Here is a 288358-nt window from a genome sequence, read left to right on the forward strand (position 1 = left end):
CACCCATGGCTGATCCATGTTGATATATGGCAAAAACCACCACAACATTGTAAAGTAATTAGTTTCCAATTAAAATAACTAAATTAATTTTTAAAATTCAAAATAAAGAATGATAATTGGAACTCACAGTACCATATGTTTGAAATTATCATAGTGTTAAACATTATTATAATGTTTTACTAATTAAAGACTTTTGATACTGATAAAAGAATACATAGACACAGTAGAAATACATAAAAAAGACTAGAAACATACCTTTAGCTTTATAAAAATATAATATATGTAAATCTGGCATTTTGAAAATGCCATTAGAACAACTGTTGGTTAAATGTTCCCTAACTCAAATAATACATCTAAATAAATTCCAGAGTTATTAAAAGAAACAATGAAACAAAAAAAGAGGTAAAAGAAAACACAGAAGAATATTTATTTAGTCATCAGAAAGTAAAGGAGAAACTTATAAAAGAAAATATTGATAGATTTAATTTCATGGTAAATTTAGATTTTCTAACATTAAAACATATCCTGAAGAAAATTAAATGGCAAATGACAAACTCACGGGGAAGGTTTTTCAAATCATATACTATAGACAAGAGGTTTATATGAAATAAAAATCGATTGATCCATTTTACATGGAATTAATATTTATGTTAATCTTTATGACACAAATGCTTCATAGATGAACTTTTTTGGAAGCACAGATATAATGTCAAGAAATCAAGATGGAAACTGAATTGCATGTCCCAAGCCAACCTTTAGCAACATTGATGTAGGGAATTTTTGACAGCACCCTTGTCTTATCTATTGGTGTTTCTTCTCCTCACAGAAAGGACTCACTGTGTGCAATTTTGTAAGTTACTCACTGCACAAGGGAGCCTGGTGAAAAGCATGAGGGAGGGCTGAAATCCAGTTCCTTTTCCTCTTGTCCTATGTGCCCTGGTTTCAAGCTACATCATCTCCCCAAAGGAAGTTTTCTCTTGCATAACTGGGACTGTTAGGAGTATGAGGGGTCAAGGAGAGTGTGAGAATGACTTTTTCTAATTCACAAAATTTTGCTGCATGGAGCAGCAGTCTCCCTATTGATAAACTATTAGAGAAAATTTTCAGAGATTTTATAGACTTGTTACACTATCTCACAGTTCAGGGTACTGCACTCTTCTGGAAGATAACTAGCTAATCTGAGAAATTACTTCCTACTTCCAGTACTAAATAAAGTGACAAGGAGAATGGTCCTCAGGCCTAAATATGAACATTGGTTAGACACGAGCCTAGACATAAACATTGGTTAGAAGTATTTGAAATACAATGATATGAGGTGACTGTAAAAGAAGATGTAATTACTTAAAATGAGTTCAAGGCTCCTAAATCGGAAAAATCACATACCAAGAAATTGTGAGAAAGGTTAAACCAATGAGTATTAAACAGCCCTGGAGGATCGCAGAGAAGCTTGAAAGCTAAAGATAGTTTACCAGAGTAAGCATTATCAGAAAGAGGAAGAGGGTGCTTTTGATAAAACACAAATGAACCTTTTGAACTCAGGTGAGATTCAAACAATGGCTTGTTTAAGGAATGATCCTTGAAAACTTATAAAAAGTATATACTTAAAGCCAACACACATTCACTAAAAACAACTGATGATAAATCAACTTTGTTTTTGCTTGTGTTATTAACAAGGTATCTATGCAAGAGAATAAAGTGTGAGACTTCAGTAAGCTTTCTCATTCTAATCTTTTATAGATAGAGGCTATAGTGGAATATGGCTCACAAATGACTCAGGGCCAACTATTAAAAGTGATGAGTAACTAAATAAAAGGCTGACATAAACATAAATAAAAAGCCTCATCCTTTTCCCATTCACTGATTTATCAATGGTCTAAGTGAAGAGTGGGAAGATATGCTGGTATAATTTGCAATTTGGGATATGGCAAAAGGAAGCAAATGACTCAGTGTTTTTAGAACAGCCCTGATTTCAGATATCATCTTCCAAGACACCACTAAAATGGTCAAAATGTCCAAGAAATTCCAAAATTTTGGTAACCAGAATATATCCACCAGACTTCCATTTTACAACTGAACATAGCACAAAATCCCTTTGTAGACTGTTTGTGCCAGTTCAGAATTAGGAAAATACCATTATTAGTAAGGAAAATGATCATGTCACCAGTTATGTGTCATGCTGTTCTTAGTCGCTCAGTCGTGTCTGACTCTTTGCAACCCCATGGACTGTAGCCTGCCAAGCTCCTCTGTCCATGGGGATTCTCCAGGTAAGAATACTGGAGTGAGTTGCCATGCCTTCCTCCAAGGGATCTTCCCAACCCAGGGAGTGAACTGAGGTCTCCCACATTGCAGGTGGGTCTTTACCATCTGAGCCACCAGGGAAGCACAAAGAAGCCCGTCACCAGTTATATGGAAGGACAAATCAGAGGAGCAATAGTGCCAGAAGGAAAGCTGACTTTCCTAGTAGTGATCATGCAATGTTAGGTGGAATGGAAAGCTACTTGTATTGAATTTTCTCCATTGCTTTGGTTTCTCAAGTTTCCCACCCTTTCTAGCTTGCAAAATCAGAGCTTACTTCATAATCGTGGAAATTTTACTTACATTTAAGGGCTTTATTTTAGTCATTGAGGCAGATATTGAGAAATAGATCAAGGAAGAGTTCAGGGATTTGGTGCTGGTTAGAGTTGAAAAGGGTGATCCAAGTCATTCTCTGAAACTATGGAGAAATATGGAATTAACATGGGCTTAAAGGGTCAGACAGGCCCTGTTTCACATCCCAACTTTGCCATTTAATTAGCTATGCCACCTTGAGAAAGTTATTTAACCTCTCTAAGCCTTGATTTCATAATCTGAAAAAGACTAATTAGTGTAAAATGATAATGCTCATCTCACAGGGCTGCTAAATATTGATAATGCATACAAATATGTAATATGATACCTAGCACATATTAATAAATCAGCAACAGAACTCATTTATTTTCCCTATGAATTACCTTCTCCATCATAGTTTTATTTACTCATTGAAAGGTCTCATTATTCATCTAGTTACTAAAAGTAAAAGACTTGATTATTATCCTTAATTCCTCCATCTCTCTCATCAATACCTTTCTCACTGATAAATACACACACACACATGCACACACACTAAATTACTTAGCTCTTAAGCTATTTATGCAATTTCTACCTCTTGAATATTTCTCAGATCTATTCAAGTCTCTTCATTCCAGTTGATATTACGAATCCAGTTGATTTATTCCTTATTTCCAGTCACCATAACTTTCATCCATATATTGCCACTGCCTCTTAACTAGTATCTTTATTTCTAGCTTTCTCCCATTCTAATCTATTTTCATTTCAAACATGAATAGCACAGGAAACTCTACTCAGTGATCTGTGGTGATGTAAATGGGAAGGAGATCTAAAAAAGAGTGTATATATGTATAACTGATTCACTTTTTTGTACAGCAGAAACTAATACATCATAAATCAACTATACTCCAATAAAAATTAATTAAAAAGTGACTTTTCCAATATACAAAGTTTATACCACTCACCCACTTAAAACCTGTCAATGGCCTCCCATTTCTTTATGACAAAGATCAGTCTGTTTAAACCAGCTCTCAAGGACCTGGCATCACAAACTCCTATTGTTGTTTCAGAAGTGTCAACTTTCATGTCCCTTCTTTTAAAAAGGTTTCCCTAATGCAGATGTTAGCTTAATCATCACATCGTCAGGAATCTTTTCCTAAATTCCCAAACTAAGTTGTCTCTTCCCCTTGTTATATGCTATGTGCTTCCAGTTCAGTTCAGTTCAGTTCAGCTGCTCAGTCATGTCTGACTCTTTGCGACCCCATGAATCGCAGCATGCCAGGCCTCCCTGTCCATCACCAACACCTGGAGTTCACCCAGACTCACGTCCATCGAGTCCGTGATGCCATCCAGCCATCTCATCCTGGGTCGTCCCCTTCTCCTCCTGCCCCCAATATCTCCCAGCATCAGAGTCTTTTCCAATGAGTCAACTCTTCGCATGAGGTGTCCAAAGTACTGGAGCTTCAGCTTTAGCATCATTCCTTCCAAAGAAATCCCAGGGTTGAGCTCCCTCAGAATGGATTCTTTTCTGTACTTTGTGCATAAATACCTATACATCACTTGCTATGGGCTAGGAACTATTTCAAGCATTTTAGATTATTATTCAATGCAGTCTTCATAACAATCCAAAGAAGTGGGTGCTATTTTTGTTTCCATTTTTCCAGATGAAGTACAAAGTACAAAAAAAGTTATTTACATAAAGTCATACATCTGGTAAGTAGTAGAACTGCGGATTTGTAACCAGATAGTCTGGTCTTAAAATCCATGCTTTTAAAGCACTGCATTATGTTGACACTCACTTTTAATAAGTTACTTAATAACTTGTAATTATTCAATTATTTTAGACACTAAGTCCATGTCTGTGTGATTTACTACTGAAACTCCAAATGTAGATGCCAGAAATATGATCAACATTTAACAATTGATCATTACATAAGTTGGTCAGTATTTGTTGAATGAATATTAGAGAATAATAGTGCCTATTATAATCATTATCAAATCTGGCCTAAAATATCATCTGCTTTGTGAAGATTCTCTTATCTCACACCTCACTCTGGACACATTTAGTTGTTTCTACCTTTTTGCTTTCAAATTTATTATGAATAACTAGTCTTATCTAAGAGCATGAGGAGTCTTTGAAGGCAACAGATATTTAATTAATTTTTGGATCTCTAATATCCACATCAAGAATGCCTGGTATACAGTAGGTGCTTGATTAATGTTAAGAAATAGGAAAAACAGAAAAAAAGGTCACTTAAGTACATGATAGATAAATCTATTATTATATAACCAACAGAGAATCCAAAAATAAGCTTAAATCTAGTGAGATAAAATTTAATTGTAATAACTATATAGTTCTGTTGAGGAGTCCAATAACTAATTGCATGAGATGGCAGGAAAATGATGCTTTCCAGCAATACACACTAAAAGACTTGGTTTTGGTGAATAATGGTAAACTGCTTGTTAATCAACAATGTGCTATTGTCAGCAAATGTAATGTGATGTTAGGCCATTTCAAAGGAAACAGTGTCCAGAAAGAGAGCTGACACCTATATCTTATGTGTTAATCTGCCCATGAAAGAAAAGAAAGTGAAAGTGAAGTCGCTTAGTCATGTCTGACTCTTTGCAACCCCATGGACTGTAGCCTACCAGGCTTCTTTGTCCATGGGATTTTCCAGGCTGTACCAACATTATATGCTTAGTTCTGGGCCCCAACCTCTAAGAAGGAAGTCGCATGACTGGGAGTGTGGCTATGGCTACAGTTCTTCATAGCCACAGTTCTTCATAAACATAAACTCATTTTTGGAGACGAATAACCGTTTCTTCATTTAACTTTTACAAGTTAAGATTGTCATATCCTTTCTTTTTCTGTATAATAGCAATAATAATAGCACTCCTCCATATAGGTGCTATGAGGACTAAATGAGATCATATTTGTGGAACACTTTTGCCCATGCCTGGTTGTCTGACTCTAAAATTATTAAACACTACCTTGTATAACACAGATACATCATATTATTTGATTGTCACACCACCTTCAATTGTCACAGCACATCTGTGAAATGCATCTTTTTTATGGTCACTTTTGTTGCTATTGTTCAGTCGCTCAGTCATGTCCGACTCTTTGTGACCCTCACAGACTGCAGCATGCCAGGCTTCCCTGTCCTTCATCATCTCCCAGAGCTTGCTCAAACTCATGTCCATTGAATCAGTGATGCCATTCAACCATCTTGTCCTCTGTCGTCTCTTTCTCCTCCTGCCTTCAATTTTTCCCAGCATCAAGGTCTTTTCCAATGAGTTGGCTCTTTGCAGCAGGTGGCCAAAGTATTGGAGCTTCAGCTTCAGCATCAGTCCTTCCAATGAATGTTCAGGACTGATTTCCTTAGAACTGACTGGTTTGATCTCCTTGCAGTCCAAGGGACTCTCAAGAGTCTTTTCCAACACCATAGCTCAAAAGCGTCAGTTCTTCGGCACTCAGCCTTCTTTATGGTCCAACTCTCACATCCACACATGACTATTGGAAAAACCATAACTTTGACTATACAGATCTTTTTTGGCAAAGTAATGTCTCTGCTTTTTAATATGATGCCTAGGTTCATCATAGCTTTTCTTCCAAGGAGCAAGTGGCTTTCAATTTCGTGGCTGCAGTCACCATCATCTGCAGTGGTTTTGGAACCCAAGAAAATAAAGTCTGTCACTCCCAGTAAAAATTGGTCATTTTATTGATGATAAAACTGAGGATCAAAAAACACAAGGACACTCTAGTAAGTGACATTAAGTGATAGCTCTGAAATTCAAACCCAATTCCAGAGTCCATGGCCTTTCCACTAAACCACACTGTCACCCTGGCAGATATGTAAATTGTCATTTAGAAATCCATTATGAAGGAGATAGAGAACATGTGCACCTATCCTTCATTCTCCAACTGAAAAAAAAATTACAGCTCTATAAAGAATCACTGCCTTTCATGAGTGAACAACATATCTATTGAGCAACTAGGAAGTCTCTTGCTTTTTGAGCATATGGGAAGATTACTTTTTGGTCTCTAGCCACAGGTATTCACAGAGTATTTTTTCAACAGTTAAACTGCTCTAGGCCTTTGTTCCAGGAATCATACACACACACACACACACACACACACACACACTTACACACACACATAAGCCCCTTCACCTTCCCCTCATTGGAACTCCTGTTTCTCAACAGGTCACTACTTAAGTTTTGGAAATGTAAATCAATCTTGAGGAATCCTCGGGCCAAAGGAGTTTTTTCACTGAATAAGTGTTATTCAAGTCACTGCTAGTCTACACCCTTTAATATAACAGCATTGATTTTAAGTCCATAAAAGAGAGACTTCATTTATCCATCCTTTTATTTATTCAACAAATATTAATAATAATAGCTAATACAGATAGCACCTACTAAGTTCCTTTTCACCATTCTATGGACTTTGCACCTATTAACTCATTTATTTCATATAACAACCCTATGAGACAGGTACTATTATTATCTTTGTTTAAAGATAAAAACCTTAGGCATAAGAGAGGTTATATAAATCATGTAAGGTCACACAGTTAAAAAAATGGTAGCTAGGATTAAAACGCAGGCTGTCTGGCTTTAGCACATGTCTCTCTAAACTTCCCTAAATACATGCTGAGCACTAGAATAGTTTAAGTGTTCAATTGACTCCAAAATAAATATTGAACACCCAATATGTGCTTTACACAGTGCTAATCACTACATTGAGGATAAAAGAAACATTAGACACTGTCTTCATCTTCAAAGATTCTACAGACTATCAAAGGAGAAAAAATGAACACATGTAAAACAACATATAAAGACATGGTCATTAGAGTACTGGAATTCAGGATAACACTGACTGTGAATAGTCTCTCCTAATATCTCTATAAACCCTTGAATTGTACCAGAAATTCAATATTTTATCATCCAAATTGTACCACCCAAACCACATGTCAACCCTTTCTCCCACATCTGAAGTGGCATACAGCTTTGGTGACACATACATGCTCAAATACATCAATAACCTTATTTTGACTAATTTTGAGATAAATTCACAAATCATTTCCTGGACTGACCCTGGTGAGCCTCTCATAAGGAAATATAAAGCATAGTATTGCTATTTGGCCCGAATGAGCACCAGGAAATACCAAGGGTTTTTTGAAATCGATGTTTTTCTTCTACTTTCACTTGGCATTCTGTGTAATTCATATATACAAGAGCGTACAATAACAGAAGGATCGTGACACACAAGGCAAGACTAGGTATGGGTGTGTAAACTTTATCATAAATTACACCCTTTATCAGGAAATTGTGTCAGAAGATAATTTAATTAAAATGCAGAATTGTTTCCAAAACTATACATTTAAAATATTTTCCCTTTTAAATGTTTAAAACTAAAAGACTTTAATGGTATTTATAACTACTGAGCATTTTTCTAAGTAGTCTATGTTTTTACAGTTTATTATCAACCATTTCAGGGTTTGGTGATCTACAGGCACTGCTTGTTTTATACATAATGGTTCATTGGAATACAGCCACACTCATTTCTTTACATATTGTCTCTGACTGCTTTTGTGCTGCACTAGTAGTGTTGAGTAGTTGAAACAGAGACTGAACAGCCCAAAATATTCAAAGCCTAAAATATTCATTATTGAGCCCTATACAGAAAAAGTTTGCCAGCTACAGAACTATTTCATTGAAAGTGTTATTATAAATCTAATAGTAACAGAGTTCAAGGCAGAAAAAGCATTGAAAATTTATCAGGATATATATACACACACACATGTATATATTGACAGCTCATTTTTATTAAATAAATTTATTTGGAGGTTAAATCCTATAATATTGAACTGGGCAAACATTACAAAATGTGTCCATAGATGTTCAATTTTATTTTTTTTTAATATTATTGTACACTTAGGAAAAAAGTCTCAAATATTTTGAACACAGTTATTTAAATCAGTCTGAGTCCTACTCTGATTCTGGAAAGTGCTCGCACATACACATTTACAGAATTACTCATGTACAGGTGAATTTTATGATCTACTTTCTTCATTTAACATTACTGCACAAATTCAAAGGATGTCAGTGCTTAGAGGTATTCATAGATTCTTGAGTTCAACCCAACCCCACTCCCACTCCAGTGTCACAATGAAGACAATGAGGCTCAGAGAGAGGAAGGGACTTGCCCAAGATCTAACAGTAACAGACTGAAGTCAACTCCATGTTTCCACTGCAATTACCTTAACTATGTTATATATATATATATATATATATATATATGTTCCTTATATTGATAGATCATTTGAATTTAGACTTTAATGAAATTTCATGCTTAACCATTCTCTTACTTTTGTAACACACTTGGTTTCCAGATGAGAAAAATAAAAGACCCAGAAAGGCAAAGTATCTTATCCAAGATCTCACAATAAATTAGAGGTAAAATTGGGACTAATTGCATATCTACTATCTGCAGAAAATGACAAAAGGTGACATTTGGTCCAAGCCTGCTGAGAAGAAACTAGTGGCACTCTGGGACCCATCATGTTCACAAATGAATGTCTATTTTTCATGTGATATTAAGAAACTATAGATTGTACTACTCAACCTGGCTTCTTGCCTCCTTGTGGGCAGAGTACATGAGGAACAGGTAGTTCCCAGGCAGTTTCTCTTGACAGACATGAGTGAAACAAACAGAAGACCTGATGACTATAGGAATCATGAGATGGTACAGGATTACTATTGCTCCATGTTTTCTCTAAAGCCAGGGCTTCTTTCATAGCTAGTTGGTAAAGAATCTGCCTGCAATGCAGGAGATCCTGGTTCGATTCCTGGGTCGGGAAGGTCCCCTGGTTAAGGGAAAGGCTACCCACTCCAGGATTTTGGCCTGGAGACTGTGTAGTCCATGAGATTACAGAGAGTTGGACATGACCAAGTGACTTTCACTTTCACTTTCCCTAAAGCCAGGGATCCAGACAGTAAGAGAGAAAAAACTAGGTAGTTGAAGAGTTTTTGACATATTGGCTTTGGCTTTGGGACTTGGAACAAGTCTGGTCTTTCACTTTGTGCTCTGTTAGATCTGAATTGCCCAGTATTTCTCCCCACCCCACCCCCTCTCTCCCTCTCTCTTTCATTCTCTCTCTCTCACATACAGACACACACACTATCTGCGCTTTCCAGAAGAGCCTACTCTTTCCACAGTTACCCCTTGCCCCATCTTCTCCTGGATAACTCTGATCATTTTTCAATGTCAGCTTTAGTCTTCTTGTTCATGAAACCTTCCAAGATTCCTGCAGCTAAAAATAAGCTCTACTTCATGTGAAGCCTCATAGCTCTTTCTTCTATAATTCTTTATCCTTCAGCCCTATATTTCTAAGATTGTATCTTGTACATGTGCATGTGTGCTCAGTCACTTCATTCATGTCCAACTCTTTGCAGCTCTATGGATTGTAGCCCACCAAACCCCTCTGTCCATGGGGTTCTCCAAGCAAGAATACTGGAGTGGGTTGCCGTGCCCTTCTCCAAGGAATCTTCCTGATCTGGGGATCTAACCTGCGCCTCCTGTATCTCCTGCATCGCAGGCAGATTCTTTAGCACTGAGCCACTGGGGAAGCCCCTGTATCGTGTACAACTAGGTCTAAATGTTTATTGAAAAACATTAATGATAGTATTTCATCTTTACAAATACTGACGTCATAGGTAGTACAAGGGTCATCATTCCCATCTGATAGATAACAAATTTGAGGTTTTGAGAGGCAAAAAGCCACATAGCTACTATGGGGCAGAGACTAGGCACAAGCCTAGTTTTTTACTTTTCTTTATTGCTCTATCTGGAGATGAACAGAAATAAGGTTTTTCTCTTCAGCAAACCTTTGTCAAGATTATCCCAGAACTCTGAACACGCACTAAATCTCTTAAAATTTTGGAAATATGGCTTGGAACCCAAAGCTTGGGTATGGACTCAGGGATTTTTCAAGCCAGGTTGTGTTTTCTTGTGATTCTTTTTTACAGATAATATCAGGGTTGCATGGCCTGAAATGACTCTCAAGGTTATCTAGGACAAGTTTGTAGACAGAAAAACTGTAAATTAAGACTGACAAAAACTGAAAGTTGTGAGAGTGTTAACTGACTCTCCTCCCCCTTCCTGCTACATGTAATAAAGCCTATATAACTACACTCCCAGGAGAAAATACCTTCAAACTTCCACATGAATTAATAGTTCCACTCCAAGAGATGGGAATACCAGACAAGTTTACCTGCCTCCTGAGAAATCTGTATGCAGGTCAGGAAGCAACAGTGAGAACTATACATGGAACAACAGACTGGTTCCGTATAGGGAAAGGAATATATCAAGGCTGTATATTGTCACCTGACTTATTTAACTTATATGCAGAGTTCATCATGTGAAATGCCAGGCTGTATGAAGCACAAACTGGAATCAAGATTGCCAGGAGAAATATTAATAACCTCAGATACACAGATGACACCACCCTTATGTCAGAAAGTGAAGAAGAACTAAAGAGCGTCTTGATGAAAATGAAAGAGGAGAGTGAAAAAGTTGGTTTAAACAGCATTCAGAAAACTAAGATCATGGTATCCAGTCCCATTACTTCATAGCAAATAGATGGGGAAACAATGGAAACAGTGAGAGATTTTATGTTTGGGGGTTCCAAAATCACTGCAGGTGGTGACTGAAGCCATGAAATTAAAAGATACTTGCTCCTTGGGAAAAAACCTATGACCAACCTAAACAGCACATTAAAAAGCAGAGACATCACTTTGCCAATGAAGGTCCGTCTAGTCAAAGCTATGGTTTTTCTAGTAGGCATATATGGATATGAGAGTTGGACTATAAAAATAGCTGAGTGCCAAAGAATTGATGCTTTTGAACTGTGATGTTGGAGAAGACTCTTGAGAGTCCCTTGGACTTCAAGGGGATCAAACTAGTTAATCCTAAAGGAAATTAGTCCTGGATATTCATTCAAAGGACTTATACTGAAGCTGAAACTCTGATACTTTGGCCAGCGAAGAACTGACTGATTGGAAAAGACCGTGATTCTGGGAAAGATTGAAAGCAGGAGGAGAAGAGGACAACAGAAGATGAGATGGTTGGATGGCATCACCGACTCCATGGATATGAGTTTGAGCAAGCTCTGGGAGTTGGTGATGGACAGGGAAGCCTGGCGTGCTGCAGTCCATGGTGTTGCAAAGAATTGGACACGACTGAGTGATTGAACTGAACTGAACTGAAGCCTCTCATGCTGCTGCTTTGTTGCCCTAGGAAATAAGCCAAGCAGCACTAGTTTAACTAACAAGTTTAGAATGAACATTTTCTGATGAAGAACTATCAAACATTGAGGGGTCTTGTGGTCAGGAACTAAAAGCTATGCAACTGATTTCCCAGGTACCTCTTTCTTCTGAGGCCTGTTTAGAATCAGAGCTGCATACTTGACAAAAACTAATTTTTGCAGCTGTTAGAAGCGAGGACAGCTGTGAAAAGAGTGAGCTGGATTGGGTTCTGCCTCGCGTACCACATTAAAACTCTGCCAACACCAGTTTCTAGAACCTTTCCCACAAATGAAAGTACAAAGAGGAAAGAGTCATGTGTGCTTTTCACAGGCCTGGCAGAGACTAGAAGCTTGGCACTTAGGTACTTCTTGTCTCAACATGTACCCTGAATACATTCAAAATGGAATGGCTAGAGGTTAAATGTGAGGCACTGGGTAGTTTGTTTTTTTAAAAAAACATCCATTTTTTTGGCCATCACTTCCCTAAATTGTATCTAAATTCAAATCACCAACACCTGTTCTCTTGGCAGCATGCAATTTGGGAGAGATTTGCAGTGTCCTTAGACATGTCTTTAAAGTTTCATAATACCAGTTCCTGTATTTACCATGCTCTATGGACTCAGAATTGTCAGTGTATGTTTTCAGAAATGCAGAATGTAAATGGGTCAGAGAGGATGTGAAGCTGCCAGGAGTGGCAGAAGCCCAGTATTATATAAAAATGTGTGATCCTTTCCTAAAACTATTACAATTTCATGATTGGGACTACAGATCATTAAGCCAATCCTAGGTCCTTCTAAATATAGGGTTCTTTGTGACTGCACAGGTCATACACTCATGAAGCCATCCTTCAGTTCAGTTCAGTTCAGTTCAGTTGCTCAGTCATGTCCGACTCTTTGTGACCCCATGAATCGCAGCACACAAGGCCTCCCTGTCCATCACCATCTCCCGGAGTTCACTCAGACTCACGTCCATCGAGTCCGTGATGCCATCCAGCCATCTCATCCTGGGTCGTCCCCTTCTCCTCCTGCCCCCAATCCCTCCCAGCATCAGAGTCTTTTCCAATGAGTCAACTCTTCGCATGAGGTGGCCAAAGTACTGGAGCTTCAGCTTTAGCATCATTTCTTCCAAAGAAATCTCAAGGCTGATCTCCTTCAGAATGGACTGGTTGAATCTCCTTGCAATCCAAGGGACTCTCAAGAGTCTTCTCCAACACCACAGTTCAAAAGCATCAATTCTTCGGCACTCAGCTTTCTTCACAGTCCAACTCTCACATCCACACATGACCACAGGAAAAACCATAGCCTTGACTAGACGGACCTTACTTGGCAAAGTAATGTCTCTGTTTTTTGAATATACTATCTGGACTGGTCATAACTTTTCTTCCAAGAGTAAGTGTCTTTTAATTTCATGGCTGCAGTCACCATCTGCATTGATTTTGGAGCCCAAAACAATAAAGTCTGTTTCTACTGTTTCCCCATCTATTTCCCATGAAGTGATGGGACCAGATGACCTAAATCAAATCCCTTATGATTATACAGTGGAAGTGAGAAATAGATTTAAGGGCCTAGATCTGATAGATAGAATGCCTGATGAACTACGGACTGAGGTTCGTGACATTGTTCAGGAGACAGGGATCAAGACCATCCCCATGGAAAAGAAATGCAAAACAGCAAAATGGCTGTCTGGGGAGGCCTTACAAATAGCTGTGAAAAGAAGAGAGGTGAAAAGCAAAGGAGAAAAGGAAAGATATAAGCATCTGAATGCAGAGTTCCAAAGAATAGCAAGAAGAGATAAGAATGCCTTCTTCAGCATTCAGTGCAAAGAAATAGAGGAAAAGAACAGAATGGGAAAGACTAGAGATCTCTTCAAGAAAATTAGAGATACCAAGGGAATATTTCATGCAAAGATGGGCTCGATAAAGGACAGAAATGGTCTGGACCTAACAGAAGCAGAAGATATTAGGAAGAGGTGGCAAGAATACATGGAAGAACTGTACAAAAAAGATCTTCACGACCAAGATAATCATGATGATGTGATCACTAATCTAGAGCCAGACATCTTGGAATGTGAAGTCAAGTGGGCCTTAGAAAGCATCACTACCAACAAAGCTAGTGGAGGTGATGGAATTCCCGTTGAGCTGTTTCACATCCTGAAAGATGATGCTGTGAAAGTGCTGCACTCAATATGCCAGCACATTTGGAAAACTCAGCAGTGGCCACTGGAAAAGGTCAGTTTTCATTCCAATCCCAAAGAAAGGCAATGCAAAAGAATGCTCAAACTACAGCACAATTGCATTCATCTCACATGCTAGTAAAGTAATGCTCAAAATTCTCCAAGCCAGGCCTCAGCAATACATGAACTGTGAAATTCCAGATGTTCAAGCTGGTTTTAGAAAAGGCAGAGGAACCAGAGATCAAATTGCCAACATCTGCTGGGTCATGGAAAAAGCAAGAGAGTTCCAGAAAAACATCTATTTCTGTTTTATTGACTATCCCAAAGCCTTTGACTGTGTGGATCACAATCAACTGTGGAAAATTCTGAAAGAGATGGGAATATCAGACCACCTAACCTGCCTCTTGAGAAATCTGAATGCAGGTCAGGAAGCAACAGTTAGAACTGGACATGGAACAACAGACGGGTTCCAAATAGGAAAAGGAGTATGTCAAGGCTGTATATTATCACCCTGCTTATTTAACTTATATGCAGAGTACATCATGAGAAACGCTGGGTTGGAAGAAACACAAGCTGGAATCAAGATTGCCAGGAGAAATATCAATAACCTCAGATATGCAGATGACACCACCCTTATGGCAGAAAGTGAAGAGGAGCTAAAAAGCCTCTTGATGAAAGTGAAGCCATTCTTACTTCCTTTTTATACAGAAACCAAAACGTGTGATTCTCACATTTTAAATATCCCTTGACAGAAAACCTGATAGACATAATGGTTAATAAACTATCATCTCCTATGTGATGATTATATTTTGCAATGTTGCAAGAAGAGAAAATACAAGTCTCCTAATGATGCTAAAGAACCATTCAGAGACTTTGCTAGTTGAGACGGTGACTTCCTAGAGACAGAGGAATTGATTAAATGACCTTTTATCAATCTTTTACAATGATACTATTTCTGTGACCCTCGTTGACTACTGTGATACTGACAAAGTCCAGAATCTCTTTTGAACATAATTAATAGCTCATATTGACTTCTTGCCACTTCACATTTATTCACTGGATCAGTGCATGACTGCTCCTCTCATCCCACACAGTTGGGTCAAAGCCTTCACTAGTTAATATTTATAAAAATACTTTGAAGATGAATCCTTGGTGAAGAGAAGAAACACTAGAGTTGGATAGAACAGAGAGTTTTGGGGTGTGGACCTCCTCACAGAACTACCTCTACCACACAATGCAATCTTTGACAGATTTTTTGTAGCTGAGTGGCTGTACTTTCCTTTGGGTGAAATAGCAAAAGCCAAGTAAAGAGACTATAACAACTGGTGAGACTTTCCCCAGCTCCGATACTGAATGCCTGGGTTGCTTTAGAAGAGAAATGTTGGCTGTCTTGTCTCTCTGGCCCATAGTACCTACCCCCTCCCTTCCCCATGCACACACCATACTCTGAAGATGGTTCTTAGTAGGGAAATACTTCATATTATTAAGTGAAGTATACTCAGCAATACTTTGTCTGTGGGCTGGCATTTAGTCTTTGTCTACACACAGAAACTGGTTTGACTGAAACCTGAAAAAAACAAACAGACACAGATCAAAAATAATAATCACAGTAGTTTTATACATACCTTTGGTTTTGATGGCTAAATAATTGATTTAACTGATTTTGTTAGCATTTTCTATCTTATTATTCTGATGATGTGAAGGCACTTGCTAGAAGTGGTGCTTGTGGGGGAATTAAGAAGTTGATTCTGAGCTTATTTCCCCCCAGGGGACACTATCTTCTCCCCTGAAAGGAAGTAAAAGGGGATCTACACTTTTAACTCCATGTAAGGTATGACTGTGGATTACTCAGAATGCCCCTCTTTGCATTAGTACCCTAACAGCGGAGAGCTGCAGCGGTATAAGCTAGACTGGGCTCTGCTTGGGGCTCTAGCTTCAGCCCAAGCCTTGGACTGGGAATATGTCCACTCAACTCTGGCTTGTCTCACCTCCCTGACCTGCCTCCTGTGTGAACTGTAGGCCAGGTTAAACCAGGCCACCTCAGTACTTGTGTCATGGGGCAAAGGCGAGGAATCTTTGTTTCTTCAGCTTCTGGATTTTTAGCAATGTCTGGCTGCCTGCATACTGTTGAAACTCAGCTGCTAGCTGTACCTTAACCAAAACCAGTTGATGCTCTTAAAATAATCTGATTTCAGAAGCTCCTCAGGCATGGCTTAAGGTCTTGTTTTGCCTTTGGCCCTTGGCTCTGGGGCACTGGAGACCTGAATTGATTTCAAAGTCATGAGAGCCTAAATAGGCTACTAAAGGCTTTTAACTGGCTAACTCACAGCCTAGTTCAACATGCACTTATGGAGCCAATTGCTCTGTGCCAAGGTCAGTACCAAGAACTAAAGGTACAAAATGGACTGGACCTAGTCCTTGCCCTTCAGGAGTTCACAGCCTATTTACAAAGCCAGAGGAGTAAACAGATTATTTCAATGTATTGTGATTAATGATAGTCAAGAGATGAGAACTTGATGTCTTGAAAGCACTGAGGAGAAGCACTCAAACCAGCCTAGAGGCATCAGGGAAGATTTCCTGAAGGAAAGTTCAACATGTAGGTTTCAGAGGAGTTAGTGAGAAAAAAAGATGAGAAATAAATATTAAAGAATGGACAGCAATAGCAATGGCAAAGGAGTGTCTAATAGCACTCTATGCTCAGGGAACCATGGAGAGTCAAGAAAATTAAAAGTACAAGATTTAGAGTGGTAAGAAATGAGAGTAGAGTGGGAGATGGATGGGGAAGTAGTCATGGAGTATTGAATATCACATTAAGGAGTTTAGCTTATATCCTAAAGGCAAAGGGAGTTAGGAGTTCTAAGCTGAGAAGATTTGTCAAAGATCACTTGGAGTACACTGAATATATGAATGAATAAACACATCTATGTCACAACTTTACCTGAAAATGTGCAGTTTTCCCAGGAGCCCACAGAATAAAGCCAGAATTCATTTGCTTTCATTCAGTTTCTATTCTCAACTCACCCTGTTCTCTAGCCACATGAAAGTCAGTCTCTTTACTCATTTAAAGCTAATGCTATTCCTTATTACTGATTGGTACCTTTATGCTTCCCTTCTTGGGTGAATTCATAATAATTCTTTGAGAATAAGGTCAATTAATATTTTCTCTAAGAAGTATTCCTTGACTACTACTCTATTTTTCCTCTGTCTTCCTGTAGGACCCTACTCATACTTTATAGCTTTTAACACAAAGTGTTGTAACATCGCTGTTCCCCTGAGTATTCCCCACTTGGCATGAGCTTTCTGAAAACAAAGAAGATGCCTTAATTATTTCTACATTCTCGACTTTACATAATTATCACTCAATAAGTGTTGATTGAAAGAATGTAAAAATCAACCAGTTAAAATAGAAGGTTAGAAACAGACCTTTCTAATCACTATGGCACTGAAAGGATTTAATTGTGGGGTGTAGCAGAAAAAGCACCAATCACCAAGGTGTAAGGTGTGAGATAGGACTTGAGATTTCACTCCATGTCCTGATGTCTACTAATTGTAGTCGTCTTTTTCTATCTCTGTACCTTGGTACTCCCAAGCTATGTATGTACCCCCCAACTGAATCCCTAAAAGTTTATCAATCTCTCTCCCAATCCAGATCCAATTCTCTAGGATTATATTACTCATATGATCCTCATTTCTATATCTTAGAGATCTAGAGAGGATATGGCAAGAGGATATATAAAACACCTGGGTTGAGAAGAAAAATGTGAAGTACTGTGATAAATGAACACTAGGAAAAATATCTAAGAGATACTTTAGAAAGCCTCACTCAGAATGGAAACAGCTTCCTCTCCCTTCTTTTCTGTCACATCTAAAGAATGATGCACAGTGGCATTTAGAGTTGTGTTGAGTTGACTTTGCTTAGCTGCAGTAGCCCATGAAAGCCCATACAAAATAGTGTACAAAGTGAGTCTTGTAAATTAAATTCCAATAGGGTACATACTTTTTCATTTGCAGTTTTTTTTATATCAAGAGATCTGCTGATATACTCCAGTCTAAAAAAGCTAGATGTTTTCCTGGATTTGGTTGTGAAATCAAAGCCACAGTAACACAAGCCAGGCAAGAAAAAAAGGAATTAAACATATTAACAGGACCTTTCCTAGCTGCCTGGAAGTAAAGGGGAAAAGCTTAATAACATTTGCAAAAGGATGGCTAATAGAATGTGTTGTTATTTAATTTGCATATTTTTTATTTAATGTGAAAATGGAGTCCTGATTCTTTTCTGATTCCTTTATCACTACTTCCAAACTGTAACTCTAGCCCATTTATCCTCCCAAGTTTAGACAATATTGGTTTGGCTGAGCCCAGAGAAGTGAGTGTCAGGGTTCCAGGACAGAGTGTGAAAATAAATAATAATGACAATTTAAAATGATAATATTTGCATAGTGTTTTACTATGAAAAATCCCTTTTTTGCACAAATTATCTTAATTGATTCTTATAGTAACTATGCTCAAGTGAACCTCAGGGCTTTTGCACCTGCTTTTCTTTTTGTTTGAATAGTTCTTCCCACTTATTAATATCTTTGCCTAGTTGTACTAATGCTTCAGGTCTCAACTCAATGATTACTTTAAGGTAACTTTTCTTGACTTCATTGTTTATGTTAATCCTCTCTGTTACACACTCATGACAACTGGTATCTTTCTTTGTTTCTCTATCATAATTGCAATTTTACATGAGTGGGCATGAGTATTTAATTATGATAGCTGTATAATATAAAGTTGTTGAGAGGTGGCTGCCTAGCCAGAGACTATATTTATCAGCTCTCCTAACATCCTGGAGAAAGGACAGGTTCGTATGACCAATTCTTACTAATGCAATATGAACAGACATATGTCATTTCTGGGCCACAGAAGTTAAAAAGCAGGTATGCCTTCTTTATCTTCTCTGTACTGTTCCTGCCTAGATTCTTCTGAGGCCCTAGGGCAGTGGTTTTGAAAGTTGACTGCAATGTTAGAATCACCTAGAAACTTAAAAATTTCTGATAGCCAAATCAATTAAATCTCTGTATGTGGACAGCCAGGCATCAGTGCTTTTTAAGCTCCTTAGGATATTCTAGTGGGTAGTCAAAGCTGAGAACCACTGCCTAGACATGGCTTCTGAATCACTGAAACACTTTGGAGAAACGCTGTCTGTTGAGTAAGAATATCTGTATTTCTCTCTTATGTGAACAAAAAGTAAGCTTATGTTGGTGGTGGTGAAAGTCACAGAAATTTGGGTAGTTTGTTATATCAGCTATTTTACTGTAGCTAATATATTCCTCATTGTATCTCTAGTGCCTAGTACAGAGCCAAATATAAATTAGTGCATAAGTTAAGTCGCTCAATCGTGTCCGACTCTTTGTGACCCCATGGACTGTAACCCACCAGGTTCCTCCGTCCATGGGATTCTCTAGGCAAGAATACTGGAGTGGGTTGCCATTTCCTTCTCCAGGGGATCTTCCCGACCCAGGGATCAAACCCAGGTCTCCAGTATTAGAGGCAGACACTTTAACCTCTGAGTCACCAGGGAAGCCCCTAAATTAGTGCATAATTACTATTTATTGAAAACAGGGTATTATCTTTCTCACCTTTACACTCAAGCTCAAAGTGGTTGAATAAGTTACCCAAGTTTGCACAGCTAGAAAGCAGAAACCTGATTTTGAGCCCAGGCAGGTCTCCCTGACTACAAAATGGATATTCTTCCCACTCTATTATGATATTCCATTTTGCAGATGAGGAAACCATAAGTTTTCAGAAACACAGACACTAACTTTACTATCCCTTATAAGCAGCAATTAGTGATGGCCTCAGGGTGGTGGGGCTACTAGTACTTAATTAGTGGTAAAAAAACAAAAAGACACTGATGGGAGTTGGCAGAAGTTGGTAGGTGTTAAGACCCTTATCTGGATCTTAGGTTGCCTGTTTCAAGATCAAGCCTGAAACTTCAAGACCCTTTTTCATGAGATGAAAAAAATTAGAATATAGTATTTTGTGGTAGAAAAACAAAGACCTTGGACCTAGGCCAAATTAAGATCTGCTTAAATGATCTCATTGACTTCAATTTCCCTGTATCTTCCAAAGTTGTCTAACGTGGCTTTCTAAAGACCATGTGCATCCTATCACCTCCACAGCTCAAAAATAAGTAATAACTTCCTTTCCCTCCCCATATCAATTCCACATCATTCTGCCCAAACCGCTACAAGACTCTCCATAAACTGTCCCTGTCACATCCAGCCAACTTTTTCTGTCAGCCCTCCTCTACACAGACTTTTCTTAAGCAAAGTGCCCTTTTCACACTTTGTACCCCATCCATACCAACTTCAGCATTCCTTCAAACTTTTCTTTATGCTGAGGCTTGCTATCTACACCACTTTGCTGATGTTCCATAACTCCAAGAAGTCATTTTATACTACTCTGGACCATATAGTATTTTTCTAGTTGCTACGTTTTGTGTGTTAGTTCCATCTCCCTGAACGAGTTTATCAACAACTTCGTTAGCCGAATACCATACCAAGTCTTCTTCATTTATGGAATTGTGGTCATTGATAATTTTCTTTACAAAGGTAGTTAGCAAGGCACTCTTTAGTACATGATCCCATTTGACAGTTACACTCATCCTATGATATATATATATTGATTCCCTATTTTGCAAAATAATTACTGCAAGTCCTCTACCTGCCAGGCACTATGCAAGGAAATTATTTCTAGCCTCTGTTTATAGATGAAGAAGCTGAAAACTTTGATTGAGACAGATACATTCACACAGTTGAAAGACAACTGATTTAGGCCTCCTCAGGTTTATCACTGTACATGCAAGGCTTTCTCTATTACATGTTAGATCTCCTCTAGAGTAAGCATTCAGTATTTCTTACTTGAAATGAACTAAATTTTATTTTTATACATTTTAGGGATCTCAGTTCAGTTCAGTCGCTCAGTAATGTCCGACTCTTTGTGACCCCATGGACTGCATCACGCCAAGCCTCCCTGTCCATCACCAACTCCTGGAGTTTACTCAAACTCATGTCCATTGAGTCAGTGATGCCATCCATCCATATCATCCTCTGTTGTCCCCTTCTCCTCCCACCTTCAATCTTTCCCAGCATCAGGGTCTTTTCAAATGAGTCAGCTCTTGGCATCAGGTGGCCAAAGTATTGGAGTCTCAGCTTCTGCATCAGTCCTTGGAATGAATATTCAAGACTGATTTCCTTTAGGATTGACTAGTTGGATCACCTTGCTGTCCAAGGGACTCTCAAGAGTCTTTTCCAACACCACAGTTCAAGAGCATCAATTCTTCAGCACTCAGCTTTCTTTATAGTCCAACTCTCACATCCCTACATGACTACTAGAAAAACCATAGCTTTGACTTGTTGGTAAAGTAACATCTATGCTTTTTAATATGCTGTCTAGGTTGGTCATAACTTTTTGTTGGGGGGAAAATTAATGGTATATTATTAGGAGCATTAGCAATATTGGACACCAATTGCTTGCTGGGTAGGAAGGATGTATACATAAAAATTAATAACATTGTTTATGCTCTGTTAAGTTCCAACTGAACGGCAGTTTCCCAGGCCTTCTGTAAAGAAGAAGAGCACTGTAGGAGCTTTAGAATGAATGTTCAAATCCTTGCCCTGTCACTTACTAACCATGAGAACTTATACTGAGGCTTGGAGAGAAAGAATAATCCCTACTTTGTAGAATTTTCATGAGGATTGAATAAAGTATGTATCTATAATGCCTGGAATGCTTCTCGCATGTCAATTCTTGTTTGCTTTGCTGGCATTATAGAGTGTACTTTTGAGGGTCAGAGAAGATATAGACCCAAGTGAAGAGAAATTCATTGAGAAAATTGCAATCGAGTTCCTCTTAATTGTCAGGCTCAGTGCTGGGAGCTGGAGAAAGAACAGTGAACAAAGCAAACAATACTTTTATTTTTACAGAGTGTACAAGCAAGGGCTTCATTAAATATAAGCTATGTGCCTATAATATTTAATTCCACTGAGCCTCAGTTTGCTCAATGGAATGGTAGTCATTCCCCAATATACTATATCAGGAAGTTGTGAGAACCAGATTAGATGATGTACATGGAAGCATTCTTGTGAACTGTAAATTATTGATTATTAGTATTTGTGTTCCTATTTGATAGCAAGAGGGGCTAAAAAAAATAATAATAAGTTGGTAGGTATAGATACCAGAGAATACGTTATCACAAAATCCTGACCAGACTAGCAAGAGTTGCTACTTATGCATACCAGAGTGCATATTGTCATAGAATCCTGATCAAGAGCCTGACCAGACTGGAGTGACTATGAGAAAGTCATCAACATCAAAGGCCAGCTGTTGGAGGTACTCAGGCACTTTGTACAGGCAGGGAGGTCTGACTGTCTGTAATAGTGAAAGAGAAAGCCTTTGTCCTGGCATCTAGCCACTGTTTCTTATACTCATGTTCCCACTTTCCCTGTCAGAAAGTCTATATCCCCATTGTCTTCCCAATTTTTCCCCTTTTCCCCACTCTAAGTGAATCTGCTGTAGGTACAATATCTGGTCAATGAATTCATATCGATGTGTCAATGACTGAAAGGTCTTCATGGATGATCACTTCCAAGGAAAGGGACATTGAGTTGGGGGCTAAGTCTTAAGATAAAGAAATAGAATACTAATTGGTAGAATTCTCAGGAATATCAATAAAGCTGGAGTTCCTCTGAAATCAGGTGTATAGGAGACTTAACAATAATAGAACCAGAAAATATAGGCACTAAAAGATTTCTCAAGTATGTTCACTAGAACACTACTCATTCATCTCTTCTTCTAGAAGAGAATGGGGAAGTGATGCCTAATATCCCTGGAAATCTTCAAAGCATACGTCTTTCAGGAATCATTGTTAGCATTGGGGAAGGACACAGATCTGTCAGCACATAAAGAGAGAACCATCTTTAAATATCACTAGTAAGGAGAAGGCAATGGCAACCCACTCCAGTACTCTTGCCTGGAAAATCCCATGGAAGGAGGAGCCTGGTAAGCTGCAGTCCATGGGGTTGCTAAGAGTCGGACATGACTGAGCATCTTCAACTTCACTTTTCATTTTTTTTGCATTGGAGAAGGCAATGGCAACCCATTCCAGTATTCTTGCCTGGAGAATCCCAGGGACGGGGAAGCCTGGTGGGCTGCCATCTATGGGGTCGCACAGAGTCGGACATAACTGAAGTGACTTAGCAGCAGCAGTAAGGTCCTCAGGCTGCATTAGTTGGCAAAAATGTATATTCATTACTTCTGTAGAAAAATATATTCATTTGATTGTTTTCCTGGAAACCCTCTTTGAAGGAAACTGTCACTTTTTCCAGAAGGAATGTCCCAGGCACATGTTATTGAGAGCTACCATGCTCCTACAATGTGTCTTCTCCCTGGTAACATTTAACTGACCAAAGGATGGACATGCAACACAAGTTTTTACAACCAATCTTTATCTTGTTTTTTGTAGATTCCGAGCCAGTTTGGCTCTTAACTCTAATTGTAGAGATGTTATCAGTATCCATTTTCTCCAGGGTGGACTTAGAATGAAGAAAGTGATTTATAGAGAGGAGGAGGAAGAGGAAACATGGCAAAAGAAGCAAAGACAGTAAAAAGAAAAGAGACCTGATAGTACTGAGTCTCTTGTTCTAATTGTTTGAGGCCCAGAAGAGTCCTGGTTCTGTAAGACATCCCTATACACTTAGTTATTAATATAAATAGTTCTGTATGTTAAGTTATTCAAATTCTCTTTTTTTCCTTATTTACCTTAACTAGGTTTCTATTATTTGCAAACATACTCCTAAACTAGTAAAGCCTCATACTTATCAAAAGCAAAGGTAACTCATTAGTGAGCTTTTATATTTATACAATTCTACCACTGTATAGGCCTTTCTTGCTTTTATTTGCCTTTTTATAACTTAATCACATTTTTTAATAGTTTTTATTCTTCAGTTTTTTGATGCAGTGTATCATAGTGATTGATTTTCAGATACTGAAAAATACTTGCTTCTCTGGGATAAATTCCACTTAATCATGGTTGTATGATAATATTAATGTATTATTAGATTCAGATTGCTGGCATATTATTGAGGATTTCTGCATCTATGTTTATTAGTGATATTGGGCTATAATTTTCTTTTTTGTGGTATCTCTGTCTGGTTTTGGTATCAAGGTGGTGGTGGCCTCATAGAATGAGTTGGGGAGTTTTCGTTCCTCTGCGATTTTTTCGAATAGTTTCAGAAGGATAGGTGCTAATTCTTCTCTAAATGTTTGATAGAATTCACTTTTGAATCCATCTGGTCCTAGGCTTTTGTTTGTTGGGAATTTTCAAATCACAGTTTCAATTTCAGTCCTTATGATCAGACTGCTCATATTTTATATTTCTTCCTGATTCATTCTTGGGAAATTTTACCTTTCTAAGAATTTATCCCTTTCTTCCAGGTTGTCCATTTTATTGGTATACAGTTGCTTATAGTAGTCTTTTATGATCCTTTGTATTTCAGTGGTGTCAGTTTTAACTTCTTTTTCATTTTCAATTTTATTGATCTGACTTCTCTACTTCTCTCTCTCTCTCTTTTTTTTTTTTTTTGGTGAGTCTAGCTAAAGGTTTATCAATTTTGTTTATCTTCTCAAAGAACCAGCTTTTAGTGTCCTTGATCTTTGCTATTATTTTCTTTGTTTCTATGTCATTTATTTCTGCTCTGGTGTTTATAATTTTTTTCCTTCCACTAACTTTAGGTTTTGCTTGTTCTTCTTTCTTTAGTTGCTTTAGGTGTAACGTTAGGTTGTTTATTTGAGATTTTCTTGTTTCTTGAGATAAGACTATATTGCTGCAAACTTCCCTCTTAGTACCGCTTTTGCTGTATCCCAGAAGTTTTGGATCATTGTGCTTTCATTTTCATTTGTCTCTAGGTATTTTTTAATTTCCTCTTTGATTTTTTCCAGTGATCCACTGATTGTTTTGTAGCATATTGTTTAACCTCCACATGTTTGTATTTCTTAGTTTTCTTCTTGTAATTTATTTCTAATCAAGTACTGTTGTGATCAAACTAAGCCAAAGCCTTTGATTGTGTGGATCACAACAAACTGTGGAAAATTCTTAAAGAGATCAGAATACCAGACCAACTTAACTGCTTCCTGAGAAATCTGTATGCAGTTTAAGAAGCAACAGTTAGAAGAACTGGACATGGAACAACAGACTGATTCCAACTTGGGAAAGGAATATGTCAAGGCTGTATGTCACCCTGCTTATTTAACTTATATGCAGAGTACATCATGCAAAATGCCAGGCTGGATGAAGCACATGCTAGAATCAAGATTGCCGGGAGAAATATCAATAACTTCACCTATGCAGATGACACCACACTTATGGCAGAAAGCAAAGAACTAAAGAGCTTCTTAATGAAAGTGAAAGAGGAGAATAAAAAAGTTGGTTTAAAACTCAATACTCAGAAAACTAAGATCATAGCATCTGGTCCCATCACTTCATGGCAAATAGATGGGGAAACAATGGAAACAGTGAGAAACTTTATTTTGAGGGGCTCCAAAATCACTGCAGATGGTGACTGCAGCCATGAAATTAAGACACTTGCTCCTTGGAAGAAAAACTATAACCAACCTAGACAGGACATTAAAAAGCAGAGACCTTACTTTGACAACAAAGGTCCATCTAGACAAAGCTATGGTCTTTCCAGTAGTCATGTATGGATGTGAGAGCTGGACTATAAAAAAGCTGAGAGCCAAAGAACTGATGATTCTGAACTGTGGTGTTGGAGAAGACTCTTGAGAGTCCCTTGGACTGCAAGGCAATCCAACCAGTCAATTACTCAGCGGTTAAAAAGAATTCATTTGAATCAGTTCTGATGAGATGGATGAAACTGGAGCCGATTATACAGAGTGAAGTAAGCCAGAAAGAAAAACACCAATACAGTATACTAACACATATATATGGAATTTAGGAAGATGGCAATGACGACCCTGTATGCAAGACAGGGAAAGAGACACAGATGTGTATAACGGACTTTTGGACTCAGAGGGAGAGGGAGAGGGTGGGATGATTTGGGAGAATGACATTCTAACATGTATACTATCATGTGAATTGAATCGCCAGTCTATGTCTGACGCAGGATGCAGCATGCTTGGGGCTGGTGCATGGGGATGACCCAGAAAGATGTTATGGGGAGGGAGGTGGGAGGGGGGTTCATGTTTGGGAATGCATGTAAGAATTAAAGATTTTAAAATGTAAAAAATAAAAAACTAAAAATAAAAAAAAATAAAAATAAAAATAAAAATTAAAAAAAAGTCAAAAAAAAATAAATAAAAGAAATCAATCCTGAATATTCATTGGAAGGAATGATGCTGAAGCTGAAACTCCAATACTTTGGCTACCTGATTTGAAGAGCTGACTCACTGGAAAAGACTCTGATGCTGGGAAAGATTGAAGGCCGGAGGAGAAGGGACGACAGAGGATGAGATGGTTGGATGGCATCACTGACTCAGTGGACATGGGTTTGGGTGAACTCCGGGAGTTGGTGATGGACAGGGAGGCCTGGTGTGCTGCAGTCCATGAGGTTGCAAAGAGTCGGACATGACTAAGCAACTGAACTGAACTGAGCTGTGATCAGAAAAAAAGCTTGATATACTTTCAATTTTCTTAAATTTACCAAGGTGTTATTTGTGGCCCAGTATGTGGTCAATCCAGGAGAATGTTCCATGTGCAATTTAGAAGAGTATGTAGTCTGCTGCGTTTGGATGGAATGCTGTATAAATATCTAATGTGTCATTTAAGGCCTGTGTTTCCTTATGGATTTTCTGTCTGGATGATGTATCCATCGATGAAAATAGGGTATTAAAGTTCCCCAGTATTTGTGTGTTACTGTCAATTTATCTTTTTATAGTTGTTAGTATTTGCCTTATGTTCTTATGTTGGGTGCATATATATTTATCTTCTTTTATTGATTCCTTGATTATGTATTTTCCTTCTTTGTCTCTTATAATAGTCTTTATTTTAAAATCTATTTCTTCTGGTATGAGTATTGCTATGCCAGCATTTTTAAGTCTCCATTTACATGGAATACCGTTTTCCATCCCCCACATATGGTTTTAATGACAAAACTTGTAGACCAGGTGCTATTTGAACAGTTAAGAAACCTATAGAAACTGAGGCACATAGCAAGGCTAAGGTTTATCAAGGGTCAATGTCAGAGCTAGAACAGATATAAAAGTGTTATGATTTTGGATTATTCATTAATTTCATTATCTTAGCCCAAATTTAAGGGGCTAGGGTTTGCACTGGTGAAAAATGCCATAGAGGTGGCAGAGTAAAGGCCAAAGATTTCCTCTAAACACCTGAGTGACAATCTATGAGCCTAAAGCTGTTAAAGCATGTGAGTATAGTCATTCTGAGTCCACAGTGGTTGGCATGTTCATTTTATGTACCATGGCACACAGTAGTTAAGAGATCATAATTTGTTGAATCAGAAGATCTTTGAATCTTGTCTATATAGCTTTCAAACTGTGTGGTTCTAAGCAAGAAACAAACCCTCTGAGCTCCAGTTCTATCATTTGTGAAATGAGATGAAAAATACCTTCTTAGCTAAACTCACAGAGTTGTTATTGTTAAGCATAGGAAAAAACTCTAAAAGTTCTAAAAGTTAAACATGTCCTAATTGTTCTGACTTTTTAACAAAATAAAAGTTCATTCAACTAATGCTGAAAATAATATGTTTGGTTATTTTCTATCGAATATTTCTTGAGGGTATGCCCAACACATAGTGAGTACTGAGAAAAAAGTCAGTTATTTATTAAGACTTTCTGGGATTTTATCAATGGGAAAAGGACCATACAGATGATATACAAATATCATTTAGTAGTCAGGATAACATAAGCAATGGTGCCAGGTTTCTAAGCCTGACTCTATCGCTTGCTAGCTGTTTGATCTCAGATAAGTTGCTGTATTTCTCCAAGCTTTATTTTTCTTTTCTAATCTGTAAAATAAGAGTAATAATAGTAGTTTTCTCATAGGATTGTTGTGAAGATTAAATGATTTAATTCACATAAAGCTGTTAGAAGAATGGCTGAATGCAGAGTAAGTGCTCTTAGTACTAAATGAATTAGTTCATGGAAGCTCTTTTAGAAGGATGGCTAGCACATAATAAGTATAATAAATATTAGTGGTATTGTAGTCGATTCCATAGACTTCTCTCTGGTGAAGAGAGCCACAACCCAGTTGTTACTAGATGAGGCCCTTTTGTTTCAATTTGAACACACAATCCAAATGCTCTTGCAATACTATATTCTTTTAGGCCTATATTCCTGTCCTGGTTTACTATCTGTGATAGGGGATGCTTTTAACAGGTTTGCAGACAAGTTTTCCAGGCACTGCCATAGCACATGCAATTGCATTTTGGCCAGCATTGGAAAGCAGGTGACTAAGGAATGATAATGTTGGATAGGAGACAAAGGACATATTGCTGATAAGCTAGTATTTGATCTTTGGTTTTGAATTTTCTTTAGTCCCAGGTTTAGGTTGATTCACAAAGGAAGACAACCAGAATTGGTATAGTTTGCAATTCTATGAGAATGTAATCTGTTTTGGTCTGTTGGAAAATAGTTTGCTTTTCTTTATGGCTTTGATCATAATAACTCATGATTCCAGTATACACAAACCTGAATCATCTATCTAAATAAAGTAATAAAATTTCAACTGACAAATATCAGAACACTATTTGTGATTCATTCAACAAAGTATAAGAATTTCTACTAATAACTCTTTACTTTCCAAGGTAAAAGAGAATGATATCCTTTCCTTTCATTTTTTTATTGATTTGCATTTAAACTCAGCCAAAAAATAAAGAAACTGTTGATGTTCACTGATTGATTCATGATGGCCTAAGGAGTTAAATTCCCTGGTCAAAGGTAGAACTTAATTGGTTAGGACATTTTCTGAGGGACTTGTGAGATAATTCACACTTATCTGAAAGGGAAGCATGTTGCAGAAGGCAGTAGCAAAGGATTGTAGAACTCTATCTATAACACAACCTCAGCTCTACCCCCTTGGGTCTTCACTCTCACTCATGCCCCAGAGAAGCTGCCAGGAAAGTGGACTCCAGAGAATTTGTCCCAGTTTCAAGACAGAGCTAGTCCAACTCTAACCAAAGTTTTCAGTTAGCTACAAATAATGTATGTCTCTGGGAAAAGGGGATCACTTGTTTATCACTGAAAATTCTGGTGTGGAAGAAAGAACTCTGACAAAGGAGAATGCTGTTCCCACATTTCTCTGCATCTGGATAGCTGAATGACCTTTGACCAGGTCACTTCAGGTTCAAAGGGTAGACTCCTTTTTTAATTAACAAAGTTAATTGTGCATGCTCTGCTTAACTCCAAAAGTTTCTATGAAAACTGGGGTATTATATGCATATATTTTTGTGAATCATATTTTCCTATGTAAAACTCACTGCTGTCAAGGCCTGAAGCTGCAGAGATATCATGAAGATAGGATGAAGACACCCCTCTTTTGTTAACTACAGAAATAACATGAATATATGATAGCTGTTGTTCAGTGGTCCATCTTTTCTAGCTTTAATCTCTATATGGAAGCTCTGCTACTATGAAAGATAGCAATGATCTCAAGCACATTTTTTGATCTTACTCTGATTTCCCCAAAACATTCCATTCTTAAAGGCCTATATGTGATATATGTTCTCTGATTGATTGTCATTTTTCCCTTCTGGCAGCTATTGATTCCCGCCTCCTTACAAGGTAAAGCAAAAATAAATTTGAGCAAAGATTCCCTGTATATTGCTGTCTACAAATGTGTCTTCCACAATAAAAGTTGTCAAGGACATTTCTAGAGTAGAATAAGATCAGGCCTTTTTGCTGGAGAAGGGTGAGATGTGAGTAGGAAGAAAGAAAGATCTAGCTGAAATGATTTCCAACTGTTGACCTCTGCCTCACATATTTTGAAACCTTTTAAATATGGAGTTTAAACTTTGAATCCCAAATGTTGTCCCTGGCACTTGAACTTGGGGTCAAACATCCTTAGGCATTTTGAAAAGTAAACAGAAGTATACAGATGATACCAGTAATTAACTGTTGCCTAATGCATGAGAGGCAATATGACATTCTGTTTTGTGTCTTAGAGAGTAGGCTTCAAGTTCTAGGTCTCCCTAAATATAGTCATCTTTAAAATGGGAATAATAACAGCAGTGTTTCTCTTGAAGAGCTCTTGTAAGCACATAATGGACAGATTATTATAATAATCCTTATTGCATATTCTCTTTGAGGTTTTTTTTGTTGTTATTGTTTTCACAGCAAACTGTGAAGAATAAAATTATTATTTTCTCCATTCTAGAAAAAATAAAAGTAGGCCCAAACTGGAAGATTACCAGAGGTCACATAGCACATAAATAGGAGTAGAAAGTATTTTTATTCTTCATCAAATGTTGCTATGAAACCTATTATGAAATGTCTTGCTCTACCATAGATTCAGTACTGTTCCAGCTCATCTAATGTTTGGCTTGCATACTACGGATAGATAGGGCACCTCTTCAGAGTATCAGAGAGGCCACTGAGGCATAGTGGTAAAAGATCAGTTGCTTTGTGATAGAACATCTAAATTCATAGCTGTACTGACCCTACCTGTTATCAGCTGACGTTGGAAAAATTACTTAATATTTCTGAGCCTCAGTTTCCTCCTCTAGGAAATAGAATTAACTCCTAGTCACCTGGTTTATTACACAAAAGTGATTAACAATGTCTTGTAAAGCCAGTGGATTTCTACAGAATTATCATTATTAGCAGTTAAATAGCAGATGTGTGGAAAAACCTCTCTCTTTCTATGCTACTTTTGTAATCTGCATACATTTAAAATTTTATACCTATATTTTGGCTAAAGAGAACATTTAGAGCTCTTAGTCATAGTGCCTGGTAGAGTGTCTGGCACACAGTAAGAGTTCCACACATTTGTTGAAAAATTAATGAATGGGAATGTACAAGGCATGGGATACTGCCTGATGGAGGAGGAAGTTTTTATATCAGATATATGATATGTCAGGCTGTGATAAGTGTTTTAAAAGTGAAATAATAGAGTTATATAAATTAGTTATGATTAATAAATCAAAAAATGCTTCCCATAAAGCTCAAGATTTGAGCTGTGCTTTGAAGTTAAGTTGGATTTAGTCATAAGAGAAGCAAAGGAATAACATTTTTGTAAAAGCCAACAGCATGATCCAACATAGGCTGTCCTGAGAGTATAGGATATTTTCAGAGAGAGCCCAGGATGTCTGATATGGTTGAAGAGGTGGGGGATTGGCAGGAGAATGAGATTGTGAGAAGGTGCAGCAGAGAGAGATTAGGACCTAACTGTGATAAATTTTAAAGGCTAGGCTATGAAACTTGAACTTGAACCTGCAGGTCAGAGTTTGCAGATTGGCAGTCCACAAACTAAATTTTGTCCACAGACATGGTTTTTTTTTTTTTTTTTCTTTTGGCTGAAAACAGTTGGCCTGGATGGCGTTTTTAAACCAATTGAATTAGTTGCCAACTTTTTAAAAAATGAAGGAGATTTTACATTAAAGTCTGGAATGCTATTCTTAAAAATAATGGAACATCTGGAATACTGAGGTTTCATTCCTGCTTGGCAACAACCAGTTGGAGTTGAGTGAAGGCTGCCTCCTTGAGTTGGGACATATTTTTTCTAGTTGGCCACACTCTCCACCACCACAACCTTTTCTCTCTCTAATACCAGGTTCTCTTCACTCACTTTTGTTTAAAGAGGCTTTCAGGTCTGAAACCCCTCATATAGGCAATTAAAGTTTATAGAGAAGAGAAGCAATGCTATCAGAGTTATTTTTTAATAAAGAACCCTCTGATTCTGATTCTATTGAAGATAGCCTCGAAGAAGGTGGTCAGGGGAGAAGTTAGGGCTGGAGCTGTGGGGAAAGGTAAGATGGAGGCGTCACCATTTAGGGAGGAAGAAGAAAATATGAGTTGAGAAAGTAGTCTCTTATAACTGTCTAAATGGAGAAAATAGTAAACATCTACAAATCAGCAGAAGGAAAAACTCTGAGCATTTATTCATAAGCCCCACTCTTTCCAGCCTAACTCAAATATAGATATTTAAATGATTTTTCATTCTTGCTTTAGACTGTGAATAAGCTCCTCAAAGACACAGTCCACAGTATTTCATTTATCAGGGAATCCCAAGTGCCTAGCACAGGGCTTGCCAAGCAGTAAATGTTTAATACCCCTTCAATGCATGAATTAGAGAGATTCTCTGCTTGTAGGTGGAGAAAAGGCTTACTGCATACCTAAGTATGCTGAAACCACAAGGGTTTCTGCAAACCCCCAAAGCCAAGCTATCTTTGGAAATAGGATTCTATTTCAGCGGAAATAGATACCATCCATTTATTCAACAGATATTTATTAAGTAATGACTATGCGCCATGCCAGATTGAGTCCTAAGGATTGGATGATGAACAGAATCAACAAGGTCCCTGCTATCAGGAAACAAACTTATAGTCTAGTGAGGAAAATAGATATTAAACAACTGAATGCACAATTAATATAATTGTATTTGCCTGAAGAACTATGGACAGAGGTTTGTAATATTGTACAGGAAGTGGTGAACAAAAAGAATCCCAGAGAAAAAGAAAAGCAAGAAGGCAGAGTGGTTATCTGAGGAGGCTTTATGAATACCAGAATAACGAAGAGAAGCAAAAAGTGAGGGAGAGAGAGAAAAGTACATCTAATTAAATGCAGAGTTTTAAAGAATAGCTAGAAGAGACAAGGCCTTTTTGAATGAGCAGTGCTTAATAATAGGGAAAAAAAGGGCAAAAACTAGATATCTCTTTAGGAAAATTGGAAACATCAAGGGAGAATTCCTCCCAAAGATGGGCAAAATAAAGGATAAAAACGGTAGAGACCTAGTAGATGCTGAAGAGATCAAGAAGAGATAGAAAGAATACTCAGAAGAACTACATAAAAAAGATCTTAATGAATGGGATTATTATGATGGTGTGGTTAGTCACCCAGAACCAGACATTCTGGAGGGTGAAGTCAAGTGGGCCTTGAGAAGCACTGCTGTTAATAAAGCTAATGGATGTGATAAAATTGCAGCGAAACTATTTAAATCTCTAAAGGAGGATGCCATTAAAATTTTACATTTATTATTTCAACAAATCTGGAAGACTCAGCAGTGATCACAGGACAAGAAAATGTCAATCCTCATCCCAGTTCCCAAAAAGGTAGTACCAAAGAATGTGCCAATCATAGGACAATTGAACTCACCTCCAATGCCTAGTAAGGTCACGCTTAAAATCTTACATGCTAGATTTCAGCATTATGCAAACCAAGAACTTCCAGATGCCCAAGCTAGGATTAAAAAAGAACTAAAGATCAAATTGCCAACATTCACTGGATTATAGTGAAAGCAAGGGAATTTCAGAAAAACATCTATCTCTATTTCATTGACTACACTAAAGCCTTGACTATATAGATCATGACAAACTGTGGAAGGCTCTTGCTGCTAAGTCCCTTCAGTTGTGTCTGACTCTGTGAGACCCCATAGACGGCAGCCCACCAGGCTCCCCCATCCCTGGGATTCCCCCGGCAAGAATACTGGAGTGGGTTGCCATTTCCTTCTCCAATGTATGAAAGTAAAAAGTGAAAGTGAAGTCACTCATCACTCAGTCTTGTCCGACTCTAGAGACCCCATGGACTGCAGCTTACCAGGCTCCTACATCCATGGGATTTTCCAAGCAAGAGTAATGGAATGGGGTGCCATTGCCTTCTCCAGTAGAAAGCTCTTAGAGAGATGGAAAACTAGACCATCTTACCTTTCTCCTGAGAAACCTGTAGGCAGGTTCAAGAAGCAATAGTTAGAACCTGTATGGAACAAATGATTGGTTCAAAATGGAGAAAGGAGTGTAGCTGTTTGCTGTCACCCTGTTTGTTTAACCTATACACTGAGCACATCATGAGAAATTGCTGGGTTGGGTGGGTTACAAGCCAGAATCAAGATAGGTGGGAGAAACATCAACAGCCTCAGGTAAGTGGATGATACCACTCTAATGGCAGTGAAGAGGAACTAAAGAGTTTCTTGACAAGGGTGAAGGAGGAGAATGAAAGAGCCGGCTTAAGAGTAAATATTTAATAAAACTAAGATCACAACATCCAGCCCCATTATTGCATGGCAAATAGAAGGGGAAAAGGAGGAAGTAGTGACATGGCAAATAGAAGGGGAAAAGGAGGAAGTAGTGACAGATTTCCTCTTCTTTGCATTCCAAAGTCATTGTGGCTGGTGACTGCAGCCATGAAATGAGAAGGTGATTGCTTCTTGGCAGGAAAGTGATGACAAACCTAGACAGTGTGTTGAAAAGCAGAGAGATTACTCTGCCAACAAAGGTCTGTATAGTCAAGGCTATGGTCTTCCCAGTGGTCACGTGCAATTGTGAGAGCTGGACCATAAAGAAGGAAGAATGCCAAAGAATTGATGCTTTCGAACTGCAGTGCTGGAGAAGACTCCTGAAAGTCCCTTGGATGGCAAGGAGATCAAACCAGTCAATATTAAAGGAGATCGACCCTGAAAATTCACTGGAAGGACTGATGCTAAAGCTGAAGCTCCAGTATTTTGGTCATCTAATGCATACAGATAACTCATTGGAAAAGTCTCTTATGCTGGGAAAGATCGAGGGCAGAAGGAGAAGAGGGTGTCAGAGGATGAGATAGCTGGACAGCATCACCGATGCAATGAACATAAACATGGGCAAACTCCGGGAGATGGTGAGGGACAGGGAGGCCTGGCCTCCTGCAGTCCACAGGATCACAAAAAGTCGAACATGACTGGGTAACTAAACAATTTGTGAGAAAACTTCTAACAGATAAATACTGGGTACTGTTAAAACATGTAAAAAGGCAAATGAATGGAGAATTTGAGGTAGCCCAAGAGGTCTAGGATGTCTTTCTGGAAATGCTCTATGCATAGGCATTAGCTAAATGAGTAAGGAGAAAGATAAGCCAGCATTTCAGGTACAGGGAACAGCATATGAAAAGGCATGAAGAAACTACTGGGCCTTTGAGGAACTCTGAGTAAAGGCCAGTGTGAGCAAGGCTCAGAAAACAGGAGAAAAAGTGGTATGAGATAAAATCAGAGAGGTTACAAGACACCAGATCGTATAGCATCTGGTTAAAGATTTGGACATTTATACTAAGAGGAATGGAAAGCCAGAGACAGAATTTAAGTGAGTGAATGATTAGACCCAACTTAAAAACAACTCTCTACAGAGACATATATTGACAATTGATTATTAAAAATGTTTAAGGGCAATTAAAAGGAGAAAAAGTCTTTTCAACAAATGGGGCTGAAACAACAAGACATTGATATAAAAATAACTGGATATCCATATACAAAAATCAACTGATCATATTGAGTATAAAACTGAAAACTATACAACTTCTAGGAAAAAAAAAAACACAGGCTTTTAAAAACATAGCTTGTGATGCTGGGTTAGAAAAAAATATCTTAAATTTGACACCAAAACCATAATCCATAAATAAATTGATACATTGAATGAGACGATGAAGACAAACTATAAATTGAGAGAAAATATTATTTCTCTTTGGAAATATCAGTCATATTTCTGATAATGAACTTGTATCTAGAATATACAAATAACTCTAAAAACTTCATAAAATACAAGTAGCCAAATATAGAAAAAAAAATTGAGCTGTCTTTACCCAATAAAAAATACAAATGGCAAATAAGCACATCAAAAACTCTCTACATTATTATTCATTGGAGAAATGCAAATTAAATGAGATTTGCTTACATATCAAATTAGAAGGCTAAATTTAAAAAACTGACCATACCGAGTGTTGGTGTGGATGTGGAGGAAATGCTGGTGAGAACATAAAATAGCACAAACACTTCGGAAAACAGCCTAGCAGTTTTTTTTTTTTTTTTAAATAAGGTAAATATATCCCTACTCTATTGAACATAGTGATTCCACTACTAAATATAGAGACAAGGGGAAAAAAAGTATACGTCCATACAAAGATGTATGTATGTATGTTCATAAAATCTTTATTTGTTATATCCAAAAATTGTAAAGAACATCAGTTTCATCAACAAGCTAATGGGTAAACAAGTTGTGGTACATCCAACACAATGGGATAATACTTAACAATAAAGAAGAACAAATTACTGTTACACATAAAAGCTTGGATGGATATCAAGGGTATTACATGCATGCATTCTCAGTCACTCAGTCGTGTCCACTCTGTGTGACCCCACACACTGTAGCCAGCCAGGCTCCTCTGTCTGTGGGGATTCTCCAGGCAAGAATGCTGGAGTGGGTTGCCACATCCTCCTCTAATCAAGGGTATTATGCTGAGTGAAAGATGCCAAACAAAAAAGATGATAATTTCATTGATGTGAAATTTTGGAAAATGAAAACTAATCAAAATGCTAATAATTGCTTGCCAAAATAATAGTGTGTGGAGGGGTGGAGTGAGGAAGTAAAAGGGGCACAAAAAATTTTAGAGGTGATAAATATTTTCACTATCATGATTAGATGGTGATTTCATGAGTGCATATATGACAAAAGTTATCAATTTATATAACTTTAAATACGTGCACCATTTTGTATGTCAATAATATCTTTAATATGGTTGTTTTAGAAAACCCCTCTGTAATAGAAGGCCCAGAAATAGACCCATATAAATGTAGTCAACTGATCAGTGACAAAGGAGCAAAGGCAATAAAATGGAGTGAAAATAGTCTTTTCAATAAACAGTGCTAGAACAATGGTGATCTACATGTGAAAAATGAATCTAGACAGTCTTCACAAAAATTTACTCAAAATGGATCACACCTAAATGTAAAATGAAAATTATAAAATCACTAGACAATAACATAAGAGAAAACCTAGATAACTGTGTGTGTGGTGATGGCCTTTTTACATACAACACCAAAGGCACAATCCATGAAAGAAAGAATTGATAAATTGGGCTTCATTAAAAATTAAAAGTTCTGCTCTTGAAAGGGAGAAGGCAATGGCAACCCACTCCAGTACTCTTGCTTGGGAAATCCCATGGACGTAAGAGCCTGGTAGGCTGCAGTCCATGGGGTCGCTAAGAGTCAGTCTCGACTGAGCAACTTCACTTTCACGCATTGGGGAAGGAAATGGCAACACACTCCAGTGTTCTTGCCTGGAGAATCTCAGGGACGGGGGAGCCTGGTGGGCTGCCGTCTGTGGGGTTGCACAGAATCAGACACGACTGAAGCGACTTAGCAGCAGCAGCAGCAGCTCTTGAAAGACAATGTCAAGAAAATGAGAGGACAAGCCAAACACTGGGAGAAAAGATTTGTAAAATATACATCAATAAAGGACTGTTATCCAAAATATGTGCTTCCCAGGTGGCACAGTAGTAAAAGAATCCGCCTGCCAATGCAAGAAACACAAGAGATGCAGATTTTATTCCAGGATCAGAAGATCCCCTGAAGTGGGAAATGGCAATCTGCTCCAGTATTCTTGCCTGGAAAACTCCATGGACTGGTGGGTTACAGTCCATAGAGTCACAAAGATTCGGACTTGACTGAGTACAACAACATACAAAATATAAAAACAACTATAAAACTCAACAAAGAAAACAAACAACTGGATTAAAAATGGACCAAAGATCTTGCTGCTGCTGCTGCTGCTGCTGCTAAGTCACTTCAGTCGTGTCCAACTCTGTGCGACCCCATAGACAGCAGCCCACCAGGCTTCTCCGTCCCTGGGATTCTCCAGGCAAGAACACTGGAGTGGGTTGCCATTTCCTTCTCCAATGTATGAAAGTGAAAAGTGAAAGTGAAGTCATTCAGTTGTGTCCGACTCTAGGGACCCCATGGACTGCAGCCTACCAGGCTCCTACATCCATGGGATTTTCCAGGCATAAGTACTGGAGGGGGGTGCCATTGCCTTCTCTGAAAGATCTTGACAGATAGGCAAATAACTGTAGGAAAAAAATAGCACAGGGAACTCTACTTAATGCACTGTGGTGACCTGAATGAGAAGGAAGTCCAAAAGGGAGGGTTAAGGTTAGGGTGTATGTATGGTTGATTCATTTTGCTGTACAGAGGAAACTAACACAACAAAAAGCAACTACACTTCAATAAAACTTAACTTAAAAAAGATGTTCCACATCATATGACATGAGGGAAATGCAAATTTAAACAGAAATGAGATACCACTACCAGAATGGCCAACAATGGAACACTGACAACACTGGATGCTAGATGAGGAGCGATAGGAATTCTCATCCTTTGTTGGTGGGAATGCAGAATGGTACAGCCACCTTAGAAGACAGTTTGATGATTTCTTATAAAACCAAATATACTCTTACTATATTATCCAGCAATTACGCTCTCTGGTATTTATCCAAAAAAAAAAAACCTGAAAATGTATATCCACACAAAAACCTGCACCCAATGTTTACAGTAGCTTTATTCATAATTTCCAAAACTTGGAAGTAACTAAGATGTCCTTCAGTAAATGAATGGATAAATAAACAGTGGTACATCCAGACAATGGAATATTATTCAGTATTAAAAAGGAACAAGCTATCAAGTAGCACTGCCTTTAAAAATAAAACATAATGAGGTGATCTTTCAGATTTATACAATGCTTTCCTGTTTAAATTTGTAAATACATATAATCTTTAATTATCAGCCTTTCAAAGGTATGTATTATTAGCTGGAATTTTATAAGAAAATTTTGGAGATAATTTTGGTGCTGTGAAAGCAACATGAATTTTGGAATTTCTTCAGACCTAGGTTTGAATGTCTGTTAGGATGCCATTTATTCAATGGGCAACTCTGAGGAATTATTTCTCAGTTTATTTTTTTTTTTCAGGCTTCTTTATTTATAACTACCCTCCTCACTTCTGTCCACTGAGTTTTTCACTATCACTAGTAGCCCCTTCCATACTCACCCTCTATGGAATGTAGATAAGAAGAAAACTCAAGTGAGTCACAGCACTCTAAATTGTCAGTGTTTGAAAGACTGTCAGATCCAGCATCTACCTTCTCCCCATCCCATTTCACAGAGCAAGAAATTAAGCTTACTGAGAGGAAGAGATTCATTGTCAATCTTAAGACAAATTTCTGGCTTTGAGACCTACGTTATTTCCATTCCACTTTCCTGCCCAGATAGCTCAGTTGGTAAAGAATCCACCTGCAATGCAAGAGACCCTGGTTCAATTCCTGGGTTGGGAATATCCGCTGGAGAAGGGATAGACTACCCACTCCGGTATTCCTGGGCTTCCCTTGTGGCTCAGCTGGTAAAGAATTCGCCTGCAATGCGGCAGACCTGGGTTCGATCTTTGGGTTTGAAAGATCCACTGGAGAAGGGAAAGGCTACCTATTCCAGTATTCTGGCCTAGAGAATTCCATGGACTATAGTCCATGGGGTCACAAAGAGTCAGATACCACTGAGCGACTTTCACTTTCACACTTCACTTCCCTGCCAGTCCAATTTACTTTATTAACTTTGAGCAACCTTCGTTAAAAGCTTTAATGGAACTAAAGGTTGTGTTTATTATTTAAATAAGGTTTTCAAAGTATCTGTGCATTTCAGTTACATACTCCCATTTTCCATTACAATAAAGAATTGAGAATTTCCCTGTTACAACTGGACATCTTTAAGAATAAGACTGTGCCTTAACCATAAGAGTATCTTGTGAGACTCTTTAACAACAAAGGGGGTATATCTGGGATGTTCAGTCATTGAAGTCCCAGAAGACAATTTTTCACTTCTTCAGATAAAAAGCTCCTCAGGCTTCATTTATAGAAGTTTCATTTATAGCCCTTTTCCAAGTTCCCTTGATACTGATGAGTCAAGCTCAAATAGCAGTGAGATGAAAGACTAGTTTAGGTCCTACTAAAGTGAAACATAGAACAAATTATGTCCTTGCTTTACTGTCTTCATCTGGGAAATAGAGCAGATCATGCCCACTCATCCCTGTCTTTAATATTACTTCCTTTGGTCACTGTAAGTAAATTCTCATGATGCTTGGCTGTGAACAAGACTCTGTAGAAACCTGCAAAAAGCAGAATAGGCTCATGTGAAAAACTCCACTAGTTCTCTGGGACAGACAGACCTGCCCAGATCCAGAAGTCTAAGGATTTTAAAAGCTAGGAAGGCCCAGAGACCCTGCTGACACCAAGGGACACCTCCTTCTCTATAGATCGACCCTTTCATTTTCTCTACTCTTTGATTCCCACTTGCCTCTCCACCTTTACCCAGAGAAGATGAGACCTCTTCCATAAAAGAACAATTGTGATAGCCCACATCAACTTCCACTTCTGGCTGTCTATAAAAAGGAAGAAAAGCAGTCTTATACAGGTTCCATTCCTTGAATAATGCAGTTTGCAAGCTTAAAGTATGAAAAGGCAACTTGGAAAAGCAAGTGCCTGTATATAAGTAAATGTCTGCAAAACCCTGGACAAAATTGAGGTCTCTGTGTACATGACAAGTATTTCTAGTGTTCGGGTGTTTGCCTGCTCTTCTGAGTGATTTTCCTTTGCATATCTGGATGAGTGAGAAGTGTGTGCTTAGAAGTAACTCTAGACAGGAAAAAAGGACGAGAAGAGGGTAGAGATTACCTTTGGTTCCCAGGCAGAGGGTTCCTAGAGCAACTGATACCACCCCACAAGGCCCAATCTACCCCTATGGAGAAATCTGAAAGGTTTCAACAAGTACAGGCTGACTTGGCCATCATAGCTAGTTCCTCAGTTTATAGGAGACCTCCTATTTGCACTTCTTGGTGGGCCTGCCCTGAACATAGTCGCTCACTGAAGGAGATCCTCCTCGTATTTCCTCTATACTTCTATCTCCCTTTCCCACTCCCTCCGCCCCCACACGTGCACAGGGTCTGTTTTGAGATTGGACTTCAGAACCAAATCTGGTAAATGCTGGCCTCTGAGAGCTCAGTGGCCCTGTCTTCAAAATAAAGCTCCAAATTAAAGCTTAAAGAGTCAGCCCAGTCGCTTAAAATCTGGTCCAGAAAAGCAAGAGATAATCGGGGAGCTGGGGTCCTCCTAGGCTAGACCAATCCTTTTCTGCCCTCACCCACGCTGCGCCAGCACTTGTTTCTCCAAAGCCACCCGGCTTTCCTGCGCGTTCAGGGGAGGGGAGAAAAGGAAAGGGGAGGGGAGGAAGAAAGGAGGTGGGAAGGCAAGGAGGCAGGCCCGGCGGGGGCGGGACCCGACTAGCAAACTGTTGCATTTGCTCTCCACCTCCCAGCACCCTCTCCGAGATCCCAGGGAGCCAGTGTGCTGCGAGCGCCGGAGGGTCCGGAGCAAGCCTGGAGGCAGAGCCAGCGACCGAGGGAAAGCGAACGAGCTAGCTGCTTCCGTGCGGGACAGGAGCCTAAGGGACGCACCGCGTCAACCCCAGCGGGCTCTGGCGACAGCCAACGCCTCTTGCACCGCGGCGGCTTCTAAGTCGCCGCCCCGGAGCTGCCCTTTCTTCTTCGGTGAAGTTTTTAAAAGCTGCTAGAGACTCGGAAGAAACAAGGAAAGTGCCGGGTAGGACTGACGGCTGCCTTTGTCCTCCTCCCCTCCCCCTGCCCCCCCCCCCACCAGGGTCTCCTCTACGGCTGCTGCCTCTGTCTGTTCCTCTCAGCCCCCTCAACCTCCCCCGCCCCCCGCTTCCAGTCAGTCCCGCGCGGCCAGCCCGAGTTTGCAGAGAGGTAACTCCCTTTGGCTGCGAGCGGGCAAGCTAGCTGCACGTTGCAAAGACGGCTCTGGGGTGCCAGGAGACCTGGGAGCTGCTTCAGCGCTGCAGCCAGAATCTGGCTGGTTAGGCGGCGCGCAAGTCAGACCCCCTGGTTCCTCTTACTCCCTTTCCACCTCCCCTGCACGCTGCTCCTCCTTCCCACCAGTTTGTGTGGCCAGAGATCAAACGATGAAAAGGCAGTCAGGACTTCAGTAGCCAACGCCCCCACAAAAATAAAAAAGAAAGAAAAGGGACAAAACATAACAAAGCCCCAACCAAAACCAAACAAACGAAACCCAACAACAAAGCCCAAAATAAACCAAAGAGAAATTAACCAGGCTCCTATTTGCACCTGCTTCAGTGGATAACAAATTCAGAAGGCGGAGGGTCCCCCCTACCTTCAAGAAGCATCTTTTGCCTCTACCCTACAAGTATTCAGGAACAGATTGTGAGCCTACCAGGAAAGATCGTGTTCAGCGCGTGTTTCCTCTGCACTATACTTTGAGGCTGTCAGAACGCTTTGGAGAGCTTATTCCTGCAAGTTTCCTTACCAGGAGCTTCCCGCAGGTGGGCAACTAGCTGCAGCAATTACGCACTGCAGCCTGTTGAACACTTCTCAGCAAGAAAAGGGGAGCAGGATAAAGGAATTAGGTGAAAGATTGAGCCAAGCTTCAGGATGGAAGTGCAGTTAGGGCTGGGGAGGGTCTACCCCCGGCCACCGTCCAAGACCTATCGAGGAGCTTTCCAGAACCTGTTTCAGAGTGTATGCGAAGTGATCCAGAACCCGCTCCCCCGGCACCCTGAGGCCTCGAGCGCAGCACCTCCCGGCGCCCGTTTGCAGCAGCAGCAGGAGACCAGTCCACGGCGGCAGCAGCAACAGCAGCAGCAGAGAGAGGATGGCTCTCCCCAAGTCCAGAGCAGAGGCCCCACAGGCTACCTGGCCCTGGAAGAGGAACAGCAGCCTTCACAACATCACTCAGCCCCCGAGGGTCACCCGGAGAGTGGCTGCGTCCCAGAGCCCAGAGCTGCCTCGGCTGGCGGCAAGGGGCTGCAGCAGCCGCCGCCAGCACCTCTGGATGAGGATGACTCAGCTGCCCCATCCACGTTGTCCCTGCTGGGCCCCACTTTCCCCGGCTTAAGCAGCTGCTCCACCGATCTTAAAGACATCCTGAGCGAGGCTGGCACCATGCAACTTCTTCAACAGCAGCAACAGCAGCAGCAGGAGGCGGTATCCGAAGGCAGCAGCGGGAGAGCGAGGGAGGCCACTGGGGCTCCCATCTCTTCCAAGGACAGTTACCTAGGAGGCAGTTCGACCATCTCGGACAGCGCCAAGGAGTTGTGTAAGGCAGTGTCGGTGTCCATGGGCTTGGGTGTGGAGGCATTGGAGCATCTGAGCCCTGGGGAGCAGCTTCGGGGGGATTGCATGTACGCCCCGCTCCTGGGAGGTCCACCAGCCGCGGTGCGTCCCACTCCTTGTGCCCCCTTGGCTGAATGCAAAGGTTCTCTGCTGGATGATGGCCCGAGCAAGGGCACTGAAGAGACTGCTGAGTATTCCCCTTTCAAGGCAGGTTACACCAAAGGTCTGGACACTGACAGCCTGGGCTGCTCTGGCAGCGGCGAAGCAGGGGGCTCTGGAACACTTGAGCTGCCATCCACCCTGTCTCTCTACAAGTCTGGAGCACTGGACGAGGTAGCAGCTTATCAGACTCGCGACTACTACAACTTTCCGCTAGCCCTGGCCGGGCCGCCGCCCCCTCCACCACCTCCCCATCCGCATGCCCGCATTAAGCTGGAGAACCCGCTGGACTACGGCAGCGCCTGGGCGGCCGCTGCAGCGCAGTGCCGCTATGGGGACCTGGCGAGCCTGCATGGCGGGGGTGCAGCAGGACCGGGCTCAGGCTCACCCTCAGCCGCCGCCTCCTCTTCCTGGCACACTCTCTTCACGGCCGAAGAAGGCCAGCTGTATGGGCCAGCTGTATGTGGCGGAGGCGGGGGCGGCAGTGCAGGCGAGGCAGGGGCTGCAGCCCCATACGGCTACACTCGGCCACCTCAGGGGCTGGCGAGCCAAGAAGGTGACTTCTCCCCACCCGATGTGTGGTATCCCGGCGGCGTGGTGAGCAGAGTGCCCTATCCAAGTCCCAGCTGTGTCAAAAGCGAAATGGGCCCCTGGATGGAGAACTATTCTGGACCTTATGGGGACATGCGGTAAGTCTCTCCTCCTAAAAATGTTTTTAAGCCTAGAGTCAGCCCTCTCCTCCCCTCGCAAACATTCTGTTCCTGGGCGAGCTTAACAGAGTTTCACAGAAAGGGCCTCTTTAAATCTGGAGCCTTCCCTGGACTCTTGGCCTACCAAAGATTGACCTTTGCTCTCTGAACCCCAACTGTGTGCCCCAGCCCACACCGCTGTGAGTCCTGGATGCTGGTGCAAGCCTTTCTAGATTCCTTGACTTGACAACTCTCTACTAAGCCTCCTAAAATCTCACCTGACACTTGTTACTCCATGTCCTGCCGGCTCCAAATTTAAATCCAGTTCCAAGGGCCATTTTATGAAATAAACCCTTTTAAGCCCTCCACTAATTTTCCTCTCCCCTCCCCCAATCAGAGACCCTAGACAAGAAATGTGGGCACTTTCTCCTCTTAAGGTCTGTTAGGATTTGCCCCTCCAGCTTGTCTTGGCAGGTTAGAGGCAAAATGACTGGCCCAAGCTTTTCTCAACCCGCTTCCTCCAAAGAGATGAAAGGAAGAATGGGATTATGGGAACAAGGTGGTCTCTGGGTTGGGAGGCCCGCTGTGTGGGAAGAAGAGGTGAAGTCCCTTTGCTGGCAATAAGGAGGACTTGCCCCAGGGTTGGAGGTCAGGAGACAGACTCCAACCAGGCACAATTAGAGCAGGCAAAGGTAGGGGAAAACCAAATGACAAATTTCCTCATAAACGATGGGTAAGATTTACCCTCACAGTTTGACTATGTTGGAACTAGATGGAAGAGTTGGATTTCTCTTGTAAAGTGTTTATTTTCTGTATGGATTACAAAAAATCCACAATTCATACTTTGAGTTTGCATCAGATCTATAAGGAAGAGAATGTTCTTTTAATGAACAATTTAACCAGACTTGAGTCTGACTTACAAAAGTGTTGAGGGAAAAGTTTAAAAGGATTTCCTGCTATTGCTCAGAAATCTGCTTTTGTGAAGGGAAATATTCTTCACTGTATTCCTTCATTTTAAGGATATACTTGCATTTTAAAACATAATAACAAATTGGGTAAGAACTGTTAAGGATCTGTGAGCCTTACTCTTGCCCAAGAGTTTTAATTAGGCTATGAAAAAAGTGGCAGTCAGTTTCATCTTGCCTGTTAAAGTTTCTTCCTTACTACAACTGAGCTTTTTGGAGACCAAGAAGCTTTTTAAATTTTATAAAAAATTAAAGATTTTTTCCTGAGCAAACTAAGATATTAGTTTATCTCTGTGAGGGAGGGAATATTAACTGGGGAACTAACTCCTCAGAATTTCTGGGTGTTGATGTCTTATGGTCTTGAGTCTTGTTCTGAGTTTCTGTAGCTATTTTCTTTACCTGTGACATTTTCAGTTTATTAGCCTTTAGCATGTTTGTTTGGAGACTTAAACCAACAGCTTGCTTCCTTTCACTGATGCTTCTGTTCTTGGAAGATTGATAGCACAATGTTAGAAAAGAAAGAGGAGAATAGGGTTTCATAAAATATTATTTCCTGGGCTAGTGAAGAAACAGCTTCTAACCAGGCTTTGCATTTTTTAGGTTTTTAAGGTTTGGCTTACAAGATTTTCAAAGGGTTCATTTATATTCTCAGTCTTTAAAAAATTTTTTTGCAAAGTGGGCATACTGTGGGACAAAAGGTCTTCATTTTATAAGAACAGATTCACTTGCTAGAGTATTTACCTACCCCCCCCCCCAAATGCCCCAAGGCTGTTGCTTGTCGGCAGAGCTTTCTTTTTAATGTGAACGGTTTGTTTGTTTTATTTTGTTTTTGGCGGGGCGGGGGAGGGGGTGGAATGTATAAGGTGCTTCATGACTTGCCTAGTCACTGGAACCGTCCCTTTTCTGTATGCCTCCCACAACATCCAAGTAAGTAACTCAATTAACAGGGAGAATATGAATGATTCCATGTTAAGGAACGTGTGTGTTTTCAAAGGCATAACCTGAAATTTTCAGAAAGTGGCTATAGAGAGTTTTTAAAAAGTTCTTCCCATCAGGTGTGCAGTAAGCTAGGTGATTTTATCTCAGATCTTCATGGAAAAACTTCTCTATTTTTAAAACCTGCATAAATTAATGACCTCAAATCGTGAGAAATCAGTAGTAACCTAAGAAAGCACAAGATTATTTATTCTCTCCTGGTTTGTGATTGCTGCATTGGTTATAGGAGTCTAGTGAGAGGTAAAACTGGTGTTTCTGTCTTGTGAGTTGACAAAGATTTTTCATTTGTAAGATATAGAAAATCCTCAAATTGGGTTTTTGAAAATTTATCAATTTTATCATAATTCAACCAGCCCCAATCTAAAAGTTGATATTTTTTTACTTTCTCTTTCTCTCTAACATTTTATAGGGCACAATTTGGTGAAGGGAAGGAATTTTTCTTAAGTCAAAGCTGGAGCTTCCACTCTCTTTGTATTACATACATTATATGCCATCTTTCAGTTAAAAATCTCAACATTCTAGAGACTTTCAATAATATGTTGGATTCCTCCCTTTTCCAATTGTGTGTGAACTTCTGGAATAATTCTGTGTATCTATCTGTATATCTACAATGTTTCTGTCAAGAGGAGAACGGTCTTAGATGGTCCCTTTTTAATATATATATATATATATATATATATATATATATATATATATATATAATTTTAGCATGTGGTTTGAGCTTCGGAAGGAATAATAAAAAGTGATAGGGTTGGTATGAAACCCTGATAATATTTTATGAAGTTTTCTTCTTTCAGAGATCAAACAAGACTACAACTTTGTTAATTGACCACTGTCTCACTTGACAGAAGTAAGGCCCTTTATATCCCAGCAAATAGCATAATAATATGACAAATATTTATTCTTGGAGATGAAACCAAGGGAAGCCTATGTAGGAATTAAAGTTGGGGTTTAAATAAATTATCCAGATGCAAAAAGAACGTTTTAATTTTTCTGTTGATAATTTGTTCTGGTCTTCATAATAGGTAGAATTTTAGTAATGCTTTAAAACTGGCAAATCCTGCCTTTCTCCATTAGTTATTTCAAAAGAGGTCATTTTATTAATTCCCCTTTCTATCTACTTTCATCCCTGCAGTTATCAAGCAGCTTTTTTTTTTTTTTTTTGCAAGGAGCAGTTTGTCTGTTTGGTAAATCTGAGTTTTGCTTTGGGAATGATGCTATCTGTCTATAGACCTTCAGAAGGGTCAATATGTTGGGAAGAAGCATCCTTTCTTCATAGTCAGCAAATAACTGGTGAGATCTCTCTGGGTACCAGTAATCAGAACTCAAGCACCAGATAGTCACACAGGGTGGTACCCCATTTAGAAATATGTTCAAGATGTAGTGATAGAATTCTCTTAGTTGTCTACAGAGTATCTCAGCTCTGCCGAAGGTTAACATCAGTGAGAGATATTTTTGAAAAAGCTGTCCAGTTGCAGGGTCACTTAAGGGTGCTTTCTTGCCAGTGTTAATTTTATGTCGTGAGACTTCCATTCTTTTTGAGCTGTAAACTTGGATATTAATATATTTAATTTGCTGGCACATATGATTTTCTTTTAAAATGTTTCCCCCACCCTTACCCCAGTGGTAATCTTCTTATCTGGTATACATATGTGCGTTTAAACCAAACAAGTCTTTAGTCTCCTGACTCTTACTTGTACTGTGTCTGCTCTTGGTGGGATTATGTGAGTTGGAGTTAGGGACATGGGCAATTTTACTATTATTGATATTTATGGTGATATCAAGACCACCAGTTTCATTCGGAACTCTGCTAAGCAGGGAGCAGAACACTGGCTCAGTGTGGTAAGGAAGGAGCTTATTTTATAACCAGACCTGAAATCATGATTCTGAAAAAATAGAGAGCAAATAAAAATCAAGTTTTGTGAGGTTGGTTGGAGAGGGAAAAGGAAACCTCTCCCCACCCACTACCTCCACCATTTTCTCTTTGTCTGCAGCTTCCTTAAGTGCTGCCTGTCCCTGATTTTCTTTCATTCTACTCCTTTCATGCTTTTGACATTGAAATATAGACTCTTCTTTCTACTTTTCAGGATATTTTTCTTATTATACCTGTGGCATGCTCCTAAAGAATATTTTTTAATCTAGAGAGTAGCAGATCAGATCAACCCCAGCACCTTTCTTTTAAGACTAGATGACTTGAGGAGATTGCAAAATGAATTACCTTGAGGTTAGAGCCTAATTCAACAGTTGCTGAGGGAGCTGAACTAGATGCTTGAGGACTTGGTGATTTAATGAAGAAATTTGCTGGCTGCTCTTTGTCTTTTGTTCCCTGTCTCTGTCTACTGGCTATTTTGGCAACCTTTTCTCAAAACTTGAGAAAAACTGGACCTTCCCACCACTGAGACAGGTCTGTGTGGGTCAAATTTCTGCAGGGCTTTCACACGCCAACACCTAATCTGTATGTGATGGTGCTTGCTAAAGGTGTCCGGCAGGGATAATGTGGTGAAGCTATATGTAAATTAATCATTTAAAACAAAGAAAGGTATTAATAAAGTAATCTGCCACAGAATTTGCCTGCCAGCATTACATCAAGTTCTGAAATGTTGAACTCAAGAGTAAGTTACTGTCATCCGAGACATAAAGTTGACCTTTTCCCCCCTCATTGCTTGTAAAACTCCATACAGTTATCAGTACTTATTGGATTTTGTGATATTGAAGAGAATTATGAAATCTCACATTTATATAGCACTTTTTTCAGAGAAAAGGCCCAGCATCTTCCAGTTTATAAACTAGCACTCATGTAAGTTTGAGTAAGCCAGAAAGGTGCTTAGTGAACATCCCTTTATTAGTTGAGGGAGTAGAATTTGTTGCATTTTCTATAACATTTGTTTATCATGTAGATAAACCTCTTTAGAGTGACACTTCCCAACTTTTTTTCTTAAAGTTTCCCACTTGACAGATGATATTTTTACTCAGTAAAGTCTACATTTGGTGGCTGCTGCATAGAGATTTATGTCCAATTTCTGTGTTTTATGCATAATTTCTTGCACACTCATGAGTGTTGCCATCCCTTCTCTCTCACACCGATTCCCGCTGCCATCTGACAGGGCAGAGCAGTGGTGAGAGTGGCTAATCTGGACAAGCATATGCTGGTTACTTGAGAATGCTGCCAATTTAGATCATGCAGTACTTGAGTTTTATTTTTTTAATCAACATCTTTATTGAGACATAATTCACAATAAATAGTGTAATTCACCCAAGTATATAGTTCAGTGTTTTGTTTTTTTTTTAATATTCGGAGTTGGGCAACCATCACCACAATCAATTTTAGAACATTTCAGTCATTTACCAGTCAAACCCCACCCTAACCATGAGCAACTATCAACCAATTGTCTACTTTCACTCTCTATGGGTTTGGTTACATTTCTTATAAATGGAACCATGTAGTACTTAGTATTTTGTGACTAGTTTCATGTAGAATAAATATTTCAATGTTAACCTATGTTGAAGCACATCTCAATACTTTCCATTTTATGCATGTACCATACTATCTATGATGGACATTAGAGTTGTTTCCACATTTTGACTATTATGAATAATACTGCTATGAACATTTATGTACAAGTTTCTTTTTGTGAACAAGTTTTTAATTCTTTTGGCTATATACCTAGGAGTAAAGTTTCTGGCTAATATGATAACTCTTTGTTTAACCTTTTGAGACTCTCCCAAACTGTCTTCAAAAGTGGCTATACCATTTTACAATCTCATCAGCAATGTATGAGGGTCCAATTTCTCCACATCTTGCCAATTATTTTTATTTTTCAAACTTTAAACTTTTTACTTTGTATTGAGGTATAGCCAATTAACAAATATGTGGTGGTTTCAGGTGAATACTGAAGGAGAATAGAGAATAGGGAAGTGAATAGATACATGTGTATATATGTATTATCCCCCATATATTCTCTGGATATATGCCCAGAAGTGGGATTGCAGGGTCATATGGTAGCTCTATTTTTAGTTTTTTAAAGAGCTTCCATGCTGTTCTCCATAGTGGCTGTACCAACTAACATTCCCACTAACAGTGTGGGAGAGTTCCCTTCTCTCCACACCCTCTCCAGCATTTGTTTGTGGATTTTTTGATGATAGCTTTTCTGGTTGGTGTGAGGTGATATCTCATTGTAGTTTTGATTTACATTTCTCTAATAACTAATGATTTTGAACATCTTTTCATGTACCTGGTCATCTGTATGTTTTCTTTGAAGAAGTGTCTATTCAGGTCTTCTGCTCATTTTTTGAGTGGGTTGTTGGTTTTGATGCTGTTAAGCATCCTGAGCTGTTTGTAATTTTGGAGACTAATCCCTTATCGGTCACATCATTTGCATTTATTTTCTTCCAATCTGTGGGTTATCTTTGCATTTTATTTATTGTTTCCTTTGCTGTGCAAAAGTTTCTAAGTTTAAGTAGGTACCAATTTTTTAATTTTTGTCTTTATTTTCATTATTCTGGTAGATGGATCATAAAAGATGTTGTTGTGCTTTATAAATGTCAGTGTTCTACCTATGTTTTCCTCTAGAAGTTTTACAGTGTCCAGTCTCACGTTTAAATCTTTAATCCATTTTGAGCTTTTTTTGGTGTGTATATGGAGTTAAAGAATTATCTAATTTCATTTTTTACATTTGGCTGTCCAGTTTTCCCAGCACCATTTGCTGAAGAGACTGTGTTTCCAATATGATGTAGTCTTGCCTCTTTTGTCGTAGATTAATTGACCATAGGTGTATGGGCTTATTTCTGGGAGTTACTGTCTTTTTAATCCCTGTGTGAAGTGGATGTCAAGAAGTATCTCCGAGTGGCTTTGATTTGCATTTCATAATGACTAATAATATTCTAATAATATTAGGCATCTTTTTATGTGCATATTGACTGTATATACTCTTGTCTTTGGTCACTTTTAATTAGATTATTTGTCTTACTCTTATTGAGTTGTAAGGGTTTAAAAAATATATTCTAGATACAAATCCTATAACAGATTATGATCTGTGAATATTTTATCATATATGTTCATTGTCCTTTCACTTTCTTGATGGTATTCATTAAAGAACACACAAACTTCTGAAGCCCAACCTATTTTTTTGTATGTAGCTTATGATTTTTGTATCATGCCTAAGAAGGCTTTACTTAATCCAAGGTCACAAAGATTTACACTGAGGTTTCCTTCTAAAGAGTTTTATAGTTTTGACTGTTAAATTTAGGTTTTTGTTCACTTCTGACTTAATTTTTAATGTAAATATCTAGCCACTACAGCACCATTTGTTGAATCTTTCCTTATGTAACTATCTTGGCACCCTTTGTGTAAAATCAGTTGACTGTAAATGTGAAAGGTTATTTCTGGACTGTGGGCTATATTACATTGATCCTATACCAATACCACAGTGTCTTAATTACTGTAAGTTTTTAATAAGTTTTGAAATTAGTGTGAGTCTTCTAATTTTATTATTCTTTTTCAAGATTGTTTTTGAATACTGTGAATTTTTAAAAATTTCTCTATGAGTTTTAGGATCAGCTTGTCAATTTCTACAGAAGTCATTTGGGATTCTAATAGAAGAGGCCAATAGAAGAGGTAGATAAATTTGGGAAATGTTGCATCTCCACATGAAGTCTTCTGATCCATGGCCACAGAATGTCTTTCCATTTATTTATGTCATCTTCACTTTTTTCAACAGTGTTTTGCAGTTTTAAGAGTATAAATATTGCACTTCTTTTGTTTAATTAATTCCTCAATATTTTAATTTTTGATGCTATTATGAATACAATTTTCTTAGTACCTTTTAAATTGTTCATTGCCAATGTATAGAAATATAATTGATTTTTTGAAAATTGATTTTATATATTGCAAGCTCCCTGAAACTACCTGAGTTTTGAATACCTCTAGGATTTAAGAGGCAAAAGGTTTCTGTTGCTGTGCTGAAAATTAAAGCATACTTTGTTTCATCTGGTATGAAGGATGCATAAGGACACTGTTCTCAACTTTCCTCAACTGTGAATTAGAATCTAAAATTTTCAGGTCATTAAAGAACAGTAGGAAAGGAACATATTAATAAGGTTTATGCAGTTAGTAGTTCTCTTTTTTGTATTTGGATTTGGGAACTACTAGCATTTGGATTTGGAGAAGGCAATGGCACCCCACTCCAGTACTCTTGCCTGGAAAATCCCATGGATGGAGGGGCCTGGTGGGCTGCAATCCATGGGGTCGCAAAGAGTCGGACACAACTGAGTGACTTCACTTTCACTTTTCACTTTCATGCATTGGAGAAGGAAATGGCAACCCACTCCAGTGTTCTTGCCTGGAGAATCCCAGGGACGGGGAAGCCTGGTGGGCTGCCATCTATGGGGTGGCACAGAGTCGGACACGACTGAAGCGACTTAGCAGCAGCAGCAGCATTTGGATTTGGGAACTACAAGCAAGGGGGTGAGGAATAATAATTTCTATGCAGAAAACTAACATGAAGAGGTAACAGATGCAAACTAAACCAAAGAAATCACTAGCTAACTATATTTGGCTTATGTTTGAGTTTGTATATTTATATATTTATATGTTGTCCCTTAGATGAAGTAAATGCCACCACTCCTTCTAGTGTGTATTTGTAGATGAAGAAGTGATTCATTTACTCTCATATAATTTGGACTTTTTTTTCAGGAATGCACTCCATAACCATAAATAAGAGATAAAATTTACCTATAAAGGGATTGAACTTTGGTCTCATTAACACTCTGGGCTAAGGGTCATAACTAATCAGCTATAGCTATTGTGTCCTGAAAATGGTAAGTAAACTGCAGGCCACTTAAGAAGAGGTCCTATTGTGACCTAGTTGTCTTTAGAGATGACCTTAATAAACTGATTTTAAAAAGTATTCATCAATCAACTACTTTTCATTAAACACCTGCTATATGCCCATCTGTGTACTAGTTGGAGATCATGGTAAAGGGAACATAATTCAGTGAGAATCTCAAGATTGCTGCCCTCAAGGAGTTTATAGCTATTAAAACCAAAACAAAGAATAGCAACCCATGATACCAGTATGATGAGATGTTGGATTATGTGTTGTGTATTTTTTGAATGTAAATATTCAAAAAAGAAATGGATCGCCATAGGTGGAAGTGGTTAACAGTATTATCTATCATTGCTTCTTATCCTATATGAATTAGGTTGGGATATGGTTAAACTCAAGCAATAATTATAGATCTTGATGGATATTTCAGATACCAGAAGGTAGTATTTCTGGAAAGACAATGGTGAGTGAACTGGAGTAAGGGGTTGGAATCTATTTCTGTTTTTTCAATAGTGCCACACCAGTCAAAGTTATTTACTAGTTTCTTTCTCATTTTGGGCTATTTTGTTGCACTTGCTGAGAACATGTTTTAATGTCTCTAACTGCAATATATTAGGAATTAATTAAAATTGAGGGTGATGAAAAGGTCTAACTTTGGCATGAGAGGCAATAAAGATGCCCAGTGTGGTGATCAGATCAAGAATTATTATTCGGTTCTCAAGTTTCACATTGATCATGGTGGCTTGCTTTGAGGTTCTGTAGAAATGGAGTTTCAGGGTACTGGTTAAGGGAGGGAAGCAAGAAGCACAAATCAAACAATTCTGGGAGTAAGGGGAATATGAAAATTTTTTTTAATAAGGCTTTTGCTAAATCAGATGATGTAGTTTTAAAATGACACGCTTCTTAATTATGGGTTTTGTTTTCTGCAAGTTGAGTAGTTTCTTGCTTGTGGAAGTGTAGTCCCACTATCTGGACGCTTGGGGGACTGCAAGTGTCCTGTGACAGATTTTCCCTGGAAACAGTTGGACTCCTTTGGTGGATTCAGCATATCACAGGAAAACTTGAGCCAGAACCTCCTGGTACCAGATAATAAATAAGCTACAGTGGTACTTATTATTTAATTTGGGATGTTCTTTTCCAAAGTACAAAACATTTTAGTAGCACTATTTAACTCCTGTCACCTTTCTCTGAATGTGGAACAGGAAGTAGTGACAATGGACATATTCCAATAACATTTCACAGTCTACAGAATGGTTTCATATTCCATTATTGCATTTCATTCTCATTTCTATCCTATACAAGGAGTCAGATTTACTTTATTTTAATACTCTTCATGCTATTATAATTCTATCATTCCCATTGCAAATATTATGTTCAGAGAAGTTAAGTAACATGTCTAAAGTCAAACAGCTGCAAGGTAGCAGAGCCAGGATTTTGGCCCCACTCTTTGTTCCTCAAATCAAGTGTTCCTTTTTTTTCTACCACACAAATTGCTCACCTCATAGATAGGAAATAGGAGAGTCAGAGAGGCAAAATAACTTTAACTAGTATCACTAGAAATTCGTGAAGCTCATAAGGCTCCTGGGTCTTTTATCCACTTGCTGGACTGATGGGTTGGGTTGTATGGGCATTCAAGTCGCTGACAGTCTTGCCATCCTACTTTATAGACCGCATTATTTGACAAATACTACACTAGGCACCATTGACACAACAATGAACAAGGCAGATGAAAATTCCTCCCATCATGGAGTTTACAAATTAGTGAGAGGAGACATGTAGAATATATCTGATGGTGATAAATGTCATGAAGAATAATTTAGCAGAGTGTGGGGAACATATAATGATAGTGGAAAGAACTATTTTACATTTCTTAGTTAGAAAAGGCCTTACTGAGAAGGTGATATTTAAGCAGTGACCTGAAGGGAATTAGGAAGTGAGCCATAGGGATATTTGAAATTAGAACATTTCAGGCATAGGGAACCACAAGTAGAAAAGGTCAGAGGCAGGAGCATACTTTGTATGATGGAGAGTAGCATAGAGGCCTGGATGGAAGTTTAAGTACTAGAAAGTGATGAGATGAGATCAGAGTTAATGAGAGATTTCTCAGGTCTTGTTTAGGACTTCAGTTTTTACTCTGACATGGGGAGTCATTGGAAGGTTTTGAGTAGAGGCATAACATGAACTGACTAATACTTTAACAGATCCCCTTCTTCAAAATATCTATCATTCTTTGATATTTTATACATTTGTTTGTTTACTTATTGTTCCTGTGGAGAAAATACCGAAAAAATGAAGGGGAAGCAAGGAGACGAGGCTGCTGCAATGATCCAGGTGAGAGATTATGGTGGCTTAGACCAGAGATTATTGGTAGAGGAGTTGAGACACTGGATTCTTGATTGGTCTTCATGGTAGAGCCTACAGTATTTACTAACAGATTAGATACTCATTGTGAGAAAAAGAGAAAAGTCAATGCTGATTGTCAAGCTTTTAATCTGAGCACTTTGAAAAATGTGACTACCATTTACTGAGATGATGCAGATTGTAGGTAAAGCTGCTGTATGTGTGTGTTGGTGGGGTAGGAATCAAGAAGTTGATTTTTGATGTACAAAGTTTGAGTTATTTGGTGAACATCCTATTGTCTTCTTTTCAGTTTTCATGCAGTGCCCTTATCTTTCTGCTTCTCAAGAAAATTAAAAGAGATCTTAGAAATCATCTTTTTGGTGATGGACAGGGAAGCCTGGCATGCTGCTGTCCATGGGGTTGCAAAGAGTCGGACACAACTGAACGACTGAACTGAACTGAACTAGAGATCACCTCGACCTTTGTTGCCCCATCCCTTCTCCCTTTTACTTTATACAGGGCTAGAGAGGAGTGGAGTCTTGTCTAGGGTGAAACAACAAGCTGTCAGGATAACTAGATCGTAGACTCAGTTTTCCTGGATTCTAGCTTGGTCCTTTAATAAGTGTTATTCTGAGACCTCATTTTGGGGATACAGTGAGTTTCTTCTCCTTGCCCAAATGTTACACCAGGTAATTAAACTAAATAATGAATAAAACCTAGAACATCACACAAGTTGGCTGCTGCCTCCAATCAAACCAAAATATTGCTATTATGTTTTTATTGAACCACACATGAAAATAATTTATCTATGGTAAACACAGTAAGCAGATTTTAAAGGTCTTTGAACTTTGATCTGAGATGAAACTTACAGAGATCTGGAACATAAATGGCCTGAGATTGTAGGATATTAGAATTTATTAAACATGGGAGGCCATCTTGTCCAGTTTGGTCATTTTATGAATGAGGTTCCTGAGGCATAGAGATGGGAATTAATTGACCAAAGTCACACAGAAAGCTCATTTCTTTGCTCAGAATCTATTCTTAGGGTTGGCTGTCTGTTGCTTCTTTGGAAAATTCTATGTTGGAAAAGTGCTTACACACTCAGAACAAAGAATTATAATAGCAATAATAATGATAGTGCTTACTATGTGCCAAATTTTGGAGGCTTACATGGGTTAACTAATTCTCACAAAAACCTTGGCAAATAAGCTCAGAGAGGTTAAGTGACTTGCCCAAAGGTCATGCAGCTAGGAGTTAGCAGAAGTCTGGCTTGTAACTGTGAGGTTCTAACTACTGTTTAGTACTAACAGCTTCTCAAATTAGCTAGTCATTCACCTCAACTATCACAAGAGACTGGTGACTTGTCATTATGCACTGACCCTATTATAGTCTGCTGATCCTCATGGAATAGCTAAGTCCTGGAGATTAAAGTGGAGGTGGAGGGACATAAAGAGGGTGATGGAAAGGGGCTAATCATTTATAATAAGGATTGGAAAGCAAAACAATAGAAATTATTGAAAAAGCTCAAGGTGGTTAAAAATCTCAGAACCTACTAGAAACCTGGACAATTCAATGCCTGCTGAAATAGGAGAGAATCTGACGTAAGAAAAATAAAATAGTTGATTTTTTGAAGTCAGGAGCTCTTTTATGTGTTTTACATGTGTTGATTCATATAATTCTCAAAATAACTTTCTGAAGTGAGTATGATTATCATTATCATATTACTGGTGAATGAATAGGAACAGAACAATTAAGTAACATGCCCAAGGGTATAGAACACGTAAGTAAAGGAGCCTATATTAGAAGATAGGTAGCTCAGCTCCAAATTTATATAATTTTTTACTACACTTAGGGAAATGAGTGCTAGTCATATTATAAAACTTTTTAATGCAGAAACATTGTGCCTGAGCTTTAAACATTTGAGCAACTCGTCCTTAGAATACATTAGCTTCTTTTAAGGACTTTTAGGGGGAAAGGAACTTATCCAATGGTACATGGTAAGTAATTAGGGGAACCAGAGCTTAAAGTTGAGACTCCTGACTGCCAAACCTCTTTGCATTTTATCACTCTGTTTCCATTTTCGGGCTGACTTGTCTCCCTCTATTCTACCTTCTGTATTGCCCTGCTTCTCACCTTTCTTTAAAAATTAACTTTCTGCATCAGCAAGATTGGACAGAGAATAGGGAGAATGATCAGAATTCATGTCCTACCAGACACTGGACAAAAGGAACAAAAGCATCAGGAAAAAATGTCAGCACATGGAATCTGCCCTAAGTAAGAAAGGGAACTTCCCAGTATGAAAAAAAAATGCTGCCTCTGTTCTTTTAGCCCAAATGGCTTGTGCAGGATCCCATAGGAAATCATGAATGTAGTTGTCAGGTGACTTTTTTGTTACCGTGGAGATGAAAGGATACTGTGAATGTCTGCTTCTCTCCAGATTTTTTTTAAAGGAAAATACAACTTTCCCACTCGTATAAATGACAACCAGTTAGGTATTTCTCTTGAAAATTAGCATTACATAAGAGAAAGCATCTTTCCAAAAGTGTCTTATTGGTCCCCTTCTCTGAAGCATTGACCAACTTCTAATTAGGTGATGAGATCGCATAAACTGAGAGTTGGGAGTAAGATGGAAATTCTTGATATTTAACGTTTGGGTACAGATAAGATTCCAAAACATATTTTGAGTCTGTTTACCTATCCCTCTTTCCCTTTCATTTTTGTTTAAAAATACAAAGGTTAGCAAGTGGGTAGTCTGTTGGAGTTTCCAGTTGTTCACTTGAAAGATTTGTTTAATTAGCCCTTTTTTAGACCAAGTTAGACTGAGATATTTAAGTCATCAACTACTTAACTACTTAACCACAAACCTTAACCATACTCATATTTTCATGCTGTTTGCTTTGGACACCTGCTAAGCCTTGCTGAGGTGCTAGATTGAGTTGAAATATTTTTTTTTTTTTTTACTTTTATTTTTTTATTTTTATTTTTTTTTTTTTAGTTTTTTATTTTTTACATTTTAAAATCTTTAATTCTTACATGCATTCCCAAACATGAACCCCCCTCCCACCTCCCTCCCCATAACATCTTTCTGGGTCATCCCCATGCACCAGCCCCAAGCATGCTGCATCCTGCGTCAGACATAGACTGGCGATTCAATTCACATGATAGTATACATGTTAGAATGTCATTCTCCCAAATCATCCCACCCTCTCCCTCTCCCTCTGAGTCCAAAAGTCCGTTATACACATCTGTGTCTCTTTCCCTGTCTTGCATACAGGGTCGTCATTGCCATCTTCCTAAATTCCATTGAAATATTATATCATCAAAGATGACCCCACAGTGTCTGGGAAAAACTACACTGGATGCTTTGGGGATTAAGGTGGTGAAATGATGTGTTGTTGTTTCCCAAAGCTTTCTCTGTCATTCCCCCTCCCTGAGTCTTTATCACCTTTTGCCTTGACTAGTGCAACAACCTCATGCATGCTCTCCTTAGTCCTCTGTGCTGCTCTCTGATTCATATTGTATTCATCCTACCAGGTTAACCTTCTCAAAGTTCAGTTATAACATTGTTAGTATCTTCCTTTAAACATCCATTAGTCTATAAGCTCCTTGAGGGTTAGAACTCTGTTTATCTCTGTATTCTCAACACTTAGCACAGAGGAAATCTTGCTGAGAAGTTATGCAATGCATGTTTGAAATTGCAGCTCCTCTCCATTTGCATATAGGTTAAAATACAGATGCTTTAAGTCTGGTGTTCAAAGCTTTTCATGATCTGGATTGCTTTTCTAGCCTCAATTCTTATAATTCCCCTGCAAAAATCTTTTAACTCCAGCCAAATAGATCTGTCACCTTAAACCATCCTCACTCTTTTTTTTTTTTTTTGAATTTTTTTGTTTTTCCTTTTATTCCTTTGGCCTTGAAGGCTATCCCAACTCTAATACTATCCATTCTTCTAGCCTTAGCTCAGAAACAGTGTCATATGAGATGAAATTTCTCATCCCATAATCCATTGAGAATGTTATCTATATGACATAATATGGTTAAAAGAACATAGGCTTCAGTTTTCTTCACCTGTAAACTAAGACTCAAAATGTGTAAATTATAAGACTTTTGTGAGGAGAGAATCAGATGACATGGGGGAGGTCAAGTGTAAGTCAATAACTAGTACTTACTATCTTGTAGATTCAGCCCTTTATCCCTTCTCCATTGATATGGTACTCAGTTCTTAAATTATAATTATTTTTGTGTTTCTCATATATCTTTTCAAATTGTGCCCTCTTTTAGGGCAAAAGTTGTTTCATGGATATATTTGTGTAAGTTATACAAAACACATAGCTTAGAGCTTGTTACATAGTAGGTATCCATAAATATTTATTTATTGAGTTTCAGTCAGTCAACCTAAATGCCAAAAACAAATATGGTTCATAAGTTCGATTAATAGAAATATAGAATCCAGAATAAAGGAAGTGAATTATGGTCAGACCATATTTACAATGTAGTGTTCAACCCCATTATTCATGGGACATCTCCTCTTGTAAAGCATGGAGAAGCTGAGATGCTGAGTTGGATGTGGGAAAGGAGGCAGGGAGCAATGGATATAAATATTGTCTCAGTATATATAAAGAACTGTCATGGAATAAAAGGAGTTCAATATTTTCTGTAGTATCCCAAACGGCAAAACCAATGAAGATAGACTACAGTTCAGTCAAAGGAAGACATAGTAGATTCACCCTATATCAGAAGTTTTCAACAAATACCAAATGAGTTTTGGAGTGTGTGTGTGTGTGGGGGGGGGCGGTTTATCAAGTTAGTTGCTAATATTTCACATAAAGATTCAGGTTTCCAGCTTTCTAAATGAAGATCTGGTATTATTGGAACCACATTCCTGCATGGCAATGACCAGCTGCAGGTGAGGAGTGAGGTACTCCTCTAGATGGAGCATGCATCCATATACTTTTCAGTTTGCCCAGACACTAGCTTTATTCATTTAGGTTACTTGTATTAAGTAACTCCTAAGCATTTGAATTTGCTATCTCTGTGAGATCAAGGACATGGGCAAATTTTTACATCCATCCTTACCCCAAGGGCTTTTCCTCCTCATTTAAGAGGAACTAAAGAAAAGTACAAGGGACGCTGCAATCAAATCTGACCTGGCTCTCAGTTCTGCCACAGCCATTTTTCACATGTATGACCCTGAGTGAGTAACTTAACCTCTGAACCTCAACTCCTTCATTTGTATTATGCTCTCCTCACAGTATAGGGGCCTCACTGGTAACTCATCTGGTAAAGAATCCTTCTGCAATGCAGGAGACCCCAGTTTGGAAGATCCCCTGGAGAAGGGAACAGCTATGCACTCCAGTATTCTGGCCTGGAGAATTCCATCGACTGTACAGTCCACGGGGTTGCAAAGAGTTGGACACAACTGAGTGACTTTCACGCCTCACAATACACCATTAAGACTAAATAAAACAGCTTAGATAAAGGGCATGTCATTTAGTAGGTGCTGAAATATTAGCTCACTTTTCCTTATTCATCACATTCTTTACGTCCATTGGGAGTATCACTCTTAAGTAGTAAATTCACTCTTATTGAAGGTGTATAAGAAGAAGCTGAAGTCGGTGGAAAGCATGTAGACAGGGAAGAGGTTGGGACTCACATTAGATGACTTCCACAGTTGCTTTCTAGCAATTTTAAATTTAAATATAAAATCCCTATCAGTAACTCCGAAATGTCCATCTGGATTATTGTAGACATACCTCACAGAGGTAGGGATTTTTAATAAACAACAGAGAGGATTAGGACTCTTGAGGAAAAAGTTGGGGTCAGGGTTAAAGTATAATATATTGAGGTTCAGACATAGGTTTTGGCATCTGACAGATTTTAGTTTAAATCTCAAGCCTGACAGTTACCAACTTTGTGTTCTGGGCCACTTAATTTTATTTTCAGTTTCCTCATTCATATAGTGAAGATATTAATACTTCTCTCTTTGGATTCTTGTGAAGATAAGTGAGATAATGCATATAAAAAATCGTGATCAGTGCCTGGCCCAGAATGAAAACTTGATAAATGGTTCTCCTCCTCCTTGTCATTATTATTATTATTTCATTAGACCAGGAAAACTTGGGAAAACGTGTAGCTAGACTCTGACTAAATTATATGAACCTTTCCTCAGGCCACTGCTGCCCCTTCTTCCCCTCCACAAAGCTCTGTTTCCAAAATGCTTTGGCTGGAATGTAAGTGTGAGGTCATTGCAGATAACGGGAGCATGATTTGCTTTAGTAATGAGTTATTCAGTTACTTCCCTCAGCCCAGCTGAAATCTTTTACTAGTTGACACTTGTTTCAAAGTGCAAGACTGAGCTGGTCTGAGAAGACAGGGAAAGTGAGAAGAACCCCCCTCTCAGCTAGAGGTCATGGTCTTCTACAGGGAACAGGACGACCCAGTGCAAAGGGTCTGGGCTCTTGGTGAGTTTGGAGCCCTTACATTAAACCATTTGCCCACATAGGTCCCCATCCCCCACATAATCACTGGGCAGGAATTTCCTTGACTCTTTCCATGGCCTGGAACCATCCCCCTTCTCATCCTTGTGCTCTACACAGCTGGCAAACAGCAGACAGCAGAACAAAAACAAGCCTCTTACCATACAGAGCGAGCTCATAGCAATGCTGACTTTGCTTGGGAACCCAGTGTTAACAAAGGACCTTCCTGACTGCCTCTCCAACACCCCAAACAGATTAAAACATTTTTTTTTACTGTGTCTCAGAGCAACTCCTTGCCTGGGTATATTTAAAGATATGCTGAGTCACTGAAGAGCAGGCTGGCATATCACAGGAGGCAAGGACTATACCCCAGTTTATGGGGGAGTAAGTTGAGAGGTGAAATCTGGCTTCCTCCAATGGGGATGGGCAAGATCACCCACTTCTAGCCCCCATGACTCTAGAGAGCATCTATTAAGACTTCTTAGTCTATCACTTTGGGTTTCCTTCTCAGTTTATAAAAGCATAAGGACGAGAAGGAGGGAACATAGGTACCAGTGCGTCAGCTACCTAAAAATCATAAAGCTTCTTTCTGCTATAGGTAGCTGAAAGCAATGTATATCTGAAAACACCATTTTTATCTCATGACTTACATAGCCTCCCCCTCTCCTTCTATCATGCCTTCTCTCTCCCATCAGAATCTTCCTTATAACCCTTCGCTTTGCTGGTCATAGGAGCCAGAGTGGATACAAAAGGGCTGCTTCTTGGATGAGCTTAAAAGGTTAGCATTAAGATTTTTTTAATCAGTGGTAGCAATAGCTTGTTCAGGCAGCCATATCCAGAACATATAAGAAATCAGGTAAGCCAAAGTTTGTTTGAAGCTGACAGCAAACCTAGGCCTCTGCCTTCCTCCCTACCACCTTCTATTACTGGGGTATAATGTATTTATGCCCAGTTGCTCAGTCATGTCCAACTCTTTGTGACCCCATGGACTTTAGCCTTCAAAGCTCCTCTGTCCATGGGATTTCCCAGGCAAGACTACTGGAGTGGGTTGTCATTTCCTTCTCTGGCTGATCTTCCTGACCTAGGGATCGAACTTACATCTTTTGTGGTTTCTGCGTTAGCAGGCAGATTCGTTACCACTGGGCCATCTGGGAAGCCCCTAATTTATACAGTTCAGTACAGTTTAGTCACTCAGTCGTATCTGACTCTTTGCAACCCCATGAATCACAGCACGCCAGGCCTCCCTGTCCATCACCAACTCCCAAAGTTCACTCAAACTCATGTCCATAGAGTTGGTGATGCCATCCAGCCATCTCATCCTCTGTCGTCCCCTTCTCCCCCTGCCCCCAATCCCTCCCAGCATCAGGGTCTTTTCAAATGAGTCAACTCTTCACATGAGGTGGCCAAAGTATTGGAGTTTCAGCTTCTACATCAGTCCTTCCAGTGAACACCCAGGACTGATTTCCTTTAGGATGGATGGACTTGTTGGATCTCCTTGCAGTCCAAGGGACTCTCAAGAGTCTTCTCCAACACCACAGTTCAAAAGCATCAGTTCTTTGGCGCTCAGCTTTCTTTACAGTCCAACTCTCACATCCATACATGACCACTGGAAAAACCATAGCCTTGACTAGATGGACCTTTGTTGGCAAAGTAATATCTCTATTTTGCAATATACTATCTAGGATGGTCATAACTTTCCTTCCAAGGAGTAAGCATCTTTTAATTTCATGGCTGCAATCACCACCTGCAGTGATTTTGGAGCCCCTCAAAATAAAGTCTGACACTGTTTCCACTGTTTCCCCATCTATTTGCCATGAAGAAATGGGACCAGATGCCATGATCTTCGTTTTCTGAATGTTGAGCTCTAAGCCAACTTTATTATTATTATTATTTTATTTAAATTTATTTATTTTAATTGGCGTCTAAGTGCAGGATACAGGATGCTTGGGGCTGGTGCACTAAGCCAACTTTTTCACTCTCCTCTTTCACTTTCATCAAGAGGCTTTTTAGTTTCTCTTCACTTTCTGCCATAAGGGTGGTGTCATCTGTATATCTGAGGTTATTGATATTTCTTTTGGCAATCTTGATTCCAGCTTGTGCTTCTTCCAGCTCAGCGTTTCTCATGATGTACTCTGCATATAAGTTAAATGAGCAGGGTGACAATATACAGCCTTGACGTACTCCTTTTCCTGTTTGGAACCAGTCTGTTGTTTCATGTCCAGTTCTAACAGTTGCTTCCTGACCTGCATACAGGCTTCTCAAGAAGCAGATCAGGTGGTCTGATATTCCCATCTCTTTCAGAATTTTCCACAGTTTATTTATATATGTTAATTTCAGGTTTACAACATAATGGTTCTATACTTGTATATCCTTTCCCTTTTGGATTCAGTTTTAGATGGTTTTCAGAGGATAACGTAGCTGGCTTTGTTATATCCAATTGATATGAGAAATGGTAGAGGACTGAAAAATAGGAATGCAGCCATTGGATATGTTTGCGATTAAATGAGTCCAATTCCTAAGTAGTATAAAGTGCTTGAAATTTCACGAAGTACTTTCAAGCACATTGTCTTCTTTGGTTCTCAAAACCAAATTGGAGGTAGTCACAACATGGATTAACATCCCCATTTCACAGATGAGAAAACTGAGGCTGGAGGCACTTGAGGGACATTCCACAGTAATTTAGACAGTAAACAGAAGAACCCAGATTCGGACCATGATAGAAGAGTCTGGTGGGCTACAGAACATGGGGTTGCAAAGAGTCAGATACAAGTGAAACAACTGAACACACACATTTCTGGTTGTAATTTTTTTCAAATTCACTGTAGAGATTTGCTATTGAATAAGTGAATGAATGAGTACATATTTGATTTGAAGCATTATTTTCAATTAAAAATTTTCCCTATTATTTGGAGATCAGCATTTTAATTCTCAGTAATCTCAGTGTGGTCAAATGAAAAATATTTCATTCATTAAATTGCTAATTTATTAGTTTACTCACTAATATATTTCCTGAATGCCAACTTTGTAACAGACCCTGTGCTGGATTCTGAGGATAAAAAGAGAAATGAGCCAACATCTCAGATTTCAAAGATCTCAGACACTGGGGACTGACATCTCAATAGTAAACATAAGAGCAGATACTTACAAAATGCTATTACCAAAATTTCAAGTCATATCCCTCTTGCATAGTGAGTATGGCCCTCCTAAAAATGGGCATGTCTTTCATTTTGAGTATTGAATATGAAGCTTTATGACTAACTACTTTTTAATCTAATACTATTTTCCTAAGAACAGAAGTGACAGTTTCAGTCTGCGTGTGTGTGTGTGTTGGGGGGGGGGGGGTTGTGGGTTGGTGTGTGATGATAGATTGAAACTTAGGGATTGCTACCTAAGGGCTATGAAGGTGCTTAAGTTGTTATAGTGAGTTCCAATCTTGTATGTATGTATTATATAGAGGATTGGGGTGACAAGGATTGTTGTATGAGAGTTGATCTTAGTTTTTTTTTTTAAGTAACTGGTCAGCAGAACTAGAGCATCACTATTCCACTTGTTTTGACAACATGATACTTAAGCCTGTTTTCTAGCATGAATAAACTAATTATGATCAAATATTATATTTTTGAGCATCTTCCTCTCAGTGCTAAGTGTATGTTAGATGTTGTCAAAGTATTTTCTTATTTAATATTTAAATTAAATCTTTAAAGAACTGTCTGATCCTAGACAGTTCTTATTAATTCCACTTTATAGATGAGGTTAATGACTTGTTCAAGGTCACACAGTGAGTACCTTGGTGGATTTGGGATTTGAATTTCAATTTTCAGCCTTTTGTTCTCTGGCCTCACTGCTGTTTTCGCTATTCTACAGACTTCAGTTTTATTTTTTTAGAGACCATTAAATCTACTCTCCATTAGCCAAAGCTTCTTGCCTCCCTTCAACATTATTCTTCTCTAGAATATTCTTAAGAAATCCTCAGAAAATGGTTTACAGCCTTCATGGATACTGTGACCCAGAGCTTAATCCAGGCTCTTAAGTGCCTTGGTTAACTGTAAAATGGAAAATCAAAGTCATAGCTAATTCAGGAAAAATTAGTCTGGGATGTGAATTTCCTGGGCAGCTTGTCATCTCTATTTTACTTCCTTAGCTTCATAAACTTACCCACAGTGTTCTCTTGAGAACTAACTGCAATGAAAATGATGGAGAAAGGCTTCCTTCCCTTCTTTTCCAACAGCCCTTCAGCCAAGTGCCACATCCTCTCCTGCTTCCCTATTTTCTGTGCAGACCTGATGGTGGGAGTTAGACATGAGTTCCTTTCAGCCCTGAGTTGATGCCAGAGTTTTCTTTTCCTCTTGCTGGACCAAAGTGGAAGAAGACGTTGAATGATTTTCAGGAGGACTATGAATGAAGAAAAAGGCAGAGGTACATGAAAGAACAGTGAATGTATGTTTCAAATACCACGATTTGTATCCAGACTTTGTTGGTTACTATCTGTGTAACCTTGGACAGGTTAACAGTTGTGAGTCAGAATTTTCTCATCTATAAATTAGAACATACATTCTAAGTTTATAGATGAAAGGGTAAGTCTAAAATTGTTTCATATACTCAGAAATGGCTTATATATTCGAAGTGTTGCCTTTTATGATCACAAAATAATGCTATTCTTCAGTCATGAAACCTTGTCCTGTTTTTTTGTAAAACCCTGAACACATGTGGCTTAAGGGGTGAGTCTGCCCCTGTACTAGCCACATTATAATTGGAGTAACTATGGGCTAAAGGCAGTGGAGTACTTTAGCACTGAGAAAATATAAAAAGAGAGTTACACATTCAGGGGTCAGCAAATGGCAGGTAAAGAAGATCAAGTCCGTCTCTCACTCTCCAAAGCCCCTCTTTATTTATTCAGTCTTAACATTTGAAGCTTGTTTCAAGCAGGCATATCTATCTGGGCTTTTCTTTTTTCTTATTTAGTATATAACAGGCATTTGTGGACTTGGTGAAAAACATTACTCTCCTTTCCATTTCTAAGGATTAACTGTGCTTCTCCTCTAAATATCAGTTAAAAACAGTGAGTTCAAGGGGGTGAGCTTATCTCAAAGAATCAGAGATTATCAGAATTTAGAGGGGACTCTCAAAAGTCAGTATCTTTTTTTATGGATTGGGAAGGAAAAAGGATTAGACCTAGTTCACAAAACTTATTGTAATTCATTCAGGTTAGAAATCAAGGGCTGCTACTCCCACATCAGTACTAGATGCACTTTAAGGTCCTTTTCAGCTCAGATGTTCTGTAATCTCCAGATGTTCAAGCTGGATTTAGAAAAAGCAGAGGAACCAGAGATCAAATTGCCAACATCCGTTGGATCATTGAAAAAGCAAGAGAGTTCCAGAAAAACATCTGCTACTGCTAAGTCATTTCAGTCGTGTCCAACTGGGTGTGACTCCATAGACGGCAGCCCACCAGACTCCCCCGTCCCTGCGATTCCCTCGGCAAGAATACTGGAGTGGGTTGCCCTTTCCTTCTCCAATGCATGAAAGTGAAAAGTGAAAGTGAATTCGCTCAGTCATGTCTGACTCTTAGCGACTCCATGGACTGCAGCCTACCAGGCTCCTCCGTCCATAGGATTTTCCAGGCAAGAGTACTGGAGTGGGGTGCCATTGCCTTCTCCAGAAAAACATCTACTTCTGCTTTATTGATTATGCCAAAGCCTTTGATTGTGTGGACCACAACAAACTCTGGAAAATTCTTAGAGATGGGAAAACCAGACCACCTGACCTGCCTCTTGAGAAATCTGTATGCAGCTCAGGAAGCAATAGTTAGAACTAGACATGGAACAACAGACTGGTTCCAAAAAGGAAAAGGAGTATGTCAAGGCTGTATATTGTCACCCTGCTTATTTAACTTATATGCAGAGTATGTTATGAGAAACGTTGGGCTGGATGAAGAACAAGCTGGAATCAAGATTGCTGGGAGAAATATCAATAACCTCAAATGTGCAGATGACACCACCCTTATGGCAGAAAACAAAAAAGAACTAAAAAGCCTCTTGATGAAAGTGAAAGAGGAGAGTGAAAAAATTGGCTTAAAGCTCAACATTCAGAAAACTAAGGTCATGGCATCTGGTCCCATCACTTCATGGCAAACAGATAGGGAAACACTAGAAACAGTGGCTGAATTTATTTTTCTGGGCTCCAAAATCACTGCAGATGGTGATTGCAGCCATGAAATTAAAAGACACTTGCTCCTTGGAGGAAAAGTTATGACCAACTTAGACAGCACATTAAAAAGCAGAGATATTACTTTGTAAACAAAGGTCCATCTAGTCAAAGCTATGGTTTTTCCAGTAGTCATGTATGGATGTGAGAGTTAGACTATAAAGAAAGCTGAGTGCTGAAGAATTGATGCTTTTGAACTGTGGAGTTGGAGAAGACTCTTGAGAGTCTTGAGAGTCCCTTGGACTGCAAGGAGATCCAACCAGTCCATCCTAGAGGAAATAGGTGCTGAATATTTATTGGAAGGACTGATGCTGAAGCTGAAACTCCAATACTTTGGCCAACTGATCCGAAGAACTGGCTCATTTAAAAAAACCCTGATGCTGGGAAAGATTGAAAGCAGTAAGAGAAGGGGATGACAGAGGATGAGGTGGTTGGATGGCATCACTGAGTCAATGGACATGAGTTTGAACAAGCTCTGGGAGTTGATGATGGACAGGGAGGCCTGGCATGCTGTAGTCCATGGGGTTGCAGAGTCAGACACGACTGAGTGACTGAACTGAATTGAATATCCATGATTTTGACCCTTGCTGTAATACATTGGGTATGGTGGGATCTGAGATTCCAGCTCTAGCTAAAGTGGAAATATGTCCCTCTCCTCCCCTTTGCTTTTTACAGGGACCTGGAAGTTGGAAGAACTGTGGTTATCATATGTAATAGTTTCATATCACTATCCTCATTAAAATCACATTTGTGAATTTTGAATTAGCAAAGAAATGATTAGCATGGGGAGGGCATGTTTGTTTATCTGCTCCCTTCTATCTCTCACTTTCTGCATAACAATAAGGTTTTTCAGCTCTAATTTTCCAAGCTACTCTCTTTTCCTCTGGGTTAAGAGCAGAGAGGGATTCCCCAAGGTTATCTGTTTCATCTTATTGCCTATGCAAAAGCCTGCCTACAAGGTGCTTGAGGCCTCCTTTTAACAGGACCTTGTACAACTACACCATGGAAATGAATGCAGAATGGTCCTGATATTTCTTTTCACTTCCTGGTATGATACTCTGGCCTCATATGTGCAAGGTTTTTGGCTGAAAACTTGAAACACAATGGTGAGTGTTGTAAGTTTTGGACCATGACCTGTAAGATGCAGCCACATCATTACCCATTAAGTGCACAGATCAGCTTGCTTGTTAAGCTATCTTAGCATTCAGTGGTTTGAGGAAGATCTTCACCACCAAGATAATCATGATGGTGTGATCACTCATGTAGAGCCAGACATCCTGGAATGTGAAGTCCAGTGGGCCTTAAGAAGCATCACTACGAACAAAGCTAATGGAGGTGATGGAATTCCAGTGGAGCTATTTCAAATCCTGGAAGATGATGCTGTGAAAGTGCTGCACTCAATATGCCAACAAACTTGGAAAACTCAGCAGTGGCCACAGGACTGGAAAAGGTCAGTTTTCATTCCAATCCCAAAGAAAGACAATGCCAAAGAAGGCTCAAACTACCGCACAATTGCACTCATCTCACATGCTAGTAAAGTAATGTTCAAAATTCTCCAAGCCAGGCTTCAGCAATACGGGAACCAAGAACTTCCAGATGTTCAAGCTGGTTTTAGGAAAGCAGAAGAACCAGAGATCAAATTGCCAACATCCGCTGGATCATCGAAAAAGCAAGAGAGTTCTAGAAAAACATCTATTTCTGCTTTATTTGCTATGCCAAAGCCTTTGACTGTGTGGATCACAATAAACTGTGGAAAATTCTGAAAGAGATGGGAATACCAGACCACCTGACCTGCCTCTTGAGAAACCTATATGCAGGTCAGGAAGCAATAGTTAGAACTGGACATGGAACAACAGACTGGTTCCAAATAGGAAAAGGAGTATGTCAAGGCAGTATATTGTCACTCTGTTTATTTAACTTATATGCAGAGTACATCATGAGAAAGGCTGGGCTGGAAGAAGCACAAGCTGGAATCAAGATTGCCGGGAGAAATAGCAATAACCTTATATATGCAGATGGCACCACCCTTATGGCAGAAGGTGCAGAGGAACTAAAAAGCCTCTTGATGAAAGTGAAAGGGGAGAGTGAAAAAGTTGGCTTAAAGCTCAACATTCAGAAAACTAAGGTCATGGCATCTGGTCCCATCACTTCATGGGAAATAGATGGGGAAACAGTGGAAACAGTGTCAGACTTTATTTTTCTGGGCTCCAAAATCACTGCAGGTGGTGATTGCAGCCATGAAATTAAATGAAGCTTACTCCTGGGAAGGAAAGTTATGACCAATCTAGATAGCATATTGAAAAGTAGAGACATTACTTTGCCAACAAAGGTCCGTTAGTCAAGGCCATGGTTTTTCCAGTGGTTATGTATGGATGTGAGAGTTGGACTGTGAAGAAAGCTGAGTGCCGAAGAATCGATGCTTTTGAACTGTGGTGTTGGAGAAGACTCTTGAGAGTCCCTTGGACTACAAGGAGATCCAACCAGTCCATCCTAAAGGAGATCAGTCCTGGGTATTCTTTGGAAGGACTGATGCTGAAGCTGAAACTCCAATTCTTTGGCCACCTGATGCAAAGAGTTGACTCATTGGAAAAGACCGTGATGCTGGGAGGGATTGGGGGCCAGAGGACAAGGGGACGACAGAGGATGAGATGGCTGGATGGCATCACCAACTCAATGGACATGTGTTTGGGTGAACTCCGGGAGTTGGTGATGGACAGGGAGGCCTGGCGTCCTGTAATTCATGGAGTCACAAATAGTCGGACACTACTGAGTGACTGAACTGACTGACCTTGTAGGTTGGGGATTGTGGTGGAGAGTGAGAAATTCATTATTATTATCATGAAAAAAGCACTTAATCTCCTAAACCAAGGCTACTTTTCTCATGCATTTTGGCCTTGCCTGCAGGTCCCTTAGGGGCAGTAAGCAGCATACTTGTCTTCCAGTTTTCAGCCTTTGTGCACAGAATAGGTATGAGTTTCTGCCCATGTACTCTGACTTGATGATTGTATATAATTTTGTCTCTTTATGTGAATTCCTTTCTGAAGAGTTGTGGCACAGAATCCTAGAAGCAGCATCTAACTGTGCTTTGCTGGTGGGACCCTGTCTCTTCTTTTGTACTTGTGTCTACAAGTTAATCATGCATCTTACTGAATCAATGTGCCCCTGTCTCTTTATCCATTCTTCTGTTCTTGTGTCTCTGTGCTTTCTGTATTTTTTCCTTCTGGGTTTGGACATGTATCTATCTTTGTGGGCATCTCTGACTCCAAGCCCGTGGGTCACTGCTTCTATGTATAGAGCTCTTTGTTTCTGTCAGTGTATGAATATCTATCTCTGACTATGTTGCCAGAAGGGGGCCCTCTTCCAGGGCCGGAAAGTGGGCTCCTGTCTAACACTCAGAAATGAATTGTCCGAGGAGACACATGTGCTGACAGAGCAAGATATTTTATTGGGATAGGGCACCCGGGCAGAGAGCAGTAGGATAAGGGAAACCAGGAGAACTGCTCTGCCATGTGGCTCTTGGGTTTTATGGTGATGGGATTAGTCTCTGGTTATCTTTAGCCAATCATTCTGACAGAGTCCTTCCTGTTGCTGCACACTTTGTTCAGCCAAGATGGATGCCAGTGAGGATTCTGGGAGGTGGTCGGACATGTGGTCTCTTTTTGACTTTTGCTGAACTCTTCAGGTTGGTGGTGGCTTAATATTTCCATGTTCCTTACCAGGAACTCCTGTCATAAAACAACTCATGCAAATGGTTACTATGGTGCCTGGCCAGGGTGGGCAGTTTCAGTCAATGTGCTTCCCCTAATAACTGGGATTTCGAGTGCCTATGCAAGCTTGTTATTGAGATGACCATTTCTGTTTGTCTATTGGCCCTTTTCAAAAGGCTAACAGAGTTCTGCAAAATTCAGACTTAAAATAGAAGAAAGTAGGGAAAACCAATAGATGGAGAAACAGTTCAAACAGTGTCAGACTTTATTTTTGGGGGCTCCAAAATCACTGCAGATGGTGACTGCAGCCATGAAATTAAAAAATGCTTACTCCTTGGAAGAAAAGTTATGACCAACCTAGATAGCATATTCAAAAGCAGAGACATTATTTTGCCGACTAAAGTCCATCTAGTCAAGGCTATGGTTTTTCCTGTGGTCATGTATGGATGTGAGAGTTGGACTGTGAAGAAGGCTGAGTGCAGAAGAATTGATGCTTTTGAACTGTGGTGTTGGAGAAGACTCTTGAGAGTCCCTTGGACTGCAAGGAGATCCAACCAGTCCATTCTGAAGGAGATCAGCCCTGGGATTTCTTTGGAAGGAATGATGCTGAAGCTGAAACTCCAGTACTTTGGCCACCTCATGCAGAGTTGACTCATTGGAAAAGACTTTGATGCTGGAAGGGATTGGGGGCAGAAAGAGAAGGGGACGACTGAGGATGAGATGACTGGATGGCATCACTGACTCAATGAACGCAAGTCTGAGTGAACTCCAGGAGTTGGTGATGGACAGGGAGGCCTGGCGTGCTGCGATTCGTGGGGTCTCAAAGAGTCGGACACAACTGAGCGACTGAACTGAACTGAACTGAACTGATTCAGCTATGAATTAAGTCAAATCCCTTATGATTATATAGTGGAAGTGACAGACAGATTCAAGGGATTAGATCTGATAGAGTGCCTGAAGAACTATGGATGGAGGTTCATAACACTGTACAGGAGGTGGTGATCAAAACCATCCTTGAGAAGAAATGGAAAAGGAAGAATGGTTGTCTGAGGAGGCCTTACAAATAGCTGAGAAAAGAAGAGAAGTGAAAGGCAAAGGAGAAAAGGAAAGACATACCCATTTGAATGCAGAGTTCCAAAGAATAACAAGGAGAGATGAGAAAGCCTTCCTAAGTCATCAGTGGAAAGAAATAGAGGAAAACAATAGAATGGGAAAAACTAGAGATCTCTTCAAGAAAATTAGAGATGCCAAGTGAACATTTCATGGAAAGATGGGCACAGTAAAAGACTGAAATGGTACGGACCTAACAGAAACAAAAGATAATAAGAAGAGGTGGCAATAATATACAGAAGAACTATACAAAAAGGATCTTAATGACCCAGATAACCATGATGGTGTGATCACTTCCCTAGAGCCAGACATTGTGGAGTACATAGTCAAGTGGGCCTTAGGAAGCATCACTAGGAACAAGGCTAGTGGAGGTGATAGAATCCGAACTGAGGTATTTGAAACCTTAAAAGATGATGCTGTGAAAGTGCTGCATTAAATATGCCAGCAAATTTGGAAAGCTCATCAGTGGCCACAGGAATGGAAATGGTCAGTTTTCATTCCAATCCCAAAGGAAGGGAATGCCAAAAGATGCTCAAACTACCACATAATTTCACTCATTTCACATGCTAGCAAAGTAATGCTCAAAATTCTCCAAGCTAGACTTCAACAGTATGTAAAACAAGAACCTCCAGATGTTCAAGCTGAATTTAGAAAAGACAGAGGAACCAGAGATCATATTGCCAACATCCACTGGATCTTAGAAAAAGTAAGAGAATTCCAGAAAAAGAATCTGCCTCATTGACTACGCTAAAGCCTTTCACTGTGTGTATCACAACAAACTGGAAAACTCTTCAAGAGATGGGAATACCAGACCACCTTACCTGCCTCCTGAGAAACTTGTATGCAGGTCAAGAAGCAACAGTTAGAATCAGACATGGAACAACAGACTGGTTCCAAATTGGGCAAGGAGTACGTCAAGGCTGTATATTGTCACCTTCCGTATTTAACTTATAGGCTGAGTACATCATGTGAAATGCTGGACTTGATGAAGCACAAGCTGGACTCAAGATTGCTGGGAGAAATATCAATAACCTCAGATATGCAGATGACACAACCGTTATGGCAGAAAGTGAAGAGGAACTAAAGAGCCTCTTGATAAATGTGAAAGAGGAGAGTGAAAAAGCTGGCTTAAAACTCAACATTCAAAAAACTAAGATCATGGCTTTGACTCCCATCATTTCATGGCAAATAGATGAGGAAACAATGGAAAAAATGACAGACTATTTTCTTGGGCTCCAAAACTGCTGCAGATGGTGACTGCAGCCATGAAATTAAAAGATGCTTGCTCCTTGGAAGAAAAGCTATGTCAAACCTAGACAGCATATTAAAAAGCAGAGCCATTACTTTACTAACAAAGGTCCCTCTGGTCAAAGTTATGGTTTTCCCAGTAGTCACGTATGGATGTGATAGTTGGACCATAAAGAAAGCTGAACACCAAAGAATTGATGATTTTGAACTGTGGTGTTGGAGAAGACTCTTGAGAGTTCCTTGAACATCAAGGAAATTAAACCAGTCAATCCTAGAGGAAATCAGTCCTGAATATTCATTGGAAGGACTGATGCTGAAGTTGAAGCTCCAGTACTTTGGCACCTGATGCAAAGAGCTAACTCACTTGAAAAGACCCTGATGCTGGCAAAGATTGAAGGCAAGAGCAAAAGGGGACAACAGAGGATGAGATGGTTGGATGGCATCACCAACTTGCTGGACACGAGTTTAAGCAAGCTCTGGGAGTGGGTGATAGACAAGGAAGCCTGGCATGCTGCAGTCCATGGGGTTACAAAGTCCATGGTTGTACAAGACTGAGCGAATAAGCTGAACTGATTAGTCCTTCCCTGTGTATTTGCTTCTCTGTATGTCTTTTTTCTTTGCCTCTAATGTTCCTGTCTTTGCGTGTCTTTTTATGTATATATTTTGGTGCATCTGCCTACTTAGTTCATGCTTCTCTGGCCTTGTATACCTGTGTTTTGCTTTTCTTGGTCCTTGTATGTTTCTGTATGCATCATTTGGAATTGGCCTCATCTTTTTGTGCATGTGCCTTCATTTAGTTTCTTTGGAAGAACTGTCTTTGTCATCTGTTGTCTATGGTTGTCTCTGTCTGTGTCCCTGGGTGTATATCTGACTGTATGTTTAATGGTCCATGTATCTTTCTGTTTTTCTGTGACCAGACATTTCCATGTATCTCTCCGTGTTGGTGTCTGTTTCATGTATTTTAGCTATATGCCTGTTCATATGTACCCATTGATTTCACAAGATGCCCATCTGCTTTCTGAGGAATCTCCTGGACTATTTTGTGAGATATCACAGATGTGCTGAATTTACTTACTGCTTATTTTTGGGCTTGACAGCCACCATGGTACATAGGTGTGCATTGTTCATGTATGATGTAATTGTTCATGTGTGATGTCAAATTGGTTCTCAAGGCAAGAATACTGAAGTGGTTTGCCATTCCCTTCTCCAGTGGACTGCATTCTGTCAGATCTCTCCACCATGACCCGTCCATCTTGGGTGGCTCCACACGGCATGGCTTAGTTTTTAACCCAGGTCGGTAGGTGCCCAATATGCTACTGGAGATCAGTGGAGAAATAACACCAGATGAGACGGTTGGATGGCATCACCTACTCAGTAGACATGGGTTTGGGTAGAATCCGGGAGTTGGTAATGGACAGGGAGGCCTGGCATGCTGTGGTTCATGGGGTCGCAAAGAGTCGGACATGACTGAGCTATTGAACTGAACTGAACTGATGTCAAAGATTCATTTAAGAATTGTGCACGTTGTTTCTTTATTGACAGGACACCTTGTCTGGAGAATTATTGGTAAATGAGTGGTATTTAAATTGCAAACCTTTTCAAGCTAATTTCACTGTGTCAGTGAAGTAAATTTGAAACGAGTGGCTATATAAGATATTATGTCCTTTCAGAAAAACTCAGCATACTGATGCTAGAGAAGGGTTGTATTTGTACTGTGAAGTCTTATTTGTGATGTTCATTATTGGGTTAGAAGGTGTTACTTTCCTGGTTTTGTTTGGGTTTTTTGTCTTGAGAAGTTACTACAGATAGCTCTAAGGTGGACATGGAGCACAAAGAGAATAGACACAGTGGAGAATGAAAAGTGACAGATGGATGGACATGTTCTTCATCTGTATGAGTGAGATGGGGGCTCAAGATGGAATTCACAGGAAATGGAATGATGAGGACCATAGAGAGAAGCTTAGCAGAATCCCATCTTTCCTTGTCCTGGGCTCCTGTGTCTTTCCAACAAAGGCAGTGAGGGAGAAAGCATGAGGACGAGGCCAGTTCTCCTTTTTTTCTGGTAGAAGGTGATCTCGTGTATTTAAATTTTAAATTTTTTGTGTCTCTTTCTTTGCTTGATGTACTCTTTTTGGTGTTTGTTCTTCTACTGCAAAAAGGAAACTTCCAAACCCTGTTCACCTGTTTATTATACTTGTTTGTATGCAAGATATTAAAGAGAGATTATTAAATGTCACCACCACTGTCATACAAACTTATCCACTGATAGGGGTAGGGACACTTTATGACAGTTCTGCGTGCATGTGTGCTAAGTTGCTTCACTCATGCCAAACTCTTGGTGTATGTATGTATGGACTGTAGCCTACCAGGCTCCTCTGTCCATGGGATTCTCCACGCAAGAATACTGGAGTGGGTTGCCTTTTCCTCCTCCAGGGGATCTTCTCAGGGATTGAGCCCACGTCTCATATGTCTCCTGCATTAGCAGGTGGGTTCTTTACCACTAGCAGCACCTGATAATACCCACTTTCCCCAGATTACCTATGATCCTTTCTAGGGGCAGCCACGATTTTTCTATTACCCTTTGTTCATTTGTTTAGTGTATACGTGTGCTATGCTTAGTTGCTCAGTTGTGTTTGGCTTTTTGCAACCCCGTGGACTATAGCCCACCAAGCTCCTCTGTCCATGGGGTTCTCCAGGCAAGAATACTGGAGTGAGTTGCCATGTCCTCCTCCAGGGGATCTTCCCCACCTAGGTATCAAACCCAGGTCTCCTGCCTTGCAGGTGAATTCTTTACTGTCTTAGCCACCAGGAAAACCCATCAAGACTGGAGTGGGTAGCCTATCCCTTCTCCAAGGGATTTCTTCTTGACCCAGAAATTGAACCAGGGTCTCCTGCATTGAAGGCAGATTCTTTACCAGCTGAGCTATTAGTGTATATGCAGAATTCTAAAGGGTATAGTTTGCTCTCAATTATGGTAAGCCTTGCCAAGGAAGCAGTCAGTAGCAGAGGACTAGGCTCAGTGGTAACAGCTGAGTTACCTAGGAGTATTTTAATCTAATCCTCCTGTAAGATTATAGAAATTTTTACTGAATGTAAAATAATGCAAATAACAAAACCAAGGGGTAAAATCTATCATATTTTATAGTCCAGATGTGAATTTTTCTTTTGTTACATTGATTTGAATACAGAGAAGTCTGTCATCCTGGCTAGAATGTGCAGTCTACATATAAACCTCCATTCTTGCCAAACTTGATAACATCAAATCTTGATTTCCTCACTTGCATAATGGCCATAATAAAGACTAACTCAGTAACTACCAAATGATTGCACATGCCAAAATTATTTAGAGAAAAATAAGAAAAAATTAGGAAAATGGATAGATATTTTATAAAACAAAATTTATTAAAATAATATTCTGATATGGTCTTTCACAGCAAACCCTGGTCATTTTGTTTTGTTTTGTTTAGAAAAATACTGAATGGGTTTTCTAAGGAGAGAGAGTATTCTGTTGAGGGAGAATCATGACTTTTCTAAGATAATACATTCTAGATGAAAACAATATTTTATACATATGACATAAAGTGTCCAGTTTTGTTAATCAACAAATATTTAAATGATAGCTGTTAAGACGTCAGGTGTGTAGGGACTTGTATTATTATTTTCAATCTTTTGTAAAAGAAAAAGTCCAAATCAGAATATCAAGCGAAATGCCATTTGCAAAAATATTATTATAAATATACAGTATACTAACACATATATATGGGATTTAGAAAGATGATAACGATAACCCTGTATGCGAGATAGCAAAAGAGCCACAGATGTATAGAACAGACTTTTGGACTCTGTGGGAGAGGGAGAGGGTGAGATGATCTGGGAGAATGGCATTGAAACATGTATAATATCATATAAGAAATGAATTGCCAGTCTAGGTTCAATGCAGGATACAGGATGCTTGGGGCTGGTGCACTGGGATGACCCAGAGAGATGGTATGGGGAGGGAGGTGGGAGGGGGGTTCAGGATTGGGAACTCATGTACACCCGTGGCAGATTCATGTTGATGTATGGCAAAACCAATACAGTATTGTAAAGTAAAATAAAGTAAAAGAAAAATATATATATACTGTTCATATCCTTTAAAAGAATGGAGGTCTTAGGTGTTGGTCCAATTACTGACAGAATATTAAATTTAAAAAACTTAGTATGTAAAAGGAAAAGGGAAGCTTTTTGGAACTTATTTTGATTTACCTTGAAACAATCCAAAAAATTTTTTTTCTATTTTCTTTTTTCAGTTTCAGTTCAGTCACTCAGTCATGTCAGACTCTTTGCAACCCCATGAACCACAGCACGTCAGGCCTCCCTGTCCATCACCAACTCCCGGAGTTCACCCAAACACATGTCCATTGAGTCGGTAATGCCATCCAACCATCTCATCCTCTGTCGTCCCCTTCTCCTGCCCTCAATATTTCCCAGTACCAGGGTCTTTTCAAATGAGTCATCTCTTCACATCAGGTGGCCAAAGTACTGGAGTTTCAGCTTCAACATCAGTCCTTCCAATGAATATTCTGGACTGATTTCCTTTAGGATGGACTGGTTGGATCTCCTTGCAGTCCAAGGGACTCTCAAGAGTCTTCTCCAACACCACAGTTCAAAAGCATCAATTCTTCTGTGCTCAGCTTTCCTTATAGTCCAACTCTCACATCCATACATGACCACTGGAAAAACCAGAGCCTTGACTAGACGGACCTTTGTTGACAAAGTAATGTCTCTGCTTTTTAATATGCTGTCTAGGTTGGTCATAATTTTCCTTCCAAGGAGTAAGCATATTTTAATTTCATGGCTGCAATCACCATCTGCAGTGATTTTGGAGCCCAGAAAAATAAAGTCAGCCACTGTTTCCAGTGTTTCCCTAGCTGTTTGCCATGAAGTGATGGGACCAGTTGTCATGATCTTAGTTTTCTGAATGTTGAGCTTAAGCCAACTTTTTCACTCTCCTCTTTCACCTTCATCAAGAGGCTCTTTAGTTCTTCTTCACTTTCTGCCATAAGGGTGGTGTCATTTGCATATCTGAAGTTATTGATATGTCTCCTGGCAATCTTGGTTCCAGCTTGTGCTTCCTCCAGCCCAGCGTTTCTCATGTTGTACTCTGCATATAAGTTAAATAAGCAGGGTGACAATATACAGCCTTGACATACTCCTTTTTCCTATTTGGAACCAGTCTGTTGTTCCATGTCCAGTTCTAACTGTTGCGTCCTGACCTGCATACCGTTTTCTCAAGAGGCAGGTCAGGTGGTCTGGTATTCCCATCTCTTTCAAAATTGTCCACAGTTTATTGTGATCTATTTTGTTAGTGTGATGGAAGCTGGATTTCAAGTTGAAAGTAGATCGTTAGACTGCAAGGTAAGCCTTGAGCCTTGAAGAACAAAAGTAATCAAACCAGTGTATCAAATCACTTTTCAAGAAGGAAACTCTGCCATGTGTTTGGCTAGTTCACTATGTCATGGGTATTCAAAAAAAAGTTTATATCCTCAAATCAGCATTCTGAAATTTGTTCCATTTGAGTATACAAATGCTTTCCAGGACCAACTTACTTTATTTATTGCAAAGTGATATATGTGTAAAGTGCTTTGACATTCTAATCCTCACAATCACCCAGTGAGGTGGGTAGTAATCTTAGTGTCCATTTTATAGAAGAAGAAATTAAGACTCAAATATATAAACTATGCTAGGGATCTACTGCTAGAATGTTTTGTAGTAAGGATTAGAACCTAGCTCATAGTCAGTCATTTTCCTATAAATATTAGTTTTATAATTATGTGGAAGTCTGTTCACCAACCATGGCCTCTGCTTTCTGAGGTTAACCATTCTACAAAACAGAGACTGGAAGGTCATTTAGATGAAGTGTCTGGACTTTCAGAGGGCTGTGAACAATGACCAAGTAAAAGAAAAGCAAACAGAGACAACTGAAATACTGACACCTTCAGAAAGTACTTGTGTAACTTTCAACCTTAGATAATTTGGCTTTGCATAAGAAAGGTGGAGTAAGATGGAGGAACCAGTTCTTTTCTGGATCAGCATCTTTTTATCTTGCTCTTCTGAAGTCTGGGCCAACAGTCTTATTTGTTCTGAATAGCCCTGTAATGTTTCTCCATTTGAGGACAGCAGAGTTAGTACAAATGGATTGGTTTTCTGGGTAGCACATAGAGGACTGTACTGACTGGCTTTTAAAAGTTCTTCCTAACTCTGAATCTGTGATGTTTTCTCAGGATCAACAGATCAGGTCTGTGAGAACATCTCCATTGCTTTTGTTTTTAACTGTAAGGCTGCAAGCTGACCCACTGGGGATATAGACTGACGTTCTCACCCCACCACCCTTTGACAGATGTTGTTAACACCCTCTCATTGTATATAAGGAGACATTGAGGCTCAAAGTAGTAAAGGGAATTTCCCAGGGTCATGCAGCTAGTTATTGCCAGAGTAAGTATCTATTTCAAATTTGTAGAATAGGTAGTTTTATCTCTGGTGTTTTAGCTTATTGTGAAAGTCTTAGAAAAGATCATTAGAAGTAGCACTTAAAGTATAATTGCTCCAATTAGTGACTAAAGATCCAGTTAAAAGTAAGTTATTGTCATCTAGGAGCACTTTGAGGAGAAGAACTTTTCCATAGTATTTGTCAGTAATGCTTTCTTATTTCATGCTTCTCTTGGGATTGTTGGTCTAGGGCAGTGTTTCCTGAACATCATTCATTCTCAGTGAACTTGACCTTCACAGGTTTGACCCTGCATACCATTTCTACTCCTCTGTACTTAATATATTTTTTCTTGACTTGCCTTTTGCACTTAATAAATTTATTTAAAAAAAAAAAACTTTCACATCAGTATTGTACATGAGAAACCAATATTTCCTCCCCTACTTAAAAAACAGATTGTAGAAAATTTCAAAACTACATACACAAAATTAGAACAACCTAATGTACCTTTACACACCTATCCTTAGGTTCAATGGTTATCAACATTTTGCAGTTCTTGTATCATCTATTCCGTACTCACTTTTTTTTTTCTTGCTGCAGTGTTTTAAAACCAATCTCAGACTTATTTCACCTGTAAATACTTCAGTGTGTATATTTAACAGGTAAGGACTTTCTCTTTTTAACATAACCATAAAATTATCACCACACCTAAAATAATAATAATCTCCAAATATTATCTAATAGTCTGTGAGAATCTGTGCTCTTAACATGCTGATTAAAATAAATGTATAACTGCTAAAAAAGTTTATTGAGGTGCCACTTTAATTCCTCCCATGATCTTACCACCAGTATACATTTCACAGTTGAGGAAACATTGCTCTGAGTATTACAACTATTGAAATGGATAAAATTCATTTCCATTCTCTATTTTCCTCATCTGTAAAACATGATGGACATGTAGGAAAGATGAGTCAGTGATCTCTAAGGCTCTTGCCAGCACATTAGGACATATGTCCTTCTCAGTGGTGATTTACTTTACTTCAGCTCTAGGAGGCCTATTGGACACCACCCGTAGAAGGTAGTTTTAAAAACAAAACACAAAAAGCACTAGTGACTAAGTGTGTTCCTTCCTGACATGTCTTCTTGATGGTAATGAGTTCTACCTTTTCCTCAGAGTTGAATTTGGCTTTCATTCCATTCTATACCCACCTTCTCAAACAACAGAAGCAGCACCCATTTATATACTTTCCCATAAGATATTCCTGAAAACACCTTTTGTCAGAATGGAAATATATTCAAGTGCCTCAATGACCCACTTGACTAGTTAAGATGTGTGTGTGCTCAGTGCTCTCAGTTTTTGCTTAGGCCCGCTCCCTAATCTGCTGAGGACTTCTGTGTCACTGAGCCAGGAAATATCTGTCATAATAGCTCACTTATTGCCTCTCAACTTTCCTTCACTGACTTTGTAGCAGAGGTTCTCATCTTCAGAACCTTGGCAATAGTGTTGAGTTATAAAAGCTTGAATCAAATGTAGTATTTCTAGACATCTCCCTATTAGTTCTCAAGCTTTAGAAGATACACTCTCTTACAGAAGCTCTACAGTTAATCCAAGTAAAGGAAACAATGTCAATAAAGCAGTCTTTATTCTTACAGGTGTGGGAATTGCTGGGATGGAAACAATTAGCCTAAGGCCTTGTGATTACCAGCAAAACTCAGAGCCGAGTATTTTACTCCTCAATATGAGGCAAAGGCTACAAGCTTAAGCTTCTGATTTTTCAGTAGTGCCAAAAAATATTAAGCGAAATAAGGTAACTAGAAAGATAAATCCAAATAATAGAGCCTATTTTCTTTCTTTCTTTGGGGATGATGTCTGACTCGTGACATTCAGAAAGATAAAGGAAAGACTTTTTGTAATCAAAAAAGTACAGACAGCATGGATTTCTACTAATTGCACTGACAGGGTCCTTATGGGATCTGGGTCTACTTTCAAGTGCATTGGATGTAGGTAGAGAAGGAAGATCTGCTGAGATTATAACAATTGGGCAAAGAATTAACACATTTTTGAAAATCAAAAAAATAACTTATTGGACAGTGCAGAAGGCATGGTGAGGGTAGTGAGAAGTATTTGTGTTATTTTTTAAAAGGAGATGGAGCAAGAAAAGGAAAAACTGGGTCATCCATCCATTAAAAAGAAACCTTGAAAGAGATCCAAATATCCTTGGCTTCTTAAACATGATAAGTGTTTGTTTGTTTTTTTCCCCACTGACAATTGTAAAGGTCAGAGAGTAAAGTTCTCTTTTCTATTGCAAAATGTTGAGAGGATGTAGAAATAATTGTAGGTAGCTTAGCTCTGGCTGCGGGCAAAACTTTTACACTATGACTTCAGAATCTGTTTGAATTTATGCAATATGTGCCTATGCCAAAAACTGTGAATTATCAAAATGGGATAGCATTGCAAATGGTAATGCTTTTGTTTAAAAGAAGAAATGAAATACCTGTGGTTAGATACCTAAAATAAGGCAGTAAAGACTTTTAAAAACTTCGGTGCTAAACTGAGATACTGAGAAGGGCTTAATATGGAAGAGCCATCATCTCTTCCCTCCTTGTAAGTCAGTTGAGAAGACACTCCCATTAGTATCTCAGAAATGTATCAATAACTTCAAATGTTATCTCCTTTACCCCTTAGCCTTGGGTATCTATTTGGAATGGGCTATTATACTAACCATTCTGTTTATGTGGTTTGTTTCTGCTTACACAGAAAACTATGTGCATTGTTTTGGTAAATACAAGCTCTTTTTTTTTTTTTTTCAACTAAAGCTTTAATTGTTTAAGTTTCACATGAATTGGCAAGGAAAAGAACATCTTGTCGAAGCAGAACGAAAAAACAAAAGAGTCAAAGAATCATATTTGAAATGTCCAAGAAACTTGTGGGGTTTTATGTATATTACACAGGAAAAAATTTTCTGTTGTCTGGTTGCCAAACCATTGAGATCAGGAGACTTTGAATGTATACCAAAAAATGTTTGCTCTATCTGAAAGAGAAATAATTGCACTTCTACATCAGTAATACGGCTGCTGACCATAGTCTTCATGGAGAATTGGAATATGGGTATTTTGGAATCTCTGGTTTTTAGTTCAGCCCTCCACTAAATTTTCTTTTTCCTTTGGGACTGTTGATGTAAAAAGTGATGACAGCCATGTCCCTGTTTGGTTCCATTGTGTAGTTTACAAATAGAATTCACTGTAAACTGAACCCAGCCCTAACTTCCTTGGCATTATACTCATCTTCTGCTGTGCCTGTTGAGGAGCTGCCCTATTAAGCATGTGCTGTGCTTAGTCACTCAGTCATGTCCAGCTCTTTGCGACCTCATGGACTGTAACCCACCAGGCTCCTCTGTCCATGGGGATTCTCCAGGCAAGAATACTGGAGTGGGTTGCCATGCCCTTCTCCAGGGAATTTTCCCAACCCAGGGATCATACCCAGGTCTCCCGCCTTGCAGGTGGATTCTTTACTGTCTGAGCCACCAGGGAAGCCCCCATGTTAAGTATCAGTTCAGTTCAGTTCAGATCAGTCGCTCAGTCGTGTCCGACTCTTTGCGACTCCATGAATCACAGCACGCCAGGCCTCCCTGTCCATCACCAACTCCCAGAGTTCACTCAAACTCATGTCCATCGAGTCAGTGATGCCATCCAGCCATCTCATCCTCTGTCGTCCCCTTCTCCTCCTGCCCCCAGTCCCTCCTAGCAGCAAAGTCTCTTGCAATGAGTCATCTCTTTGCATGAGGTGGCCAAAGTACTGGAGTTTCAGCTTTAGCATCATTCCTTCCGAAGAAATCCCAGGGCTGATCTCCTTCAGAATGGACTAGTTGGATCTCCTTGCAGTCCAAGGGACTCTCAAGAGTCTTCTCCAACACCACAGTTCAAAAGCATCAATTCTTCGGCACTCAGCTTTCTTCACAGTCCAACTGTCACATCCATATGGCACAATAAGGCCAGGGAATTGTGTTCATAAGTCAAATAATCAGCTGGTACCTTGGGAGATATGCTTTAAACACCTATTTCCCCTTCTTAATGAAATTTTTCTTTGAAAATAAAAACATATAAAAGTGGAAAAACAGGCTGGTCAGAACCCTCCTCCCAATACTTAGCCAAGTTGAGGTACCCTGGTCTCAGTCTCAGAGGTCATGTTTTCAGCAAAGTGGCCACCAATAGTGGATGATTTTATTTTATAAAGTTTGGTTTTTGGAGCTGGTGTGCTGAGAGGCAATAAAGAAGGTTATTCTCAGGCAAATGGGCTAAAAGGGATTGATTGTTGGTGGAAATTGCAGTCCTTCTGTAGGTCTCTCTTCATTGTAACATCTGGCTGTTCAACCTTTATTTTCTTTTCTACTTTTTCCTCTCTCTATATAAAAAATGGTGATATATTTTCATACAAGGCATATTGCTTTTTTATAGCTTTGTTAATATAAAATTTATATACCATAAAGTTCACCCATTTAAAGTGTGCAGTTTTTTGATATATTCACAGAGTTGTGCAACTGTTATCAAAGCTAATTTTACAATATTTTCATCACCCCCCCCCCCAAATTCTATACCTATTCGTGGTTACTTTTCCCATTTCTCCTATCTTCTCCAGCCCTGGGTGATCTCTATTGATTTGTCTTTTCAGGATATTTCATATAAATTGAATCATGCAATATGTGCTGTTTGCATCTGGCTTCTTTAGGTTGGCATAATGTTTTCAAGGTTTAGCCACAGTGTATTCATAGAATGTATCATTTTTATGACTGACTACTATTTCATTGCATGAATGCACTACATTTGTTTATCTTTTCATCAGTTGATGGACATTTGGGTTATTCCCACTTGTTTGCTATTATAAATAGTGCTGTTATGAACGTTTGTGTGTATCTGTGTGAGCATATGTTTTCATTTCTCCGGGATATATACCTAAGAATGGAATTGCTGTGTCATATGGTAATTCTGTGTTTAACCTTTTGATGAACTGCCAGGCTTTTCCTAAGCAATTGTACCATTTTACATTCTCACCAGCAATGTATGAGAATTTCAGTTTCTCCACATCCTAGGCAACACTTGTTATCGTCCATTTTAGTTTTTTGTTGTTATTAATTGCTATCCTAGTGGGTGTGAAGTAGGATCTCATTGTGCTTTTGATTTGCATTTCTCTTTTTTTAATATAAATTTATTTATTTTAATTGGAGGCTAATTACTTTAAAATATTGTATTGGTTTTTATTTCTCTTGACAGTAATGTTGAACATCTTTTCATGTCCTTACTGGCTGTTTATATATCTTCTTTGAGGAAATGTCTATTCAGATCTTTTACTCATTTTTAATTGGGTTACTTTTCTTTTTATTATTGAGTTGTAAGATTTTAAAATATATTTTGGATAACTTTTGTCTTTTTAAGGATGGTAACTTACAGTTATATGATATTTTTTAGCTGTTATTTGTGTGGTCCTACTGGTGTTACATATTTTAGCTGCATTAGCCACTTTGCTGAATATGAATGCCAGCAGAATCTAAGTGACCTTGGCTTCCCTGCTGAGAATGCAGCCCAGGAACAGAAATTTATCAGAAATGTATCAGAAATGTGCCATTTAAGCCCCCACTCCACCCCCACCCTAATCTGGGACAAGGAGAATCTAAATTTAAAAGTCCATGTCTTTGGTTGTTTTATTATTTGCTTTAGCTTGGTTGAATCTGAGATTTTTCTTTTTATTTTGCCTTGTGCAGACTTGAACAGGGAAGGAAGGGCATAAGAAATTGTGATAGAAAAGTGTGTAGGTTTTACAGGTCAGTTGGCTGAAGAAATCTCTCATTTTAAGCACTGAGGTACTGATTAGACCTACACAAATTCATTTTTGCTTTGTGTGTGGTTTCTATGTACAATAAAGGGAAAGTGAAAGTGGCTCAGTCATGTCCAACTGTTTGCGACCCCAACCCAGGGATCCAGGTTTCCCATGTTGCAGGCAGATTCTTTGCCAGCTGAGCCACAAGGGAAGCCCTCTATGTACCATAGACATGAAGAATACTCCCACTTTCTTTTAGCAATTTATATTGGTGATTTAAAAATAAAATAACCTTTCTGGCTTACTTCACTCTGTATAATCAGCTCCAGTTTCGTCCACCTCATTAGAACTGATTCAGATGTATTCTTTTTAATTACTGAGTAATACTCCATTGTGTATAGGTACCACAGCTTTCTTATCCATTCATCTGCTGATGGACATCTAGGTTGCTTCCATGTCCTGGCAATTATAAACAGTGCTGTGATGAACATTGATACAGTATACTAACACATATATATGGAATTTAGAAAGATGGTAATGATAACCCAGTATGTGAGACAGCAAAAGAGACACAGATGTATAGAACAGACTTTTGGACTCTGTGGGAGAGGGAGAGGATGGGATGATTTGGGAGAATGGCATTGAAACATGTATAATATCATGTAAGAAACAAATCGCCAGTCTAGCTACGTTCAATGCAGGGTACAGGATGCTTGGGGCTGGTGCACTGGAATGACCCAGAGAGATGGTATGGGGAAGGAGGTGGGAGGGGGGTTCAGGATTGGGAACTCATGTACACCCGTGGTGGATTCATGTTGATGTATGGCACCAATACAGTATTGTAAAGTAAAATAAAGTAAAACAACAACAACAACAAAATAATAATAAAATAACCTAAAGTGGAAAGTCATGGAATTCCACATAAGAAAAAATTTGGGAATTACACAGACCCGAATTTCAAATACTGTTTTTTCTATTTCTTAGCTGTGTCCTTACACAAGCTACTTAGCTTCTCTGAGTCTCTATTTCTTTATTGGTGAGGTATATGAAAACCTACCTTCTCAAATTGCTGTGAGGAGGACTAAATAAGATGATGTATGTAAAGTGTCTACCACATATGAAGGGCTTCTCTGGTGGCTCAGATGGTAAAGAGTTTGCTTGCCGTTAAGGGGACCTGGGTTCAAGCCCTGGGTCGGAAAGATCTCCTGGAGAAGGAAATGGCAACCCACTCCAGTATGTGTATATACCAGTATGTGCATGTGCCACATATGTGCTCAGTAAGCTAGTCATTATTTTTTGTACTTGAGGATAAGGACAAGTGGGTTTATTAATGGGCAACTGTATATTGGTGGTGGTTTAGTTGTGTCCGACTCTTGTGATTCCATGGACTATAGCCTGCCAGGCTCCTCTGTCCATGGAATTCTACAGACACATTTGAGTCAGTTCTAATGGGGTGGACGAAACTGGAGCCTATTATACAGAGTGAAATAAGTCAGAAAGAGGAACACCAATATAGTATATTAACGAAAATATATGGAATTTAGAGAGATAGTAACAATGACCCTATGTAGGGTCGTCTCTAAAGAGACACAGATGTAAAGAACAGACTTTTGGACTCTGGAGGAGAAGGCGAGGGTGTGACGATATGAGAGAATAACATTGAAACATGTATATTACCATATGTAAAATAGATGACCAGTGCAAGTTTGATGCATGAAGCAGGTCACTCAAAGCTGGTGCTCTGGGACAACCCAGAGGGATGCAGTGGGGAGGGAGGTAGGAGGGGGTTTCAGGATGGGGGGACACCTGTATTCATGTCGATGTATGGCAAAACTGCCACAATATTGTAAAGTCATTAGTCTCCAATTAAAATAAATTAATTAATTTAAAAAAAGAATACTGGAGTAGGTTCCTATTTACTTCTCCAGGGGGGATCTTCCCGACCAAGGGATTGAACCTGGGTCTCGGGTCTCCTGTATTGCAGGCAGATTCTTTACCAACTGAGATTCAAGGGAAGCCCCAACTGTACATTGGTGCTACAATTTAATCTGGAATGGTAGCAGAGAGTCCATAAAACACAATAGGCTGGGAAAATGAAAGGACTTTTAGCATTTATTCTCTCCTTTATCTAGGCATATGTGCTCTGTAGCTTTGTTGTTCAGTCACTCAGTTGTTTCCCACTCTGCAACCCATGGACTGCAGCATACCAGGCTTCCCTGTCCTTTACCATCTCCAGGAGTTTGCTCTAATTCATGTCCATTGAGTCAGTGATGCCATCCAATCATCTCATCCTCTGTCATCCCCGTCTCCTCCTGCCTTCAAGCTTTCCTAGCATCAGAGTCTTTTCCAGTGAGTCGGCTCTTCGCATCAGGTGGCCAAAGTATTGGGGTTTCAGCTTCAGCATCAGTCCTTCCAATGAATATTTAAGGTTGATTTCCTTTAGGATTGACTGGTTTGATGTTCTTGATGTCCAAGGGACTCTCAAGAGTCTTCTCCAGCACCACAGTTCAAAGACATCAGTTCTTCGGTACTCAGCCTTTTTTATTGTCCAGTACATGACTACTGGAAAAACCATAGCTTTCACTATATGGACCTTTATAGGCAAAGTAATATCTCTGCTTTTTAGTATTCAGTGACTGGGAAAATGAAAGGACTTTTTGCATATATTTTTTCCTTCATCTAGGCATAAGTGCTATGTAGCTATTGACAGTTTATTCTCCTGGTAACTTCACTTTTTTAGGAGACAATTAGCCAGCAGAACTTTCTCCTAGTGATAATCTCTTACATTTGTAGATTGTTTTGTGTTTTTAGAAGTTTAATGTTCCTTGTTTCATTGTCCTCTCATAAACAGCCTCTGAAGCAGATGTGTGGTCCGTATCAATTCCATTTTTCAGATGAAATGACTGAGGCTGAGAGACACTTAGAGATGTGTTTAAATTCACCCAGCAGCTCAGTGACAGAATCCGAACCAGAATCCAATTCTTATTTCCCAACATACCCCTTTTTTGACTCATTATGTTATACATAGTAGGAATGCATTATTTTGCCAGCTTGTTATCTTCAAGATCTTTTCAGTGGCTTACCTTGGGCAAAAATTTTCACGGCTCTGCATCTATTAATGTACCTATAGAATTGTCATTGAATATCTTAATACCCCAGGTGGTCCTGGTGAACAGTTTTGCCTTCAAAAGGACACTGAAAACTGGAAAGAACTGCAGAAGAGTAGGTGCACAGACCTCATTTTTAGAGCTGATAGATTTCCTACGTAAGCTATTTGTAAGGCTACTTTGTATTTCCTAAAAGCACACTTCAGAAGAGTGTTGTGAGATCAAAATGGACATTTTGAATGAAGAAAAGGCTTTAAGCATGTGTAAAAATGTAGATGATTGTCTTGCACTATTTTCTTTAATGTCCAGCAAACAGTCCTTGGAATGTCATTTCAACAAATCTTGTACAATGTAGAAGATACTGTTACAGATTTCTAACACAAAGCTCATAAATCTTCAATTCTCTATTGTCCTGGGCGCATAAAGGAAAATTTATGAGCTTCAGGTTTCTATGTAGCTATTAAACAAAGCATATTTAATCCAGTTAGAGCTCACACTGTCTCTCACTTGCATGCTTGTGCTGTTCTCTCTCTTGCTCTCACTCTTCTCCTTTTTGGTTAAAAACAATAAATAAGTTTGTTTTCCTTCAGATGTCATCAATGCAAACATTGTAATTTTTCATTTATTAGCTCAACCCCTTTAAAAAACGTGGCAGATTGGAAAAGTTGAATTAGTTCCTTCTGTGAGTGTTGCTGTAGGTCTCTATGTAGGTTTGCTTCTCTTTCTTAAAGGTGGCACATGACCCTGACAGCAAAGGTGGGGTGGTCATTTTTTTGTCATTTTTGATCTTACCTCAGCCACAACTCAACAGTTCTCACACATAGTTTTCATAGCCTTTCACTCCTTAACTCCACAAGAGTTCTTAATTCATCTTAAGCAGACAGATGTCTTTTTCCTAAAGATCCTGAAGGAACAAAAAGCCATCTCCAGGGGGAAAACTAGTACCTCAGAGTCCTGACAGAAATCTGTTCCCAAATGCTAACTGAAACTCTTTCTTTTCCATTTTCCTTTTATAGTGCTTACTGGGGCTTTTGGAGAAGAATATATAGTGTATATTTCCACTGTTCACCCAGACCTCTTTGCCACTCAAGAAATCCTATCTCCACATTCATAGATCCAGGGGAAAGTTCATGGAAAAGGGAGAAGTTGAGCTATACCTTAAAGTTTGGAGATAGACGTCAAAACAATAGGTATAAGAGAAGCTCAGGGTCTTTATAGACCATGGCTATGGCTTATATAGATGAAAGTGAATCACATAGGCTCTGGAGATTTTGCATAAAGATTCTGGAGATGACATTGCAGAAAAGTAGGCTGGAATCTTGTTTCTGAAGGAACTCCTGTGAACTCTTATTGAGAGAGTACTTGACTTAGGTTCAGACAGATCTGCATTTGACTACAGGCTTTGTCACTTACAAGAACTTAGTTAAGGATTGTTTCAACATAACAGATTGTTTATGGGACAAACACTTAATAAATGCTCAAATCCAAGAAAATTAACTGCCCTGCTTTCCTGTTGTTAGATGGTCCCCCTTCATTGAATAACTTTGGAATTGTTGATAACCTTTTCCTAGGAGTCAAGAGGTAGCTTAGGGAAAATGGAAGAAACAAAGAGGCATATTCTTATATTCTCTCATATTGTCTTTCAACTCTCCCAGGCTTATTTGTTGGCAAGTTTGGTTTTGTAATTCTTTTTGTGTTGAATAGGTTTCTTTTTCTATGCCTTATGAGTTGTTCTGTGAGCAGCAGTATTTCTAGATCTCAGATGACTTTGTTGTTCGTTGTTCAGTTGCTAAGTCATGGCCGACTCTTTGTGACCTCATGGACTGCAACATGCCAGTCTTGCCTGCCCTTAATTATCTCCTGGAGTTTGCTCAAACTCATGTTTATTGAGTCGATGATGCCATCCAGCCATCTAATCCTCTGTTGCCCCCTTCTCCTTCTGCCTTCAACCTTTCCCAGCAACAGAGTCTTTTCCAATGACTCGACTCTTCGTATCAGGTAGCCGAAGTATCGGAGCTTCAGCATCAGTCCTTCCAGTGAATATTCAGGACTGATTTCCTTTAGGATTGCCTAGTTTTCTTGCTGTCCAAGGGACTCTTAAGAGTCTTCTCCAGCACCACTATTTGAAAGCATCACTTCTTTGACACTCAGCTTTCTTTACAGGAGGCAGTGACTAAAACCATACCAAAGAAAAATAAATGTGGTTGTCTGAGTAGACCTTACAAATAGCTGAGAAAATAAGAGAAGCAAAAGGAAAGTGAAAGATATACCCAACTGAATGCAGATGAATTTGGAGGGCATTAACTCATAGTTGTACATTCATGATGGCTCAGACAGTAAAGCACCTGTCTACAATGTGGGAGGCCCGGGTTCAATCCCTGGGTCAGGAAGATCCCCTGGAGAAGGGGATGGCAATCCACTCCAGTACTATTGCCTGGAGAATCCCATGGACAGAGGAGCCTGGTAGGCTACAGTCCATGGGGTTGCAAAGAGTCAGACATGACTGAGTGACTTCACAACTCATAGTAGTCACACTAAGGTCTCTTCAGCAGTGAGAAATTCTCTCTCCTGTGAAAAAGTGCAAGAATTGATAGCAAAATATCCATCTGTATTATGCGTCTCAAAATTCCTTATCATTTAGAATCAGCACTATTAGGAATAACAATAAGCAGTATGGATTGAATTTCTGAGGGGTGGAATAGATCATGATGTGATATAACTAGTTATTTGGCTTCTTTTATAAACATTATAAATTACCTTAACTCTAGCAATCACTTGGCAATCCATGATGAACATTAGTATGATTCAAATGACTGGCCTGGTCAGTTCATTGTCCATGTAAAGGCATATCCCTGGAGTGAAATATCTGAGTCTGAGGTTTCCTCACGCTGAGGTAACAATGCATTGTTTAATGAAGCCAGGGTCATTCGAGACTTTGAGTCCTTCCTGAGATACTTCACTCCTCTTTCTCCATGACCACAGTCTATACCTACCACCAATAATCAGCTTTAGAAATCACATACAGTAATGGTCCCAAGTATTTAGATATAGGGAAAAGATGTGAATGAGTCACAGTAGCCTATGGGCAGTGATTAGCCCACAGTACAGCCTGTTGTACAGCTCTGTTGTACTTAAAACATAGGAATCAACACCTATATTGTATTGATGATAACAGACACTCTATAATTCTGCATCCTAGCTTGTCTTCTGTGAAGAATTGACACTGTTAGTGAAGGGTATCTTTGGTATCTATATACATTCCTACCAGATCTCCAAGACATTCCCTTTGTTCCCTTCTTGCAAGTCCTCCTTGCACTCAGCTGACTATCCACTATTCCTATTATGGCTCATAGTGGCTTCTCTCCAGAGAAGGGAATGGCATCCCACTCCAGTAGTCTTGCCTGGAAAGTCCCATGGATGGAGGAGCCTGGTAGGCTGCAGTCCATGGAGTTGCAAAGAGTCGGACCCAACTGAGTGACTTCACTTTCACTTTTCACTTTCATGCACTGGAGAAGGAAATGGCAACCCACTCCAGTGTTCTTGCCTGGAGAATCCGAGGGACGCGGGAGCCTGGTGGGCTGCCATCTATGGGGTCGCACAGAGTTGGTCACGACTAAAGCGACTTAGCAGCAGCAGCAGCAGCAGTGGCTTCTCTCAAAGGCACTTGCATTTTAATAGGGGATTCTTAAAGGATAGAGGAAACTCAGAATCCCAAATGGAATTTTAGGAATTGGCAAGTGTATAAGGGTAGATATTTTGAGAGAGAAGAATCTTCCATGTACCACTCAAATCATGGCTGGAGATGATAGCCTTTTCTACCTCCATATAAGAGCATTTTATTTCCTTCCAACTGATCCTCCTTTCCCATAAGCATCTAAACATACACACACTGTCTGCTTCAGTCACATGAAACTTCTTTTTCCTTTCACTTCTCTGTGGGTTTGCATTTCTTTTCCTTCTGCCTAGCAAGTTCATTCCCCCTTTTCACCTGGCAAAATCCTAGCTCAGTGTCACTTTACTTACCTATGTCATATTTTTAAAACATTTTCATTTATTTATTTTATTTGGCTGCTCCATATTTTAGTTGTAGCATACGAAATCTTTCATCTTCATTGCATTGTGCAGGATCTTTTAGTTGTGGCGTGTGGGATCTAGTTCCCTGGCCAGGGATCGGATCTGGGCCCCCTGCATTGGGATCTTGGAGTCTTAACGACTAGACCTCCAGGAAAGTCCCTAAAACACCTTTCATACTTCTCTTATCACATCTCTGCTGTTGAGTCTATTCACTCATCAGTTATACCTCTACAAGAAAAGAAATTGACCTCTCTACCTCTGGGCCTCATATGCTTGACATATACAATGCACTCTGTGAATGATTGAACGTTAAGTGAATTAGTTAATGAATGACCTTCACTCTTTCAGGTGCCCAGCTTTTCCCCCTGAAAAGAGGAGCCAAACAAAAATTAATTTTGAAGGATGAAGTTAGATTGTTAATACCTGCATACACAAACCATCTATTATTAAGGCATTATGGAGTTACATAGTTCTTGTATTCTGCTCAAATATAGTAAAGCCTGCTCTAGACCCAACTGTTATAGAGTTAATCCTCACTGTATTGCTTCTCTTTAAGGCCAAGGTTAAAAATGACACTACCCTATTTTATGCCTTGTTAAAAGGGTAGAAATTCACCACTTTCAATTCCAGCTCATTTGTTGATTTCTTGGACTTGCCAAATGAAAATATTAACACCCCTGCACTCCTCTGTAGCTCTGTCATTTACAAGATCCTTCCATATCCATTATCCTGCTTAATACTTAGAATGACTCTATTAAAAGGCATTCTCATTTTTTCAGGTGAGGAAACTGAGGTTAAACTAGGTGAGGTTACTTCTCAAAGATAATGCAGCTGGGAAGTGGAGGAGGCAGGAGTTTAACCAGGTGTTTCTACCTCTTTTTTTTCTACCATTGCTCTTTTTATTAGACCACTGTGGATCAGCAAGTAGACAGTAAAATCAGGTGAGGAATGGAGTGCCATGTGTGATGTTTGCCTAAATGTGTACATCCTTGCTGGAAGGTGGTAATGATTTATGCTTAGTAAGTATTCAGTAATGTTCATTTCATTTTTTGGCTACCCATATGCTTCCCAGCAGGAAGGCAAGCTAGGGCAAGTGTAGACAAACAGCCATAAAGTTTGAATCCTTTCCTTCAAAGTGGGCTGCCTACTTGAAAAACATAGTTCTTGGTGATGGAATGTGACTCTAGTATATATTTTATTTCATTACTGCATCTATATGAATGGCATTTTCCAAAAAAGTCTCTGAAAATATTATTGAGCCCCCAAATATTTTCTGATGTAGAGACTAATGAGCATCATCACCACATTTGGCAGTATAGGGAATTCTACTAAAATACTTCTGGGAAGGTGGCATGGTACAATGGAAAAAACTTTGGACTCTGAAAATAATTAGATTTAGTTCATAGTCACTCACAGTGTGACCCTATGTAAATTATTCAGCTTCTCTGAACTTCACTTTTCTCATCCTTTGAGTGGAATTATAAAACGCCATCTTGCTTGACTGTTGTGAGAATGAAAATAAGATGCAGCACCCAGCACAATGAAGCCACTTGGTAAACTATTTCTTTCCTACTCCACACCGCAGCCCTGTTCTCCCAGCCATTAGTTACCCACCAGTATACATTTAGAGGTTGGCCTACTGCTTTATGCTGAAATGCACAGCTCTTTCATGGACTGATTATCTAATTTTCTTTCTTCCAGAGCTCCCTAGGCACCCCCCCCCCCTTGCTACTAGGGGCTCCCAAAGTGGGTAGGTACAGGATGTTCTGAAGAGTATCAGAGGCTGTTACTCAATCTCCTGGCTAGAACTCCTAATTGCTCTTTGCACGCTCCATATGAAGGCACACTCCAGGTCTTGGAGCCCATGTATGCGTCATGCATTGCACTGCCTCTTGTACCCAAATCCATCTCAAGGGTGAAAAGACCAGGCTCAGACTTGTCCAGGGAGTAGATTTCTCAAGCTGCCATTGTCCCCACATCATTTGATTAAAGGGAGCACTTTAAACTCACTGAGCTTTATTTATACAGACTAGAATCAGAGTGATTGGTAGTGCCTTCTGTTCTCAAAGTATCCCAAAGGGCTTTGCAAGGCAATATGACAAGCACCAAAGCCACACAGTCCAGTGCAGCGGCCGCCACCCAACACAATTAGTCATGCCCAGCCTGGGATCATCAAGCCTGTTTTTATTGGATGAGCAGAGAGGGAGGGAATGTTAGCTGGCAGTTTCCCTATGTATCCTTTGTGAGAGTGCCCTTGGCTCTTCAAATTTCACCTGAATAACCAGCTCAGGCAAATTTGTTTCTATCAAAAAGTAGAATGTGATGATGCCAAGCTGATGCCATAGTAATGCCTCAGCTTGACCAAATAGGGTAGACATTGCCTCACAATTGGTTTTTGTCCTTTACTTCCTTTTCTCTCATCTGTTCTTTTTCCATCTTTCTTTCTTATTCTTTCCCCTTCCCCGTCTCCAACATGTTCTCAGGAAAAGATCAGACAAGTGGTAGATGGTGTGTCATTTTAGGGTGATCCCTATTCTGTCCATCTTTTTTCTTTCCTCATTATCACACCATCGCTTTTCCAGCAAGGAAGCTTTGGAAGTGAAACTGCAATAGCTCCCTGGGCTTCTTTCCCTTTAGTAGCACTCAACACACTTGTAACTACTTGTTCAAATTTTCTTATTACACTAAGGTTCATGAAGGCAAGAGCTATGTCCTCTTGTTCACCTCTCTATCTTCAGTACTTCATAGGCACATAAAATAAACCCTCAAACAATGTTTGTTAACTATAGTTAAAAAGTTTTCAAGTGCTCCATTGTTTACATCTTATCTTCTAACTCTCCCCACGATTTGTAGGTTACTTTGTTCATTTCCATATCCCACAGAATACACTTTCACTCATGGCCTTGCAAAGAGTATGTATATTAAAATGAAATAAACTCCCCTCATCTAGACCTTCTAACTGGTTTGTGTTTGAGACTGACTTGAATTGGCTTTTGTTCTGAATACCAGTCAGGTCCTCTTCCTGTTGTAGTCACCTCTGTCTTCCTTGGGAGTCCAGGAGGGAAAAATTAGTCATTGATAACTTTTTGAGAGCAGACTAAAGTTAAATGAAAAAGTGAAAGCATTAGTCATTCAGTACTGTCCAGCTTTTCGTGACCCCATGGACTATAGCCCCTCAGACTTCTCTGTCCATGGAGTGCTCCAGGCAAGAATACTGGAGTCGGCTGCCATTCCCTTCTCCAGGGGATCTTCCTGACCCAAGGATAGAACTGGATCTCCTGCACTGGCAGGCTGATTTTTTACAGTCTGAGCTGCCAGGGAAGCCCTTGAAAACTTGAATCAGTTCAGTTCAGTTCAGTCGCTCAGTCGTGTCCAACTCTTTGCGACCCCATGAATCGCAGCATGCCAGGCCTCCCTGTCCATCACCAACTCCCAGAGTTCACTCAACTCACGTCCATCGAGTCAGTGATGCCATCCAGTCATCTCATCCTCTGTCATCCCCTTCTCCTCCTGCCCCCAGTCCCTCCCAGCATCAGAGTCTTTTCCAGTGAGTCAACTCTTCGCATGAGGTGGCTAAAGTACTGGAGTTTCAGCTTTAGCATCATTCCTTCCAAAGAAATCCCAGGGGTGATCTCCTTCAGAATGGACTGGTTGGATCTCCTTGCAGTCCATGGGACTCTCAAGAGTCTTCTCCAACACCACAGTTCAAAAGCATCAATCCTTCGGTGCTCAGCTTTCTTCACAGTCCAACTCTCACATCCATACATGACCACAGGAAAAACCATAGCCTTGACTAGACGGACCTTTGTTGGCAAAGTAATGTCTCTGCTTTTCAATATGCTATCTAGGTTGGTCATAACTTTTCTTCCAAGGAATAAGTGTGGCTTACTCCTTCTTGGCTGCAGTCACCATCTACAGTGATTTTGGAGTCCCAAGAAATAAAGTCTGACACTGTTTCCACTGTTTCCTCATCTATTTCCTATGAAGTGATGTAAACTTGAATAGGTTGAGCCTTTCCCATCTGCTTAGCAGTGATCACTGCTGGTGCCTTGCTAAAATGAAAATTATAGGACTGCCCTCAAGGCAGACAGGCCTAAAATTAAACATGCAAGCTGTGTTTTTGCTGTGCAGGCAGGTGGGATTCAAGCAGCCAGTTTCTCTTCTTTTTCCTCCCTTGCTTACATAGCCGAGAGGTGGAGCCAAGCTTCTGGGGAAGGAGCTTGATTGTGGAGCATGCCCAATGATTCCTGGCCCTGGCTGGGTGACTATTTGCTATTCCCAGGTGGTGCTAGTGGTAAAGAATGCACCTAGCAGTGTATTAGGCATAAGAGATGTGGTTCTATCCCCAGGTTGGGAAGATCCCCTGGAGAAGGAAATGGCAACCCACTCCAGTATTCTTGCCTGGAGAATCCCATTGACAGAGGAACCTGACAGGCTGCAGTCCATAGGGTTGCAAAGAGTCATACACGCCTGAAGCGACTTAACACACACAGAGAGAAACTTAGAACACATTGGGATTGACAGCCTCGTTTAAAGTTTCATATTTTTAAGAGAAACTTGAGGCTTGAAGGAACATTTCTCCCCTGCTTAAGTTGATTTTTGAGTGTTTTAAAGCTACAGTTTTCACACTATGAAACACTTGTTCCTTTCTTGTTTTGGTTCCTTCCTGTTCCCAGGTGTTTGATGATCTGCAGTTGTCTCATAATTGCTCCCCCTGGTCAGGTGTTTGGTTTAGGTTGTAAAGCAATATGGAAATTCAAGAACTAAGTTGTAGTTGGGGAGGTAAAGTCTTCTTTCCTTTCAAGGTTAAGCAGAAAGAAGAACTAAGAACTCAGAGTGAAAAGCCTTGAATTGTCACAGATATCACTGGCAAAGAATAATTCTTTGCTGTAACAAGAATTGCTCAGATCTTCTCATCTGAAGATTTTGGTTCAAGGCCTTGCCACACCATTTAATGATCTCAGGCATGTGATTTAACCTTTGAGTTTTCTTAATCTGTGAAATGGGAATTATGACAATAATTATTACCTCATAGGAGTTGATGGTAAATAAATAATTCAGTAGGGAGAGAATTGAATCAGATAATGAATGAGGAAATACTTTGTAAATGACAAACTGGTATTATGATCTAAAAAGCTATTCTTATTTTCCCTTCATACTCTTCTCCTAACTTTCAATTTTCTTGCCTCTTGTACAGCATGGATGATTTAGGTGTGATTGTGGACAGAGGAACGGACTAGGTGACTTCTTAGGCTCTTTCCTAGTTTAAGAGTTTGTAAACTATACTTTTGTCTACCCTTCCAGACTAACCCAAGTTGAAAAATCATCTTTTAAGACAGAGTAGAAATATGGAACTTATAAATCTTGATAATGTCTCAAAGTGTAATTGGAGATAGTGCTCCTTCGTTAAGTTCTGTTGTCTGACCATTGTGCAAATAAATAGTAAAATGCAAATAACAGGAAACTGGCTGAGTTCTGAGTCCTATTTCTGCTTGGAGTAATGATAAGCCTGTAATAGTGTGACATTTGATTTGCTTTTTTGCCAACTTCACACTTATCCCAGAGTTGTCCTTTTGCATTTTATGTTGGAGTTTCTTCCAGGTATCATATTAAACTTTAAGCCAGCCATGTGTATCTGTATGGGCCATGGCCTGAAAGAAACCATCTTGAAAGGGAAAAGTCAAAGCTGTGGGCAAGAAGCAAGCATGACATTAAAAGTATTTACTCTAAATGCAGCAAATTTGGTTCCCTTCTGTGGCAGATGAAAGTTGAATCCTTAAGGTGGGCTTGTTGGGATAGGTTGTACCTCTTACTGAGCACCATGAACCCTCCACATCCCCAGAAATGCTTAACAGGGCTCTCTGAGAAGGAATGCTCCTAAAGATACATGCATATTACATGAAGGTAGACAAAATAATATCTTAGAATTGATTACATAGAGTCCCCAGAGGGGCTTGCTTCAAAATGAGCCATGAGATGAAAACTGCAACCTAAAAGAGCATCTTTGCAGTAGTGCCAACTCCCCAACTTCCTTTGAGTTGCCATCACCCCTCCTTTGTTTCTACTGTTGACACCACTTGTAAAATAATGTCTTCCTCTAAATAAGCAGAAGGTATAATCCTTTAAATGACTAAAGAAGAGCTCTCTAGAAGAACCCACATTGGGAGTATTTTCTTCATATAAGGGGTGATTCTCTTTATAGAGGTAGATTAGAGGATTTGGGAAGAGGCATATTCAATATAGAGCTTCCCTGGTGGCTCAGATGGTAAAGAATCAACCTGCAATGCAGGATACCTGGGTTCGATCCCTGAGTTGGAAAGATGCCCTGGAGGAGGGCATGGCAAAAAGTTTACTAATAAAGATAAGTTGGGTTTTTGTTGACTATAGATTCCCTCATAGCTCAGTTGGTAAAGAATCTGCCTGCAATGTAGGAGACCCAGTTTCAATTCCTAGGTTGGGAAGATCCCCTGGAGAAGGAAATGGCAACCCACTCCAGTATTCTTGTCTGGAGAATCCCATGGACAGAGAAGCCTGATAGACTACAGTCCATGGGATTATAGGAGTTGGACATGACTTAGTAACTAAACCACCAACCACATGCTGCTGCTGCTGCTGCTGCTAAGTCGCTTCAGTCATGTCCGACTCTGTGTGACCCCATAGACAGCAGCCCACCAGGCTTCCCCATCCCTGGGATTTTCCAAGCAAGAACACTGGAGTGGGTTGCCATTTCCTTCTCCAATGCATGAAAGTGAAAAGTGAAAGTGAAGTTGCTCAGTCGTGTCCAACTTAGTGACCCTATGGACTGCAGCCTATCAGGCTCCTCTATCCATGGGGTTTTCCAGGCAAGAGTACTGGAGTGAGGTGCCATTGCCTTCTCCAAACCACCACATAGGTTTATTAATAAAGATATATTGGGTGTTTGTTGTGAAGATTACACAAATAATTAATTAGGAAACGATTATCCTCATTTTCATTTCCTTAAAAGATTTTGAGTAAGATTCCTTTTAAACAGGAAGCTCCCTGAATACATTTCAAGAATGGCTGGGAGTATATACATTTACCTTCCTAGGAATTGTATTAAAAATACATGTTTCTGCAATGTATAGAGGAAATGTGCTTCCATTTGTATACGTTTGGCATTCTTGAGAGACTGTAAAATTAACTTATTGCATATAACATCATTTTTCTTGGTGATTTCTTGTCTTATCAATATTCCTAAGGAAAACTTTCTTTAGTGTACTAGATGTGATGGATAAGACTAAAGATAAATTTATTTAAATTAGGTCATTATCAACTATTTATAAAGATTCTGTGATTTTCTTATCACTGGAAAGTTTTGAGCATATCCTAAGGGAAATAGTTACACACTGTACTAACTGTGTTTCATTGAATCCTAACTAGTAACTGATTTTGATGCCTCTGGTTTTGATAGCTTAGCTGTGTGCATAAGTGAAAACTAAGAAAGCCCAAGGAAATGCCACTCTAGCATTTCTATTTAAAAAAATAAAATAAAAAGTACCAGGAAAAATGAATATAACCTAGCTACCCAAAAGTCTATAACTCTTTTACTTTGATAATTATACTTCGGGTGATTCCCAGATGATTTAGGAATCAAAGTTCTAATGTTTCATACTGTTAAGATTATTCTTTTTTGTTTACTTTTCACTTTAGTTCTTTAAATGTACAGCACCTTCATTTTCCTTACTCAGCCTTTTTCGCATTTGATTTCTTTCAAATCTTTCACTTTTTCATTGAAGGTTAAATCATCTTTTTGGAAATGCACCTTTATCTTTAGTTTCTTTTGATCATTTTCCTTACCCAAACTTCTGAACTTCTTAGACTGGTGGCTTTGGGTCTCCTACAGTTGTTTCCAGTAATAAGTATTCTTTAAGTGATTTCTTAGTTGTTCGATTTTTTTTTTTTAATTTAAACTGTTTTGTTAGGCGATGTGATGAATGTTATGTAACAAATGTAACAAACAATGTTGTTTGTTATGAATGTTACACTGTTTCATTAAACAATGGCAAATACACATGTAGTTTTCTTAAGTTATGTTTTTTCCTCAAAAAGTCAACTAATGTCTTTATAACATTGAACATATTTTTGCAACTAGTTGATCAGTTCAGTTCAGTTGCTCAGTTGTGTCCGACTCTTTGCAACCCCATGAACTGCACCACGCCATGCTTCCCTGTCCATCACCAATTCCCAGAGCCTGCTCAAACTCATGTCCATCAAGTCAGTGATGCCATCCAACCATCTCATCCTCTGTTGTTCCCTTCTCCTCCTACCTTCAGTCTTCCCCAGCATCAGGGTCTTTTCCAATGAGTCCAATGAGTCATCCTCTGTTGTTCCCTTCTCCTCCTGCCTTTAGTCTTCCCCAGCATCAGGTTCTTTTCCAATGAGTCAGGTGGCCAAAGTATTGGAGTTTCAACTTCAGCATCTGTCCTTCCAATGAATATTCAGGACTGGTCTCCTTTAGGATGGACTGGCTGGATCTCCTTGCAGTCCAAGGGACTCTCAAGTCTTCTCCAACACCACAATCAATTCTTCAGCACTCAGCTTTATTTTTAGTCCAACTGTCACAGCCATACATGACTACTGGAAAAACCATAGCTTTGACTAGATGGACTTTTGTCAGCACAATAATGTCTCTGCTTTAATGCTGTCTAAGTTTGTTATAGCATTTCTTCCAAGGAACACTAGTAGAGAGATGATTCTAAATTTAGAAGACACATAGTATATTTAAGGAAGTAGTTAATTTTTTTCATATTAATTTTCAGAAAGGTAACTGATTCTATTTGCTTAAGTCCAGGCATCAAAAGCCTTTAATCAAAGAGAACTGAGGAAAGATTCATTTCTTTTAGATCTTGTGACTCTTTGGGAAGAGAACAATTTCCACAATAATGGACAAATTATAGATAATTGGAGCTGTTTTTTGCCATAATTTATGTAGTAAACAGCAGCTACCCCCAAAAGGATGGTCTTTGTAATATTTTTGTTTAATGGAAATAGATAAAACATTTTATTTTGAACAACAGACATAAATGTTTCAACCAGGGGAGCAAACAGGAATATGTTAATAATGTTAATTTCAGCATTAACAAACCAAACAAAAACCTTACAATTGAGGTTGTTTTCTAAATTATAATAGCAACAAAAATCACTACATAAATTTCATCCAAATTGGTGTGGAAAACTTAAAATATTGGCTTATGGGACCAATTTAGTCATCATCTTCTTCTTCCTATATACTGATAACTAGGAATTGAAATACTTCCCTATTTTTCTAAATTCCTAAATAATTTCACAATGTAGCATGTGGTAGATTCCAAAGGAAGACAGTTACTATTTCAAATCTGCACACGTTGCAGTTTTGATTTAAACTAGAATATCTGTTAAATTATAATGTGCCTCATCAGAGCTTAAATCTGCCTTTCTTAAAACATTCTGAGCAAACAGATTACTTGAATGGTCTTAGCTTGAACACTGCACAAAGTACTGTAGAAAGATTGTTGATGGGTATTGTGTCAAACTAACTCTGGTAATTAAAGATTTAAAAAACCCTCATACTGATTATTAAAAAATTCAGCATGAGTTTGAGGATAAAGAATCATGGCCTGCCACAGCCTGGTTTTTTTTTTTTTTTAAGAAACTTTTTTAAAAAGCTATGGACCATATTATTTATAGATGCTATGGAATAGTACTAGTTATAATCCTAGTTTCATAATTCTGTCTTTATACTTCAGTCTAACTCAGATGAAGTTTATTTTAAATCTAAATGATCTTTTTTTACCTTTGTTTATTATTTTATTGTAAGCTTTCCATGGAATTTAAAAATTCATGAGAAGGGCTTTTGATTTCACTAGGTCATGAAATTTCTGATTTGGTGATGGATTTAAGAGAGGAGACTGTTCCATCTATTCACTTAAATTCAAACAGTGAAAGACCTCATCTGTATAACCTAATTACTGTATATAAAATATTTTTCTTATGCTTTACTAATCTTATGGATTTGAGAAACCTCCACTGTTTTTCCTGTTTGCTCTGGGTACTCTTCTTTTTTTTTTTTTTTTTTTTTTAGTGTCTCTAATTTGTCTTCAAAACGTAAAGATAGGGAATAAAATGCTATTAACTTGCTATCAGCATAATTTAAATAAATCAGAAAGACAAATGTATTTGTCATTTATATGTGGAATATAAAGCTGAACTCGTGGAAACAGAAACTAGAATGGTGATTTCCAGGGACTGAAGGGTGAGAAGAATTGGGAGATATTGGTCAGAGAGTATAAACTTCTTCCAGTGATAAGATGAATAAGTTCTAGAAATCTAATGTACAGCATGGTGACTATAGTTAATAAAACTGTATTATTTACCTGAAAGTTGCTAAGACAGTAGATCTTAAGTGTTCTCACTAAAAAATAAAATGGTGAGGTGATAAAGGTGTTAACCCTATTGTAGTTGTCAATTCACAACATATACATGTATCAAATCATCTCATTGTACACCTTTAACATACACAATGTTATATGTCAATTATGTCTCAATAAGTTGGAGAAAAATATTACTAGTTTTATCATGTAGCTTAGTGATTCTCATTGAGGCCAATTTTGCCCTCCTGTTCCCAGGATATTTGGCAATGTCTGGAGACATTTTTAGTACAACTGGGATGGGAACAGTGCTCTTGGCATATCCAGAGATCCTGCTAAACATCCTATAGTGCACAACTTAGGCCCCCACAAAAAAGAACTACCTGGCCTCAAATGTCAATTGTGTAGAGACTGAGAAATCTGGGTATAATTGAATCCAGGAAACTTGGAGTGTAGTCTCAATTCTGCTACTAACCACCAAGTCATTTAACACTTCTCTGGGCCTCAGCCTCCTCATTGCAAAATGATAAATTGAGTTACATGATCTTTAATGAATTTTTCAGCATCAAAAGCTTAAAAACCTATGAAACCTCATGATTGTCTCTTTGTTATCAGAAAGAAGGGTTCCTTGGCGACTCCAAGTTTTTCTTTGTTTGGGTAGCCTTCCAGATGATGTATTTACTTTGTTTTACAAGTAATTTTTATTTTTTGTCAAACTAATATGTAGAGAGATATCTATATATCTAGATATCTTTAAAGCCTTTTAAAATCTGTTTTACACAAATCAGTTTAAATATAAATCTTATTTTATTATTTTGAATATCTGATTTTTAAGGTGGTTTAAAAATCTTCTGTATCATACTTATGCCATTAAGCAAACAGCACACTTTAAGCGTATTGTTTACTTTGAAAATTCTGCGTGTGTTCGGGCTATGTGTATTCAGTTCTCCCACACAACCGTGTAAGAAGCTAGTCAAAGGGATAATTGGATTATCATGGTACATGATAATCTTCACATACTCATTTTAGACACATATAGATTAGTGAACACCACACATTATATGTCATTTCTCCAGAGAAACTGGTTGTATCATTCCTGCAGAAATCTCACTTAAAAAAAACACATGTGCGGATGTTTTCTCAGGCAGTTCAAGCAGTAAAGTGGTCCTTACTTTGTACTGAAAAGTAATGGTTCCTTTAAGAGCAGCTGTTCTGGTTCTTCCTGTCTATCTTGGTACTGTATGCCAATCATTGTTCTATGCACTAAACCAATAGCTAGATTTTATATTGTGCCTTACAGCCACATCACACCCATTTTACAGGGGAAGAAACAGAAGTATGTGAATTGCCCCAAATTACATAGCTGAGAAGTAGTTTGCTCAGTGTGGAAAGTTCTTCAAAATGTCATTTTATCGATTTGATATTTGTACACCAGAAAGTAATATAATAGTGTGTGTTAATTATAACTCAGTTTTTTTTAAAAAAAAAAAAAACATTTCATCAAAATATTGGAAAAATCTTCTGGCATCTCGTGAGCAGGGATCAGCAAACTTTCTCCTGTGTCCCAGATAATAGATATTTTAGGCTTTGTGGGTCTGTCACAGCACTCAAATTTGCTATTGTATCACAAAAGCAGCTATAGATAGTACATAAATGAATGAGTATGGCTATGTTCCAGTACAACTTTAGAAAAAAATATAGCAACCTGAAATTTGGCATGTAGGCCATAGGTTGTCCATCCCTGCTTCTGAACATTCCTTAAGGTTTTATGACCCTGCTTGGTATATACATTTGCCCTCCATTTTGCACTTTGGGAGCATAGCTAAGTTAAAACTTGCATTAGATACTTTAGTAAGAGCACACTTAAAACTCTGGGCTCTTCAGATTACCAGAAATTAACCCCCTGAATTATTCTACCACAGCCTAGGCACTGATCTGATTTGCTCTATTCTAGCCCCACCTTTGGCCCTTTCACAAAAGCTGACACACAGACTTTTCAGAAAGCTATTTGATGTGGAATGCAAAACAGTTGGCTTATAGTAGCCTATGACTATCTATTCACTGCCCTGGTAACTTTTTCCCAGGTGAGTAGGTGCCCTGCCCTTCCTTCACAGAGCTTTTTGCTAGTCATGGCATAGAAATTGTGGATATCCTTTGCTTTGGGAATAGATATGTTCCGGCAAGCCTGGCTAGAAAAGGGAAAAAAGAATTTTCCAACTATCACTTTGTAATTGGACATGGATTCATTTGGATGAAAATCATCTTAGCAGACCAAATACACTTTTGGTGAAAGACAGCCTGTTGCAGGAAGAGAACACTTGGGCAAGATTTTGAAGTCTTAGCTGCCATTACTACCAACTTAACCACAGTGTTTATGGCTTTGGGCAAGTCACTTCTCCTCTGTGAGCCTTGGGTTTTTCATCTTTGAGATGGAGCTAATGGTTACAATTATTCCTCAGGGTTCTTCTGAAAACTAAAGGAGATAATGGATATGAGAGTGGCCCAGCACTCCCACACGTAAAAATGATGGAATAATTGAGATGAGTGGACCATTAGTCCGAAAAAGTGCTGAAAATCTACTGCTTTCACTTTTATTGCTTTTTTGCAACACTTTGTAGTAATTAGTTTCTACTAAATTAGAAAAGTAATCCTTGGCTCTTTGATGAGTTTACCTATAGTAAGGGTACCAGTTTACCCTTAAAACATTAGTTCAAATTTTTTTTTTTTGTAATGCAGAGTTACTTGGGTCTGACTGGAACCACAGTCCTCATAGCCGCCTTTCTTAGTCATTCTGTCCTTCATCTCATCTTTTTTATACTTTCTTTTCTACCCAAGACAAAGTTTAAGGCAAATAATATCCTGCTGTGATCTTAAGACAAGCATGATGATAACTTACCCACAAGAAATTTCCTGAGTGCCTAATTGTGTGAAGAACAGAGTAGAATCCTTGGTCTCAGAGAACTCAGTCTAGATCTATGCTGTCCATTATGTAGTCACTAGCAACACACAACTATGGATCACATGAAGTGTCACTAGTTCTAATAGAAATGTAAGGGACGGTGTAAGAGGTGAAGAGAATTATCCAGTGGAAGATATTCAAATAGATGAGGATTAGGTGTTTATTAAAAAAGAGGGCTATAAATCATTAAGGAAAGTAGTATGTGTGACATTACTTGCTCCTATATTCTTTGCTTTTCACCTATTTGTGGCATTGATGAATGTATCTCATCTCTGTGTTATATAGGTAAAGTTGCTATGTAGATACCATATTTTTTTAACTTTCACTTCTCACACTGAATACCTACATATCCATAAGAGTACAGGACAATGGGGGACAATATGGTTCTTTTGCTACATGGAAAATACAGGAGGTTCAGTGGATAGATTCATGTCACAGTGAGCTCACCACTGAAATTAGACCCTGAGAATGGGTTTGATTTAAGTGGCTAATTAGGAAGCTGGATTTATTTCACTTAATTCAGGAAGCTCATTTGGGCAATTTCTATGTCACCCATAATGTGATTGAATGAAAGAGCCTATGTTTGTCTTCCAGTTACTACAGTGTAAGAGCCTTGAGGAGGGAGACAGATTTTTGTTCATCTCTGTCTCTCTCCTCCTGTGCATAGCACCAAACAGGTGCTCAATAAATACTTATTTACACTATGAATAATAGGAGTCCATGAAGTTTACTATTTGACAAAGGGACATAATTGTAAAGGCAATTTTTACTACTTAGAGCTACATGTCAATTTTCATTTTAGAGATTCACTATATTGATTATTTCAAAATAAGTTTGAAACTAAATGACAAGTCTGAAAGATGAAGTGATTTTACTTATTTTATTTTTCTCAAACATGATATTTGCATGTCATTGTGCAGAGAAATTGTTTAATTATGGTATACTTGTAATATGGAATATTATATAGCCATTAAATCAGGAAGATATGCATATACTGACACACTGCATTGTTGAGTATATTACCATATGTAAAATAGTGTGTGAAGCAGGGCACCCAAAGTTGATGCTCTGGGGCAACTCAGAGGGATGGGGTGAGGAGGGAGGTGGGAGGGTGGTTCAGGATGGTGGGACCCATGGCTGATTCATGTTGATGTATGGCAAAAATCACCACAATAGTGTGAAGTAATTAACCTCCAATTAGAATAAATAAATACATATTTTTAAAAAGAATATTTCAAATCAATTTGTTAAGTATCATCTGAGTTTGTAAAAAAATAAAATCACTACATTTGAATGTACATATGTACATATGTTTATATGTATATAAGCAAAGCTTTGGTAGAATATATCTCATGTTTTTCTTAAAGTGGATCCTCCTGAGGAGTGGGATGGAAGAGAGCTGGGTCTCAGTGTTTATATTATACACCCTGTATTGTTTGAGTTTTAGAACAATGATTATGAATTACTCATGTAATTTAAAAAATTGTTTTAAAATTCTGGTACTAAAATTAGAGCAGGTCAATGCAAGTTTTAAACAAGGCAAAAGTAATTAGGAGAGAACAAATAGATCTCCGACTGAATTAGGCATTTGGGGTACATGTTTGTCTATTAGTTCAGTGATGATCACTTACAAAAGAAGATTCTTCAACAAATGCTACCTAGTTCTTTAAGATAATTTTTCTAATGACATTGTTTTTGGGTAAAATGATGTATTATGTATTTTTAGTTATTTAAGTTTGAAGTAGGCGTGCTGCGATTCATGGGGTCGCAAAGAGTCAGACACGACTGAGCGAGTGAACTGAACTGAACTGAACTGAAAGTAAATCAAATGGTTATTTCAGGCAGGTAATCATCAAAATACATGGAATAATAAGAGGTTATACAGGAGTTCACAGTCTGTACCTTTTTCTTGTTAATTATTCATCACTTAAGGAATAAAAGCACATTTTGGGCACCCTGTAAGTTTTTTGATACTAAAAGCTATGTATCTTGTAAAAATTTATTTATATCTTAGAATTAATAATTTAGGATATAGAATTTAAATCATAGTATTTCAGAGTTGAAAGAAATCTTGAACACCATCTACTCAGTCCAACCTATATGACACTTGAAATCTCCTTGCAGTAGGAAATAACAAATACAGAGTAGGCATTCAACAATGTAGTTATTTAATTATTCAAAGAAGAGATTTTTTTGAGTCTTACTGTATAGTAGATGCTTTTAAATTATTTATAATAAAAATTTAGATTATTGCTTTGCTCTTTATAGACCTGCAGAACATTGTTTTTAAAAAGTTTCTTTTTCAGATTCAAATGTTTACACTATGGACTCCTTCATTGGATTCATTTTTTAGCTCTTTATCAGCAAGTGTAGTTTCTTGAAAGGTACACCTTTAACCCACAAGAATAGTGTAGAGAGGTCAATGAGAAGTAGAACCATATACAGATTCAAATGAATGGGAGCTTGTAGGTGACTCAGTCCAACTCCTTCATTTTATCTATGGGTGAGCCCACAGACTGGCAGAGACTTGCTCAAAGTCACACAGTATGTCAGAAGAGGACTTAATTTGGTCTGTTGCCTTCTGCTTTAGTGAGCTTCTTGTGCTGATATTCACACAAGTTTCAAGTCCCCTTTTGCATTATGCCTTGACCATAGTAATTTGTCCTGAAAAATATGGCAATAAGTTATGTATGGGTAGATTGCATGAATATGTATCATTCCCATGATTATGTTATATGGCATGACTGACTTTAAGAAGGGTCTAATCATACAAACTTTTTAAAAGCAGAGACTTTTATTTACCAAATAATAGAAGAGAAAGAGATTTGAATCTTAAAAGTGATTTTATGCTATTCTCTCAAATCATTCCATCCTCGCCTTCTCCCACAGAGTCCAAAAGACTGTTCTATACATCTGTGGCTCTTTTGCTGTTGAAACATGTATATTATCATATGTGAAACAGACCACCAATCCAGGTTCGTTGCATGAGACAGGGTGCTCAGGGCTGGCGTACTGGGATGACCCAGAGGGATGGTATGGGGAGGGAGGTGGGAGGAGGGCTCAAGATGGTGAACACATTTATACCCATAGCTGATTCATGTCAATGTATGGCAAAACCACTACAATATTATAAAGTAAGTAGCCTCCAATTAAAATAAATAAATTTTAAAAAGTGATTTTATGGGCCAATACTGGCTTGAAGATAGAAAGAGCCACATGGAGAGTAAAGTGGCTTTTAGGAATGATCTCCAGCTGACAGCCAGCAAGAAAATGGGGACCTTCAATCTAGAACTACAGAGAAATAAATTCTGTCAACAACCAATGAAATTGCAAGTAGATTCTTACCCCAGAATCTCATATAAGAGACCAGTCTGGTTCACCTTGATTTTGGCCTTGTCAGACCTTGAGCAGAGAACCCAACTGCTCCCACCAGGACTTCTGACATACAGAACTTTGAGATAATAAATGTCTGTTATTTTAGTCTTCTAAGTTTGTGATAGTTTGTTATGCAGCAATATAAAAATTGAAACATGTACCATGTGGTCTAAGGTAAGCCATTTATCAAATTTATGTGCCTCAGTTTCCTTTTGCCTGTCATATTGGAAGTAATCTATACTGCTTTGAAATTGTAATTGTGAAGTGTGACTCCCACAGTAATGAGACATATTATTTATTTTAGTGTTATTACTAAGAACAATTTTATTCTCCCAGGCCTGTAAAAATGCTTTTTCACACATGAAAAAAAAAAGTAAAGGAATATAATTGAACCCTACATAGAATTTCCCACAATGTGATCTTAGGATAACCAGATCATATACCTGCAGTTCTACTGTAGCAGAGAAAATATGGAACCTGTAAAACTGTTCATTCATATCATATACTTATTGAGAACTCAGGCTGTACCTTTCACTGTAGTAAACTCTGTAGATGATATAAAAGGGAAAAGAATAAGACATGGTCTTGGCTTTCAAGTAACACATAAGGTAGTAGAAGAGAGAAGATATGGAGTCATGCTAGCTATACTCCAAGTTAGGCATTGCTCGATGCTTTGAGATGAACAAACAAAGTTTGTTGAGAGTTCAGAGAAGGTTGCTTATGAACTAACTGGGTCTTGAAGAACAGTGAGGATTTGAATAGCAAGGGACAGAGAAGGAAAAGAATTCTAGCTTGAGGGGAGAACATAAGCAAAGATAGGGAATAACAAGTAGTTCAGTATAACTGAAGGGTAAGAAGCATAAGTATAACAGGAAATGAGTTTAGAAGAATATATTGGGGCCAGATCATAGAAGATTGTGATTTCTGTGTTAAGGAATCTAGACATTATCATATGTTTTTTGAACAAAAGAGTGAGCTGATCAGATTTATAATTTAGAAAGAAAATTCTGTCAGCCATGGGGATAGGGGTTGCTGGTGAAATTTAAAAGGCAACTAGGCTGACTAGAGAAAGGCAATTTAGGAAAGAAAGAAAGGAAAGATGATAAAATCATGACTTAGGAGAGGGGTTAGAGGAGAGAGGAGTCACTGAGGAAAAATGGACACAGCAAGGAGGCAATGATCAAGAGGTTTGTAAAGTGCTGAGATAGGTAGAAGGCACACAGCTAGGAAATATCAGTCAGGATGATGGTGGAGAACAGAAAGAGTCAAAGAAAAGAACACTTTTATATGCAATGTGACAGGAGCAGCACTTGCATCCAATATCCAGCTGCTCTTTGTTTGTTTGTTTTTTTAATTGGAGGATAATTACTTTACAATAAAATTTGTACAATAATTTGTGATTTTTTTTTGGCCATACATCAATATGATGTATAGATATACATGTGTCCCCCCATTCTGAATTCCCCTCCTACTTCCCTCCACACCCTATCCCTCTAGGTTGTCACAGACCACCAACTTTGGTTGCCCTGCTTCATGCATTGAACTCACACTGGTCATCTATTTTACATATGGTATTGCACATGTTTCAATGCTGTTCTCCAAAATCATTCCACCCTCGCCTTCTCCAACTGAGTTCAAAAGTCTGTTCTTTATGTCTGTGTCTGCTTTACTGCCCTGCATGTAGGATTGTCTGTACCATCTTTCTAAATTCCATGCTGCTGCTAAGTTGCTTCAGTTGTGTCCGACTCTGTGCCACCCCATAGATGGCAGCCCACCAGGCTCCCCCATCCCTGGGATTCTCCAGGCAAGAACACTGGAGTGGGTTGCCATTTCCTTCTCCAATGCATGAAAGTGAAAAGTGAAAGTGAAGTCGCTCAATCATGTCCAACTCTTTGCTACTCCATGGACTGCAGCCTACCAGGCTCCTCCGTCCATGGAATTTTCCAGGCAAGAGGACTGGAGTGGGGTGCCATTGCCTTCTCCGCTAAATTCCAAATATATGGGTTAATATACAGTATTTGTCTTTCTGTTTCTGACTTACTTCACTCTGTATAATAGGCTCTAGGCTTCATCCATCTCATTAGAACCGACTCAAATGCATTCCTTTTTATAACTGAGTAATATTCCATTGTGTACATGTACCACAACTTCCTTATCCATTCATCTGTCAATGGACATCTAGGTTGCTTCCATGTCCTAGCTATTGCAAATAGTGCTCCAATGATCATTGGGGTACATGTGTATTTTTCAATTCTTGTTTCCTCAGTGTTGATTGAAGGCTAGGAGTTGGGGTGTAGTATAAGTGTGTTTCAGGCCAGTCAGTTCAGTCACTCAGTAGTGTCTGACTCTTTGTGACCCCATGGACTGCAGCACGCCAGGCCTCCCTGTCCATCACCAACTCCCAAGGTTTACTCAAACTCATGTCCATTGAGTTGGTGATGCCATCCAGCCATCTCATCCTCTGTAGTCACCTTCTCCTCCCACCCTCAATCTTTTTCAGCATCAGGGTCTTTTAGAGTTTCAGCTTCAACATCAGTCCTTCCAATGAATATTCAGGACTGATTTCCTTTAGGATGGACTGGTTGGATCTCCTTGCAGTCCAAGGGACTCTCAAGAGTCCTCTCCAACACTACGGTTCAAAGTCATCAATTCTTCTGTGCTCAGCTTTCTTTGTAGTCCAACTCTCACATCCATACATGACCACTGGAAAAACCATAGCTTTGACTAGATGTCTGGACCTTTGTTGACAAAATGATGTCTCTGCTTTTTAATATGCTGTCTAGGTTGGTCATAACTTTCCTTCCAAGGAGTAAGCATCTTTTAATTTCATGGATGCAATCACCATCTGCAGTGATTTTGGAGCCCCCCAAAAAATAAAGTCAGCCACTGTTTCTCCATTTATTTGCCATGAAGTGGTGAGACCAGATGCCATGGTCTTAGTTTTCTGAATGTTGAACTTTAAGCCAACTTTTTCACTCTCCTCTTTCACTTTCATCAAGAGGCTCTGTAGTTCTTCTTCACTTTCTGCCATAAGGGTGGTGTCATCTGAGGTTATTGATATTTCTCCTGGCAATCTTGATTCCAGCTTGTGCTTCATCCACCCCAGCGTTTCTCATGATGTACACTGCGTATAAGTTAAATAAGCATGGTGACAATATACAACCTTGATGTACTCCTTTTCCTGTTTGGAACCAGTCTGTTTTTCCATGTCCAGTTCTAACTGTTGCTTCCTGACCTTCATACAGGTTTCTCAAGAGGCAGGTCAGGTGGTCTGGTATTCTCATCTCTTTCAGAATTTTCCACAATTGATTGCGATCCACACAATCAAAGGCTTTGGCATAGTCAATAAAGCAGAAATAGATGTTTTTTTCTGGAACTCTCTTGCTTTTTCAATGATCCAGCAGATGTTGGCAATTTTATCTCTGGTTCCTATGCCTTTTTTATGTGTGTGTATATACACTGCTTCTGGGAGTGAAAGTGGGCTGCAGATGAGGCAAGGCCACTGCAGTGAAATCTAAGCCATCAGCACTCACCTGCTCTATAGAGAGGCCTTAGAAATTTGGATCAGTTCCCTGGGCTTCACCCATTATAAACAGTCATATAGGATGACTCTGTTTCAAAATGCCTGAAGGTTATTTTTCGAATCCACATTTATTTGTTCTGAGTCTATTCTAAAAGATTTTCTAATTCTCTGCTTGACACATGGCATGTATAGCCTGATCCATTGGAAAATAGGTAGCACTTATAGGATAAAGCCTTGGGAGACTTCCCAAATAAAATAGTCTATTGAAGGATTTGTAACATATGATCCCAGGACTGCCTATATGGTCTCCTGTGTGGCAAATGCAGATTCTTGGGCCCACCTTCAGTCTTAATGAGGCTCAGGAATCAACATTTGTATCATACACATATCTGTTTTCAGTAAACATAAAAATTCTTTATTTATTCTTATTTGTTGTTTGAAATCTCCAAATAAATTAGTCATTGTGCCAGAATAATCAAAGCAATTATGATACTGAATATATTTTTCTGAATGACACCTTCTCCCAGAGATTCTGATATATATATAGTGATATATATATATATATATGTACACATACTGATATATATATATATATATATATATATATATATATATATATCCCTGCATCTATCCTGTTTGATAATTAAAGTCTAGACTATTTACCTAAACAATGAGAATAGGATCCCTTACTGCTGTAAAAAATTCTTTCTTTATTCTCAACAAATTATGTGTGACTAACAATAGATCAAATTAACCTTAATGTTAGCATATTCAACCACTGCCTGAAGAAATTTGGTCCTGACCTTAAAAGAAACTAAAGAAAAAAAAAAGAAAGAAAAATTATCCTTTACATTTCTCTTTTTTTTTCTGTAAAATTTTTATACTTGTTCAGTTGCTGAGTCATGTCCAACTCTTTGTGATCCCATGGACTGCAGCATGCCAGGCTTCCCTGTCCTTCACTATCTCCCAGGGTTTGCTCAAACTCACGTCTACTGAATTTGTGATGTTATCCAACCATCTCATCTTCTGTCAAGGCTTTCTTTTCCTGCCCTCAATCTTTCCTGGCATCATGGTCTTTTCCAATGAGTTAGCTCTCCGCATCAGGTAGCCAAAGTATTCAAAGAGATCAATTTTTATACTACTAGTAGAACAATTGTCACTGCGAGTCACCATTGTCTGCTTTCAGAGAAAGAGGCCTGACCTGGTGATGGCAACCATGCCATGTTTTCTGAACATTCATTGCAAGGTTGATTGTCATGGCCTCTTTAGAATGGTCTCCTTCACTTTAGTTCCTCAGGGACCAGGGTGGATAAAGGAATTTTAAGGGTTGGAACTGGTTACGTAAAATCCTGAAATAATTAGGATAGGAGCTGTTTCTTTCGGATTGAGTTAGGTAAGAATCTCAATGCACTGGGAAGCACTTCAGCCTCAGGCATTCCCAAAGGATTCTTCTAGTGACCTGTATTATAGGGGACACTGTTAGAATTCCCTGTTAATTTTAAGGGAAGATGTATGCCGAGTGTTGGGATGACTCACCCTTTTTGCTTGGATGGTTTCACTTTCACTGTGGACAGATAGACTCTGCATAGGGCCAACTTGTTGTACACGTGTGTTCATCACCTTGGAGCCTTCTTTATGAGAAAGCATTTGTGGAGTGATTTGGCACTTTGTTTTACAACCACTCCTCAGGCTGCAAAATGGTAACCTGGCCTCTTTATTTGTCTAAGAAAATCAGTTTTTCTCCTCCTTGTCTTCATTGGCTACCAAGCAGCAAAAGAATAACTCAAGGAAGCCTTATGATTTTCTTCCATCTGTCTGTCTTGAGACCATTCAGGAATTGTGCAGGAACACCAAATCTAAAGTTTATCAGTTTGTATTTGCCCCAACTGGACATGTGATTTTCTGTTTTTGTTTTGTTTTGTTTTGTTTTTTATTTTTTTATTTTTTTTTCAGATAGCATAACTGACAGATAATTGGTACTTCTTCACTGAGGTGAATTAATCCAATGAGCTTGCTTGCCATGTAACAGGCACCTGTGCTAGGCATTCTCTTAAGGGAGATGAGACAAATTTCTGTCCTCTTGGTATTTTCAGTCTGACAGGGTACACAAACATAAACAAATAGCTACTTTTTAAAAATGTCATAGTGTATGTGGATATAACATACTGAAAATGTGAGGGAAACATACTGAGGGAAAGAGTGATAATGGTATGTTTCCAGAGGGGGTCAAGTTGAGGGAAGAAGGGTACTCTAGACAGAGAAACTAGCAGAGAATCATGCTAGTACATTGAGTTTGAGGGAATGGCAAATAGCCCAGTGTTTCATAAGCAGAATGCTGGTAGTTATTAGGTTATAAGGGGCTTTGGATGTCATCATGAAGGCTTTGAATTTATCATGTGGATACAGTCTCAGAAGACTTAAAATAATTTTTTAATTAATGCAAAAAATAATTTTGAGCAATTCTTATGTACAAGACACTGTATGAAGTGAGTATTACCTTCTAAGACATTAGTTTTCTCCACTGAGGTTGGGTTGTTTTTAGTTTGCATGTCCTTAGAAAGATTTTAAGTAGAAATGTGACCCTGAGATTTTGCACTTTAGAAAGATGACAGTGGTGAAACCAGAGGTAGTGAGGCCATTCAGGAAGCTACTGCCTACACTAGTCTGTATATGGGCAGAAAAGGATGGGCAGTATGGTTTTTTTTTTAATAGTTCTAGAGATTTCAAATACATAAAATTTGAATAAAATAGTTCAGGCATATAGTTAACATATATGAATACAAAAAAACTACATGTTGTTTTTGAAAAAACTTGAAACTTGGAATTGGAATATTAGAGTTGAAGCCCTGACACTATTGCACTACTTGTGAATCCATAGGAATCTTGCTCTTCTTTTTTTTTATTCAATATACATTTATTTAATTGGAGGTTAATTACTTTACAATATTGTATTGGTTTTGCCATAACCTTAACTATAAAATGAGAGTTTGAAATTTGCTAATTACTTCCTAGAGTTATGGGGAACAATTGAGATAATACATGTGAAAGAGTGTACTTTACAAATACTGGTTATTGAGGTAACTGTTACTAAATATACTGGATATTGTGCCTATCTCACAGAACTGTTAGGAGCATCAAAAGGAATAATGGATTTGAAAGCATTTGGTTAACTTTAAATGTGATTCAAATGTTAAGAATCAATGAAAATAATAAAGCAATACATTCTACATCCAGATGTTCTATCTCCACTGTGACTCATGTACTCATTCAGAACTGTGCAGATGAATCTCCACTTAATATTCACAGGCTGGATCTCACATGTAATAGAATGGGATCAAAAGATTCTATGCATTAGCTTACCTCCTGTCAAAGTTTGGCTATGGGATTAACAGAGCACCTATTCTACATGGAGAAGGAAATGGCAACCCACTCCAGTATTCTTGCCTGGAGAATTCCATGGACAGAGGAGCCTGGTAGGCTACAGTCCATGGGGTCACAAAGAGTTGGACATGACTGAATGACTTCACTTCACTTCACTATTCTACATGAGCTGTCACAGACATTGTGCTCACATTCAGTTACCTTACCTATGTACATGCTAAATTTGGGTACAGGCCCGCATGTCCAACAGAAATTCCAAGTTTCCTTATATTCAAATTGACCAGATACAAATCATCAAGTTTTGTACCTAGCAAGGCCACAGGTTTTTCAACAGATAGCAATCACCATTGAAACCAGGCATAATCTGGAAATCCATTTTCATATTGCTTATGATCAGTGGAAATACCTTACCAGGCAGACCTCACCATGGTGTGCTGTTTCCAGTGGAATTAACAGTCATTTGGAAATTCTGCCTTTATCTATGAGATTATAGACAGAGGGGAAAAACCAGAGCAGCTGCCATTGTTACTTTTAAAATTCTTAGATAAAGACACTTTCAAACTCTCCTATTCCACTGTTCATTTCACCAAGTCAACAGAAGCCCTGCAGTAATTCTCTCTCCATTCTCTTTTATTTTAATTTCATTGGAACTTAAGTTACTCTGGCTTTTGGTTCTCCTTGTTGTTCAGTCGCTAAGTCATGTTCAACTTTTTGTGACCCCATTGACTGCAGCACACCAGGCTTCCCTGTCGTTTATTATCTCCTTGAGTTTTCTCAAACTCACATCCACTGAGTTGATGATGCCATCCAATCATCTCATCCTCTCTGCACCCTTCTCCTCCTGCCCTCAATCCTTCCCAGCAACAGGGTCTTTTCTAGTGGGCCGGCTCTTTGCATCAAGTGGCCAAAGTATTGGAGCATCAGCTTCAGCATCAGTGCTTCTAATGAACATTCAAGATTGATTTCCTTTAGGATTGACTGGTTTGATGTCCTTGCTGTCCAAGGGATTCTCAAGAGCCTTCTCTAGTACCACAATTCAAGACTCAATTCTTCGGTACTCAGCCCTCCTTATGGTCCAACTCTCACATCAGTACATGACTACTGGAAAAACCATAGCTTTGTCTGTATGGACATTTGTTGGCAAAATGATGTCTCTGCTTTTCAATATACTGTCTAGGTTTGTCATAGTTTTTCTTCCAAGGAGCAAGCGCCTTTTAATTTCATAGCTGCAGTCAGCATCTGCAATGATTTTGGAGCCCAAGAAAAGAAAGTCTGTCACTGTTTCCAATGTTTCCCCATCTATTTGCCTTGAACTGATGGGACAGGGTACCATGATCTCTCTTTTATGAATGTTGAGTTTTAAGCCAACTTTTTCATTCTATAGTTTAACCTTCATCAGGAGACCTTTTATTTCCCCTTCACTCTCTGCCATTAGAGTGGTATCATCTGCATACCTGAGATTGTTGATATTTCTCCTGGCAGTCTTGAAACCAGCTTGTGATTCATCCAGCCCAGCATTCCGCATGACGTACTCTGCATAGAAGTTAAATAAGCAGGGTGACAATAGGTAGCCTTGATGTGCTCCTTTCCCAATTTGGAACCAGTCCATTGTTTCATGTCTGGTTCTAACTGTTGTTTCTTGACCTGCATACAGGTTTCTCAGGAGACAGATAAGTAAGGTAATCTGGTATTCCCATCTCCAGAATAATTTTCCAGTTTGTTGTGATCCACACAGTCAAAGGCTTTAGGATAATGAAGCAGTAGATGTTTTTCTGGAATTCCTTTGCTTTTTCTATGATCCAGTGGATGTTGGTCATTGAGCTCTGATTCCTCTGCTTTTTCTAAATTCAGCTGGTACACCTGGAAGTCCTTGGTTCACATACCATTGAAGTTTAGCTTGAAGGATTTTGAGCATTACCTTACTAGCATGTGAAATGAGGTCAATTTTATGGCAGTTTGAACATTCTCTGGTGTTTCCCTTTGAATTTTCCATATTTGCTGACATACTGAATGCAGTGTTTAATAGCATCATCTTTATGATTTTAAATAGCTCAGCTGGAATTCCATCGCGCCCACTACCTTTGCTTGTAGTAATGTTTCCTAAGGCCCATTTGACTTCACACTCCCATTTGACTATCATTGATCATGTCATATTTTTAAACTGTTACTTTTGAGGACAAGACATTGTGAAGAGTATGATTGTCTGTCTCTTTACTCTTGACAAAGAAAATTAGATCATTTAAAGAGATACTCTATTGGCTGAATTGATGAGTCAGTATTAGTGAACCTAATGCATATTCAAGAATTTTGTATCAAAAGAGTTGAAATTCCAAGCTGTAGTGTAATTTTAAAAAAAGTTTAAGATGGAAAAATAACAAAAGAAAATTAAAAATGTGTAAAAGTTGTCACTAGTTACCTAATCACCCAGTTAAAATTATCTTTCATGTTTATACAAACATTTAACCTTTATAATTTTGTGTATTTATCCATGTAACCTGTGTTTCTATATCTGCTTTATATAAAACATGTTTTTGTCATGGTTTAATTCTTTTATATTTTGTCTTTTAAAATTTCAGTTCCACAATCTCATTAGCCACAAATAAGAGCTCAATAGTGTCTTAGATACGGTTTTGGACTGTGCAGATATATAACATGTCAATCAACAGAGAAAGTTCTATAGGGGAACATGTGTTGCCAATGTCTAGTCACTAAGTTGTGTCCAGCTCTTTTGTGACCCCATGAACTGTAGCCTCCCAGGATCCTCTCTCCATGGGGCTTCCCAGGCAAAAATACTGGAGTGGATTACCATTCCCTTCTCTAGAGGATCTTCCCGATCCAGGGATCAAATCTGTGTCTCCTGCATTGGCAGGTGGATTCTTTACCACTGAGTGACCAGGGAAGACCATAATGAAGTATGAAAAGTGAAGTCACTCAGCTGTGTCTGACCCTTTGCCACCCCATGGACTGTAGCCTTCTAGGCTTTTCCATCCATGGGATTTTCCAGGCAAGAATACTGAAGTGGTTTGCCATTTATTACTCCAGGGGATCTTCCCAACCCAGGGATTGAACCCAGGTCTCTCGTACTGCAGGCAGACTCTTTACCAGCTGAGCCACCAGGGAAGTACAGCAATAGAGTAAATTTGCCATAATATGCTAAACCATTTTTCTATTATTGAGTATCTACCCTCCAGAGACGCTTGAAGGGCTCAAACAAACCTTGTGCGCACCAGGACCCAGAGACCCCAAAGAGAATGAGCCAGAACTGTGTCTGAGTGTCTCTGGCAGAGATATGGGTCAGTAGTGCACTCATGCAGGGGCAGGGGCTCTGGGTGCAGTAGACTTGGGTATGGCATAAGCCATTAACCCTACCATAGAATCACCAGAACTTATGCAGGACTGATGAAACAGACTCTTGGAGGGCACAAACAAAAGCTTGTATGCACCAGGACCCAAGAGAAAGGAGCAGTGACACCACAAGAGACTGACCCAAACTTGCCCATGAGTGTACAGGAGTCTCTGGTGGAGGCGTAGGTAAGCGGAGGCCTGTTGCAGGTTGGGGGCCCTGAGTGCAGCAGTGCCTGCATGGGACCTTCTGAAGGAGGTTGACATTATTTTCATTACCTCCACCATAGTTTGGCCTCAGGTCAAACAACAGGGAGGGAACACAGCCCAGCCCATCAACAGAAAATTGGATTAAAGATTTACTGAGCATGGCCCTGCCCATCAGAACAAGACCTAGTTTTCCTCTAAGTCAGTCTCTCCCATCAGGAAGCTTCCATAATCCTCTTAATTTTCTCCATCAGAGGGCAGAAAGAATGAAAACCACAATCACAGAAAACTAACCAATCTGATCACATGGAACACAGCCTTGTTTAACTCAGTGAAACTATGAGCCATGCTGTGTAGGGCCACCCAAGACAGACGGGTCATGGTGGAGAGTTCTGACAAAACGTAGTCCACTGGAGAAGGCAATGGCAGACCACTTCAGTATTTTTTTCTTGAGAACAACCCCATGAACAGTATGAAAAGGCAAAAAGATAGGACAATGAAAGATGAAATCTCCAGGTTAGTAGGTGCCTAATATGATACTGGAGATGAGTGGAGAATTAACTCCAGAAAGAATGAAGAGATGGAGAGAAATCAAAAATAACACCAAGTTGTGGATGTGACTGGTGATGGAAGTGAAGTCCGAGACTGTAAAGAGCAATATTGCATAGGAACCTGGAATGTTAGGTCCATAAATCAAGGCAAATTAGAAGTGGTCAAACAGGAGATTGCAAGCGTGAACATTAACATTTTAAGAATCAGTGAACTAAAATGGACTGGGATAGGTAAATTTAACTCAGATGACCATTTTGCTACCATGGGCAGGAATCCCTTAGAAGAAATGAAGTAGCCATCAGAGTCAACAAAAGAGTCTGAAATGCAGTACTTGGATGCAGTCTCAAAAAAGACAGATTGATCTCTATTTGTTTCTAAGGCAAACCATTCAAATCACAGTATTCCAAGTCTACGCCCAGACCAATAATGCTGAAGAAGCTGAAGTTGAACGGTTCTATGAAGACCTACAAGACCTTCTAGAACTAACACCCGCAAAAGATATCCTTTTCATTATAGGGGACTGGAATGCAAAAGTACGAAGTCAAGAGCTACCTGGAGTAACAGGCAAATTTGGCCCTGGAGTACAAAATGAAGCAGGACAAAGGCTAACAGAGTTTTCCCAAGAGAATGCATTGGTCATAGCAAATACCTTCTACCAACAACACAAGAGAAGACTCTACACATAGACCCCACCAGAAGGTCAATACCGAAATCAGATTGATTATATTCTTTGCAGGCAAAGATGGAGAATTTCTATACAGTCAGCAAAAACACGACTGGGAGCTGACTGTCGCTCAGATCATGAACTCCTTCTTGCCAAATTCAAACTCTAATTGAAGAAAGTACGGAAAACCAGTAGATCATTTAGTTCAGTTGCTCAGTCGTGTCCAACTCTTTGCAACCCCATGAATCGCAGCATGCCAGGCCTCCCTGTCCATCACCAACTCCCAGAGTTCACCCAGACTCACGTCCATTGAGTCAGTGATGCCATCCAGCCATCTCATCCTCGGTTGTCACCTTCTCCTCCTGCCCCCAAGCCATCCCAGCATCACAATCTTTTCCAATGAGTCAACTCTTTGCATGAGGTGGCCAAAGTACTGGAGTTTCAGCTTTAGCATCATTCCTTCCAAAGAAATCCCAGGGCTGATCTCCTTTAGGATGGACTGGTTGGATCTCCTTGCAGTCCAAGAGACTCTCAAGAGTCTTCTCCAACACCACAGTTCTAAAGCATCAGTTCTTTGGAGCTCAGCCTTCTTCACAGTCCAACTCTCACATCCATACATGACTACTGGGAAAACCATAGCCTTGACTAGATGGACCTTAGTCGGCAAAGTAACGTCTCTGCTTTTGAACATGCTGTCTAGGTTGGTCATAACTTTTCTTCCAAGGAGTAAGCATCTTTTAATTTCATGGCTACAGTCACCATCTGCAGTGATTTTGGAGCCACAAGAAATAAAGTATGACACTGCTTCCACTGTTTCCCCATCTATTTCGCATGAAGTGATGGGACCAGATCCCATGATCTTCGTTTTCTGAATGTTGAGCTTTAAGCCAACTTTTTCACTCTCCTCTTCCACTTTCATCAAGAGGCTTTTGAGTTCCTCTTCACTTTCTGCCATAAGGGTGGTGTCATCTGCATATCTGAGGTTATTGATATTTCTCCAGGCAATCTTGATTCCAGCTTGTGTTTCTTCCAGTCCAGCATTTCTCATGATGTACTCTACATATAAGTTAAATAAGCAGGGTGACAATATACAGCCTTGACGTACTCCTTTTCCTATTTGAAACCAGTCTGTTGTTCCATGTCCAGTTCTAACTGTTGCTTCCTGACCTGCATACAGATTTCTCAAGAGGCAGGTCAGGTGGTCTGGTATTCCCATCTCTTTCAGAATTTTCCACAGTTTATTGTGATCCACACAGTCAAAGACTTTGGCATAGTCAACAAAGCAGAAGTAGATGTTTTTCTGGAACTCTCTTGCTTTTTCCATGATCCAGTGGATGTTGGCAATTTGATCTCTGATCCCTCTGCCTTTTCTAAAACCAGCTTGAACATCAGGAAGTTCACGGTTCACGTATTCCTGGAGAATTTTGAGCATTAGTTTACTAGCATGTGAGATGAGTGCAATTGTGCAGTAGTTTGAGCATTCTTTGGTATTGCCTTTCTTTGGGATTAGAATGAAAACTGACCTTTTCCAGTCCTGTGGTCACTGCTGAGTTTTCCAAATTTGCTGGCATATTGAATGCAGCACTTTCACAGCCTCGTCATTCAGGGATTATACAGTGGAAGTGGTAAAGGGATTCAAGGGATTAGATAAAGTGCCTGAAGAACTATGGACAGAGGTTCCTAACATTGTACAGGAGGCAGGGTTCAAGACAGTCCCCAAGAAAAAGAAATGCAAAAAGGCAAAATGATTGTCTGAGGAAGCCTTACAAATAGCTGAGAAAAGAAGAGAAGCACAAGGCAAAGGAGAAAAGGAAAGATATACCCACTTGAATGCAGAAGAGCAGGAGGGATAAGAAAGCCTTCTTCAGTGATCAACACAAAGAATTAGAGGAAAGCAATAGAATGGAAAGACTATAGATGTCTTCAAGAAAATTAGAGATACCAAGGGAATATTTCTTGCAAAGATGGGCACAATAAAGGACAGAAATGGTGTGGACCTAACAGAGGAACCCAAGATATTAATAACAGGTGGCAGGAATACGCAGAAGAATTGTACAAAAAAAAGACCTTCATGACCCAGATAACCACAATGGTGTCCTCATTCACCGAGCCAGACATCCTGGAATGGAAACTCAAGTGGGACTTAAGAAGCATCACAATGAATAAAGCTAGTGGAGGTGATGGAATTCCAGTTGAGCTATTTCAAATCTTAAAAGATGATGCTGTGAAAGTGCTGCACTCAATATGTCAACAAATTTGGAAAACTCAGCAGTGGTCACAGGACTTGAAAAGATCAGTTTTCATTTCAATCCCAAAGAAAGCAATGCCAAAGCATTACCAAACTACTGCAAAATTGCACTCATCTCACACGCTGTCAAAGTCATTCTCAAAATTCTCCAAGCCAGGCTTCAGCAGTACGTGAAATGTGAATTTCCAGATGTTCAAGCTGGATTACGAAAAGGTAAAGGAACCAGAGATCAAATTGACAACATCTGTTGCATCATCAAAAAAGCAAGAGAATACCAGAAAAAAATCTACTTCTGCTTTATTGACTATGCCAAAGCCTTTGACTGTGAGGATCACAAGAAACTCTGGAAATTCTTCAAGAGATGGGAATACCAAACCACCTGACCTGCCTCTTGAGAAATCTGTATGCAGGTCAAGAAGCAATAGTTAGAACTGGACATGGAACAACAGGCTGGTTCTCAATCGGGAAAGACTACATCAAGGCTGTATATTGTCACCCTGATTATTTAACTTTTATGCAGAGTATATCATGGGGAATGCTATGCTGATGAAGCACAAGCTGGACTGAAGATTGCTAGGAGAAATATCAATAACCTCAGATATGCAGATGACACAACCTTTATGGCAGAAAGTGTAGAGGAACTAAAGAGCCTCTTGATGAAAATGAAAGAGGAGAGTGAAAAAGCTGGCTTCAAACTCAGCATCCAAAAAACTAAGATCATGGCATCTGGTCCCATCACTTCATGGCAAAAAGATGATGAAACAATGGAAACAGTGATAGACTTTATTTTCTTGGCCTCCAAAATCAATGCAGATGGTGAGTGAAGCCTTGAAATTGAAATGCACTTGCTCCTTGGAAGGAAAGCTATGATAAACTTACACAGTGTATTAAAAAGCAGATTGATAACTTTGCCGATAAAGATCCATCTAGTCAAAGCTATGGTTTTTAGTAGTTACGAATAGGTGTGAGAGTTGGACTATAAAGAAAGCTGAGCACCGAAAAATTGAAACTTTTCAACTGTTGTGTTGGAGAAGACTCTTGAGAGTTTCTTGGACTGCAAGGGTATCAAACCAGGCAATCCTAAAGGGAATCAGTCCTGCAGATTCATTGGAAGGATTGATGCTAAAGCTGAAACTCCAATATTTGGCCACATAATGTGAAGAACTGACTCATTGGAAAAGACCCTATTGCTGGGAAAGAGGAGAAGATGAAAGAGGATCAGGTGGTTGGATGGCATCATCGACTTGATGGACAAGAGTTTGTGCAAGCTCCAGGAGCTAGTGATGGACAGGGAAGCCTGGTGTGCTGCAGTCCATGTGGTTGCATGGAGTCGGACAAGACTGAGCAACTGAACTGAACAAGAATTTGAATAAATATTTCTCCAGAGAAGATATACTAATGAAAAATGCTCTATATTACTAGACACTAAGAAATGAAAATCAAGATCATAGGGAAATATCACTTGAAATCCACTAGGATGGCAGTAATAGTCATAATCATAATTATAGTCATATGGAAAATAAGAAGTTGTTGTTCAGTTGCAAAGTCGTGTCTGACTGTACTACCTAATGAACTGCAGCATGCTAGGCTTCCCTGTCCTTCACCATTTCCCTCAGTTTGCTCAAAATCGTGCCCATTGAGTCAATAATGCCACCTAACCATCTCATCCTCTGTTACCTCCTTCTCCTCTTACCTTCAGTCTTTCCCAGCATCAGGAGCTTTTTCCAATGAGTCAGCTTGTCGCATCAGGTTGCCAAAGTATTAGAGCTTCAGCTTCAGCATCAGTCCTTCCAACGAATATTCAGTGTTGATTTCCTTTAGGATTGATTGGTTTGATCTCATTGTTGTCCAAAGGACTGTCAAGAGTTTTTGCCAGCACCACAGTTCAAAACCATCACTTCTTTGGCACTCAGCTTTCTATAAGGCCCAGCTCTCACATCCATACATGACTCCTGGTAAAACCATATCTTTGACTATACAGATCTTTGTCAGCAAAGTGATGTCTCTGCTTTTTAGTACACTGACTGATTTTGTCATAGCTTTTTTTCCCAAGGAGCAAGCATCTTTTAATTTCATGGCTACAGTCCCAATCCTTAGTGATTTTGGAGCCCAAGATAATGAAATCTGACACTATTTTCACTTTTTCCCCATCTGTTTGCCATGAAGTGATGGGACAGCATGCCATGATCTTTGTTTTTTGAATGTTGAGTTTTAAGCCAGCTTTTTCACTCTCTTCTTTCACCTTCCTCAAAAGGCTCTTTAGTTCCTCTTCACTTTCTACCACTAAAGTGGTATCATCTGCATATCTTACATAGTTGTTATTTCTCCCAGCAATCTTGATTCCAGCTTGAGCTTCATCCAGCCTGACATTTCACGTGATGTACTCTGCATAGAAGTTAAATAAGCTGTGTGACAATACACAGCCTTGATGTACTCCTTTCCCAATTTGAACCAGTCTGTAGTTCCATGTCCAGTTATAACTGTTGCTTCTTGTCTTACATACAGCTTTCTCAGGAGGCAGTTAAGGTGGTCTGGTATTCTCATCTCTTTAAGAATATTCCACAGTTTGCTGTGATCCACACAGTCAAAGGCTTTAGTTTAGTCAGTGAAGCAGAATTTGATGTTTTTCTGGAATTCTCTTGTTTTTCCTATGATCCAGAAATTGTTGGCAGTTTGACCTCTGTCTGGTTCCTGTGTCTTTTCTAAATTCAGCTTGTACATCTGTAAGTTCTTGGTTCACACATTGATGAAACCTGGCTTGAAGGATTTTGAGCATAATCTTGCTGGCATGTGAAATGAGTACAGTTGTATGGTAATTTGGACATTCTTTAGCATTGCCTTTCTTTGGTATTGTAATGAAACCGACCATTTCCAGTCCTGTGGCCACTGCTGAATTTTCCAATTTTACTGGCATTATCGAGTACAGCACTATGCTATTAATAGCGTCATTTTTTAAGGTTTGAAATGGCTCAGCTGGAATTCCCATCACCTCCACTAGCTTTGTTCGTAGTAATGCTTCCTAAGGCCCACTTGACTTTACACTCCAGGATGTCTGGCTGTAGGTGATTGACTACACCATTATGGTTATCTTGGACATAAGAGCTTTTTTGTACAGATCTATGCATTCTTGCCACTTCTTCTTAATCTCTTCTGTTTCTGTTAGGTTTTTACCATTTTTGTCCTTTATTGTGCCCATCTTTGAATGAAATGTTCCCTTGGTATCTCCAGTTTTCTTGAAGCGATCACTAGTCTTTCCAGTTCTATTGTTTCCCTCTGTTTCTTTGCACTGTTCATTTAAAAAGGTTTTCTTATCTCTCCTTGCTATTCTCTGGAACTGGAGTCACAAAGAGTTGGACACAACTGAGCGACTAAGTACAGCACACACTGCATTCAGTTGGGTACATCTTTCCCTTTCTCCTTTCCCTTCGCATCTGTAAAGTATTGCAGCTTTTTTTGGAATACTTTCTGGAAATTTCTCAAAAAATTAATAAACATGACAATTCACTCTTAGGTATATATGTACAAGTATATAGGAATTTCATTCTTAGGTATATATCAAGATAACTAAAAGCATATGTCCACTCAAAAACTTGTACATGTTCATAGCAGGTTTATTAATCTTAGTTAAATAGTAGAGACGACTCAAATGATCAACTAATGAATAGATAGATAAAATGTGATATATCTGTTTAATATAATATCACTCATCCATAGAAAAGAATGAAGTACTGTTATTTGTTACAACTTGATGAACCTTGACAACAGTAAGTTAAGGAAACAAGTTGTGAATAGCTACATATTATATGGTTTCACTTATATGAAATATCTGGAATGTGCCAATCCATCAAGCCATAAAGATTCAAAGGGTCTTTGATGAGGGGATGATGGAAAGTGACTGCTAATGGGTATAGGTTTTGTTTTGGGGTGATGAAAGCATTCTGGAATTAGATGGTGATATTTGTACAACTCTGTAAATGTGTTAGAAACATTGAACTCTATACTTTAAATGTGTGAACTTCATGGCATGTATATCTCAGTAAAACTGTTAAAATGATTGTGTTCCTACCCCTCCCCACACCATGTTTTTATTGCATCATTCTGTATTGTTCTCACTTATGAATTTTTTCAAGTGACATTTTACTATTTGCCAGTGATAGCCTCAAAAGACAAGGTCTGCAGCCTGATCCTTTCTGTTTCCCTGACTCATAGAATTCAGTTGCAACCTTTTGAATGGATATGAAGACTTTGATAAAGACTGAGTTATAGCAAGTATAAAATATGGCAATTTTGGTATATATGGAATGGATAAACAGCAAGGTCCTGTGGGCATAGCACAGGTAACTATATTTGATATATTGTGATAAACTGTAATGGAAAACAAAATGAAAAAGAATATATATATATATGTATAACTGAGTCACTCTGCTATATAGCAGTAATTAACATAACATTGTAATTCAACTAAACTTCAATAAAACATAAAATTTAAAAGAATATGGAAGTTTTGTTATCTATATGTAAATCTATACGATATCAGTTCCATGGTAGAGGGGCTCATTGCAGGAAATGTGCTTTCTCCGTTATCATAAGTGAAATTCAGCATATCTTATATTAAAACTGTCAATTTTTATTACATTTTATAAAAGTATGCTTTTTTCCCTTCTAAACCCCAAGCAATATCTTTCATATTTTTTTTTTCAATTCTAGCAAACCACCCTAGCTTATCAAGGAATAAAAATGGAGTTTCAAGATATAATTGCATTTACTTCTAACAATGATATGCAAGTGGAATTAGTGTAAGTCTTTCAAAATTTCTGAACATCAGTGACTACTTGATGCCAAGCTTTATTTTGGACTTGTGTGATACAATGAAGGAATAGTCAAATAAATCTAGCTGCTACTTTTTGCTGTGTTTCTTCCAAGTTGCAGGACCTTAGGCAAGTTACTATGTCTCAGTGTGCTTCAGTTTCCTCTTCTATCATCTCTACCATGCAGTGTTGTAGAGAGTATGCTTATGATGATTGATATGAAAGTACTGAAAACATTTACTGCACATAGATGATGGTGACAACGATGGCAGTGGAGGCTCATTTTGTTAATGCATATTACATGCCTGACATTGTGCAGAACACCTAACATGGATTAGTTTACTTAATCCACACAACAATCAGGTGGGTAGACATTGATATCGCAGTTCATACATGGGAAACTGTCCTTACCCAATGTGTATGACTATAGGTATCACAGTGCTGGAGTGTGGTGAATCCTAAGTAAAATATTGGCTTCCTTTTTTCCATAAGCATTTATTTTTGCTGTTTTTTTAAATTAATTAATTAATTTTAATTGGAGGCTAATTACTTTACAATATTATGTTGGTTTTTGCCATACATTGACCTGAATCAGCCATGGGTACATGTGTCTACCATTCCAAAACCCCATCCCACCTCCCTCCTCATCCCATCCCTCTGGGTTGTCCCAGTGCACTGGCTTTGAGTGCCTTGTTTCATGCATCGAACTTGGACTGGTGATCTATTTCATATATGGTAATATACATGTTTCAATGCTGTTCTCTCAAATCATCCCACCCTTGCCTTTCCCCACAGAGTCCAAAAGGCTGTTCTTTATATCTTTGTCTCTTTTGTTATCTCACATATAGGGTCGTCATTAACATCTTTCTAAATTCCACATTTATGTGTTAAGATACAGCATTAGTGTTTTTCTTTCTGACTTACTTCACTCTGTATAATAGGCTTGTTTCATCCACCTCATTAGAACTGATTCAAATGTGTTCTTTATAATAGCTAAGTAATGTTCCATTGTGTATATGTATCACAATCTTCTTGTCCATTCATCTGTTGATGGACACCTAGGTTGCTTCCATGTCCTAGCTATTGTAAACAGTGCTGCAATGAACATTGGGGAACATGTGTCTCTTTCCATTCTGGTTTCCTCAGTGTGTAGGCCCAGAAGTGGGATTTCTGGGTCGTATGGTAGTTCTATTTCCAGTTTTTTTAAGGAATCTCCACACTATTCTCCATAGTGGCTGTACTAGTTTGCATTCCCACCAACAGTGTAAGAGGGTTCCCTTTTCTCCATACCCTCTCCAGCATTTATTGTTTGCAGACTTTTTGATAGCAGCCATTCTTACTGGCGTGAGATGGTAGCTCATTGTGGTTTTGATTTGCATTTCTCTGATAATGAGTGATGTTGAGCATTTTTTCATGTGTTTGTTAGCCATCTGTAAGTCTGTTTTGGAAAAATGTCTGTTTAGTTCTTTGGCGAATTTTTTGATTGGGTCACTTATTTTTCTGGAATTGAGCTGCAGGAGCTGCTTGTATTTTTTAGATTAATTCTTTGTCAGATGCTTTGCTTGCTTATTATTTTCTCCCACCCTGAAGGCTGTCTTTTCACCTTGCTTGTAGTTTCCTTCATTGCGCAAAAGCTGTTAGGTTTAATTAGGTCCCATTTGTTTATTTTTGCTTTTATTTCCATTTCTCTTGGAGGTGGGTCATAGAGGATCTTGCTGTGATTTATGTTAGAGAGTGTTTTGCATATGTTTTCCTCTAAAAAATTTATAGTTTCTGGTGTTAGATTTAGATTTTTAATGTATTTTGAGTTTATTTTTGTGTATGGTGTTAGAAAGTGTTCTAGTTTCATTCTTTTACAAGTGGTTGACCAGTTTTCCCAGCACCACTTGTTAAAGAGATTGTCTTTTCTCCATTGTATATTCTTGCCTCCTTTGTCAAAGATAAGGTGTCCAGAGGTGCATAGATTTGTATCTGGGCTTTCTACTTTGTTCCATTGTTCTATATTTTTGTCTTTGTGCCAGTACCATACTGTCTCAATGACTGTAGCTTTATAGTAGAGACTGAAGTCAGGCAGGATGATTCCTCCAGTTCCATTCTTCTTTCTCAAGATTTCTTTGGCTATTCAATGTGTTTTGTATTTCTATACAAATTGTGAAATTATTTGTTCTAGTTCTGTGAAAAATACCATTGGTAGCCTAATAGGGATTGCATTGAATCTATAGATTGCTTTGGGTAGTATACTCATTTTCACTATATTGATTCTTCCAATCCATGAACATGGTATATTTCTCCATCTATTTGTGTCCTCTTTGATTTCTTTCATCAGTCTTTTATAGTTTTTTATATATAGGTCTTTTGTTTCTTTAGGTAGATTTATTCCTAAGTATTTTATTCTTTTCATTGCAATGGTGAAAGGAATTGTTTCCTTAATTTCTCTTTCTATTTTTTCGTTGTTAGTGTATAGGAATGCAAGGGATTTATGTGTAGCAATTTTATATCCTGAAACTTTACTATATTCATTGATTACCTCCAGTAATTTTCTGATGGTAGAGTCTTTAGGGTTTTCTATGTAGAGGATCATGTCATCTGCAAACAGTGATTGTTTTACTTCTTCTTTTCCAATCTGGATTCCTTTTATTTATTTATTTATTTAATTCTCTAATAACTGTGGCTAAAACTTCCAGAACAATGTCTAATAGTAGTGGTGAGAGTGGGTACCCTTGTCTTGTTCCTGACTGTAGGGGAAATGGTTTCAATTTTTTGCCATTGAAGATGTTTACTGTCTGTCATATAAGGCTTTTAATATGTTCAGGTATGTTCCTCTATGCCTGCTTTCTGGAGAGTTTTTATCATAAAAAGGTGTTGAATTTTGTCAAAGGCTTTCTCTGCATCTATTGAGATAATGATATGGTTTTTAGACTTCAATTTGTTAATGTGGTGTATCACATTGATTGATTTGCTAATATTGAAGAATCCTTGCATCCCTGCAATAAAGACCACTTGGTCATGAGGTATGATCTTTTTAATATGTTGTTGGGTTATGTTTGCTAGAATTTTGTTGAGAATTTTTTCATCTATGTTCATCAGTGATATTGGCCTGTAGTTTTCTTTTTTTGTACCATCTTTGTCTGGTTTTGGTATTAGGGTGAAGGTAGCCTTATAGAAGGAAATGGCAACCCACTCCAGTATTCTTGCCTGGAGAATCCCAGGGACAGAGGAGCCTGGTGGGCTGCCATCTATGGGGTTGCACAGAGTCAGGCATGACTGATGGGACTTAGCAGCAGCAGCAGCAGCAGCCTCATAGAATGAGTTTGGAAGTTTACTTTCCTATGCAATTTTCTGATAGAGTTTGAGTAAGATAGGTGTTAGCTCTTCTCTAAATTTTTGGTATAATTCACCTGTGAAGCCATCTGGTCCTGGGCTTTTGTTTGTTGGAAGATTATTTATTATAATTTCGATTTCTGTGCTTTTCCCACTCTCCGTCTAAGTCAGTTGCAGATGCTGAGAGACCACTCTGTTTTTATGTGTGTATAGCACAATCATCTAGGCAAATTGTGACTAGGACATTTAATGAAAGTCCCAGGCAACCTGGTATTACTAGCCCTATCAAAGCTCCCTAGGTGACTCTAGTCCTCATTGGCTAGAATATTGTCCTTTTCAGCATTCAAAATGTTCAGAAAGCAGGAACCATCACATTTCAGATATACTATTTCTTCATCATGTAGGAAGTACAGAAAATAAATTTTATCTCTCCAGGGCTAAGAGAAGAAAAAAATCATATCACAGCCCTGTCCTAATGACTTCTTAGAGGATGCAGTTAATTTTCAACTGACCTGATTATGTTTCTTGTAGCATGATGTTCCTTTCTCTTTCCTCTCAGATGCCAATTCCTATGTATCTCCTTGCCATGGCTGTTTGTTGCTGGGAGAAAACAACTGAATCTTGCTTTTAGGTGAAAGTCGAGGGTAGTTTAGCTTCTTTTCCAGGAATATATAAACCTAGGTTTCTAAAAGCTGTGTTAATGTGTTTTTTTACTTGTTTGTGCACTCATTCATCCATCTGTAGATACAGTAAATATTTGATAAACAATATAAGAGCCAAGTCATGGGAACAGAAGAGTGAGCAAAGCAGAGTTTCTTCTACTCTCAAGGAACTGATAAAGTGAACCATCATATACCCTGGTCCTCATTTGAAGGCTAAGTGTTTGGTGTTCTCAGTGTTATGATCAAATAACAACTAGCCCAAGTTTCATCCTCCTTCAGAGATAGAGCATCATTAAACCAAGTACTCAAGAGTTAGTCATTTGGAGACAGAATCACGGAAGATTAGAAAACTAGTGCCAGGATTGAGGCAGCAGAAAGGAATGAGCATGGAACATACAGTCAGAAGTTATTGTGCCTAGGCCCAGCTCTCCTGTTCACTGGCTAAGACATTTAGCTTTTCTGCCTCTTTTTGCTCATCTGGAGAATGAAGTTAATGGAAATCTCTCCATATCAGGAGTATTGGGAAATTAAATAAAATACTTCTTAGTCACTCTGTATCCACATACTGTGCTGTACTTATCAATATCTGAAATTATTTTGTGATTCTTTATATACTTGTTCATGTACCTCCCCTAAAATGGAAACCTTCAAAAGGCAGTCAGTGATTTTGTCTGACTTGTTCGTCACTATATCCCTAGTCAGATTGTGCCTGGTAGGTACTGGTTTATGATAGATACTGAATAAATTTTTATTGACAAAATTGATGATAATGAATGTGAAGATATTTTTGCATTTATTAAATGCTATACATATAAAAATTTAATCCAACCACTATGTTTTATATATCTCCAAAGACAGTTGGGTATATAAGAGAGAGTGTTGGATTAAGAATTAAAACCAGAGTTCAATATACAATCCTGCTACTTTCTAGCTATTCCACTTCAGACAAGTTACTTAACTTCCCTAAAGTTCCCTTAACGCTTTCATTTTCCTCACTGAATGGCTATGCAGATATCACGAGATAATGCCTGTGCTTTGCCTACTTAAAATGCTCTGCAAAGATAGGTTTATAAGATGAGAAAACTGAGACTCAGGAAAAAGGTAACTGGTCCAAGGTCATGCAACAAGTTACTGTCAGAATTTATAGTGGAATCTCAGGCTCCCAACTCCTATTCTATTATACTGAGAAAGATTCGAGAGCAGAAACAGTGGAGGAAAGTAGATAGTGGTCAGGGATAAGGGAAAGCAGGGTCTGTCTGACTGACTCTGTCTCTTCATGATAATGGAAAAGTGGAACTTAGAAGGTAATGTGTGAGAGACCATATGATTATTCTGCAGAACAGAAAGAGCTTGTTCATCAAATTGAACTCATTATCTATGTTTATCTAACAATGATAGTTCCATCAACTCTTTACCACTTCACTTTTACCTAGTTCAAAAAGATGTCAAAACTGACACATTTTCTTTCTCAGGTTTTACCCTAGATTACATTTTGTTTAGCTTGTGTTTGCCTGTAATATAGGAAAAGAATAAGCCAAGGTAAGAGTATGTAGAGATACCAATGGAACATTTCATGCAAAGATAGGCATAATACAGGATATAAATGGTATGGACCTAAGAGAAGTAGAAGATATTAAGAAGAGGTGTCAAGAATACACAGAAGAACTATACAAAAAAGATCTTCATGACCCAGATAATCAAGATGGTGTGATCACTGACCTAGAGCCAGACATCCTGGAATGAGAAGGCAAGTGGGCCTTAGGAAGCATCACTACAAACAAAGCTAGTGGAGGTGATGTCATTCAAGTTGAGCTATTTCAAATCCTAAAAGAAGATGCTGTGAAACGGCTGCACTCAATATTCCAGCAACTTTGGAAAATGCAGCAGTGGTCACAGGACTGGAAAAGGCCTGTTTTCATTTCAATCCTGAAGAAAGCAATGCCAAAAAATGCTAAAACTACCATACAATTGCACTCATCTCACACAATAGCAATGTAATGCTCAAAATTCTCCAAGCCAGGCTTCAATAGTACGTGAACCATGAACTACCAGATGTTCAAGCTGGTTATAGAAAAGGCAGAGGAACCAGAGATCATAGCCAGGACATGGAAGCAACCTAGATGTCCATCAGCAGATGAATGGATAAGAAAGCTGTGGTACATATACACAATGGAGTATTACTCAGCCATTAAAAAGAATACATTTGAATCAGTTCTAATGAGGTGGATGAAACTGGAGCTGATTATACAGAGTGAAGTAAGCCAGAAAGAAAAACACCAATACATTATACTAACACATAGATATGGAATTTAGAAAGATGGTAATGATATCCCTGTATGTGAGACAGCAAAAGAGACAGAGATGTATAGAACAGCCTTTTGGACTCTGTGGGAGAGGGAGAGGGTGGGATGATTTGGGAGAATGGCATTGAAACGTATAATATCATATAAGAAGCGAATCGCCAGTCTAGGTTTGATGCAGGATACAGGATGCTTGGGGCTGGTGCACTGGAATGACCCAGAGAGATGATATGGGGAGGGAGGTGGGAGGGGGGTTCAGGATTGGGAACTCATGTACACCCGTGGCAGATTCATGTTGATGTATGGCAAAACCAATACAGTATTGTAAAGTAAAATAAAGTAAAATTTTAAAAAAAGTGTCAACATCTGTAGGATCATTGAAAAAGCCAGAGGGTTCCAGAAAAACATCTACTTCTGCTTCATTGACTATGCCAAAGCCTTTGATTGTGTGGATCACAACAAACTGGAAAATTCTTCAAGAGATGGGAATACTAGACCATCTGACCTGCCTCCTGAGAAATCTCTCTGCAGGTCAAGAAGCAGCAGCTGGAACTGGACATGGAACAACAGACTGGTTCCAAATTGGAAAAGGAGTACATCAAGGCTGTATGTTGTCACTCTGCTTATTTAACTTATATGTAGAGTACATCATGCAAAATGCTGTACTGGATGAAGCACAAGCTGGAATCAGGATTTCCAGGAGAAATTTCAGCAACCTCAGATATGCAGATGACACCACCCTTATGGCAGAAAACAAAGAAAAACTAAAGAGCCTCTTGATGAAACTGAAAGAGGAGAGTGAAAAAGTTGGCTTAAAGCTCAACATTCAGAAAACGAAGATCATGGCATCCAGTCCCATCACTTCATGGGAAATAGATGGGAAAACAGTGGAAACAGCAAGAAACTTTAATTTTTTGGGCTCCAAAATCACTGCAGATGGTGACTGCAGCCATGAAATTAAAAGATGCCTACTCTTTGGAAGGAAAGTTATGACCAATCTAGACAGCATATTAAAAAGCAGAGACATTACTTTGCCAAAAAAAGGTCCATCTAGTCAAAGCTATGTTTTTTTCCAGTAGTCATGTATGGATGTGAGAGTTGGACTATGAAGAAAGCTGAGCGTTGAAGAATTGATGTTTTTGAAATGTGGTGTTTGTGAAGACTCTTGAGAGTCTCTTGGACAGTAAGGAGATCCAACTCGTCCATCCTAAAGGAAGTCAGTCCTGAATATTCATTGGAAGGACTGATGGTGAAGGTGAAACTCCAGTACTTTGGCCACCTGATATAAAGAACCGATTCATTTACAAAACCCTGATACTGGGGAATATTGAAGGTGGGAGGAGACAGAGACGACAGAAGAAGTGATGGTTGGATGGCATCAGTGGCTCAGTGGACATGACAGGGAAGCCTGGTGTGCTGGAGTCCATGGGGTCACAAAGAGTTGGACATGACTGAGCAACTGAACTGAACTTAACTGACTAAAGAGCATGTAACATTTGCTATTTTTGTTGAGGACAAAGGAAAAAGTAATCTGAGGGATTTTGATTAGATATGAAGAATAGTTTCTGGCTAGGATGTGAGCTGTACTGTGATCAAATTGACACTGTAAAATCCTTGGTATATTTTAAAGAGCTTTTAGTGCATCTGACATAGGCCATGTGCTCAGATTATAGCCTGCTATGCTCCTTCGTCCATGGGATATTCCCACCAAGAATAGTGGAGTGGGTTGCTATTTCCTTCTCCACTGATACAAGTTCAGTTTAGTTCAGTTCAGTCGCTCAGTCATGTCTGACTCTTTGCGACCCCATGAATCACAGCACGCCAGGCCTCCCTGTCCATCACCCACTCCCGGAGTTCACTCAGACTCACATCCATCGAGTCTGTGATGCCATTCAGCCATCTCATCCTCGGTCGTCCCCTTCTCCTCCTGCCCCCAATCCCTCCCAGCATCAGAGTCTTTTCCAATGAGTCAACTCTTCGCATGAGGTGCCCAAAGTACTGGAGTTTCAGCTTTAGCATCACTCCTTCCAAAGAAATCCCAGGGGTGATCTCCTTCAGAATGGACTGGTTGGATCTCCTTGCAGCCCAAGGGACTCTCAAGAGTCTTCTCCAACACCACAGTTCAAAAGCATCAATTCTTCAGTGCTCAGCCTCCTTCATAGTCCAACTCTCAGATCCATACATGACCACTGGACAAACCATAGCCTTGACTAGACAGACCTTAGTCAGCAAAGTAATGTCTCTGCTTTTGAATATGCTATCTAGATTGGTCATAACTTTTCTTCCAAGGAGTAAGCATCTTTTAATTTCATGGCTGAAGTCACCATCTGCAGTGATTTTGGAGCCCAAAAAAATAAAGTCTGACACTGTTTCCCCATCTATTTCCCATGAAGTGATGGGACCGGGTGCCATGATCGTTTTCTGAATGTTGAACTTTGAGCCAACTTTTTCACTCTCCTCTTTCACTTTCATCAAGAGGCTTTTGAGTTCCTCTTCACTTTCTGCCATAAGAGTGGTGTCATCTGCATACCTGAGGTTGTTGATATTTCTCCAGGCAATCTTGATTCCAGCTTGTGTTTCTTCCAGTCCAGCATTTCTCATGATGTACTCTGCATATAAGTTAAATAAGCAGGGTGACAACATACAGCCTTGATGTACTCTTTTTCCTATTTGGAACCAGTCTGTTGTTCCATGTCCAGTTCTAACTGTTGCTTCCTGACCTGCATACAGATTTCTTAAGAGGCAGGTCAGGTGGTCTGGTATTCCCATCTCTCTCAGAATTTTCCACAGTTTATTGTTATCCACACAATATAGGTTAACAGTGTCTTAATTAGAACTCAAAAGTTGTTCAGGGTCCATCTTGGCCTTCAAATTAACATGCTACTTGAAAGGCAACATTGGTGGTTTTCAAATTTTGGTCTTTGGCCAAAAAGTAAGTGGAACAGAAAAGAAAGAGAGAAGAGAGTTAATTAGGAAATTCTCAGGCAGCATCTGGGCTGGACACTGGAAATTCATCAATGAAGAGTGGGAAAGACATACATAAATGTATTATTTGTAGTATAAAACATTACAAATATTCTGAAAGCCGTAATAAGTTGGGGACATGATCATATTCCATGTAAGGGATGCAGGATCATGAAGGGCTTCATAGGGTAGGTGATGGCCTCTTGAGCTGAGACCTGAGATGTGCCAAGGGAGAGAGATGGTTGGGGGCAAGATAAGTTCATTCCAGATAGAGGGAATGGTAATGTAAGCAAAGACACTGGGATGTCAAACAGCAGGTTAGACTGGAGAACCGAAATAAGGTAGTACTTTTGGGAGGTCATTTGGATAGTGTTGTGGAAGTGGTGAAAGAAAGAGATAGAAATAAGCCTTGCATACCAATCTAGTGCTTTGAATGTGTATGCTGTAGGATAAGCATTTTTCAGTGCCTACCCAAGAAGATTGCTTAAGTATGTTATAAAATTATAAACCCTTAGGTCTTACCTGTAGCTGCAGATTCAGAAGACTCTGGGCTAAGTAAGGGTGGGACAAAATCTCTGTAAAGTTGTCCCTCACTGTCCACAGAGGAATGGCTCTAGAGCTTCTGTGCATATGAAAATTCATAGATGCTCAAGTCCATTATATAAAATGGCATAGTATTTGGATATAATCTATGCACATCCTGAAGTATACTTTAAATCACGTCTAGATTACTTATAATACCTAATGGAATGTACTGTGTTACTGTGTGTATGTATGCTTAGTTGTGTCTGATCTTTGTGACCCTGCGGACTGTAGCCCACCAAGTTCCTCTGCCCATGGAATTTTCTAAGCAAGAATATTGGAGAGAGTTACTGTTTTCTACTCCAGAGGATCTTCTTGACCCAGGGATTGAACCAGCATCTTTTGTGTCTCCTGCATTTGCAGGTAGATTCTTTACCACTGTGCCACCTGGGAAACAATATGATGTAAATGTTATATAAATTGTTGTACATATAGTGTAAGTTCTATATAAGTGATTTCCAGTATGCAGCAAATTCAAGTTTTGCTTTTTGGAACTTTCTGGAATTTTTTAAAGAATATTTTTGAGCTGCAGTTGGTTGAACCTGTGGGTGCAGAATTTGAAGATATGGAAGGTCAATTGTATTGCTAAGTAGCTACTCAAGGAATTATGATACATCAGTGAATAAGGCCACTACTGTAAACCATGGGGAGTTCTGAGAACTCTTAAGAAGGAGTTACATAAACAAATATTTTAGACAGAATTCCTCTGTGACCCAGTGTGTTTTGTGGATTGGAGAGCATCAGACAGTATGCAGAAAGACTTGAGTAAGAGCTGCAGTTATTTTGAAGGTTGATTTGTGTGTGTGTGTGTGTGTGTGTGTGTGTGTGTGTGTGTATTTGTGTGGCAGGGTATGACTTAGGTAGTAAAATTAGCAGATACTAGTCACTGATGACTGGATATGGATAGTTCATGGGATACAATGGTAAGTGTATTATATTAAATACAAGATGGCTTGTAGTTTTCTGGGTGGAATCATTGGAGACTACCATCCCCTGTGAGAAACTAAGGTCTAATAATTGATCTTGTAGTTAGAGAGACCTGAGTTCAAACCTTACAACCATCATTTACTGCCTATGGGTCTTGAGCAGCATGTGTTAGCTGTTATTATTATGCCATATGTTGGGATAGTATACTGGATTGAGATGAGGTAGGGGATTTTTATTCCCTGCCAATGACACCCTCTCCTCACAATCAAAATCAGTATTTTAGGTTGGGGAGCAAAGCACTTTCCCAAGTGTCAAGTTAATACCTAGCCTTGTCTTGCCTTGGGGCAGGCCTTGTACTTTGTGTGTTTAAGAGAACAGGGTAAGACCTGTTGCTGGTGAGTGTCTCAATGGAGCTGTTTCCTTGGAGCTTGTAGGTTCTTTTGGCCGACATGAAATGCCTAACCTTGGATTTCCCAGTTGTGAACTGAGCTTGAAATCTCATCAGCATTTTATTCCTCCCCATGTTGTGCCTGCTCTCATCGTGCTATCTTCCTTCTTTGGGTTTCTGAAGCCCTCAGACACTGCTGAACATTTTCACATTTCTTAAGCTACATTGTATTTTCGCTGCCTCAGACCAAGTCACAAAAGTACTTTAAAGATAAAGTTTTTTTTTTTTTCAGTGCTTTCATAAGTTTTTCACAAAGGATAGCAGTGATTGCTTCTTCTCTGCCTTAACCAGTAGTATCTGACAGTGTAGGAGGCAGTATGGTGTATTTCAGAGCTCACTGAACTAGGAGTTAGATATCCTGGACTCTAGTCCTGAGGAGAAGTTGTGATGGCATGAGAAAATTGGCGATAAATGACCTTTTAAGTGTTCCAGGCCCTTTTCCATGTTATCTGACATTTGTCAGAAAACTCCTTTGAGGCTGGTATATTGTTTTCCCCATTTTGTAGATAATGAAACTGATGGTAGGGCATTAGGTTCATTTTGTGCCCAACATCACATAGCTAGTGATCAGTAGTGTATGTGTGTGTGTGTGTTTGGTCAGTCATACAGTCATGTCTGACTCTTTGTGACACTATGTGTAGTCCACCAGGCTCTTCTGTCCATGGAATTTTTCAGGCAAGAATGTTGGAGTGGGTTGCCATTTCATACTCTAGAGGCTCTTCCTGACCCAGGGATCAAACCCACATCTCTTGCATCTTCTGCATTAACAGATGGATTCTTTACCACTGTATCACCTGATAAGCCCCAGTGATCAGTAATAGATTCAAATCCAAGTTTCTGGGCCCCCAAAGCCTTTTTTTTTTTTTCATGTGACACTGCAATTTACTATAAAACACCATTTACTCTGAGCTTTAAAAAAATTTTGTAAAATGGATGCTGTGACCTTTGTTTTGTATAATGATAAATCTTGTAAAACAAGACTTAGAATATGGGACAGCAGTATTTGTATCTTTGGGTCTTTAATGTATTCTAAGTGCCTCTCATAGTGTCTGCCACATTGTAGCATGCATGTGTGTGTGTGCTAAGTTGTTTCAGTTATATCTGACTCTTTGCAATCCTATGTACTGTAGCCTGACAGGTTCCTCTGTTCATGGGATTCTCCAGGCAAGAATACAGAAGTGGGTTGCCATTTCCTTTTCCAGCCACAGAGTAGAGCACTCAATAAATATTTGCTGATTCTTTCTAATAAGAACAAGGTAGTTTCATAATGGATGAAATACATTTTGGGAGCTGCTATACTGTTTAATGCTATTACTATTTTTTTGAAGGGTTCTGGAATATAGCTGAGTGACTGATGTTGGTCATTATATAGATTTTTCATAGGTTGACTATTCTAGACACTAGGTCCTATGAAAACTTAGTGTGCAGAATATAACTAGAAATATTGTTCTACATCAGAATTCTGGCATAGGAATCATAATATTTGGGTTCTAGTCTCAAGCCCAGCTCTGAAAATTTTTTTCTCCAGGTCAGTTCTCTGTACTTTCTCAGCCCCCAAATTTTCTCCCTGAACAATAAGGAAGTTAAACTACAGGAAGGAGTTTCAGCCTTGATTGGAAATTAAATTACTTTGAGGAGCTTTGAAAAATTTGGATTCCCAGACTCCACCCTAGTTAAATTAAATCAAAATTGGGATTGTGGGGAGATGCATTGGCATCTCCGTTCCCTGGGAAACTCCTCTAGCAATTTTACTGTGTACCCAGGCACCCCACTCCAGTACTCTTGCCTGGAAAATCCCATGGACAGAGGAGCCTGGTGGGCTGCAGTCCATGGGGTAGCGAAGAATCAGACACGACTGAGCGACTTCACTTTCACTTTTCACTTTCATACATTGGGGAAGGAAATGGCAACCCACTCCAGTGTTCTTGCCTGGAGAATCCCAGGGGCGGGGGAGCCTGGTGGGCTGCCATCTATGGGGTCGCACAGAGTCAGACACGACTGACACGACTTAGCAGCAGCAGCAGCAAGGATGAGAAACACTGGACTAGATGATCTCTCAGAGCCATCCAGCCTTGACAGTCACTGAGAAGCAGCGCCATATAGATAGCATGGTGAACAAAGTGTGGGTTTTGAAGTTAGTCAGATATGCATTTAAGTCCTGACTTTTCTACTTTATTAGCTATGTGATCGTGAAGAAATTGTTCAATGCCTCTGGCTCTTCTTTTTAAAATATATTCTACATATTCTGCAGTAGTGGTTGTGGTGATTATGCACTTTCAACAGTGCTTAACACACAGTATACCTTCAGTAAATAATACTTTTAGTATCAGATTTCAAATGGAGGCTATGAGGAAAATATTGGTCTAGTAATATTTGACAGGTAAATTAAAATCAAGTTGTTTTCTCATTTTCTGCTTTCTTGGCAATGGATTCTGGAAACAAAGAATGTGGAAACAGCTCTCAGCCCTCAGATTTGATGACACTGCAGAAAGGAATCTGGCTAGTTCTTATGTGACCAATTGGCTCTGATGGCTCAGAAGCCATTGGGAAGATTTTGGCTCACAAAATACTGCAGATGTAACTTGGGAATTATAAGGACATGACTGTAGTAAGGAGTCACTGTTCAGCCCCATTTCTGAGAGTGATTTATGGGGAAAAGGACAGCCTTGACATTTTGGTGGGGAACACTGATTTTAAAAAAATGTGTTGTTGTCTTAGCATGCTCATCAGTGCTAAAAACTGCAGGAAAATGGAAATCACAAGTAGGCCTATAACTGCCTGGTGCATAGCGATATATTTTTCTATTTGTCATTGTGCATTGTGCAAAGCAGTCTCTGAATGTCAGGTTTGAGACTTGAGTATGCATTAGAGCGATGGGCATCTGATCTATTCTAGAGTAACTGATGAATATGTAAAACATCTAGTCTGGTTAGTAATTGGATATAGTAAATGGTAGCCTTTACTCCCTGAACCCTTCAGGCAACACACACATTTTCTGACTCTAGAGTAATCACCATCTTGGCCCCTTTTATAGCATTTCTCTTGCTATATCTTGCATTGATCATTCAGATACTTGTCATGGATCAAAATGAGCCCATGAAAGCTCTTAGAGGACACGGGCTGTGTCTTTCTCATCTTCATGTAACCACCATTTAGCAGAACTCTCCATAATATATGAATGTTATGAATTTTTGAATGGGTGAAAGAAAGCATTAGCAACTTCTTCCCCCCTTTCTGATGTATGTTGAGGATTAGTGTGTGTGTGTGTATTGGAGGAGGAGTGATTCTTGTATCACATGAAATATAAACTGACTTGGAAAACAAGGCTTCAAGAATGTTAAAGTGAATACTGCCATAAATCTACTCTTTCTTAAAATCAACATACACACTAGAAAAAATTGTGAATATTAACTTTTCCAGAATTCTGGAAAGGAAAAAAAGGCTTGCAACTAATTCGAGGAACATTTATTCAAGTAAATCTGCTGTATGTTCTCTGATCATAATAGAAGTAACTAGGTATCACTACCAGAAGAAAAGCTGTGAAACACAATCCTAGATAAACAATGGGTCAAACAACAAAAAAATCACATCAGAAATAAGAAAATAATTGAGGTAAATAAAACAAAATTGTAACATTACTAAATTTATGGGATACACATATGCTAAAGCAGTATTTAAAGAGAAATTTATAGCTATGAATGCCTATTTCTAAGGTCTGAATATTTTTATCCCCACATAAATCCATACGTTGAAATCCTAATGCCCTATATGATGGTATCAGAAGTTGGGACCTTTAGGAAATACTAAGTATATGAGCATGGCACCCGCATTGAGTGGAATTATTGCTCTTATAGAAGGCCCCAGAAAGCTTGGTTGTCCTTCTGCCATTTTGTAAAGGAAATCAATCCTGAATATTTATTGAAGGACTGATGCTGAAGCTGAAGCTCCAATAATTTGGCCACCTGATGAGACAAGCTGACTCATTGGAAAAGACCCTGATGCTGGGAAAAATAGAAGGCAGGAGGAGAAGGGGACGACAGAGGACAAGATGGTTGGATGGCATCAACAATTCAATCAACATGAGTTTGAACAAGCTTTGGAAGTTGGTGAAGGACAGGGAGGTCTGGCATGCTGTGGGGTTGCAAAGAGTTGGACATGACTGAGCAATGAACTGAACTGATTACCAATCCTTCACAAACTCTTCCAAAAACTACAAGTGAAAACACTTCCTCCAAAATTCTGTGATTCTCAAAAACTAAAGATATCTCACACACAAATATACACACACACATACACACAAACTAGAGATCATTTTTGAACATAGATTTTTAAAAAGTTCCTCAACAAATAATAGCAAACTAGCATAAAACAAAGAGCAGTATAGTGACCAAGTAGGGTTTATATCAAGAATGTAAAACTGAGATTTATCTCAGGAAGGTAAGATTAGAAAATCAACTAATAAGTATAATGCACTATATTTAAGAGAACAAAGGCACCATGATCATCTTAATAGATGCTGAAAATAATTGGAAAAATCTCTAATACTTTCTCATGATTAAATTAGTAACAAGGAAAAGTAAAAAACTTGCTCTAACTGAAAATGGATATCTATGAAAAACCAGCAGCTATCATAATTACAGGGATTCCCTGGTGGCTCAGTGGTAAAGAATCCTCCTTCCATGCAGGAGCCACAAGAGATGTGGGTTTGATCGCTGGATCAAAAAGATCCCCTAGAGTAGGGCATGGCAACCCACTCCACTATTTTTTTTTTTTTTTGAGAATCCCCTGGACAGAGGAGCCTACCAGGCTACAGTCCACAGGGTCTCAAAGAGCAGACATGACTGAAGCGACTTAGCACGCATGCATGCATCATATTTAAGAGTGAAAGAATGAAAGATTTCCCTATAAGAGCAAATCGAGGCAAAGATGTTCGCTGTCACCATTTCTATTCACCAGTGTATTAGAGAATATAGCCAGGGAAAATAGACAAGGAAAAGAAAGTAAAAATCATCCAGATTGTAGAAGAAGTAAGAAAAACATTTTTATTAAGATGACAAATTTCTAGAAAGATTCAACCTGCCAAGAATGAATCAAGAGAAAATAAACAGTTTGCACAGATTAATGACTAGAAGTGAAAGTGAGTTTGTAATAAAAACAAAAATCTTCCAGCAAACAAAATCAGGACTGGAGGACTTCATAGGTGAATTGCTACAAGCATAAAAGGAAAAATTAATACTATATTCAAAATATTACCAAAAATTGAAAAGAATGAAAGACACTCAAATTCATTCCAGGAGGCCACCTTTACAATGATACCAAAAAAAAACAGACAAAGACACTATAAAAAAGAAAGTTCAGTTCAGTTCAATAGCTCAGTCATGTCTGACTCTTGGAAACCCCATGGACTGCAGTGGGCCAGGTTTAGGATGGACTGGTTTTATTTCCTTGCAGTCCAAGGGACTCTCAAGAGTCTACTCCAACATCACAATTCAAAAGCTTCAATTCTTCAAGTTCAGCTTTCTTTATGGTCCAACTCTAACATCCATACACGACTCCTAGAAAAACCATACCTTTGACTAGATGGACGTTTATCTTCAAAGTAATGTCTCTGCTTTTTAATATGCTGCCTAAGTTGGTCATAGTTTTTCTTTCAAGGAACAAAGTCTTTTAATTTTATAGCTGCAATAACCATCTGCAGTGGTTTTGGAGCCCAAGAAAATAAAGCCTCTCACTGTTTCCATTATTTTCCCATCTGTTTGCCATGAAGTGATGGGACCAGATGCCATGATCTTCATTTCTTGAATGTTGAGTTTTCAGTCAACTTTTTCACTCTCCTCTTTCACTTTCATCTAGAAGCTCCTCAGTTCCTCTTTGCCTTCTGGCATAAAGGTTGTGTCATCTGCATGTCTGAGGCTATTGATATTTCTCCTGGCAATCTTGATTCCAGCTTGTGCTTCATCCAGCCTAGCATTTCACGTGATGTACTCTGCATAGAAGTTAAATAAGCAGGGTAACAATATACAGCCTTGATGTACCCCATTCCCAATTTGGAACCAGTCCATTGCTCCATGTCTGGTTCTAACAGTGCTTCTTAATATGCATATAGATTTCTCAAGAGGCAGGTATTCCCATCTCTTGAAGAATTTACAGCCTTGATGTACCCCATTCCCAATTTGGAACCAGTCCATTGCTCCATGTCTGGTTCTAACAGTGCTTCTTAACATGCATATAGATTTCTCAAGAGTCTGGTATTCTCATCTCTTGAAGAATTTTCCATAGTTTGTTGTCATCCATACAGTCAAAGGTTTTGGTATAGACAATAAAGAAGTAGATGTTTTTTCTGGAACTCTCTTGCTTTCTCAGTGATCCAACAGATGTTGGCAATTTGATCTCTGGTTCCTCTGCCTTTTCTAAATCCAGCTTGAATATCTGGAATTTCATGGTTCATGTACTGATGAAGCCTGGCTTGGAGAACTTTGAGCATTACTTTACTAGTGTGTGAGATAAGCTCAGTAGTTTGGTAGTTTTAACATTCTTTGGTTTTGCTCTTCTTTGGAGCTGGAATGAAAACTGACCTTTTCCAGTCCTGTGGCCACTGGTGAATTTTCCAAGTTTGCTGGCATATTGAGTGCAGCACCTTAACAGCATCATCTTTTAGGACTTGAAGTAGCTCAACTGGAATTCCATCATCTCCACTAGCTTTTTTCATATCGATACTTCCTAAGGCCCACTTGACTTCGGACTCCAGGATGTCTGGCTCTATATGAGTGATCACACCATCGTGGTTATACGGGTCATGAATATCTTTTTTGTATATTTCTTCCATGTATTCTTGGCACATTTTCTTAATATTGTCTGCTTCTGTGAAGTCCATATGCTTCTGTCTTTTATTGTGCCCATTGTTGCATGAAATGTTCCCTTGATATTTCTAATTTTATTGAAGACAACTCTAGTCTTTCCCATTCTCTTGTTTTCCTCCATTTATTTGTATTGATCACTTAGGAAGACTTTCTTATCTCTCCTTGTTATTCTTTGAAACTCTGCACTCAGGTGGGTATATCTTTCCTTTTCTCCTGACTTTCGCTTCACTTCTTTTCTCAACTATTTGTAAGGCCTCCTCAGGCAACCATTTTGCCTTTTTGCATTTCTTTTTCTTGGGGATAGTCTTGATCACTGCATCCTGTACAATGTCACAAACCTCCGTCCATAGTTCTTCAGGCATTCTGCCTATCAGATCTAATCCCTTGAATCTATTCGTCACTTTCACTGTATAATAATAAGGGATTTTATTTTGGTCATCCGTGAATGGTCTAGTGGTTTTCCCTACTTTCTTCAATCTACCTCTGAATTTGGCATTAAGGAGTTCATGATCTGAGCCACAGTCAGCTCCCAGTCTTGTTTTTGCTGACTGTATAGAGCTTTTCCATCTTCTGCTGCAAAGAGTATAATCAATCTGATTTCAGTATTGACCATCTGGTGTTGTCCATGTATAGAGTTGTCTCCTGTTAACGTTTGTCGTGCTTCATTTTGTACTCCAAGGCCAAATTTGCCTGTTACTCCATGTATCTCTTGACTTCTTACTTTTGCATTCCAGTCCCCTATGATGAAAAGCACATTTTTTTTTTTTGGTGTTAATTCTAGAAGTTCTTGTATGCTTTCATAGAACTGTTCACCTTCAGCTTCTTCAGCATTACTGATCAAGGCATATACTTGGATTATTGTGATATTGAATGGTTTGCCTAGGAAATGAAGAGATCATTCTGTCGTTTTTGAGATTGCATCCAAGTACTACATTTTGGACTCTTTTGTTGACTATGATGGCTACTCCATTTCTTCTAAGGGATTCTTGCCCACAGTAGTAGATATGATGTTCATCTGAATTAAATTCACTTATTCCTGTTCGTTTTAGTTCCCTGCTTCCTAAGATGTCGATTATCACTTTTGCCATCTCTTGTTTCATCACTTCCAGTTTACCTTCATTCGTGGACATAACATTCCAGGTTCCTATGCAATGTTGTTCTTTACAGCAACAGACTTTACTTCCATCTCACATTTACACCTGGGCATTGTTTCAGCTTTGGCTTAATCTCTTCATTATTTCTGAAATTGTTTCTCTACTCTTCTCCAGTAGCATATTGGGCACCTACCAACCTGGGGAGATCAGCTTTCAGTTATTGGTCAATTCTTTGATGAATATAGATGCAAAAATTCTCAATAAAACATTAGCAAACTGAATCCAACAATATACAAAAACCATCATGCACCATGATCAAGTTGCATTTATTCCAAGAATGCAAAGATAGTTCATCATTCACAAATCATTCATTAACTTAGGGAAACAAAACGATGAATAAAAAAGTAAAATTGTCACCATTTGCAGACGACATCAGAGAAGGCAATGGCACCCCACTCCAGTACTCTTGCCTGGAAAATCCCATGGATGGAGGAGCCTGGTAGGCTACAGTCCATGGGGTCTCTAAGAGTTGGACATGACTGAGCAACTTCACTTTCACTTTTCACTTTCATGCATTGGAGAAGGAAATGGCAACCATTCCAGTGTTCTTGCCTGGAGAATCCCAGGGATGGAGGAGCCTGGTGGGCTGCCGTCTATGAGGTCGCACAGAGTTGGACACGACTGAAATGACTTAGCAGCAGCAGCAGCAGCTTTCTTTATGGTCCAACTCTCACATCCATACATGACTACTGGGAAAACCATAGCTTTGACTAGATGGCCCTTTGTTCGAAAAGTAATGTCTCTGCTTTTTAATACGCTGTCTAGGTTGGTTATAGCTTTTATTCCAAGGAGCAAGTGTCTTTTAATTTCATGGCTACGTTCACCATCTGCAGTGGTTTTGGAGCCTAAGAAAATAGTCTGTCATTGTTTCCCCATCAATTTTCCATGAAGTGATGGGACCAGATGCCCTGATCTTCGTTTTTTGAATGTTGAATTTTAAGCCAGCTTTTTCACTCTCTTATTTCACATTCCTCAAGAGGATCTTTATTTCTTCACCTTCTGCCATAAAGGTGGTATCATCTGCATAACTGAAGTATTGATAGTTCTCCTGGCAAACTTGCTTTCAGCTTGTGCTTCATCCAGCCCAACGTTTATCATGATGTACTCTGCCTTTAGGTTAAATAAGCAGGGTGATAATATACACCCTTGACATACTCCTTTCTCAGTATGGAACCTTTCTGTTGTTCCATGTCTTGTTCTAACTTGTTTCTTGACCTACATATAGATTTCTCAGTTAGGCACATAATGTGATCTGATATTCTCATCTCTTGAAGAATTTTCCACAGTTTGTTGTGATCCACACAGTCAAAGGCTTTGCTGTAGTCAACAAAGCAAAAGTAGATATATTTCTGGAACTCTCTTGCTTTTTTCTGTGATCTAACAGATGTTGGCAATTTGATCTCTGATTCCTCTGTCTTTTCTAAATCCAGCTTGAACATCTGGAAGTTCATGGTTCATGTGCTGTTGAAGCCTGCCTTGGAGACTTTTGAGCATTGCTTTGCTAGCGTGTGAGATGAGTGCAACTGTGTGGTAGTTTGAACATTCTTTGGCATTGTCTTTCTTTGGGATTGGAATGAAAATTGATCTTTTCCAGTCCTGTGGCCACTGCTGAATTTTCCAAATTTTCTGGCATATTGAATGCAGCACTTTAACAGTATCATCTTTTAGAATTTGAAATAGCTCAGCTGAGAATTCCATCACCTCCACTAGCTTTGTTCACAGTGATGCTTCCTAAGGCCCACTTGACTTCAGACTCCAGGATGTCTGGCTGTAGGTGAGTGTTCACACCATCTTGGTTATCTGGGTCATGAAGATCTTTTTTGTATAGTTTTTCTGTATATTTCTGCCACCTCTTCTTAATATCTTCTGCTTCTCTTAGGTACATATCATGTCTGTCCTTTATTGTACCCATCTTTGCATGAAATATTTCCTTGGTATCTCTAATTTTCTTGAAAACATCTCTAGTCTTTCCATTCTCTTCTTTTCCTCTATTTCTTTGCATTGATCACTGAAGAAGGCTTTCTTATCTCTCCTTGCTATTCTTGAAACTCTGCATTCAAGTGGGTATATCTTTCCTTTTATCCTTTGCCTGTAGCTTCTCTTCTTTTCTCAGCTATTTGTAAGGTCTCCTCTAACAACCATTATGCCTTTATGCATTCTTTTTCTTGGGGGTGGTCTTGATAAATCTCCTCTGCAATGTGCTGACTCTCCATCCATAGTTATTCCTGTACTCTGTCTATCAGATCTGATCCCTTGAATCTATTTGTCACTTCCACTGTATAACAGTAAGGGATTTGATTTAGGTCATACCTGAATGGTCTAGTGGTTTTCCCTACTTTCTTCAGTTTAAGTCTGAATTTGGCAATAAGGAGTTCATGATCTGAGCCACATTCAACTCCTGGTCTTGTTTTTGCTGACTGTATGGAGCTTCTCCATCTTTGGCTGTAAATAATATAATCAATCTGCTTCTGGTATTGGCCATATGATGACTTCCATGTGTAGAGTCATCTCTTGTGTTTTTGGAAGAGGGTGTTTTCTATAACCAATGTCTTCTCTTGGCAAAACCCTGTTGGTCTTTACCATGCTTCATTTTGTACTCCAAGGCCAGATTTGCCTGTTGCTCCAGGTAACTCTTGACTTCCTACTTTTGCATTCCATTCATTATGGTGAAAAGGGCATATTTTTTCAGTGTTAATTCTAGAAGTTCTTATTGGTCTTTATAAAACCATTCAACTTCAGCTTATTCAGCATTATTGGTTTGGGCATAGACTTGTATTACTCTGATATTGAATGGTTTGCTTTGGAAACCAACAGAGATCATTCTGTCATTTTTGAGATTGCACCCAAGTATTGCATTTTGAACTCTTTTGTTGACTATGAGGGTTACTGCATGTCTTCTAAGGGATTCTTGCCCACAGTAGTACATATAATGTTCATCCAAATTAAATTCACCCATTCAAGTCCATTTTAGTTCACTGATTCTTAAAATATCAATGCTCACTTTTTCCATCTCCTGTTTGACCACTTCCAATTTACCTTGATTCATGGACATAACATTCCAGATTCCTATGCGATATTGTTCTTTACAGCATCGGACATTGCTTCCATCACCTGGATCTTTTACCATTCATTTGTTTGGGACTTTTTGTGTTTTCTGGACCTTAGTGTCCTCTTCCTTTCCCCAATTAGGGAAGTTTTCAGCTTTTTTTTCTTCAAATAAGCTATATGCCCATTTATCTTTGTCTTCTCTTTTTGGAATCCCTATAATGTGATTAGTTGTATGCTTTATGTTTTCCCATAGATCTTTTAAACTTTTCTCATTTAGATATTTAAATTTAAATTATTTTTTTTTTATCTTCAGCCTGGATGATTTCCACTAGTTTATATTCCAGTTTGGCGATTCATTCCTTTGTACCACCTAATCTATGGTTGACTCCTTCTAATCTATGTTTTATTTTAGTTGTATTCTTCAGCTCTGTTTGATTTTTCTCTATATTTTCTATATCTTTTTAAAAATTCTGTTTAACCATTCTTTTCCCAAGTTCATCGAGCACCTTTATTATCATTAACTTGAACTCTTTTTTGGATATATTGTTTATCTCCATTTCATTTAGTTCATTATCTGAGGTTTTGTCTTGTTCCTTCATTTGGAATATATTCTGTCTCCTCATTTTACCTAATTTTCTGTTTTTATTCTGCTTTTTAGGCAGATCAGTTATTGTGTTTCACAGTCTTGGTGAAGTGATCTAATATAGAGAATGTTCTATGAGATCCAGAAGCACTTCCCCTCTGTTCATCAGAGAAATATGTTTTGATGGTGCCCCCTTATATATGTGTGTGCCCTTCTGTTGTGACAAGGCTGACTACTGTGGGAATGCTGGTAGGTGTGGTTGATTTCTAACTTGGTTGGCTGCCAGGCCTTCCTTTGTGCAGTGGCTCCCAGCATGATGGTGGGTGGGGCTATATCCTGACTCAGCTGGCAGTGTGTCCAAAGGCTTCCTGGGGCTAGTGCCAAACCCTGATAGGCAGAGCTTGGCCCTCGTATGGCTGGCTTCACATCCTGTGAGGTTCCAAGCCTGGTACCAGCTTGTGGATGGGGAGGGCTGAGGCTTGGTGCAGCTTGTTCTGTGGCCCCAGGAGTCTTGGTGCTGGTGCTGACTGACTGGTGTGTGGAGTTGGGTTCTGTTGTGAGAGTATTTAGCATTGTTAAGATGGTAATATTTTCCATGGATTCAAGGCATGTTTCTCAAAATCCCACTGTCTTCTCAGCAATGATGTAAGCTGCTTTACCTCCAGAATATCATGGAATCTTCATAGCGGTCTTGTGAGTTCCATATTTCTTCATACATTTTGCACATGAAGAAATTTAAGCAAAATTATTTGTTCAGTGACTTATTATAAAATGACAAAGATGACCATGAAAACCATATGTTCTACCTGTTTACTTTCCCATTTCAACAAAAGGCATCACTAAAGAGAATTTGAGAGATATAACATAAACTCATGTAATACATTTAAAAGAAACCATGACTGTTTTCTTGAACAGATATTCATCAAATTTCAGATCTCAGGCTGTCAGGGGAAAAGAGGCTTACTACTGAAATATCCATTATACCCTCAAAAAAGTAGGTTCAAGCCATCTGTGAAGAGAAAATAACTTTGAACTCTTTGATTTTTATCTTAGAAATTCATGTAAAGTTTTCATTATATTCCACAATGTCATTAATAAAAACATTTTAATTATTCCACATGAGGAAAATATGATGCTCTGTAAAGATATTTGGTGGTTTCCTAAATCCTTTCTTGTTTGAAAAGTACAGAGGTATGTAAAAAAATGATACAGTTTCACATATATAGCCTTTTGCTCTTCTCTCTCCATCTGTATTTGCTATTCCTTAAAAACACTGTATTGGATTTCCCTGGTGGCTCAGATGGAAAATAATCTGCCTGCAATGCAGGAGACCCAGGTTCAATCCCTGGGTTGGGAAGATCCCCTAGAAATTGGAATGGCAACCCACTCCAGTATTCTTGCCTAGAGGATTTCATGGACAGAGGATCCTGGCAGGCTACAGTCCATGGGGTCTCAAAGAGTCAATCATGACTGAGCTAGACTAACACTTTCACTAAAAACACTGTATAGCCAAGAACAATTGTCCTTTTTATTTTAAGACTAAAAGAGATTTCATTTTTTATGGCACAACACAAGATAATGGCACACTAGACTTACAATACAGCCACCATGTGACAGGCATAGAGGGAAAGGGTTAACATTTGTTATTCAATATAAGTCTCACAAAAGCCCTAAGGGCAGAAAATATCCTCACTTTTTAGATAAGGCAAGTTGATCTCAGAGAGCCTAATTACTAAGCCCAAAGTTCAGTGGTAGAGGCAAGGTTTTAACCCAGGTCTGGCTTGCTCAAAAGCCCTACTGATTTTACATTCTCTCCCAAACAGGGAAGACTGGTCTGTGACTTTTACATTTCATCCTGGTTCCATAGTCATTGAGGATCTTTGCTTACATTAGTCAGACTCCTTAAGGTATCTAAAGTATCCTCAAGTCTGAGAGACAAAGAGAAAGAAAGAGATAGAGAAAGGCAGGGAGACAGAGATCCAGAAAGATAGAGAAGGAGTGAAAAAGAGAGGAAGGGAGAGAGACACAGGGAGGGAGGGAGAGAGAGAGACTGAGATTATAACTAGGTGCAAAGGGTTTCTGAGCCCAAGTTTCTCATGGTTGAGCTGGCGTTTGTAAGCCTATAGCTTTCTAGTAATCCACTTTCATTTAATTAATCGTGAAACCATTGGAGAAAAGCAAATCATGTTCTTGTTTGGAAAATTTCCATTTTATGTGGCAGGACTTTTGTTTCAGACTTCATAAAACTAAATGTCGCACATTGGGATAATAAATGAGCACATAACCCAGGGGTGGTGGGAAAAAACACAATATTGTGTGAAAATTCTGCCCTTACTTATTCTCAAAGGAAACCTCTGCTGTGCTTCTAGTTAGAGTTATTTAGGGATGTGTTAGAAATTTCAGAGGTTGTTCTTTTAGTCTTTTGTTTTTTAAATTGTGTTATAGCTACACAAAGGAATACATGTAACATTCAAGTTACTTATATAGTATGATAATAAAACAACATTCATGAACCCCAATTAAGTAATGAGAACATTAACATTTTTATTGTCCCCAACCTAACCCTTGGACCTAGAATGGTGCCTAATATGTAACGGGTGCTTAATACATGTTTTTTACTGAATGCATAAATCAGTTTGTACCTCCCTTCATTATATCATTACCTCCTCAGGGATAACCACTATGCTATATTTGGGGTTTATTACTCCCTGGAATTTTTATGTTTTTCACGTATATATTCCCAAATTACATATTGCTTGCTTCTACTTCTTTTTAAACTTTATCCAATTGAGTCATATTGTATGTAGGCTATTATGAGTTATGTTTTCTTCCTGCAACATTAGTTTGTGAAAATTCACCTCTTTGTAGACTTACTCTGTTTCTTGTCATTGCTGAATTGTATTTCATTGAATGAATATGATATAATTTATTCACTCTTTCTCCTGTATCATGTCTGCTTCTATAAACAAAGCTGCAATGTCCATTTCTGCACATACTTCCTGGTACAAACATGCATGAGTTTCTCTAGAATACAAACATGGGAGAAAAACTGCAATTGGAATTTTCATTTCCAGTGCCAGAAGAATGGCAGTATTCCCTTTGTCAGTGCCAGTGGGAATCCTACTGGCATGGTAAGGTCATATCTCAGGCTTCTAGCCAAAGTGGGTTATAATTATGAAAAATTCAAATTGTAAAATTAACTTATTTCTCCTACTCTTCCACATCCTTTACAGGTTTTTTTTTTTCATTTTAAATTTATTTAATTTTAATTGAAGGGGAATTGTTTTACAATATTGTGTTGGTTTCTACCACACTTCAACCTGAATCAGCCATCAGTTCAGTTCAGTCACGTAGTTGTGTCCAACTCTTCACGACCACATGGACTGCAGCACTCTAGGCCTCCCTGTCCATCACCAGCTTCCAGAGTTTCCTCAGATTCATGTCCATCGAGTTGGTGATGCCATCCAACCATCTTATCCTCTGTCATCCCATTCTCCTCCTGCCTTCAATCTTTCCCAGCATTGGGGCCTTTTCCAATGAATCAGTTCTTCACATCAGGTGGCCAAAGTATTGGAGTTTCAGCTTTAGCATAAGTCCTTCCAATGAATATTCAGGACTGATTTCCTTTAAGATTGACTGGTTTGATCTCCTTGCAGTCCAAGAGACTCTCAAGAGTCTTCTCCAACACCACAATTCAAAAACATCAATTCTTCAGCACTCAGCTTTCTTTATAGTCCAACTCTCACTTCCATACATGACTACTGGAAAAACAATAGCATTAACTAGATAGACCTTTGTTGGCAAACTGCTTTTTAATATGCTGTCTAGGTTGGTCTCATAGCTTTTCTTCCAAGGAGCAAGCATCTTTTAATTTCATGGTTGCAGTCACAATCTGTAGTGATTTTGGAGGCCAAGAAAAGAGTCTGTCACTGTTTCCACTGTTTCCCCATCTACTTGCCATGAAGTGATTGGACTAGATGCCATGATCTTTGTTTTTTGAATGTTGTATTTTAAGCCAGCTTTTTCACTCTCCTCTTTCAATTTCACCAAGAGGCTCTTTAGTTCTTCTTTGCTTTCTGCCATAAGCATAATACACATAAAGATCTGTGTATTTGAGGTTATTGACATTTCTCTTGGCAATCTCAATTTCAACTTGTGCTTCATCCAGCCCAGTATTTCTCATGATGTACTCTGTATATGTTAAATAAGCAGTGTGACAATATACAGCCTTGACGTACTCTTTTCCCAGTGTGGAACCAGTCTATTGTCCCATGTCCAGTTCTAACTGTTGCTTCTTGACCTGCATAGAGATTTCTCAAGAGGCAGGTAAAGTGGTCTGATATTCCCATCTTTTAAAGAATTTTTCAGAGTTTGTTGTGATCCACACAGTCAAAGGCTTTGACTTAGTCAATAAAGCAGAAGTAGATGTTTTTTCTGGAATTCTGTTGCTTTTTCTATGACCCAACAAATGTTGACAATTTGATCTCTGGTTTCTCTGCCTTTTCTAAATCCACCTTGAACATCTGGAAGTTCACAATTCACGTACTGCTGAAGCTTGGCTTGGAGAATTTTGAGCATTACTTTACTAGTGTGTAAAGAAAGAAAGAAAAGAAGTGAAAGAAAGAAGAAAGTGAAGTCACTCAGTCGTGTCCGACTCTTTGTGACCCCATGAACTGCAGCCCACCAGGCTGCTCCATCCATGGGATTTTCCAGGCAAGAGTACTGGAGTGGGTTGCCATTTATTTCTCCAGGGGATCTTCCCAACCCAGGGATCGAACCCGGATCTCCCGCATTGTAGGCAGATGCTTTTACCGTCTGAGCTATGAGATCAATTGTGCAAGTAGGTTGAACATTCTTTGGCATTGTTTTTCTTCGGGATTGGAATGAAAACTGACCTTTTCCAGTCCCATGGCCACTGCTGAGTTTTCCAAATTTGCTGGCATATTGAGTGTAGTACTTTCACAACATCATCTTTTAGGATTTGAAATAGCTCAACTGGAATTCCATCATCTCCTCTAGCTTTGTTTGTAGTGATGCTTCTTAAGGCCCACTTGACTTTGCACTCCAGAATGTCTGGCTCTAGGTGAGTGATGACACCATCATGGTTATCTGGGTCATGAAGATCTTTTTTGTATAGTTTTAGATATACATATGTCCCCTTTTTCTTCAACCTTCCTCCCACCTCCTACCATTATCCCACCCCTCTAGATTGTCACAGAGCTCTGGGTTGAGTTCCCTGAGTCATACAGTAAATTCCCATTGGCTATCTATTTCACATATGGTAGTGTATATGTTTCCACGTTACTCTCTCCATACAACCCACCCTCTCCTTCTTCCCCACTCCCCTTTTCCGTAAGTCTGTTCTCTGTGTCTGCATCTCTATTGCTGCTGTGCAAACAGGTTCATCAGTACCAACTTTCTAGATTCCATATATATGTGTTAATATACGATATTTGTTTTTCTCTTTCTGTCTTACTTTACTCCATATAATAGGTTCTAGATTCTTCCACCACAGTAGAATTGACTCAAATGTATTCCTTTTTATGGATGAGCAATATTCAATTGTATATATGTACCACAGCTTCTTTATCCATAGTTATTTTTATCTGAGGTGTGTTTCATTATATTCATATCTTATAAATCAAGTGTTAGTTACTCAGTCATGTTTGTGACTCCATAGACTATAGCCCTATAGGCATCTCTGTCCATGGAATTCTCCAAGCAAAAGTACTGGAATGGGTAACCATTTCCTTCTCCAGAGGATCTTCCGAACCCAGGAGTCGAACTTGGGTGTCCCGCATTTTTGACAGGTTCTTTACTGTTTTTATTTATTGGGAAGCCCCAATAAATAAAATGATTTTTTTCCATCTTGGAGTATTGGCTATAAATTTGATTGATTAGATTCTTTTAAATAACTTGTATTTTAAATTTTAATATGGATGAAATTTTCTATTTTTAAAGTCTCTAAAAGGACCACTTATTTACTCTATGCAGGCTCCCAGTTTGTTTATCTAATATTTACTTTTCAGTCATATAATAATAGCTACTGTCATTATTTTATATATACATAACTATATATATATGCATGTATATACATATATATTTTGTTTATCTAATATTTACTTTTCATTCATATAATAATAACTACTGTCATTTTACATATGTAAATATCAGTTCAGTTCAGTCACTCAATGTAAATACATATATGTATTTGTATATACATACATGCATATATTTATACTTTTAAACTTGGACAAATTCTGGGAGATGGTGAGGGACAGGGAAGTCTGGCATGCTACAGTCCATGGAGTCACAAAGAGTTCGACACAAATTGGCGACTAAACAACAACAACATACCTTTCAAAAAGCATTTCTATCTTTGAGGTACTTTCTCATCTGTAGCAGTATACACTTTGCTTTATTATATAATCTGCTATGTTATTATACAGTTCTTTGTTTCCTGTCTTTCTTCTGTAGTAGATAGTAAGTTGCTTAGAAGCAATGTTCATATCTTGATCATTAGTATATTCCCAACACCTAGACCTGTACCTGGTCCATCGGATTTGAGTTGAACCTATCTACCTAATTTAGACCTTCAATTTCATAATATGGTTAGTCATTGGTTACAAATCTATGCTTTGCAGTTGGACTTACCTAGGATGGTAACCTGGCATTTCCACTTACTAGAACAGTGATCTTGAACAAGTTTACTGAGTTTTCCTGAGCAGCAGCTTCCACTCTTATAATATAGGGATGATATAGAACTACCTCACACAGTTGTTGGGAATATTAAATGTGATGATATATATGAAATGGCCTGGCACATAAAGTGCCTTAATATTACATGTCCTTCTGATTTTACTTGAACTGTTTTTATTAGTTATAGAAGTCATGAAATGTAAGAAGATGAATAATAAATCAATTTTTTAATGACAATTTTTACCCAATGAAATGACATTTTTAGCCAAAGGAATGATGTTCTTGGCTTTTGGCTCATTCATATATGGGAACTGAGCTCTTTTCCTGTGGAACTCATGGCCTTCCTAGTCTTATTTTGGTGGATAGACTCCTGCTGGCTTGGGATGAATTATAGGGGAAAAGATAGGCCACCATAATCAGCTGGTGGGTTTGCATATCAGCAGAAGTTTCTGAGTGTTTTCTGTTGTATTTTGGCTGTGAATAAAGGCTAATATTTGTCTCTTAGAGATAAAGTGCTTGTCAAGTGTAGCCTGAGTGAAAGCCTTCTTTGCACTTGCCCTGCCAAGGTTTCTCACTTAGGGTTGAGAGGAGCATAACATTTCATGCTTTTTTGGGGATTCTGATGGTTCTGCTGAGTATGATAATCAAAGAATCATGGGTAGAAAGTGAAGGTGATTACTGAGAAGACAATAGGGTAATGGACGCTGTGTTAGATTTTAAGTCAGAGATTCCTGTACTTGATTTCAAAAAGTTTTGTGCTTCTCCACTCTCAGTCTGAATTTCTTCATTTGATATAATAATAATAATAAATGTTTCACAGTGGTGTTTTGAGGAGTTGAAATCATGCAACACAGCAAACAGGCTATCATTAGAGCTATTTTCCTTCCTTCTTGCCTTAGTAAAAAAGAAGTACTCATAAAAATGGTGACTGACTCTAGGTCCATCCACATTACTATAGATGAACCAATTTTGTTCCTTTTATGGCTGAGTAATATTCCACTGTGTATATGTATCGCAGGTTCTTTATCTACTCATCTGTTGATGGACATTTAGGTTGCTTCTATGTCATGGCTATTGTAAATAGTGCTGCAGTAAACATTAGGGATACATGTGTGTTTTTGAATTATGGTTTTCTCAGGGTATATCCCCAATAGAGTAGGATTGCTGGGTCATATGGCAGTTATAGATTCTTAGTTTTTTAAGGAACCTCCATACTCTTCTCCTCAGTGGTGTATCAATTTACATTCCCACCAACAGTGCAAGAAGATTTTTGTTTTCTCCACATTTTCCTCAGCCCTTATTGTTATACAGAGTGGAATAAGTCAGAAAGAGAAAAACAAATATATATTAATGAATATTTATGGAGTCTACAAAGATGGTACAGATGAATCTGTTTGCAGGGTAGGAATACAGATGTAAACATAGAAAATGGACATGTGGATACAGTGGGATAAGGGAGGGTTGGATGGATTGGGAGAGTAGATTGACATGTATACACTACTATATGTAAAATAGATAGCCAGTGGGAAGCTGCTGTATAGCACAGGGAGCTCAGCATGGTGCTTTGTGAGGACTTAGAGAAAGTGGGATGGGGGTAGGGAGGTTTGAGAGGGAAGAGATATATGTATTCATATAGCTGATTTACTTTGTTGTACAACATAAACTAACACCATATTATAAATCAATTATACTCCAATAAATAAGTAAAAGCAAAAAAAAGTAAGTAAAATAGTGGTTGCATTCTTGTGGATAAGAGAATAGGCAGTTGTCACCTACCTGTAGCAGACTGACCCAGGAAACCACATATGTTTTGTTTAATGATTAGACATAAGACATAGGAGAGAAAAAAGTTGACCTTTGAGTAGTATGAACCATGTTCCCTTTATTTTTGAATTTATTACTGTGGGAGACTAAGATCTACCTTTCCATTAAGGTTTTAGGATTGGGTTTTTGGCTCTCTCTTTCAGGCCACCTGGAAGGACACAGACATAGATCCTCTTGGAGATAGACAGTTAACTAGATGACCTTTGAAACTCTTAGACCAAGGAACATGAGTATTCTAATGGCTAAGTGTTTAGAGGGTTGCCTGAAAGATTTCCAGCATCACTGTGCATGAATGTATCCAACATTAACTGCTACTTTATGTTATAGAATGGAAATGGGGAAATGTCCATGTTATCTAGATAGACTCCTCAGGAAAGAAAGGGAATGGAAAAAAAAAAAGACTAGCATGAAAATACTAATTGTAATTCCTCACTTCTGTATTCATTACAAGAGCTTTTTATCCTTTTGGCTTATTTATACTTCTGCTCACACAAGTAGTTCAGTAGGCTGGGTAATATTATTCCTACTTACAGATGAGAGTAAGGCTCAGAGAACTAGAACAAAGCACATCAAACTGCTTTGATGCTTAGTCTGTTATCACCATAGGTCTCCTTTTGGATAAGTAAGGTTTTAGGACTGAGTTAATACCATTTAATTACTCTGAAATTGTTTCATGACCACCACCTTAAGTTAGAGACGTTTACCTCAGGTTTCTGCCTTCATCCGTCCCTCATGCAGACATAGCCCAAGGGATTGGCTGATTTCAGAAAACTTCTCAAATCCTTTCATAGGATCCAGAAGGGCCCTGTCCACATGATAGGAAACCCTACAAAAATAATCCCTAGGAAAAGTCCAAGGAAAATTCAGCTTCACACTGACTCTGTTAAGCAATAAATAATAATTTACACATGCAGTTTAATCTTGAAGATTCAGACTTATACCTTCTTGTTTCTGCCAACTACTGACATGTGTTGCATTATTTCTCTTGGGTCTTTTCAGTTTGGAGACCACCAGGGACCATGTTCTGCCCATCGACTATTACTTTCCACCCCAGAAGACCTGCCTAATTTGTGGGGATGAAGCTTCTGGCTGTCACTATGGAGCTCTCACTTGTGGAAGCTGCAAAGTCTTTTTTAAAAGAGCCGCTGAAGGTAAAGGATCTTGGACACTCACTGTTCTCTCCCTTTCTCTTCTAAAAAGAGACACCAGTCTATCAGGACTCAGGATTTTATGATCTCTGGGACAAAGTCACTGGCAGTGTTGGTTCAAAGAACCTAAGAGCCTTAAAAAGTCAATTTTCATACTTGCTGGACCCCTGTCTTTGGCAGCCTTGTTAGTACAGGCAATGAAGTTGGTCCCAGCTGGTGCTTGGAGCTTGGTGGGTCCTAGGAACAAAAGAAAAAATTAATGATTTGAAAAGATTTAATTTCCTCCTTGCTTGTGTTCCATTCTCCTGCCTAGTGAGGGAAAAAATGTCCTTATTAGAGAGGTTAGAAGTGGAGAAATCCAGACCAAGTCCCCAGCCTGTACTCTGTGGTGAATACAAGACTATTCCTTAGTGAAGGCTTCCTGGCCTCGGCCCCAGAAAGGAAGTGTTCTCACTGTTCAGCAGACCATCAGTCTATGCACCTGCTCCCTCCTGCTGCTGCCTCCTTGGGGCCTTTTTGCATTAATAGCTCCTAGGTAGATAAGTATCCAAAGTGATAAGAAAGTTTTATTCTCTCCCTCAGACCCTGTTCAATAGCTCATAACCCTAAGCTAAGTTGTATCTTATATTTGGCTAAGTGGCCTCAAAAACTGGCTCCTCAGTATTATTTAGCTTAAAATAATTAATACCTGCTTAGCCCCAAGAGGTGTTCAGGTTACATCTTACAGCAGGAAGACCTCCTACACTTCCAAACCTCCTATATATGCTATTGCCTCCTTCCTTTCCAATCTCCCTAGGCTTAAGCCTCCTACCCATCCACTTCACTCCCCATCCTGTACTAAGTATTCCTTCTTGAAAGCACACTGATGAATAGCTTCTAGACAGAGATGCTCTGCTCTGGGCGCAGACTCAGTTGCTAAACACCAGTATCTACTCCTGCCTCCACTTCTCACAAAGGAAGTACTTCCTGCCAAGACATTTTTCTTCCTTCTCACTGGCCTGGAAATTTTAAGTCAGAACTGAAAGAGACATCCTTTCCTTATATAAAGCTATAATCTCTGAGGACAGTCTTAAAAGTGGCAGGTATATTGGCCACACCTTTCAGCAGGAATGTGGTGACACCCATCAGAGGACAGCAGAAGCACCACAGAGTTCTTGGCAACTAGAGAAAAATTAGAAAGTGTGTGCTCTTTAACTGGTCTCCCTATTGATAGTCAATTGGAATGATGATTATCTTTCACCATTTTGGCCAGGTGAAAGAAATACCTATAAAATGGAAACCTATTTTGTTGTCTTCTAGTTCCCCAGGCAATAAGAAGACAGATACCATTTAGCATTAAAGAAAGCACGCTGCATGTTCCACCCATAACCCTGAGTGACACATTGCTACTGCTTAAACTGAGCAATATGAGGTCCAGTGCCCCAGTGCCCAGGCATAGGCAGTTTGGAAAGAGACAGAGATCAGTGTCTTCGTTCCTTAAGATTACTCACAAAAGGATGGTTGTCAGAAAAGGAAATGAGGAGTAGCGCCAAAGATTTCAGATCACCCCAATATCTCCAGTGAGAACCTGCCTCTTTCCCATACCTTGGCTTCAGTTAGGCCCTATCTATAGAGCAGAAAAGGAACCATAGCACCCATCAAAAGCAATGTGTCAGTAAGCCCAGACAGCACAGTAATAGCAACTATATCCGATGGGAAAAGAGTTCAGGAAAGTAAGCGAAAAGCAAATTCAATAGTTAGATAGATTAGATTGTATTTGATGCTGCCTCTGGGTTTTAAAAATCTGGGTCACGATATTGTTGTTTTTGGAAAACTGTAGAAATGATCAACTATATTGTGAAAGGGAAGATTTTGCTGTCATAACATATTCCACATGGGAGCTTTCTACAGAAATGAGGGCTGAAGGAGGGAGGCAGGCAGAAGGGCAGCTGGCAGGGCTGCTTGGGAAGAGCTCTACTATTATGTGGATCTTGGACTATTTGAGACCAAGGAAGCTGGGAGAGGGGTAATCACTCAAATTGCCAAGCATTTGGAAATCCAGCAAGGTCTCAAAATTCTTCAGACCCTAGAATCACTTGTTAGAGAAAGTTGGTAATATTTTCTTTGAAAAAATGAGCCTCTGTGAGCTCATGGAGCCAAATGCTCTAAACTCCTTGAAATATTAAAATCTTCAGTGGATTCTTTACAAAACTATCTAGCCCATTGGTTCCTTTGGAATGCAAACCCCAGCTTCCATTTCTGAGCCCTTTGAGGGACAGGAGAAAGTGATTTAAAAAACATGAAACAAAGCAAAAAGAAAAAAAGTATTGGTGTTTTCTTTTACCTTTAAAGTTTGGTGGCTGCAGTTTACTGCCATTATTATCTCTATTTGAAGGCAGGGGGCTGTCTTATTACCTGCAGAGCATTTATTGATTTTTTTTTTCATTTTTACAATGCATCTTTATTGCCCAATTGGCCTTTCTAAAGGTGATTCTGAATCTGCCTTGTTGAAACTTGGAATTCCACCTGTCTTGGAGGGAGTGGGAGAACAAATCTTTTCTTCCTAATTTGTTTGTTGTTGTCAGTTAACTCAGATGGAGTATTCAGAGTGTTGATTACCACTTTATTCAGGGTTTCAGAAATCTTTGGACTGGGCACAGGTACAAGACTTAAAAGCCTGGCACGTCAGAAAAAAATCCATTTCTAGCTTTGGTAGTTCATAAACCATGAGGCTTTAATGCTGTCATTGGTGCAAGACTCAGCAAAGAGTCGATTGTAATCTAGCCAGGTTTTCCTGTTGAGGAAGAAGAGAAGAGAGCCTCACATTTTCTCATTGTCAGTATTGCTGGGAGTTTAGGGTGAAGGTGAAGCTAGTCAAGGAAGAATCTGCTTATTTGGGGATTAAAAATGATGATAAAAAACAACTGTAGGCCATGGGGGTTAAAATCATTAAAACCTGCTTGATGGAAGCTTATTAAAAGAATGTGTGTGTGTGTGTGCATGTGTGTGTCTAGGTATGTGCTGTTGAGAGGATGGTCTCTGGGTTTGAAACAAGCATGTAGAGAATTAGCTAGTGGTGGTGGGTGGGATGAGTGGGAAGGTGAAAGGGAAGGCATGTTGGATGTTATCAAAAAGACCAGGAAGTCAAAGGAAGGTGATATCCTTGAGCAGAGTAGAGGCTCAGAGGGGGTTTAGTTTTGTGACATTGGCTAAGAAAATTTCCCTGTTGGGACCTCAGTTTTCCCTGTCTGTAAAATAAGGGAGTTAAACTAAGATACTTTTAAAATGCCCTTTCAGCTTAGACTTTTTATGACAATTCTACAAATAACAAACACCATCACTGTTATTTCAGCAAACATGTGCGTTTATACCTGTATGCACATTTGGTTTTGCCTTCCTAAAAGATGGTGAATCCTAGCTCCCATCTCTTACAAAAACCAATCTTCAGATGAGGATAGAGCCAGCTCAGAGAGTGCACTGTGGATGGGCTGAGTTAAAAGTCAGGACTCAGATTCCCTCTTCTCCCGGCACTATGACCATGGCTGGATAACTTCCTTTCTTTTCCATTTTCTCATCTGGAAAATCAGGATATGAATCCTCATCTCTACCTCATCATGTTTCAAAGAGGGTTAATTAATTCATCATGTGCATTATGTGCTCAAGAATTTACTATTTTTCAGACATTTTCTAGTAAAACATTGGAGATTGTACATCCATTTGTTTTGTACGCATGGAGCACTGTTTGGTACACATCATAAAATTGAAACTGTAGTTTACATTCTGAACTCAAAGAATTACACCATCCTCACTGATGTTTACAATATGTCCCAATTTAGTATCCTTGGCAAATTTTATATAAGTATGGCTTTGATTCTCTCTCTCTCTCCCCAGGTTTCTGTGAGGGAAGAAATGTAAGTGAACCCTTATTGAACTCTTTCTGTCCTTTAAATCTACTCTTTCCCACCTCAACTCATGTGGAATCGAATGTTACTTCTTGTTTGGAGTCTTGCAGAGAGTTTTTGGTGCATATCAGTGTCCTCTTCACTCCCTGACTTTAGGAGTAACATTTCCCAGGGGCAAGTTAGCTATGTTGGGAGGATCTAATTGCAACTTTGTGTGTGCATGCTAAGTCGCTTCAGTCCTGTCTGACTCTTTGCGACCCTATGGGCTGTAGCCTGCCAGGCTCCTCGGTCCACAGAATTCTCTGGGAAAGAATACTGGAGTGGGTTGCCATTCCCTCCTCCAGGGGATCTTCCCTACCCAGAGATGGAGCCCAAGTCTCTTATGTCTCCTGTATTGGCAGGCGTTTTTGTTTTTGTTTGTTTTGTTTTTGTTGTTTGTTTGTTTGTTTTTTACCACTATCTCCACCTATAAAGTCCTACTTGTAACTTCAAAAGGGCCTCCATCGGGTGTCTTTGGCCAAGAAGTTGACTGATCCTTATTGCATGAGTCTTAGAGATTTTTTTTTTTCACAAAGCTCATAGTATCTTTTATCTGTCTCTGATTTTTTTTTACTATCATAGCCAGACTTTAATTAGGGATCAGCAAACATTTTTCTGTAAAGGGCCAGATAGTAACAGACTTTGTGGCCTATATAGTCTCTGATGCTATTATTCAACTCTGCCTTTGCAGCATGAAAACAGTCCTAGACAAAACCAATGGGTGTGGCTGTGCTCCAGTAAAACTTTATGGGCACTGAAATTTATATTTCATTCAGTTTTCACATGCCTTTAAATACTATTTTTCTTAATTTTTTTCAGCTATTTTAAATCTAAAATTCATTCTCAGTTCTTGGAGAATGAATTTTCCAAAAAGAAAAAGCACATTAAATTTGGCTTGTGAATTTTTGCTGTTTGTCGACTCTTGCTTTAGATGGTTACTGGTCTGCTTACAAATCTGCGTTGTAAATTTGGCTCTTTCTGATCTCTGTTGTCTTAGTAACTCTCTAGATTATCTAATTTTAAACATTCTTTTGATATGGCCAGTGAAAGTATGTATACCTTGCTTCCCTAGAATGCTTAGGTCCTGAGCATTTTTTCACTAAATGGGGGGGGGGGGGGAAACATTCTTGGAATGCTAGAAGAAGATACTTTTTTCTGATGATCTGGTATATCACTCAACCTTGCAATACCCAGAGAAGAAACTGAAAATATTCCACATAATTTTTAGGCTTTTGTACTGTAACCATGTGGATAATTATAAAATATGTATGAGTGAATTTGCTGGATGCCACATAGTAGTAGTAGTTAAGTCGCTAAGTTGTGTCCGACTCTTGCGACCCCGTAAACTGTAGCCTGCCAGGCTCTTCTGTCCATGGGATTCTCCAGGCAAGAATACTAGAGTTGGTTGCCATTTCCTTCTCCAGAGGATCCAGGAGTCGAACCCGGGTCTCCTGCATTGCAGGTAGATTCTTTACCGACTGAACTATGAGGGAAGCACTTGGATGCCACATATAACCCAGATAGTATAGGAGAAGGTATATTTGAGGACTGTCTGGTATAAAGTGTTATGGAAAAGTTCTCTGTCTCAGAGAAAGTAGGGCCCAGGTGGCCAGCTGAGTTATGAATTTGCCATATATTTCCCTATGATTATTTGTCTTTACACATTTGTTGGCTTAATTCTCGTCTTCCTCATAATAGGACTAGACCACAGGCCTGCAGAATAAATAATTTAGCTCTATAACTCATTCTAGTTGATGCCCACCCAAGTCTCTTATTAGAGCCCAATTTGGGGGCCATGTCAAGAATTTGCCATTGCTGATATATAAGGCCCTGTGGCTGATAATTTATAGCAAATGCATTTAATGAAACAATGATTAACAAGGAGTTTCTATGTCACCTGCAAGGCCGCATGAGTCCATTGTCTCCCTTTACCTTGCCTTACTATTCCCAAATATGTTCTATTTTTGAAGCCCATCCATATATTGCAGCCAGAAGCTTTTGTTTTTGTTTTTGTTTTTTAATCCCCAGAGAATCTCTTTGTAATTATGAAACTCTGGGTGGTAGATTTTAGCAGTTGGCTGCTATTGCACAGGTAAATGTCAGACCCACTTTTTCTTCAGAGGTAGGAGTTACTTCTTATTTCTGTAGTCTCTAGTCTAGTCCCATGGCAACCAAAACACTGTCCCTCATAACAACTGAATTCTGGGAGAATTCATTATTTCAAAAAGCAATCTCTTCAGTTATAATAGCCATGTGTGCATACTTCTGGAAGCTATTATTCAAGTGTTCACACTCCTCTTCAGAGCTAGCAACTGCTCTCAGAATTCCAAGGAGGCAGGTAAGTTTTGTACCTTTCAGAAGAGAGCACAGAAAAGGGAACTTCCCTCTATCCAGAAAAGGAAACTGAGAGTTGGAGTTAATGATTCTTTATAAAGGGAGCAAGGATTAGAATTCTCAGTCCATTTATTTCCAGTCCATGTTGTGGCTCCTGATGCATCCCATTGGAATTACCACAGCTTCTGGCTACACTGGTGCCTATATTTTACTGAATACTTCATAAGAACTGGCCTGGTAGTAATCTATCTTGTGTTCAGTCAGTATATATTTGCTGGATAATTACTACACATGGGATATTAGGCTCACATACTCAAGATACAGATCCTTCCTGAAGGAACCTATTGATCATAACCCTGGACACCTTTAAATTTCTTCAGTCATATTTCATTTCCATCTGAACTTCCCAACCACCTGGAACAGGGGGAGAGGTCATCCTCCTGATTTTCCATGTAAGCAAACTGATTTTTTTTTTCAGTTAATCAACAGTTAGTTAGTGAAGTGATGGTAGTTTAGTTGCTAAGTCCTGTCCAACTCTTTGAGACCCCATGGCCTGTAGCCTGCCAAGCTTCGTCCATGGGATTCTCCAGGCAAGAATACTGGAGTGGGTTGCCATTTCCCTCTCCAGAAGTAAGTGGAGCATCTGGATTTAAAGCCAGGTTTTCTGGGTCCAAAGGTAGCAGTCACTCTCTTATGGCACAGCTACCTCTCAAATATATAAACATACTAACCTAAAGCAGAAGGAAAGTGCAAACAAGAAAGACAACAGTGAAGAGAAACAACAGAATCAGAAATTAAAGAAGAAAAACTTTAAGTACTATGGGGAGAAACCAGTGAGTAACACTAACATCACAGGGAATGTTCTTCCTTAAAACAAACAAACTTATAATAGCTAGTGGTTCATGAGAAACTCTTCATTAGTTAGGGCCAGTGACAGGCACTCCAGTGTTCTTGCCTGGAGAATCCCAGGGATGGGGGAGCCTGGTGGGCTGCCATCTATGGAGTTGCACAGAGTTGGACATGACTGAAGCAACTTAGCAGCAGAAGCAGCAGCAGGGGCATGTGAGTGATAGTCTTTCCACTAGCTGCTAATGTTCAGAGGAAAAGTTCTGATTCTGATGAAACCAGGCTCAGTATCTCCTTAATTCACTCTCATCACAGAACCACAGAACAGGGAGCATGATTTAACACCCAGGCTCATGAGAATTTTAATTCTCATTGCCAAGCTGAAGAACTCAGACAGTATGTATTGATACAAATATTAGAATCATGTTCCTAGACTCTTTGCTTTGAGCCTACTTGGAGAAGTATACCACAGAATGTTTTCTATGGGGCCAGGAGAAAGAAAACTCCATTCCCCTCCTCTTTGATGTCATAAACCAGAAAATATTGTCTTTCAGGACAGGGCTTAAAATTCACAGAGACAAAATCGTGTTCTCTTTTGTCAAGGTTTTTATTGTCCTTCCTCTCTTGGGATACCTGATAGTGTGGATGGACCATGATTTCACTGTGGTACCTGGATGTGGGCCCTGGAGACTGTGGACCTCTTACAGGTTCATAAGTTAAATAATCACATTTCTATAGTTCCATGTTCACAAGTTCCTTCACTTTCTCAGCATTGATTCAGCCAAGAGATATTTAATGAAAAGACTTAAAAGATTCAGTGCTTTGAACCACAGGATCTTTAAATGCTAACCTGCTAAAAATTAAAAGAAAAGAACTTAAAAATCTAAAAATTTGACCAAGCTATTTTTTAAAGAGGAAACTGAAGCCCAGAGAGAGAGGAAGTGACTTTCCTAGGTTCATAGAACATATAAATGGCAGAAATGAAGGTTTTCCAGTAGTTTCTTATTTCTTGTCTGAGGAGTTCTCCAGCCTCACAGCTTCAGAGATTGTTGCCTTGGCACCTCCAAGAATTATGTGAGGCAACAATAAATCTTTATCTTGACTGCAGGGATAGCTAAAATGACTATTTGATGGCTGGCACTTTCCCCAGATAACATCCGTTTATTCAACACAGTCAGTGTTTATTTGTTGTGTGCACTAGACCTGCACAAGGCACTGGAAATAAGAGATAATAACAAAAACTAGTTATTGCATACTCAGTAAGTATTAGTTGTTTTGTAGACATTTTCTCATTCAGTCCTCACAATAACCCTATGAAGTGGGTATTATCAGTTGTCCCATTTACAAATGAAGGAATTGAGGCACAGAGGAGTTAAAGTGACTTGCTCAAAGTCGTATGACTTTTTAGTGACTATAGAGTGAACATGGCACAGAGTTTCCCACATAATGGGCTTCCCAGGTGGCTCAGTAGTGAAGAATCCTCCTGCCAATGCAGGAGATGTGGGTTTGTTCCCTGATTCAGGAGTATTCCTTTAGAAGGAAATGGCAACCCACTCCAGTATTCTTGCCTGGGAAATCACATGGGCAGAGGAGCCTTGTGGGCTATAGTCCATGGGGTCACAAAGAGTCAGACACAACAACTTAGTGACTAAACATCAACAACAACAATAGTCTGCCAGGTACAAAAGATAGGAAGTGAACTCTAGGAATATTGAACAGACTGCCCAAAGACAGGGCTGCATGAAAGCAGGATACTTGTTTAAGGAACATTCTGGAGTCCAGAGATGGTTGAGGAACCTCATCAGATGCAACAGATCCCTTGATCAGCCATCAATTGGCCTTTTATGCCTGTTCCCCACCCCAACCTTGTGCCAATGCTGAGCTGTACATCGCTATCCTACTCTACTTTCTGGGCCTTTTGGAAGCATGCTTCTATCTAGATAGTAGAATGAAATGCAGTGAAAGAGGAGCAGATTCTATCTACCATTCCTTCTTTTCACTTCAAAATTCCATTTAAATAATGAAAGTGTTGAGCTAAATGATCTTGAATATTTTAGCAATAAATCTATAACAGCCTAAATCTTTTTAACAATAAATCTCTAAAATTTTATGGATACTTCAGATATTTCCATTGGCCAGCCATTCACTTATAAGCATCAACCTTGTAAAATAGACCCAAGTTCAATCCTGGCTCCAAATTAGATAGATATTAGGCCTTGAGCAACTCGTGTAACTTTGTGCCTCTGTGAGGATAGTAATAGGTCACAGGGTTATTGTAAGAGCTAAATAATATGTAGCATAGCTCATATTAGCACAGCCCGATAAGTTTTTATTCCATCTACTGAAATGGAGCTATGGTCATTAGTACACATACACTTATGATGTCCCTTGGGTAGCATAGAGGAGAGGTGGCAGATAGTATTTATGGCAGTTCCCTGGTAAAGAAGGCCTTCGGTTGGTGTAAGGTTCTCAAACAACCACTTATCTTCAGTGTTACTTAATTGGTGATCTAAAGGTCCAATTGCATTTGTATAAGAACATAGCAAAAGTTAATCTCTTCCTCTTTCCTCTTTGTCTCCCAGGGGCACTATGAATAACATTTCCCAGAAAGCCCAGCATGCATGTGTCCATTCCCTCTCTTGACTTTTGGGCTTTGAACATGAAGGTGTCAGAGCTCTCTGTGTATTTTTGTCTGCAACAAGATTTGTCTGACCTCCCTGGTAAATTCAGATCCACAGCCACAGGCCAGGAGAAAAGCTAACAAAGTTCATAAATTATCCTCCACATTCTTCAGCCATTGGTTTCCCTCATCTAGCCAGAGGTGTGTCTTAAAAGTATGTTGGGGCCAGATTCAATAGAAACCTGAGCCAGCACCTGTGTAAATACAATTTTAAAGCTTCTTTTCCTGAAGCCAGATGGGTATTTTTTAAAACCAAGCTGGGTTGTATTTTATCTAGAGTACTGTCTCCTACATTCTTAGTGCTTTGGACCCTTTCGAGAAATGTAGTCTGGTTGTACTATTATTGCTTTGTTATTTGTGAGGGAGGGGCATTTCTTTCAAAAATCAGATAATGCTTTAGTGTGGCCTGTGACTTTACTGTATATAAAATGAAACTCTGCTCATGATTCATCATTCATTCTGCTTCCCATAGATTGACATCCATACCCACTCTTCAGTGTCAGTCCTATTAAAAGTCAGCCAGCCCACATGTAACATACTGCTGCTGCTAAGTCGCTTCAGTCATGTCCAACTCTGTGCAACCGTATAGATGGCAGCCCACCAGGCTCCCCCATCCCTGGGATTCTCCAGGCAAGAACACTGGAGTGGGTTGCCATTTCTTTCTCCAATGCATGAAAGCAAAAAGTGAAAGTGAAGTCACTCATTTGTGTCCGACTCTTGTGACCCCATGGACTGCAGCCTACCAGGCTCCTCCGTCCATGGGATTGTCCAGGCAAGAGTACTGGAATGGGGTGCCATCGCCTTCTCCAATGTAACATACTACTTATCACTAACTCCTAACTGAATCATCTTTAGATCTTGTCCAAAACCCTATATATAGAGAAGGGAGGTTAACATCTTGCCTAGGACCTGGAGGGGGCTCATCAGTAAGTGGGTATCCAATCCTTGACGTCCCTTAGTTCTGCTCAGCTTCAAAACAGAGACAGGAACCTTCATTTATGTTGCTTATGATTAAAGGCTTCCTGCTTCCCAATGTCCTGCAGGGCCTCTTCTGCCACCCCACCTCTACAGCCTCCATGGCTCTCTAGAAACTTCTGTAATCATGTCACTCAGAAGATTTTCTTGTCTCTTTTGCAATTTCAAGAGGACTAATCAGCAACATTTGGTAGCTAAATAATCTGCCTGCAGTGCGAGAAATGTGGGTTCAATCCCTGGGTCAGAAAAATCCCCTAGAGAAGGAAATGGCAACCCACTCCAGTATTCTTGCCTAGGAAATCCCATGGACAGAGGAGCCTCATGGGCTACAGTCAATGGGATCACAGAGAGTCAGGCATGACTTAGCTACTAAACAATAGTTAGCAAGTTTAGGTTAGATTGTGCTTCCATGAGAGCAGAGATAGATGCAGGAAACAATAGAAAGGACTATCGAGATGTGGAATAATTTCTCACCTAACTAGTTAAACCCTGCAAAAATAAAGTGTTTTTTACTCAGAAGCCTTATTGATATAGGAGTAAAAGACTTGATTTGAGTCCAGTGTTTGTTAACTCTGTGATCTTGGGAAAATGACATGTCATCCCTGAGCTTTAGTTTTCTTGCTTGTAAAATTGGGATAATGATGACCACTAGAAAAATTCTAAGGATTACATGAGATAAAGTAACTAGAAGTTTGCTTACATAGTGCCAGACTTCCTAAAAAGGTGAATCAAATAATGTTGACAATGCCTCTTAATGTGTGAATGAGAAATCAGCTCCATGTCAAATTTCAGCATGTGTTCCAGTGGTCCTATTATTTCACTCTAGAAATGCAGGTATAAGTTAAATAATTCACCTGTTGCTATTTACATGGATAGTTTGATAGTAATTATTTTTAGACATATGACATATTTCAGACATAAATCAGACTGTAATAGTTTTGCAGCTTTGTAGACATATTCATTCCCAAGTACCAAAGACCTAAAAGGAGTTCGCTAGAGCTGTGAAGGATAGAACAGAGATAGGCAACACAGGGCTCCCTCGTACCTGTCTCTTTGTTAGAGGGGACTTCAGACTATAGGCATTTGTGACTCCAGTTTCAGGGAAGAAGAGCTGGAGGTAGACTAGAAGAGGAGGAAGAAGAGGAAGAGTAGCTTTTACTCATTCATTTTGATAAAAGCATGCATATATTGTATGAGTCCCTGTATGAGTCCAGAGATGAGTATGAGATGGCCCTGTCCTCAGAGAGCTTCTGGTCTAATGGACATACCCTCCAAGGTCAGCTAAAGTTTTATACTACAAAGGGTATTTGAGTGCAGCAGAAGCAGTATGATGGGACAGGAGAGAGAAAAATCTACAGGCATAGCTCCCCATACCTAAGCACAGCTCTGACCAAGATTGGCACAGTTTGAGGGGCCTATTCCCATCAGCAGGTCTGGAAGCCTTATCAACAACAAAAGGTAATGATGGTAATAATTATAGCAGCTAATATTTACTGAACATTTTCTTTGTGTTAGATGCTATACTAAATGCTTGCTTAATCTTCACAACAATGTTATGAAGTAATAGATATTCTTACAACCCTTATTTTACAAATGGGGAAACTAAGACTCAAAGACTAATAGAATAGGGAGGGAACTAACTCATCTCAATTCAACAAACATTCAGCATCTACTGTATGCTAGGCCTGTGCTAAGTGCTAAGGAGAGATGAGTAAAATATATTCTCAGTCCAATGGGAGCAAACCAATAAGTACACAGTTAGGTTAATATGTTTCAGGCCTTCTGCTTGATGCTGGAAACTCACTGATGAATGACACACAGTTTTACCTGCAAAGATCTCAAAGTTTACTGGGGGATATCAGTGTGGAAACAAATATTATGTTCTGCTGAGAGAAGTGTCATAAGGGTAAGTGCAAAATGGAAAAGAGATTGTACAACAAATGATTGGTTCAAATCAGAGCCCCAAGGAAGCATGCTCACACTTTACCCTTCTTTACCTTTACTCAGACTTCTCCCCCCTCTGCTTCAAGTGCCTTTTCTTAAGTCCCACCTTCCTTCAAGGCTTCACTCAAGTGCCCACTCCTCCATGAAGCTTCCACCCCATCAAAAGGCATCCTATTCTTTCCTGTACCCCCTCTCTTTTGCTCATGTCAACTTGACCCAATCTTTACTTGGTAATCCTTCTTCCTTGTTAATCTATCCATTATGCTTCTATGGGGTCATAGGGAAATGCCAGAAATTTAGACACATATCCAATAAGAGGAAGGTCAGTCTCTAAGAGCAAGCTCTTTTATGATTCTGTGAGCATTTGACATCCGTGTTGCTAGAATCACCTGTGAATGACCTGATCCCTCTTTGGAGCAGAATGTGATTGGTGTATTGCTTCGAGGAGACTGTCATTGTTCTGGAAAATATTCTGAAGTTTGCTATCACCAGTGAATATGCACAGAGAATAGAGCCTGCAGATAAGCTGTCCTCTGATTAGCTTCAGACATGTTCCAAGCAGCTAGGGTGTAGCAGATTTAGCCTTAGGAAATTCACTTGACCTTTCTAAGCCTCAGTTAATTCATCTATAAAATGGAGGTAATATAGTGGTTGAAAAAGCCAAAGGAAATGATGCTTGTGAAAACAGTGTGTAAACTGAAAATTATTCTTTGAGTATTAGTTTCTGGGAGATCTCCTTATCATCATTCAGGACAATCATGCCTATGTTATATAAATACTTGCCTCTGACATCTCTGAAAACCTTTGCAAAGAGTTGTCTGTAGGAGAAACATTTTAATTTGCAAATTGCTCCTTTATTTGCATGTACATAAAGTACATCTGCAGTCACACCAGAATGATTACCTCTTTGAAATACCTCTCAAGAATCCTCAAAATAAATTTTATCCCCCCACCCCCCCGGCAAATAGTCTATCACAAAGATAACCTCCAAATTCACTGACAGTATGTCCAACCACTTTTACAAGATATATGGTTAGGTAGATAATTTTATTTATACAGGTAATTATTTTCTTCCAGCAAGTGAGTAGTAGCTAGAAGATGGCCAAGAGAGGCCATGAGGAGTGCCTTTTTTTTACAGCTCATTTTTGGGTCTTACTTGCAAGGTTACTAAAGGTCTGTGCAGATAAGTTGCAGTGTTTATGGCAAAAGCAAAACTCACTCTAAAAGCAAGTCCTTGTTTCATTGCTTAGTGTTTTTAATCCCCAGCAGACATGACTTTGATCTGGCACTTGGCAGCATGGCAGGTTCCTAAGCTGCTGTATACAAATTGCAGGGGAACAGTGATATTATCTGAATGAATTCATTTGTTGTAAATTATAAATATATGGGCTTTTTCTATTTCATCACCCTCAAAATTTATCTGTTTTTCCCAATGGAGCCATCTCTTGGCCTTTAATATGCTCCCTTTGAGCTCATGGGCATTGCTGCATGGCTAACATATGAACCTTGAGAAATTGCTTCCAAGGTCCTTTTCTTTATTTTATCTTGATACTGAAGCTACCAGAGTCAGTAGTGACTGTGGTGGGCTGACAGTGAAGTGGCAGCAAACCAAGCTTTGTCCTCTGGCTTCCCTTGACCCCTTCTATCCATCATCCAAGAGGCTCCACGCCAGCATTCCACAGAGCAGCCTCACCAAAGTCACTAGGACTGAAGGGAAACCAGGATTTCAGTCATTATAGAAGGAAGGAATGGAACTTAGCATTTATTAAAACTACAGTTCTCTCTTTGTTGATTCTTTCCACTCCAGAAAGATAACTACTCTTTTTAGGAGACTTTCAAAACCTCATAAGCTTCTACGACTTGGGCTGCTTCCTTAAGAAGCACATTTCAGAAAGATGTCATGGCCAACAAAATCAATCATTCATTCACTCATGCATTCAATTAGTATAAACTGATTTTTTTTTTTGCCAGACACCAGGAATGACAAAAAAGAGTACTTTTAATCCTTGTATCCTTCACAATTTAATAAAGATAGCCATTCTTTCATTTTATAATGATCTGCTACATTTCATGCACTGCTGCATGTCTTTACATGGTAATGACACAAGAGAATGATAGAAAAGCTGAGTGTGGATCTAACCACTCTCAAGACCCCATTATGAAATACTGGATTTGCAATTTTAAAGAACTATTTTGAAATGTTACCCCATGGCACTACAGGTTATAGAATCTTGCTGTCACAAAAGGCAAGAACATAGGTGATAATGACATGAATTAGATGAAAAGTTGGGAAGAGTTCATTTTGTTTTAGAAAAGAGTGGTGGCACTAGTGTTAAAGAACTGACCAGCTAATGCAGGAGACATGAGATCCCTGAATTAGAAAGATCCCCTGAAGGAGAGCATGGCAACCCACTCCAGTATTCTTGCCTGGAGAATCCGATGGACAGAGGAATCTGGCAGGCTATAGTCCATAGAGTTGCAAAGAGTTTGACAAAACTGAATCGACTTAGCACACATCTGCACGCACACACACATGCACACACACACACGCACACACACACACACACACTTTATGCATGCATCATGTCAGAATAAACCACTACTAGAAAAAAGAAAGCTAGCATGTGACTGTAGGCAAGTCGCTGAATATCTCTGGACTTCTGCTTCTGTATCTACAAGGCTGTTAATGGTATTTGCTTTTTCTACTTCATGAGTATGTTGTGAGTAATGTATAGAAAGGGATTTGCTCATGTTACCACATCTTACATTGTATGAGATTGATTTCAGGACCTTATAAAGGTAGACCTACCTTCATTAATGACTTCCAGTGTCTTTAAAGACCTCTGCAGACTTTATATTAGGTCATTTGAGGTACAATTTACAAGACACTCTTGATCTTCTTTTCTGACTCCTATTATTGGCACCAAAAAGCATGGTAGGATTTTTTTTTTTTTAAGAGCCTTCCCTTGTGGCTCAGATGGTAAAGAATCTGCCTGCAATGCAGTAGACCCGGATTTGATCCTTGGGTCAGGAAGATCCCTTGGAGAAGGGAATGGCAACTCACTCTAGAATTCTTGCTTGGAAAATCCCATGGACAGAGGAGCCTGGTTTTTTAAAGATAAAATTCACATGCTACAATACTCACCCTTTTTAACTGTTTAATTCCTTGGTTTTAGTATGTTTAAGAAATCGTGAAAACATTACCATTATTTGATTCCAGAACATTTTCATCATCTCAAAAAGATACTCTGTACCCATTAGCACTTACTCCCAATTTCCCCTCCTTTCAATCCCTGGAAACTGCTAATATTTTCTGTCTCTATGGATTTATAAATTCTGAACATTTACCTCAGTGGAACGTTACATGACATCTGTATCTGGATCCTTTCACTTAATATGATGTTAATCCATGTTTTAGTATGCATTAGTATTTCATTTTTTTCTGATTGAATAATAATTGTTGGGTTATATGGGGCTTTCCTGGTGGCTCAGATGGTAAACAATCTGCCTGCAATGCAAGAGACCTGGGTTCCATCCCTGGATTGGGAAGATCCCTTGGAGAAGGGAATGGCTACCTACTGAAGTATTCCTGCCTGGAGAATTCCATGGACAGAGGAGGCTGGTGGGCTATGGTCGATGGGGTAGCAAAGAGTTGGACACAACTGAGTGACTAACACTTGCACTTTCATGGTAACTCTACGTTTAACAGGGACTAAGGGTTTTCTTTCTTTTTTAAAAAATGAGACTTCACCATTTTACATTTCCATCAGCATTGTATGAGGGTTTGAATTTCTTCACATCTTTACCAACTCATTATTATATTGCATTATTTTTTTTTATTATTATACAAATCCTAGTGGGTGTGAAGTGGTATTGTATTGTGGTTTTGATTAGTGTTTATATAATAGCTAATGATGTTATGCATCTTATCATATGGTTTTTGGGCATTTGTGTATCTTCTATAATCAAATTACTATTCATTTCCTTTCCCATGTTTTGACTGGATTATTTCTTTTTTGCTATTGACTTGTAAGTATTCTTTGTGAGTTATAGATACAAGTCTCTTATCAGGTATATAATTTGCAAACATTTTCTCCTATTCTGTAAAACTGTCTTTTCATTTTTTTGATGGTATCTATTAAAGAATAAAATCTTTAATGAAGTTCAGTTTATCCATCTTTTTCCTCTATTGCTTGTGTTTTGGTGTCTTATCCAAAACCTTATGCCTAATCCAAGGTCACAGACATTTACACTTATGCTTTCTTCAAAGAATTTTGTAGTTTTAGCTGTTCCATTTGGGTTTTTGATCCATATGGAGTTGATTTTCTTTTATTTTTTTAGATGATGTGAGGTGAGAGGCAAACTCCATTTTTGCATGTAGATAACATGCTGTCCCAGAATTATTTGTTGAAAAGAGTATTGTTTCTCCATAGTCATCTTAGTATCCTTGTTAAAAACTATTAATCATAAATATATGCACTTATATCTGGACTTTCAGTTCTGTTCCACTAAACTATATATCTTTCCTTATGAAACTAGTACACCATCTTAATGACTGTAGCATCATAGTAAGGTTTGAAATTGGAAAGTGTGAGTCCTCCAAATTTGTCCTTCATTTTCAAGATTGTTTTGACTATTCTAGGACACTTGCATTTTCATATGCATTTTTGGAAAACCTTGTAATTTCAGGAAAAGTGATAGCTGGGTTTTGGTAGGTCAGAGTGGGGAGTTTTGTCATGTTAACAATATTAAATCTTCACATTCATGAACACAAGACATCTTTCCATTTATTTAGTTGTTCTTTAATTTCTTTCAATTATGTTTTGTAGCTTTCCATGTACAAATTTCATAGACTTTTTATTAAATTTATCCTTAAAGACTTTATTTTTTTTGATGCTTTTGTAAATGGAGTTGATTTATTAATTTTATTTTGGATTACTCATTGCTACTAAAAGGTAACTAATATGTATATATTGATCTATTTTACAGCATTCTTGCTGAATTAATTTATCAACTCTAAGTTATTTTGCGTATTTTTAGAATTATCTTTGTATTAGATAAAACAGTCTGTGAAAAGAGATAGTTTTCTGTCTTCTTTTCCAATCTGCATGTCTTTTATTTCTTTTTCTTGTCTAATTGCCCTGACTAGAACATCCAGTACAATGTTGAATAGAAGTGATGAGAGCTGACATCCTTGTTTTGTCCCCAATCTTAGGGGGAAAGCTTTCAGTCTTTTACCATTAAGTATGATGTTAGCTCTGGGTTTTTCATAGATACCTATTATCAGGTTGAGGAAGTTTCCTTCTAGTCCTGGTTTATTGAAATATTTTTATCAAGAAACATTGCTGGATTCTTTTAAATGCTTTTTCTGTGTCTATTTAAATCGCATGTGATTTTTGTCTTTTATTCTGTTAAAATGTTATATTACATTGATTGAGTTTTGTTGTTGTTGTTGAACCAACCTTATATCCCTGGGATAAATTTCACTTGGTTATGGGGTATAAACCTTTTTATGCATTGCTTTTTGGTTTGTAAGTATTTTGTTCAGATTTTACCTCCATATTCTATTCATTAGAAAACGTGATCTGTAGTTTTCGTCTTGCCCTATCTTTGTCTCATTCTGTTATCAGGGTAATAATACTTTCAAAAAAAAATAAATAAATAAATTGGAAATTGTTCCTTCATCTTTTTGTTCCTCTTTCAGAAGTATTTGTGAAGAATTGGTATAAGTTCTTCTTTAAACATTTGGTCGAATTCAGTAATAAAGCCATGAGTCCTTGGACTGTTCTTCGTGAGAAATTATTATTATTATTGCTACAATTATTATTATTATTCAGTATCTTTGTTATAGGTATATTCTGACTTTAGTTTTGAGTCAGATTTGACAGTTTGTTTCTTTCTAGTAATTTTCACTTCATCTGTGTTACTCAACTTGTTGGCATATAGTTGTGGCATTCTCATATAATTTTTGTTTTTATTTCTGTAAGATTTTGTTTGGTAAAAATGATTCAATAAATTACCTTTATTTCCATAGTATTCTCTCTTCTTTCATTCCTGATTTTCATAGTTTGAGTCATGTTTTTTTTTTTTTTTTCCTCTTGGCCAGCCTATTAAAAGGTTTGTCAATTTGTTAATCTTTCCAAAGAACCAAAATTTGGTTTTGTTCATTTTCTCTTTTGTTTTCTGTTGTCTATTTAGTTTATTTATGTCTTTATTTTTTTAATTCATTTATTTTAATTGGAGGCTAATTACTTTACAGTATTGTATTGTTTTTGCCATACATCAACATGAATCCACCATGGGTGTACATGTATATTTTTAAATCATTTTTCCTTCTGCTTTTTCTTTTTTTAGTTTACTTGCCTTTTTCTAGTGTCTTAAGATAAAAGATTACATTACTTATTTGAGCTGTTTCTCAGCAGCTATAAATAATGTACATGTACTATAAATTTTCTTCTAAGCACTGCTTTTATTGAATTCCAACAGCTTTGGCACGTTGTCTTTTCATTTCAATTTATCTGAAGGTATTTTCTTATTTCCCTTGTAATTTCTTCTTTGAACAATTGATTGTTTAGGCTGCATTAACTTTCACATATCTGTGAATTTCTCAAACTTCCTGATTGCTAATTTAATTCTATTAATACTTTTTAAAAGAGAACATCCTTTGTATGATTTTGGTCCATTTGAACTTAAAGATATTTGTGTTATGGCCTTAACTATGTTCTTTCCTGGAGGATGTTCAATGTTCATTTAGAAATATGTATGATGGTGTTTTGGGATAGAGCATTCTATAGATATTTGTTAAACCTGATTTTTATAGTGTTGTCACTACTTCCCTTCTCTTATATTCTGCTTACTTATTCTATTCTTATTGAAAATTAGGTCTTTAAATTTCTATTATTTAACCATCTATTTTTCCATTCAATTCTGTCAGTTTGTACTTCATGTTTTTCGGGCTCTCTTGTTAGATTCTTATATGTATAACTGTATGTCTTCCTAGTGAATTTGACTTGATACTGTTACAACATGACCATCTTTGTCAACAGTCACAGACTTTTATCTTCATGTCTATTCTGTCTGATAGTAGTATACCCACTTCAGCTTTCCTTTGGTTACTGTTTACATAGAATACTTTTTCTGTTCTTTTACTCTCAAAGTGTTTGTCTCTGAGTCTATGGTGTCTCTTGTAGACAGCGTGTAGTTGTATCTCATGATTTTTTCCAATTCATTCTTCAAATCTCTGTCTTTTAATAGCAGTGTATAATACAATTACACTTAATTACTTATTAGGCAGGATTTACACCTGCTAAACCGCATAGTTTGTTGTTGCTGCTGTTTATTCTTGTCTTTGTTATTTGCTTGTTTAGTGAGTTTTTAAAAACTAATTCTAAATGCCTGGGAATATGTTGAAGCTTTTCAAAACCTCCAGTGGATATTTCATTTCTTTACTTCTTTTTTTAAGCTCTTTGGTTAGCTCATTGTTTGCCACAGTTGTTACCACCAACTCAGCCAGCCTTGATCTTCGGCATTTGTCTCTGATTATTTTCTACAAACTCCCCCAGGGAAAAAGCTATTCACACTGGCAAGCTCTGAGTCAGGTTAAATAAACATAGTCTTGAAAATGGAGTCTTTCAGGGAATCTTCAGACAGGTCAAACAGTAACAGTTCTTTGAGAAAGGGGCTTTAAAGGAGTTCCAACCCCTTTCTGTCTCCTCCAGTGATTACCAATCTGCTCGTTTTTACCATCATTGCAGACTGTTGGTTTTCATGGTAACTATGGAGCTGGGAGGGGATGATGGGCAATAGGGCAATTTTAAATATCATAAAGCTTTGAATAAATCCTCTTCAGATTGATACAAGCATTTGATTTCTAGAGTTCTGAAAATGTTTATTCTGACCATCTTTTGGCCAGTTTTATAATTTATTTCATGGAGGAGAGAATTTTAGGAGTTCTTCACTTCATCATTTACTCTGACACTACTTCAGTCTAAAATGGTTTGATCGAGCACTCCCCAACATGTATACCCATGGCTGATTCATGTGAGTGTGTATGGCAAAAACCACTACAATATTTTACTTAGCCTCCAATTAAAATAAATTAATTAATTTTTTTAAAGTGAATATATACAGTGTCCAGTAAAAAGACCCTGAGAGTTACTTGGATTTTCAGGATCTTTCTGCTGTTACTGAGGTCATGACCCCAATGTTGTTTTTTGTTTGACAAGCAAGAAGAAAGATGTTTTATGCATATGATATACAAGTAAAAGCCAGACCATGTTCTCCCTCTACTCAGAATCCTCCATTGTATCCCAATCTCACTCATGGTAAGAGTATTTGACCTATAAATTAATGACCTTTATGATCATAAATGATCTCTTCTGCTGTTAGCTCTTATAGCTGTAGCCACACTGGCTTCTTTGCCAGTTCCCAAACGTGATAAGTATCCTCCCACATCAAGGACCTACATCATCTGTTCCCTCAGCCACGAATGCTCTTCCGTTTAATACTTGTGTGGCTCACTTTCACTTTCTTTAAGTTTTGGCCAAGCATCACCCCAATGAAACCTGTCTTCACCACTCAAAATCATTGTCACTAAGCATTCCCCATTCCATTTACTAGGTTTTTTGTTCATGGCACTTGGCACTTTCTAACATACAAATTAATTTTGTCTAATTTATTACGTGCATTGTTTATTGTCTGCTTCCTTCCCTCTTTCACATCCCGACACACATTAAAATGGATATTAGTCAAGATAGATTTGTGATTATTTGTTCAGTGATATATCTCAAGCATCTAAAATATTGCTTGGTATAAATATTTAATAGATATCCAATTAATTAATTCTGCCTTAATATTTCATCTGTCATATGGCAAAGAAAACAATGTTTATTATATATTCTGCTACTTAGTAGGTGTTTAGCCATTTTTCATTGAATGACACAATGAATACCATGCTCCATTTCTAACCCTTTATTTTTCTAGTATTTTCAGGTAAGTGAAAGTGAAAGTCATTCAGTCATGTCCAACTCTTTGGGACCCCATGGACTATAGTCCATGGAATTCTCCTGGCCAGAATACTGGAGTGGGTAGCCTTTCCCTTATCCAGGGGATTCTTCCCAACTCAGGGATCAAATCCAGGTCTCCCACATTGCAGGTGGATTCTGTACTAGCTGAGCCACAAGGGAAGCCCAAGAATACTGGAGTGAGTAGCCTATCTCTTCTCCAGCACATCTTCCCAACGCAGGAATCGAACCGGGGTCTCCTGCATTTGCAGGCAGATTCTTTACCAACTGAGTTATGAGGGAATGTTCAACCTAAATGAATTTTCCCAGATAACTGATCTCCGAAAAGTCTAGGTTTTGATATTTTTATGTATCTCTTCATGTAATGGGTACAGTGGTTTTCATGCCATCCAGAACATAGCAGAGTGACTGTAATTTAACATTTTTGTTGAATCTTGAAAAACTATGGAAAAATAATCAAAATGAGCGAATATACTGTGAGGCAAAGATTTCATCTCTTACTTAACTGTATAAGCTTCGACAATTCTGTTAACCATTCTCAGCTTCAATTTCATCATTTGTAAAATGATAATAATAACTTCTCTGAATTGTTGTGAGGTTCAAGCAAGATAATGCATAGGGACACTACCTATAAGTTTTAAAGCTACCAACAAATGCAAGGTGGAGTTGATATAAATGTTTATGATTTAGTAAGATGATGAATACATGTAAACTGTTTCCTAGTGGTGAGTGCTTAGGAAACAGAAGGAGTACAGTCAATATGAGAACAACTAAACCTGAATAACATCAGCACTACCTGTCATTAGTTGAAGATTATTTTACATTCCTAATGTTCTAGGGTGAGCCTCTTTCAATACTGGAGTTTTGCAAGTCTTTTAGCCCTAGATTGTTAAGAGTTTTTGATGTTTTGCATGTTTTGGAGCCAAAGATGACTCCCATGTTTCCTAGGAAAATCTCTGATGCCGTTGGTGCTGAAAATGTACTCCAAACTGCATAGACTCTCAGATACCTAGAGACCTCTGAGACAGCGAAAAAAAAAGAACAGAAAGTTAAACTTGGTTGTCAGCTCATATTCCTCAAGTTGGCCAGGCTGGGATTTTTTTTTTGTTTGATTGTTTTGTTTTGTCATTGTTCTTTGGTTTTGGTTTGGTTTTCATTAAGGAACGCTTAGCAACATTTACCTTTGGATTTTTCTGACTTTTCAAATCACAAATGGAAAGGAGTAATGTATTTGTTTCTTTTTAGAGGAATTTTAAGATTAATGACAGATTTCTCACATTGCCAGTGACCATTATTTTTGTTTGTAGTTCAGTTGATTTCAACATTTTCAGTGAGAATTGTTTGGGGGAACTCCAGTATATGGCAGGAAAATACATTATCTTTATGGCAGATTGATGGCACATGTGGACCTTTCTTGATGAATGTAGTATCCCTGCTTTCTTGTTGGAAAGTTGGAAAATAAAGCTTTTAAGTAAGCACTCAGTATTCCTTCTACAAAGGGTTTGTCTAGTCAGAGGTGTGGCTTTTCCAGTAGTCATGTATGGATGTGAGAGCTGGACTATAAAGAAAGTTGAGTGCTGAAGAATTGATGCTTTTGAACTGTGGTGTTGGAGAAGACTCTTGAGAATCCCTTGGACCACAAGGATATCAAACCAGTCAATCCTAAAGGAAATCAGTCCTGAATGTTCATTGGAAGGACTGATGTTGAAGCTGAAACTCCAATACTTTGGCCACCTGATAAAAAGAACCGACTCATTTGAAAAGATCCTGATGCTGGGAAAGATTGAAGGCACAAGGAAAAGGGGACAATAAAGGATGAGATGGTTGGATGGCATCACCAATGTGATGGACATGAGTTTGAGTAGGCTCAGGGAGTTGGTGATGGACAGGGAAGCCTGACGTGCACTCCATGGGGTCACAAAGAGTCGGACACAACTGAGTGACTGAACTGATTCCTTCTACTGCCCTGCGAGCCTCCAGCTGTTATTTTCCTGATCAAGTCAAACTCTTTTGGTAGTTATAAAAAGAAAAAATACTTTTTTTTTAATAGAAAGGTAAATATAGAGTGGAATGGAGCCAACGTATTTGGCTCCATCTAAGGCAAATAATCTGGCTTCCCTGATAGCTTAGTTGGTAAAGAATCCACCTGCAATGCAGGAGACCCCAGTTCGAGTCCTGGGTCAGGAAGATTCGCTGAAGAGGGATAGACTACCCACTCCAGTATTCTTGGGCTTCCCTTGTGGCTCAGATGGTAAAGATTCGGCCTGCAGTGTGGGAGACCTGGATTTGATCCCTGGGTAGAGAATTCTATGGACTGTATAGTCAGTTGCAAAGAGTTGGACATGACTGAGCGACTTTCACAGCAAATAATTCAGAGCAAAATGACTTTAAAAACTCCAGTGTTGAAGGAGGCTCACCCTAGAACATCAGGGATGTACAATAAATTTCAACTAATGACAAGTAGTGCTGATATTTTAAGACTTAACTGAATATTTTAGTCTTTGATGACAAACAAGTTATTAATTTCACACTTTGTTTCATCCATTAATCTTGGCTCTTTCCAACCAGCATGCCTTTCAAATACATCATTTCCTTTACTTGGTATTCTCTACCTGTGCTTTGTTAACTTAGTAAATTCTTTTTTCATAAAGATTACTCCTTAATTCTTTCATTTTAAGAGTTTAACAACATTCACAAGTTGCATTTCTCTTACTATACAGTTTACTTTGTTGTTTTTCAATCGTTAAGTCATGTCCGACTCTTTATGACCCCATGGGAGAGCACACCAGGCTCTCCTCCACTTTCTTCTGGAGTTTGCTCAAATTCATGCCCATCGAGTAGGTGATGCTATCTAACCATCTCATCTCTGCCTCCCCCTCCTCTCTTTGCCTTTCATCTTTCCCAGCATCCTAGCATCCCATTATTTTGTCTTCTGGTGATATTATATAAAAACTGCTATTTTGCCCCATTCAGTATACATATTCTAGGTCCTTTTTTTTTGTTTTTGTTTTACTCCTTGACTCCTCTCTTTTTCTCTTTCTCTTTCAATATTTAGTGAATGCCTATGAGGGCCAGCCATTGTGTTAGTTGTTTTGCACACTTTGTTTCATTTACATGTCCCAGCAGACCTGTAAGTCTATTTTACTGTGAGCGAAACTGAAGTCCAAAGAAATCAAGTTACTTACTCCAAGTCCCATCTAGTAAGCAGGGATTTGAATAAAATCTGTGGAACTACAATGCCCTATTTTTTCTCTACTATACTATACTGGCTCCTTTCTCTATAGTTTCCAGTGTTTTCTGAGTGTCCCATGTCAATCTTTTGGTACATTTGTGGGGCTTTCCTAGAGTCAGAAAGGAATTTCAGCTTCTTAGTGCTCTGAGTCCATCACAGGGTGATTTCCTAAAGGGAAGAAACTCAAAACAATGCTTGGGAGAGATTTGGAGAAGGTGGCTATGAAATAATTGGGATACAAGCTCACATCTTCCCTTCTGCAACCAGGAATGCTTCCACCATCACAGGCAATGTTGAGCCCAGTGAGGCAGCACTTGGTTGGGGGTGGGGGATGGTAATGGCCTCTCTAGCTTTTCTTGAAGCTGTCACATAGATCAGTAGGTCTTTAGTGGGGCCCAGGATAGGGTTTTTATTTCTATAAACCTTTTATTTTCTTTTTCTTTTCTTCCTGTCTCTTTTTCCTTCTAGTTCCTGCCTCTTCCCTGACGCCTTCCACTTATCTTCCCCTTTCTCCCTTTCTTCCTTCTCCTCCTCTCTCTTCTTCTTCCTTTCTTCCTTTTGTTTCCCCTCCTCCTCTCCCTCTCCTTCTCCCCCCTACCCCTGTCATTACTTTTGTCAAGAGGCATGTAAGTGTTTTGATATAGGATACACTATAATCTTGATAATTATCAATGTTTTTTTTTTAAGTTTTAGTAAGTCAAATCAGAATAGCACTCATAAAGGGAGTATAAGGAAGGTGTGCTTGAGCTGCAGATTAACTTTCAGTTTTCAAATTTGATCTTAGGTGACCGTTATTTCTAAAACTATATAGTAAGAAAACTCTGAGGTAAATGCTTTATTATGGAGCACTTGATAAATAAATAACATTAAGCACAGTCCTTGAGTGCTGCACAATAAAGATTTCAGCAGTAACCTCAACCTTGATCTGCTCTTTCCACATTCCATATGATTCCAGCAAAGTCATACCATTCAAACAACTCTTGTTTACCAAGTACCTAGAATTTCCCAGATGTTGTGCATATATTATTTTAAATGTCCATGGCTTCCCAAAGGTGATTGTTATGATGCCCATTTTACAAAGGGGAAAATAGATTCAGAAAGGTTTATGATATTTGCCAAAGCTTATGCTATGTCCATGGGCTTCCTGGTGGCTCAGCAGTAAAGAATCCACCTGCAATGCAGGAGACACAAGAGATGCTGGATCAGTCCCTGGGTCAGGAAGATCCCCCAGAGAAGAGCATGGCAATCCACTCCAGTATTCTTGCCTGGAGAATCCCGTGGACAGAGGAGCCTGGCAGGCTAGTGGCCACAGGGTCACAAAGAGCTGGACACAACTGAGCAACTAAGCACGCATGCACATGCTGTGTCCCTAACTAGCAAATGACATTGCTGGGACTCATAATGCAATCCCTCTGATTTCTAACTTCCTGTTCTTGCCACCACACCATATTTCTTTGCCAACTAAGAAATAGCTAAGAAAGGTAATAGAAGCTTCATAGTCTATGCCTATAGTCTCTTAAACTCTGGGCTGAGAATTAATTTATTGAGAGATTATTGAATTCTCCTCATTGTGCTCCTCCATCATTTTATATATGAAGAAACTGAGTCTTAATAGAAAGTATTGACTTGCCCAGCACCTCACAGTGAGCCTTTGTAGTTAAGCCATGACTTACACCTCCTTGCCTCATTCCAGAATTCTCTCATCCTCTTTTGTATTACTGCTATTTCATGTCTATTCATTCTATCACCCACTAGATTGCAAGCTTTTAAAAGGCAAGTGTTATGTTTTTGTTTTTTTTTTCTCTTCTACAGACTCAGCACAGGGTTTGACTATTGGGTTTTCAGTAGACATTTATTAGTAGACTAACTTGTTGTTGTTCAGTAACTCAGTTGTGTCCAACTCTTTGTGACCCCATAAACTGCAGCACACCAGGCTTCCTTGTCCTTCACCATCTCCCGGAGTTTGCTCAAACCCATGTCCACTGAGTCAGTGATGTCAATAGTATTATAAAGTTATTGACTAGCTTATTTTGTCAACAGCAGGAGTATCATCTCTGGCCTTATTAGAGTAGCAGCTTCTCTAATTATACAATATGGTGAACAGGCAACCACCCTTTGTGAGTGGTGACTCAATAAACTGGGAACTAGGATGTGCTTGGGGGCACCTTGTTTTGGTTTCCTCTCTGAACAAGCCCCTTGTTGTATAAGTAGGGATACCAAAGCCCAGAGAGTATAAGTGATTTATCTCAAGGCAACAGGGAAGTTTATAACAGAGGTTTGACTATTTTAAGTGTATTATTTATTTAAATTAAACAATACATGCATATAATTCAAAAATGTTAAATCAAAAAAGGTTAAAGAGTGAAAAATAATTCCAACTCCCCATCATTCAGGCATGCAGTTCTCTTCTTCAGAGGCAACCAATAATTTTTAGTTTCTTGTATACATAGTATATTAATTTATAAGCACATAAAAATATGTCAATTTTGCCCAGAGAATTTGTGTTCTGTGTTGTTTTGCATCTTTTTCCCACTTTACTATGTATCTTGGAGATTATTCTACTCAGTGTATACAGAACTGCTTCATTTTTAAATGGCTGCATTATACAACTCTATCTACTGATGATCATTCGTCTTGTTTCCAGTCTTCTGCTATTATAAACAATGTTGCAGAGAATATTCTTGTATATATGTCATGTCACACATGTATGTGCTGGGTTAAAGCATATATACATTCTAATTTTGAAAGCTTTAGTCAAATTATCCTCCACAAAGATTGTAAGATTATGCAAAATGTGAATTTGATAAAATTTATAAATGAAATAGTTACTGTTGATTTTACAAAATAATTATTATCTTGACCTTACAGCACTATTCAATACCAAGTTTCTTTAAATGATCAATCCCCACTGTATACTCAAATGAGAACTCAGTTAAAAAGAAATATGATTTATACACTACTGTCCAGGAAAACTTCTATTGGGTAAAGTATGTGAAGATAGCAATGTTTCTAAAATGCAATTCAGACTATATAAACTGTACTTTTAATCATATTACCAGGCCCCAGAGATGTGTTCAGATGAAAGTAAATGGAGAAAAGGACAAGGTGGTCATATTCAAGTAGAAGAAAGTAAAGCTACCATGAGGGCAGGACTGGTATTGTGCCAATAAACTAGATCTCTGACTGTGAGGGAGCAGAGTCAGTGGGAAGCTTTGATATTTGTAGTGTCCATTAGTATTCCAAAATATAGACACTCAGCATAACAAACATCATCTTCCAACAATACAATAGAAGACTCTAACACATGGACAGCACCCGATGATCAATATCGGAATGAGATTGATTATATTCTTTGTAGGCAAAGAAGAAAAAGCTCTATACAGTCAGCAAAAACAAGACTGGGAGCTGACTATGGCTCAGATCACGAACTCTTTATTACCAAATTCAGACTTAAGTTGAAGAAAGTAGGGAAAACCACTAGACGATTCAGGTATGACCTAAATTCAGTCCCTAATGATTATAAAATGAAAGTGACAAATAGATTACAGGGGTTACATCTGATAGACAAGAGTGCCTGAAATACGATGGACAGAGGTTCCTGATATTGTACAGGAGGCAGGGATCAAGACCATCCTTAAGAAAAAGAAATGCAAAAAGGGAAAATGGTTTTCTGAGGAGGCCTTATAAATAGATACGAAAAGAAAAGAAGTGAAATGCAAAGGAGAAAGGAAAGCTATACCCATCTGAATGCAAGGTTCCAAAGAATAGCAAGGTAAGATAAGAAAGCCTTTCTACGTGATTCATGCAAAGAAATGGAAGAAAACAATAGAATGGAAAAGACTAGAGATGTCTTCAAGAAAATTAGAGATACCAAGAGTACATTTCATGCAAAGATGGGCATGATAAAGGGCAGAAATGGTATGGACCTAACAGTAAAAGAAGATATTAAGAAGAGGTGGCAAGATCACTCACCTAGAGCCAGATAACCTGGAATCTGAAGGGAAGTGGGCCTTAGGAAGCATCACTACTAACAAAGCTAGTGGAGGTGGTGGAATTCCAGTTGACCTATTTCAAATCCTAAAAGAAGATGCTGTAAAAGTGCTACACACAATATGCCAAGAAACTTGGAAAACTCAGCAGTGGCCACAGGACTGGAAAAGATCAGTTTTCATTCCAATCCCAAAGAAAGGCATTGCCAAAGAATGTTCAAACAATTGCACTCATCTCACACGCTAGCAAAGTAATGCTCAAAATTCTCCAAGTGAGGCTTCAACAGTACGGGAAAACATGAACTTCCAGATGTTCAAGCTGGATTTAGAAAAGGCAGAAGAACCAGAGATCAAATTGCCAACATCCATTGGATCATTGAGAAAGCAAGAGTTCCAGAAAAACAAAAAAATCTACTTCTGCTTTATTGACTATGCCAAATCTTTTGACTGTGTGGATCACAACAAACTGTGGAAAATTCATCAACAGACCACCTTACCTGTCTCCTGAGAAATCTGTATGCAGGTCAAGGACCAACAGTTGGAACAGGACATAAAACAACAGACTGATTCCAAATTGGGAAAGGAGTACGTCAAAGCTGTATATTGTCACCCTGCTCATTTAACATATGCAGAGTATATCATACAAAATGCTGTGCTGGATGAAGCACAAGCTGGAATCAAGATTGCTGGGAGAAATAATAACCTCAGATATGGAAATGACACCACCTTTATGGCCAAATGTGAAGAAGAACAAAGACCCTCTTGATGAAAGTGAAAGAGGAGAGTGAAAAAGTTGACTTAAAACTCAACATTCAGAAAACGAAGATCATGGCACCCAGTCCCATCACTTCATGGGAAATAGATGGGGAAACAATGGAAATAGTGACAGACTTTATTTCCTTGGGCTCCAAAATAGCTGCATATTTTGACTGCAGCCGTGAAATTAAAAGACGCTTGCTCCTTGGAAGAAAAGCTATGACCAACCTAGACAGCATATTAAAAAGCAGAGACATTACTTTGCTGACAAAGGTACATCTAGTCAAATCTATGGTTTTTCCAGTAGTCATGCATGGGTTTGAGAGTTGGACCATAAAGAAAGCTGAGCTCAAGAGAATTAATGTTTTTGAACTGTGGTGATGGAGAAGACACTCGAAAGTCCTTTGGACTGCAAGGAGATCAAACCAGCCAATCCTAAAGGAATTCAGTCCTGACTATTCATTGGAATTACTGATACTGAACCTGGTACTTCAATACTTTGACCACCTAATGCAAAGAATTGACTCAGTGGAAAAGACCCTGCTTCTGGGAAAGATTGAAGGCAAGAGGAGGAGGGGATGACAGAGGATGAGAATGTTGAGTGGCATCACCGACTCAATGGACATGAGTTTGAGCAAGCTCAGGGAGTTGGTGATGGACAGGGAAGCCTGGTGTGCAGCCCATGGGGTCACAAAGAGTCGGACATGACTGAGCAGCTGAACTGAACTGAGACAGTTTTATGAGGACCAGTTTTAAGCTACCAGTCAGCATTGACTGTAAAGTTGTGAAGAGATGCTCAGAATTGTTTCTAACGAATCGCTACAAGCCAACTCCAGCACAAGACTGGACAGAACATAAGGGGAGACAGCTTGACAACATAAAACTTGGGTGTGACCAAATCTCAGATGACCTTGACAGAAGTGAACTGCCTATTCTTCATAGTGTTTTCCTTGATGAGGTTGGAACTTGTAATTCTCCAAGATGGTCTTTCCAAATCCCATATGAAGAACATCATCTGTTTGATGCTCCCTACACTGTTCATCTGAGTGGACTGAACTTCAGCAGTCTCCTGAGAAGCAAGAAAAGAAAAAGAAAAGTGTTTTGTGAGTTGTCAAATGCTATTTCAATGTCAAACATTCATCCAGTTATTTTACCTGGTGTCACCTGCAAAACTACATAAGCAATCAACTCACTGTCCAAGGCCAACATCAGCTGTTCTCTCCCTTAGCTGCACATTAGATAAAATAGGGAAGTGTTTAAAAATATCACAGTGCCTACCCTTGCCCCCAGACAATTGAATCAGAACTATCAGGAGTGAAACTGGGCATAAGTATTTTGTAAAGTCTCCCTAGGTGATTCTGGCTTGTAGCCAAAGTTAAGAATCACTGCCTTGCACAACCTGGTTCTACAGTCAAATCAACTTAACCTACCACCTCCCCTCCCTTACGATATGCCAGCCACACAGGCCACATTGCTGTTCCAACAGCACATCAAATTCATTCATGACTTTAAGGCTTTTATTTGCTATTACTTCTCTTGAGAATTTTACATGTCTATCTCTGTTATTCAAGTTTCATCTCAAAACCTCATCCTCAGAGAATCTTTTCCCACTGTACAAAATAAGCTCTCCTGTTCTATCACAGCACTCTGTTTTATTTCTTTCATTTTATGTAGCACCATCTGAAAATATCTAAGTTATTATCACTCATTTATTGCTTGTCTTTTTCCACCAAAAGTTCACCTAGCTTAAGGGCAAGGCCTTTGAATTGTTCACTGTTGTTTTCCCAGTTGCCTAGAGTTATGTTTGAAACGTAGTAGATATACACTCAAAGATTGTCCTTTAACTATCATAGGATAGTTACTAAACATCTTCTATGGTTGAATTCAATGATGTCTTCAAATATTTCATTATATTAAGGGTTTAACTGCATAGCATTGTGTTCAAGGCTGTTTATGACCTAGCCACCATCTAATTTGTCACCTTCACCTCCTACTTCTGTATTCTTGAAGCAGGAGGTCTATATGAAATACAGTAGACAAGAAAGATGGTCTAGGACTGAATATTGCAGGGTTTTCTTTAACAGAGAAATATGTGTGTATGTACTGGGGGCAGGAAGCACAGATGGAATGCTTGTGACCAGGGGAGGGGCCAATGAAGAGAACAGCATAGTCATAAGAGAGTTGCTCTTGAAGTGAAATGAAAGACAAGATAGAGTCAGCAACATTATACATAACTCATCTCACGTATCTAATACTTCCCTACTACAAATCGCTTTCACATACATTCTATATAACTTGTTTTGTAAAAACTCTAGGATGTAGACAATGCCATTATTTTTATCCTCATTTTTTTTAGAGAGTAATCAAAGCTCAGACTTGCCTTAGACCATTTGGAGCTGGGGTTTGACACTTAACTGTTCTGATTGCCAGTCTAGTACTCTTTATATTTCTGTTTTGTGGAGCTTGGGCCAGACTGTGGAAAATCCAGAAAGCCAAGAAGAGAAGTGTGTGCTTGATTCCTATCACCCTCGCTAGAGCTAACCATAATGTTGAAAAAATCAGTAATGATCATGGCTTTATAACCACTCCCAAGAAGCCTTCCCATTGAGCAGTGGCTGAGGGGCCTGGCTGAGGGCCCATTCATGGTACTGGTTTAATGGCCATCTGTGTTTCTGGGTCGGTGGGACAGGTAAGGGAATGGTTAAATCCTTAGAATCACAAGGACTCAGCTACCTTATAAGTCCTTCTCGTAAAAGACCTGCCCTTTGGCAGAGCACAGACCGTGTTGTTTAGAGTCATCTAACCTATTCCACAGGTCCAAAGATAGTATTCTAGGAGGAAAAAAAAGAAGTACTAGAAAACAATAATGCTTGGGATTACTTTTCATGGAAGAGAGCCCTTGAGTGATTAGGTCAGAGGTTCTACACTGTCTCAGCCCCAGAGAAATAATGTCCATAGGATATGTGACTGTAAACAGGAGCTGGTCTCCCTTCAGTCTATGTAGGTCACTCAGGAGAGAGACACTTAGCTACTTGTTTCTATAAAGTGTTTTTGTTTTTCAGACAAAGCCTTTAGGGTCAAGAGAGTTGAGATTGGAAAAACAAGATAGAAATGCAGACTGGCTTTATCTCTCCTTTAGTCACACTCAGGTGGACTCTGAGACTCTCAGCACAAGTTCTAATATGAATAGAAGACTTCTGAGCCTACCTTCCATAGTCTTCTACTGTTCTCTTATGCCCAAGATTCCCTTCTAGTTATAGATCAGGGGTAGGGGGTGGTGCAGGGAAGATCAAGAGAGAAGTAAAAACATACAGCTGGTCTCATAGTGATTCAGTGAGACAGCAGGGCTGGTCCTTAGGTCTTTCTCCTTCTTGCTCTGTGCTTTTTAACTATTCAGTGCTACCTCTTTCTTTTAAGTATAGCGTCAGGGCCCAGATGAGAAAAGATACCACACTGACAAAGACAAACATCTATATCACAGGTCATACAGACCTGGCTTCTGATTCTGCTTCTGCCACTTATTAGCTGGTGGCTGTAAGTGAGTCATTCAGCATCTCTGAGCCTTATTTTCCTCAACCTTAAAATAAGAATAGCAGTTATCAAAAAGAATTTTTATAAGAATTAAATGAGTCAACATCTTTGAAGTTACCTAGAATAGTACGCAAAGCACAATGGGTTACCTCCTCTCTCCATTGCTTCCCCCAGGAACTTCAAGTGTTACTCTTCCTTGACACTAGGAAGAGGCAGTGGGTAAATGGAGAAAATACAGGACAAATAAGTCATATGAGAGGCAAATAAAATATTTTTTTGGTTATAGTGGTTCAGTAGAAAGCATATGGTAACCTGTATTGAAACTGGGATATATTCTTTGGTATCAATAGGCACTCTGTATCTTAGGTTTCCTCATAAATTGAAGATAATGGCCTGTACCCTCCCTACTCTGAAGGAAGGCTCAGCCAGATAATGAATATGAAAATGACTTTGAAGTAATAAAGGAAATGTGCAAATAATATTGTGGGCAAAAACCCGAGTTTTAGTGCTATCATTGTCATTGACTCATTTAATCTTGGTCAAGTCCACTCTGCTTTCTGGATCTTGATTTCCTCATCTGTAAAATGAGATGTGAGAATTGGACTGTGAAGAAGGCTGAGCGCAGAAGAATTGATGCTTTTAAACTGTAGTGTTGGAGAAGACTCTTGAGAGTCCCTTGGACTGCAAGGAGATCCAAACAGTCCATTTTGAAGGAGATCAGCCTTGGGATTTCTTTGGAAGGAATGATGCTAAAGCTGAAACTCCAGTACTTTGGCCACCTCATGCAAAGAGTTGACTCATTGGAAAAGACTCTGATGGTGGGAGGGATTGGGGGCAGGAGGAGAAGGGGATGACAGAGGATGAGATGGCTGGATGGCATCACTGACTTGATGGACATGAGTCTGAGTGAACTCTGGGAGTTGGTGATGGACAGGGAGGCCTGGCATGCTGCAATTCATGGGGTCGCAAAGAGTCGGACATGACTGAGCGACTGAACTGAACTGAACTGAAAATGAGAGCGTTGGACTAGATGATCTCAGCAGATGTCATTGCCTCTTCTGATATTCAAGGAGTATATTATTTAAATAATAATAGGTAAGATCTACATAATGTCTTATGCTTTGTTATTTTATCTACTTATCTATTACCAGTGTGAGGATAGCACTGAGCTACTAGAACTGCTAGACTTGAGATAGACATGAATTCTTATTTCTTGTCCTTACTTTGACATTGACTCACTGTATGATCTTAAGCAAGTTTCCCGCCTCCTCCCCCCATTTTCGGACTCTAAGTTTCTTAATCTGTGAAATAGGAGATAGGAAGGTTGGACTAAGTCAAGTAGATTTCTAAACTTTTCTGCAAAGCCTTAGGGAGTAAAAATGATACCATTAGATGATATAATGATACCATCATTAGATAATGATCAATAGATAAGATCTATATAATGCTTTACGCTTTGTTATTTTATATCTACTATCATACCACAGTGATAAAGCTACAGAGAAGGGGAGAAATGGAGAGATCTAGCTGGAGTTTTAAGTTTCCTATGCTTGCTTCAGATACATTAGATTTAATTTTCATCTGTTATGTATATGGGGCCTGTATGTAATGTTTCATTTGTGGAAAAAAAAAAAGGTTCATTGCAAAAGAGAAAATAATTTGAATAATTTCTAATGTATTAAGTTTTAAAAGTTGGATTCAATAAAATACGTTGTTTGATAACACCATTTTGTTTTAATGAAATAGTATATTGTGAATATCCTTCGAAATTAAGAAAAAAAGACATTGACTTCACAGTGTTCCCTTGCATGAATATGGAATAATTTATTTAATCATTCTCATAATGTTGGACATTTACATTTTTCCAATGCATTTGTCCCTTGGTATCTGCTGGAGATTGGTTCCAGGAGCCCCAGTGGATGCCAAAATATGTGAATGCTCAAGTACCTTATATAAAATGATTTAGTCCACCTGAAACCATAAAACTCCTAGAAGAAAACAAAGGCAGTACACTTTTTGTCATCAGTCCTAGCAGTTCTTTGTTGAATCTACTTCCTTGGACAAAAACAACAAAATAAAAAGAAAATACAAATGAGACTACATCACACTAAAAAACTTTTGCATAGTAAAGGAAATGGACAAAACAAAAAGGCAACTTACTGTCTGGGAGAAGATATTTGCAAATGATATGTCAGATAAAGGATTAATATCCAAAATATATAAAGAACTCACACAACTCAACATACATTTTTAAAAAGCAATTTAAAAATGAGCAGGGGACCTGAGTAGACATGTTTCCAAAGAACACATATAGATGACAAAAATGCACATGAAAAGATACTCAGCATCACTAATTATCAGAGAAATGCAAATCAAAAACACAGTGAGATGTCACTTCACTTCACACCTGTTAGAATGACTATCACCAAAAAGACAATAAAAAACAAGTGTTAGAGAGGATGTGAAAAAAAGAGGACCCTCATGCACTATTGGTGAGATTGTAAATTGATACAGCCACTATGCAAAAACAGTATGGTTAGTCCTCAAAACATTAAAAATAGAACTACTATATGATCCAGCAGTTCCACTTCTGGGCATTTATCCAAAGGAAAAGAAAACACTAATTCAAAAAGATATATGTATCCCTGTGTTCATTGCAGCATCACTTATAATAGCCAAGATACGGATGCAACCTAAGTGTCCATCAATAGAAGAATGAATAAAGAAGATATAGTGTATGTATACTTAGCCATAAGGAAAAATGAAATCTTACCATTTGCAACAACATAGATGGTCTTGGAAGGCATTATGCTAAATGAAAAAGGTGGACAGAGAAAGGTAAATAACATATGATTTCACTTATATGTGGATTCTGAAAAATAAATGAAACAAAACAGTACCAAGAGCAAACTGGTGGTCACCAGAGGGGAGGAGAGTGAGGGGTTGCGAGAAATTGGTGAAGAGAATTAAGAGATAGAGACTTCCAATTATAAAATAAATAAGTCATAAGGCTGTGATGTACAGCATAGGGAATATCATCAATAATATTGTAATAACTTTGTATGATGACAGATGGTTACTAGACTTATCATGGTGATTAAGTCCTAAACTATATAAATGTTGGATCACTATATTGTACAACTGAAACTAATATAATTCTGTATGTCAACTGTGGGGTTTCCCCAGTGGTGCAGCTGGTAAAGAACCTGCCTGCCAATGCAGGAGACACAAGAGATATGGGTTCGATCCCTGGATCAGGAAAATCCCCTGGAGAAGGAAATGACAACCTGCTCCAGTATTCTTGCTTGGAAAAATTCCATGGACAGAGGAGCCTGGAAGGCTACATACAGTCCATGGGGTCTCAAAGAGTCGGGCACAACTGAGCATGCACGTGCAAACATGTCAACTGTAGTGCAATAATAAAGAAAAAACCTTGAAAGACAAATAATAAAAATACATTGTAGGATAAATGCAGTTGAAATTTTGATCCATGATTGGTTGACTCTATGGATGTGAAACATGAATATTGAGGGCTGACTGGTTTCCCTTTTTATATAATGATAAATAGAACTACATTTTGGTGCTTAACCTTGCTATTTTCTTGTAAAAAAATCCAAAAGTGGAATTACTGATTGAACTTTGTGTGAATTTAACTTTTCAGATATATGGCAAAATTGCACTCTAAAAAGTTTACACACCCACTAACAATACCTTTTCACCATTAATTAGTAGTAAATGTTCACCAATCTTCCTTGTGAAAATGATGTCATTTCATATTTTATAATTACTAATAAAATTGAAATTGTACAATTTTCATATGCTTATTGATCTTTGGTATTTCTTCTTTTATTTGCCTGTTCATGTCTGTTGCCCATATTTTCATCATATTACTCATCTTTATATATCAAGGAGATTAACCACTGCTTTTACATACTTGATACCAATATGTATTTTTTAGTTCGTGATTGCCTTTTATATTATTATGTTTGTTTCATGTAAGAAAACTTAAATGTTTTCAAGTCTATCAGAATTTTCACTTACATATTCTTTATTGTCATGTTCTAAAAATCTCCTTTCAATCTTCAAAAATTAAAAAAAAATGTTCACCTACAATATTTCAACATCTAACAATATTTCAATAATTCCTTTTTTCGTTTGTTTTTCTATGACATATTTAATCCATCTGGAATTTATTTTGGTTTCAACTGGTAATTTAACTTTATTATCTTTTCCAAATGAGTAACCAGTTGTTCTGACACCATTTAATGAATAAATCATCCTTTGCTGATTTATAATGATGTATTGCATATGCAGTCTGTTTTTGACTTCTCTGGTCTGATCAATCTATGCTGGAATGAATACCAAACTGTAGTAACCATTATGGAGTGATAATACTGGTAAGAAAACTCTCATTACTTTTTTTTTTTTCAAATAATATCTTGGCAATATCACACGTTTTATCCTTTTAGATAAACTTTAGGATTATTTTGTCAAAATTTTGTTCAGGTTTGTTTAAATTTGTAGATTTGACTGGGAGAAAAGCTGGCATCCTTGAAGTATTGCATCTTCCCATCCAGGAACACTGTACATCTTTCCATTTAATTCCAGTCTTCATTTACATACCTCAATAAAGGGTTTGGGGGTCAGAGCTACAAGGAGACAGATACAGAGTTTCCTGGAAGTAAGAGCCCTATAATAGAGTCTAGAAATGAAGTGGACTAAAGTTTAAGAAAAAATGGGTCAGGGATGCTATAGAGGAGATTCAAGCTTTGTATGGAGTAGAGATGGTGTGACCAATGCTTAGTTATTTCTGATATGTGAGATTCATAGCCTTATGCACTCTGATATGGAACAAATAAATGGTGTGGTGCCAGGCTGGTCAATTTCATTTTAATGAGCATCATTTTCTTCAGCTATATAATGAGGTATGTTGTAATCCCTGTTATACTTAATTTGTACAAAATTGTTATTAACTTTTGCAAGCTAATCAAATGGGATGGATTTTTATTTCATATTATTAAATTTATATATTTTATTATTACTTTATGTTATATGTTATTTGTGCTTAGTTGCTCAGTCGTGTCCTACTCTTTGTGACCCCATGGACTGCAGCCCATCAGGCTCCTCCATCCATGGGGATTGTCCAGGCAAGAAAACTGGAGTGGGTTGCCATGCCCTCCTCCAGGTGACCTTTCCAACCCAGAGACTGAACCCAGGTCTCCCACATTACAGGCAGATTCTTTACCATGTGAGTCACCAGGGAAGCTGTATAATATAGTAGATTGTAGATGTAACCTTTACATGCACTGAGAAACTGAAAATTCATGTGACTCCCTTTAATGGCATATTTGCTTTATTGCAGTAGTCTTGAACCACACCTGTAATATCTCTGAGATGTCTTCAGGATTGCAGGAACGCTGATTCTGTGAAGGTGTCCCAGTTCTAGAACATTCACAGCACTAGAAATGAACCCACTGGAACTGGTACAGGGCCTGCCTTCTAGGAGTTGGCACCCAAAAGCTGTATGGCGGTTATCATAGCACCATCCTTTCTGTACACATTGCCATCCTCAGTTTGAAGCACAAAGAAGCTGTTTGCAAATTATGTGTTCTGTTTATACAAATAAAATCTTGCAGTATGGTAGAAAGATTGTTGGCCTAGAGGCCTTAATTTTTTCATTGTTGAATGAAAGTGATGATAGTACCTACCTCAAAGCATTGCTGAGGTGATTTATTTAAATAGCACATGTAAATCCCCTCACATAGCCTTGTGCATAGTAAATGCCTATTAAATGGTAGTTTTTCTTCCTTCTGGTGCCTCTAATTCAGTGTTCTTCAGTCAAGTCACCTCCCCAGAACTCATCCTTGGAATGAAAATGTTGTTTTGGGGTGAACTTTAACAGTTCCTTCAAGCCCAGCATTTTGGAGTCCTTTGACAAAGGGAAGAAGAAAAGAGAGGGAGGAGGGAAAAGGAAATTTTGTAATCTGGTTACACTGAATCTCCAGCATAAAATAACCTACTACAATAGATGAGTTTTCTGTGAAAGTTATGTACATTTTAGGCTGAGTGAAGAGGGAGGAAATCTGAGCTGTAGCTAAATTTGTGGGTTCCCCCCAATATCAAATAACAATTGTTCTTCAGTTTTTCTTTCTTTACCCTACAACAAACATTCTTCCACTGCCAAAAGAAGCCTCCTGAAAATCTTGATCTATTCCATAAAGTAAAGCATGACAGCAAATGAGAAAAAAAAAAATACCAAGGACTTGGAGAAAGAAAGGGGTGGGATGAGGGGAAGAAAAATTTCAAGCTGGGGACAGGACAAAGAGCATAAGTTCTGCATGTTTTAGATTTCTGCTAATAACTCTATGTGCCTCTAGATCTCTCCATTCAACTTCAGCATTCATTCAGTCAGTGTTTATTAAAGACCTACTGTATGCCAGGCCTGTGTGAGGAGCAAGGAATGAAGTATGTGTTTTTGAGTGGAACTTCATGTTTTTCTTTGAACAGCTATGATCCTACGGATTTCTGAGTGTGAGAATGTGTATGGTGTGTTTGTGTGTATATATTTCTGTGTATCTCTCACAACTTCACATGTACATGACAGTGATTGTTTTTCTTCTTCTATCTTCAGAAGACTTCCTTTCATTTGCTGTGTTTACAAAGAGTGGGCTTTATCTCTTTGATTTTTATACTCTGAAAGCTTGGTGGTATGATAATTAACTTTTTAAAAAATTTATTTATTATTATAATCGGAGGCTAATTACAATATTGTGGGTTTTGCCATACATTGACATGAATCAGCTATGGGTGCACATGTGTCCCCCTGTCCCGAAACCCCCTCCTACCTCCCTCCCCATTCCATCCCTCTGGGTTGTCCCAGTGAACTGGCTTTGAGTGCCTTGTTTCATGCATCGAACGTGGACTGGTCATCTATTTCACATATGGTAGTATATATGTTTCAATGCTATTCTCTCAAATCATGCCACCCTCGCCTTCTCCCACAGAGCCCAAAAGTCTCTTCTTTATATCTATGTCTCTTTTGCTGTCTCACATAACAATTAAAAATCACATGGAGTTCTCTTTTATAGAAGGATTATCTGTACTTGTATTATGAAAAACACCCATGTTGTGTCATCCTAATAAAGGAGGTATTTAGCAGGACCTGAACTGTCCATCCCTTTGAAAAACACCTATGAAAATCAAACAATACAGCATTGAATTAAATCATCCTGGTGTGATAGAGTTTTGTGATCGAATGGTATGGGACCATTCCCTATCCACCTCTCTCATTGGGCAGGATATGTCTTCACACCTTTTCTTTCTAGAAATACTTTCCAGAGAGGCTCTAGTGACACATTAACAGGGCTGTCTACTCTTATATTTGTTCTCCCAGGAAAACAGAAGTACCTGTGTGCCAGCAGAAACGATTGCACCATTGATAAATTCCGAAGAAAAAATTGTCCATCTTGTCGTCTCCGGAAATGCTATGAAGCAGGGATGACTCTGGGAGGTATGATACTTTTCTTCCTCTTTTTCTTTCTTCCTTTCCCTCCCTTATTCTCTTATTCTCTCTTTAAACCAGATTTCCTCTTTGATGCTTCTAAGGAGGCCAGCCATGCTCTAAAAACAGGCTGACCCCTTCACATCCAACGTGGCCATCAGTCAGCTGGTGCTTTTCTTTATCCTTAAACATGCTACACCATACTGTGGGGCTCATCATAGGAGCAGGAGGTGTGAAGCAGGGATCAGGACCCATCAGAGGATGAGTGAGTATGGGCTTGACTTGAAGGGCTTCCCAGGGGACATAATGGTACTGACCTTATGTTGTTAAATGATGGCTAGAATGAGAGAACTAAGGAATTCAGAACAGTCACAGGCGCAGGATGACCCAGGCACAGGCTGGCCCTGAACACCCAGGAATATTCCTCGGTTAACTGCTGCCTGTGTTGTGGAGCTGGCCACCTGGAATGAAAAGCTGCTTTTCTTTGGAATCAATGACTAGGCTGCCAACCAGAGCCAATTTCCTATCCCACATCTTCCAGGGATGAGCAGGCCTTTTAATCATTTCCCTTTCTTTACAAATCTATTGACAATTTCCAAAAGCATTTTTTTTTTTTTAGTAACAGAGTAGTTTGACAAAATGAAGATATAGCTCTTTCAAGGTTAATCCTCCATCAAAATGCTCTCTGTCCTCTAGTCTATGTCTACCATGATTGTTGTCACCATTACAGAAAGATTTAACTGACACTTACATTTTCCCCCTTCAAATTCCTATTTCTTCATGTTTGCATCTGCTCACTGCCAAGTTCCTTCCTACCACTTGCCACTTCCCAAAAGATGCACCTTTCATGAGAAAAGTAAGCTTATTAGTTTACTTTGATTTGGAAATTTGAAGAAAGACAAGCCTGTTTCTGAACACCTGAAACTGTGGCCTCATACCTGATTACTTATTCTCATCCTGGAAAATCCAAGTTCTTATAATTCTGCCCTCTCCCCTCCCCTTCTCAAGACTGATTTAGAGTACTTGTTTATCATTGGCTTTCTGCAAGGTGCTCAATATCTTGTCTGCCTATGTGCATATTTACAGAAATCAACATGGTAGTTTTCTAACTTCATGTGGGTAGCTGTATCCTTGCCTCCTTGAAGGCTAGTAATATTCTTTAAACAGACCAAAATATTAAAAATGAATTTATGCAGGCTCAGTTTGAGACAACCTTTCAACTAGTGTCTAGTACTCCTAGACTTAGCATGTAGATGCTCTACAAGTGGTTTTCCAGGCAACCACATCAAATGAGATTCAAATATTTGAGAAAAATAAACTTTATTCTTCTTTGCTTGGCCCACTACAGAGAAATCCTACAATTGTGGCCTACAGTGAGGAGGAAAACACAGGGCTGGGGGTAGAGGGAAAGTGCAGAAGGATAGCCAGGAAAGTTGTCAAAGGAGTTGTCAAGATGAAATATTCTCCATATGAATCTTGTCACAACATTCATGGTGGTGGGATCACCCCAGGGTGAGGATTCTGATACACTCAACTCTCAATTATTTAGCCCTCTCTGAATTATGTATAAGAGATTGAGGCTTCCAGATAGAGAGCCCCTTAGTTTTCCATTTGCTGATACGAATTGCAAACCTGCTTTAACACAGGTAAAGTTTAATGATAATAAAAGTCTTCATAACATTTGGGCCCAAATCCTAAAATTAGTTTCATGTGTCAGCTAATATCGTCCACTGTAAAGCGTCTATAACATGATTATAGTGAATCTCTTGTGAAAAGAAGTATATATATAATAGACAATTTCACTAGTCCATATAGTAGTCTAACATAAATCTATAAATTAATTTCTTGAAGAGAGTGGTAAAGTAAGTTTTCAAATTGATTTATTAAGGTATTCAAATTTGAATGAGCTTGGTCAACACAATGAAAAGCTGAGAAGTGCTGTGGCTGGCTCTGGTTTCAGTTCCCTTTTTACATTTACTGAATGTCTCCTATGTACAAGGAACCATGCTAGGCAATAGGGCTTCAGGCAGGCAAACTTCAAGAAATGTCCACAAGATACTAGGATTCTTGATGTTTTGTAAATGGTCTTGCCTTGGGAGTAAGGCAGACCTAGGTTAAAGGCCCAGCACTATTATTCACTGTTCCCCCTCTAAGCTTCAATTTCTTCATCTGTAATTTAGACATACCATTCTCACAGAGCTGTAATAGGGATCTGATGACATGATGAATGTTAATATCCTTGGTAAGTGAAAAAGTGCTAGACAAATGTAAGGATTTATGATAGTAAGGTCAGTGGTAATTTACCTGGTAAAGCTGTTCACAGCACTTCCCAGTTGGCTTTAATCCTGAGTTACTCGGCATGCCCTATAATATGTAATAGCTCCAACAGACAGAACATTACCAGAAATCATCTCAAAACAAAAGTGTTATCAAGATCCTGCTTGAAAGCCAATTCTAATAATTAAGGGACTCATACAGTATATTCAAGTACCACGTCAATGAAAACCTAAGTATTTACCCTCTTAGATACTATTGTTCGGGAAACAAACCTTTGCCTTTTGCTAAACTTATCTTCATAATCCCTGCTTCCCTGCTGAAAACCCCTCCCAAGTTTATTTTTATCTTGCAATTTCAGTGTATACTACAACTTTACTCAAATAATGGAAAAAAGAAAGCAAACATCAATACAGTGATCCTTTTGAATATTCTAATAATAGACTTCCTTTTTCATAAGATGTGGGTTTATCATCAACATTTTGATCACCTTGAAGGAGGATTTATATAATTTTGTTTTATTTTTCCTATCACTCAATTCAAAATTATATAATATATTCCAAAATGGCAACTAAGAATGTGGTTTTGGGTAATTCCTTTCTCCCCTCTGGTAATGAGCTTCACCAAGGACCTTTTAGGAACTACCATTTTGTGATTCTGTGTCTAAGCTCACAGAGAAAGAACTGTAGTTGTGACAGTCCTTTTTTTGGATTGTCTATTCACTGTCCCAGAAATATAGATTAGTCTAGACTTGTGTACTTTGACTTGCATAGTGACTTTAGCTACCTCTAGTCACACCTAAGTAAGATATATCAGGTGTATGGATGGTTATTGTATGGATAGGTTATTGATGGAGTGGAGGGCAGAAGGGCTGTCTTTGTATCTTAGAGAAGCTGGCACTCTGCAACCGATGGCTGCTTGATCTTGATGCCCCAAGGTCTCTAATTTAGCTTTCTCTGTAGTGTTTGGTAATGGAATCTCCTCAAATCAGAGATACTTAAAACACATACGCTTTTGTTTTTGCTTCCAGGCCTCTATACCTGTTGATTCTTATTGTTTAGCTGTTCTTACTGTTTCTGAAAGGATCCTGGAGGTGGTTGGATTCTCAGCATGGTTTACTTAAAGACTACCTCTAGGCTCTCAACTGCTCATCTACAACAGGGATAGGCTTTTCTTTGAACATGATTTGTTTCTTCCTGCTTTGGAAAAACCACATGTCACTAATTGCTTCAATAATCTAACCTTCTTGCCTACTCTTCATTTAGGAATTTCTTTTTTAAATGTAACTGTCCAAAGATGCACTTTCTTTCTGATAAATTAACTTCTGTTTTTTTTCACAGTTAATAATTTAAGTAAATAGAGTCACCTCACTTTTCTCTGTACTCAATGATATACTCCCAGATTTCAAGATGGAATGAGAAAGAAAGAATTACCTTTACCCACCATATTCTTCCCTGGCCCTTCTTTCTTTCTCATTTGCTTTCCTTTTCCTCCCAAAACATTATTTATTTATCTGTTAAGCAACTCTTGAATTCTCAACTTTTATAAATGGCATTGGCCCCTGCTTATGCCCTCCTCTCCTGAACCATGGAAGATGGTAGGCCTTTTAGGAATTTCAGGTAACAGCCAAACCCAGATGTGGAGAAGAAACATGAAGCCCCAGAACTTGTGAGAATCAGAAGTATGCAGCATTTTCTTGGGGTTACTCTAACATATTTGAGAAGTCTCATTCCTTCTAGGGGGCTAAACTCCACACCTGAGACTCAAAACTGTTAACAGATCTGCAGGTTTTAACAACCTCCATGATTCTCTAGTTGAGAGGATATCCTGGTCTGATGTTACCATGAGCACTACAAAGATCCTTATCATTTTCCAGTGTTGACAAGAGTCTTGATATCAGCTCTTTCATCATTCCCCATGCTCATGGGCAGGCCACCACTGCTACTTCTGGATCAGATGCCTTGGATGCAATAGAGTGATTCCAGTGCTGAAATATCACTCAGCCTGATTCTTCAAGAGACAAGTTTCACATTTATTCATCTGTCTATCCATTCATCCTTCCAACCAGCCAACTAGCTAGACCTTTCATATTTCCATCCTTCCATTCATCTAGTTATCCATTTAACAAATATTCCTTGAGTGCCAGCTATGTGCCAGTTTCTATAGTAGGCATTTTGGGGGAACATAGATGAATAAGATACAATCCCTGCCCTCAAAAAGTTAAATAATTGGAGACAGGCAGTGATAACTAATACAGCTTAACCTTAAAGAATAAATAGGAAATTACTGGGAAGAAGTTGAGTGAGGTGGAATAGATGCAGAGAGACATTTTAAATAAGCATCGAGGTTTTGAGGAACAACACAAGTATTAATAGTTTAATGTAGCCAGATCTGGGCTTCCCTGGTGGCTGAGATGGAAAAGAATCTGCCTGCAATGTGGGAGACCTGGGTTTAATTCCTGGGTTGGGAAGATCCCCTGAAGAAGGGGATGACAACCCACTCCAATATTCTTGCCTGGAGAATTCCATGGGCAGAGGAGCCTGGTGAACTATAGTCCATGGGGTCACAAAGAGTTGGACACGATTCAGTAACTTAACACTTTCACTTTTACTTTCATGGACAGATCTGGGGAAATAGGGAAGGCAAGCTGAAACCACACTGAAAATATACTTGGTTATTATGCTAAAAGGTTTGACCTTCAGGCAGTTGAAGAGCTATGACATGAGATAGACATATTCACATATCCATTTTATTTGCGTGTTTGTTTTTTAAGAGAATTAGCTTAGAGAAGGCAATGGCACCCCACTACAGTACTCTTGCCTGGCAAATCCCATGGATGGAGGAGCCTGGTAGGCTGCAGTCCATGGGGTCGCCAAGAGTCGGACATGACTGAGTGACTTCAGTTTCACTTTTCACTTTCATGCATTGGAGAAGGATATGGCAACCCACTCCAGTATTCTTGCCTGGAGAATCCCAGGGATGGGGGAGCCTGGTGGGCTGCCGTCTCTGGGGTCGCACAGAGTCGGACACAACTGACGTGACTTAGCAGCAGCAGTGAGGGCTTAAGTTTTATAAAAGGAGATAGTAGGCCAGGTAGTAAGAGAGAAAGAAATTTCTAGCATCAATTTTGTTAAACATCTAGGTTTACAGCTTTGGTTCCTGGAGTTAGTTGCCTCTGTTCAGATTGATACCTGCCAGTACTGACCACATGCATAAGCCCTTCCCTTATACAAGCCTATTGCCTTGATCTAGGCCAGTGCTTCTTGGTGTAAGTTCTGAGAAAAGTAGTTCTGTAACATGATACATGAAAATTTATTTTTATGATTGAATAAGTTAGGAAAACCTGCATATTATAGTCTTGATCAGGAATATTTACAGTGCATGTTATCACATCACAGACCTTGTCAAATATTGCAGTAAAATAACCTGAGGAGCTTAGTAACTCAGGATTCCCAAATTTATCTCACAGAGAGAAACCTGTTTTTATATAACACCTGCTAATATCCTATAAAACTGATGTTTTCTGGAATGTACTTTGGAAAACTTGGTTATAGATAAATACTCTATCCTATAAGGAGATGATACCACTAGCCCAGGTCATACATTTATAGATGTATATATCTACATGTATATTGCTCACAAGGAGAATCAATTAAGAATGACTTCATGACCAAGAGCCAACAATCTTCACCACATCTGAAGAGTATGCACCAATGCCTTCTAAAACAACTAAAGTAAACCATGTTGGGTATGTAGTATTATTGTCATATGCGAAGGATAAGATATAATTCAGGCCAAAGTAGGGTTACTAAGTAAATTATCCAATGGTCATAGGTACATATTCCTTACCCAAGGAGCATGCTAGATACATTATTTCTGAGAAACATGATGACTTCTAGCATCATGCAAAGTGATTACTAAATATTTTGGCTATCTACCCTAAAGTTTAATAGTCCTTTTTCTCTGACTAGCATTCCAACATCCACCCAGAACTTCATCGTGGTGCTACCACATACCTTCATTATTCATATCAGAGGCCAAGAAATCACAGATTTTAAGACTTTGGGTTCTACTGCCCACCCAATGATTGAATCCCCTCAAAACCCCTTTCAGCATGCAGCAGAGTATTAAGTATCATAAAGACTCAACAATGTGGAACTCATTTAACAGAATTTCTTCCCTTCTACTTTGACTCTTTAGATTAGAGCCCTAAAAGTCTCTAGGTTGGAGATGCAAGCAGTAAGTCTCAATTCTGAGAAATGCTACTCCCCACACACATTTCTTAGATACTTAGATAGTCCTACAGATCTGTATAATTGAGGCATGCACAGAGGAGTATAATTGCCATATAAATTTTTTTAAATATAAATTTATTTATTTTAATTGGAGGTTAGTTACTTTACAATATTGTATTGGTTTTGCCATACATCAACATGAATCCACCACAGGTATACATGTGTTCCCCATCCTGAACTCCCCTCCCTCCTCCCTCCCCTTGACATCAACATGTACATGTGGCTCAGCAGTTAAAGTTTCTGGTTTTCTTTTTTCTTTCTTTGTTTTGGTTTTGTGTTTTAGGAGGTCCTCTGTATAGTGGAAATAGCTTGATGGACTAGGATACAGACAGGCCTTGTTTATCGTCCTAGCTCTGCCACTTACTATCTTGATGACCTTGGGTAAATCATTAAATTTCTCTGAGCCTTACTTTCCCCAGCTCAATTTCCTAACTACATTATGGGAATAATAAAATCTTCCTTACAAAATTGTGGTAAATTTATAAAGAAACTAACACATAGTAGGTACACAGTAAATATCACTGTACTTCCTTTTTCAGATAAAAATTCATCTGTGTGCTCCCAGTCACCACTGGAGCCTGTACTCTTTGCTATAGCAGTGTGGATTTTGGCACTGGTTCCTTGTTCTCCAGTCTCTGAATTTCCCTTGAATTAACACTTGTAATCTGTCCTCCAAAGCCAATATTACCATCTTCCAATTGGTTACATACATATTTGGTGACATATTGGAGAGTAAAAGGTATCTTTCTCTCTAATTGTAGTTCTCAAGTGAACTTTTATATGGAATTACCTCCAAACCACATTGTCTGGGACAGCATATATACGCTGTAGTCTGTCTCTGAATATTTGTTTTTATAGAACTATGGTTAGAAGTAAATAATTTTCTCTGATCATCAAAATTGATGATATCTGGTTCTGAATAAGTATCTCACTTGTAAAATCACCACTTAAAATCCTTGAGTTTTTAAAGTGTAATAGCAGCAGATTTTATTGTTGTTTACTCTTGCTGTGAGAGCTCCAAATTCCCTCAGTTGCTTTTGAGAGAGTAAAATGATGTCATAGGCAATATTTTTTGAAGGTACTAGGCGGAAAACTAAGAGTACACAGCACACAATAGGTCATATATACAAAAGCAGGTATTTTCCAAATATAACAATTTAGAAAAAAAGCTTTATATGAGCTGATAACATAACTGTTTGTATGAAAACCTTTTACTTTTGATTTAAGAAAAGTGCCACTTGTTCTTACAAATTGGAGAATGTATTCCTTAAGATCAACAAAAGTGTTTAGAATATTTTCTTATTGTCCTGAACTTCTACATAGACAATTTACCTGGGAAAGATACTTTTTTAGACTTTTGTACATCCTTTGGGATCATGTTTATACGAAGTAGAACTAAGAGGAAAATACACAACCATCCAGAAACCAGTAGAGCCTTCAAATTGTCTATTACCAATAATATCTCCATGACAATGGGTATATAGAAAGTAAACTGCAAATGGCATGGCTACCCTGGATCACCTCTTTTAGAACCAAGTTCCATTCTCTTCAGTCCATTTCATCCTTGCTACAGTTTTTAGATCTCTTAAGCCTGGCATAGAATGTATTTCTTTCCACTGTTTAATACCCCATTGGACCAGTGGTTCTGTGGCTGAAGTGAAAATTCATTGTTGAGGGACATTTCAGACTTTTAACAGTCAGCAATTTAAAAAAATGTAAGCACCAATCCTGAAGAAATCACCTGCGAAAAACTTGGACTGGCATTTGGAACTAAAAAGAAAATCTGGATCTTGACCAAGACAAAAGTTCACCAGCCTGGGCCTGCACAGTGTGGTGTATCATGCTGACCACAATGAAACTGGAAGAGACTGAGGACTCTCACCAGGGTGGAAAATGAGGCATAGAAGCTTTGATTAGTGAGCTGTTAGGTGCAGAGACATTAATTTCGAAGCACTCCCATCTCTAGGATGAGTAATAATGCTTGTAATATTATGGGATTGTTTGGCTACTACAAGAAATTCAGAAGACCAAATAGGGCGTCTTTGTTGGCCTCTGAGTGGCTATAAGGAGACTGTTAAATTTCACCTCCCTTCTCTCCCTCCATATCCTTTCCTCTCAACCACAACCACCACTTAATTCTTGCCGAAGAGTCACATACAAACACATATATGTCCTTTAGTATATTGATCAATAAAGCAGAAAAGAAAGAGAAAGAGGAAAAGCCCCCAAAACTCCAAATAAAGAATTTCCCATTTCTCAGCCTCACTTCTGTCTTACAGGTAGATAGGAAATGAGAAGAAAACCTCTAGTCCAAAATGACAGGCACTCCTTCTCCCCAACTTTGCATTGCTGCCTCCTACATCTGAGGATTTGACTCAAGTATCTGATTATGGAGCCAGCTAACATGCTAACATATCTTCAAGTTGCTACGTTCACCATATTAGAAAAATTTCAGGTTAGATACTGCAAACATCTCATAATAACCAGACACTAAAGAAAGGCTGACCTGATCTGCCTTATTCAAAATGAGGGTTCTAGAGGATTTTATTGGATATCCCGGAAACACCTGGAGCGAGACTTGGGGACTTAAGCCCCTGCTCCTCAACTCTGATGTTGGGGCTGGGGACTACTCTCTTAGTTGATTCTCCTCCCAGTGAAGCTGATGGTATTTCCCTACCTCATAGCTATGTGAGGACTAAGTAGTAGAGTTACCAATTCATGTAGCCATGACTATTATGATTGTTGTTTTCTATAATATGACTTGGTATTAGCAGAGGGCCCTTTGATTGTTTTTGATCATATATGATGGCATCAGGCACTGACTCAAGTGGATGCATTGAAGCTCTGGTGCAGGTGCTTGCTTTCCAGTGTGCTACTGCTACAAAGAAGCTTAGCTAACAGGACTTAAAGTGCTGCTTTGAACAAGAAGCCACTGTCCCTATCTGAGGCTCCTGTGGTCATTTTCACTTGGTTATTTTATAATTCACAAGTTTCCTCTTACCTCTATTTTGCTGGACCTCTGCCGTGGAGCTTGATCGTAACCTTAGGCTCCATCATTCAGCTGAAGGTAGTAGCTGATCCATACAAGTTCAGTAAACAAAGACCATATTTAGACTCCCCTGTAGGAATACCTCCAAGAAGCCAGCCAACAAACTCTTCAGACCAGGAGAGTACAATAAGACATTCTTTTTCTCCCTATTCTCAAAGTTAATGTGACTTCCCTTTTAGCAGTGCACACACACTTGAAATTTTCATGAAGTGAAAGAAGGCAAAATCTAAGAACCAGTGCCTACTTTCTTGTTTTCTATTGAAGTTAAGATGATAGAAGAAAGTTGATAAGATTTTATGTCTTAACTTCTAGCTTTAGTGCCCCACACTATTCACTTACATCGTACACTTGCTTCTCCATCAAGTGTGATGCTTTGTTCTTCTCCCAGGCCAGCCTCAAACTTTGCATTGATGTAAGAGGAGAGAGCCTTAGAATTTACAATATTTTGCTATGCTCTGTCTCTGCCTCAGAGACTTCATATTGAAGCTAGCTTCCTTCTGGTGGATGTGGAATCTTTGAGGCCAGGGGCTGACAAATGTGAGGGTCAGAAGCACTCTTCCAGCCTTACCTGGAGCCTGCATTTTCCACCCTCTTCCTCCTCCTCTCTCCACCTACACACACACACACACACACACACACACACACACACACACATCTCTCTCTCTCCTTCCCCTGACTAAACAACATGCTGGAGAAAAACCAAGGAAAGACTTCAAGGAGGGAAGAGAATTAATTTCCCCCTCTTTAGGGCAGAATTTTAATCTCCAGGCCAACAAGAGTTCCCCTAATGTGAATCGAAAGGCTAATGTGGTTTATTTTTTAACTGCTTTCTATTTGTTTGAATGTTGTGTATTTTTGCTAGCGAATTTTCCTTTAATAAAGCCATTAATACACCAGTGGTATTTTCTTATTTACAACAGACTGACAGAATTAATGCTGTTAACATTGGACCTTTTTTCTTTTTCTTTTTTCTTTCTTTCTTTTTTTTTCCTCTCATTTGCTTTCCAGGTCATGCTGACCTGTTCGGCTTGGACTGTTTCACATTTGTTTTTAATGTCAGTTTAAATGTAATTGTAAAAGCATGTATGCTCTAAATTCATGTAGTTACTTTTTCCAGTGGAAAAGCCTGATATGTGAAACCATTTCCAGGCTCTGCAATTTCACATGAGCAGGTTTTGGTTAATGACCTTGTGCCCCTCACCCAGAATGGTATCTGGACAGTGAACCTCTTTCTTCTGGCTCAGTAGTCAGAGAGAGGAGACTTGGAAATATTTTCTGCCAGATCCTGTGCTTTGGCAAGCATGTGCAGCATTGCATATCATTCTATTATTAATTACGTTTACTCCTTCATGAACTAAAAAACATTAGACTAAATTGTCCAACATAAACCTTGAAAGATAAAATTTGGTATTCTTTTCCCTGGCTATCCCTCTGACTCAGGATTGGAACTGGGAGAATGGGGGCATGAGTGGAAGGACCAAGAGCCTTCTTGCCTGGGAGAATTTGGCCTATACTTGTTTGTGTACACTTACACTTGGATGCAGCCCCTACTAATCTCTCACTCCATGCCTGCCAAGAACTGGCTCTGTTCCCTGTCTCTTATCCCTGTCCTAGTTATTCCCCACTCATCTCCAGCTGACCCTTCTCCCCACTAACGTGCTACCCTACCTGATAAAATTAAAAGAGTACTACCCGAGAAGTCAGGATACCTGATTCTAGTTCCTGCTCTGCTACTATCTAGCTGTGTGACCTTGAGAAAGATTTGGCTTTGGCCTTCAGCCTACTCATCTTTAAAATGGGGATTAGTTTCAATAGAAAAAGAAGAAATAGACAAGATTTGGGGCCTTCAAGCATCTTGTTAGCAATGGAATCTTTTCTTCAAACAAAATCTGATGCAGAGCCCAAAATGAAGATACAGAATAAAGCACTGCTTTGAAAGAAGGCAGGGTTATTGGAGTCACATGATCACCCCACTTTGCTTCCTCTCAGGGCCCTTTAAAAATCTTTGGGGCTCCATTACTGCAGTAGATTTATGTCTGGGGGAACTTCCAATTTGTTTCTCTCCCCTAATTGGTTTAAATCCCTGTCAAAACTCTGTATGTTTCATAAGTTAGCTTTTTCAGAGAGAAATTCGTCTACTTGAGATAAAGGAAATGGCATGTAGTAATGTAGGGTTTAGCAACTAGCAAGAGAATAAGAGGCATCATGTATTGTCTTACAGAATATATTCTGTGCTAAGCACCTTACGTGTATTCTCTTAGGTAAAGTTATAACAACTCTGTGAGGTAGATCTTATAATTATCTTAGGATTCTTAAACCTGTCAGTATGGCCCTCAATCTTTGGCTTGAGACCAGTTGCCCAAGATGGAAGGCAATATTTTATAGGTTGCTACCCTAAACAGCTTTTCAGAATGTTGTCTAGCTAGAGATTCATTCTTGGAAAATGTCATAGCCTGCCCATTGGGATACACTTTTATAAAATTCAGAGCACTTTCATTGAGATCATCTCACTTTCTCCTAATAATAGTCTTATGCAGTAGTGTGATCCAATGAGAAAAGTGAGGTATCGAAGGAATCAAGGTATACGTTCAAGTTCAGATACCTCATAAGACTGTGACTACCACTACCAATAATAAAAATCCCTTTATTGTGAGTACCATTTTTGAATTCTGATGTCATCATTGCATTCTGCCTCCTTTAAGTTCAGTGAACTTTTTCACCATGCTGTGGGCTTGGAGGGTTCTTCTGGTGGTGCTGAATCTTCCCTTTACTCTCAGATACCACCACAGTGTCTATATTCCTCATTAGCAGCCTTATTAAGTAGGTGCTAATAGTTTTCCCAATTTATAGATGTGGAAATTAATGTACAGAGAAGCTAAGTCTTGCCCAAAGTCACATAGCTAGTGAACAATTGAGCCAGGCTTAACCCTGAGGCAATGACTCCAGGTTATTTGCTGTTAACTACTACACTTTATACATATATCAAGAAACTAAAAGCAAAAGAAGGAAAAGGATATTCTGGAGATCATACAGTGGGCTCCCCTGGATCTTAATCCAGTGTTCCTCTGAATATCTAAGCCTAAAGTTGTACAATGAGATCCCCTGACTCTAATCCTAGTGGATGGAAAGATGGTTGGCATGATTTAAGCCAAAGGGCACAAATTGGTTTTCCACAGGCCAGAACTGACTTGCAGAATTTTGTTTCTCTAGCATAAACAGACTTAGACTTCCCCTAGGCAGGACATCAATCACTTTCACTGTCCCTAACCCACCCTATTTATGTTTACTAGATTGTTTTAACTCATTTATGTATCTGTCTGACTAGCGAAGATATTGAAGCTCATGACCCATAGATTTAAGTATTATAATATATAAGCACCTGTGCGCACACACACACACACACACACACACACACACATAATTGCAAACAGTCACATAAGTACAGCCTAGTCTGGTTTCACAAAGAATTTGAAGCTCTGCACCAAATGTACCTTTGTGTTTAGTCAGCATTTAGAATTACACTTAAGACCTGAATTCAGTTTTATAGGCAATTATGTGCTGAATAAACTCAGCTACTTTTTTTTTTTTTTCATTTCATAATGTGTCACTCTTCCCTTCTCTGCCATTTCTGGTACTCTGTTAATCCTGCTGTCCCTCCTTCCCCATATCCAGGTTTCATTTCTTGTAGTCCAGTCATTCTCTACTCTTCAGGAATGGATGGAGAATTAAGGAAATCATTTTGGAGGGCTCACTAGAATGTGCCAGGCATTATCTCTCATTTAGTTCTCATAAGTGTCCTAAGAAGTAGGCGGTGGTACCCCCATTTTACAAATGAGGAAACAGAATCTCAGAGAAACTAAGCAATGGGCTCAAAGTTATTAACCTAGTAACTGATGGAGCTGTGGTTTGAATCTAAGATTGTCTGATTCCAAAGCCTATTACCTTGCCAATACCACACTTTTTGTAAAGAAAATGTATTAGTTTTCCGCTTCTGCATAACAAGTTACCTCAAATTTAATACCCATTTATCAGCTCACAATTTTGTAAGTCAGAAGTCTGACACAGCATGACTGGATTCTCACCTCTTTGTCTCACAAGGATGAAATAAAACTATTGGCCAGGCTTCATTCTAATCTGGAGTTCACAATCCTCTTTGAAGCTCCTGTGATTATGTCAGGATTCAGTTCCTTACAGTTGTATGATTAAGGTTTCTGTTTGCTTTCTGGCTGTCCATCAGAGGCTGCTCTTATTTTCCAGAGGCTTCCCTCTTTGTTTTCCCTATGAACCCCTCCAGTGTCAAAGCCTGCAATCTCCCATATGTGGAGTCACCCTGAGTCCATGAACATCTCTCCAAAAAGAAGCCAGTACCTTTTAAGGCTTATATGACTAGGTCAAGCCCATGAAGCATAATCACCTTCAAAATTTAACTGACTTGTGACCCTAACTACATCTATTTCTTTCACAACAGCACCTATATTAATGTTTGACTAAATAACTGGAAGAAGGCATATGTACACCAGGCATGGGGAACTTGGTGGCTATTGTAAAAGTCTATCTATCACAGGAAGTCATTTTATGCTTCAAATTCCATGGTGAGATCCTAGGAAGAGAAACATCTTTGACCTTAGGGAGAGGAACTTGGACTTTCTAAGACTTTGGAAACTTCACCTCACCTTGCCTGTTCTCTGTCCATAGATGAGAAAACCTCTATCTTGAGGTACCAAGGAATGAGGCTATAATAGTACCTAATGGTCATAGTGGCTGTAGAAGCTACAGATTAATCACATCTACTTCTTCTGGGGAATGTACCTGGTTGGAAAAATCATTCTCTATTGTTGTAGAGACAGCCCTCATAGGGGTCTAATGCCACTAGGCTGAAAAGTGAATTCCCAATAACTTCCAGGCAGCAGGATCCAGGCATCATTTAAAGGACTCCAGTTTCCTAAATATCAGGTACAGACAAGGACATGCCTTGCCAGTGTCCCTTTCTTGTCACTGTTTTGATCTATGATTGAAAGACAGGGAAGAGATGAAAAGCAGCTCACACACTATTAGAACTCCCCACCTTTACTGTCCCCTTTATCCAGGCTTCACTACTCAATTTGAGCAAACCAATGGGTCTCTGCCACAACACAGGGGCCTGTCGAGCCTGTACCTGGCATGCAAGAGTTAGATCTGGCTCTGGGGCTCAGGTGCACGAGACACAAAGGGTGTGGGGGCAGCCTTCATGGATGAAAACAAGGCCTTGGGCATTGAGTAACAGCTGAGACTAGCAATCCTCATTGTCCAGCATTCCAAGTCGTCTAGCAACATGCTGGCCTCTGCTGCAGACAGAGAACAGAGGATTCCAAGGCAGAATGAATGGAATCTGATTTCAATTATGTTCAGTACAGTCACTCTCTTTAGGCAGAGAGGCCAGAACACCTGGTGCAGCTTGGGCCACTGTGGCCGCAGGGACAGCACATTATACAGGTCCTGGAGGCAAGTGGGAATGCAGCTTCTCTTCCTCAAGCAGATGCCCTATAGGTCTAAAGGAGGAAGATATGAGAATACCAGCCAAGTTTTCATTAGCACTATGCAGAGAAGGGGAATTATTTTATATTGATGCATTCCCCCTCCCCCAGAGTCTCTACACATATTGAACTGGCTTGTAATGAGTTTGCTTAGGTCCACGAGTCATCACCCCACTGAGATCTGAATCATTGGTGGGAGAGTCAAGGTGACAGAGTGTGTACCTTGCTAATTGCATCAGCACCAACCGTTCCATGTGTCCTTCCACATTTTAGAAAAACCAGGGATTCATTTATACACTGTTTATGTGATTTTCTTTTATCAATAACCTAAGTAGGGCATGACAAATGAGACAGCTGCCCCAGAGTACAGTCTACATTCACAGCACTATTCCATAGAACTTTGTAAGATGAAGGCTGTGTTCTGTATCTGTGCTATCTGGTGTAGCAGGCCACAAGCAACACGTGACTTTTGAGCACTTACACTGTGGCTAGTTTCCCATCAGGAAGCTTCCATAAGCCTCTGATCCTTCTCCATCAGAGGGCAGACAGAATGAAAACCACAATCACAGAAAACTAACCAATCTGATCACATGAACCACAGCCTTGTCTAACTCAATGAAACTATGAGCCATGACGTGTAGGGCCACCCAAGAAGACGGGTCATGGTGGAGAGTTCTGACAAAACATGGTCCACTGGAGAAGGGAATGTCAAACTACTTCAGTATTCTTGCCTTGAGAACTCCATGAACAGTATGAAAAGGCAAAAAGATAGAACACTGAAAGAGGAACTCTCCAGGTAGATAGGTGCCCAATATGCTACTGGAGATCAGTGGAGAAATAACTCCAGAAAGAATGAGGAGATGAGCCAAAGCAAAAACAACATTCAGTTGTGGATATGACTGGTGATAGAAGTAAAGTCTGATGTGGTAAAGAGCAATATTGCATAGTAACCTGGAATGATAGGTCCATGAATCAAGGCAAATTGGAAGTGGTCATACAGGAGATGGCAAGAGTGAACATCGACATTTTAGGAATCAGCGAACTAAAATGGACTGGAATGGGTAAATTTAACTCAGATAACCATTATATCTACTTCTGTGGGCAGGAGTCCCTTAGAAGAAATGGAGTAGACATCATAGTTAACAAAAGAGTCTGAAATACAGTACTTGAATGCAATCTCAAAAATGACAGAATGATCTCTGTTCTTTTCCAAGACAAACTATTCAATATCATGGTGATCCAAGTCTATGCCCCGACCAGTAATGCTGAAGAAGCTGAAGTTGAACGGTTCTATGAAGACCTACAAGACCTTCTAAAACTAATACTCAAAAAACATGTGCTTTCCATCATAGGGGACTGGAATGCAAAAGTAGGAAGTCATGAAATACCTGGAGTAACAGGCAAATTTGGCCTTGGATTACAGAATGAAGTGGGGCAAAATCTGGTAGAGTTTTGCCAAGAGAACAGACGTCATAGCAAACATCTTCTTCCAACAACACAAGAGAAGACTCTACACATGGACATCACTAGATGGTCAATACCAAAATCAGATTGATTGTCTTTTTGGCAGCCACAGATGGAGAAGCTCTATACAGTCAGCAAAAACAAGACCAGGAGCTGAATATGGTTCAGATCATGAACTCTTTATTGCCAAATTCAGACTTAAACTGAAGAAACTAGGGAAAACAGCTAGACCATTCAGGTATAACCTAAATAAAATTGCTTACACTTATACAGTGGAAGTGACAAATAAATTTAAGGGACTAGATCTGATAGAGTGCCTGAAGAATGATGGATAGAGGTTCGTGCCATTGTACGGGAGGCAGGGATCAAGACCATCCCCAAGAAGAAGAAATGCAAAAAGGCAAAATGGTTGTCTGAGGAGACCTTACAAATAGCTGTGAAAGGAAGAGAAGCAAAAGGCAAAGGAGAAAAAGAAAGTTATACCCGTTTGAATGCAGAGTTCCAAAAAATGGCAAGGAGAGATAAGAAAGCCTTCCTCAGTGATCAACCCAAAGAAATAGAGGAAAGCAATAGAATGGAAAAGACTAGTGATGTCTTCAAGAAAATTAGAGATACCAAAGGAACATTTCATGCAAAGACGGGCTCAATAAAGGACAGAAATGGTATGGACTTAACAGAAGCAGAAGATATTAAGAAGAGATGGCAAGAATACACGGAAGAACTCTACAAAAAAGATCTTCAAGACTCAGATAATTATGATGGTATGATCACTCACCTAGAGTCAGACATCCTGGAATGCGGAATCAAGTGGGCCTTAGAAAGCATCACTATGAACAAAGCTACTGGGGGTGATGGAATTCCAGTTGAGCTCTTTTAAATCCTGCAATATAATGCTATGAAAGTGCTGCACTCAATATGCCAAGAAATTTGGAAAACTCAGCAGTGGCCACAGGACTGGGAAAGATCAGTTTTCATTCCAATCCCAAAAAAAGCAATGCCAAAGAATGCTCAAACTACCACACAATTGCACTCATCTCACACATTAATAAAGTAGTGCTCAAAATTCTCCAAGCCAGGCTTCAACAGCATGTGAACCATGAACTTCCAGATGTTCAAGCTGGATTTAGAAAAGGAAGAGGAACCAGAGATCAAATTGCCAACATCTGTTGGATCATCAAAAAGGCAAGAAAGTTCCAGAAAAATATCTGCTTCCGCTTTATTGACTATACCAAAACCTTTGTGTGGATAACAAAAAACTGTGAAAAAATTCTTCAGGAGATGGGAATACCAGACCACATTACCTACCTCTTGAGAAATCTGTATACAGGTCAGTTAGAGCTGGACATGGAACAACAGACTGGTTCCAAATAGGGAAAGGAGTATGTCAAGGCTGTATATTGTCACCCTGCTTATTTAACTTAAATGCAGAGTACATCATGAGAAACACTGGGCTGGATGAAGCACAAGCTGGAATCAAGACTGCTGGAAGAAATATCAATAACCTCAGATATGCAGATGACACCACCCTTATGGCAGAAAGTGAAGAAGAACTAAAGAGCCTCTTGATGAAACTGAAGGAAGAGAGTGAAAAAGTTGGCTTAAAACTCAGCATTCAGAAAACTAAGATCATGGCATCTGGTCCTGTCACTTCACGGCAAATAGATGGGGAAACAATGGAAACAGTGACACACTTTATTTGTTTTTTGCGGGGGAGGGATCTCCAAAATCACTGCAGATGGTGACTGCAGCCATGAAATTAAAAGACGCTTGTTCCTTGGAAGAAAAGTTAGGACCAACCTAGACAGCTAAAGCAGAAAGGTCCGTCTAGTCAAAGCTATGGTTTTTCCAGTAGTCATGTATGGATGTGAGAGTTGGATCATAAAGAAAGCTGAGCGCCGAATAATTGATGCTTTTGAATTGTGGTGTTTGAGAAGACTCTTGAGAGTCCCTTGGACTGCAAGGAGATCCAACCAGTCCATCCTAAAGGAAATCAGTCCTGAATATTCATTGGAAGGACTGATGGTGAAGCTGAAACTCCAATACTTTGGCCACCTGATGGGAAGAACTGACTCATTTGAAAAGACCTTGATGCTAGGAAAGACTGAAGGCAGGAAGAGAAGGGGATGACAGAGGATGAGATGATTGAATGGCATCACTGACTCAATGGACATGAGTTTGAGCAAACTCTGGTAGGTGGTGATGGACAGGGAAGCCTGGTGTGCTGCAGTTCATGGGGTTGCAAAGAGTTGGACTGGACTGAGTGACTGAACTGACTGAATGACTGAACTGACTAAGTGAGACTAAGGAAATATTTTATTTTATTTTAATTCATTTAAATATCCACATGTGTCTAGTGGCTGCTGTGTTGGACAGTGCAATTCTAAAAGGAGCTCAGAGAGGCAAGTACTGAGATATAGTAGAAATTAATTAGTCAAAAAGAGGGCTAATATGGCACAGGAAACTCTGGATTAGGAATAAGAGCCTCTGCTCTGCCGCTTGGTGACCTCACTCTCTCTGGCCTCAGCCTCCCCATCCTTGACGTGAAATGTTGGATTAGCAACAGTAGTCCCAAAATAAAGGCTATGACTTGAATTTAACTTTGGGATACAGATGAGTTTTTTGTTTGTTTGTTTGTTTGTTTACAGATGAGTTTTAGGAAAATTTGTAAATATTATATGAATGTCTTCTGACAGTATGTGTATATGTATGTGTATGTGTACATGTATTGTAGGTCAAGCATTCACTTTAGTTCACCAGAGTTCCCACCATTCTCCTATAAACACATATCCAGAGAGACAGAAACACACATACACAATGTGTTATATGTGTAGACACTGAAGGTTCACATTTTGTGAACCCCCTGGATATGATGAGTTCTAAGGACCTTTCCTATTTTGTTATTTTATGAATCACTAAGCCACCATAGTTCCAGTCACTATATGTTCCCCAAACGTATTTCTGCTTTAGGTACCCAGCCAGAGGAATCTCATAGCTTTCTACCTTTTCCTTTCTGGATTTGATGCTATTATAGTTACTGAAGTTTAGGGTCAAGGGTGAGGGAAGAAGGCAGGGAGGATATAACCCTAGTCCCACTCCTCAACTTTATTAGGCCAGAAGTAGAGTTTAAGGCTCCTTGGGGTAGGCAGTATTATATAGTAGAAAGAACATTGGCTTTACAGTCAGACTACATTAAGATTTTTAGATTCTGTTTCTTGATAGTTGTGTTAGCTCAGTTTACTCACTTGCAAAACAGAGATAGGAAATATTCCTCACCTCCTAAGATCATTGTGGAGTTAAATGATATAATATGTTTATGAAGTAAGGTATATAGAAGGCTGAGGAAAAAGTACTTATCCTTATATCTCTTAGTTTGCTCAGGCATAGGGCTAATTATATTTCTGTCCTTTCCCAGGCTAAAAGGGGAACTACATGGCCTGGCAACTTCTAAGCTCATAGTCAGAAAGTGCCAGTGATGGGAAAGAGAGTGTCTACCTATAGAAACTGTACTAGAGGAGCATATCCAGTAAGCACTATCAGTCTATAGAGCTGCCTACATGAACCTGTGTCAACAATGGTTTCACCAAATGACAAGATTATTGTGGGGGCCAGGCCTCTAGCTCCGGGGCAAGATAAGCTTAGCCCTGCCCATACCTTCCAGCTTGTGCCCTTGATGGGAGGTGGGAGTTGACAGTGGGTGTGCATATCTCCTTATTACTGACTGTGCCCAAGCCTTGCAGAAATGATTGTTGGACAAGGTCATCTTGAACTCTGTGTTAATTTTCCAGGCTCCCTTGTTATTTTACCCTGAGTTCTTCATTGTGCTCCTCTTGTAGCACCAATCCCTCTATTTTCTCCTCCTTTATCCTGGTTGTTAATCCAAACATGTGATTCATTCTTTCACTGATTTACTGAGTTGCACTATGATTGAAGTTTGCATTGCAAGACTTATTTTTCTAATTAAAGCTGAAAGCCAGTTCCAGCTAAGTATCTTTTTTTTTTGCACGAGCCAGAAACAGATCAGCAACAGGTTTTGTTGTATTCATCCATTAAAACTAAGCAATCAGCTTCTCTCTTTGTTGTATACCTTTTAAAATTTATTATTATTATTTAAAGGGATTATAGATAAAGTGGTTTATGATCTGCCCCAGTGCAACTGTCTATGCTAGACATCAGAGTTATGACCTTTTCAATTATTTATATTTCTGCCAATATAAATGCTAAGGAAAATAGCACAAAGTAAACATCAGGATGCTCAAAGACCTCTAAATTATGTGTATGAGAGCATGGAGGGGGATGGTTCTTAAGATTTGGATTTTAGATTATTGTTGCTTTTTAAAATAACAAATGGATGCTTCCTAGCACGGTTCCCATTTTACAGGCAGATTGTAAAGGCAGGGACATTCTGTTATTTCTTTAATACAGCTGGGGATTTCAGACTTCAGCTTCCCCCTCTCTCCTTTACTAAAGAAAAAAATCAATATACGTGTTGCAATGTATGTTCAACTATGAGTGTAAATATCTAACAATAACTTGGGTTGTTTCAGTTAAAATGAGAAATGCTGCAACACCAGAAAATTCCCATTTATTTACCCCAAAGTGGGATGATAGAACAAGTCTAGTCCTTCTTCAATAGATCTGCCTTTCTGGTCTCCTCTCCTAGCAATCTGCTAGACATGATGGACATAGACACAAGTACATCATTCTCTTTTTTTAAAACATTCCATATTTGTTATCACCGTGTGTGATAAGGCCCAAATTTCTTAATATGTTATACATGTTCCTTCAAAGTCAGATGCCATCATTATTTTCAACCTCATAAATAGCCATTCTCCCTACACATAAAATATACGCTCTAGCCACACTGGTATCTGTTTCCCTTAAACCCTTAGTGCTTTTGTTTATGCCCTTTCCATCTGTCTCTGCCTGGTGAAGTCCTTGCTATTCTTCAAGGTCCAAGTCAAATGTCACCATAATCACTTCCTGACCCAACCTATGCACAAAGATTGTTACCTTCCTCTTTTGTTAATGCCCCTGTTATAACATTCACCAGTTTGACATTTTCTAACTGATAGATATTTTAGTGGGCATTTATTTTTCCTCTACCAAACTGGTTAGGGCCTGTGTTCTTTCTGTCACTCAAAAGTAAGCCTTAACAATGGATATCTGTTGAATGAATGAGTGAACCATGAATATGTTAGTAATGATTTAATTAAAGATTCAAAGTATGAATACTGGAGACCGTATTTAGGCAGAGCCCAATCCAAAGATATACTAGGTATGTCTGGCAAGAGGATAAAGGCAAAAGCAAGATATGAAGGTTTGAGTTTAGTAGGAATTTAGAATGATGAACCATTCATTCAACCAGTGGTTAAAATGTATACTTGTCCTTAAGGAGTTTAGAGTCTGTGATCAGGAAAAATGATCATACTTGTTTTCTTAGCTCAAGCAGCTTTTCTAACAGGGTAGTTGTGCTGTGTGTTTTTTGCCACTGATAATAAATCCAACTTTCCCTTTTTTCCCAAAAGCCCGGAAACTGAAGAAACTTGGGAATCTGAAGCTACAGGAGGAAGGGGAGGCTTCCAGTGCCACCAGCCCCACTGAGGAGCCAGCCCAGAAGCTGACAGTGTCACATATTGAAGGCTATGAGTGTCAGCCCATCTTTCTGAATGTCCTGGAAGCCATTGAGCCAGGGGTGGTGTGTGCTGGACATGACAACAACCAACCTGACTCCTTCGCAGCTTTACTCTCTAGCCTCAATGAACTGGGTGAAAGACAGCTTGTACATGTGGTCAAGTGGGCCAAGGCCTTGCCTGGTAAGTGGGGGCATGGGATATGGGATATCATATTTAGTGAATGTTCCTTTGGGCCATGCACCACATCTGTTCCTTTCCCATCTGTTAACTCACCATAACCTTGTGAGGGGAGAGAATGGTAAAAATCCCCATGTTTAAAATAAGGAAATTCAAAAATCAAGAAAAACAGCATTACTGAGTATCCCATATGCCTCACATCAGCACACAACAATCATGTTCAACCCACAGATTTAATCAGCAAGTTTCCTCATAATCATGGATCACACAGACATACATATCCTTATATGCTTTAAGATGCTTTTCTACATGTACATACACAAGTTTACTCCAAAGATAATCTTGAACCTAACTGATAATCTGTTTTCACTATTAATTAGGACCCATACCATGGGAACTCTTATAATATGGTATGGTAGAAGGAACATGGGGTTGGAAGTCAGAATACTTGGATTCTAGCCTTAGCTCTGCTGGTAACTCATTATGTGACCCCCTTCCCTTTCTTGGTCTGTTTTTCCATATGTATAATGTGTGAAAAGTGGTTTGGACTGCATTAATAATTTTCCAGTTTTACTTCAAGGGAATTCCCTGATAAGTGCTCTTAAAACTATCTTAGGGAATTCCCTGGAAGTCCAGTGGCTAAGACTCTGTGCTTTCACTGAGGGCATGGGTTCAATCCCTGGTTGAAGAACTAAGATCCCACAGGCTGCAGGGTGTGACCAAAAAAGAAAAAAAATAAAATAAGGATTTTATTAATCCTTAATAAAATAGGATCATCATAGTGGAAGGGTATATTAAGTGATAGTGAAAGAAATATGAAGTGTTTGTCTAACTTCTGCAAGTTTACCTCCAGTAATGAGGAACTCACTTCCTCCCTTGGCCATCTGTTGTTTGAAAAGAAATAATTATTCAAATGTTAGAGTTTAAAGAAGCCTCAGAGATCCTCTATCCCATATGCCTCACATCACATCCAATGATTCACAAATGTTCCTTTAGCAGCCAAACTCTTTATTTCTCAAAAACATGGTACACATCCAAGTGGAGCTGGTTGATTTAGAGCCAGTGCCTCTCCCTCACTATGCCTAGAGAAGCCTCAAATCACTCTTGCAGAATCTTAGGGCTCTAGGGAACACAATGTGGAAACAAGTGAAGCATAAACTCTTTAAGGATTCTCTTAATCATAAACTTCCATGATTGAAAGGTTCTTCTGAATCAACAACCAAACCTCTTCTTGTAGAATCAAAGATTAACCCGCCATTTAATAACTGCCAAACAGTTGGGAATTTATATTGAACAGAGCAGTTTCATATATATTACCTGATTTGATCCTCATAAGAATTCTTTAAAGTAGGGATTCTTTTCCCTATTTTATAGATAAAGAATGAAGCTGTGAGAGTTGATGTTTGCCCTGCAGTTGCACATTCAGAAGATAGCAGGGCCAGAACTTGAGCCCAGGTCTCCTCCTAACTCCAAATTCCCTCCTCATCAAATTCTACCCAATAGTCTGTGTAGCACCCTTGTAGATCTCTAGCCTTGGGTTTTACAATGAGGGAACAAGTTATCCAAAGCCAGTTGGGTCATAACGTGAAAGACATTGCATGTTGACTGTCAAGCTCCTTTTTTGTCTTTCCAATTCACAAGGCCCAGATACAACCACCAGATTTATGGGGTCACTGAGTCGGGCACGACTGAGTGACTTCACTTTCACTTTTCACTTTCATGCATTGGAGAAGGAAATGGCAACCCACTCCAGTATTCTTGCTTGGAGAATCCCAGGGACAGAGGCGCCTGGTGGGCTGCTGTCTGTGGGGTCACACAGAGTCGGACATGACTGAAGCGACTTAGCAGCAGCAGCAGCAACGCCTTCTTAGCTTGGAAATCTGGGGTTGACTAGCCAATAAAATCCCTGGGAAGAAGGCCCAAGGATACTGTCTGTGCCAAAAACAGAGTTCACACAGGGAGGAAAAATACAAATAATAATAACAACAAAATTAAAAGTTGCTTTAATTCTTATCAGTTATTCAGCTGAGTGTCTTGATGTTATATGTCTAACAGAGATTCTGTTAGACAATACTTTGGCCACCTGTCGCAAAGAACTGACTTATTTGAAAAGACCCTGTTGCTGGGAAAGATTGAAGGTGAGAAGAGAAGGGGACGACAGAATATGAGATGGTTGGATGGCATCACTGACTCAATGGACATGAGTTTGAGTAAACTCCAGGAGTTGGTGATGGACAGGGAGGCCTGGCATGCTGCAGTCCGTAGGGTTGCAAAAAGTCAGACATGACTGAGCGACTGAACTGTGCTGAACTGAACAGAGATTCAGTTTAATCTTTCCAAGCAGTTGCCAGACACCTAATTGTACCATGTTATAGGCTACAGACTTTTTCTTACATATGATTCCACTTAATCCTTATAGCAGTTCTATGAACCATAGGGGCTTTTACTCCCATTTCATATGACAAGATTCATAGTGGTAAATTAACTTGTTCCACTTGGTGACTTAACAAATACAGCCATAGCTTGAGCTCACACCCTCTGATTTCCAGTCTTAGCAATAACCTAGTGCAAATCATTATGACAGAATTTGTGTAACTTGAAGTCACTGGATTTTCTCAGCCCAACCTCCAGGATAAGCTGTTTCCTTACATTAACAAGTCTGCAAGTTAATATCAGTTCACCATCCATCTTGTCCAAGGAAATGATCTCTGATCCTGAGTCATTTAGAAGAATAGCCTCAAAAGAAAGCCAAGTACCATATTCATTAGAACTGTTATTCCTGTTATCAATAATCACCTACTAATTCAAGTTATTTGCTCATTGAACAGACTGAGCTCTTGTCCTTTGAGAGGCACTGTGCTGGTACCTACTCATATAATTTTGATGTGAAGTTTTCTTTGATAGTGATAGTACATGTAAATTGCCTTGTTTTGCACCAGCACATTAATAAATGATAACTATTGAGAGAGAGTGAGTAGATTGTATGTACACAGTATATTTATAATCAGATGTATCTGGCTTGGCATCTTAGCTATACACTATCGTGACTTTGAGCAAATCACGTGTCTGCACATGCTTTCATTTCCTTGTTTGTAGAGATGGTAGAGCAGTTGCTACCTTGCAGATTGTTATCAACATAGAAATTATGTATAAAGAGTACAACAGCTGGAACATAGAAGAGTCTCTGTAAATAGTGGGTCATTATTATAAAGCTTGAGAACTAAACCACTAAAATCATTTTAAACTGCCACTAACTTTGCCTAGAAGTTCATTCATAGGTCCCAAAGATGAATTGTCTTCTTTGAAGACCTTGGCTGTCAGGTGCACTAAAGCAGCAAAGATTTCCTAATTGACCTTTCTTTAGACATGTTCTTCCAGAGGTTTCTGCTCAAGATTGCTAAGAAGTGATGTTGGTTGGATTCTGCTGAGAAAACAGAGTCTCCAAGAAACTGTCTCTGCTCCCTAACCTGTTTGGTGTGTTTCAAAACTTGAAAATGACTTCTCTCTGTTTTTCCAAAACAGCCTGATGCACTGCCAAATAGGAGTTGAGTGAATGTATGTTGAAGGAAACCTGTAGGCTGAAGCTAGTGTTTTCTCAACTCATGCCTTGACAGCCATACTATCTAAGCAGGTCTTTTCAAAGGCTGGACTTTGGAGAACAGAGTTAGGTATTATAATGAGATTAGACCTATAGGAAACTTGGCCTGCTATGTTGCTGATGTGTACGTAGTAATTAAGTTTGAGTTCTAAGCAGCTCTCACTAAGGATCACTAACTAGTATTAAGCCAAACTAAGCTATCCCATTTTTCTCCTATGTTAGTTCTCTGACATCTCAGTGAAGGAAAAAATCATTAGTATTGATGACTTCCTTCGTACTAGTACAGTTTAATCCTCATACCTCCATGAACCCTCATATTCACACCATCACCATCCAAGGCTTTCTTTGATTCTCACTGTCACCCACCCCAGAGGTTCAAGGTTCAAACTCCTGGACCCCTCCCAAAGAGATTCTTGGATGTTATGTGCTTGACCCTTGCTTTTTGTCTCCTACTGGAAAGAGTCCATCCCAGGCATTCTATTCTACACAAGGGCTTCAGGCAGGAAATACTCTAGTGTCTGAAGCTGCAACTAGTTTGTTAGCATATCATTACCAGTGAAGGTGGGAGGCACTTGCCTGGGAGGTAAGATTGCAGTCAAGGGTGGTGCTGTGAGGAACTCTGGCATCCCTGATGTCTGGTAGACTTGGGACCTAAAGGGGAATAGAGTGTGTGTGTGGCAAGGACCAAACAAACAGAACAATGTATCTTGATAGCTTAGATTTCAGACCTGACCCTATGGCTAAGAAAAACTTGTGACCTTGGTAGTTTCGAGCTGTGACTTCTCTGGCCCTCAGTTTCCTTAATGACAAAATGAATGTCACATTGCCCACACTCCAGGGTAATTGTGAGAGTTAAATGAGGTCATCATCAGGAAAGTTAGAAGCATTATCTAAATTTATATAAGTATTCCTAATAAGGTATAGCAAAACAAAATTTTAGATAATTCTGGATCTGTGAGGGAGAAGATAAATGTGGTACTGTTAAGAGATAAGCTCTGATGTGATACTCTAAGTATCCAACTGTTTGGAAACCTCCAGGAGAGCAGAGCAATATCTGTTCTACCTATGTACTATTTGTGGAGGCAGCATTTGGGAACCTCTGTTCTCTGAGTTTAAGGGAGTAATTTGAAGATCATCTAATTCTCGTTTTATAAAATGAAAAAAAAATGAGAGTCCTTAATCCATTTAATTAATATTTCTCAAACTCCTACTCAAATACCTGAGCTGTATTATATACTAGGGAGGAAAAAATGAAAAAAGGGGATGGTCCCTGTCTTCAAGAAGCTCTAAGTCTTGTGGAGTAGACAGATATGTGCACAAATAAATTCCAGTGCAGTGTAATGAGTACTATAATTAGATAGAACTACTTAAGATTCATTAGGGTGGTAAAAGAAGAATCAATAGGTCTTCTGCTTGGATGTGTTGAAAGAGGCTTCACAGAGAACGTAGCCTTCCAGTGAATACTTGAAAGATGAGTAGGCATTTATCAGATGGAAAGAATAGATGGAAGGGAAGAATACACTTGAGGGAAAGACAACTGCCTGTGCAGAGACAGCAGAGATTTAGAGGCATGAAGTATGTTATGTGTGTTCAGCAAATTGTGGGTTTTTCAGAATAGCTAGAACCTAAATTATGAGAAGGTAAATGATAAGAAGTTAGTCTAAGAAGGGAGGTCATAAAGAGCCTGTTTGTGCATACATAATGGCAGTTGGCAGGAATGGCAGTAGAGTAGGAAACTAGCAGTGCCAGGTACTTGTTGAGTAGAAAATAATGGAGAGGAAGTGGGAGGCAGGAAAAGGATTGGAGAAAAGAGATGAAGCCTGAAGGTGAAAAAGGAGAAGGTGTGGCTGTCAAAGGCATTTCACCATATGCTGATATGTAATAGTATCCCTTTTCCAGGGTTGTTAGAGGGTACAAACAAGATTATAGCTAGAAAAGAGCTTTGTAAAATGAAAAATGCTGTTCGTGTGAGAAAAATGATTATTACACTGCATCTTCAGAAAGGCAGTGAGCCTTTCTGAAGATCAAGAGCATGGGCTTTGGAATCAGACCGGCTTTGGAACTTGATCTGCCAGGTACTAGCCTTATGATCTTGGACAAACTCTTTAACTTTTCTGTGACTCACTTTTACTGATTTACAGACTGGGCACGATAATATACACTTTATTGGATTGTTGTGAGTATTACGTGAATTAATATAAGTAATATACTTATAATAAAGTTAATTCATTGTAAGCAGTCAGTGTTAGATTATTATTCTCTTCCAATGGGCAGTGCACTTTTTGCCTCCATTACCATCTCTTTCGAGCAGCTTGATGAATTAGGGAGCACAAATAATTATCCCCACCATACACTTTGTTCTCCTCTTACTCCCCATCATTGATGGTCCCTGGGTCTCCTCAGGGGCAGCCCGAGTACCAGAAATTCTCAGTCCAGCAGAGTCCCAGACTTCGCTTAGACCATCAGTACTCAGTCTGACCATTGCCTCTGTCCTATCTCCAGGCTTCCGCAACTTGCACGTGGACGACCAGATGGCAGTCATTCAGTACTCCTGGATGGGGCTTATGGTGTTTGCCATGGGCTGGCGGTCCTTCACCAATGTCAACTCCAGGATGCTCTACTTTGCCCCTGACCTGGTTTTCAATGAGTAAGTGCTTATGGGCCCAGAATTCACATAGACACAGACCTGGTTCGTGGCGATGACGATAATGGAAGTAATGGTGAGAGTTATTTCATTTGACCTTTATATGAGACAGTAGAGACCTAGCCAACCTATTCAGTCTAAAGTGGCTTTGCCTGGCTGGAAGGCCAATGGATAGGAGGGAAGGGGGGAAGGCCATCACTTTACCTGATCAAGACACAATCCTGGTAATTTGGCAGTACTTCTGACCTGCTTTTAGCTTATCTCAGACCCTCATGTCAGGGTCCTTCTTCACTCTGGGCAACATAAGGAGTGAACAGAAACACTCTAGATCTGAAGGCTGAAGCTCCCTTGGTCCGTTTGCTACCACCAAAAGCTACTGCCAGTCACCTTTTGTTGAGAAACTCCTGTGTGCCAGGACTATACTAGATATTTTCCTAATTTTTTTCTCATTAAGCCCACATTTTAATGGTGAAATCAAGTTATGATAAAATATTTTTTTTAATGGATGGGGGAAATTATGCTCAACAAAATAGTGATTCATCCAACAATGTTAAACAGTGCATGTTGGCAACAGAATTCACAGTATGACTGTGTAACTCCCAGCTTTTATACTGCCTCCTGATGGTAAGTGATGAAGAAGAGCAACTCCACCATTTTCTGGCACGTGACCTTGGCCCAATCAGTTCCTTCTTCTTAAAAACAAGTTTAATTAATACTTGCCCTGCCCACCAGCTCTATTTATCCTTCATAAATTTAGCCAAGAGCTCAAATTTTAGAAGCATACTTTTCTTAACTGAAACCTCTGTTGTATTATTTCCTACATCACTGTCTGATTAACAGTTTCCTCAGCTGTTAATAAAATAAAACTTTCTTCAATGGTTTGTTATGACAACTAAAATAGGAGCTAATGGATGTGAAATGTCTGGCTCAAAATGGGCAAGAAATAAAAAGAAGTACCCTTCCAATATTCTCTTTTCCTAGTAGTGATAATCTTTTCTGTGTCTCTATTTGAGGTCCCCCATGGTATTGTGAATGTTGTTGTTCAGCTGCAGGAGTCGTGTGTGACTCCTTGTGACACCACGGACTGAAGCACGTCAGACTCCCTTGTCTTTCATTATCTCCTAGAGTTTGCCCATCTCATCTTCTGCTGCCCCCTTCTTCTTTGCCTTCAGTCTTTCCCAGCATCCGGATCTTTTCCAATGAGTCAGGTCTTCATATCAGGTGGCCAAAGTATTAGAGTTTCAGCTTCAGCCCTTCCAATGAATATTCAGGGTTGAAAAGAGACACAGATGAATAGAACAGTCTTTTGGACTCTGTGGGAGAGGGAGAGGGTGGGATGATTTGGGAGAATGGCATTGAAACATGTATAATATTATATAAGAAACTAATCGCTAGTCCAGGTCTGATGCAGGATACAGGATGCTTGGGGCTGGTGCACTGGGATGACCCAGAGGGATGGTACAGGGAGGGAGGTGGGAGGGGGATTCAGGATGGGGAACATGTGTACACCCGTGGCAGATTCATGTTGATGTATGGCAAAACCAATACAATATTGTTAAGTAATTAGCCTCCAATTAAATAAATTTAAATTAAAAAAGAAATAATAAAAATATGGAAATATTGGGAAAAAAAAAGATTGATTGGTTTTATCTCTTTGCAGCCAAAGGGACTCTCAAGAGTCTTCTCTTGCACCACAATTCAAAAGCATCAATTCTTTGGCTCTCAGCCTTCTTTATGGTCCAACTCTCACATCTGTACATGACTACTGGAAAAATCATAGCTTTGACTAAACAACTTTGTTGGCAAAGTGATATCTCTGCTTTTAATACACTGTCTAGGTTTGTCATAGCTTTCCTTCCAAGGAACATCATCTTTTAATTTCATGGCTTCAGTCACCATCTGCAGTGATTCTGGAGCCCAAGGAAATAGTCTGTAACACTGCTTCTACCTTTTTTCCCTTCTGCTTGCCATGAAGTGATGGGACCAGATGCCATGATCTTTGTTTTTTGAATGTTGCGTTGTAAGCCAGCTTCTTCACTCTCCTCTTTCACCTTCATCAAGAGGCTCTTTAGTTCCCTCTTCACTTCCTGCCATTAGAGTGGCATGATCTACATATCTTAGGTTGTTGATATTTCTCCCAGCAATCTTGATTCCAGTTTGTGATTCATCTAGACTGGCATTTTGAATGATGTACTCTGGATATAAGTTAAATAAGCATGATGACTATATACAGCCTTGTCATATTCTTTTTCCAATTTTGAACCAGTCTGTAGTTCCATGTCTAGTTCTAACTGTTGCTTCTTGACTTGCATATAGGTGTCTCAGGAGATAGGTAAGATAGTCTGGTATTCCCATTTCTTTAAGAATTGTATGTAGTTTGTTGTGATCCACATAGTCAAAGGCTTTAGCATAGTCAGTGAAGCAGTAGTAGATGTTTTTCTAGTATTACCTTGCTTTCTCTATGATCCACTGAATGTTTGCAATTTGATTTCTGGTTTCTCACCATAGAGAATCCCTTTGGTCCAGGAATGAATTGACCTTTCCTTTCCTCCAGCCCTCTAACCCAGAAGAACCTTAAAATAAAATCTACAGGCCAGTGGTTCCTCCCATTACAGCAATGCCATATGGGGGAAAATAAGTGTCCCCAGCTGCCCTCTTCCAACTCAGCCAGCCCTGGTAGTCAGAAGCTAAGAATAACCAATGAGCTTTTGGCACAACCTGCTTTATGGTTTCCAGATATCCAAAGAGGTACCTATGATGCCATCTTCTGGGTCAGGCCTTAAAAAGCCCTCTTCCTGTTCTCCTTTTCCTGTGCTTCAGTGATTAAACCAACTACTGGGCACCTACCCCATCCAGAGCCCAAAGACCTTTGAACCTTTGTAAGGTGATAATTGGCTATTTTCTAAATCTTCATTTCTTCTTCCACCTCTGTATATATATGTGGCACCCTACCTCAGCTTTCTAGTCCACTTCCATGCACCTCATCAAAAGGTACTATAGGATTCCACACTAGGTCTGGGTCCTCCATGAAGGCCCAAGGCTCCTGAAATATCAGGTCCCCTTCCTCTTATAGAAACTGACTATGTTAGAGTTGTTAAAACCCCTAGAATCATCTAAACCATTGCTTCTCAATGGGGATTGACTTTTCCTGAGAAATGGTTTTTCATTGTGTAGTACATTTTTGCATGTTGGAATATGTTTAACATCCCTGGTACCTGACTTAGTTCAGTTCAGTTCAGTCACTCAGCCGTATATAACTCTTTGTGACCCCATGGACTGCAGTATGCCAGGCTTCCCTGTCCATCACCAACTCCTAGAGCTTACTCAAACTCATGTCCATTGAGTTGGTGATGCCATCTGACCATCTTTTCCTCTGTCATCCCCTTCTCCTCCTGCCTTCAATCATTCCCAGCATCAGGGTCTTCCAAATAAGATCCTAGTCACTGTGACAGCTCATACTGCCCGCACACACTAAGGTGGCAGTACCCCTCCAATTAAAAGCCATCTGTTACTGCTAAACTCCTCAAGGTACTAATGGGGAAACTGATACCCAAATAGAGAGACAGGGACTCTGGGCCAACTCATTTGCTGATCTCTCTGACACCAAACTTGTCATCAACCTCGCTTTCTTCTTTTCTCCTCTGCTCTTTGTAGAGAACATAGTTTGTGAGAGTAACGGGCCTGAACCCTAGCTGTGCAACCTTGGGTAAATCACTGAACTTCTCTGAACCTTATTCTCCTCATCTGTAGAACAGTGAATGGTATAACAATGGCACCTTCCAACGTATCATTTTTTGAGCAATTATTATGTGGCAGGCACTGTGCTCCATCATTTTTTCTAATATTCATCTACTCTCTTTTAATCTCTCCTACCTCTGCTCACCTCCTGGATTCCATCCCTGCACCTTGTTTTCTACCTTGCACTTTCTATCCCTTTCTTTCCATTAGCTGTCCCCCATTCTATTTGCCCTTTCTCCTCATGTCTTATTCCTTTCACCTTTGAATTCCTTCCCTTGTCTTTCTTCCCTCCTTTCCCTACTGTCTCTGTTCCTGGGGACTTCAGCAGTGTTATAGCAATCCTTCATGTCAGGATCACAATTTCAGTGGTAAAAAATACTGCAGTGTTATAATCAACAAAGGCTTGGAAGTGCAGTAGAGCCCAGAGCAAGGCCATACCCCCAAACTCAGCAGATCTTATTCAAAAATTCTCTAGGAAGAAAGAGCTTGGAGCAGCACTGTTCTGGGCAATGATTCGTGATACTACCCATGGTGGCTCACATGGTAAAGAATCTGCCTGCAGTGTAGGAGGCCTGGGTTCAATCCCTGGGTCGGGAAGATCTTCTGGAGAAGGAAATGGCTACCCACTCCAGTATTCTTGCCTGGAGAATCCCATGGACATGAGGAGCCTGATGTGCTACAGTCCATGGGGTCGCAAGAGTCAGACACCACTGACCAACTAACACTTTCATTGTCTAAACACTTCCTTTTTCTAGCTGGGCTCCAGCTTGCATTAAATGCTTCTACACTATCTGCTCCTTCTTTTCCCTCTTTCTCTAGGCCAGCCAAGATCTCTCTGAGATAGGATTCTGAGCTTCCACCCAGCCAGTATCAGGCCTGCTCAGCCTGTCAATGAAGCTAGTGGTTTGAGGACCAAAATGTCAAACCATAAGCTTCAAGCCCAATCTCAGTGGTCTTTTCCCTCACTACTTAAGTGAGTGTCAAATTCCCTTTCCTTTCTCTATAAGATATAAAATCAAATTCTCTCTCTCCTCCTCCCTGCCTCTCTCTCTCTCTGTCTCTCACACACACATACACTCATACACACACACACACACAAATTCTGATGTGTTGAAGACTAGGAAGTTCTACTAGCAGAAGAATGGTGTATCTGTGTATCTTCTCTTACAGGCTTGTCACAGTCAGTCATGGAACAGAGATGTTGCTCTCCCCAAGAAGCTATCTAAGCCGTAGCTACGTCTCTATATAATTTATGGGTGATAATGTGATGATCTGTTCACAAGTCACTATAATAAAGGCAGCTCATACGTTTTTATAACTCCCACACTGTGGTAAGGAACAGCTAGTATATGAAAGAGTAGGCTCCCCTTCAGCAGGGGATATTTAGATTGGATATTCAGAAATACTTTATGGCTGATTTGATAAGCATTGAAACTCATTTAAAGGGGCAATGGGGAATCTCCTTTTCTGGGAGTTTTTAAAGAAATAATGATATTTCTAGTATAGTATGTGTGGACACTTGGGAATCCTGGTATCCTTATGTCAGGAGTTGATTTCTAAGGCCTGTCTCTTAGAAATCCTTCAAGTTTGAATGTCTCGGAGGCAGGTTCTGTCTCTGGCTGTAGCTGCAATATTAGAACTGTAGTCAGGGAGACCATGTGCCATTGTATTCATTTGGTTAGGCTTTCCTTTCCCTGTCTCAGGAAACAGGAGGGGTATGGGGACTTGAAAACTCCATGTGCTAACCCATATCCTGGCCAGGGAAGATGAGTAGTTATCAAGATACCATGATTTGGGGGGTGGGGGGTGGAGAACAACCTGTTCCTTGTCACTGAAGCACTAGCAAGAGAAACATCAAGCTCCTCTTGGAGAAACTGGAAAGGGGAGGGCACCCACAGACATTCTCTCTGGGTTTATTCTAAGCCTTCTCTTACCCCTCTTTTTTCTCTGTGTATTTCTTTCCTAGGTACCGCATGCACAAGTCCCGGATGTACAGCCAGTGTGTCCGAATGAGGCACCTCTCCCAAGAATTTGGATGGCTCCAAATCACACCCCAGGAATTCCTGTGCATGAAGGCACTGCTGCTCTTTAGCATTAGTAAGTGCCTGGAAGGGTAGAGAGTGCCCCTAGGGGGTATAGGGGTTCAGAGGAGAGGTGCTTTTTCATTAAAGGATTATCAGGAAGAAGCCAGATCCTGAATATTTCCCTTCTTCTTTCACCCCCCCTCCTCCACTCTCCCTTAGCATCTTTTTCCCTAACAAGGATGAATTTCATGGCTAGAGACCAATTTCTTTGCTTTAATTCAAAACCTACCCCCAATCTTTCTCTGGGACAAGGCCTTTTTGGCTAGTTCTATCAGGTCTCTGAATTTTTCCATAGCTTCTACCATAGAAACAGGCAAAGACTACCTTATATTTCTTGTAGGGTAGAAAGAATTTCTTCTTCTGCCAAAAAAGACAAGGTCTATGTAAGAAACTCAGACAAGGCTTATTTGGCAGCCAAGGAATATTTCTTTAATATCTTTTCTAAGCAGAGTGCTGTCTTAGCCCCTATGGGGGAGAAAGGAGATAAAATTTGATATTCAAGGCTACATATTTTAATTGTCTAATTCAGAACTGGACTGTGGATAATGTAAAACCAAGAAATGTATAGATGTGAAGACCAGAGAAAGGAAAGGCTCAGTAAATTTTATTTACTTGATGCCCTACAGACTGGGTCCAGCTAGCCTTCTCCCTAAGACCTTCCTGGCAGACTTCCTGAAGGCCCCAGGCATATAGACCTCAAGTGACAGGAAGCCAAGTCGATGGCTCCCTCCTTGTGGGGGTGGGGGTCAAGTTTGTGGTCAGAAAACTTGGTGCTTTGTCTAATGCTCCTTCGTGGGCATGCTTCCCCTCCCCATTCTGTCTTCATCCCACATCAGTTCCAGTGGATGGGCTGAAAAATCAAAAATTCTTTGATGAACTTCGAATGAACTACATCAAGGAACTTGATCGTATCATTGCATGCAAGAGAAAAAATCCCACATCCTGCTCAAGGCGCTTCTACCAGCTCACCAAGCTCCTGGACTCTGTGCAGCCTGTAAGCAAACAATGGAGGGTGCTTTGTCAGGGAGAGTAGCCTGATAGAGCCAAGTGATAATATGCTCTTCTAGGGTCTGGCACCACCTGTTGGGAGGTGCTTCCATTCCCCTCTGGCTTTGAGTGTGGTCCAGGAAGAAAATCCAGTGAAGAAGAAAGGAACACAGGTCACAGTGTCCCAGCTGGATGTTGTGAAAGAGGTGGAGGAGTTGAGAACAGAGCAACTGGGACTCAGAGAAGGGGCTTAGAGTAGATAAGTTCTTTAGGCAGACAAAACAGACCTGGATGTTTCCCCCTCTTCCTTGAGTCATGTGCATGTACGTTTGTGTGTGTGTGAGAGAGAGAGAGAGAGTGTATGTGTGTGCATATGTGTGTGTGTGTTTGTGTGTGTGTGTGTGTGTGCTGGGGAAAAGGAACACCCAGTCCTGAGTCAGAGAGCTTGCAGTGGTTTAAGAGATCTCTTGGGACCTCTCAGTGACTCCCTGGAGACAATTTAGTGCACATGTGTGTGTATGCACTCACACAAACACACACACACACTCACAGAGCCCCAAGGACATAAAAGGAAGGAGGAGGAAATCAAAGCCTGTGGGGGAGACCCTGACAAGAAGCCAACTCCTTGTCAACCCTGTTTTCTCTCTCTCTTATTGTCTCCCTGCAGATTGCACGAGAGCTGCATCAGTTCACTTTTGACCTGCTAATCAAGTCTCACATGGTGAGCGTGGACTTTCCAGAAATGATGGCAGAGATCATCTCTGTGCAAGTGCCCAAGATCCTTTCCGGGAAAGTCAAGCCTATCTATTTTCACACTCAGTGAAGCTTTGGAAGCCCCCATTTTCTTACCCCACCTCACTCCCTTTTTCAGATATCTTCTGCCTGTTTTAACTCTGCACTACTTCTCTGCAGTGCCTTGGGGAATTTCCTCTATTTATGTACAGTCTGTCATGAAGATGTTCTTGAATTCTATTTGCTGGGCTTTTCTTTTTCTCTTTTCCTCCTTTCTTTTCTATATCTCCCTATCTGACTCTCCCATGGCACTTTTAGACTGTACTCCCTGCTGTGGCTCTTATCTGTGTTTTGAATGCTGTTGTATTTCTTTAAATCTGTGATGATCCTCATGTGGCACAGTGTCAAGTTGTGCTTGTTTATAGCACTGTGCTGTGTTCCAGCTACACAAACGTTTACTCACCTAATGCCACGTGAAGTTTAGAGAGCTAAGAGTATCTGGGAAAACAAAAGACAAACAAACAAACAAAAACACACTAGGGTTTTTCCCTCTTAAAAAATATTAAAACAGAAATTACCAAAGAGGCCAACAGTAACTAGAATATGGTGAAAATTCCAAGCCCATGGGGAGTCACTGCTTTTTTTCCCCAAACCCTCTCTCCCTGGGAGACTTTATTTTCTGCCAATGGCTATTGCCATTAGAGGGCAGGCTGACCCCAGAACTGAGGTGGATGGGGGGCAGATTTAAAATAGGACAGATGGATCACCAGTACCTGCCCACAGCCTTGGCCCCTGAGAGCTAGGCTGTTCAACTGCAGCACAATTCATGGTACTGAAAAATGTGCTTCATGTTTGAAAACCTGTCTGTTGGGAATGCCTCCCCACACCAGTCCCTTTTCTCTCGCATCCTCTGCCTCCACCCTCAAATTGACTTTCAATATCTTTTCTAAGAGCTTTGAACTGAATGTTCTCTTTAGCCAAAACTTGGCCACTTCCATTGAAGAATCAGACCAGCAAGAAGGAGAGGGAGATCTGACCTTTTGTAAGGCCCCATTCTGATCCAGGTCTGCTTTCCCATTTGTGGCCCAGGGAGGAGCCTGGGGCTAGAGTCAGAAGAAAAGGAAGTGGTGGCTTGACTGTTCTGCTTAGGACACTGAAGATTTGATCCTTCTTTGCCTCTACCTTTAAGAGACCTGAATGTTTTCTTCCTGACTCCATGCAGCTGCAAGCATCATCCATCCTCCCTTCTGTGTTTTCGGAGCCTGAGCTTCACCAGACTTCATTACAGCCACAATGGTGAAACTTGTCCACTCCTTGGGCATGTTTAGATTCTCTGCTAAGAACTTCCACCCTCAAGAAGGCTAGCAAGTCAGCAGTCTTGATGTCTATCTCTAGATGCCAGTAGGCTCAAAGACTTCTTACATTATGTCTCTCATCAACTGAACTCTCAGAACTCTGAAGACCTTAGACAAACTGGAAAGAAGGCATCAACGGGATTGGACAAGCTGGGCGTCTTGCCCTTGTCCCCCAGAGATGACACCTTCCCACCAAGTGAAGAATGCCTACTTCCTCCTTCAGAGCAGCTAAAGGGGCTACCCAGATCTGTGTTGAAGAGAAAACTCTATTACCAAGGTGAGAAAAAGGAAGGCACTAGAAACAGAAATCCTGTAAATGCTCTCCTTTCCATCCAACACATCCACCTGCAGAAGTCAGGGGAAGAAGAGAGAAGAAATCAAGAGAATACAAACTAATAAATTAAAAGTTTTCAGAAGCAAAATCTAAAGCCAGATGGGCACCATCTGGTGAGTTTATTCACCATCCTTCTCTGCTGCTGATTCTGGGCTCTAATGTTGGCCATACTCACTCAGCCACCGTTGTTGCTGCCTCTCGGCCAGAGGAAGCTGAAATATTGAAACTACCAAACCATGGCCTCCTTTGGAAAGGTCTGGTTGATGTGGCTCTGATGGGCTGCCACCTATGAACTTGGTGTGTTCCTGGGACACTGGTTTCATATAGTCCTTTGGCACTCCTTTGTTCTGTTGACTTTGTCCCCCAGTCACGAGTACTGGGGAATGCCTACCTACTTTCTTATCTTGGCCACTGCCTCTTCACATAGCTCTTAAATTCATCTGCTAAACAGCAAATTAGAGGCCAGTTACCAAGCTGCCCGTTTCAGCTAGTTCACTCTACTTGTTGAGAAGATAGTTTCTGAGTGACATGATATGATCTACATGGGTTTCCTCCCCTGATTTCTGCTGATATTAATAGCCAAATGAACCTGCAAAACAGCTTCTTTAAATAACAAGGGAGAGGGGAACTTAAGATGTGTGTTACACCAATCCAAGTCTGGTGGACAAAACTAAAGCTGACAGGTTCTCTTTATAGGGTAGGATAGAACAATTCTGCTTTTCTTTGTTATGACACCATTTGGTTTATATAGGCTTACAGGATCACTTTTAGCTGTTTTAAAGAGGAAAAAAAATCCACCACTCTATTCATTTAAACTAGGTTACTTTTTAATAGTTCCTTTACATCTGTTTTGAAATGATCCTCATCTTTTGTGGTACATGGATTTGAGTATATTATTCTAATACCTCTCCTTGTAAATACTAGATGCTCTCCTTTCCATTTCTCTGGCTATCAAAGTTTTCATCTTTATAGATTTCCCAATCGTGACTCTTGTCTTTATGAGTATATGTTTTTCACTTGTGAAAGCCAAAAATCAGTGAAATGGCAATGTAATTAAAAACAGAAACAACTAGATTACTCTGAACTCCCAAATGGCAAGACAAGGAGAAAATGGCCTAAACAATTATTTAGGTGTAGTGTTTTTGCACTGGGCTTCCCTGGTGGCTCAGATGGTAAAGAGTCTGCCTGCAATGCGGGAGACCCGGGTTCGATTCCTGGGTCGGGAAGGTACCCTGGAGAAGGAAATGACAATCCACTCCAGCACTCTTGCCTGGAAAATCTCATGGACGGAGGAGCCTGATAAGCTACAGTCCATGGGGTCGCAAAGAGTTGGACACGACTGAGCGACTTTACTTTCACTTTTGGCTTCACTTTCAGTGAGCAAAAGAGATTTTAGCTTAGCTTTGTCTCCCACAGATGAAAGGGGGATTTTTATTTTCTTTTGGCCATTGTTGTTCCAGCCAGCGTAATTGACAGAAGTCTCATTTTGCATGCACTCTGCTCTACAAACAGAGTTGATATGGTTGGTACATTGTGCTCACCTTTGAAGGATCGGCCATCCACACCCATTCACCTGTAAAGATGAGGATCACTCACCAGACAAGCCATGGAGACTATCCCCGAAAAGGTTTGTGGTGCTCAATGGGGATGGAGAGTGAGGAAGAGAAAAAGAAGGAGCACCAGGGAGAAAGTCCCATCTGTGCTGGGCAGCAGACAGCTGTCAGGTTCATAAATTCTGTGGTCAAGGAAGAGTCGTGTGGCAGTTTCAGCTCTTGCTCATTGGGCAGCTTGCCCAGCCAGGCCTGGCCTCTGAGTTGAAATGCGGGTTGGGTTCTTTGTTCCATAGCTTTTCTATGCCACAGACAGTATCTTTGTTCTTGGAGAGTTCATTATTTTTTTAACAAGAAAGAAGATTTTTGAAGGATTCTGTCATATATCTTTGAAAAAAAAGAATCAGTAATACATATATTTTTATATATGTTAACTGGCACTTAAAAAGGTGGGGGGGAAAGAGTTTCACTCTGTCCTTTGGGTAGTTGCTGAAGTGATTTTCCAGGTTGAGAAATAACACGCTGATGCTAGAATCCCTCTCTGTTCATACTCTACTTCTATATACATATATGCATATATAGCAAGAAATATTCTATTTGTACTTCAAGAGAAAATAGGTCCACCACCCACATGATATTGATACTACACAAATGATCTAATGTTAAGCATCAAGTAGCTTCTGAGTATTTGTTTCATTAGGCACAGCACAGACATGGCCTTGTCCTCTTTTCTTTCTTGATACTGGGCATGACTCAAAAGTACAAGCCACTCCCTCTACTCCCTCTCAGTCTTGTGCTAGGGTTGCACTTCATGAGAATCTCTTCAGACAGCTTAGTAACTGTCCCTGCATGGTTCCTACATGGCCCTGGGAAGACAAGAGGTTGAATACTATTTTATGGCAGTTGCCAGGTGAGAGGACACTGGGCCCAAGGGAGGTGACATTCATGCTCAACTATATGTAGGGGGTCATGAGAATCAGGAATGCTAAAACACAAGATCCAGTCCCAAACTTAAAATAATCCATTTATCATGTGCACTATCTTATAAAAGGAAGTTTCTACCCTTGCTGCCTTTTATAGGCAGGTCTGTTCTCACCACTAATTTCTTTGAAAATCTGTGAAAGCAGTTTAAAAAAAAGATATAGAGACCAAAAAAAAAAAAATGTCAGTGCATCACATTATGTAACCAAAGATTACACTGTATCTGCTAATTTACCAAAATTTTTAAGGGCAGGGAGGGAGCAAACGTTAGTGCCTCTTTGGTAACCTATCCAGAAACAGACTAAAGGACTTTGCTGGTGACTGACTTCTAAGAGTTTTGTGGGGTTTTCCCCTCCACAATATACATATTTAGAACAGTGGAAGATAATTTTGAAAAATAATGGGATTATGGGTCCTTCAGTAAGTGATTTTTATAAACAGAACTAGCTTTCCTTTCATGTAGTAGTTGCTGAGCAAATTCTTAAAGCTCCATCATTGAATGGTTGGAAATGGAGCTGTCTTGGCCACTGTGTTTGCTAGTTCTGATGTTAGCTTATCTGAAGATGTGAAGCCCTTGCTGAGAAGGGAGCATTTAAAGGATTAGATTTTGCACTAGAGGGACAGCAGGCAGAAATTCTCATTTCTGCCCACTTTGAATGGCACAAAAAATTTCTCTGCAGTTTAAGGCAGAAGGTTGAAATATATTGTAAATGAGTATTTGTATCCATGTTTCAAAATTGAATTATATATATATAGATATAATGTGTTCTAATAGCTTTACCTCTCTCTGCACCTTTATATTTGGTTCCAGGTCATAGCTAATACCATGTACTTGTAAGAGAGACCACAGCTACATTTTAGAAGCTCTCTCAGAATGGAAAAGACACCTGGGTTGATCAGATAACCAAGAGATCTCTGTTCCTATTGAGGCCTGACTCAGGCCTTGCAAAGGAACAAAGAAGGGAAAAGGGTAGGGTACATTATGTGTTGCACTTTACTAGCCCAAGACAGATGAATGTGTAAAGGGTGGTGAAGTCCCATTGAAACGGACTGGGATTTACCATAGGGAAGGCCCATACTTGGGGGCAAAGACCCACCGAAACGATTAGCCAGCGGCCCCCTAATGGGACCTGTGCAGCTGGAAGAAGAAAGGGTATTCTTTGTTCTTCATCACCCCAGTGAGAAAAGGGCAGTTTCCTGCACTTGGGAACCTGGAGCAAGTGCTCCATTTCAAACAATTCACTCACCTGCGATTGAGGTGCTCTTGCTACTGGGTGTCTATGTGCTCTAATTCTGATTTTGGATATGTTCTGTAAAGATTTTGACAATGAAAATGTGTTTCTATTTGTTAAAAAATTATCAGTGTACTAGAAGTAGTATATCTGTAGGTACAGGTCCATCTCTGCCCACAGGTAGGGATGTTTTTCTTCAGAGATTGACACTGGGGTCTGTTGCCCAGAGCCTCCCAATCCTTAACCTTTTCTAGGTGAAGGCAGGAAAATCCACAATTAGTCACTCCTCTAAAAACACTTCAGCTGAGGTAACAAACCATTCAGAATGTTCCCATTCCAAAAATAAGTGGTAAGTATTTTAATTTAACAGGTAAAGTTTTAAAGGGAAAAGTAGCCTTTGACTCATCTTTGATTTTTCCTCATTAGATTTGGCCATAAAATAAATGATACACATTGATTGGTTTCCAACCCCAATTCAGTTGAGCAAGAGTACTGGTTCCTTTCTTTATCCCACTTCTCTCTTAGCTTTCTACAGAATTAAATAAGAAGCTATGGTCTGAGTAGCCCTTGTGGTTTAAAACAGTTTGCACATGCATTACTTTAAAAGGCTGTCACATAGCTACAGATTCCATTGGCCACCAATACTGGAACTCACACCCGTTCCCAAAGGAAAAGAAATTCTGGAATGATACTGCTTCTCTGCTGGTGCCCTCCTGGGCTAATGCTTCACATTTTGGAACTCTGTTCCTTGTACAGTAGATAAACCAAGCCTGCAGTCTCTCCCAGTTTTAGCCCTTGGTGTTGTACTGCAGTGATGTGCCTGTGGGGTTGTTCAATCCCATAAGCCACTCAGGTGCTGAGAGTACCCACCATTGGGATGACCCAAGCTACAAAAATAGTTTCTCCCCCCCCATTCATTGACACCTTTCTGCTTTTCCCTAGACTGGAGTATTGATTAGGGAGTGCCTCAGACATGACATTCTTGGGCTGTCCTCAAGATTAATTTGGCAGCAGAAGAGAGCAGATTATGTAACCAAATGTAAGAATTTACTTTATGCTGAGGGAAAAATTTAAAAGAAAGAAAGCATCATATAAAGTTTTTTTTTTCTTTTAAAGAAACATTCATTTTGCTTGAAACGTCTTTCGATGGGGCTTCAGTTCTCACAACGACACTTGGCCTCCACTGGGCAGCAGAACCAGCCCCAAGCACTAGTGTTCTATTCTCTTTTTGTAATCTTGGAAACTTTTGTTGCTCTAAATACAATTAAAAATGGCAGAAACTTGTTTGTTGGAATACATGTGTGACTCTGGGTTTGTCTCTGTCTCTGCTTTCAGAAATGTCATCCATTGTGTAAAATACTGCCTTGCTGGCCTGCCAGCTAAAACTTGGCCACAGCCCCTGTTGTGGCTGCAGGCTCAAGTTATTGTTAACAAAGAGACCCAAGAAAAGCTGCTAATGTCCTCTTATCACCATTGTTAATTTGTTAAAACATAAAACAATCTAAAATTTCAGATGAATGTCATCAGAGTTCTTTTAATTAGCTCTTTTTATTGGCTGTCTTTATTGAAGTCGAGCTGGTATCATGCCCAGTGACTTTTTAATGCTACTTTGATTTTCATATATTTTTAAAAATCTTTGCACAGGGGTTATAAATTTGTCCTGCTTTGGCCTTTAGCATAGTTTGACCTGGGACCACCAAAATATCAAAGGGTCTGTGCTAGCAAGCACAGATGGACACTGGCTGCCCATTACAACATCTCATCAGAAAACCTGAGTTTGTCAGGAGAAAGCTACACAAAACCCAGCTGTTCACCCTCATTCTCATCTTCGTGGGAGCATAAAATAATTGGAGGCTTCACAGCCCAGTTCTTGCCAAGCTTCAGATCAAGCTGGGCATGTTCACATCCTCAGTGGTTTTCAGGGCCAATATCATCCTTGACCACCAATGTAAAACCTGAGCCAGCCTTCTTTAGGGTTTACAAAAGTTCAAGCAAAGCCTCTTCCCATCTCCTCTCAGTGTGAATACTTAACGAGATCCTAAATCGAACTCTAGGCTTGAGATACAGGCCATCAGTGAAGTGTGACAGATGTGTTAAGGAATAATTGGAATAATCTCAGTGTCCTCACATATAATAGGAGTTGTCACAGTGCCTCTTTACTAGTCCAGCTTGGGGATTCAGTAAAAATGTATATGATCCAACTGGTGGGCTTATTGCTGTGGCTTTGATCCCTGCTAAAATGCCAGAACCCCTGGGGGGGATCTTACATTGAGCCATGTTTATCATTACCTCACAGTAGATGCATTTCTCAAACTTTTATGGAGAGCAATGCTTGATAGAGAGGAGAAGAAAACAAGAGCTTCTTAGGATGTGTATTTGTGTGTGTCTAAGTAAAGGGAGAGAATATGAATGTTTGTGGGTTGTGTGTGGAAGTCAGAGTCTGCCTCCAGAAGAGTGCTATCTGACCATTGCTTAGTTCCGCTTCTCTTGGATCTACAGAGAGTGACCTAACAGCCACCCTACCTGGTTTCATTGACCACTCAGCTTGTGATACAGTAGTTATCATCATCATAGATTTTCCAAAATTATAACAGCACAGAGGTCAGGGGTAAAAGGTCACCTAGTGGATTAAAAAGAGCCTGGAGGCAGGAGTCTTATATGTGACTTAATCATGATCATATAGTGTATAGCTAGGATTCTGGCCTGCTGATTCACTATATGATACTGGGCAACCCTCTGCCCTTTTCTGGTACTTTAGTTTTCTCATCTATAAAATGAATGTGCCTGAAGATATGAAATAGAACTAGAAGAGATGGAGAGCCCCTTCCAGTGTAGATACTACAGTTATTGCAAACTACAGCAACACTTTAAAAAACTGTAACATAAAGGGGAAAGCAAGGGGCCTTTTATTATCCCTAGAACACATAGTTTTGTAACTAGAATTCTGATGTTTTGTACTCAATAAAAATTTACCAAACACCTGGGGCAGGAGGTCAAAAAAAAATTGAATCCTGTGTAATAGATGCTGTCAACCCCCTTGATGGATGGGGATACTACTCAAAAGTAAAATAATTTGTTTACCATTTAGATAATCTCATAAATAGCAGAGATAAGTAGGATTTAAGCCACAGTCCATGCTTTCAGTGAGTTTACAGTCTATTAAATACTTTAGACCAGGCCATTCCAGGACTTAAACCCATCACATCCATCCCAAACCCTCCCACATCTATCCTCCAAACAAGATTGTACTAACCCTTGATTTGTAATTATTGCCTTTTAGAGCTAGAAGGGATCTTAGATAGCATCTAGCCCAAATTTTACATTCTTCACATGAGAAAGTCCAGGCACAAAACTGTGGCAAAGGACTAGCTCTAGCACACCCAGCTCACAGCCTCTTCATGTGCCTGCAGGTACATCCCCTTGCATACTGGTGCAGAGCCTTAGTTAAAGAGCCACTTTTCATCTGTGGTTCCCATGTACACAGCCCAAGGATCTCTACTCCAACTGCAGTACCTACTTTACTGACTCTCAGAGGTTTTCTTCCTATCACTGCAGGAAAGAGTGAGATGAGAGAATTACTGGGGGAGCTGGAATAGGAACTGTAGAAGCAGTGAGAAACATTCAAAAGACACACTGAAGTATGAAAGCCTAGTTTTCTGAGTTAATAGGCAGATGCTGACAATTCGAACCCTCAGATTCTTCTGCCACCATTTTTCAGGCCACAACTTCCCCTCTTCCTTCAACTTCTCTCCCAAGGTGCTTCAAGCAAGAAGACCATTTGCAGAACTTTGAGTGCCAATCAGCAAAACTACCCCCAAAACTGACTTAAGCCAGACTCTATGCAAATAGTCCCCCAGTCCACATTGGAGCGCTTCAAATCTAAGACCAAAAAAGAGGTCAACAGAGCAGAAAGGTGCTGTGGGTGTCACACATTTACCACCTGAGCAGAGATGCTTGTCCCCAAAGGAAACAAGTCCTGATGCCTAAACACAGTGCCAAGAGTAGATAATTTCAAAAGTTGGACTAATAGTATGAGAGAATCCCACCACCTCAAAAGACTCCTGGGACTCTTCACAAGGGACAATATACAGTTATATGATACATTTGTTCTTTCATTTATTCAACTATCATTTGTTTGTTTAACCACTATGTAATTGACATAAGAACAAAATAGACATGGTCTCTGTCCTCATGGAACTTCTAGTCTAGTAGGACAGACAGACACAGACAATTGTAATGAATGCTATGGTAAGAGAAGGTATGCTAAGGTATGCAATATTCTGTTGGGGTGCAGAAGAAGGGTGCCTAGCCCAGTCTAGTGGGAAGGTCAGAGAAGACTCCTTAGGCTGTGTCCAGGCTGTGATTCAAGTTCAATGAAGAAAGGGTTGAAGGGGAGAAAGGGGCATTCTTTCTCAGGCAAGAGACAGCAACCTTGCAAGGGAAAAGACAAATAGTCTAGCCTGAGTGAAAAAGTTTGAAAAAGAGGGTGATTGTGAGAGAAGAGAATAGAGAAAGAGGCAAATGCAAAAGTCAGTGAGTGAACATGTGTCGCACTGAAGAGTTGAGCCTGTATTTCAAGGTTAAAGGAGAGCTATATAAATCCTTGCCACCATTTCAGTTCCCAGACGAATGATTTCATCTATTCCTCATAACATCCTGAATTCAGGCCGACCAGAGATTGAGCCTATTTTGCAGATAGGAAAACTGACACTCAGAACAGTGATGTGATTGGCCCAAAAGCTGTTCTGAATAATTAACAGTCCTAAGTCTGAACTGGAAGCCCTGAATCTCCTGATTTCCAGTTTTAGGCTGCTCACATTAGAACGATCTATCAAAAACCTGGAGCTGGTATAACTCTTTGAATGTATTCAACAGTCTCTGTGGTGACAGCATGCACTGTTTACTATGCCACATATACCTGCCATGGCCTTCCTGCATGCATGCTAAGTCACTTGAGTTGTGTCCAATTCTGTGAAGCCCTATGGACTGTAGCCTGCAAGACTCCTCTGTCCATGGGATTCTCCAGGCAAGAATACTAAAGTGAGTTGCCATTTCCCTCTCCAGGTGATCTTCCTGACCCAGAGATCAAACCCATGTCTCTTACATCTCCTTCATTGGCAGGCGGGTTCTTTACCACTAGCAACACCTGGGAAGCCATGGTCTTCCTGAGGTGACACTCACTGGCACTAGTTTTAAAGATGGCAGACAAGACATCCCAGAGAGGATTATTAGCAGTTTCATAAGGGATAGTTGATGCTGTGGGAAGCCTGCCAATTTGGTGCTCTATGGATGTGGGGCCTCATTCATTCATCCAAATAGGAATGTCAAAGAAGATGCTGGACAAAAGTATATAACATTTCACCTTCCTAGAGGTAATGATATCTGACTCAGATCTTGAACAATGACATGAAACTTCACAGGAAGAAATGCAGCTGAGCAGGCAGGAAAGAATATATGTATTCTGCTTTGGAACAAAGCAAAAGGAACTAGTAAGAAGTAATAGTTGGATGAATCTGAGCAAGGTTCCATTGTGAAAAGCCTGCATGTCCTGCAAAGAAATGAAATTTCTTCTGTAGGCTAGTCATTCTCAGTTAAGATATGTGAAAGATAATGGCCACATGTGTAACATTCTCTCAAAGGAGCCTCCAGGATTATATGCAATACCTGATACATAACTATCATTTAGTCCCTTTCTCTCCCGCTTAAGAAAGCAAATATGAATACAAGTGAGATTGACAATATTGAAGGGAAAATCTTGAACTTCCTATAGTATAACTAAGAAAGAATTCTACCAGTTTCAATGCTTAGGATATTATCAATATGCTACTTGCCACACCTAATAAGTAATGAGAGAACACCAGTTGAGATAACTAAGGACTTTTGAACAAAGCTATAACATACTTAGTTTCAGGATTTGAAACTTATGTTAAACCATATTGTATAAGAATACAATAAAAGGTGACACAGAGATTGACTCAAGGGAATAGTGATAGTAGTAGTAGTGGTAAATGTATTGAGCATACACTATGTGAAAAGAAGTGCTAAAGCAAAGATCTTTATATTGTGTCTTACATAATTCTTACATTAACCCTATGAGTTGAGCACAATTACTCCCATAATATAAATGAAGAAACTGAGTCCCTGACCCAAATTATTTCTGGCTCAGACCCAAGATTACTTCTAAGTAATAAATCCTGAACTCTAAAGTATGTTTATTGTCAAAGCCTACAGTTTTGATCACTGCCATATAGTTTGCTTGTTTTATTTATTTGTGATTTTCTCAGTCTTTGCATAGAGGCCCAAAGAACTGAAAGCAGGCTGCATTACAGATAAGAATAAGGAAATAACAAATGGAATTGTCTTTACAACTACCCATCTCAGGAGTGAAACTGTTGTCTGGTATGAGCCCATGATTTCTTCAGAGCAGCCACCTACTCCCCAAACTTCAAATGAGTACTTTGGGGACGAAAAATTGTCTTCTCCAGCCTTACCATCTCCCAAATGTCTTTCCAAGCCTCTTGCTTTCATTTCTGTCTCTGGTTAGAGATCGCTGGAGTACAGCAATTCACTGGGTGTCCACAAAGCCTATGAGCATCTTTGTCTATAAAGGCATAACGGCATTGGATAAGAAATCAGAATACCAGCTTCTGCCATTAACCAGCAGGTGAACTTTAGCAGTCCTCTACTTCTTCTGGTCCGCAGTGTCCCCATCTGTAAAGCAAGGGAGGTAAAGACTAGGCTGGTTTCTCCTCTTATATGCCTTTTTAGATTCTGTGAAAGTTTTGACTAAAACCAGAATTTTGTCAGTCTGGGAATTTCCGGCTTTATCTCACTCCAATGCCTGTAATCTTATTCCTATATTTTAGAATTTCTACCATAGAAAAAGCTTATAGTTTTTGCTGTACTTGCAAATGTCCAGTCATCAGAATTTTTGGCAACATACTCAGTATTACACTGCTTGTGTTCCACAACAGCCTCCACCCTATAGCATGCCACCTTGCCTAAGACACCTGCCAGTCTCACTGATAGTACATTTCTACTAATACTTCTTGGGTCATTCTGTACCTGGTCAATTTTGATATGGACCAGAGACTCTGATAGATATATCTCTTATCAAGAATAAACATGGGCAGTTGTGACTGTCTGGGGAGTCTCTGAGATGGAGGTGGTATGGACTTTATTAATGGTTCAGATCAGAAACCAGTGTATAGGCAATGCCACTGTTGTTGTTCAGTCGCTAAGTCATTCCCAACTCTTTTGAGACCCCACAGACTATAGCCTACCAGGCTCATCAGTCCATGGGATTACCCAGGCAAGAATACTGGAGTGGGTTTCCATTCCCATCTCTCACAGATCTTCCCAACCCAGGGATCGAGCCTGTGTCTCCTGCATTGGCAGGCAGATTCTTTACCACTGAGCCACCTGGGAGACCCTAGGCAATGCCATTATATAAGCACTAATGGACAAGAGACCAGACCAATGTCTTCCTTTTGGGAACAGAGCAATATATTCTATTAGTCTTCATTTTTGTGGTTCCCTTCATGTGAAATGATAGCCTTCTTTTCTGCCTAAGTTAATCTTTCTTACCCATTAAGGGCTCAGCTCAAAAGCCAAATCCAGTATGTTTTCCTGATTTCCTCACTGGGAAATCAGTTCTCTCTCCTTTTAACTTTCAACCTCCTTTCTAAGCCCACACTATTGCTTTGGCTTGCACTTAGTTGTAACAATAGCAATCCATTGTCATTTAAATAGTGCTTTATACATAATAGAACTTTGATATCAGCTATCTCATTGGAGACTCACATGAACCCTATAAGGAAAGTGCAGCAGGAATTATTAATATTCCAATTAAATATGTGACAAGAAGAAAGCATTGTTATTTTAGAAGCTGGCTAGAGACTTTATTTCTAGCAGTGTGTTTTACTAGATACCCTGAATGACCATCCCAATGAAATCAATTAAAATATAAGTTAAAATATAAAATGAATATTTTAAAATAATATTTTAAAATTCACTTTTTAATTAGTATGATAATAAAAAAAATCCATGGTCAAAAAGAAAGTTAAAGCAGGAACTCTGGAAGTAATTGAGTATCAAAGCCAAATTTGAATTTCTACATTGATGACTGTGGTTTTCAGTCCTAATTCAAGATACTAATGACATCTGAAAAACCAAAAGATGAGATCCCAGATTGGCAGTTCTTACAGATGATTGACACAAGCAAATCCTCTGTAGAAGAATGCAACTTTCATTTAAGCCTCAAAAATTTCTATGTATAAAATTCCAAAGAAAATGAACATCTCACAGTAAAAATTTACAAAATATACAAAGAAACAAGACACCCTGTGTAACAACCTTCAGAAACAACAAACATCATAATCAGACCTACAGACCATAAAATATAAAACCATCACATTTAGAATATAAAATTTACTTTATGTAAAGTGATGAAATGTCTTTATAAAGTAGTTAAAATAGAAACAAGGAAGAACAGAGTATAAAGAAAAAAAAGCATATTAGAAAAATAATAAAATAGAATCTCTCTAACTAAAAAATAGAATAGTAGAATTAAATATATACTGATAAATTAGAGAACATATATATACCACTAAAGAGAGAATTAGGGAAATGGAAGATGGATGCAAACAAAGTATCCATAATATATAGCATAAAAAGTGGAAAATATCAGAAGTTAGGAGATAAGAAAGTAGTACAGATAAACCTAATATATATCTAACTAGATCTAATACTAAGAAAGTAGTACAGATAAACCTAATATATATCTAACTAGATCTAATACATATATCTAACTAGACTTCCAGAGCACAATCATGGAGCGGGAAAAAGGCAACATTCAAAGACAAAATAACTGAGAATTTGTCAACATTGTTGAAAGACATTCATCTTTAAGACCTACAGTCCTGACAAATCCCAAGCTAGACAAATAAACGAAATTCACATGAGACACATCACAGTGATGTTACTATAGAATGCTAAAGAAAAAGAATATTACAAAATCAGTCAGTGAGGGCAGGAAAACTTGAACAAAACACTAAAAATAAATTATATTAAGTATCAGTTAGAACTGGACATGGAACAACAGACTGGTTCCAAATAGGAAAAGGAGTACATCAAGGCTGTATATTGTCACCCTGCTTATTTAACTTCTATGCAGAGTACATCATGAGAAATGCTGGGCTGGAAGAAGCACAAGCTGGAATCAAGATTGCCAGGAGAAATATCAATAACCTCAGATATGCAGATGACACCACTCTTATGGCAGAAAGTGAAGAGAAACTAAAAAGCCTCTTGTTGAAAGTGAAAGAGGAGAGTGAAAAAGTTGGCTTAAAGCTCAATATTCAGAAAACGAAGATCATGGCATCTGGTCCCATCACTTCATGCGAAATAGATGGGGAAACAGTGGAAACAGTGTCAGACTTTATTTTGGGGGGCTCCAAAATCACTGCAGATGGTGATTGCAGCCATGAAATTGAAAGACGCTTACTCCTTGGAAGGAAAGTTATGACCAATCTAGATAGCATATTCAAAAGCAGAGACATTACTTTGCCAACAAAGGTCCATCTAGTCAAGGTTATGGTTTTTCCAGTGGTCATGTATGGATGTGACAGTTGGACTATGAAGAAAGCTGAGTGCAGAATTGATGTTTTTGAACTGTGATGTTGGAGAAGACTCTTGAGAGTCCCTTGGACTGCAAGGAGATCCAACCAGTCCGTTCTAAAGGAAATCAGTCCTGGGTGTTCATTGGAAGGACTGATGCTAAAGCTAAAATTCCAATACTCTGGCCACCTCATGCAAAGAGTTGACTCATTGGAAAACACCCTGATGCTGGGAGGGATTGGGGGCAGGAGGAGAAGGGGATGACAGAGGATGAGATGGCTGAATGGTATCATCGACTCGATGGACGTGAGTCTGAGTAAACTCCGGGAGTTGGTGATGGACAGGGAGGCCTGGCATGCTGCAATTCATGAGGTCACAAAGAGTCGGACACGACTGAGCGACTGAACTGAACTGAATAATAATAGTAGCAGAAGACAGTGGTAAATGACTTTTGATATACTGAGAGAACTCTCTACCCAGCAGAACTATCATTCAAGTTAAAATAAAAATGTTTAAATCAGATCTTCCATAAAGGCAATTCTAAGTGACGTACTTCAGATATTTGGAGAAAGATCTTAGATAGAAGATTTGAGACCCTAGAGTTAATAGTGAACAAAGGTATTCATAAACATGGATAAATCTAAACATACATTGACTATAAGCAAAAATACTGTGATTTCTATCTAATATTGTGAGAAAAGAGCAAGATAGAATTAATTTGGAAACTGCATATATATTGATAGGGAGTCATTACAGTTATAAAAATTAAGTCCTTAATTTGCTAAGAAAGAAGATAAAGATACTCACTAACTTTATTTTTATTCAGTTATTTTATTTTTCCAATTTTATTGAGATATAATTTACACACAGAACTCTGTAAGCATATGATGTACAGTGTACTTGAGTTTCATATATTGTGAAATGGTTAACACAGTAAGTTTAGTTAAGATCCATCATCTCATATAGATACTAAAAACTGCTTTTTCCTTTATATGATGAGAACTCTTAAGGTCTACTCCCTTAACAATTTTCAAATATACCAAATGGCAATCTTACTATAGTCATAGTATAGTCATACATCCCCAGTACTTACTTATCTTATAACTGAAAGTTTATGTATTTTGAACACGTCCATCCAATTTGCTTGCCCCTCACCCCTGCCTCTGGTAACCACAAATTTGATTTCTTTTTCTTTGAGTTTGGTTGGTTTTTGTTTTGTTTTATTGTCTTTTTTTTTTGTTTCTTGTTTTGTTTTATTTACATTCCACATATAGGTGACATGTATTTGTCTTTATCTGACTGATTTCACCTAGCATAATCCCCTAAAGATCCATTCATGTTGTCACAAAAGGCAGGATTTTCTGTAGCTGCATAATATCCATTGTCTATATATACCACAACTTTTTAATCCATTTATCTGTCAACAAATAGTTAAGTTTATTCATATCTTAGCTATTCTAAACAATGCCTCTATGAATGTGAGGGTGCAGATATCTCTTCAACATAGTGTTTTTGGATATATCCCCACATGTAGAATTGCTGGACCATCTGATAATGCTATCTTTAGTTTTTTAAAAAATCTCCATACTATTTTTAATGTTTTGTATATGGGACTGTTTTCTTTATTTCTTTTCCAGATTTGTTGTTAGTGTATAGAAATTCTGATTTTTATATGCTTATTTTATATCCTGCAACATTATTGAACTTGATCAAACACAATGGCTTTCTGTTGCAGTCTTTAGGGTTTTCTATATAGAAAATCAGGTCATTTACAAATAGAGACAATTTTACTTCTTCATTTCCAATTCAGATGCCTTTTCTTTCTTTTTGTTGCCTGACTGCTCTGGTTAGGACTTCCAGCGCTATGTTGAAAAGTGGTGGTGACAGTAGGTACCTTTGTCTCATTCCTGATCTTAGAGGAAAAGTTTTCAACCTTTCACCACTGAGTACAATATTAGCTGTGGGCTTGTCATATATAGCCTTTATTATGTTGAGGTATGTTTCTTCTATATCTAAGTTGTTAAGAGCTTTTATCATGAATGGATGCTGAATTTTGCTCCTTAACTTTAGACTTTATTGAATCAAATATCTACATAATATTTTTGAAAATAATAATCAGAAAGTTTGATAGTCACAGAATGGAAAATATACACTAGGCAAATACCAACCAGAGAAATCTTATTTATTTATATTATTGATAGACAAAATTATATGACAAAAGCATTACTACAAATAGATAAGTTTGTATTGATAAAAAGTCCAGTTTACCAGGAAGAGACATCATTTATAATTTGTATGCCTTTCATAAAAAGGCCTCAAAATACATAAAGCAAATAGGAAATGACACAGTTAACAGTCTTAATATATAGTAGGTGATTTTAACATATTTCAGTCATAAATTGACAGATTAAAGAGACTAAACATAATAAGGATAACAATAAGGAAAAGTTTTGAGCCACAAAATTAAACAAAAAGATTTTTTTGTCATATGTAGAGCTTTAGACTCAACATTGGGGACTGTATATTCTTTTCAAGCACATGTAAAACATGTTTGAAAATAGTCCATGGGCTAAGCCAAGGGTCAGGAAACCATAGCCCTTTGGAGAAAATCAGCCTGCTGTATGATTGCTTTTTTCTTGTTTAATAGCTTTATTGAGATACAACTTACATACCATGCATTTCTCTCATATAATTCAGTAGATTTAATAGATTCACTGAGTTGTGTGTCCATTGACACAATTATGAAACAATTTCATTGCACCAAAGGAAGCCCCATACCTCTTAGCTATCACCATCTGATCTCCCCATACCGTGTCCCTCCAGCCTAGGCAACCAATAACCTACTTTTCTCTTTGTAGATTCACCTACGCTGTACATTCTATATAAATGGAATCATAAAGTGTTTGTCCTTTATGACTGACTTCTTTCACTTAGCTTAATGTTTTTAAAGTTCATCCATATTGAAGAAGGTATCAATGTCATTAGTTTTATTGTTAACAGGATTTCATTACATGGACAAACTGCAGTTTGTTTATCTATTCATCAGTTGATGGATAATGGCCTGTGTATACTTTTTGGCAGCTATGATGTATGCTAACAACACTTATGTATAAGATTTTGTGTGGACATCTGTTTTCATTTCTCTTGAGTATATACCTATATGTGAAATTGATATATCACATGGCAACTCTTTGTTTAAAATTTTGAGGAACTGCCAGCCTATTTTCCATAGTTGCTGCAACAGTTCACATTTCCACCAACAGTGTATAAGGGGTGCAAATTCTCCATATCCTCAGCAGCACCCAATAACTTTTTTTTTTTTTTAATTGCCATTTTGGTGGGTATGGAGTAGTAGCTCATTGTGGGTTTGATTTTAACTTCCTTGATGGTTAATGGTATTGGCCATCTTTTCATGTGCTTGTTGTCCATGTGTACATATTCTTTTGAGAAACATTCATTCAGGTCATCTGCCCATTTCAAACTGACATGTCTTTTTATTATTGAATTGTAACATCTTTTATATATTCTAGATATAAGGCCCTTATCAAATGTATCATTTGCAAAAATTTCCCCTTATCCTGTAGAATATCTTTTCACTTTCTTGATAGTATCCCTGAAATGCAAAAGTTCATTGTGATAATGTCCACTTTATTACTTCTTTCGTTGCTTTTGCCTTTGGCATCAAATCTAAGGTATCATTACCCTAATTCATGGTCCCAAAGGTTTATGCTTATCATTTCTTTTAAGAATTTTACAGTTTCAATTGTTAAATTTAAGTCTGAGTTAATTTTTATACATAGTGTGAGGTGGAAGTCCAATTTCATTATTTGGTATGTGGATATCTGGGTGTCCCAGCTCTGTTTCCTGAAAAGATTATTTTTCCCCATTGAATTTACTTAGCACCCTTGTCAAAAATCAATTGAAAATATATTTAAAGGTTTATTTCTTGACTCTCAATTCTATCCCATAGCTCTATATGTCTGCCCTTAAACAAATACTATATTCTCTTGATTACTGCTGCCCCATTATATCACCATATGAATGAAAATCCTACAACATGCCTTCTGTCAAAATCCCCTTAATGACTCCTTTCCACCCATTTCTTCTCTAGGGCTCAGGATAAGATATGCCCACATGGAAAATTAATTTAGTTGGTTCCAGGTCCTCATTCATTTTCATTATCCTTCCTTCCTCTCTAATTTTATCTTTCATTCTGTCTTTGTCTCTTTTTCCTATCTGTTCCCTTCCCTCTCAGTTGCCCCACCTATCTCCTTCCCTCTTTTTTCTCCCTTTCCTTTTATTTTTTCCTATCTTTTTTCTCTGTCTATTGTTTTTCCTTCTCTTGATGTTTTTTTTTTCTTTACCATTTTACTGCCCATTCTGCTCTCCCCATTCAGTCTTACTCTCTCTCCAATCTCAATCTCTCTCTTCCCCTAGTCTTCAGCTGTGAGCTCTCCTAGGTCCCGTATTTTAGAATTTTGCCAATTCCTGCTAGGTGCCTGTGCAAAACCATCCAAAGAATGTAGTTAGCTTTGAATTGTACTAGGGCCAATCTCTACATCAAAGAGATCTCAAACATTGCTCCAAATATTTCAATTTAGCAAATATTTATAGAGAAACCACATATATCAGACATGCTCAGTTTCATTATGCATAATTTCATTGACTCTTCACATCAAATTTGAAAAGAAATAAGGAGCTATTATCCCCATATTACAGACAAGGAATCTGAAGTGAGAGTTGAAGTTCATTGAAGAAAAGAGGCATGACAAGAATTGCATATGAGAATGAAGATTTGTGTCTGGTTCCATAATCCATGCTATTTTTACTGTGCTGGGCTGGGAATGATCACTATCTATCCCCAAGAGCTAAAACCGAGAGTAGCAGTAGAGCATAAGTATAACGATAGGTTGGAAGGGGGAGGAATAGCCAGGTGTTGTATAACCCCTAGTTCCCATCCTGCCCAAGTTTCCAGCCAAATTTTGCCACATCCTTGACTTCATTCTCAGACCTCTTACTGCCACAAGTCCTTAGCCAGTCTTGATCAAGGGAGAAAGAGTCTCAGAATTTTTATTCCTTTCAGTGAATGCAGCCTGGAAAGAAGTTAACACTCCTCAAACTGAGACCTGACATTGGGTTACTATGTTATATCTACCACTTCCACTAGTCTTTTGCTGCTAGTTGAATTTGACACTTGGTGGGTGAGGAGTAAGACAGAAGCATCTGTGTAACCCTTAAGATTCAGTATTCTGTCCCCTTACCTCATGGTTGTCCAATGCATAACCTTGGCCTCTTTCCTAGTTATCTTGCTTCACACATCTATAGGCCTGGAACTCTGAACACATGGTCATATCTACCTCCCAATCCAGCCTTCCTTCTCTTACAGTAGTTTTCACTCCTGTGCCTTCCATTCTTCCCATCTGTTACCCACAGCCAAGTCTTTCATCACTTATCATGCAAGATGTGTAGTAGCCTACAACACTTCCCTGCACTGACTTGTCAAGACCAGGCTACCTGTATCTACTAGGCCCTAAAATTGCAGTCAAGATAGTCTTCCCTTAGGTTATCTTCTTCCTACCAGGCCCACATCACCAAGGTCTTGGGGACCCTGGAATTCTTGCAACTAAGTCATGAAGAAATCAGCCTTAAATGAAGGTTTGAGCCTGATCTCCTCCCCCACCACATTATCTTGCTTCTACAGCCACAATCCAGACTGGAATTAATTAGGTAGTACATGTTTTTCAGGTACAGCATAACCTTTCCATGGGGAACTCTGACTGACAGATTCTAATTTATAAGCTTTATTCCAGTGCATAGGCAAACACTGCCATGCTCAGACTGTATCTTTTGAAGGTTATAGCATTTAAATCCTAAAGCTCTTAATTTTATTGGAAATGGGAGAAAAAATGTCATACAAATATTTCATTTTGAAGCATAATGATTTCAACACACACCTCTTACTGCAGTAATTGCCACCCACCCATTTGCATCATAATTTGATAGTCAGTTATAGAAGGGCCTAACTCGCCATTATGTCTGTTTTTGGTGTCTTAAAGCAACAGAAGTGGGCTTCCTCTACCCCATGATAGTTTTCAGAATATTAGCTTCCCTGTATACACATGGGAATATTAGCTTCCCTGTATACACATATTGGGGGTGAGGGAATGTGTATACACATATTGGGGGGTGAGGGAGTTCCTTTTGATGCAAGTTTAGCATTTCAGTGTATTAAGTGTAAACTGGGATATCCTTCCAAATATACTACAGCCATTGAAACTTATTCCTGGGTTAGAGCTCCCTGGCAGGCTAGCTGGCAGAAATGCTTTGCTCATTCCATCCTAGATGAAGTAAATGTTGCCTAGAAGGAAAAGAAGAAAGAGAAACCAACAAGCGGAAGGGCACAAAGAGTTTGGAACTAAGAGAGCTGAAGGGAGAGAGCTTGGAATCCTAAGAGGGCCACTGGACAGAAAACTCCAGTGAGAAAGGCTAAAAAGTGAGACTGGGGGCAAAGACTATGCTGGTTAAAGCAGGAATGATATGAGAATGGAATAGGAAGTAGTGGAGCAGATGTCTGGGTAAAACATGATTCAAGAGAAAAGGCTGGAACAAGCAAACTGGAAATGATAGAATAGAAATCAGAGTTGGAAGAGCTGCCTGAGGAGCAGTTCTAGCCAAAATTCTGGTGGTGGCATTCAAACCTACAATGAGTAGCCATATTTCTTGGAAGATGACAGGGGAAGAGTGAACCACTCAACTAGAGGTTAGTTTTTAATAGTCAGAAGTTTGGCTTGAACTTCCTATCAGAGTGTATACACATGTGTCACTACAGTGGCAGAATTTACCCTTGTCAGTGCAACAGGCCCTGGATTTGTCCACTAAAACTTTGCCCAAAGGGGAGGTTGTAAATAATGACTTAAGAAGCCAACTGTTGAAGAGAAAAGGGTTGGAGATGCCTTTCTTACCTTTTAATTCCATATGGAGTCTTCTCTTTGGCACCCCTTCTCTTCTTCACCCCAAGAAGTCTTCATTATAGTCAGACATACCCATCTTCCAGCTCCATTTCCATCACCAGATGACAGTGGATAAGTCACTTTATAAGCCTTAGATTCCCTTTCTGGAAACTAAAAATAATATCACAATGTTATCATTGAGGTTTCTCAGCATTAAGTGAATTTAATGCAACCCTCTCTCCTGCTGACCAGGAAAGAGCAGTACAGTAAACCCCAAGATTATAACACCTCTTATCCTTTGCTGCTGGGTGGTCTGGGCTTTGGGTCAAATTGTTCTTCTATTGGACAAGTGGAGCAAGGGTCTGATAACCCCTGTCACATTGAAGATAAGATAGATGTTAGGGTAATGGAAAAATTACCAGAGTGAAGGCCATCCTCAAGTGGAAGTGGAAAAGAGATAGCAGCTATAAGTATGTCCAGTTCAGCTGAGAGCTCAGCCTCTTTACTACTTCTACACTGAAACAGAAAGTGTCATTGATCTACATCAGGTGGGAGTTGTCTGGTTCTGAGTCATCCAGTTTTTCTGACACCTGGCACGAATCCTTCTCCCTCCCTCTTCCCTGGCTCTACTCTACTCTTTGGAATAGCTATAGGAATGATTCTTTCTAGGGCTCTACTAGGCCTCCAGATTTCCACTTTCTTTACCAACATTTGTGGCCATGTTAGTGAGGGTGCATGTGTGCATGCTAATTCACTTTAGTTGTGTCTCACTCTTTGCCACCCTACGAACTGTGGCCTGCCAGGCTCCATTGTCTATGGGATTCTCAGACAAGAATACTGCAGTGGATTACCATGCCCTTAGCCTAGATTTTAGTAAATATGGGAGAGGGCACTAGAATTTGTAGAATGCTGAGCATATTCTGAACATAGCCAAATACATTACATTTGTTATCTCATTTAATCTGTGCAAAGGTCTTTCAGTTCAGTTTCACTTTCAGTTCAGTTTATATCACTTTCAGTTCAGTTCAGTCACTCAATCATGTCCAACTCTTTGCAAGCCATGGACTGCAACATGCCAGGCTTCCCTGTCTATCACCAACTCCCGGAGCTTGCTCAAACTCATGTCCAGTGAGTCAGTGATGTCATACAATCATCTCAGCCTCTGTCATAATCACTTTACAGATGAGAAAAATATGGCAGATAGGAACATGACAAACTTATGAAAAGTCACATAGTTAAGAAGCTACAGAGTCAAGATTTTGGCTTTTTGACCCCAAATCCAATGCCCTTGCCACTGTGAACACCTCTGGGAAAGCCTAACCTTCAGTTTCCACTACAGTCAGGCCTATGTAGCAAAAAGTCCCCTTCTGATTTCATATATTCATAGGCCATCACTTATGGTGGAGATGAGGAGACAATTACAGATAACTTTCTCTCACACTAAGCATTCTTTTAGTTTTCATGCCTCAGCTTAGATAATCAGGGAGCAGGTACTGATAACTCCTATTTTCACTGTTATTCCATAGATCTCTCAGCTTCTCAGTATCTGCTTGAATAAGCTGCCTTCTCTGACCTGGACCAGACGCCACAGTCCAGAATCCTTTCTTTCTCATTCCCATCCAGTTGCCACTATCCCTTGTAAGACCAGCTGTCACTCTTATTCTTCATCTAGAGACCCCTGGTAGGCAGACAGGCAGAAACACCCCAATTGTTCCAGTCTGGATGGAGTAATTGCTGCCTGGAAGGAAAGAAACCTTAGTCTTATACTCACGGATGCCAGAAATGAAGCCTAAAGTTCCACCTCCTGTGCCCTTCATTGTTTTCTGTGTGTGAAGTTAAGAGTTTCTAATAAGGTAGGCCACCAAAGTTAACTAATTTCTGCCATTTGACTCTGACCTGGCCCAAACTAGTACCCTGGAAGAATGGTGAACTAGCCATGCCTGAGAGCTCAGTCACAGCTGCGCTGGGAGCCCACAGCTTGTGTCTGGCCCATTCCCTATCCCTGCAGTTTTATTAGCTTCATTTTTTTATGTGCTTTTTAACTTCCTGAATGCAGCCAAAACCAACATAAAATAACTTCAAGGAACACAAGTTCATGATTTCTCAAACCCCTAGTGCTCAGCCCCCCAAGTCACTTACAGGCAGGGTGGGTAGAATGCACCACAGTTTTCCCCTTGCCTGTCTTTTTAGAGGGTGGAGAAGACTGCTGCTGTTCTGTGAGCTATTCTCAGACACTGCCGCCTCAGAACTCACTGAGAGAGACGGTTTCGGGTCACCATAACCCAAAGAGCAGGAGGAGGGAAAGGGAGGGAGGAGAAAACCCAGCCAGCAAGCAATCCTCAGATTCCAGCCTCCCTGAGGCCATAAGTGCTGGGCCTAATAGTCCTGGCCAGTGCCTGCTGGGAGGGACAGTTGGAGAACCCAACCCCCTGCCTGTTTGCCTCCTTGCCTTACTCACTGCTTTTCTTCCTTTCTCCTATTTCCTTCCAGGGCCAGCTAGGAACTAGCATTCTAGCAGGCCTCCCAGATGGGCTTCAAATCCCAGGCACACCAAGGGATTCAGCAGTCCTTTCCCTTGAACTCTTAGTGAAGCCAAGAGCTGCAGACAGGTCTGGGAAGTTTCCCATCCCTGCAAGCTTGGCACCAGGCCTGAAATCAGATGCAGAAGCCAAGCTGCCTGTGTTGAAGGAGTTCCTCAGCCTAAAGAAATTCAGAAAACAAGTTCATATTATGGCTTTCCTGAACCCTGCTGCTAGGAAGTATAGGCAGGACTCTTGGAATGACTGGACAGAGCTTGGGCCTGTTAGTAGATCCATGTGCTCTAGTCCTGAGTATGTATATTTGAAACATTCTTTTCCTTCCTTGGTCTCAGAATCTCCCAGAAACATAGCAACTTCCTTTGATCATATTCTCTTGAAGTAGAAACGTTCTAATTTTTTGAAAATAGATTAATATGTTGATATTTTGCTTGTTAAGACTTTGATGAAGAGATTTTTGAAATAGCAATGTAAAGCAAGGCCGTATGACAAAAGAAAGGCAATTCTAGAACTTTTTTTATGCTTGCTCCCTTAGCAAACAAAGATTTAGGCCCTGCTTCTGTGTCCCACTACTCCATTAGAATCTGCCTAAATCTTTGCTGATCTCATCTGTAATGTGGACAGAAGGTCTCTAGATACCTGACTACCTTAACACTCTATTATTATTTAGCCTCTGAGTTTTCTTTCTTGCCCTTCTTAATGAGAATATTTAATAGCTTAATATTTTCCTTTGTGCATAATTATGAATCTATATATTTATGAAACCTCCATCTCTATCTATCTTCCTATTTATCTACTTACCTACCTACCTACTTACTTATCTGTATTAAGCATAGCATCTAGTATATGAGTTTCTTAAAAACACTGGGGCTTCCCTAATAGTTCAGTTGGTAAAGAATCCACCTGCAATGCAGGAGACCCCATTTTGATTCCTGGTTTGGGAAGATCTGCTGGAGAAGTGATAGGCTGCCCACTCCAGTATTGGGCTTCCCTGGTGGCTCAGTTGGTAAAGAATCTGCCTGCAATGTGGGAGATCTGGGTTCAATCCCTGGATTGGGAAGATCTCCTGGAGAAAGGAAAGTGTACCCACTCCAGTATTCTGGCCTGGAGAACTCCATGGACTGTATAGCCCATGGGGTCGCAAAGAGTCGGATATGACTGAGCAGCTTTCAGTTTCTTACAATTAACTAGATGACAATTCTTATTTTGATTATAATAACTTTTTGTGGGCCCTTTTTCATAAAATAAGCTGAAAATGTAGGTTAATCTAGAGACAGATCAGATAATATAGAAATTCTTATTCAGATCCCCTATTTCCACACTGATCCCCCCCTCCCCCTAACATTGAGAAGTCAGAGACAGGAAAAGAGAAACTTGAAGGAAGCTCCAGGCAGTCTTGTGGCTTCTAACACAGCAGGGAGAAAGGCAAGAGAGGAAGGATTTAGGGCACCTTCCCATCTATTTCTCTTCATTTATCAGGTTATATCAGAAGTTCCCAAGCTTCCTTGGTTACCAATGCCCTTAGCATCTCATTATTTTTTTTTTATAGTGTCTGTAAGCCTAAAGAAATATCCAATAGTCCCATTTATTAGATAGTCAAGTTCAAACAAGTTGAAAAATTCATGCCATAATAACTTAGTAGCTACTTGGAAATGATACACATATATTAAAAGAGAAATATTGATACACATGTTAATATACAGTAATATATAATTTTATTTCATTTTAAATAATCATATTTTGGGCAGTGTATAATTTCTCAGATCCTTGAATCAGTTGATATGACTACTTCCATTTCCTGTTCCATAAGGATTTTCACACAATACTTGATTTTATCCTGACAGCCATGAAAAGGAATGTTGCACAATGAAATGTTGAAATTTTTAACTATCTCAAGCTAATAACTTGCAGGATGTCTTAAAGATGTCAAGTACTACTGTGTTTCCCTCAAAAAATTAAAATGTTACATGCCCCTGTGAGTTCACTGTGGTACCCTGAGGAACCTCAATTCATAATTTAGCAACCCCATCATTATATTCTTGGGCCTTCTTAGTTGTAACTGCCTCGTTTTCCCCTCCATTGGCTGAAATGTCTTTTCTTAGCTCTGTTTCACCAGCATGTCCTTTGTTGCAATTGCAATCCAAGATAAAATAAAAAGTATGTCTATATCATCCATAAAATTGCTGCTGAAGATGTGGTCCATTTGCCCCTTCCACTGCATTGAGCTGGGATTTTTTTTTTTAATTGCATATCTGACTTGTCCATCAAAAAATATTTTAAATTTCTGATAACAAATATTTTAAAATATTTGTTGTTTTAAAAATATTTTAAAACCTGATAACAAGTGACGGTAAGAATATAAAGGGAACTCTCATATACTGCTGGTGGAAATACAAATTGATATCAACACTTTGTGAAGACGTTTTGAATTATTTATTAGAGAGGGACATGTTGTTCAGTTTCTAAGTTGTATCTGACTCTTTGTGACCCTATGGACTGTAGCCCATAGGACAGGTTCCTCTGTCCACAGGATTTTCCAGGCAAGAATACTGGAGTCAGTTGCCATGCCCTCCTCCAGAGGATCTTCATGAACCAGGGATTGAACATCTCCTGCATTACAGGTGGATTCTTTACTGCTGAGCCATCAGGGACGCCCAAGAGTAGAGATGACAGAGAATCAAATCAGTAAACTTGGGGATGAAACAATATAACTCACATAATATGTATAACAGAGAGAAAAATGAATATGTGGAGAGCTGTGGGACAATAACAAAAGATCCAACATTTGTATCTTTGGGATCCAAGACATGGAGGACAAAAGAAAGTGATACATTTTTAAGTACTGATAGGAAATAACTGTCAACCTAGTTTTCTATATCCAGTTAAATTATACTTCATTATGCAAGGAAAATAAAGACATTTTAAAATGAATAAAAATTGAGAGAATTTGTCATCAGCAGACCTAGCTGAAAAGAATGGCTAAAAGTTTTCTGCATATAAAGTAAATGATGACAAAAGAAAGCTTTGAACCATTTAAAGGAAAGAACATTAGAATGGGTAAAACTAGGGATGACTATAGTAGACTGTCTTACTTCTCATGAGTTTCTTAAATCAATATTCATAAGCAAACCAAAAAATCTAAAATCTGATATAGTGCTCAATGTATGGAGAAGAAATACTTAACAAATTATGTTTTTAAAGTGGGGGAGGTAAAAGCATCTAAAGAAAGTAAAGTTGATGCACTTAAATTGAAATAATGAAATGGTAATAACAGAAAACTGTGATAAGTTATGTAGGTATGTCAGTATCTAGAGCCACCACTAAGAAAATTATACAAAGTGATGTAATAAAAAAACACACTATAAATAAATCAAAATAGAATACTAAAAAATGTTCAAGTAACCCAGAATAATGTTTATAAAGAGAGAGAGAATGGGAACAGAAAGCAGAGCAACCAAACAGGAAAAAATACAACAGACATATATCAATAATTATCTTAAATGTAAATCGTCCAAATATAATTGAGACAAATATTCCCAGAATGAAAAAATAACTTATGCAGTGAAATACTTTCTTTAGGAAACTCTTTAAATACAGTGACATCACTACGTTGAAAGTAAAAGCATGGAAAAGATATGCCATATAAACATTAAGTTAAAAAGAACAGCTAATAATATATGATGAAGAACAATTCATAGCAAAAAAATTACTAGAGGGACTCCCCTGGTGGTACAGTAGATAGGAATCTGCCTTCCAATACAGGGAATAGAGGTTCAATCCCTGGTTTGGAAAGATTCCATATGCTGTGGAGCAACTAAGTCTGTGGGCCACATGCTCTGGAGTGAGTGAGCGAACTGCAACTTCTGACCCTGCATGCTGCAACTACTGAAGGCCATGTGCCTAGAGCCTGTGCTCTGCAACAAGAGAAGCCACTGCAATGAGAAGCCTGCACACTGCAACTAGAAAGCAGTCCTGACAGTTATATACATTTCATTCTAAAAATGTTCATGGATTACACAAATCATTTTTATGCAGCTTTCTACATACATGCTATGTATCATAATGAAAAAATTACTTGAAATATATATTGGATCATTTTTATTCACTTGCTTAAATTTCTCCATTGATTTCCTTTGTACAGAAGATGAAATCCAAACTCCTCAACAAAGCTTATGGGGCCTTCTTCACCTATCATTTTTCTCCTTATGTTATGTGGTCCTGACATTGTTTTTGTTGTTCAGCTGCTAACTCATGTTTGACTCTTTGCAACCTGGTGGAGTGCAGCACACCAGGCTTCCTTGTCCTTCCCTGTCTCCTTGGGTATTCCTCAAATTCATCTCCATTGAATCGCTGATGCTATCTAACCATCTCATTCTCTGCCACCCCTTCTCCTTTGCCTTCAATTTTTCCCAGCATCAGGGTCTTTTTCAATGAGTCAGCTCTTTGAATCAGGTGGCCAAAGTGTGGGAGCTTCAGCATCAGTCCTTCTAGTGAATATTCAGGACTGATTTCCTTTAGGATTAACTGGTTTGATCTCCTTCAGTCCAAGGACTCTCAAGAGTCTTCTCCAGCACCACAGTTCTAAAGCCTCAAGTCTTGGGTGCTCAGCCTTCTTTATCGTTCAACTCTCACATCCATACATGGCTACTGGAAAAACCACAGCTTTGACTATACAGACCTTTGTCAACAAAGTGATGTCTTAGCTTTTTAATACACTGTCTACGTTTGTCATAGCTTTCCTTCCAAGGAGCAAGCATCTTTTAATTTCATGGCTGCAGTCACCATCTGTAGTGATTTTGGAGCCCAAGAAAATAAAATCTCACTGATTCTACTTTCTTTCATTCTATTTGCCATGTAGTGATGGGACCAGATGCTATGATCTCCACTTTCAAATGTTGAGTTTTAAAAGCCAGCTTTTTCACTCTCCTCTTTCACCCTCATCAAGAGGCTCTTTAATTCCTCTTCACTTTCTGCCATTAAAGTCATATCATCTACATATCTGAGGTTGTTGCTATTTCTCCCAGCAATCTTGACTCCAGCTAGTGATTTATCCACCCAACATTTTGCGTGATGTACTCTGCATAGAAGTTAAACAAACAGGCTGACAATATACAGCCTTGACATACTCCTTTCCCAGTTTGGAACTAGCCAGTTGTTCCACATTCAGTTCTAAGTGTTGCTTCTTGACCCACATACAGGTTTCTCAAGAGACAGGTAAGGTGATACGTTCTTGGCATAGTAAAGTTTTTTTTCAAGTCTTCCCACCACAGGATTTTTGCATGAGCTTTTCCATCCACTTGGAGAGTTAGTTTTAGCACTCTCCCTGTCCTTCACTTACAGATTTAACTTAAACCTCAAAGATTTTATCAAATTCAGTTATATGCTTTTTCTCCCTTATTAACACTTTCCTAATTTATAATAAAATATTTTAAATATTTTGAGTACTATCTGTGTCCTCCTTAACCCCTTGACCTCCAAATCATAAACTCTGTGACTAGAATCCTATTTACCTTGTTTCCTACAGTGACTAGAACAGTGCCTGGCATCTAGGACATTCTCAGTATGTGTTTGTGGAATCAATGGAACAAAATTTCATTATGTCACCTTGTGTTACTTTTGGAGGTAACATACTATGCTATAAAAACTTTTACAATGAAATTTATCAAATCTTGATCAAATATTGATTCTATCATTTACTAGCTATTGACTTAAGGCAGGATTATTTACTTCTCCATTCCTTAATCTCATCATCTTCAAAATAAAACTAATAATTCTTATCTCATAAGGTTGTCACAAATTTGAAAAACAGTATTTTATGTCAAGATGCCTACCATAATGGTGAAACATATGAAGCACACAATAAAATTTTTTCTGCATGAATTCCCTTTCCATTTAATCCAGGAGAAACTTTGTTACTCCTAAACAACTAATTTTCTTTTAACAAATATGGAAAATATATAGTTCACTATATGTCCCTTTTTCTCTAGCCTCTAGAAAGCTCAAGCACTAAACTTCTAAGTGCAAGTAGTACAAGTGCTTCAGTAACACTAGATAATCTCTAAGGACACTTTCAAGTCTCTCTCTTCTGGTTCTTTTCAGGACAGTACTCAGTATAAAAGAAGAACATTTGTTAAATAAGCCTCTGTAAACTTACTGAAACTTTCAACCACATGCTTTGCAAACATGGAGCAGATGGTTGCCTATTGGAAGGGCTGATGCTGAAGCATAAGCTCCAGTGCTTTGGCCACCTGATGCGAAGAACTGACTCACTGGAAAAGACCCTGATGCTGGAAAAGGTTGAAGGCAGAAGGAGAAGAGGGTGACAGAGGATGAGATGGTTGGATGGCATCACCAACTCAATAAACATGATCTTGGGCAAACTCTAGGAGATGGTGAGGGACAGAGAAGCCTGATATGGTGTAGTCCATGGGGTTACAGAGTCAGACACAACTTTTAACAACATGATCTGATAGGCCTAAGCAGGGTTGCAAATATAGTTTTTCATTCCCATGTTTATACATTTACAGATGATGTTTCTGAGACAGTATTTAAGTTCTGTAGAAGAAAGTGGTATGATCAATTAGTGATTTGTACACAAGCACAGAATGGGGTATTGTTGTTCAGTCATTCAGTTTTGTCTCTTTGCCACCCCCTGGACTGTAGAATGCCAGGCTTCCCTGTTCTTCACCATCTCCTGGAGCTTGCTCAAACTCGTCCATTCAGTCAGTGATGCCATCCAATCAACTCATCCTCTGTTATTTCCCCCTCCTCCTGCCTTCAATCTTTCTCAGCATCAGGGTCTTTACCAATGAGTCAGTTCCTTGCATCAGGTATTGGAATTCCTTGCATCATACTATTGCTAAGTATTAGAGCTTCAGCATCAGTCCTTCCTCTGAATATTCAGGGTTGATTTCATTTAGGATTGACTGGTTTGATCTCCGTGCAGTCTAAGGTACTCTCAAGAGTCTTGTCCAACACCACAGTTCAAAAGCATCACTTCTTTGGTGCTCAGCCTTCTTTATAGTCCAACTCTCAAATCCATACATGACTACTGGAAAAAACATAGCTTTGACTATACGGACATTTGCAGGCAAAGTATTGGGTAATGAGGCATATTTACTGCATGACGATCATTTCAGATCTTGTCATATATCTTCCCAATACCTGACCCAAAGACTGAAATTCCATTGTTCATGTTTCATACTTTTGGGAGGAGCCAAGGAAACAACCTGAGACTTATTAGCAGGCCTCATAGCAATAACTGATTGAGAGCCAGCTGACACCTGATAATAATGGCACATAGGATAAGACTGGCTGCTGAAAGTTCATGGCATGGAAGAGAAATGAAGTTTCCTATCTGCCTACTATATTCATTGCTTCTCTGGACCTCCTGGGCTACCCAGTCTTTAGAAGCCACTACACAGAGGTAATTGCTGGTAGCCACTATTCAGAGGCTGGATGGCATCACTAATGCAATGGATAAGAATGTGGGCAAACTTCAGGAGATGGTGAAAGACAGGGAGGCCTTGTATGCTACAGTCCATGGGATTGCAAAGAGTCGGACATGACTAGGCAACTGAACAACAATGACAATGCAGAGGTGATAGAGCTGGAATTGACTCACTTTGGTCCTTTAAATCATGTCAGGTTCTAAGGCAAGTCATATGATGCCTTTGGGCCTCAAAGAACAAAAGACTGTAGAAAATAATATATTGACAACCTTGTTTCTACATACTGGCTAGGAAGACTTCCCTTCTTCTCTCTCTTACCCTTTCCCTCCTTCCTTCCTTTCTTCCCTTTTTTATCACCTCTTCTCTGCTGTCCCCAGTCATCTCCCTGACTTCTTTTATACGGTTTCCTTCCCAAATCCTTGGGCTTCCTAGGTGGTGCTAGTGGTAAGGAACCCATCTGCCAGTGCAGGAGACGTAAAAGATATGGGTTTTATCCCTAGGTCAGGAAGACCTCCTGGAGGAGGGCTTGGCAACCTACTCCAGTATTCTTGCCTAGAGAATCCCCATGGACAGGATAGCCTGGTGGGCTACAGTCTATGGGGTTGCACAGAGTTGGACATGACTGAGCTACTAACACTTCCAAAATCCTTAGTCTGTGTCTCCTCTAGAGCCATCAGGATATGTCTCTAGTTACCTTCACACCCTGGGTCCTTTTGAAGAGTTTTGATTCAGGAATATTTATGATTTATAGATGCCATGTGATTACTCTCCTCTTGCCTGAGACTCAGGGCAGGTTAGTATGGTCTTCTGCCCTCATTAAAGTAGGAGATTTGTGAGGGAGAGATGGTGTCTTGCTCACACAGGGCCTGACATTGAGGAGGTGATTACTGAGTGAACATATTTAGACTGAATGAATGAATGAGCTGCAAGAAAATTTAATAGTCATCTAGCTGAAGCCCCTGGTCTGTATTTTATTACATATTGTATTACAAATGAGGAACCTAGAATCAGGAAAGAGAAAGGTTACACAGTGACTTAGGGGAAGAACTAAGGCTTAATCCTAATCCTTTAGATCTTCAGACAAGGGCTTTTTTTTGCTAAAGAAAACACAGATGTTATGAATTTAAGCCTTGGCTCTGCTGCTTTCCTAGCTGTGGTAACTCAGTCCTACAGAGAATTTCAGTTTCACTCTGCAGCTATTCTCAGTGCACCCTCACTTCCTGTCTGTTGGGGCTGCCTGCCTATCTAGCATGCAACAGAGAAATTTGACCTGTGCTACTCCATAAGGCAAAGCTAGGGCAAATGAGTGACATTTAACAGAGAGGCAAATTTAGATTCAATTTAAAGAAGAATTTTCTAATAACTTAGATATCAGTCTAGCAACAGCCTGGATAGATTGCCTTGTAATGTGGGCATGGTCTCAATTAATGGGATGGGGACAGAGGCTGGAAGGCCCTTTGCTAGGGGCTTTGGAGAGGGGGTTCTTGATTCTTCCATCTCTGAGATTTGATTAATTCATAAGTTTAAAAAAAATCTTTAAAAATCTTCCAGTGGATCCCACTGCCTACCTTGGTGTTTCTCAAAGTGTGGTTTATAGACCCTCTGCATAAGCATCATGTGAGGCACCATGTGGGACCCAAGCCCCATCCTATGCCTACTGAATCTGAATCACTGGAGAATGGTATGTAGAAATCTGAATGTTTACCAAATTCCTTGGCTAGCTCCTACCCACTTTAGGAGCTTATTTGCACTCCAGAACCTGCACCATTTTGTCATATTAAATATTGACTTCTTTCCTTCCTATCTGTGTTTCCATAGCTCACCCAAACATTTACTTTTCCTTTCAGCTTTTTCCCAGATGCTTAGCCTTGTGACCTTTGGCAAATTACTTAATTTCTCTGAGATTAAGAAGCCTGGCATATAACACATGTTCCTTATATCTCAATTTCTTTCTGCCTTTTACTTCCTTCTTTAGTGTTCTTTTCCATTTTGGACCCTTGGTTTTAAACTCCTTCTTGTAATTTGTCATGATCTCCAGTACACTGATTCTCCACTCCCCTACCTGTTTTAGCACATGTGTGTATATACACACACACACCAAAAGTTAAATAAAAAGGAAAGAAAAAAATCAACATAATTGAGAATCATCTGAGTACTTATTATACAGCAGACCCTCTGATAGGCACTGTAGCTACAAAGATAAATATATCATGGTCTCTGCCATCAAAGTGATCACTTTTCAGCACAGGAACATTCACATATACAACCTGTTCATCCCACACCCAGAATGCTATTGGAGCTGAGAAAGAGGGATCATGTATTCTGAACTGCATGTGAGAAGGAAAGAGAATCAGGGAAGGCAGTAAGTATCTACAGGTTAAATTTTCAGAGAACCAAGTAGTGTGTGAAGAGTGGAGAGATAATATTCAGGTCAAATAGCAAATATATAGCACATTTGGGGAATATTGGCAGGATTAGTGGTTTGGAAAGTACCCTGAGTGTGAGGTACCTGAATGCTCTCCAGACGGAGATGGTAGGTAGATAGATAATATCTTTCTGAAGTTTAAGAGTAAAGTAGGACTGAGTTCAGTTCAGTTCAGTTCAGTCGCTCAGTCATGTCCGACTCTTTGTGACCCCATGAATCGCAGCACGCCAGGCCTCCCTGTCCATCACCATCTCCTGGAGTTCACTCAGACTCACGTCGTTCGAGTCCGTGATGCCATCCAGCCATCTCATCCTCTGCTGTCCCCTTCTCCTCCTGCCCCCAATCCCTCCCAGCATCAGAGTCTTTTCCAATGAGTCACCGCTTCGCATGAGATGGCCAAAGTACTAGAGCTTCAGTTTAGCATCATTCCTTCCAAAGAAATCCCAGGGTTGATCTCCTTCAGAATGGACTGGTTGGATCTCCTTGCAGTCCAAGGGATGCTCAAGAGTCTTCTCCAACACCACAGTTCTAAAGCGTCAATTCTTCGGCACTTAGCCTTCTTCACAGTCCAACTCTCACATCCATACATGACCACAGGAAAAACTATAGCCTTGACTAGACGGACCTTAGTCGGCAAAGTAATGTCTCTGCTTTTGAATATGCTATTTAGGTTGGTCATAACTTTTCTTCCAAGGAGTAAGCGTCTTTTGATTTCATGGCTGCAGTCACCATCTGCAGGGATTTTGGAGCCCCCAAAAATAAAGTCTGACACTGTTTCTACTGTTTCCCCATCTATTTCCCATGAAGTGATGGGACCGGATGCCATGATCTTCGTTTTCTGAATGTTGAGCTTTAAGCCAACTTTTTCACTCTCCTCTTTCACTTTCATCAAGAGGCTTTTTAGCTCCTCTTCACTTTCTGCCATAAGGGTGGTGTCATCTGCATATCTGAGGTTATTGATATTTCTCCTGGCAATCTTGATTCCAGCTTGTGTTTCTTCCAGTCCAGCGTTTCTCATGATGTACTCTGCATATAAGTTAAATAAGCAGGGTGACAATATACAGCCTTGATGTACTCCTTTTCCTATTTGGAACCAGTCTGTCGTTCCATGTCCAGTTCTAACTGTTGCTTCCTGACCTGCATACAGATTTCTTAAGAGGCAGGTTAGGTGGTCTGGTATTCCCATCTCTTTCACAATTTTCCACAGTTGATTGTGATCCACACAGTCAAAGGCTTTGGGATAGTCAATAAAGCAGAAATAGATGTTTTTCTGGATCTCTCTTGCTTTTTCCGTGATCCAGCAGATGTTGGCAATTTGATCTCTGGTTCCTCTGCCTTTTCTAAAACCAGCTTGAACATCAGGGAGTTCATGGTTCACGTATTGCTGAAGCCCTGGATTAAGGACAGATAAACATGAAGGTAAGACTTACAGCTTTGAAATAGGAAATATCAGAGGGTTAAAGTGAGTGATCAGGGAAAGGTCTAGTTTTGAGAGGTCTTTGTTTTGGAACTCTGATAAGCCCAGAGAAGCTTCTGGAACATTTCTTAAGAGACACAGATGTATAGAACAGGCTTTTGGACTCTGTGGGAGAGGGAAAGAGTGGGACAATTTGGGAGAATGGCATTGAAACATGTATAATATCATATATGAAATGAATCGCCAGTCCAGGTTCAATGCATGACACTGGATGCTTGGGGCTGGTGCACTGGGATGACCTAGAGGGATGGTACAGGGAGGGAGGAGGGAGGGGGGTTCAGGATGGGGAACACGTGTATACCTGTGGCGGATTCATGTTGATGTAAGGCAAAACCAATACAATATTGTAAAGTAATTAACCTCCTATTAAAATAAATAAATTTATATTTAAAAAAATAAAAAGAATTCTTCAGGTCTCATCAGTGCTTCCCTAGCCTATGCAGTATTAGTTAGAAAAAAAAATCCTTTTTAGGCAAACCCATTACATGTTCTTTCAAAGAACACAAAGTTGTCCCTTTTGGGTGGATGCAGCGCTATAAGTCAACAGTCACCAGATAAGACAGTCAATGTCTCTAAACTAAGCAACTTTGTTGTCTAACAAATAGTGAAACCCTACAATGTGTCTTTGAGTATACCACCACCAGGAAGGTGGATGTAGGTGAAAAATGTCTTCAGGTACCCATCTGGCCTTCCCTTGGAGAGAACTACCCAGACTCTCACACAAGGAGCAGGACTTCAAGTCCTTTGCTTTTGCTGGAAAAATTTGAAATTTTCCCCAGAATTTCATGGTTCTCATTCAAAGGCCACAGGCTTTGGGATTTGTGTTACTTCACCAGGGAGAAGTTTCCCTGAGGAAACTGTAGAATAATTCAATGAAAAATGTTGGGGTTTTGGTATCATTTTAATAACCACTCAATAGAATAATCCTGAATGATCTGCAGCTCTTCTGTGATGTTCATCTTTTTCTCCCTCAACCTTGTGACTGAGTAAAAGGACTTTGTAGCATCCTTAAAAGCCCAGCTACTCAGAGATGAATTCAGATTTCCTGAATCTAGGCCATATAAACATGCTGCTTGGTCAGGTTCAAAATCACTGAACAAGCTGCTACCTGGTCAGACTCATAATCCCTGAGTGACACCCCTGGGCTGGAGGCAAAATGTAGGTGATCCAGGAAGGAAACTTAATGCCAGAGTTGGGCACCCAGAATAGTACCACAACAATTGTAAAAGGGAAACAAGTGGCACTTGTTTGAGGCTAGGGCTAAAGCCTCAATTTAAAGTCATGCTGGACTTACAGGTCAGGTCAATGGATTCTAGCTGTTCTTAGAGAATAAGATTAGAATAAGGCAGCCCAATAGGAAAAGTTCAGGGTTCTTTGTTGTCTACAGCTGCTCTATGAGCTGTGTGCCACATCTTCTCTGCCTAAACCAGAGAGCTGGCTTGAGGAACAGCTATGCATGCAGACCACATTCCTCTCCCCCACCCTTTTCTTAGCTAGGATGAGCATGAAATTAGACACTGGTTCTGCTGACAGGAGCTGTCAGCAGCAGAATGGGTTGCTGATAACAAGGTATGTCAAATAGACTAGTGCTGATACTGACATACAGAATCCAGTGGAGGTTGATTAAATTTTGTCCACTGGCCCATGCACTAGGACCCAAATGCTGGTGAATACTTTGTGCCAGCTTTGGTCTGTGGGGCTTGCTATGTGGGAATAAACCCTGTCTTGCCACAATTCTCCTTGGCAGGAATATGCTCCAGACTACAGGTCAAGAGTCTCAGGTTATAACTATGGCTCTGTCACATATTTAAAATATGGCCTTTAGCAAGTCGTTTCCTTATCTGTATCCCAGTTTCTCCATGAATAGCATGACATATTTGGACCCTTCTAGTTCCATTGTTTCATGACTTCCCAGAGACTCTGACTTGGCCTATTCTACTAGTGTCAGGCCTTTCCCTCTCTTTCTCCCTCACTTCCTACTCCCATCATCTGCACATTCTTTAGAGAAACTTCTTGCCTTAATTTGTGGCATTATCTATCCCAGGGAAAACTCCTGTATTTTAATGAGTCTTTATGAGGTAATACCTTAAACCAGTGTTTTTCAAACTGTGGGTCACAGCAAAATAGTAATTATGATTATGAAATCAACAAAATGAGCAACAACTGGCCCTTCTTAAAAACGAAATAGAATAAATAGAAAGTATTACAGTGATTGTACATACTAAAGATACTGAAACTTTTATATTTGATCAAATATAAAGCTGCCAATATTTAGCAATTTTGTCATATAAAAGCTTCAATCCATAAGTACATGAAAATATATATATGAAGATACATGCAAGTAGACACACAGGTGAAAGCATTCATTGGTTCACTGTATAAAATGAAATTTTTACTGTGGGCCAAAATTAGAAATGTTTAAAGACACAGCCTTAAACACAGGAGATGGCTAGAGGTGAGCCATAGGTAAATCACTGGGGAAATGATTTTGGGCATAGGTCTTTTGGGATTCAGCACTTCTCAAAGAATGACAACAACTCTCTCTTATCTGTAGAGTCTTCCAGTTCTATTTATACACTAGTTCTGGTGTATTTTAGGTAGTCCTAACCTCTCTGACAAGACAATGGAATGTATTCAGGGGACCTTTTCAGCAGAATCATATCTTAGAAAGGAAAAGCTCAACTGGGCCTTCTAGGATTAGCGAAATGTGGCTTCCATCTTTGGTCCTCAGTATTTGCTGAGCCACTAGACTCCATTCATTCTGGTGCTCCCTACAAGTGATAATAACAAACAGGACACTCCAGAACTCTCAAGGGACAGGTAAAGTGGTCTGGTATTCCTATCTCCTTAAGAATTTTCCACAGTTTGTTGTGATCCACACAGTCACAGGCTTAAGTGTAGACAATGAAGCAGAAGTAGATGATTTTTTTCTGGAATTCCCTTCCCTTATGATCCAATGGATATTGGTAATTAGATGTCTGTTTGGTTCCTCTGCCTTTTCTAAAACCAGCTTGTACATATGAAAATACTTAGTTCATGCACTACTGAAGCCTAGTTTGAAGGATTTTGAGCATTACCTTGCTAACATGTGAAATGAGCACAATTGTGAGGTAGCTTTAATATTTTTGACATAGATCTTCAGGATTGGAATGAAAACTGACTTTTTCCAGTCCTGTGGTTACTGCTGAGTTTTCCAAATTTGCTAACATATCGAGTGTAGCACTTTAACGACATCATCTTTTAGGATTTGAAAAGACTCAGCTGGAATTCTATCACCTCCACTAATTTTGTGGTAGTGCTTCCTAAAGCCCACTTGACTTCACACTCCAGGATGTCTGGCTCTAGGTGAGTGACTACACCATCATGGTTGCCCAGGTCATTAAGACCTTTACTGTAGAATTTTTCTGTATATTCTTGCCACCTCTTCTAAATCTCTTTTGCTTCTGTTAGGTCCTTGCCATTTCTGTTCTTTATTGTGCTCATCTTTCCATGAAAATTTCCTTTAATATCTCTAATTTTCTTAAAGAGATCACTAACCTTCCCCATTCTATTGTTTTCCTCTCTTTCTTTGCATTGTTCATTTAAGAATGTCTTATCTCTCCTTGCTATTCCTGTAACTCTGCATCCAGTTGGATATTATCTTTCCCTTTCCCCCTTAGTTTCCACTTCTCTTCTTCCCTCAGCTATTTGTTAAGCCTCCTCAGACAACCATTTTGCCTTTTTGCATTCTTTTTCTTGGGGATGTCTTGATCACTGCCTCCTGTACAACGTCATGAACCTCCATCCATAGTTCTTCAGGCACTCTGTCTACCAGATCTAATCCTTTGAATCTATTGATCACCTTCACTGTGTAATCATAAGGGATTTGATTTAGGTTATACTTGAATGGCCTAGTGGTTTTTCCTACTTTCTTCAACTTAAACTTGAAATTTGCAATAAGGTGCTGATGATCTGAACCACAGTCAGCTCCTGGTCCTGTTTTTGCTGACTGTAAACAGCTTCTTCAAAGACTATCAGTCAGTCAGTTCAGTCGCTCAGTCATGTCCAGCTCTTTACGACCCCATGAATCACAGCACGCTAGGCCTCCCTGTCCATCACCAAGCCCCAGAGTTCACTCAAACTCACATCCATCGAGTCAGTGATGCCATCCAGCCATCTCATCCTCTGTCATCCCCTTTTCCTCCTGCCCCCAATCCCTCCCAGCATCAGAGTCTTTTCCAATGAGTCAACTCTTCGCATGAGGTGGCCAAAGCATTGGAGTTTCAGCTTTAGCATCATTCCTTCCAAAGAACACCAAGGACTGATCTCCTTCAGAATGGACTGGTTGGATCTCCTTGCAGTCCAAGGGACTCTCAAGAGTCTTCTCCAACACCACAGTTCAAAAGCATCAATTTTTTGGCCTCAGCTTCCTTCGCAGTCCAACTCTTACATCCATACATGACCACCACTGGAAAAACCATAGCCTTGACTAGACGGACCTTTGTTGGCAAAGTAATGTCTCGGCTTTTCAATATGCTATCTAGGTTGGTCATAACTTTTCTTCCAAGGAGTAAGCTTCTTTTAATTTCACGACTGCAGCCACAGACTATAATTAATCTTATTTTGATTTTGACTGTATGGTGAGGTCCATGTGTAGAGTTGTCTGTTGTGTTGTTGGAAGGGGGTGTTGCTATGACCATTGTATTCTCATGACAAAACTCTGTTAGCTTTGCTCTGTTTCATTTTGTACTCCAAGGCCAAACTTGCCTGTTACTCCAGGCTTCTCTTGTCTTCTTACTTTTGTATTCCAATACCCTGTGATAAAAAAGACATCTTTTTTGGTGTTAGTTCTAGAAGGTCTTTTAAGTCTTCATAGAACCATTTTACTTCAGTTTCTTTGGCATTAGTGGTTGGGGCATAGACTGCTGTGATTTCGAATGGTTTGCCTTGGAAATGAAACAAGATCATTCTGTCTTTTTTGAGATTGCACATAAGTACTGAACTTTGGACTCTTTTGTTGACTATAAGGGCTACTTCATTCCTTCTAAGGGATTTTTGCCCACAGTAGTAGACATAATGGTCATCTGAGTTAAAGTCTCCCATTCCTGTCCACTTTAGTTCACTGATTCCCAAGATGTTGTTCATTCTTGCCATCACTTGCTTGACCACATCCAATTTACCTTGATTCATGGATTTAACATTTCAGGGTCCTTTGCAATATGGTTCTTTACAGCATCGGACTTTACTTTCACCACCAAACACATCCATGACTGGGCATCATTTCTGCTTTGTCCCAGCCTCTTCATTCTTTCTGGCACTATTTCTCCTCTCTTCTCTAGTAGCATATTGGACACCTTCCAACCTAGGGGCTCATCTTCCAGTGTCATATCTTTTTGTGTTTTCATGCTGTTCATGGGGTTCTCAAGGCAATAATATTGGCGTGATCTGCCATTCCTGGCTCCAATGGTCCATGTTTTGTCAGAACTCTTCACTGACCCTGTTTGTCTTGGGTGGCCCTGCACAGCATGGCTCATAGCGTCATTGAGTTACACAAGCCCCTTTGCCACAACAAGGCTGTGATCCATGAAGGGTTATCCTTAATATAACTTAATTGTTCCTAAGATAAAGGGGGACCTTAAATCTTTAATGACCACAACCTGGTGTTAACCACATAAATCAACTCCATAATTGTGGGAGATTTAATTTCTTGGCTGAAATCTTCCTTATTGCTCTAAATGAGCTTGACTAACTTAGAAGAAGATGGTGATTGCAGCCATGAAATTAAAAGATGCTTACTCCTTGGAAGAAAAGTTATGACCAATCTAGATAGCATATTGAAAAGCCGAGACATTACTTTGCCAACAAATGTACGTCTAGTCAAGGCCATGGTTTTTCCAGTGGTCATGTATGGATGTGAGAGTTGGACTGTGAAGAAAGCTGAGTGCCAAAAAATTGATGCTTTTGAACTGTGGTGTTGGAGAAGACTCTTGAGCATCCCTTGGACTGCAAGGAGATCCAACCAGTCCATTCTGAAGGAGATCAACCCTGGGATTTCTTTGGAAGGAATGATGCTAAACTGAAGCTCTAGTACTTTGGCTATCTCATGCGAAGAGGTGACTCATTGGAAAAGACTCTGATGCTGGGAGGGATTGGGGGCAGGAGGAGAAGGGGACAACAGAGGATGAGATGGCTGGATGGCATCACGGACTCGAACGACGTGAGTCTGAGTGAACTCCAGGAGATGGTGATGGACAGGGAGGCCTGGCATGCTGCAATTCATGGGGTCGCAAAGAGTCAGAAATGACTGAGTGACTGAACTGAACTTAGAATAAATTCATATTTTATTGCCAGGGTCAGAGCAGCTATTATTAATTGGCCAAGTAAGAAGATCCCAGCTAGTAATATTAAGATAGCCTAAATAGAAGTGAACTTTCTTTCTTCTGAAAAATTTTTGAAGGTCATCCATTTAGAGCCTTGGAGTGGACAAATCCACTAAAGTAATGTAGAAGTACTAGACACAGATAATTGGCCAAAACCCACCAACTGGATTGATTAAAAAAAAAAAAAAAAAACTAGCACAGGATTGTGTCCATGATAGAAAATATTTGATCTATATGCAAAGGTGCAAGAAGTCAAGAAAACATTATAAATGACTACACAGATCAGGTCCAGCATCTTGGGTAAGCTGTCTGCTTCCGATGTCATCATCTTATCCTAGTGTAGTTGTAGTTCAGACAACCCTCTAAATTGTCTTTTCCAGTATACATAATCCCATGTTACAAGTCCCAAATTTATTGAGATAAGGTTCAGAAACAAAATTTAGAGTGTCTTTTTATTAATTCAATTAACTTTACATTAATATAGCATAACAGCAAGGAACTATCTAGGAAGTAAGACAGTAAATGCAGACCTACATCAACAAAACTGGAATTAACGTCCACTGAAACATGATCTTTTTCTTTTCAAAATTATCCCCATTTCTACCAAATATATCAAAATTAAGACTAACCTGTTGCAAAGTAAGTCTGGTCTCAAAAAAACTTGGCCTGATAATTTATATAACTATGATTGATATAGACTTTTGCTTACTGGATTTTTTTATAGTCTTAGACTGAACTTAAAAAAAACTCTCATGGCTAGGAAGGTCACACCAACCAAGGGCTTATCACATATTTCACCTACCAATCTAGGTGAATTCCTCCCTTTATAATGTCTCCAAAATATCTTGAGATTTCTGTACCTGTTGGTGAGATAGCTTTCCTAACTTATCTGATAAATCTGCTGGAAACCTAAGAGTTTACAGTCTCTGGAGGGAGCAGATAGAGAAAAAAGATAAATGTTTCAATTCTGCTTACAAAAGTATAATTTACCAAATTACTGTGTCATAATAAGTTTAAGGAAAAACTTTTCATTACATCTATAAAACACAGTTTCAAACCAGTAATTTTCCAGACAGAAACCATAAAAATTATAACCATTTTCACCAGTTCACTCAGTCTTGTGTAATTAATTCTTTTTTGTTAACAGTTTTACAAAACCATCAGGTTTTCCCATTAGGATTCTTTAATTTCTTACCCAGGAAAGTCAGAAAATTGTATTTATCCTGAAGTTCTTTCTGTTATCCATCTTGAAGAAGAAGCATTTTTACAAAGAAATCAGAATAAAACTGCAACTGTCTATAATCACAAAGATTTAAGAAAGCACATTTAAAATCTGATTACAATTCAGTTAACAAAATAACTTTGTTACTGCTGTGACATACAACACTTTTAGATAATAAGTAGAATTATGACTGATAACAATTTGCCAGAACATGTCAGAATTTTAGGAACTTCATATGAATTTGAGAATATCTATATTAATAACATTTACCATTCACCATAACCTGAGAAGATTTATTACTCATTTGACAATACTTCCCATGTAATTTAATGTATCAAATTAACCTAATTAAACCTAGTTTAATATCTCACTTTGGAATGTTTCAAGGGCCCCTTGAAGCATCCCAAATTTACCTAAAGGTCAAAGGCTTTATTAAATTTTGATTTAGGAAGTTTTTTCAATAAATATCCAAAAGGTTTAAAACACTTAGTCAGATAGGATCATAGGTCACTTGGAAAAAATATAGTTTTTCACTCAGCAAAAGTAGCAATAAAAAATTTATGGCAAAACCAATACAAGATTGTAAAGCAATTAGCCTCCAATTAAAATAAATACATTTATATTAAAAAATTCAAAGGCAAATACAGAGTCGTTCACTTAAAAGTATAATAACTTAAAACATGTTAACAAAGGCAGTTCAAAATCTTAAGAAAACTTAGTACCGTGCACAAAATTCTTCTCTCAGAATCCACTTTCCACAAACATTTCTGTAGCTGTCACTTAATTTGTCCATTAAAAAAAGTCACCTGTAAGTCAGACCTGCTTCCTTTTCATTCAATAAAATGCAACTCAATTTCTCATGTCTTTTTTTTAATTGAAAGCTAATTACTTTACAATATTGTATTGGTTTTGCCATACATCAACATGAAACCGCCACGGGTGTACACGTGTTCCCCATCCTGAACTCCCCTCCCACCTCCCTCCCCATACCATCCCTCTGGGTCATTTTACTGAAAACACATATCCTTATTTTCCTTAAGAAACAATGAACTAACTTTTATATTAGCATACTTAAGATTGGTGAGTATAAATATCAGTGATAATTTCTTCCTTTTTTAAAAAATATAAATTTATTTAATTGGAGGTTAATTACTTTACAATATTATATTTGTTTTGCCATACATCAACATGAATCTGCCACAGGTATACACGTGTTCCCCATCCTGAACCCCCTCCCTCCTCCTTCCCCGTACCATCCCTCTGGGTTGTTTAAGTGCACCAGCCCCAAGCATCCAGTATCATGCATTGAACCTGAACTGGCAATTCGTTTCATATATGATATTATACATGTTTCAATGCCACAGTGATAATTTCTAAAATACATTCACTTTCTTATAGAGAATATGTCAGGATGGCACCAAACATATTCATTAATTGTTCAAAATACCTTTAGTTTCTCTGTAAGAGGAAGCCAGTGGTCAGTAGTTAATGTTTCAGTATCTTATTTTATTTGTAAGTGATATAGCTATTCAATCATCTTCCGTCACTTAATTTAGCACAACCCTACAAATTCGATTTACCAAATTCTGTATAGAATGCAACATAGCTACTCTTAATAGAGTTTATTTAAAAGCTCTTATCTCATTTACATTTTCCTCCCTTAAAATTTTGTTCTATTATTTACTTTCCTTGCTAAGATTTTATTTAACTTATATTAAATCTAAGCACACTGAAATTACTATACTTAATATCATATTTAATGATTGACTCAAGACATGTCTATATTAGTTAGATCAACAAACTTAAACAAAACTCCCAAATACCAATTTAATATTGAATACTTCCCAGTTCACCTGAAACTGAAATTTATTTAGCTTGATTTCTCTTGTATTTAGAATTGTTTGATTTGTAGGCACTTACTTTTCTTTTGTTTGGTGATGTTGTTTAGTCCCTAAGTCATGTCTGACTCTTTTGTGAACCACCAAGCTCCTCTGTCTATGGGATTTCCCAGGCAAGAATACTGGAATGGGATGTCATTTTCTTCTCCAGGGGATCTTCCCAACACAGGGATCTAACACGTGTATCCTGAATTGGCAGGCAGATTCCTACCACTGAGCCACCAGGGAAGCCCATTTAATTTGTTTCAGTTCAGTTTTTCAGTAATGTCCGACTCTTTGCGACCCCATGAATCACAGCACGCCAGGCCTCCCTGTCCACCACCAACTCCCAGAGTTCACTCAGACTCACGTCCATCAAGTCCGTGATGCCACCCAGCAATCTCATCCTCGGTCGACCCCTTCTCCTCCTGCCTCCAATCCCTCCCACATCAAAGTCGTTTCCAATGAGTCAACTCTTCGCATGAGGTGGCCAAAGTACTGGAGCTTCAGCTTTAGCATCATTTCTTCCAAAGAAATCCCAGGGTTGATCTCCTTCAGAATGGACTGGTTGGATCTCCTTGCAGTCCAAGAGACTCTCAAGAGTCTTCTCCAACACCACAGTTCAAAAGCATCAATTCTTCAGCATTCAGCTTTCTTCACAGTCCAACTCTCACATCCATACATGACCACAGGAAAAACCATAGTCTTGACTAGATGGACCTTAGTCAGCAAAATAATGTCTCTCCTTTTGAATATGCTGTCTATGTTGATCATAACTTTTCTTCCAAGGAGTACGCATCTTTTAATTTCATGGCTGCAGTCACCATCTGCAGGGACTTTGGAGCCCCCAAAAATAAAGTCTGACACTGTTTCTACTGTTTCCCCATCTATTTCCCATGAAGTGATGGGACCGGATGCCATGATCTTCGTTTTCTGAATGTTGAGCTTTAAGCCAACTTTTTCACTCTCCTCTTTCACTTTCATCAAGAGGCTTTTTAGCTCCTCTTCACTATCTGCAATAAGGGTGGTGTCATCTGCATATCTGAGGTTATTGATATTTCTCCTGGCAATCTTGATACCAGCTTGTGTTTCTTCCAGTCCAGCATTTCTCATGATGTACTCTGCATATAAGTTAAATAAGCAGGGTGACAATATACAGCCTTGATGTACTCCTTTTCCTATTTGGAACCAGTCTGTTGTTCCATGTCCAGTTCTACCTGTTGCTTCCTGACCTGCATACAGATTTCTCAAGAGGCAGGTCAGGTGGTCTGGTATTCCCATCTCTTTCACAATTTTCCACAGTTGATTGTGATCCACACAGTCAAAGGTTTTGGTATAGTCAATAAAGCAGAAATAGATGTTTTTCTGGAACTCTCTTGCTTTTTGTATGATCCAGTGGATGCTGGCAATTTGATTTCTGGTTCCTCTGCCTTTTCTAAAACCAGCTTGAACATCTAGAAGTTCACAGTTCACATATTGCTGAAGCCTGGCTTGGAAAATTTTGAGCATTACTTTACTAGCATGTGAGATGAGTGCAACTGTGCCATAGTTTGAGCACTCTTTGGCATTGCCTTTCTTTGGGATTGGAATGAAAACGGACCTTTTCCAGTCCTGCGGCCACTGCTGAGTTTTCCCAATTTGCTGGCAAATTGAGTGCAGCACTTTCACAGCATCATCTTTCAGGATTTGAAATAGCTCAACTGGAATGCCATCACCTCCAGTGGCTTTGTTCATAGTGATGCTTTCTAAGGCCCACTTGACTTCACATTCCAGGATATCTGGCTCTAGATGAGTGATCACACCATCGTGATTATCCAGGTCGTGAAGATCTGTTTTGTACAGTTTTTCTGTGTATTGTTGTCACCTCTTCTTAATATCTTCTGCTTCTGTTAGATCCATACCATTTCTGTCCTTTATCGAGCCCATCTTTGCATGAAGTGTTCCCTTGGTATCTCTAATTTTCTTGAAGAGATCTCTAGTCTTTCCCATTCTGTTCTTTCCCTCTCTTTCTTTCCATTGATCGCTGAAGAAGGCTTTCTAATCTCTTCTTGCTATTCTTTGGAATTCTGCATTCAGATGCTTATATCTTTCCTTTTCTCCTTTGTTTTTCACCTCTCTTCTTTTCACAGTTATTTGTAAGGCCTCCCCAGACAGCCATTTTGCTTTGTTGCATTTCTTTTCCATGGGGATGATCTTGATCCCTGTCTCCTGTACAATGTCACGAACCTCATTCCATAGTTCATCAGGCACTCTATCTATCAGATCTAGGCCCTTAAATCTATTTCTCACTTCCACTGTATAATCATAAGGGATTTGATTTAGGTCATACCGGAATGGTCTAGCGGTTTTCCCTGCTTTCTTCAATTTAAGTCTGAATTTGGCAATAAGGAGTTCATGATCTGAGCCACAGTCAGCTCCTGGGTTGTTTTTGTTGACTGTATAGAGCTTCTCCATCTTTGGCTGCAAAGAATATCATCGATCTGATTTTGGTGTTGACCATCTGGTCATGTCCATGTGTAGAGTCTTCTCTTGTGTTGTTGGAAGAGGGTATTTGCTATGACCAGTGCATTTTCTTGGCAAAACTCTATTAGTCTTTGCCCTGCTTCATTTCACTTTCCAAAGCCAAATTTGCCTGTTAGTCCAGGTGTTTCTTGTCTTCCTACTTTTGCATTCCAGTCCCCTATAATGAAAAGGACATCTTTTTTAGGTGTTAGTTCTAAAAGGTCTTGTAGGTCTTCATAGAACCATTCAACTTCACCTTCTTCAGTGTTACTGGTTGGAGCATAGACTTGGATTACCATGATATTGAATGATTTGCCTTGGAGACAAACAGAGATCATTCTGTCATTTTTGAGACTGCATCCAGGTACTGCATTTCAGACCCTTTTTGTTGACCATGATGGCTACTGCATTTCTTCTGAGGGATTCCTGCCCACAGTAGTAGATATAATGGTTTCTAGGCCAATTCAATTACAGCTTATTTACAAATTAACTTCAGCAATGCTATCCAAAGAGAAAGACATACTGAGACATACATATATTCACGGAGACACAGCTAGAGGCGTACCTTCATTTTCTAAACTTAGTCATGAATCAGATATGTCAATATATAATTCACAAGTTTATAAAACAAAGCCACAAAGAGTCAGACATGACTGAGTGACTGAGCATGCATGCAGTTTATAAAATATATTTTTAAAGGCTTCATTCCCTCTTTTCTTTTTCTTTGCTCTAGTAATTAGAGATGGTCTACATAAGTGACCCTGAGTCCTCTGGTCTCAAGGTACAGGGAGCAAATATCAGGTTTTCCTAATTCAGACTTGTTTCATATATATATATATATATATATATATATATATATATATATATATATATATATATATATATATATATAGTCAGATCAGTTCAGTCACTGAGCCGTGTCTGACTCTGTGAACCCATGTCCTATAGCATGCCAGGCTTCCCGGACCATCACCATTTCCTGGAGCTTGCTCAAACTCACGTCCATGAAGTCAGTGATGCCATACAACCATCTAATCCTCTGTTGTCCCCTTCTCCTCTTGTTTTCAATCTTTCCCAGGTCTTTTCCAATGAGGAAGTTCTTCTCATCAGGTGGTCAAAGTATTGGAGTTTCAGCTTCAGCATCAGTTCTTCCAATGAATATTCAGAACTGATTTCCTTTAGAATTGATTGGTTTTATCTTCTTGCAGTCTAAGGGACTCTCAAGAGTCTTCTCCAACATCTCAGCTCAAAAGCATCAATTCTTCTGCACTCAGCTTTCTTTATAGTCCAACTCTCATAACCACAATGACTACTGGAAAAACCATAGCCTTGACTAGATGGACCTTTCTTGGCAAAGTAATGTGTCTGCTTTTTAATATGATGACTAGGTTGGTCACAGCTTTTCTTCCAAGGAGCAAGTGTCTTTCAGTTTCATGGCTGCACTCACCATCTGCAGTGATTTTGGAGCCCAAGAAAATGAAGTCACTTTCTGTTTCCATTGTTTCCCCATCTATTTGGCAAGAAGTGATGGGACCAGATGCCATGATCTTAGTTTTCTGAATGTTGAGTTTTAAGCCAACTTTTTCACTCTCCTCTTCCACTTTTATCAAGAGACTCTTTAGTTCTTCTTCACTTTCTGCCATAAGGGTGATGTCATTTGCATATCTGAGGTTATTGCTATTTCTCCCGGCAATCTTGTACAGCTTGTGCTTCATCCAGCCCAGCATTTTGCATGATGTACTCTGCATATAAGTTAAATAAGCAGGATGGCAATATACAGCCTTGATGTACTCCTTCCCCAATTTGGAAACAGTCCATTTTTCCATGTCGGGTTCTAACTGTTGCTTCTTGACCTGCATACATGTTTCTTAGGAGGCAGGTAAGGTGGTCTGGTCTTCCCATCTCTTGAAGAATTTTCCAGTTTGTTGTGATCCACACTAGACTTTGGCATAGTCAATAAAGCAGAAGAAGATGTTTTTTTTTCTGGAACTCTCCTGCTTTTTCTATGATCCAGTGGATGTTAGCAATTTGATCTCTGGTTCCTCTGCCTTTTCTAAATCCAGCTTGAACATCTGGTAGTTTTCAGTTCACGTACTGTTGAAGCCTGGCTTGGGGAGTTTTGGGCATTACTTTGCTATCCTGTGAGATGAGTGCAAATGTGCAATAGTTTGAACATTCTTTGGCATCACCTTTCTTTGAGATTGGAATGAAAATGGACCTTTTCCA

The 288358-nt window shown here is 39.2% G+C and overlaps 1 protein-coding gene across 1 annotated transcript; it reads left to right on the plus strand.

Moving 5' to 3' along the window:
- The first annotated feature begins 41325 nt into the window (after positions 1–41325).
- On the plus strand, positions 41326–238794 carry AR (androgen receptor). The gene is made up of 8 exons (XM_070290273.1): positions 41326–44068; positions 161195–161346; positions 201967–202083; positions 224195–224482; positions 230580–230724; positions 236426–236556; positions 237380–237537; positions 238198–238794. The coding sequence occupies exons 1-8, from the start codon at positions 42540–42542 to the stop codon at positions 238351–238353; spliced, it is 2676 nt and encodes an 891-aa protein (XP_070146374.1). The 5' UTR covers positions 41326–42539; the 3' UTR covers positions 238354–238794.
- Positions 238795–288358: the final 49564 nt, after the last annotated feature.

Source organism: Ovis canadensis, chromosome X (genome assembly GCF_042477335.2).
Source record: "Ovis canadensis isolate MfBH-ARS-UI-01 breed Bighorn chromosome X, ARS-UI_OviCan_v2, whole genome shotgun sequence".
NCBI lineage: Eukaryota > Metazoa > Chordata > Mammalia > Artiodactyla > Bovidae > Ovis > Ovis canadensis.

What these genes read in the sequence shown, in the direction of transcription:
- AR (XM_070290273.1), top strand. Translation starts at nt 42,540, where the DNA reads ATGGAAGTGCAGTTAGGGCTGGGGAGGGTCTACCCCCGGCCACCGTCC. An exon ending in TTTTAAAAGAGCCGCTGAAG is followed by an intron (nt 161,347 to 201,966) that starts GTAAAGGATCTT and finishes TTGTTCTCCCAG; the next exon opens with GAAAACAGAAGTACCTGTGT. An exon ending in GTGGGCCAAGGCCTTGCCTG is followed by an intron (nt 224,483 to 230,579) that starts GTAAGTGGGGGC and finishes TCCTATCTCCAG; the next exon opens with GCTTCCGCAACTTGCACGTG.